Raw genomic sequence first — 288358 nt, forward strand, 5'->3', positions numbered from 1 at the left:
AATGCAGAAAAATAGGCTTTACTTATCCAAATGCACCTGTTGGTTCTAAAGTTCAAGTGCAGAGAACCTCACAGCACAACATGAAGTTACCTTCAAATATAATATAAATGCCTCAGCTTTCATATAAGAAAAAAACTATTAATACTAGTACTGTGTACAGTCAGTCTCTCCTGAAGACTAAATTAAACAATAATTATAAACTAATTAAATAAATGGCTCAGGCTTCATAGAAGAAAAAAAACAATTTGAACAGAATCTCACAGTATGATGCTGAAGCTGCCTAAACAATGGAAAATAAAATACCATTTTGGCAAAAATGTTGGCATCCATTAATTTCTTGTATTAAGTAAAAAAAAATAAAGTGCACACAGTCCTTCACTGTAAACATAACACACTTTCAGTGTTGCCAGATACTGCTGACGTTTTCCAGTCCAAAATATGTTCAAAACCCGCCAAAATGCACTTGAAACCTCCCAATCTGGCAACACTGCACGCATGCTGCTTCTCTTGAACACACGGAAGTAAGGCGGAAGGTAGTTTGTCAATGTCACCTCAAGACGATGCCAATGATTGGTCAAATTTGCGGGAAAGTTGCGGTGATTGGATATAATTGCAACACCGCCCTGAATTCGCGGGGATTGGTTGAATTTGCGCTGAAGTTGCAAATTGCAACATCCTGGAGGCTCTGTTTTTTTGCTTAGCCCAGACTTTGTCTCCTCACTCACTGTAGCTTTAGGTACTAAAAATTGATCCATTTTGTCTCTCACATTGCGCCCCCTCCTGAAGAACTCTGGCTATAAGAGCTATATATATATATATAAAACCCTCTTATATATATATATATATATATATATATATATATATATAAGAGGAGGAAAAAAATGATAGTATGTGGAGGAAGAGATTAGCAACAATCATGGTCAGTCCCCTGGGTCTACTAAATATCAAAGGAAATATATATGATGACTCAGGACAATTCCTTCTTTGGTAAGACTTTAAATCCTTGCTTTCAATTAGGTTATGGTTTTTAACAGAATGTTCCATAGGGATATGAAGGCCATCAAAAAAAGGGGAGCAGCGCACATGCCCCGAACCATGTTTTGTTCTGCTTTTGTCTTTGCATTGAGAAACCAACAATAAAAATTCTTTTTTTCTGCTTGGATCCAAATAAGTGAGTTTTTCTTTTTCCACCACAATTGTCAGGGTCCTTCCAGAACATGTTGATTTATACAGACGTCATGTGACAGATCGTTTGACACTGATTGCACACAGGTGGATCTCAATCAAATAATTATGAGAATTATGAAGTTAATTAGTTGGAAGAGCTCTGATTTAGAGGTTTCATACAATAGAGGGTGAATACCCATGCACACTCCAGAGTTCTTCCCCCCCCCCCCCCCCCCCATTTTACTGCTTGTGTCACAATAAAAAACAATTTGCATCTTTAAAGTGGGAGGCATGTTGTGCAAATCAAATGGTGCTAACCACGGGCGCAGATAGAGGGGGGGATTCATCCCACCCAGATTTAAATTCACCTCGTTCAGTCCCCCCCACTTATAGGGAGGAAAAAAAGTCTATGCTGTCTTTCTTTGCATAAGGCAAACCTCATGGAAAAATCAAAAGACTAATTACCATTCGGTTTATTGAGGTGCACAGCAGTACATTTTTTTTTTTGATTGATTGATTTCGCAATAGAAACATATACATAACATGTGAACATATAAATATAAATATTGCGGAGGATAACACAAAAAGTAAAAATACTTATTTCCATTGTGGTCCTCGAAATACATACATTAGTTGCAACTGCGCAGACTGCACAGGTTGCGAGCTCGAGCTTGGTTGCTATGGTTACCCACAACAAGTTTGACAGGCATATCGGGGACGGCTCCTCTTAGTTCAGGACCCCAACACGGCATGATGAAGGGTGCCAAAAGGCAGAAAATGATTGCATCGTTTTTCAAAAAAAAACGACTGTAAGTAAACTGTCCCTTACTTTATCATATCACCTTGCAATTTTTTGATAGTCTGTTCAAAGTAATGTCGTAGTGAAAGTAAAATCGTACGGAGTAGAGATGCCTTTCTGGTAGCCTCCTTCTTTCGGTGGTAGCCTGTAGATACAGTGCTCGGAAGGCAGTTTTAATGTTTAATCTGACGTTCCCTGCCATAATTTCAGCGAGCATATTGTTTCATAAGGAAACTTTACGAAGAATTGTTGACTGACTGCCGCTCACGCAACACACAGGCATAGTTAGAAAGTCAGGATGCACTGGTTTACACTTTACACACACACACGTAGCCCAGCCTCTCGCTATGTTTAACAGTTGGAACTTAGCGGTTTTAAAACTAGTTTTGCAATTTCTGTGCGTGATGATAATGTGTAAACTTTGGATTTCCATAGGCTATGTTAAAATGTTATGTTAAAATGTTATCATTGTCCTGGCCTGCAGGTACAGTGGTGCTTGAAAGTTTGTGAACCCTTTAGAATTTTCTCTATTTCTGCATAAATGTGACCTAAAACATCATCAGATTTTCACACAAGTCCTAAAAGTAGATAAAGAGAACCCAGTTAAACAAATGAGACAAAAATATTATACTTGGTCATTTATTTATTGAGGAAAATGATCCAATATTACATATCTGAGTGGCAAAAGTATGTGAACCTCTAGGATTAGCAGTTAATTTAAAGGTGAAATTAGAGTCAGGTGTTTTCAATTAATGGGATGACAATCAGGTGTGAGTGGGCACCCTGGTTTATTTAAAGAACAGGGATCGATCAAAGTCTGATCTTCACAACACATGTTTGTGGAAGTGTATCATGGCATGAACAAAGGAGATTTTTGAGGACCTCAGAAAAAGCGTTGTTGATGCTCATCAGGCTGGAAAAGGTTACAAAACCATCTCTAAAGAGTTTGGACTCCACCAATCCACAGTCAGACAGATTGTGTACAAATGGAGGAAATACAAGACCATTGTTACCCTCCCCAGGAGTGGTCGACCAGCAAAGATCACTCCAAAAGCAAGGCGTGTAATAGTTGGCGAGGTCACAAAAGACCCCAGGGTAACTTCTAAGCAATTGAAGGCCTCTCTCACATTGGCTAATGTTAAGGTTCATGAGTCCACCATCAGGAGAACACTGAACAACAATGGTGTGCATGGCAGGGTTGCAAGGGGAAAGCCACTGCTCTCCAAAAAGAACATTGCTGCTTGTCTGCAGTTTGCAAAAGATCATGTGGACAAGCCAGAAGGTTATTGGAAAAATGTTTTGTGGATGGATGAGACCGAAATAGAACTTTTTGGTTTAAATGAGAAGTGTTATGTTTGGAGAAAGGAAAGCACTGCATTCCAGCATCAGAACCTTATCCCATCTGTGAAACATGGTGGTGGCAGTATCATGGTTTGGGCCTGTTTTACAGCATCTGGGCCAGGACGACTTGCCATCATTGATGGAACAATGAATTCTGAATTATACCAGCAAATTCTAAAGGAAAATGTCATGACATCTGTCCATGAAGTGAATCTCAAGAGAAGGTGGATCATGCAGCAAGACAACAACCCTAAGCACACAAGTCGTTCTACCAAAGAATGGTTAAAGAGGGATAAAGTTAACGTTTTGGAATGGCCAAGTCAAAGTCCTGACCTTAATCCAACGGAAATGTTGTGGGAGGACCTGAAGTGAGCAGTTCATGTGAGGAAACCCACCAACATCCCAGAGTTGAAGCTGTTCTGTACAGAGGAATGGGCTAAAATTCCTCCAAGCCGGTGTGCAGGACTGATCAACAGTTACCGCAAACGTTTAGTTGCAGTTATTGCTGCACAAGGGGGTCACACCAGATACTGAAAGCAAAGGTTCACATACTTTTGCCACTCACAGAATGTAATATTGGATCATTTTCCTCAATAAATAAATGACCAAGTATAATATTTTTGTCTCATTTGTTTAACTGGGTTCTCTTTATCAACTTTAAGGACTTCTGTGAAAATCTGATGATGTTTTAGGTCATATTTATGCAGAAATATATAAGGGGTTCACAAACTTTCAAGCACCACTGTAGTTCCTGGTGATGGCAGTGAGGGAGGTGAAATAACATGTATACACACTACCGTTCAAAAGTTTGGGGTCACCCAGACAATTTTGTGTTTTCCATGAAAAGTCACACTTTTATTTCCCACCATAAGTTGTAAAATGAATAGAAAATATAGTCAAGACATTTTTCTGGCCATTTTGAGCATTTAATCGACCCCACAAATGTGAAGCTCCAGAAACTCAATCTGCTCAAAGGAAGGTCAGTTTTATAGCTTCTTTAAAGAGCTAAACTGTTCAGCTGTGCTAACATGATTGTACAAGGGTTTTCTAATCATCCATTAGCCTTCTGAGGCAATGAGCAAACACATTGTACCATTAGAACACTGGAGTGATAGTTGCTGGAAATGGGCCTCTATACACCTATGTAGATATTGCACCAAAAACCAGACATTTGCAGCTAGAATAGTCATTTACCACATTAGCAATGTATAGAGTGTATTTCTGATTAGTTTAAAGTGATCTTCATTGATAAGACCTGTGCTTTTCTTTCAAAAATAAGGACATTTCAAAGTGCCCCCAAACTTTTGAACGGTAGTGTGTGTGTGTATATGTGTGTATGTGTATATATATATATATATATATATATATATATATATATATATATATATATATACACACACACACACACACACACACATATATATATATATATATATATATATATATATATATATATATATATATATATATATATTACACATAAAATGGAATCATTTGCTGACCGCTCAGTCCCCCCCAGTTCAAAAATCCTATCTGCGCCCCTGGTGCTAACCTCCCAAAAATCCATTTTAATTCCAGCTTGTAATGTGACAAAACAGGACAAACACCAAGGGGGATGAATACTTTTGCAAGACACTGTATCTTCACTGCTGTTCAACCCAAAGTACATGGAAGCATAGTTTATAAAATTTTATTTCAATTTTATAATTAGCTTAGCTATAGCTAATAATTCATTAGGTTTATTTACAGTTATGATGCAAGTTTTGTTCTGAATTAAGTTCTGATGTAAGCATTCCTAACTTTGTTAATCTTTAATTAATCCAAAAACTGACTAAATGCTTATGCTAGCCACTAGCAGTACCAGCCAAGTTGTTTCCAGCTTCTGTTTTTGTTTTTCCCCCTTCTCAATTTTTTATGACAATGTGTACACTGCACTCATTATGCATTTCTGGCCATACCCCCCCCCTTTTTTCCCCCTTTCTCAGTGTTGCTGCAACCTATAACCCTCCAAAGGGACAGGTGATACTGTTGTGAAGAATTCTTCCCATCTCACACGTAGGTTTGAGGATCTCATCTCATCTCTAGCCGCTTTATCCTTCTACAGGGTCGCAGGCAAGCTGGAGCTTATCCCAGCTGACTACGGGCGAAAGGCGGGGTACACCCTGGACAAGTCGCCAGGTCATCACAGGGCTGACACATAGACACAGACAACCATTCACACTCACATTCACACCTACGGTCAATTTAGAGTCACCAGTTAACCTAACCTGCATGTCTTTGGACTGTGGGGGAAACCGGAGCACCCGGAGGAAACCCACGCGGACACGGGGAGAACATGCAAACTCCGCACAGAAAGGCCCTCGCCGGCCCCGGGGCTCGAACCCAGGACCTTCTTGCTGTGAGGCGACAGCGCTAACCACTACACCACCGTGCCGCCCAGGTTTGAGGATAAGCAAGGAAAACAAATTTTCATAGAACCAATAAAATTTATTACAAAAGGTAAACCTAAGCAATAAAGGATGATGGTCTTGAGAGCGAACACTGGAGATTTGGTCATAGTGCATGATTTTAAAAACTCCAGGGGCAGGACATATTTGCCTAATCTAATTGACAAACTCTACTTTGTCTTACTCACTAACTTTTTTAAACCACCACTAGATGGCTCCCCAATCCATTAAATTACCCATTTGCCTTTTATATTATCTGAAGCAACAAAAGCTGCTGAGACCGCACCAGATCCAGCTGACATGTCAACTTCCCTCATTATCAAAATTTGATGTACATAGCTCCATGTGTACTGAGAGTTCTGCCTGTTTATCTATTAAGGCTTTTACTTCCCATCTTAAGCAGTCCTCTGCAAAGTCTGGCACAAACTAAATTTATTAAACAAACTTACTGGTGCCTGCCTAGACAAATGGAATGTGTTTTTTTACCCTCTTTTTTGGATAGTGTATGCCGTGCTCCAAGTCCTAAAAATTAAGGCCATTTGATAACAGTGAACTTGTTTTTCCTCTTGTCAAGTTGCCCTTCACACATCGTCCCAAGTTCAGCATTCCTTTTCAAGCCACATTATAAAATGGATTATATGCAACATAAAATAGGTAAGAAGAAAATTATATTTTCAATTAATTTTCCAAAATTATCCTTCATTTCCTTTCTCAGTGTTGCTGTAGCCTAGACTTCTCCAAAGCAACAGGTGATAATGTCTTACAAGCTTATTACTGGTGCCCATTTACACTTTCCCTTATAAGTCCATACAGGATGCTGAACGGAAATGGATCTTGCTAAAGAGTACCTCTTTGCTATTGATCATTTCAGAAATAAATAGTGCTAACACAATACATTACTGAGACTGAAAATCTTGATAAATCGAGCCATCCATTATCCATAACTGCTTATCCTGTGCAGGGTCCAGGGACGGATTATGAGTCCGTGGGCCCCTGGGCCAGACGACGAGAAAGGCCTCCCCCCAACAATGCACACATGCACACACACGCCGCTGCAGCGGCACCCAACTCGCACAAAATTTCAACAGCAGTACAAAGGTTGCGCTAAAAACTATATCAAGGATGGATTACTGCACGGGCCTACCGGGCCCAGGCCCAGGGGCCCAAGGGCTAAGGGGGCCCTGAAGTCCAAGCCTCTGCACTACCATTTCAATATTGTTTTTACAACATTATGCATCCCGATATCCTATTGGGGCCCTGAAGCCATATAACACTGATTATATTATGTAATATGTCTTAATAGGGCCCCTCCATTATATGCCATGGGCTTTGTAATTCATCCCTGATATGTGAAAGGGGCCCCTCAATCAAATAGCATGGTGTGTGATATGTCATATAGGGCCCCTGAACCACAGGTTGTGTATGTTATTCATCCTTGGTATCGTAAAAGGGCCCCTCAATTAGGTCATATGTCATATGGGGCCCTGAAACACTGGTTACAGTATGTTAGTCGTCCCTGGTATCTGAAAGGGCCCCTCAATTAAATAGCATGGGGTATGATATGTCATATGTCTTAATAGGGCCCCTGAACCACAGGTTATGTTATTCACCCTTGATATCTAAAAGGGGCCTCTCAATCAAATAACATGGGGTATTAAATGTCACATGTACCCCCTCTATCTGCTTCATTAGTGTGCAGGTCCAGGGCCGGTTCTGGAGGGGTAACAACGGGAGCAATTGCACCCGGGCCCAGTCTGGAGGGGGGCCCAGAAAAAAAGGAAAATAAAAGAAAAATAAAGATTTCTCTCTGATCCTGCATTAAATGTATTGCTGAGTGCATGGCTTGCAGCACCATAGTCTAATTTTCCCCACCATAGTCTAAATATGGAACGTGAAAAAATATTTCCGCCATACCAACGCAATGCGTACTGATGTTTAAGTCAGTCTCTTTTGTTTGAATTACTTTTAATTGCTTCAGTATGGTAATATGTAAAAGTAATTCAGTTCTGTTTACGTCTAGGACACAGCTAGTCTGTTAGCTTACTGAAAATAGTTAGTAGGCTATAACTGGATTTGTCAATAGAGGGTGCTAGTTAGAAAACTTGACAGGCAGGTGAACATTTACAATACTAATGATTAAGTCAATGCAAGATCATGGAGCGGCAGGTATTAAGTGGAGCAGCTAAGCACAAGTTAAAAAAACAGAAAGATTTGAGAGAAGCTGAGATTTTAAATCAAGTTACTAGAATTTTAAAAAAATTTTAAGAATTCTACAATAAATGATGAAAACATTGGAGGGAAAAGAGCTAAATTTGATGAAGACAGACTGGCGGGTAACAGCAGCAGCAGTGATGTTATGCTAACAGAAGTGAGGGAGGAGGAGGACAATGAGGAGGACAATGAGCACACATATGGAGGGATAACAGGAGGACATGGTGACGAGAGACAGCCAGGTAGCAGCAGTAGCAGCAACAGCAGCAGTGTTATGCCGGCTGAAGCAGGGAAGGAGGAGAAGAACATGACAGTAGAGGGGGACCAAAGGCAGGTTACCTCTGCTAGCAATGTACAGGAGTGCAGAGGTGATTCTAGAGTCTGTTGTGGCCCCAAGCAAAAATTTCCAGGGGGCCCTTCTGACCAGTGTTCATCACCAATATGTTATAAATAATCTGACACCAACAAAAAATGTATGAAACCAAAGTTTTTTAAGTTCCAAATGTGAAAATACAATGGTAAAGAACAATAAAAACAATAAAAAACAAAATAAATAAGCCCTCGGGCCCTGACTCTCAGGGGGCCCCAAGCAGTTGCCTGCCTTGCCTGTTTACAAGCTGCGCATCTGCAGGAGTGTCAGTTACCATGTCTTAATGCAAGAGAGGAGCAAGGGGCGTCATCGTGGTTTGAGACTGTTACTGACCCAGCTTGCTGGGAGGACACTCAAAGTGACAGGCCTAAAGCAGCCCTCATTGACAGAGGGGTCAAAGTGTTTCAAAACAGGAGGGTGAGTTATCCTGCCTCTGCAAGAGACAGTGGAATAGGTGGCAAGACTCGTGTTCTAACAAACGACCAGCTCAAATGCATGTTACCAAATGGCCAAGTCGTCAATAGAGAGTGGATCACATATTCTCTGTCCACAGGAAATACTTACTGTTTTGTGTGTAAATTGTTTTCGTCTAAATCACATTCGTTCGTCGCTGGTTATTCCGACTGGAAACATCCAGAGTGGATTGAAGAACATGAGAGAAGTGCGGAACATCTGGCCTGTATGATCGCGTTGCATCGTCGGACAACAGCAGCAGCTACCATGGACAGCAGACTGATGATGCAAATGGAGGGGGAGAGGCAGTATTGGAGAGAGGTGCTCAAGAGAGTTGTCTCCATTATCAAGTTCTTGGGGGAGAGAGGACTTGCATTTAGGGGACAAGATGAACTACTAGGCTCACCCCACAATGGGAATTACTTGGGCACTTTAGAATTGTTAGCGCAGTTTGACTCGTTCTTGGCAGAGTACATCAGAAAGTTTGGGCAGAAGGGCCGTGGCAGCGTCTCCTATTTATCCTCAACAGTCTGTGACGAGTCCATAGAACTCATGGGACAGAAAACAAAGCAAACTATTATGAAGGAATTACGTGATGCCAAGTATTTCTCTGTAATAGTTGACTCGACCCCTGATTTATCCCACGTAGACCAGCTCACGTTCATTTTTAGATTCGTGAGTGAAACAGGCCGCATAGTGGAGCGCTTTGTTGGATTTGAGCCCATCAATAGTCACAGAGGAGAAAGCTTAGCTGATTGTGTTATCTCAATGGTGCATCAACTTGGTCTAGATCTTGCAAACTGTCGTGGACAGTCATATGATAATGCGAGTAACATGAGTGGAAAATATAGCGGATTGCAAGCCCACCTAAAAAAGAAGAATCCAATGATTCATTATGTCCCATGTGCAGCCCATTCTTTAAACCTGGTCGGAGTTAACAGTATTGAGGACTGTAGTGATGCGGTTGGCAATTATTTTGATTTTTTGCAGTCTCTGTACAAATTCGCCACTGCCTCCATGCATCATCATCATCATCATCACGTTTTCCCTATTGGCCAAGCTTGGCCTTAGGGCACCGACTGTAGGTTGAGTCTTATATTTAGGAGTCGGTTCAGCTCCGATTTGCTCATTAGTGTTCTCCGTGCCTGGGAGACATCTGTGCCTAATATCTTCTCCACATTAGTCCAGATCTTCTTGGGTGTATTGATATCAAACAGCACCCGTTTTTGTAGTGAACTGTTTTCCATCCTGCAAACATGTCCCATGTATTTGAAATATTGAGCAAGGTAAAAGTCCCTTATTGAGCAAGATTTCATAATTTTCCATAGTTGCTCATTCGAGATCATCAATGCATTGATGGGCCAAAGTATTCGGAGATTCTGACACTCACTTAGAGCTTACTTTGAAATCCCTCTCTAGCACAGGCTGGAGCTGCCGAGCGGAATCAACAAAGGCATTGTGGCAAAATTACCAGCAGTTGCACGAAAGGGTAAAGTTTTTTCCCACGGATATGGATGAAAAAAGGGAGACCCGTTCAGAAGCACGTTCACTCTGTAAGCAGTTTGAGACATTGGAGATTGCGTTCATGGCCAAGCTTTGGGATACAATATTGTCACGATTCCATGCAACTAGCACTATTTTGCAGCACAGCAATGTCTCACTTGAGTGTGCTGTTAGAGCATTGGAGTCACTGCGTGATTTCGTTACTGTACAGAGGGATCGATTTGAGGAATTTGAGAGGGCTGCATTGAGTGTGCCTGGTGTCAGTCAGGTGTACAAGCATGACATTTGTCGTCGAAAGAGACGCAAAACTTTTGCTGACGAAACAGCAGAAGAGGGCATTGAGTTTGGGGGGAAACGCACATTTCAACTAGAGACTTTTAATGTTGCCATCGACAGACTCACACAGAGCCTCCGACACTGTCTGGAGGCATACAGGAAATTGTATGACTTGTTCAGTGCACTTTTCCTCAAAAAGACTGAATCGGATGCCTCAGTGATGCAGAAGGCCAGTGTTCTGGCATCTGCCTACCCATCAGGGTCGCGAGCAAGCTGGAGCCTATTCCAGCTGACAATAGATGACTTGCAACCACGTGGTCAAAATGACATCATGAGTGTCCACCATGATGGTGAATATACAAAGCAACTAGGATGGCAGCCGCTGAAAGCATGTCTGTAAACAATGCTGAATTTTCTCAGTATTACCACAATTTGAATGATTGAATGAGATTCAATACAAAGAGCAGATAGATGTGTGTGGTTTTGACCCATATTATTTTAAAAAGTCAGACTTTTCTGAAGATAAGAAACTTCTACTGAACATCGAGTATGAATACAGGTCATTTTGTCTAATAGTTTAGTCCAAAGCCTTTTTCATACACACTATTATTTTATATTTCAGGTATTTGTTTGTTCAAAAGAAGGAATTCTCAATGGAGTTTGACCAAAGCAAAACACATTTTTGTAAAGCAAGTGAGTAAAGTTTCGACACTAAACTGCACACTAAGGGGAGTACCCACATAGGCCCATGCCACTTGATGACCCTGGGATGAGTTAACTCCCTTGTCATTGCAGGCCGCTCACTTGCATGTCTATGTTTCCAGCTGGATCATATTAAATCTTCAGGCGCAGAGCGGTGCTCTTGCAGGGACTTCGTTCATAAATTCTGGGCCAAGGCACAGTCCTACCGACCTGAGACCATACTTGTTCGGAGGGAGAGGCTTAGAGGGAGGTGCCTGTTAAATTTGGCTTCACTGCAAGCTCCCCTGGCTGAGTTATTAATTTTTAAAGCCAGCTGGATCACATTAAATTTTTAGGCATAGAGCAGTGCTCTCATGGGGCTTTCATCGTCGTCGTTCATTGAACCTCTTGTCAAACGGGGATGCTCTTGAGCCATTCGGCTGTATCGGTGTCAAGTTCTATTAGGCCTTCCAGGCTGTTTGGGGGTCGCAAGGTTGGGCAGGCATGGATTAGGTGCTGCAATGTCTGTGGCAAACCACATTCGCAGGTATCTTTATCGCACGCACCAATGGATTTAAGGAATGCGTGAGTCCTGCAACAGCCAGTGCGTATATGATTCAGTTGCGCCCAGGCCTTACAATCCAGCTGATGGTCACTGGGCTTGGCGATGGGAGTCTTGATGAACATGTGGAGTCTTGTGTCAAGAGGACTCCACTCCTCTTGCCACCTGTTCTCCACCCAGGACACAGACAGCGGTAGATGTTCTTGAAGCTTTGCAGCTCTAGTAGTAAAGTGTTGTCTCTGGATGCATTGTGGAGCTGCTGTAGGGTTGGGTAGGGGTACCAGGCTACCCCCCTCTTTAGCCTTCTCGGCCAGTTTAAGCACCTGGTAGTCGCATTGAATGGAGGGAGGAGGGATGCCAGAGACCACAGGTAGCATGACCGTGGGAGTGGACTTTAGCGTTCCTGAAATCAGCCTCATTACACCGTTAAGGACTGTATCAACAGCCTTGGTGTGAATACTGTGCGACCAGACAGCAGCAGCATATTCTGCTATAAAATAAGCCAGACTGAAGTATGTAGGGTAGTGAACTTGGCACCCCAGTCAGCTCCGACAAGCTTCCTGATGATGTTGACCCATTTTGAAGCCTTCTCCGCCATACTCTTCAGGTGAGGGCTGAAGGTCAGACTGCGGTCCAGAGAGACTCCAAGATAAACTGGCACAGGGTCGAACCTAAGCTTCTTACCATCCAGCTTTATCTCTAGCTCCATCTTTGCCAATCGATTGGCCAAATGGTATATGGAGCATACCGTTTTGGTGTCACTTAATTTGAGGTGCCAGAGAGCAAGGTATCTACAAAGTGAAGTAAGACCAGCTTCCAGGGTAGATTGTATCTCTTCAAAGGTTCAGGCCGAGTAGCCAATAGTGCTGTCATCCACGTACAGGTACTTGCTTGATATAGTAGATGGATAATCTGCTATATAGATGTTGAAGAGTATAGGGGCCAGGACAGACCCCTGAGGTAGGCCATTGCGGAGCTTCTGTTTCCTACTACATTTGCCACTTGAGGTTGTTATGTAGAAGGTGCGGTTTTGAAGCATAATCATGATGAACCTCTCAAGCTTCACATCGGGAATGAGTTGGAGCAGCTTCAAGTACAAGCCGTGATGCCAAACAGTATCGTATGTGAAGTAAATGGGGCCTTCATTAGCGAACACCAGAATACCCAAAACATTAAATAATTGATCGTGCATATGAAAAAGGCTTTGAACAAAATGCCTTAACTATTGGATGAAATGGCACTGGGTGAAGTGTCCTGATCCCCTCATCTCTTCTCGGTACTAAGCCTCAGAGTTTCCTTGCCCTCTTTCCAAATTACAGATGGAATTCTAAAAAATTGGAGCATGCCATGGTCACAAGTACTGTTGTGACCACAACCATATACAGCACAAAGATATGGCATACAGTGGTGCTTGAAAGTTTGTGAACCCTTTAGAATTTTCTATATTTCTGCATAAATATGACCTAAAACATCATCAGATTTTCACATAAGTCCTAAAAGTAGATAAAGAGAACCCAGTTAAACAAATGAGACAAAAATATTATACTTGGTCATTTATTTATTGAAGAAAAGGATCCAATATTACATATCTGTGAGTAGCAAAAGTATGTGAACCTCTAGGATTAGCAGTTAATTTGAAGGTGAAGTTAGAGTCAGGTGTTTTCAATCAATGGGATGACAATCAGGTGTGAGTGGGCACCCTGTTTTATTTAAAGAACAAGGATCTATCAAAGTCTGATCTTCACAACAGATGTCTGTGGAAGTGCATCATGGCATGAACAAAGGAGATTTCTGAGGACCTCAGAAAAAGTGTTGTTGATGCTCATCAGGTTGGAAAAGGTTACAATACCATCTCTAAAGAGTTTGGACTCCACCAGTCCACAAATTTTGTACAAATGAAGGAAATTCAAGACCACTGTTACCCTCCCCAGGAGTGGTCGACCAACAAAAATCACTCCAAGAGCAAGGCGTGTAGGCGTGTGTAGCAGTTCGTGTAGGTGGGTGGAGCACAGAAGGACGGCAGGACAGAACTGCTTTCACAAAACTCAGTTTTATTTAGCTTTTCAGCTTTTATCTCTCTTCCCACACACTCACACACACGCACACACATCAGCCGTCTGGTTGTGGAGAGAGCTCCCTCTGCTCTCGCTCTCTCTCCTTAAATAGGGCACGGTCACTGGGAAGACACACAAACACATTAATTAACGACAGGTGTAGTGATTCTGCCACTTACCTTCCCTGACTCTGCCCTCCTGTCACAGACCGATGCTAGACCATGCCCCCGCTGCCACATACCCCCACCGCCCGACTCAGGCCGGGCAGCCGTCCGGCCTGCAGCCGACTCCCCCCCCCCCCCCCCTTGACGGGAGAGGAAGTCCGCCACGACCATCTGCGCCCCCGGCCTGTGGATCACCTTGAAGTTAAAGGGTTGGAGTGCCAGATAACAACGGGTGATCCATGCGTTGGCATCCTTCATGCAGTGGAGCCACTGGAGGGGCGCATGGTCCGAACAGAGGGTGAAAGGGCATCCCAGCAGGTAGTACCGGAGGGCGAGGACCGCCCACTTGATCGCCAGGCACTCCTTCTCGATGGTACTGTAGCGCCCCTCACGTACCGACAGCTTCCGACTAATGTATAAGACTGGACGATCCTCCCCCTCCACCCGCTGGGACAAAACGGCCCCCAGCCCTCTGTCCAACTCATCCGTCTGCAACATAAAGGGGAGAAAAAAGTCAGGGGAGTGTAAAAGTGGCCCCCCACACAGTGCAGCCTTTACCTTAGAAAAAGCCCGCTGGCATTGCTCCGTCCACTGGACCGGATCTGGTGCCCCCTTTTTAGTCAGATCAGTCAGCGGGCTGGTGACGTCCGAATAATTAGGTATAAACCTACGATAATAGCCAGCCAGCCCCAGGAACTGTCTCACCCCCTTTCTGGTCTTGGGCCTCGGGCAGGCCACAATCGCTGCGGTCTTGTTAATCTGGGGACGCACCTGCCCATTGCCCAAAGTGGAAGCCCAGATACCGTACTTCCACCCGCCCAATCGCACACTTCTTCGGGTTGGCTGTGAGACCCGACCTAAGGATGGCCCTCAGGTGTTGTAGGTGCCGCGGCCAGTCATTACTATAAATAATGATATCGTCTAGGTACACGGCCGCATAGGTGGAGTGGGGGCAGAGGACCCTGTCCATCAGCCGCTGAAACGTAGCGGGCACCCCAAACAGCCCAAAAGGAAGTGTGACGAATTGGTGTAAGCCGAACGATGTGGAAAAGGCCGTTTTTTCCCGGGATAATGGAGTCAAGGGGATCTGCCAATAACCCTTTATTAAATCCAGTGTCGAGTAAAAATGAGCCGTGCCTAGCCGATCGAGCAACTCATCAATACGAGGCATTGGGTACGCATTGAATTTAGACACCACGTTGACTTTTCTATAGTCTACACAGAACCGGACCGACCCATCAGCCTTGGGTACCAAGACCACCGGGCTGCTCCAGTCACTGTGGGACTCCTCGACGATGCCCATTTCGAGCATGGCCTCGAGTTCTTCCTAAACCACCTTTTTCTTGTGTTCGGGTAACCTGTAAGGGCGGCTACGCACTACCACCCCCAGGGGCGTCTCAATGTGGTGCTCTATGAGGTTAGTGCGGCCGGGCAGGGGCGAGAACACGTCCAAAAACTTGGTCTGCAACTGGGCAACCTCCGCGAGTTGGGTCGGGGAGAGGTGGTCTCCACAGGGGACCAGAGAGGGACGTGATGCTAATGTTTCTTTCTGAACCTCCGGCCCCAGCTCCACCTTCTCCAGAACCACCGACACCAACGCCACGGGGACCTCCTCGTTCCAGAGTTTGAGTAGGTTGAGGTGGTAAATCTGTAGCGCCCCACCCCTGTCCGTTTGCTTCACCTCATAGTCGACGTCCCCGACCTGCCGTGTGACCTCAAAGGGTCCTTGCCACTTGGTGACTAATTTAGAGCTCGATGTGGGCAACAGTACGAGTACTTTCTCTCCCGGTGCGAACTCTCTAAGGCGCGTACCCTTGTCGTACAGGCGGGTTTGCCGTTCTTGGGCCTGCCGCAAATTCTCCTGGGTTAGGTGTGTGAGTGTGTGGAGTTTTGCGCACAGGTCAATAATGTATTGAATTTCATTTTTGCTTGGTGAAGGTCCCTCCTCCCAATTTTCTCGCAGCACATCTAAAATGCCGCTTGGCTTACGCCCATATAATAACTCAAATGGGGAGAACCCCGTGGAGGCTTGGGGGACCTCTCGCACTGCAAAGAGCAAGGGTTCAAGCCATTTATCCCAGTTATGTGCGTCCTCACTTACAAATTTTTTAATTATGTTTTTAAGGGTGCGATTAAACCGTTCCACTAAACTGTCCGTTTGTGGGTGATACATGCTGGTGCGGATCGGCTTAATACCTAATAACCCATACAGTTCGTTCAGTGTTCGTGACATAAACGAGGTGCCTTGATCAGTCAGAATCTCTTTCGGGATTCCAACTCGGGAGATGACGCGGAAGAGTGCCTCCGCAATACTGCGTGCTGAGATATTGCGAAGAGGCACTGCTTCTGGGTATCGCGTTGCATAGTCCACTAGAACTAATATAAAGCGGTACCCTCGTGTTGACCGATCTAATGGCCCGACGAGATCCATCCCAATTCTTTCGAACGGGGTCTCGATTAACGGTAGAGGGCGCAAAGGCGCTTTTGGAATGGCCGCTGGATTTACTAACTGGCATTCGCGGCACGCCGTACACCACCTACGGACATTGCTGCGAATCCCCGGCCAATAGAATCGGGCCATTATTCGGGCTAGTGTTTTATCCTGCCCTAAGTGTCGAGCCATGGGATTAAAGTGAGCTGCCTGGAATACCAATTCCCAGCGGCTCTTCAGAATTAAAAGCTGCGTGACTCGCTCTTTAGTTTGAGTGTCCTGCGTCACTCGGTATAATCTATCCTTCATAATCGCGAAGTAGGGGAAGAACGGGGTGGCGTTCGGCTGGAGCGTTTGACCATCGATTACTCTCACTTGGTCAAACGCATGTCGCAGAGTCTCATCTCGCGACTGCTGTAATGGGAAATCCGCGAGGGATTCCCCAATAGAGAGAGGAGGAGCCGGCGGCTCCTCACTCTGATGTGGAGATGATGTAGACGGCTCTGTGACAGCTGCTCCTGCCAAAGTGACACCGGGACCTCCCCCTGTCAAATGGCAGGACCCACTCTTTACTAAGTGTGTCATTAAATCCCGAAATCCCAGCCAATCAGTCCCCAAAATTAAAGAGTGGGTAAGGCGAGGATTAACCGCCGCCTTCACTATAAATTTTTCCCCTCGGAAAAAAATGTGGACTGACACTAAAGGGTAGTTGTGAACATCCCCGTGCACACACAACACCTTCACCAATTGTGCTCCCCCCAATGCTTCGTCTTGAACCAGGCTTTGGTGGACTGAGGTCTGATTACAGCCAGAATCCACCAACGCCTGATATGTATCCACTTGGATACTCACCGGTATGCGATACGCTCCGGCCCGATCGAGGGCGGCTCCTGGCGCGTTGGGGATCCGAACCACCGTGCCCACCTCCATTACCGAGCACTGCTGTTGGAGGTGGCCCGGTTCCCCGCAGCACCAGCAAACCGGCCCGGGCTTCCTCTCTGCACTAGTGCTCTGGGGCTCACTCACCTGAGGGGGGGGGAGAGACAGACACAGAAGGGAGACACAGAAGGGCACCGCGGGTGTGGCGGGCCGGCTGAGGTGGCGCCGGCCCCCGCCTCCGCGGTGGGGGAATGGGGCGAGGAGAAGACACAGGAGGAGGAGAGAGAGAGAGAGAGAGAGAAAGGAGAGAAGAGGTCGTCTGCTGTCCTGACGTCGGGACAGCCGCCAGATGATCCTCCGCCAGCTCGATTGCCTGATCCAGCGACGCCGGGCGGTGGCACTGGACCCACTCTGCGGTTCCCGCAGGTAAACGCTCGACGAACTGTTCCAGTACCACCTGGTCGATGAGTCCCTCGGCGTCGCAGCTGTTGGCCCTCAACCACTGCCAGCAGGCGTCCCAGAGTTGCTGGCCAAACGCGAACGGCCGGCCGACTTCCTCCAAGCGCAGAGCGCGGAAACGCTGATGATGTTGCTCCGGGGTGCGTCCCACCCGCTGGAGGACGGCCCGGCGAAGGTCCGCATAGGCCAGCCGGCGGTCGGCGGGGAGCTGTAGCGCGGCCAGCTGCGCCTCTCCCATTAGCAGGGGGAGGAGGTGCGCCACGTGCTGTTCCACCGGCCACCCCGAGGTCTCTGCTACCTGCTCAAAGAGCGTGAAGAACGCTTCGGGGTCGTCCTGTGGGCCCATCTTCATGAGGGTGAGGGTGGAAGGGCCCGCAGCGGTGGAGATGGTGGACCCCGCCGACGCGAGGAGGTGCCGGAACGCCCGACGATCTTCCTGTTGCGCCAGCACCAGGGCCTCGAACCGTTGTTCTTGCTCCTTTCGGAGGGCGAGCAGCGCCTGGTGCTGGCTCTGTTGGGCCATGGCGAGGGCGTGGATCAGGTCGGCGAAGGTGGAGGACTCCATGGGGCTGTTGTCTTCTGTGCTCATCCCAGGTTTCAGCACCACTGTAGCAGTTCGTGTAGGTGGGTGGAGCACAGAAGGACGGCAGGACAGAACTGCTTTCACAAAACTCAATTTTATTTGGCTTTTCAGCTTTTGTCTCTCTTCCCACACACTCAGACACACGTACACACATCAGCCGTCTGGTTGTGGAGAGAGCTCCCTCTGCTCTCGCTCTCTCTCCTTAAATAGGGCGCGGTCACTGGGAAGACACACAAACACATTAATTAACGACAGGTGTAGTGATTCTGCCACTTACCTTCCCTGACTCCGCCCTCCTGTCACAGACCGATGCTAGACCACGCCCCCGCTGCCACAGCGTGTAATAGTCGGCGAGGTCACAAAGGACCCCAGGGTAACTTCTAAGCAACTGAAGGCCTCTCTCACATTGGCTAATGTTAATGTTCATGAGTCTACCATCAGGAGAACACTGAGCAACAATGGTGTGCATGGCAGGGTTGCAAGGCCACTGCTCTCCAAAAAGAACATTGCTGCTCATCTGCAGTTTGCTAAGGTTCACATGGACAAGCCAGAAAGCTATTGGAAAATGTTTTGTGGATAGATGAGACCAAAATAGAACTTTTTGGTTCAAATGAGAAGTGTTGTTTGGAGAAAGGAAAATTACTGCATTCCAGTATAAGAACCTTATCCCATCTGTGAAACATGGTGGTGGTGGTAGTATCATGGTTTGGGCCTGTTTTGCTGCATCTGGGGCAGGACAGCTTGCCATTATTGATGGAACAATGAATTATACCAGCGAATTCTAAAGGAAAATGTCAGGACATCTGTCCATGAACTGAATCTCAAGAGAAGGTGGGTCATGCAGCAAGACAACGACCCTAAGCACACAAGTCGTTCTACCAAAGAATGGTTAAAGAAGAATAAAGTTAATGTTTTGTAATGGCCAAGTCAAAGTCCTGACCTTAATCCAATTGAAATGTTGTGGAAGGACCTGAAGCAAGCAGTTCATATGAGGAAACCCACCAACATCCCAGAGTTGAAGCTATTCTGTATGGAGGAATGGGCTAAAATTCCTCCAAGCCGGTGTGCAGGACTGATCAACAGTTACCGGAAACATTTAGTTGTAGTTGTTGCTGCAAAAGGGGGTCACACCAGATACTGAAAGCAAAAGTTCACATAATTTTGCCACTCACAGATATGTAATATTGGATCATTTTCCTCAATAAATAAATGACCAATTATAATATTTTTGTCTCATTTGTTTAAGTGGGTTCTCTTTATCTACTTTTAGGACTTGTGTGAAAATCTGATGTTTTAGGTCATATTTATGCAGAAATATAGAAAATTCTAAAGGCTTCACAAACTTTCAAGCACCACTGTAACTAAAAGAATGCTTAAAGAAGTGGAAAAACAGAGAGTTGCATACGTGACTACATTTTGTATGGAATGTCACTTGATCCTACATTTGTATATCCACCAACATAGCAGACATCCCAGTTTCTATTTTGCTTTGATGTCACTTGCAAGTGAAGGATGGGCAAGAGGCAGGGTACACCCTGGACAAGTCGCCAGGTCATCGCAAGGCTGACACATAGAGACAGACAAAAATTCACACTCATATTCACGCCTACGGTCAATTTGGAGCCACCAATTAACCTAACCTGCATGTCTTTGGACTATGGGGGAAACTGGAGGACCCGGAGGAAACCCATGCAGACACAAGGAGAATATGCAAACTCCACACAGAAAAGCCCCGGTCAGCCACTGGGTTTGAACCCAGAACCTTCTTACTGCGAGACGACAGTGCTAACCAATACACAACTGTGCTGCCGTGATAATAGATACTGTTCTCAAATGAAATTAAAGCTAAGAGTCACTGGAAGTGCTGACATTGTACCCTTTTGAAGATATAAATTGCTGAGAGTTTCATACTGTATTCTACTTTTGAAGTTAGACTGAACTCAAATTTACTGCTTCAGAAATGTCCAGAAGTGACACTGCTCTTAGTGCCACCCTGGTGGCAGTCTTAAAGGGATAGTTCGGGATTTTTGACATGAATCTGTATGGCATCCCCATCAATAGTGTCGCGCAAACACACTCACTTACCCCTGACAGCATCCTGTGAGTCCAGTTCTTGTCCAGTTTTGGTCCAGATGAAAGTAGTCCAGCAAGTTTGTTGGGGTCACGAAAATAAAACGTTTTTCGTCTCAAAACAGTATGTGTTCAAAAGAGTGATATATTTATATCACAAAACCGTTGCCAAATAAAAAGTCAGACCTCGAAATCGCTTGGCACTATTTTCTCTCCCTCGGTATCACTGCGCGCTGTCATGTTGACATCTGCACAGGAATCAACACCTTTCCCATTGTTTGGCAGTGATTAGGAGTTCAGATCAGCGGCGCTAACAAGCTAATTTGAGAGCAAGAACAGCGACAAATTTATCACCTTCTATAACCTATACAATAATATATTTGTGAAAATGGTGCGCACTTGCGACTATCCAGGCTGTAGCAACAAAGATGTGGCTGAATCTCCGCACACATTTCACCATCGTAGTCAGACATGTTGTCGCTAACTTTGCTAGCAGTAAACAATGTAGTGATGTGTCGGTCGTGAACGATCCGGTTCAAAGAGCTGGCTCTTTGAAGTGAATGACGGGAGCCGGCTCTTCGGTGGGAGCCGAGTTGGGGAACCGAATCAGTTTTTTGTCCTTAGGTGCCTCAAAGAGAGAGAGAGAGAGAGACAGACAGACAGAGTTCAGCTCAGCTGAAGGATGATTGTCTATTTGACAACCATGATCATTGTTTTGTTGCTGTGAATTCCTAAAGCTCATGATATAAATTATCGCTCATAAATTGACAGGTTCAGTCGGCAACCGCCTTGGCATGGCCAGATTAATCTGCGGTATACAACGAGACAGCAGTCATTATAACAGGAGCATATTTGCTGTTCCAGCGGCTTCTCATTACTGGTGGAGCAGAGTGCGGCACTTTTTTCTCTTTTTACATGCGCTCAAGGTGCCACATATTTTGTTGCACATTGTTCTGTGTTTGTTAAAATAATTTCCAACTTTGCTTCATAGTTTCTTAGGCCTGATTTATACTTCATAATTTATTTTGTGGCATTTTGTTCAAGGTCGAGTGTGAAATAAAGCCATAAAGGATAAACAGTTGATGTCTTCTGTGTATTTTATATTGGTAATATAACACAGTTTTGCATTATGTTTGTGAGAAAATAATTTATTAATTGGTAAGTAAGTTTTATTTCTATAGCTAGAACATTGTTACACTGCTATACTTTACAAAGCTTTACAATGGCTACAAAAACTAAAAACTAAAATGGAAAACATCCTATTGATAAAATATAAATAATAATGTAATTAATTAACTAGTTAATTGCAGCAATTAAATCAAAAATAAAATCTCAGGAGCCGTTTGGGAGCCGAAAGAGCCGGCTCCTTATAGTAAGAAGAGCCAAAAGAGCCGGCTCCCGAAAAAGAGCCGAAATTCCCATCACTAAAACAATGAATGAAACAGCCGTGGCTGTCACCTGGCGGCAGCGCGCAGTGATAAGAAGGGAGAGAAAATAGTGCCAAGCGATTTCGAAGTCTGACTTTTTATTTGGCAATGGTTTTGTGATGCAAATATATCACTCTTTTGAACACGTACTGTTTTGAGACGAAAAACGTTTTACTTTCGTGACCCCAACAAACTTGCCGGACTACTTTCGTCTGGACCAAAACTGGACAAGAACTGGACTCACAGGATGCTGTCAGGGGTAAGTCAGTGTGTTTGCACGACACTATTGATGGGGATGCCATACAGATTCATGTCAAAAATCCCGAACTATCCTTTTAAAGTATGTTGAATGGCATTTAATTGAGAAAGGCACCTCTTGAACTGTGTTCCAGTATGCATGTGTAATCACTTCCTAATGGTCTCTTATCTTTGGACAGTGTAGCTCTGGACCAAAGCATGCACCTTATGCACTTCAGCATTACTTGCAATTTTGTGACCCCCTGGAGGTTCAATAATAATAATAATAATAATAATAATAATAATACCACTGTGATGTTGTTGGTCCAACCATTTCAAGGTTGTACTGTTCTTAAAGCCAACAGCCAGCTAAACTCATCTTGTCAATAAATCCCTCAAGGAAGAGGCAGGTCTTGTAGTTAGCAAGGTTTATTGAAAAGAAGGTAAAACTGAAATAAATACAAAATACAACAAGTAAGTATAAAATAATATCTAAACATCAGGTAAGTATCAAATAGTCAGGTAAGTATTACAAAATATCTACATTAATAGGTAGGACAGGTAGGTAACTAAAATGCTATACTTAGCTTAGCTTCCGTGCTAATTAGGTCTATGATAAGTCACACAAAGGAATTGCTAACAATTTAGCTGAGTCATGAACCATTTCCAGTACATTAACTGCCTTACTATTTTCACATGAATTAACTTATTTTCTCATGAAATGTTCAATTAAACCATTTATCTATTCATTAACTATTTATTTCCACAGGTAAATCAACATAATAGGCCGTAAGGTGAACCCCAAAAAGTCTTTCAGAAACAAGATTCCGCTCCGACGTCTCCGAACTACATAATATCCAATTCTTAAAAATGGACGTATTATGAAATGACGTCATCAAAAAGTTCTCACCTTGTAATGCTGTCAATTTTTCGCACTAAGGCTTGAAAAAGCGAACTAATGTCATCGGCATGGAATGATATTTTGGCACCGCGGAATAAGATTTCGCTACAGAACAGGTTCCACGGTTGCTGACGTAGCCCCATTTCGTAAACAAGAGACCAACATGGCAGCATAGGTGGGAAAGAAAGCCCGGGGAGGTCAGAGGAAAACATTCCTCAAGAACTTTGATCTCACCCCTGCAGACATCTGGGTCTTGGCAAGACAGAGGGAAACGTGGCATGATATGGTTCGCCAAGCGCCGATTCGGCGATGACACACTCGATGACGATGGCAGCCGCCACAGCCTCGTCTAGCAGCAGTGGAGGAGAGGAAAGTTTGGAAATAACGGCAAAAAGGAGAAAACTTCTTGCACGTAAGCAGTGCTATATGCATATAGCTTCTGTGAAGCATGGAGTGACCCAGGAATTTACCTTCAAACGGTGGAATACATACCGGGACAGTATCCGACAGTGGCTGCAGTTGAGCAGTGAGAACAGAAGAGTAGCCGAAAACTACAAACACTGTTTAGATTTAGAGTTTGACAAGATACCCGAGGATGCTGCCTTCCACCCTGCATGTTACCACAGGTTTACAGACAAACTTGCTATTGAACGAGCGGGAAAGCGTATGGTGCGCAAGAAAGAAGGGGGAGATGAAACTCAAGACGCCGCAAGACCCCCCGAAGCTGCCCCCCCTCCGAAGCTGGCCCCTCAACATCGGGCAGCACTAAGAGTCTTAGATCCAGGTCAGCACTGCCTATGTCCAGCTCAGGTCCCGTCCTTCCTGCCCTGTGCATTATATGTAAAAAAAACAACAACCTCAAATTCGTCTTAAAGAGAGGCAAACGACAAAGGGAAGCTCTTTTAAAAGCTGAGACCTTAACAGCAGGTAAGCAAACCCACCCATCCCCCCCCCACTCACACAAAGGGTCACAATCACTGATCAACCCCCCTGCCCCCACACACACACACACACACACAAAGGGTCACTATCACTGATGACTATCTACAGTGCTATCTCCCTCTGCAAGTGTGTTTGTATGCATGGATGTTATGTTTCAATGTTTGTATGCATGTAACATATGTGTGCCTTTATGTGAATATGCTACTGGCAAACTTAAATTCCTATGTGGTAATAAGCATGTCTTTCTGTCTGGCAAGGCAAGTTGCAGACTGCTGCTGAGACTAAAGATGACCACAGTATTCTGGTACACAGGGCCGTCGACAGGGGGGGACAACCGGGTATTTTGTCCCGGGCCCAGGCATGAGGGGGGGGCCCAGAACTGGTCCCTCATGAAGATGCCATTAATCATTCTGTTTCATTTCAAAATGTGTTGATTTGGGGGAGAAAAATGTGCTATATTTGCATTCAATGAATGATTTCTGGTTCTTTTGCCTTTATTGTCTTCGAAAATAGATTCAAGAACCCACGTACCACCCCTAATGCAGAAATGGTTTGGTCTTTGATTAAGGCGCCAAATAACACGGCACTATAGAGATCTTGCAGTCACGTGACCGAAAGTACACAACCGCCATCTTGTCGGTCAAAAACACCGCTGAATACTGCTGCACTCGTGTACAGAATGGATCAATTTCAACCGACGGACTACACGGCTCATTTTTCTAATGAACAGATAACTAGATGTCTAAAATAAACGATCTACAGATTTGTGACCCTTATGGCTTTCCGGGCGGAGTTTTCACGACCGGATTTTGAACTGCCAGCCGGACGTGTATGATGACCTCATTAACTTTCCCTCGCTGTTCAGTGGTGAAGCACTGCGTGCTTATAAACCTCTGCACAGTTTTCTTTACAGAAATTCAGGATTTGTCAGCGACTCAGATGTGGCATCTTGTAAACAAAATAATCCTCACTGGATGGGTAAGTCACTTAAGTATTGAGTATAGCACTGACCAGCCGATTATAGAATAGAATAAGGTAATTCCAAATCGTCCGTGTTGTTTACATGGATCTGGCGTTGGAGAGGTAGAGGCTTAGCAGTGGAGATTTGAGTGGCTGTTCGTATGTGTATATGTATGTGGCAATCATATCCAAATGTTTTAGGCACGCTTGCTGAGCTGCGCTGAGCTGGACTCCGGTTAGCTGAAAGCCCGTGGAACGCTGCCTCTTGTTAATTAAACCTTATTTTGTTGGAAATCATCCCGTGTAGATACGACGGCATGTGAAATTGCCAGCTAGATAGAGTTTAATGTAACGAATGGGCTATAAATGGGGTGTTTTGAGGTTAGTCTGTTGCAAAACATTAAACTTTCGCTTACACTGGATACTCTTCAAACAATTCCCTTGCTCAAGTGAAAAATGATAGGCCTGTATGAAAAGCGCAATTAATGAAAGTAGCCTAATAAGCCCTAAATGAATAAAACAACCTCTGTTTTATTGTTGTTGCTTACACGTTAAGATTTTGAAATCTTCTCGGTCCAGTTCTATATCCAGGGAACGTTGTAATCCTTTTGGTTTATCCGTAATAAACGTGTCAGCCCCCAGGTCAGATAGGCTAATGTTACGTGGTTGGGAGGGTGTCAATTTTTTTTGTAACATTCTAAATCGAGTACGGAAAGGACGTTTATGAAAAACAAGACAAAAAAATACACTGAAAAACTCACTGTACACATCACTAGTGGTGATGCTTCTATGTTCAGATTTTGGGAAAGCCATAACTCCGTTCTCATTGAGGCCCAGTTCCATCCCATAAACAATCATTTTGGTTTATCAACTACCTGCGCTCAAACATGTCACAGGAGAGGCTCAATGGGCTGGCTATGCTCTCTATAGAGCACGAACTTGCAAAGAAGCTGGACTTCAATGACCTTATTGACGACTTTGCCACAGCAAAAGTCCAGTGCATTGCATTTCGCACCTGAATAGTTGCAGACTAAGGAAATGTTCAAACTGTAAATATGTTGAAATAAAATGGTTGACTGTTATAATGGGCTTGGAATACCTGTTATTTAAGGGTTGGAGTGAATGGAGACTGTGAAAAGAGGGGTTGGGTGTGGGTGGTTGCTGTGTGGCGATGTGCGTGCGCGCGTGTGTGTCGGGGGGGCCCACTCAGATTATTTTGTCCCGGGGGGGCCCACTCAGATTATTTTGTCCCGGGCCCAGCCAAAGCTGTCAACGGCCCTGCTGGTACACATTAAGGACAAAGACTGTGGCTCTGGAGGTGCAGTACCACAAGAGCTGCTACCAGCAGTACACCAGATTTCTGAATGAGCCTGCTAGACAAGAGAAGGACAAGTAAGCCATGTACTAACTTCTCATACATGACCATAGAATGCTACTTGCTACTGTTCAATGTGAAGACAATTAGTCACAGCACTGTGTGTGTGTGTGTGTGTCTTCCCCCCCCCCCCCCCCCCCTTTCTCTGTCACTGACACCTAGGTCATTGCCTGGATGCTGACCCCTGCCTTTTTGCACCGTGCCACAGGACTTTTATGTATTTTTATATATATATATTTTTTTTTGTGTATATATAAATTTGCATTTGTAATGTGTATATATCACTGTTTTGTTGCTTACATTTTCTATTAAAGTTTGCAATTTGCCACATAGTTCTGTTGTATGATGACTCAGTCTTGCATCTTCTTTGTTGCCGCTGCTGCAGGTGCATAGTGCTGCCTAGTGCGTTTACCTACCTCTACTGTGCCGCTGCATAGGTAGTGAATACTTGAATCCCTGCCATCGTGCCTCTGAACTGAGCAATAGAACTGCAATATTATATATAGGTTGTATTATTATTATTATTATTATTATTGTGTATTATTATTCCTATGGACTCTTCTCCTTCCTGCACAATTTCTTAAATCTTGATCTGAAATCACACGCATTGCCTATAATATTATATATGCCATTTTATGGCTAATCCATGGTGTGTATAGCCCACAATGATGAGTCAATACTCTATTCCATTACTGCCTGTGTAACATTGTAGGTCTGTTTTTCAAGCAAATTGTTTTATGGTTGATCAGTACTTTATAGTTAATAACCTAAGAGAATGAATACATGAATGGTCCTAATCATAGACCATTACACCATATTTTGTACTATAATAATGGTGATAATAAAAATGTATTTTTATTCTAATAATAATATAAACACTTCAATATACCACATATATGCAATATTGTCTTAGTGATGTATTTAAAGCACTATTTAGGACTTAGAAGACATTTCACCCACTTTGGAGGGTGTTTTGGAGACTTTTTCTACTAATGTGACTGTAATTACGCAAGCTGTCAGCTGATCTGTGGTCAAAAATCGGCAACGCGATTGGTCCAGACCGGTCACGTGATGTCCCGACACGTCATTTTTAGAGGAAAATAGTTCGCCATGCGATCACTCGGTGCGAGGAATTGACAGGATTATAAGGTGAGAACTTTTTTCGCCACACTTTCTAGTACTCATTCTTAGTTTTAAAATAAATATTTCATAGTTCGGAGACGTCGGAGCGAGATGAAACGAAAACGGGGTTCACCTTACAGTCTATAAATGTACTTACTGGCAATACCACACCAAAGGAAAGATAAAGTTTCAGAGGAGCTGAGCTAACATGTGTCCTGCACCTTGAACAACTGAAAAATGGCTACTCCAGAAACAGGAAGTTACATCATACCACGGTCTTAGAAATTAGAATGTCAAAATAAAAGCCCTTATCAAAATATGTTCCCCGTGGCATCACACTCCCCGCCTGGCATCCCTAGATGCCACACCCCCTTAACCTAAACAGTCTTTGCCTCCAGGAGTAGAACCATGTCAGAGATAGGTCTCAGGTAAGTCTTCGGCGGATGATGAGATGCAACCTTGACGTCCACTTTTCTGACAAGTCCATCATTACTTGGGAAGGTCTTCTCAACTCTTCCAATGGACCACTCATTTCTTCTGGCTTGCTTGTCTTTCAATAGCACTATGTCTCCTTCCTTGAGGTTTGGTTTCTTAGCGTGCCACTTCTGCCTGGCTTGAAGTACACTCAAGTACTCCCGTCTCCATCTTGCCCAGAATGTCTCTGCTAAGGCCTGTACTCTCTTCCATTGCTGCTTCAACAAACTGGCCTCCAAGCCATCTGCAGGAGGAGCTGGTGGGGTACCACTCTTCTGCGTGAGCAGCATCGCTGGAGTAAATATCAGCGGCTCTTCAGGATCTGAGGAGACTGGTATTAACGGCCTGGAGTTGATTATAGCGGTGACTTCCACCATGAACGTGCACAGGACTTCGTGAGTGACCTTTGACCTTCCAGCTTGGAGCAACATAGAATCAAGGATGCGACGTGCTGTACCTAGCATGCGCTCCCAGCTCCCACCCATATTGGAGGCATGCGGCGGATTGAAGACCCAGGTGCACCTCTGAGAGCACAGGTAAGTATTCACACTTTCTTCCTCAGCTTCCGTTGCAACCTTCAAGTTGGAGTTGGCACCCACAAAGTTCGTTCCACGATCTGAACGTAGCTGTTTCGCTGGTCCCCTAATTGCGAAGAACCTGCAGAGAGCATTGATGCAGCTTGAGGCACTCATTGTCTCAATCACTTCTATGTGAACCGCTCTTGTGGACATGCACGTGAACAGTACTGCCCATCTCTTGCTGTTGGCACTACCATCTCGAGTCCGTCGGATTACGACCTCCCAGGGTCCGAAGACATCCAACCCTACGTAGGTGAATGGAGGTTCCTGCTTTAGGTGCTTTTGAGGAAGGTCCGCCATTTGCTGCTGTTCCAGTTTGCCGTGCAACCGCCTGCATATCACACACTTGAACACCATGCTGCTGATGGCTCGCTTGGCTCCCACTATCCATAGACCACTTGCACGCACTGCTCCTTCAGTGAAGTGCCTTTGTTGCGCTCGCGGTCACGGGTGATAATTAGTCCGCGAAACCACGAGTGATGGCGTAATGCAGCACAGCTGCTTAGGTAGGAGGGAGCACTTATCTGGCTGGTGGTTGGTTGCACGAACTGTCAATATTCCAAATATATGCGGGAATGAGCATGGTGACAAACAAGCACTGATCCAACTTGCATGCCTTGAGAGAGTACGCCACTGGTAAGGTGCTGTTTAAATTCCTTTCGCTGGTCTATGGTTGTTTTGTGTAAACTAGATCGGATGTTTGCTAACTTTGTCATGCTGATCGCTTGGCGAGAATATTGTTTTAACCCGGTGTTTACTGTTTAAGTTTATTGGTTTGCTTGTTATTGCAAACATTCGAAACTCTGCGCTTCGCTTGTACGAGCCCACTTCCTGATCCGTGGTGAATGCTGGGTGATGTAGTCGCACTGTAGTAGACTGCTTCTTGAAGTGCATGCTGAGTCACGTAGTTCACTTGGTACTGGGGATGAGTTGCCGTGTCTGTTATTTAGAGCTGCTACTTGCTATTTGCCCTGCAATGGTTTTTTGTGTATGCAATGCAATGGCTGTGAAATGTTGCCTGTATTTTAGCTATGTGGTGATTTTGAGTTGTTGCTTATTTAAATTAGTTGCATATGCATTTCCATTGTTTTGTATTTGTGGGTGTGTAGTTGGTTGTGGTTTTAAAGGGCTAAATATATTTATGTGAATTATTCATGTAAGCTATAATATTAGTATGTATTTATATTTATTCAAACAATTATAGCACAACTTGGTGTTTTATTTCACAGGTTAATAACCTGATGATACTGATGCTGTTGCAAAGTGGACATATAAATAAGGAAAAATAAACAAACACATTGGACATTTGAGTTATACCGACGTTATTTCTCTCCTGGCACCCTTTTCGGCAGGGAAATCTAAAAGAGCCGAACAGCCTTCCTTGGTGCTGCACTCTGAAGTGGTGGTGATGAATGAGCAATGTGGCAACATGGTGCTTGCCAGGAATGAGGAGTGGGTGAGACTCATCAGTTGGCAAGTTCGAGTGAGTGCTTCGGCCTCCAACACATAGCAGACCCTCTGCGTCTAACACAGGGTGAAGTTTCTTCAGAGGACTCTGTGCAGGTAAGTGTTGTCCCTGCTGGATACATCTTATCTGCATACACCTCATGCTGTACAGTTTTGATGATGACGCGCTCTGCAGCGGTAAGCTCTGAAGCTGTTACTCCTTTCTTGCAGAGATGCCATCCGACACATCCTGTGTCAGGTGAGAGTTCGTAAAAACTCTGGGCTATGTGCCTCAGACGTGCTACGGCTCTTGTCAGACGCTCCCAGGATGAAAACCTCTCAAAGCGTTGTGAGTCCAGCTGTATCCCTGCAACCTTGGTCAGAAAAGTTGCAGCCTCAGGATGAAGTTCTGCATCTGGATCGATCAACTGAAAGCCACTTTCATCTGGTGATGAGCTGTCTGGCTGTAGCAAGAACTTTGGTCCAATAAGCCAATTGGTTGCTTGCAGCTGGGTTGCTGACACTGACCTCGTAGCATGGTCTGCTGGATTGTTCTTGGTGGCAACATACCTCCACTAACTCGGGTGACTGGACTGCCAGATCCGGTGTATGCGATTGCTCACAAACAAGTAAAACCTTCTGGACCTGTTGTTGATGTAGCCCAATACCACCTTACTGTCAGTGAAGAATGTGATCTTGCCCAGTGCTTGGCCTAATTCTTCTTTGACCTGGTCTGCGATCTCTGTAGCTAACACTGCTGCACAAAGTGAGCTCCGTCAGAGGTGCAAGCTTGGCCTTGCCCAACACAAAGCTTACTTCTGTGTGGCCATTCTCATCCTCTACCTTGAGGTAAGCTACTGCTGCAATCGCCTTCACTGAAGCATCAGAAAAGACGCATAGCTCTGTGCACTTTGCTGTCGTTATTGGGAAGGAAGCGCAAGTGCGAAGAATGTTCAGCTGATTCAGCTCCTGCAGAGACTCCTGCCATCTCTGCCACTTAAGGAACTTCTCATCAGGTAATGGCGTATCCCAGCCTGTACCTTGGGACACTAATTCTCTCAGGAGAAACCTGCCTTGAATCGTCACGGGTGCTAAGAATCCGAGCGGATCGAATAAGCTGTTAATTGTGAACAGAATGCCTCTGCGTGTAAAAGGCTTCTGCAACTTAGGAATGGTGAACGTGAAGGTGTCCTTAGTCATGTCCCAGGCAACACCTAGACTGCACTGGACAGGTAAGTCATCAACAGCAAGATTTAAAGCCTCGATGCTCTTGGCCTGATCATCTGCAGGAAAAGCTTCCATAACCTCTGCTTTGTTGGAGGCAATCTTGTGAAGCTTTATGTTGTAGCACTTCAGCAACTGCTGAGCTCGCATCAAGACATCCACAGCTTCGGCCTCTGAGGGAAAGGACCGGAGGACATCATCAACGTAGAAGTCAGTCTTGATAAACTCAGAGACGTCGCTGCCGAAGTCCTTCTCTCCCTCTTGGGCTGATCTTCTCAACCCATAGGTTGCAACTGCCAGTGACGGGCTGTTCCCGAACACGTGAACTGTCATGCGGTAATCTACCACTTCATTCTCAGGGTTGTTGTCCTTAAACCACAGGAAGCGTAATACATCCCTGTGTTCCTCCTTCACAAAGAAACAGTAGAACATCTGTTTGATGTCTACGGTAACTGCTACCGGGTCTTTCCGGAACCTTAGAAGCACTCCGAGAAGGCTATTGTTGAGGTTGGGACCCTGAAGCAAAACGTCGTTCAGGGACACTCCCTCAAAGTTAGCGCTTGAGTCGAACACAACCCGGATCTTCCCGGGCTTCTGGGGATGGTACACCCCAAAGATAGGAAGGTACCAAGCTTCTTTTCCATCCTCTAAAGGCGGTGCCCGCTCTGCATGGTGATTATCCAGAATCCCTTGCATGAACTGTAGGAAATCTTCCTTCATGTTGGGTCGCCTCTGGAAGTTGCGCTGCAGTGACATGAAGCGTTCATTGGCATACCGCTTGTTGTTAGGGAGTAGTTTCCTTGGGGTCCGAAATGGCAGTGGTGCTACCCAACTTCCGCTGTCATCCCTGACAAACTCTTTGTTCATTAGTTGCAGGAATGTCAGATCATCAATAGATGGCGCTAGATGATAGTCCTTGTCAGACCTCAAGAAGACTATTCTACCCAGGTGGTCCTCTTGTCGCACAGTAGCATATGACCAAGGGCTATCTTGCTTGAAGCTCTGACTCAAGTGTTCTTTGACTCGGACAACATTCAGACAAGGATCCATGCAGCTTGGACGGCCATTTTCCATAAAGCACGTCTTGAACGTGTTCACTGTTTTTGGAGAGTGAGCTCCACTCAAACAGACGTCGCCGACAATCACCCACCCAAGGTCATGCTTCTGGGCAAAGGGTTCGCTCGGTGGGCCATTGTATTGCTGACATACTTTGTGGACCTGCAGTATGTCCCATCCTAACAGCAGCCAAATCTCTGCAAAGTCATCCAGAGCAGGTATCCTGTCAGCTATGCAACTATGGCTGTGGTGGTATGCTGCCTCTGGAGTGGGAATTTCTGCTCTACTGTTAGGAACGTTGTCACACTCTATCAGAGTAGGAAGGGGAATGCTCAATTCTCCTGTAAGTGGCTCGACCACATAGCCGTTGGCCCTTCTTCCAGTGACATTGGCAGCTCCTGCACATGTCGTGAGGATGTATGGCAGTGATGGCCCTTCAATGTGGAAAGCGTCGAAGAACTCAGTCTTTGCCAATGAAACGTTGCTTTGATCATCTAAGATCACGTACATCCTCTTCATCTCATCGCGATGACCTTCTGGATATACATTGACTAGGCATATCTTTGAACAAGACTTGCCTTTAAAGCCCTGACCACAAAGTTGTGTGCGCATGGTCATCACAGTTGAGCTTGATGCATCGTCAGACTGCTCTGACACATCCTTTGACTCCCCGCCATGGTCTTTGGAGGGGCTTTGCAGTTTAGGTCCCTTTGGAGTAGGCCCTGGATGCAGTGCGGCAAGGTGTTTCTCACTGTTGCATTCTGCACACTTTATAGCAACATCACAGTTCTTAGCCATGTGTGAGACTGACGCACAGTAGCGGAAACATACACCGTTGTCCTTCAGGAACTTCTTCCTGTCGTCGAGCAGCATAGCTCTGAAGCTCTTACATTTTCTTAGTGGATGGGGTTTCTTATGTATCGGAAAATGTACGTTTGGGTCCTCTGTTTGCTTTGTTCCACTTTCTGTTGTTTCCTTGGAAACGTTGGTTTTGTGAACTGTGACTTGGTTTTTGTTATTTAGGTTTCCTGTCTTTTCCTTTTTCCAGGTAGGTGCTGCGGAGCTGCAGGTGTTGAAACTCGGGTCATTTCTTGCCTTGGCCTCCCTTCTTATGAAGTCAGAGAACACTACAAACGGCGGAAATACAACTCCTTTCTCTTCCTTATACTTTGATCCAAATGTCATCCATTTCTCTTGCAGATAGAATGGCAACTTTTCCACAATGGGACCAACTCCTCTTGCTGTGTCCAGGTATGCTAACCCCTGGAGATAGCTGTCTTGTTTAGCAGCTTCAAGTTTTAGCACCAAGTCTGCCAGCTCACTAAGCCTGTGGTTGTCCCGTTTGGAAATCTTGGGAAAGTTATCCAATTTAGCAAATAACGCCTTCTCAATGGCCTCTGGAGCTCCATATCGTTCCTCCAGCCTGGTCCAAATCAGTCTAAGAGCAGCAGATGGGTGGCCAATACTAACCGCTTTCATCCTGCATGCTAACTGACTTGACTCAGGGCCTAACCATTTAATGAGAAGGTCAACTTCATCGTTGGCTGAGATATCTAAGCCTTGCAACACACTGGTGAATGTTGCCTTCCAGCTGAGGTAGTTTTCGGGTTGGTCATCGAAGTGACTCAGTCCACTTGTTACCAGCTGACTCCTTATCAGAAACTTAGCTAGATCTGATATGTTGCCATTTACATCCTGGCTGGGCGGATGGTGTGGTGAATAGGAATTAACCCTTGGTTCTCTTTTGGGTTGAGGCTGGTTGACTCCCTGTGAGTATTGGTAATATAAGGTGTTAGGCTGTGACCCACGTTGCTTTCTGTCGATCTGATGTGATACAGGAGGCTGCATGTGTTCATGATGCGATACAGGAGGCTGCATACGTGTGTGATGTGACACTGGAGGTTGCATAAATGGCTGCGATGCAGGAGGCTGAATATGGGCGTGATGCGGTCTGAGGCGTTGCTAGATCCCATCATCTGGAAGGGTGCTCGGTTGTGCTGGAGTGGAAGCATCGTGCCCATGAATGTGCGTGGGTTGGGCAGTTAGTTGTGGTGATTGAGGGGTTGAATCCAATTCTTCTTCTAAATGGCTTTCTGCAACATGAGTGTGCTTAATAACATATTCGCTGACTTTCTCTTGTGCATTCTGTTCCTTGGGTAATGACTCAAAATCTGCCAAGCTACCACGAGAGCTTCTTTCAGCAGCAGCAGCTTCCATGACGAGTGCTTTAGCGATAGCTGCGTCTGCGTCTCTCTCTTGACTGAGTGCCTCCAATTCAGCTTCTAGGCGAGCTTTCTCAATTTTTAGCTCCTTTTCTTTCCTGCTGTAGGCTGCTATAGTCTTAGCTGCTTCAGCATCTGCCCACGCCTGCGCAGCTGCCATGCTTTTTGCTGAAGCCTGTGAGCCTTTGGTTCGGTGAGAGCCGGATACCTGGGATCTAACCTCCAAAGATTGTTCATCAGTGTCCTTTTGCACTTCTTGTACAGAAAGCTCTTGCTGAATCTCTCTATCTTCATCCATCTTCTAATGAGAGGCTGCCATTTTACTGTACTGTTCTTAAAGCCAACAGCCAGCTAAACTCATCTCTTCAACAAATCCCTCAAGGAAGAGGCAGGTCTTGTAGTTAGCAAGGTTTATTGAAAAGAAGGTAAAACTGAAATAAATACAAATACAACAAGTAAGCATAAAATAATATCTAAACATCAGGTAAGTATTACAAAATATCTACATTAATAGGTAGGACAGGTAGGTAACTAAATGCTATACTTAGCTTAGCTTCCGTGCTAATTAGGTCTATGATAAGTCACACAAAGGAATTGCTAACAATTTAGCTGAGTCATGAACCATTTCCAGTACATTAACTGCCTTATTATTTTCACATGAATTAACTTATTTTCTCATGAAATGTTCAGTTAAACTATTTATCTATTCATTAACTATTTTTTCCACAGGCAAATCAACATAAATGTACTTACTGGCAATACCACACCAAAGGAAAGATAAAGTTTCAGAGGAGCTGAGCTGACATGTGTCCTGCACCTTGAACAACTGAAAAATGGCTACTCCAGAAACAGGAAGTTACATCATACCAAGGTCTTAGAAATTAGAATGTCAAAATAAAAGCCCTTATCAAAATATGTTCCCCGTGGCATCACAAAGGTCATTGATATCCTTACACTGTACTTCATTTTTGTCTATCCTCCTTTCACTTTCAGGCTTTTCCATGTGAAGGGAATACATCATGCCACTTATTTTTAAATACTATTCCAAAAACTTGAAGTGCTCTCTGCGGGATCTCTGGCCTCTTTGCATATCTTACTGCAGGCATGATTTCATTAAGAGCCAGAAGCAACATCCCACGTGGCTTTATGTCCAATGCTTCATCTGACCATACCACTAATGAAGCAAACAGTATCTCTACCAAAATTATTGATCTCAGGCCTAGGGCTTCTCCACCTGTCATTGCAGTCTTTGCCTTTTTATTAAGTCACAGCTTCAATGCCCTTTAAACATGTGTAAGGGCACTTTACTGAAATTTGTGGAATACCTAGCCACTCAATGTGTTATAAAATATATTATGCACTTATCCAGCCATATTGGGTGGAGGATCCAAGGCAGGCTTAACAAATTTGTACTCCTGTCTTCAGACTGTTCTGATTGTAGGCATTTTGAAGTGGGTCTCAAACTCAGAGAATGAGATGCAGTCAATAAAAGCACATTGGGGTCTCTCTCTATATGTATGGCAGCTGTCCTAGACCTCCATGAACTCACCATTTATTGCACGGATTCATTAATGTTAACAGCTCTTGCATTTGGCCAACTTTGCCAGCTCTTCTACTCTGCATTCCAATCTACTAGAGGCACTCTCCTCTTCTTCCATGTGTTCTACCTGGTTCTGTTCCTGTTATAGCCTGGTGAAGGACCATGTGTCTATATGCGCTTGCTGAAAATCCCATTCCAGATTTAGTCCCTGTCCCCCCTTTGCTGTTATAATAACCTCCAGTCTTTTCGGAAGGCTTTGCACTCTATCAGAGCATGACTGTGGGGATTTGTGACCATTCAACAATAAGAGTGTAAGATCACAGATGTTCACTGGGGTTGAGGTTAGGGCTCTGTGCAGGCCACTTGACTTCTTCCACACCAACCTTGGCCAACCATGTCTTTATGAATCATCTTTCTGTACAGGGGCATTATCACGATAGAATATGTTTAGGCTCAACCTGTCAATTCCACTGAAGGGTTATTATTCAGTGCAAGTAAATTGGGAAAGCCCCAGTTTTTGGATTAAGATATTCTAAAGAATTTCTTCAGGGCTGGTGATTGAAGAATACCAACAGAATTAAGAAAAAAAAATTTTAAATTGCTATCTAAATGCATGTTCAATTGCGAAAAGGTAATTCTGGTTGAAAAAAAAAGTGAGGTTGTGAATTTTAAACAACTGTTTTTATGTTTTTTAAAAGGGACAATGCACATTAACATAAGCACTCAAATTCATCATGTAAACATGCCATATTTAGTCATACAGGCTAATTTTCATCTGATGAGTCCATGACCACTTGTTGGCATATAAGAAATATTAAAGAAAATATACAAAGGTATAGACACAAACACAGATAAAGTACATAAGCACATACAATTAGTAAAACAATAACAATCGTGTTATATAGAAACTGTTAAAGAAAAAAACCCCACAAAAATGCACATATGCACAGACAAAAATACATAAGACAATTAATAAAGTAATGACATAGCCACTACAAGTTTGACAGCATGTTTGATTGTCCACTGTTTTATAGATTTGAAGAAAGATTTAAAAGATGTAATGTGCTTTAGTTCTTTGGGTATGGGGTTCCAAGTATATGCTGCTTCATAGCAAAATCTGACTTCTCAAAGGTACTTTTTGTATGATATTTTATAATCCCCTCTGGTGGTAGCTTTGGTAGATGAGTTTTGGTTTTGTTTAATAAATTCACTGAGTGGAGTGGGGGGCAAACTGATTTTTTTAATACAATTAAAATATATACAAATTTGATCATGTTTTCCCAATTTAAAAGCTCATATTTAATTATAACTTTACAATGATGACATTTTATCCAATATTTTCAGAGCCTGCTTATAAAGTCTTTCTGCTGATTGCTTACTCATGTGTAAACATGAATTTGTTAATTAATTAGAAATATTGACCACTGAAACCGATAGTTCTTCTGCAGTTTACTTGTTTTCGGCATGTAGATACACAATCTATATTGGCAGCATACATCTGACAAGTTTGAAAGATAGAAAGAAATTGAAAGAATTGATTCTCCTGGAGGAGTTCTGTCTTGGGCTTCACTTTGACAGATGAGTCTATTTACAAAGAAGACAGTTTTCATATTGTCTGAGCTCTATCCTCACACTTCACTAAAATCCCCAACTAGTACCCCACAAACCTGTATGTCCACCACTTCTCATACAGCACCTCACAAGTGCTTCTATTGTCATAAGCAAGACCACTAATTCTTGTGTGCCCTGTATTGAAAAATGTAAGAAGGTGTTAGACCACATATCAGTGTTGTAGTCGAGTCACTAAACCTCGAGTCCAAGTCCAGTCTCAAGTCCCCAGTGTTCAAGTCCAAGTCCATCCATTATCTGTAACTGCTTATCCTGTGCAGGGTTGCAGGCAAGCTGGAGCCCATCCCAGCTGACTATGTATAGTTGCTGAATCTTTAGTATATCTGTCAACAGAAGGCAAATTTATCAGTTTCACCATTATATAAAATGTTGGTAGACTATTAGATTTTTCCATCACTCATCTGAATGAGTGAGTGTATGTGCTTACGTGACATTGTATGCAATTGTGTCTAGCAGGGTTTCTTAAATATAGCTCTGGTGGTCTACTTTCTTGCTGTGTCTTATGATTTTTTTTTTTTTTAAAAAAAGAAGAGATTTAAGTAAAACATTGGAGTCTATGTCCATAGAGAAAAGAGATTTCCATAGTCTGGGAGCAGTGCAGCTAAAAGCCCTGGCACCCATGATAATGAAATGGAAAGGTGGAACAGTAAGTAGGCCAGCAAAGGAGCATCACAAGGTGTGGGGAGGGATGTAAGCCTGAAGGAGATTGGAGAAGTAAAAGGACAAAGTTTGTAAAGGGCTTTAAAATTGAAACAGCAGTATTTTAAGCTCAGTCCTTTATAGGACATGGATCCAGTGCAGCTGAATGTAGTTTGCTGGGCTTGGTGCAGTTGAAAATACAGGCACAGTGTTTTGTATGAGTTGAAGCTTGTGAAGGAGTTTATTTGGCCTGCCATAAGAGAATATTTTTGGAAGAGAGTAGTATTGCAGTAAACAATTCTTGAAGTTTCTCAAGCTGGATCAGAGAAAGAGCTGACCACTGTCTGAAAAATTCAGATGGGATTTTTTTTTTTTATGTGTAGTTCAAAAGTTAGTATATTGTCTAATATGACACCAAGGCTCTTGACACAGGAGCACAGGGGTACCAGGCAGCCAATGATGCAATTAAAAATAATGTGGACTTGGAACATAAGGATGTAAAATATTACTAATAGCACTTCCAGAAATGTTGGGATATTTTCCAAAATGCAATAAAAAACAAATCTGTGATTTGTTAATTCACGTGAGCCTTTATTTAACTGACAAAAGTACCAAGAAAATATTTAATAGTTTTACAGACAACTTAATTATATTTTGTAAATATAAATGAAGTTAAAATTTGATGCCTACAACACAATCAAAAAAAGTTGGGTCAGAGGCATTATCATTGTAATACATCACCTTTCCTTTTAATAACCCTCATTTTATTTTTAATTAATTGTATGCCTTTATAAACCTATATCTTTAAACCCTTGTTATATATTATCTGAACCAAAAGTTCTATCAGCACAACCATATATAGGTTTTTGAGAACACAGTCCCTCAACTCAACATGGCAGTCAGCTCCTCAATCTATGGGAACAGGCATGTTTCTGTAGTGGCAGCTTGGTTTGCTGTTAATTTGTAATCTCCATACAAACAGATGGCATTGTCCTGTTTTACAACAGGCACAAGTGCTGCCCACTCACTGTGCTTCACTGGTATTATTATCTTGGCCTTCTCCAGTTGGTGCAGTTAAGTATTGACATATGCCTTCATAACAAATAGCAGTGGACAGCTTTTGCAAAATCATGGGGGAATTTCAGGGTTTATGCAGAGACCACAGGGAAGCCATGGCCTAAAGGTTAGAGAAGCAGCTTTGGGACCAAGGTGTCACTGGTTCAATTTCCTGGACCATTGGAAATGACTGAAGTGCCCTTGAACAAGGCATTGAACCCCCAACTGCCCCCTGCTGGGGGTATGTCAGGGCCCTGCTGTATGTCACTCTAGATAAGAGCATCTGCTAAATGCCTGTAATATGATGAGTGACTAGCCACCTCATTTTTAAAAAATAAGTGTACTTCCAACACTTCTTCATAGTTTTTTTAAAAGACATGTTTAATTCCTTTCTAATTCAACATGAAATTTCATGTGCTTTATCCCCTTTTACCACAGTTAGCTGCTTTGTTTTTTTTTGGTTTTTTTTTTCCATAGTCCACAGTAGTCTTTAATTGCCCTAGCCCAGGCATGAGTGCCCCGTGTAGGTCTTTGGTTTGATTTTGGCAACATCTAGTGGATGTGCTGGGAATGAAGCTTGAGAAACCTCAGAGATGGGAAATGTCAGTGTCTGTTTCAGTTTCTATGTCATCTGTTATAAAGTAAACTTTGAATGATTATTTACAGTCATTAAAAGTTTACTTTATAACTTTTTACACAGTTTTCACATTTGCAAGTGAAAACATTGGCAATTCCACTTCTGCATCCATAATACATTGTGTCTTTCTCAGAATGGCATTTACTTCTGTCTTGTGCCTGAGCAGTGGCCCCTTTACCCCCCTCACTCTTCTAAAATGGCCCGTTTTCCCACAATTGAGACATTTTGCTTCTTTGATACGTGCAGACTATGATTCTTGTCATGACATCTATGACTTTTCATCCCCCTCTAGAGAAAAGAATGCACATCTTTGTGCACCACTCTCCCATAAGAGTCATGTTCATGCAGCTTCTGTGTGTGCCACTTCTCTGTCTCTATGCTTAATGCAATCTTGAACACCCATGCAAAAGTCAGGTTGGACACCAACCGTTGCTGGCAGTTATCATTGCAGATCCCACTCACCAAATTATTGCATTATGCCTCATTCACGGTTTACCATTCACTGCTTCAGCTCAGCTCCATTGTTTTTTCAGTCTCATCAGCCCTCTGGTTGCAATGGTTAAAATGGTAGCTTTATGCAAGGAGTAAAGACTTCAACATGTCTATCATTCTTATCTTTCAACTTCTGAAGCTGCACTAAATTTCTAAACAAACATAGGTAGGAGTGCTGCTACTTGCCTTGCTTATTCAACATTGTTAGCCACTGCTGTGAACCGCTGTAATCATTCAGTGCATGCTAGCCAGGACTCTGCTTTCAGAGTGAACTTTCCTATGTGAGAGACATTCTGAACTATACCCTCATCACCAACATTTCTGTGGTGTACTAATGGACTCATACAAAATGAGGAGGCCGTATGCTTAATAAATGAATGTCACACTTTGCTCATGCTCATTCACCTATACATATCCCAATATTTCCAAGGGTAAAAGGTCTTACAACTATGGCACCATCAATGTAACAAAATGCAAATGTTTAATACATCACACAACATCCTCAAATGAGAAATGGGAAGGAGGACAGGTTCTTGGACAACAAAGAAAGCTCTATTGAAGAACACAAGCGTCAACAAATTTCAGCTGAGCCCATATGTTGTCCATATGTCTGCTCAATCATCTTACCAAATAGAATTTACAGGCCATCAGGACCCTTTTATAAATATACAGACTTCCTCTTGAATCTAGTTTAAGTAGAAAAAGCAGTCATTTTGGAGAAATTCATTTTGATAATCCAAAAACACTAAGACTAGTGTTTCTGCCTATTTTTGACTGGGTAGTGGTCAATCAGCATATAACAAGACCCACTCATTATGGTAGACACACCCTTGATTTAATAGGGAGATTTGGCATTAATATGGAAATCAAAGGTCACAGTAACCCAGGCTGAAATGATCACTGAACAGCAAGTGCTTGCAAAGCAAAGCACTATTGTTATCCCTATGCTTCTTATACTAAAATCTCATCTCACCTCATCTCATTATCTCTAGCTGCTTTATCCTGTTCTACAGGGTCGCAGGCAAGCTGGAGCCTATCCCAGCTGACTACGGGCGAAAGGCGGGTTACACCCTGGACAAGTCGCCAGGTCATCACAGGGCTGACACATAGACACAGACAACCATTCACACTCACATTCAGGGGCGCCGCTAGGGGGGGAAGTTAGGACGATTCTAAGGGCCTGGCACTGACAGGGGGGCCCTGTGAGGGATATTAATATTATTTTAATAGTATTGCCTTGTGTAAGTTTTTGAAATAAAATATTTCATTTCATCTGTTAAAATATGCAAATTATACATGGTTATGATTTGCTATAACATTTTTCTTGAATTATTTATGATATTGTCATTTCACCCCTCCACCCTTTTTATTAACGGTACAGTCTGATTCTGGGAGCGGGATTAGCGCAGCTTAGAGCAGCTGTCAGTTTCTCTCTGCGCGCAACAGAGGTGTACATTCTAGAAGTTGCTAAGCAGGAGCAGGTGTGATAAATTATGAAGTCCGGATATCACACTGTGTGTGAAAAAAAAATCACCTTTTTTCATAGGTATCTTTATTGTATAATTAAGTCTAGATGTTTTGCCATTGTTCATGTGTGGATTTGTTGATATTGTTAAGTATTTAACTTTAATATTTTGCACATTAGCTGTGGTCATAGATATCATTGCTATTGTTCATGTGTGGATTTATTGATACTGTTGCTAGGTATTTAACTTGAATATTTGAACATTTGCTGTGTTTTCTAATAAAATGTGTGATGCCTAAAAGAAACCAAAAACACTTAGTGGATTTCTTGCAGTGCACTATGTGATTGTATCAAAAAACTAGTGTAGTTATTCATCAAGGCATAGATTTGATCACATACAATAAGTCAATAAATGGAGGAAACAAAGGAATACATTTTGTAATCCTGATTATTGATGATGTTTGCTGGAGGGCTCTGGAGTATCCATAATGTGCATACAGAATGTTATAAATCCATACTGATACAGTGATGCATGCAATTTCTCTCAACACAAACATTTGGATTGAATGAACTCCATAGGCTACTGAGTGGCCTAATAATAGTTGCTCATAAAAGAAAAAAATATATATATATAAATATATATATATATATATATATATATATATATATATATATATATATATATATACGCTCACCGGCCACTTTAATAGGAACACCCATCCATCCGCCTGCTGTTTTATGCAGTTATCTCATCAGGCGATCCCTTGCCATCAACACGATGCATCAAATCATGCAGATACAAATCAAGAGCTTCAGTTAATGTTCACTTCAAACATTAAAATGGGAAAAATTGTAATCTCAAAGTGTGACTTTCTTTCACTTGGTGCCAGATGGACTAGTTTGAGTATTTCAGAAAATGCTGATCTCCTGGGGTTTTCACACACAATAGTCTCTAGAGTTTACACAGAATGGTGCGAAAAACAAAAAACACTGAGTGAGTGACAGTTCTCAAAACAAACGCCTTGTTGATAAGAGAGGTCCGAGGAAAATGGTCAGATTGGTTCGAGCTGCCAGGAAGGATATAGTAACTCATAGCAACTCTTTACAACCGTGGTGAGCAGAAAAGCATCTCAGCATGCAACAGCAGAAGAACACATTGGGTTCCAGTCCTGCCAGCCAAGAACAGGAATCTTAGAATCAAGAACGAGTTCCTATTAAAGTGGCCAGGGAGTATATATATATATATATATATATATATATATATATATATATATATCTTCCATATATATCATGGAATGTTCATTTTAAGGCAACAGTCTATTCAGTCTAATTCTGACAGTTCTGCATTTAAAATGTTCATATACCAAATAATTGTATCACCTAAACTTGCTAGGTAGCTGATCACACGCGTAGTAAAGTAAAAGTGCCAGCCAAAAACAGACTTCAAATTCAGTTGCTTGAGCTTGAAAATTTTACCGGGGGGGGGCCCTAAATTGTAATCTTTCATAGGGCCCAAGATTTCTAGCGGCGCCCCTGCTCACATTCACACCTACGGTCAATTTAGAGTCACCAGTTAACCCAGTGGTTCCCAAACTTTCTCTGCTGGGCCCCCCCTTTGGTAGATAAGAAAATTTTTGCGCCCCCCCCGGCAAAAAGAGAAAAAAAAAGATAAACAGGACACACATACACATTTTCAAATCAAATCAAGTTTATTTGTATAGCGCTTTTAACAATAAACATTGTCGCAAAGCAGCTTTACAGAATTTGAACGACTTAAAACATGAGCTAATTTTATCCCTAATCTATCCCCAATGAGCAAGCCTGTGGCGACGGTGGCAAGGAAAAACTCCCTCAGATGACATGAGGAAGAAACCTCGAGAGGAACCAGACTCAAAAGGGAACCCATCCTCACTTGGGCAACAACAGACAGCCTGACTATAATATTAACAGTTTTAACAGGTATAACCCTCAACTGTCCTCATGGGGCCGTCCTTCACAGGAGCGGTGCGATAAAACTCCGACCAGACACAGGGCACCAGGATGGATCAAGCAGGTCCGAGGGGCAGAAGAGGCCAGCATCTCAATCCCAGGATCAACATGTAACTCAGAGGGACAGATGGGGGGGGGAAGAGAGAGAAAGAAAACACAGGTTGTTAGGTATGCCCTAAAAATGACAAGTATTAAATCTGTGCGGTAGGCTCGCAGAGACGAGAGTCTTTACATCAGGCATAACACACAACAATGGCATGTTAATATGGTAAAAAATATATCATGACCTGCTCTGGCTGGATGCTTGATTGGGTGATGGGAGCACACTCCTCAGCAATGATGAGATCAGGGGTGATAGCGTTCCGGCGCGCTGCGCCGGATTTCCAGCGCGCCGTGGCTGGGGGAAAAAAAAATAAAAATCTAGTTCGCCCATTGTCCTGTGTCATTCTGAGATGCGCAGATCGACAGTAAAGGGAGAATTCCCTTTACTGTCTATCTGCGCATCTCAGAATGACACAGGACAATGGGCGAACTAGATTTTTTTTTTTTTTCCCCAGCCACGGCGTGCCGGAACGCTATCACCCCTGTGAGATGCAGATGGGACCCTTAGGGCTGGCCAAGACAATTCAGTTACATTTCACCGGGTCTGGGACATGCGACAGAATGTCTGACGGCCGATTCCCTGCAGGCTACGATAGTGAGTCGAGGTCTCCACCCTCTCCACCAAAAGATTTCCTGTTGACTCCATGTAACTCAGAGGGACAGATTTGGGGTGGGGGGGAGGGAAAGAAAACACAGGTTGTTAGGTATGCCCAATGTCACCTGAATAAGTAGGAGCAGTATACATATTGCACCGAGTACAAGCAGGGACTCCGGCAACTAACTATGACAGCATAACTAAAAGGAGAGAGCCAGAAGGTAACACAGGCATGAGGGAGCCCTGGGACATAAAGCAGCCAGCCACTACACCGTCAACAAACTCGAGTGAGCAAGCGAGTGGGGACTGACAGCATCCATACATCCCAGTTTACCAAAACACTCTGTCTGAGGACCCTCCAGATCTACTCCTTTACCTCATAAACACCATTAACAAAAGGCTTGACTAAACAGATATGTTTTCAGCCTAGACTTAAATGCTGAGACTGTGTCTGATTCCCGAACATTACTTGGAAGGCTGTTCCATAACTGTGGGGCTTTGTAAGAAAAGGCTCTGCCCCCTGATGTAGCCTTCACTATACGAGGTACCAGCAGATAGCCTGCACCTTTTGATCTAAGTAGGCGTGGTGGGTCATAGAGGAGCAGAAGTTCACTCAGGTACTGTGGTGCGAGACCATTCAGTGCTTTAAAGGTCAATAGTAGTATTTTATAATCAATACGAAATTTGATTGGGAGCCAATGCAGTGTGGATAAGACAGGCATGATGTGGTCATATTTTCTAGTTCTAGTAAGGACTCTTGCTGCTGCATTTTGAACTAACTGGAGCTTGTTTATGCACTTATTGGAACATCCAGACAGTAAGGCATTACAATAATCCAACCTGGAGGTAACGAAAGCATGGACTAGTTTTTCTGCATCATGCAATGACATTAAATTTCTTATCTTTGCAATATTTCTGAGATGAAAGAAAGCTATCCGGGTGATATTATCAATGTGAGTTTCGAATGAAAGACTGGGGTCAATAATCACTCCGAGGTCTTTTACTGCTGCACGTGAAGAAACAGAAAGGCCATCCAGAGTCACTGTGTAATCAGAAAACTTACTTCTAGCTGCATGTGGTCCTAGCACAAGTACTTCAGTCTTGTCAGAGTTAAGCAGAAGGAAATTAATAAGCATCCAGTGTCTAATGTCCTTAACACATTCCTCAATTCTATTAAGCTGGTGTCTCTCATCAGGTTCTGCAGAGACATACAACTGTGTGTCATCAGCATAACAGTGGAAACTAATACAATGTTTATGAATAATATCGCCCAGAGGTAACATATATAGAGAAAAAAAGCAATGGACCCAAGACAGAACCTTGTGGAACACCAAACTTTACCTTGGTATGTCTAGAAATATCACCATTTATATCAACATACTGATAACGATCAGTTAGATAAGACCTGAGCCAGGAGAGGGCCATTCTCTTAACTCCCACAACATTTTCTAGTCTATCCAGAAGAATGGAATGATCAAATGGTATCAAATGCTGCACTAAGGTCAAGCAACACAAGTAGCGAGACACAGCCCTGATCAGACGCCAACAGTAGGTCGTTTACTACTTTAACCAGTGCTGTCTCTGTGCTATGATGAGGTCTAAATCCTGACTGATACATTTCATGGATGTTATTTCTATGTAAATATGAGCATAACTGCTGTGCCACAGCTTTTTCAAGGATCTTGGAGATAAAGGGGAGGTTTGATATTGGCCGATAATTGGACAGCTGACAGGGATCAAGGTCAGGTTTTTTAATCAGGGGTTTGATAACTGCTAGTTTAAAGGATTTGGGTACATAGCCAATCATAAGAGAAGAATTTATTATTTTTAGAAGCGGTTCAATTACTCCAGGCATTATCTGTCTGAATAGATGTGTCGGTAAGGGATCTAGTACGCAAGTTGAGGCTTTTGATGTAGAGATTAATGAAAGTAATTCAGTTTCTTTTAGGGGAGTAAAACATTCTAACTGATGATCTGATACAGTTATATTGTTAACTACAAGGTTACTTTCATTGTCTAACCTTAAATTAGTAGTTTGAATTTTTTTGTCGGATATTCTCAATTTTGTCATTAAAAAAATTAATGAAGTCGTTGCTACTACATACTGCAGGTGTGCATGTGTTGATAGTGGACTTATTCCTGGTTAATTTTGCTACAGTATTAAATAGGAATCTAGGATTATTTTTGTTATCTTCTATTAGGGAGGAGAAATATGTTGATCTCGCAGCACTAAGAGCTTTTCTATACTTCAGGAAGCTCTCCTTCCAAGCTAATTTGAACACTACCAATTTTGTTTGACGCCATTTACGTTCCAATTTTCGAGTGGTCTGTTTTAATGTGCGAGTGTCATCATTATACCAGGGTGCTAATTTTTTGTCTCTGACCATTTTCCTTTTTAGAGGAGCTACATTATCTAAAGTATGGCGGAATGTTGACTCTAAGCATTCAGTTGCCTGATCAAGTTCTGCAGGGGCTGACAGTGACCCAATCAAAGTTGACAGCTCTGGGAGATCATTTATAAAGCTCTGTGCAGTAGTTGACGTGAAAGTACGTTTAATACAGTAGCGTGGTGAGGTGCATATATTATTACTCAGACATATCTTGAATGAGATGAGACAATGATCTGAGATAACTTCAGACTGTGGAAGTATGACTATATTATCTACGTTTAATCTGAATCTTAGTATTAGATCAAGGGTGTGACCACCATTATGGGTTGGTCCTATGACATTCTGCTTAATCCCGACTGAGTCTAAGATGGATACAAATGCTGTTTTTAAAGGGTCTTCTGGGTTATCGAAGTGAATATTAAAATCTCCGACAACTAAAGCTTTGTCTAAGGAAATAACCAGATCTGAGATAAAATCTGCAAATTCAGAAAGAAACTCAGAATATGGCCCCGGGGGCCTGTAAATAATAAGCAATGGAATTAACTGGGTAGACTTATTTTTCGAGGCTACATACATTATATGAGTATGAAGAACTTCAAATGTATTAAATTTATAACCAGGTTTTTGTGTTACACCTAGATAATCGTTATAAATAACCGCGACGCCTCCTCTGCCAGTTAGACGAGGCTGGTGTATATAACTGTATCCAGGAGGACTCGCTTCATTTAATGCTATATATTCATTTGGCTTAATCCATGTTTCTGTTAAACACAGTACATTAAACTCCTGATCAGTAATGAGTTCATTAACCATTAGCGCTTTAGATGTAAGAGATCTAATATTTAATAGCCCCACCTTTAGATCAAAGGTGCTGGCAGCAGCTGTACAGTCAGTATGATCTAATTTTATATTGATTAGGTTACTGGAACAAACTCTCTGAAAATTTCTACCTTTTTGTTGAGCTCGGGGAACAGACACAGTCTCGATGTAGTGGGCCCTGAGTGACGACTCTGTGCAGCTAGCAGACAGTCGGTTTAGCCTGTTCGTCTGCTCCCTGGCCTTGGCTCTGGATTGTCAGAAATTAACTAGGCCTGTTCTGAGACTATGACCTATGCTGCAGGAAATGAGAGCAGCACCTTCCCGAGTGGGATGGATACCGTCCCGCCCTAACAGGCCAGCAGTGCCCTCAAAATTAGCCCAATTATCAATAAAGCCCACACTGTTTTCAGAGCACCACCTGGACAGCCAGCAGTTCAGCGACCATAACCTGCTGTAAGCTACATCGCCACGCCGCATTGGGATGGGGCCAGAGCATACTACAGCATCGGACATCGCCTTCGCTAATTTAAACACCTCTACAAAGTTACTCTTAGTAACCTCAGACTGACGAAGGCGTATATCATTAGCTCCTGCATGGATAACTATCTTTGAGAACCTGTGCTTGCCTAGGACCCTAAGATTACCTGCTATGTCCGGCGCCCTGGCTCCCGGTATACACCTGACTAAAGCTGCTGGTGCCCCTAAAGGCTGAGCTAATTTCACATGCCGTATGATAGAGTCCCCTATAACCAGAGCTCTTTCAGGTTTCTCAGTGGGTGCATCACTAAGGAGAGCAAACCTGTTCGGCACGTGACGCGGAGAGGAGTGGTGCTCCCGTGGGCGAGCCTCAGCGGTAGCTTTGGCTCTACGCTTATGCCGCCGAGCCGTCACCCATTCGCCCCGCTGTAAGGGCTCTAATGCCGGAGTTGGGGGATTGCTAACTCCACCTAGGGCGTCCAGACTTTCCCTAACAGAAACTACACTGTTCTCACGCTCATTAACCTGCTCTAAAGCCTGGACACGCGCTTCTAGCACTGTAATCTTCTCCGTCAGAGAGCTAACTAATCTGCACTTATCACAAGTAAAGCTAATAAAGCTATCGCTAGTGATGGAGGAAGAATGACTAAACATCCTGCACTCAGCACACTGAACAGGCTGAAGGTGTGCCATGATGAAAAGATTCACGTACCTTAAATGAAGATCTGTTGATATTAAAGCAGATCAGATGTGGATGGCCTCCGCTTGTGGTCTTTACACAAGAGGAGAGAAAAAGAAAGCTTCCGGTCTCGGCGTTCTTCCGAAAAAAGAAAGAGAAAAAACCAGGGGGAAAAAAAACGGAAAAAGGAAAGCGAAAGTGAAAAGTACAAAAATGAAAGCGACAGTACAATAAAAATGAAGAGGATACTGGAAATTTATTTGTAGAAAAAAAGTTAAAAAAGGATTAGTAATTAACACCGGCACTCGCGGGAAAAAAGGACTCAGCGCGAACAACTCAGGAAGTGCGTAAACCAGGAAGTCCAAGTGTCTGCTTGCTCCCCACTCACCCATATTTTGTTTTCAGACTCCATTGCAGTTTATTAATACAAACCTCAACCTTTTTTGAACAAATAAAAGTAAACTGCCATAAACTACAGGTTGCAATATAATTATAAGTATAACTGTTTTCAAGCACCTTAACTGTGTTTAAACAGGTTTCTTTTTTTAATATTCAACATTATCAGTGCAGTTTTCAAACATTGCCTCTCTGCAAAAATGGGTTTTAAAACATGACCAACTCCCTGAGAAGAAAAAAACAAAAACCTAAAGATTTATTGTGCAAAAATGACACCTTTAATCCTCACATCTTTTCAGTGACTGGTGTGGGCCTGCTTCATGCTGCAGATCTTCTCAAATCTGGGTTGCAGTTTTGAGATTGCCACTCTGAGTTCATTTTCAATGTCCAGCTTTGATCTGTATTTTGTCTTGATTGAGGCCACAGCAGAAAAACCTATCTCACATAGGTAGGATGTGGCAAAAGGAAGAAGTATGGCCAGGGCTCTCTTACCTAGCAGTGGGTAATCTTTCTCCACCCCAATCCAAAATGCAGCCAGTGTCTTCAGGGGCGCAGATAGGATTTTTGAACTGGGGGGGGACTGAGCTGTCAGCAAATGATTCCATTTTGTATATATATATATATATATATATATATATATATATATATATATATATACACTACCGTTCAAAAGTTTGGGGTCATGTTGAAATGTCCTTATTTTTGAAAGAAAAGCACTGTTCTTTTCAATGAAGATCACTTTAAACTAATCAGAAATACACTCTATACATTGCTAATGTGGTAAATGACTATTCTAGCTGCAAATGTCAGGGTTTTGGTACAATATCTCCATAGGTGTATAGAGGCCCATTTCCAGCAACTATCACTCCAGTGTTCTAATGGTACAATGTGTTTGCTCATTGCCTCAGAAGGCTAATGGATGATTAGAAAACCCTTGTACAATCATGTTAGCACAGCTGAAAACAGTTTAGCTCTTTAGAGAAGCTATAAAACTGACCTTCCTTTGAGCAGATTGAGTTTCTGGAGCTTCACATTTGTGGGGTCGATTAAATGCTCAAAATGGCCAGAAAAATGTCTTGACTATATTTTCTATTCATTTTACAACTTATGGTGGTAAATAAAAGTGTGACTTTTCATGGAAAACACAAAATTGTCTGGGTGACCCCAAACTTTTGAACGGTAGTGTGTATACATGTTTTTTTCACCTCCCTCACTGCCATCACCAGGAACTACAGTGGTGCTTGAAAGTTTGTGAACCCCTTATATATTTCTGCATAAATATGACCTAGGGTGGCACGGTGGTGTAGTGGTTAGTGCTGTTGCCTCACAGCAAGAAGGTCCTGGGTTCGAGCCCTGGGGCCGGCGAGGGCCTTTCTGTGTGGAGTTTGCATGTTGTCCGCGTGGGTTTCCTCCGGGTGCTCCGGTTTCCCCCACAGTCCAAAGACATGCAGGTTAGGTTAACTGGTGACTCTAAATTGACCGTAGGTGTGAATGGTTGTCTGTGTCTATGTGTCAGCCCTGTGATGACCTGGCGACTTGTCCAGGGTGTACCCCGCCTTTCGCCCGTAGTCAGCTGGGATAGACTCCAGCTTGCCTGCGACCCTGTAGAAGGATAAAGCGGCTAGAGATAACGAGATGAGATGAGAAATATGACCTAAAACATCATCAGATTTTCACAGAAGTCCTTAAAGTTGATAAAGAGAACCCAGTTAAACAAATGAGACAAAAATATTATACTTGGTCATTTATTTATTGAGGAAAATGATCCAATATTACATGTCTGTGAGTGGCAAAAGTATGTGAACCTTTGCTTTCAGTATCTGGTGTGACCCCCTTGTGCAGCAATAACTGCAACTAAACGTTTGCGGTAACTGTTGATCAGTCCTGCACACCGGCTTGGAGGAATTTTAGCCCATTCCTCTGTACAGAACAGCTTCAACTCTGGGATGTTGGTGGGTTTCCTCACATGAACTACTCACTTCAGGTCCTCCCACAACATTTCCATTGGATTAAGGTCAGGACTTTGACTTGGCCATTCCAAAACGTTAACTTTATCCCTCTTTAACCATTCTTTGGTAGAACGACTTGTGTGCTTAGGGTTGTTGTCTTGCTGCATGATCCACCTTCTCTTGAGATTCACTTCATGGACAGATGTCATGATATTTTCCTTTAGAATTTGCTGGTATAATTCAGAATTCATTGTTCCATCAATGATGGCAAGTCGTCCTGGCCCAGATGCTGTAAAACAGGCCATGATACTGCCACCACCATGTTTCACAGATGGGATAAGGTTCTGATGCTGGAATGCAGTGCTTTCCTTTCTCCAAACATAACGCTTCTCATTTAAACCAAAAAGTTCTATTTCGGTCTCATCCATCCACAAAACATTTTTCCAATAACCTTCTGGCTTGTCCACGTGATCTTTTGCAAACTGCAAACGAGCAGCAATGTTCTTTTTGGAGAGCAGTGGCTTTCCCCTTGCAACCCTGCCATGCACACCATTGTTGTTCAGTGTTCTCCTGATGGTGGACTCATGAACCTTAACATTAGCCAATGTGAGAGAGGCCTTCAATTGCTTAGAAGTTACCCTGGGGTCTTTTGTGACCTCGCCAACTATTACACGCCTTGCTTTTGGAGTGATCTTTGCTGGTTGACCACTCCTGGGGAGGGTAACAATGGTCTTGTATTTCCTCCATTTGTACACAATCTGTCTGACTGTGGATTGGTGGAGTCCAAACTCTTTAGAGATGGTTTTGTAACCTTTTCCAGCCTGATGAGCATCAACAACGCTTTTTCTGAGGTCCTCAAAAATCTCGTTTGTTCATGCCATGATACACTTCCACAAACATGTGTTGTGAAGATCAGACTTTGATCGATCCCTGTTCTTTAAATAAAACAGGGTGCCCACTCACACCTGATTGTCATCCCATTGATTGAAAACACCTGACTCTAATTTCACTTTTAAATTAACTGCTAATCCTAGAGGTTCACATACTTTTGCCACTCACAGATATGTAATATTGGATCATTTTCCTCAATAAATAAATGACCAAGTATAATATTTTTGTCTCATTTGTTTAACTGGGTTCTCTTTATCTACTTTTAGGACTTGTGTGAAAATCTGATGCTGTTTAAGGTCATATTTATGCAGAAATAGAGAAAATTCTAAAGGGTTCACAAACTTTCAAGCACCACTGTACCTGCAGGCCAGGACAATGATAACATTTTAACATAACATTTTAACATAGCCTATGGAAATCCAAAGTTTACACATTATCATCACGCACAGAAATTGCAAAACTAGTTTTAAAACCGCTAAGTTCCAACTGTTAAACATAGTGAGAGGCTGGGCTACGTGTGTGTGTGTAAAGTGTAAACCAGTGCATCCTGACTTTCTAACTATGCCTGTGTGTTGCGTGAGCGGCAGTCAGTCAACAATTCTTCGCAAAGTTTCCTTATGAAACAATATGCTCGCTGAAATTATGGCAGGGAACGCCAGATTAAACATTAAAACTGCCTTCCGAGCACTGTATCTACAGGCTGCCACCGAAAGAAGGAGGCTACCAGAAAGGCATCTCTACTCCGTACGATTTTACTTTCACTACGACATTACTTTGAACAGACTATCAAAAAATTGCAAGGTGATATGATAAAGTAAGGCACAGTTTACTTACAGTCGTTTTTTTTTTTTAAATGATGCAATCGTTTTCTGCCTTTTGGCACCCTTCATCATGCCGTGTTGGGGTCCTGAACTAGGAGGAGCTGTCCCCGATATGCCTGTCAAACTTGTTGTGGGTAACCATAGCAACCAAGCTCGAGCTCGCAACCTGTGCAGTCTGCGCAGTTGCAACTATGTATGTATTTCGAGGACCACAATGGAAATAAGTATTTTTACTTTTTGTGTTATCCTCCGCAATATTTATATTTATATGTTCACATGTTATGTATATGTTTCTATTGCGAAATCAATCAATAAAAAAAATGTACTGCTGTGCACCTCAATAAACCGAATGGTAATTAGTCTTTTGATTTTTCCGTGAGGTTTGCCTTATGCAAAGAAAGACAGCATAGACTTTTTTTCCCTCCCTATAAGTGGGGGGGGGACCGAACGAGGTGAATTTAAATCTGGGTGGGACGAATCCCCCCCCCGTCCCCCCCTCTATCTGCGCCCGTGTCCAAAACCATTATGAACCTTTCATCATTTCATTTCATGTCCTCACAGATGTGTAAGTTACCGATGCCAAGGGCACTAACATACCCCCACACCATCACAGATGCTAATTTTTGAACTTTGTACTGGTAACAATCTGGATGGTCCTTTTCCTCTTTAGCCCAGAGGACACAATGTCCATAATTCCCAAAAATGATCTGAAATGTGGACTTGTCAGATCACAACGCACTTCCATTTTGCATCAGTCTATCTCAGATTAGAATTCAGCAAAATTTCTGAATGTTGTTGAAAAATGGCTTTCACTTTGTAAATGTGAAAAATGGCTTTGAAATTTATAACTTCAACAAAGCAGACTTCATGTTAAAACTATAATGAATTTCCTGGTTTCACAATTATACTTTGTGACTATATAGGACACAGTTATAGAAGCAAGTTATTTATAATCACATTATCTGTTATTACTCAAATGAGGATGGGTTCCCTTTTGCGTCTGGTTCCTCTCAAGGTTTCTTCCTCATGTCATCTGATGGAGTTTTTCCTTGCCACCATCACCACAGGCTTGCTCATTGGGGATAAATTAGGGATAAAATTAGCTTATGTTTAAAGTCTTTAATTTTCTGTAAAGCTGCTTTGCAACAATGTCTATTGTTAAAAGTGCTATAAAAATAAACTTGACTTGAATTTGCATGGTAGATGCAGTGACAAACTATGTTTTGCTGGGGATCGAACCCGGGTCGCTGGTGTAGTGATCCAGCAAACCCCCACTAGGCCACCAGGGGAATGACTCAAGTGCAGAGGAGTGAGGCGAAAGTAGAGTAGAAAAAAACAGTTTATTTACAATAAAAAATCCCAGGCAAAAAAAAAACAAAAGTATAATCCAAATGCTCAGAAGATATACGAGAAAAATAAAAAATCCAAAAGTTCAAAGTCAAAACAAAAAGCCAAAGATAAGAAAAGAAAAGGCAAAAAATCCAAACGCTCAGAAGATCCCAAAATGGGAAACACAAAGTCCAAAATGTCCACAAGAAAACAAAGTACAAAAGACCACAAAAACAAAGGCAAGGAACTTGGAACAGAGATCTCAGGTGATAACATAACAGCACAAAGACTCCGTGACTAGGGACCAAACTGAAGAAGTATTTATACACAGGGTAATTAGAAACTAGGTGGGGCAGGAAATGAGGAACAGGTGAGGCAAAAGCACATGAAAACAAAGGCTGTCAAAACAAACACAAAACACAGAAAGCAGTGGCGGCCTCTAGAGGCCAAAACAAACATGACAAGATAAAGAAATAACAGCGGCCTCTAGAGGCCAAGACAGTCCCCAGTCCTAACAGGACACCCCCCCCCCCCCAAGGAGCGTCTCCTGACATTCCCAGGGCGATCCGGATGGGCCGAATGGAAGTCCCGACAAAGTTCTTTGTCTAATACGTCCCGAGCGGGGACCCAACAGCGCTCCTCAGGGCCATAGCCCTCCCAGTCCACCAGATATTGGAGACCACCGCGGACCCGGCGGGAGTCAAGCAGGCGGCGCACGGTGAACACAGTCTGACCCTGGAAGATGCGGGGAGGCGGGGGATTCCTAGGGGCAGGGGCATACGTGGACGACAGCACGGGCCACAACAGGGAAACATGGAACGTGGGGTTGATCCTTAGAGTCCGGGGCAACTGGAGCCGGTAGGCGACAGGGTTCACCCTGGGCACAACCTTGAAGGGGCCAATGTAGCGAGGAGCAAGCTTGCGGTTCTCCACCCGCAGCGGAAGGTCCTTGGCGGACAGCCAAACCCGCTGGCCAGGGCGGAAAATGTGGGCAGGCCTTCTATGGCAGTTGGCCTGAGTCTGGTTGGCCCTGGAAGTCTGGATGAGGGTCCTCCTGACCTTGTTCCAGGTCTTGCGACACCGTCTCACGTACTGGTTGATCATGTCCCTCAAGACGTTGTTAATAAGGGCCTGAAAAACAGCTGGTGCATTGGTGAGTCCGAAGGGCATCACCTGGTACTCGTAGTGCCCTGACAGGGTGTTAAAGGCAGTCTTCCACTCGTTTCCCTGTCGGATATGGATGAGGTGGTATGCGTTCCGTAAGTCCAACTTGGTGAAGACGGTGGCGCCTTGGAGCAGGTCGAACGCTGTGGACATCAGCGGAAGGGGATAGCGGTCGTGCACAGTGATCTTGTTCAAGCCCTGTAGTCAATACATGGTCGGAGCCCCCCCCCCATCCTTCTTGCCGACAAAGAAGAAGCCGGCACCAGCAGGTGAGGTGGAGGGTCGAATGAACCCAGAGACCAGGGTGTCCTTGATGTATTCCTCCATGGCCTTGCATTCTGGCTGGGAGAGGGAGAACAGTCTGCCCCGAGGAAGGGTAGTCCCAGGGAGCAAGTCGATGGCACAGTCGTAGGCATGGTGCGGAGGAAGAACGGCGGCCCTACTCTTGCTGAAGACTTCTTTAAGATCCCAGTACTCAGTGGGAACTTGAGATAACTCGGTGAGATCAGGAGGCTCGGCAGGAGACACAGGAGAGCTAGAGAGCAGACAAGAGGCATGGCATCCAGGGCCCCATTCCACAACCTGGCTAGTTACCCAGTCTATGCACGGGTTGTGGCGGGTAAGCCAAGGAAGGCCTAGAATGACTGGGAACTCTGGTGAATGAATAAGGTGCAGGATATTTCTTCCTTGTGACCTTGAGACTGGAGAAAGACTGGAGAAGTAACTTGGGTGACTCTTCCATCACCTAAAGCTTGGCCATCCAGGGCAGACACAGACAGCGGGACTTCAAGAGGTGCAGTAGGGACATTGATTGTTCGGGCGAAGTGGATATCCATAAAGTTTCCCACCGCCCTGGAGTCTAACAAGGCCTGACAAGAGTGGACGGACTCACCCCAGGAGATGGAGACCTGGATGTAGACTCCTTGGCCAGGGAGTTCAGGAGAGAGGGTAGGCCCCATCACAACCCTCCCTCGGCTGGACGGGGTGGTCCTTTTCCCGAGAGCTCGGGACATGATGCTCGGAAATGGCCAGGCTTGCCACAGTAGATGCAGCACTTGTCCCTCCTTCTGCGCTCCCTTTCAGCTGCGGAGAGACGAGTACGGCCAACTTGCATGGGCTCTGGACAGTCACTGGAGGAGGTGGACGGGCTCCATGTTGAGGCAGTGAGGCGTTCTCTAATCCTGTTGTCAAGACGAATGGCATGTGAAATCAGAGTTTTGAGGTCATTTGGGCATCCGATAGAGGCCAGGCCGTCTTTGATGGGGTCAGACAAACCATGGTGGAAGGCTGAAATCAGGGCAGCCTCATTCCATCCACTGACTGCTGCGAGTGTCCGGAACGAGATGGCGTAGTCTGCAACGCTTCCTCCTTGCCGGACGGACATGAGCTTCCTGGCTGCATCCTTACTGGTGTCTGCCTGATCGAAGACACAAAGCATCTCCCCCATAAACAGCTTGAAATCAGAGCACTTGGATCCCTGTCTCTGCCAGATAGCTGTTGCCCAAGCTCGTGCCTTACCAGCTAACAAGGTTATCACAAAGGCAATCTTGCGGCGATCCGTAGTGTAGGTGGTAGGCTGGAGCTCAAAGGTGAGTTGGCACTGGGTAAGGAACTCCCGGCACTCACTTGCCGTCATACCTCTGTGGTGCAGGAAGGCTGGGTTCGCGAGGTGAAGGAGGCAGCATGGCAGGAGGCACTGGAATGGGAGCAGGCAGTGGAGCAGGAACAGAATCAGGAGGAGGAGATGGGGCAGAGGAGTCAGCTGTGCCAGGGCTTTCCCAATTTGTTGAAGCAGTACTTCGTGGCGAGCAAGGGCCTCACGCTGGCTTGCAAGTGTTCGTCCATGGTAGTTCCAAAGCGTGTTAAAGCGGCCATAATTCCCTGAAGGTTAGCTGGGTAGACAGTTGAAGAAGCCTCTGCTGAGTCGGTCATGACAGAGTCTTTCTGTTAGGGTTTTGCTGGGGATCGAACCCGGGTCGCTGGTGTAGTGATCCAGCAAACCCCCACTAGGCCACCAAGGGAATGACTCAAGTGCAGAGGAGTGAGGCGAAAGTAGAGTAGAAAAAAAAACAGTTTATTTACAATAAAAAAATCCCAGGCAAAAAAAACAAAAGTATAATCCAAACACTCAGAAGATATACGAGAAAAATAAAAAATCCAAAAGTTCAAAGTCAAAACAAAAAGCCAAAGATAAGAAAAGAAAAGGCAAAAAATCCAAACGCTCAGAAGATCCCAAAATGGTAAACACAAAGTCCAAAATGTCCACAAGAAAACAAAGTACAAAAGAACACAAAAACAAAGACAAGGAACTTGGAACAGAGATCTCAGGTGATAACATAACAGCACAAAGACTCCGTGACTAGGGACCAAACTGAGGAAGTATTCATACACAGGGTAATTAGAAACTAGGCGGGGCAGGAAATGAGGAACAGGTGAGGCAAAAGCACATGAAAACAAAGGCTGTCAAAACAAACACAAAACACAGAAAGCAGTGGTGGCCTCTAGAGGCCAAAACAAACATGACACGATAAAGAAATAACAGCGGCCTCTAGAGGCCAAGACAGTCCCCAGTCCTAACAGTTTACTGACAGTGGTTTTCCAAAGTATTCCCGAGTCTATGAAGTTATTTCCTTGATACAATCATGTCAGTTTTTAATGCAGTGTCCTCTGAGGGATCCAAGGTCACGAGCATTCAATGTTGGTTTTTGGCCTTGCCCCTTATATGCAAAGATTTCTCTGGATTCTCTGTCTTTTGATATTATGAATTGTTGATGGTGAAATCCCTAAATTCCTTATAACTTTATATTGATAAACATTATTCTGAAACTGTTGGACTACTTGCTCACACAGTTTTTCACAAAGTGGTGAATCTCACCTCATTCTTGCTTGGGAACAACTGATCCTGTCCAATTACCAATTAACCTGTTTACCTGTAGAATATTCCAAACAGGTGTTTTTTGAGCATTCCACAATTTTCCCATTCTTTTGTTGCTTCTGTCCCAACTTTTTTGGAATGTATTGGAGGCATCAAATTCAGAGTGAGTGTATATTTATAAAAAAAAAAAAAAAACAATAAAGATTAGCATTTTTAACATTAAACATGTTGTCTTTGTATTATATTCAATTAAATAACAGCATGTGTACTTCAAGCAAGAATGGGAAATAATTGGGATTATATTCAATTAAATATAATACAATCCCAATTATTTCCCATTCTTGCTTCATGTATGAAAATGACAAGAAAGTAAAACAAACTCAGTTATTTGGAAACACTTTGGTTTCAAATAAGGGATGGTTTGTTTTCAAATCCCAATAGTGATCATAGCTATCCACACTCCAATACTTTGAAAGTGACAGCTTACTCCTGTTTACAGACCTGCTGTGTTGCTGCCCAGTGTTATAGTGATGACTTTATAAATTGCAAAACCCCTATCCAGTACTTATTTTTTCAAACTATTGCTTGCAATCTCCAGATATGATCATAATACTTGATGAAAAGTCAATTTAAGATCAGTATTGCCCTTTGACTTCAAGCTGTATTTCAAATGTATAATCAGTTAATGGCTGTATAATCCACAGAATTTGTGATCATCAAAATGATTGATTATAGCACTACATTCATGTGTACTTCTATCTTAACAGATGTCTTTTTCAAGATAAATCCAGACAAGGAGACCAAAGTGGAGAAGAAAGAATTCTAAAAAATAGCTGTCTAGTCAATCCCAAGGTTCTTTCACTGATCACAAACATTGCAGTCTGTGAATGAAGAGAGTAGAAGGCAACACATGCAAACACACACAGGCATGCAAGGAAGCAAACATCTTTCTCTTACACACACACACACACACACACACACACACACCCTACGTCACTGTCGTTCATACACAGACAGTTCACAAGTATAAGCAGCTGTGTTCCACCAGCTATTTCCAGTTGAATTTGTTCATATACTAATATGTAATGTTCACATGTTCCATTACAATTTCATTCTGCTTCATTTTATTTGTTTTTAAAATTATTATTTATTTTTGTTATGTGTATTATATGTATAAAAGGATTTGTACCTGTCTTGGATGGTTTGATATGTTTCTGTTTATATTATGGAAAAAAAGGCTGTAGAATTTTTGTCAGGGATGGGAAATAAAAGCTGTTGTACTCACAGTAAAAACATTTTTGAGATTGGTTTCTCAGCTTTTAAAAAATGACGAAAGCAACAAAAGCAATCCCCACGTCTGATTTGAGATTTTAAAAAAGTGTTTGGTGTGAAAAGTATGCTGAAGCATTTTAAAACCATTTCCAGTGAGTCCTTGTAATATGCTGAACAAAATAATTTGAATGTTGTGGTTTGAATAATAATAAAAAACAATTCAGTGAGTGGTGGTGTAATTTAATTCATTTTGTGAATTATTTTCAAAATGTGAATACAGGCATAAAGTTTGAATTCTATAGCATAACTTGCATAATATTTATTTTGGGCAATTGCAGCAAAATTTCACAATATTTCAAAGTGATTTTAAAATATTGTGCAGACAAATCTTATCCTACTTCAAAAATAATTATTTTGGATTCACAACACTTTTGACAGTTAATTTAAACTTGGGCTTTTGCAAAGTAAAATTACTTTTTTATTTTGTTTTAAATCTAAATGGTCTTAGATTTACTTATGACACTTTTTGTAAAAACAGTAGTAATTATCTGTACTTAAGCTTTTCTTTATCATTTTTAAAGATAATTATCATGTTTGTTTAGAGGTGTATGGCAGTATTCAAACATTTAATATATGTTAAAAGTAAAATATTTCATGGAATCATAGTAATCTCATCTCATCTCATTATCTCTAGCCGCTTTATCCTTCTACAGGGTCGCAGGCAAGCTGGAGCCTATCCCAGCTGACTATGGGCGAAAGGCGGGGTACACCCTGGACAAGTCGCCAGGTCATCACAGGGCTGACACATAGACACAGACAACCATTCACACTCACATTCACACCTACGGTCAATTTAGAGTCACCAGTTAACCTAACCTGCATGTCTTTGGACTGTGGGGGAAACCGGAGCACCCGGAGGAAACCCACGCGGACACGGGGAGAACATGCAAACTCCACACAGAAAGGCCCTCGCCGGCCCCGGGGCTCGAACCCAGGACCTTCTTGCTGTGAGGCGACAGCGCTAACCACTACACCACCGTGCCGCCTGGAATCATAGTAATATTTATAATAAAATTATAAATAAAATAAAATTCTTTTTTTTTTACAGTTTATCTATGTTCAATCTGACATTACTTTCACGTTTTTACAGACATTTTCTGGTGCCCCTGCTGCCAGAAAATTACTGGGGGTTTTTTGTTTGTTTGTTTGGTGTGGGAGGGTGGGGGTGACACTTTTTTTAAACACGGCATTTATTGTAAAGATAAATACTGATGGAAAGTCAGCAGAAGGTGTATAACTAATAGAACTCTATTCCAAAAAAATAATTTTTGAACTTGTAACTTAAAATGGAAGTTTGATGTTTGTTCCATTCATTTCATCCATCCATCCATCCATCCATTGATTATCTGTAGCCGCTTATCCTGTACAGCAGGGGTGTCCAAACTGATCCAAAAAGGGCCATGTGGCTGCAGGTTTTCATTCCAGCCATGCAGCAGCACACCTGACTTGCCTCATTCAATCAACTGAACTGTCTTCACACAGTCAAATACTTGCAGCCACACCCACCCTTGATTAAAGGGTGGGTGTGTCAGTTGATTGAATAAGCCAAATCAGGTGTGCTGCTGCATGGCTGGAATGAAAACCTGCAGCCACACGGCCCTTTATGGATCAGTTTGGACACCTCTGCTGTACAGGGTCGCAGGCAAGCTGGAGCCTATCCCAGCTGACTATGGGCAAGAGGCGGGGTACACCCTGGACAAGTCACCAGGTCATTGCAGGGCTGACACATAGATTCAAACAACCACTCACATTCACACCTATGGTCAATTTAGAGACACCAATTAGCCTAACCTGCATGTCTTTGGACTGTGAGGGAAACCGGAGCACCTGGAGGAAACCTACGCAGACATGGGGAGAACATGCAAACTCCACACAGAAGGGCCCTTGTCAGAAAGAACCCAGGACCTTCTTGCTGTGAGGTGACAGTGCTAACCACTACACCACCGTGCTGCCTCCATTCATTTCATTAACATGGAAACGGTCAGGGTTAAAATTGTACTTCAGCCAGCCAATAGAGGGCCTCAGAGACATTTTGGCTTCACTCTTGGATGTCTATCTGGACGTCCTTCCTGATACACTAATTAGTCTCCTTCCATGAATGTAATAAAAAATAATGGACAATTAGGATGTTTTTTTTAAACAGTTGCAAACAAGAAGTGCTCCACACAAACTGTGAATATATTTTTATTGCTTTTTAAATTATTTCTACACAAAATCAATTAAATTTACGGTTTTAAAAATTCTTGCGCACATTCCTCAACTTGAGCTCTATCATTGTACCAGTATAACTGTGGTTCTACAAATACCCAGGTTGTGAAAATCACCTGGATACCTATATATCACATTTTACTAATTGTGTAATAATTTAAATTCAATACAAATTAAAACCAAATGGATAGCAGAGGTATAACAGCAAAGGGGATATTTAAATCAGGAATGGGGTGTTCAACAGGCACTGTGATTGGTCAGGTGTTCACAAAATTTTGCCTATAAACTATACTGTTATATGGAAATTAGTGTTTTACTGGGAAATACACCGCTCATATTTTTCATATGAGCTATATCTAGGATATGGAGATTCAAAACCGTGATATAAATCTGTCACTCATGAGGAAATCGATGAATTGTTTGAATAAATTTGGATATTTTTATACGAAATACATCACAATGACATATTTTCTGATATTTCACCCCAATGATGTCACTCCCAATATTTTCCCACTGATTAAATGTGCATTGTCAAAATGGCAAACCGGTTCAAAATTAAAATTCTTTAGATTAACTTGCTGTAACAGTTCTCTTGGATTGGGGCAATAAGGAACACAGAGATAGGCGTGACAGTTCAAGGTGTGTTTTATTTTTGCACTTTCACTTTTCAGTGATTACTAAGACAAAGACACCACACACACTGAGGAACCCAGCTCTCTCTCTCGTTACTGGCTATCTGAAAAACAGACCCCAGCCATCCATCTGACATGTCGGTCTGCAAAACAAAAGAGAGAGAAAAGTCAGGAGAATGCAACAGCGGGCCCCCACACAAAACCGCTTTTACCTGCACAAAAGCCCATTCACATGACTCCATCCACTGGACCAGATCTGGTGGCTCCTTTTTAGTGAAGTCAGTCAGCAGGCTGGTGATGTCCAAAAAGTTAAGCATGAATCACCTATAATAGCCAGCCAGCCCCAGGAACTGCCTCACACCCTTTTTGATCTTAGGTCTTGGGCAGGCCGCAATTGCTGCAGTCTTATCAACTTGGGGACACACCTGCCCATGACCCAAGTGGAAGCCCAGATATTGTATTTCCACCCATCCGATTGCACACTTTTTTGGGTTTGTTGTGAGCCCTGCATGCCTCAGCAACTTCAGGACAGGCCTGAGATGTTGTAGGTGCTGCTCCCAATCATTACTATAAATTATTATTTCATCCAAGTAGGCTGCCGCATACGCATTGTGGGGGCAGAGAATTTGGTCCATGAGATGCTGAAACATCGCTGAAGCCCCAAACAATCCAAAAGGAAGGGTGACAAATTGGTGCAAACCAATCAGAGTGGAAAAGGCTGTTTTCTCATAGGATAATGGAGTCAACGAGATCTGCCAATATCCCTTTGTCAAATCCAGCGTTGAATAAAAGCGAGCTGTGCCTGACCGATCAAGCAGTTCATCAATGCGAGGCATAGTACATGCATCAAATTTAGACACTACATTGGCTTTTCTATAGTCCACACAGAACCAGTCTGTCCTGTTGGTCTTGGGAGCCAAGTCCACTGGGGGCTGCTCCAGTCACTGTGCAACTCCTCAATTACTCCCATATCAAGCATCACCTTGAATTTATCCTGAGCTACATTTTTCTTGTGCTCAGGGAGCTGATACAGGTGGCTGCACACCACCACGCCTGGGGGAGTCTCGATGTGGTGCTCTATGAGGTCACTGTGACCAGGGAGGGGCAAGAACACATCACAGAATTCCTCCTGCAACCTAATGTCCTGTGCTCTCTGGGACAGTGATAGGTGGTCCCAACAGGGGACCAGGGTGAATTGGGCCACACCTTTTAGACTTACCTCCATTCCCAGCCCAGCCCTCTTTGAAACTACTGTTGCCAGAGACACAGAAACATCCTTTCTCCACGGTTTTAGGAGATTGAGGTGGTAAATTTGACATGCACCTGACCTCATAGTCGACTTCATCCATTTGCCATGTGCCCTTAAAGGGCCCTTGCCACTTGGCAAGTAATTTTAAGCTCAGCGTGGGCAGTAAAGTGAGCACTTTATCTCCCAGTCCAAATTCTCTTCACTGTGTCTCTCTGTTGTACAGGCGGGCTTGATGTTCTTGTGCCTGTAACACATTTTCCTGGGTTATGTTACTCAGTGCGTGGAGTTTTGCACTCAGGTCAAGAACATACTGAATTTCATTTTTGCTTTGTGAAGGTCCTTCCTCCCAATTTTCTCTAATTTTCTCTAGGATCCCATGGAGCTTGCACCCATACAGCAATTCAACTGAGGAAAACCTGGTGGAGGCTTATGGGACCTTATGCACTGCAAACAACAGAGGGTCTCGCCACTTATCCCAGTTTCTAGCATCCCCATAAACAAACTAACGAATCATATTTTTTAAGTGTTTGATTAAATCATTTGACCAGCCTTTCCATTTGCTGATGGTAAACAGTCATATGACTTGATATAATCCCCAATAATTCATACAATTCACATAGTGTGTGTGTGTGTGTGTGTGTGTGTGTGTGTGTGTGTGTGTGTGTGAGACAAAAGTAGCCCCTTGATCAGTCAGGATTTCTTTTGGAATCCCAACTCAGGAGACAACGAGAAAGAGTGCCTCTGCAACACTATGTGCAGAGACATTGTGGAGAGGCACTGCTTCTGGGTGTCATATTGCATAATCCACTATGACCAACATAAAGTGATACCTGCGTGCAGATTGATCTAATGGCCCGATGAGATCCATGCCAATTCTTTCAAAGGGGATCTCAATAGTAATGGGCACAATGGTGCTCTTGCCATAGTTGCTGGATTTACCAGTTGACATCCACGACAAGCCGCACACCACCTGCTGATGTCAGCACAAATCCCTGGCCAATAGATGAGCTATGAGAAGATTTTGTGTTTTATCCTGACCTAGATGCCTAGCCATGGGATTATGATGAGCCACATGGAATAAAAGTTCTCTATCGCTCTTCAGGACCAACAACTGTGTTGTCTCTTCTTTAGTCTGAGTGTCCTGTGTCACTCGATATAGCCTATCCTCAACCTCCTGGGGTCCGAGGGTATTTTCTGGCACTCTAATGATTTTGGCATGCTCTGATTTTGTTGTCAGTTTCAACAAATCTAAGCAGTATTTTCAAAGTCATATGACTTTTTTTTGTATTCAGCACAAGTTCAGCTACAATAATATCTATATAGTATGTATGTCATGACTGTACATTTTAAAAAATAACAGATAAATGAAGATGTTGTAAAAAGCAGTTTGAGAACTGTGTTGGCAGAGGTGGAAAAACCCGGGTGCAGAAAGTAAAAACCCTGCCACATTTTTGCTCCAGCCAATTCAATGAACCAGCTGATCCTAATTACCACATCCCCTAAGTCAGGTTGATGAGCTAATTGGTGAAATCACCTGTGTTGAGAGCACAGGCAGAAGGAAAACCTAAGCAGGACTTTTACTTTGTCAATCCAGTTTTTCCACCTCTGTGTGTTGGAATGTATGAAAAAAACATGACCTTACCCATTCTGTTGAACAATTTTGGTCACTTGAGTTGATTCTGTTCAGTTTTAGGAATGTATCAAGCACAAAAACTTAAATCTGCTCCATTGATTTGGACAATTAACTGGCTATCAAAAATGTATGTCCTATTGTTTTGGGGTAAAGTGTTGGCAGTGGGAGGGGTATTCAATGAGAAGTGTAAAAAAAATTCTATTCCATTCAATGAGAAGAGTGAAAACTCTTCCCACTACCAATTCTTAATCCCATCAGGTCAAGTCACAATGGTTAAGGTAATGGTTTTTCACACATTCCAACACAGTTCTAAAACTGCTTTGTACAACAGCTTAATTTATCTGGTATTTGACTTTATTTTGGTATTTGACTCTATTCAGTGTGTCTTGAAATTAACTCTTGTACTATTTTACTCGGCGGCACGGTGGTGTAGTGGTTAGCGCTGTCGCCTCACAGCAAGAAGGTCCGGGTTCGAGCCCCGTGGCCGACGAGGGCCTTTCTGTGCGGAGTTTGCATGTTCTCCCTGTGCCCGCGTGGGTTTCCTCCAGGTGCTCCAGTTTCCCCCACAGTCCAAAGACATGCAGGTTAGGTTAACTGGTGACTCTAAATTGACCATAGGTGTGAGTGTGAATGGTTGTCTGTGTCTATGTGTCGGCCCTGTGATGACCTGGCGACTTGTCCAGGGTGTACCCCGCCTTTCGCCCATAGTCAGCTGGGATAGGCTCCAGCTTGCCTGCGACCCTGTAGAACAGGATAAAGCGGCTAGAGATAATGAGATGAGAAAAATTGCTCAGTCATTTTTCCTGTGTATGCACTACACCACATGCATATCAACCGATCTGCTCATAATAAATAGAAGAAATATTTACACTTACATAGGGCGGCAGGGTGGTGTAGTGGTTAGCGCTGTCGCCTCACAACAAGAAGGTCCGGGTTCGAGCCCTGTGGTCGGTGAAGGCCTTTCTGTGCGGAGTTTGCATGTTCTCCCCGTGTCTGCGTGGGTTTCCTCCGGGTGCTCCGGTTTCCCCCACAGTCCAAAGACATGCAGGTTAGGTTAACTGGTGACTAAATTGACCATAGGTGTGAGTGTGAATGGTTGTCTGTGTCCATGTGTCAGCCCTGTGATGACCTGGCGACTTGTCCAGGGTGTACCCCGCCTTTCACCCATAGTCAGCTGGGATAGGCTCCAGCTTGCCTGCGACCCTGTAGAACAGGATAAAGCGGCTAGAGATAATGAAATGAGATGAGATTTACACTTACTCGAGTTGATCTTTGACTGGATCAAGTCGAAGTTAAAAAAAGGCACTGCTCATCATCAATGTCGCAGTTCTTTAGATTGAATTGCTGTCCTGAATCATGAATTGATTTGCTGTCCTGAAACTGAATTGCTGTCCTGAATCATGCCAAGTTTTACCTCCAAATAGCCTAAACTATGTCTGACAGATTTTATCCTGTTTACAGTGGGCGTTCACACCGCAAAAGAGAAACCAATTGAAACCAAAAAAGTGAAAGTGATTATTATACTGTTACCATATGAATAGTTTTTTATGAATGCGTAAGTGCGCGCTCAGCGCTCCGACTCCAGTGTGACTGAGTAAGGTGGCAAGTTTTATAATTTAGGTAATTTAAAAACTATAATATTATTTGGCAGTGGGCACATAGGAAAGTGTAAAGTACTGTATAAAGTTTGTCAATATGTTTATCACGCTTGTATGATGAAAAACTCACAAAGATATTTATCTAAATACATGACCTACTCATTCTAAACCTGTCAAGCTTCACTGACAAAGCTCTCGACCCCTGAGGGTTAATAATACATAAATACGGAAAGGAAAGTACAACACTGGGCTGGAGTTTCTGTCCATTAATTACTTTAACTTAGTCAAAAGCATATTTCAGAGACTTGCCACATGTCTGTTCCAACGGGAAATACCCTGAACATACCTGTGTACACATCTCACCTTCACCAATCGTGCATTTCTCAGTGCCCCACATTGAATCAGGCTTTGATGCATGGAGGTCTGATTACAGTCAGAATCCACCAAAGCCTGATGTGTACCCCCTTAAATACTCACAGAGACTCAGTACACGCCTCCTTGATCGGGGGAAGCCCGATCGAAGAAGAATGTCAGTAATACAAATCAGAATCCCCATCCCTTTGTGGAAGTGCTGATCCCAGGAAATCACTGGCTTCCTGCTGCATCCGCAGACCTGCCTGGACTTTGTCCAGATTTTGGTAGGCACGGATGGGTTCACCTGTGGAGAGAGCAAGGAGGTTAGCGGCAGCACAGACACGGGAGCAGAAAGGGGTGAAGAGATATGTGGACAGACATGGGTGCAGGTATTGGGGGAATTGTCCCCCGTCTCCATGCGGTTGGGCTAGGGGAGAGGCGAGGAGATGGAGAAAGTGAGAGAGAGAGAGAGAGAGAGAGAGAGAAGCTGCAGGAGTGCCTGTTTCCTGAAACACCATCAGGTGGTCCTCTGCCAGTCGGACTGCGTTCTCCAGTGGTGCCAGTGGTGACACTGGATACATATGTTGAGGTCTCTCTTGGCAGTTGGGTGATATTGCTCCAGTGTCACTTGATCGATGATGGTCTCGACCATACCTGTCAACTTTGAGGTTTGAAAAAAAGGGATATTTCCCAGATTTTTAACTCAAAATAAGGGAAAATTTCGGAAAGTCATACCCTTCACCAAAAGTGGGTGTGTAGTTGAATGGGGGGCAATTTTCTATCTAGTATTTGTGATTTCCTGTACTCTGGTGCATGTTGGTGATAGCCAAGACACAAACTCAATATGCTTATGGTTTATAGAGTGCATTTGTGAATAAACTATACATTTATTTTTATTTGCTTTCAGTGGTACCAGTTATTTCCCAAATTAAGGGCTAAAATACGTATCTTATGTTTAAATAAGAAAGGTCATTATATAACCAGTCAATAAATTCAATTCCATTGCAAATTTATTATGGTTTTACCATAGTCATGGCCTCGGAACACTAGATAGATAGATAGATAGATAGATAGATAGATAGATAGATAGATGTAATAGAGTAATATAAGATATTAAACCAAGAGTGATTTAAAATGGGTAAGTTTCAGATAGAAAATAAAATAGACAATGAGTGGATAAAACAGTTAATACACCAATTAGTTTACACTAGGCTATTTATGAGGTCTTAGCCAGGACATACTTAATGTAAACATGTGTAGCTTACCTATGATTATTTGGGAGGCTTTCGTTTTCCCCATGGAAAATTTCTTTGCGAGGGAAGAGTCTGGGAACATTCCAGCCACGCACTTATTGAAATCATCAAAGAAAGAGAGGCTAATGTTTTTCTTAGCTATTAGCATCGCCATCTTCACCTCAGACCTAATCAGTGTTGCCAGATACTGCTGACGTTTTCCAGCCCAAAATATGTTCAAAACCCGCCAAAATGCACTTGAAACCGCCAAACTTGGGCGGGAAACCACCCAATCTGGCAACATTGGACCTAATCACTTGTTCAGCCTCGCCTCCGGACGGAGTTCTGTAATTACTGATGCCTGAGAGGGCGGGGACATGAATTCATGGCCCGACTTCCTGCTGTAAACTCCTGTCAGAGGCGCGTCATGAATTCTGGACCTACCGACTTTTTTATATTGTGAAAATACGGGACTTTTATATAATGTGAAAATACGGGCTATTTTCAGGAAAATAAAAAAACGGGAAGACAGCAGGAAATAAGTCAAAATAAGGGATTTCCCGGGAAAAACGGGAGGGTTGACAGGTATGGTCTCGACATCATACTCACCTGCCAGCATCCACCATCGATAGGTGTCCCGGAGCTGTTGTGCAAACACAAAAAGTGTGGAAGCACTGGCGATGCTCTTCTGGGCCGTGGCTGACTTGCTATAGTACATCTCGCTTCAGATTGGGGTACTCCAGCATGCTGGTGGCCGGGTGCTGCTGGACCTTGAGCTGGGCTTCCCCCAACTGGAACGGCAATAGGCAAGCTGCCCACTGCAAGGTTAGCCATGAGCTCACCTCCATGACACTCTCAAACAGCTCAACGAAGGCTTTGGCATTGTCCTGTGGCCCCATCTTGACCAGCTGGATGGGCATGCTGGCTGCAGGGGTGACTGCTGGAGCACCTGCTGACTGGACCAAGCTCCAGATCACCTACCGGTCCTCAGCCTGGGCCTTGAACAGAGCCCAGAAGTGCTGCCCCTGCTCGATGGACAGCATGATGAGTTTTTGGTGCTGGCACTGTAGTTTATTGCCGAGTGTCTGGAGGAGCTCCCTGACTAGTTTGGACTCCATCCATGGCAGCATTTTGTTCCTCAGTCCTGGGTTTCGGCACCACTGTCACTGCTCTCTTGGATTGGGGCAATGAGGAACACAGACACAGGTGCGACAGTTCAAGGTGCACTTTATTTTTGCACTTTCACGTTTCAGTGATTACTAAGACACACACAGACACCACACGCATTGGGGAACCCAGTTGTCTCTCTCGTTAATGGCTATCTGAAAGACAGAGACACACGTTAATAGACAGCCACTAATTAGACACAGGTGTAACTCATCACGTGTTCCCTACTGGTTCACTCTGACTCCTTGCCATTCACAGCCGATGCTCGACTACACCCTCACTGCCACAGTTGTTTATTTTTTGTGGATGTGTCCATATAAAATATAGAACATTACACGGTGGCGTGAAGATATGAAGTTTATCTTCTCATACTGAAAATATTTTCACTTGTTCGCTTCGCTCACTAGTGAATATGTTCACCACTCAAAGATAAACTTTATATCATCGCGTAACCACGTAATATCCTCTATGTACAGATCAAGTCATCAGGTGTAGGGTTTGGTATCTACTTTGGTTGGGACTGGAGTTTGGTCTGTCTTTGCTTGGAAGGACATTAGGGAACCAGACTCTGTGATTTTGTTGAGTAAAGTATTTCAACCACACTCTATTACTATCCTGCTCCTAGACTGGATTATAACCATTTGTTTATCTAAATATTTTATATTTTGCCAAGATACAGTAGCATAGAATATGCAAAATGAATGACAAGTCTGACTGTATATTGTTTTTAAATTGTTTCTACACAAAATCAATTAAATTTACAGTTTTCAAAATCTAGACTTTACTATCTACTGAATAAACTGTGATACGCAGAGCAGTGGTCTGCGATCAATTAAGCAGTCTCCAATACACCCTGCTGGCTAATCCTGTGCATCATTTGTTTGCACTGTTGTCTTGTAAACTACTTTTTATGTGTGAACACTATCCTTCCTCCCACCCCATTTGCCCTAATCTCTCTCCTCCAAGAATTTATTTAACTGTGGTTCCAAAATCCCCATGTGTGCAAATATCCACACTTGCATCTATACAAAAAGCTAAGTGCTACTGATAAGACTTTGCAAGTCAGAGACATATACAATGTCATAATGACCATGTCATAGCAGTTATGGGCAGAGACAAATACTCTGTGCAAAAGTCTAAGGCACATATAAAGAAATGCTGTTGACCAAAAATGGCTTAAAAAATGAAATAAAATGTTTCAGCATTCAAAAAAGACACTATAAACAGCAGTAAACCATAAAAAATGATAAAAGTCAATATTTGGTGTGAGACGACCCTTTGCTTTAAAAAAAATAGTAGTCTCAGGTACAATTAGCACAGTTTTATAAGGAAATGAGCTGTAGGTTTTACTGAGCATCTTGCAGAACCAGCCACAGGTCTTCTGGACACTTGAACTGTTGCACTTGCTTCTTAATTTTGCAGCAAAACCCAGTAGCCTTCATTAGGTTTTCTTTCTTAATCTGAAAAGTGGTCTCTTATGTGATATGCTGCTCAGATACAAACTTTTTTTTTCTGTAACATTTCATTTTGTGCTGGAAGACTACTGTTTGGAAGTCTAAAATGTTTTTGTACTGACTCAATGTAGAAGTCATACAATAGAAATCTATTGCAAACTTTGTATGAAAAAATAGGGTGCCTAAGACGTTTGTGGAGTACTGTATGTTCATAAATAAATATAAATATAAATAAAAATACATATGGGTTGTTTTACAATCAGGGTACAAAGTTTGTGTCACAGGGGTCCAAAATTCAAATTGATTCAAATTGGTTCTTGTACCAGTTTTTAAGTGAAGGACAAGTTAAAGAACAGATAGGCATGCATAATAGTTTGTATTATAACAAGATTAAGTGTAGCTTTAAGCAGGGCTGGGAGAAACAAATGAAGTGATTCTCGGAGAGGACTTTTTTTGACAATTCAGAATCAACTACTTCCTTAGTGCTTTTAAATATAAGGCTGTAAGCTTTGTGTTAGTTGTCTCTAATATTTATGTCCCAATATCTTGACCACATTTTAGGATGAAAATAATCATTTTAGATATGTTATTTTATATTGAAAAATTAGCTGTCTCGGAGAGGCCTTTTTTTGACGCAATTACATACTAATTTGATCAAAATAGTCTGAAAACTTACTGGCATTCAACATTAAAACTTAACTATGTTTCCAATGATATGGAACCAAATATTTGTTTTATGGTATAAAGAATGATTTAAGTGCATCCCTTTTGGAGCTACCTGTGGTCAAAAAAGCACTTTTTCTAAATGACACAAGTAATTTTGCTAAATATGACATATATTGCCATACATTCACCAAAAATAACGTTATCACCAATTTTTTTTTTTTTTGCATGGTAAATAGAGCTATCACATGGCTACAATAAACAACCAAGTTTATTTAGTCTAGCCTTTTGATATTGAAGATAATAAGTGTTAAATGTGATTTTTAGCTTGCGTACCCTGATTGTAAAACAACCCATATATAATTAGGGTGCAAGTATGGTTTTATACAACTATAACGTAGTTGATAAAAATAGTGGTGGTGATCATAGCCACTGACATTGTGATGAGGTCGTAATTTTAATTAGATCTCTAATATTTGAAAATAAAAGGTATGGGGCTGGCTGTTAACAGATTTTTATGTTTAGCTCTGGATTATTTATTTATCCCCACAAACTTTGAAGCCTGTCATTTTGTGTGCCATTTTGCATTCGCCAAACTGTAAACCACCTCCTGGCAACAGTTACTATAGTGATTACTTACGTCATCCTGCGAAGGTTGCTATAGTCCTGGTGACGTCAATGGCCCTGTAGAATGCCTAGGAAACCCCGGATAGTGGTTACTATGGATACTGGTCGGGGTGGAGCTTAGAGGAGGCGGAAGTGTTAACGCAGGCGGAAGTGGTACAACCCTGAATTCCCTAAGCAGCGAAACGGAGGACGGATTGATACTCCAAGCATTTAGTGACCAAAAGTAGGATTCGAAATATATTTAAATGTGAGTTTCATTGCACCTTGATTCGACTGATATCAGATTGTACATGTATTGAGGGTTATGCTAGTTCATATATGTCTCTGAATGTTGGCAATGGGCGAAAGGTGGTTTGGGGCTGGGTACAAGGACTCTTTTTAGGCCGAAGCGTGTGATGAATGGTGTGTATTTGTTTTCACTGAAACGTTCACTTTCATTATCGGTTCGATTGACGTACGTTCTCTGTTTGTTTAGATACTAACCAGTACGCCACAGCAGTAAACAAACATCTGCAACTGAAAAAGATGAGTCCACGACGCACTTAGATTCATTCCCTGGTCGTCGTAAAACTAGTTGGCTAGCTAGCAAGCAAATAGCCTTCGTTATCGAGAGAAATTTACTGCGGTGCAATCAATGTTCAGGGCCATTTATCGTGTTTTGAGGTACATTTAAAGGCATCGTACCCGGTAATTAAAGGTATTATAAATTTTTCATTGAGTTGGGGTGGGTGGGTGTGTGTCCGCGCGTGTGTTTTAATCCCGTTTCAGCAAATTTCGCAAGAGAATGCGAGAGGGCGTAGCTAGCTGGCCGCTTTTCACAGGGAGGCTACTTTGTTAGCCTGCTTGCTAACACACAGGAGCGGAGTTGAACGTGCTGCAGTGTGAATTAGTTGGTTGTTTCCAAACGGTATCCAACAATCGTGATGCGTTACGAGCTGGATTGAAATAGGTGGCAGATTATAACCATACTTGTTCTACGACGTGTGTGTACGGGAATCTTGTAATTTTAAATGATAGGTTTCGGCCAGCAAATTCGACATTTTACGTAGGCTACCGTGACTATCCCCAGTCTCACGTTATCGCCCTTAAATAATTCTGACTGCGTTTAATAACTGATTTCAAATAACATAGTGAAGCGAAAAACCGTAGGGCAGATCAGCGCCAGCACAATAACAGTTTCCGGATTTATTTTGCTACTCCTATGATGTCGCCTAATAATTTCAACAGTGATGGTAAGAGTGAGTTGATATGAGCCGCCCTGGGCGTGGTCACCGACATGCAAACACCTTCACTAATACCCAGGTGCCTTGGAACGATGACATCACTCGATCACAGCTACCTTAATTCGATGCTGTTGCAGCGCATGCGCTTCGTGATACTGGGAGGAATGTGTTTGGACTCGGGAAGCTTTCTTGCACCTTTGTAGCCAAGATGCACGTGGTTTATTGTATGGAATCAATTTTGTGCCAAAATGTTCATACAATACTTTTGAAATATCAAACAAAAACAAATCAAAATACAAAAAAAGTCAAATTTTTTTAGACTGGCAAACAAATTATTCGTGTAATCGTGCAAAATATCACTCTATTACTCTTCAGAAACCTTTTATTTTTGTTCCGCATCTTTCTCAGTTTTGTTTGACGTAATTTATTTTGGTTGCGATTCCAGCTTTCTCGTTTGCGCTCCCTGACTTTTTGCTCGCAGTTTTGGCACAAACTTCACGTGTGGGTGGGCTGTCCAGGAATGCATTCTCATTGGCTAACTTGTGTTTGACTGACAGCTACGCTCAGCCATTCCCTACTCGGATTCTGGCGGACTGTTTGACGAGTGACCGATCCATTGACGGTAAACAAGGATCGAGTGGACTTCAGTGGCGACTATGATATTGAATTAATTCAGCAAAGTGTAAGTACAGGACAAATGTGTTGTATGTGTTGCAGTAGTACACATTATGCAGGTGTGTTTAACGTTAGCAAGACAGCTATTATATTGGGTAGTGGAGCTAACATTTGACTTGCCACGAAACACCTGCATAATGTGCACTACTGCAACACATACAACACATTTGTCCCGCACTTACACTTTGTTGAATTAATTCAATATCATAGTCGCCACTGAAGTCCACTCGATCCTTGTTTACCGTCAATGGATCGGTCACTTGTCAAACAGTCCGCCAGAATCCGAGTAGGGAATGGCTGAGCGTAGCTGTCAGTCAAACACAAGTTAGCCAATGGGAATGCATTCCTGGACAGCCCACCCACAAGTGAAGTTTGTGCCAAAACTGCAAGCAAAAAGTCAGGGAGCGCAAACGAGAAAGCTGGAATCGCAACCAAAATAAATTACGTCAAACAAAACTGAGAGACGCGGAACAAAAATAAAAGGTTTCTGAAGAGTAATAGAGTGATATTTTGCACGATTACACTAATAATTTGTTTGCCAGTCTAAAAAATTGACACTTTTTTTAATTGATTTATCGTTTTTGTTTGATATTTCAGAAGTATTGTATGAACATTTTGGCACAAAATTGATTCCATAGTAGGGGAGGCTTGGTATAATGTTGTACAATTACCACCATAACTCAGTATCCAAGTTTTCATATTTTGAATGTTGGGTTGTTTTACAATCAGTACAAAGTTTGTGTCACAGGGGTCCAAAATTCAAATTGATTCAAACTGGTTCTTTTTAAGTGAAGGACAAGTTAAAGAACAGATAGGCATGCATAATAGTTTGTATTATAACAAGATTAAGTGTAGCTTTAAGCAGGGCTGGGAGAAACAAATGAAGTGATTCTTGGAGAGGAAATTTTTTTTTTGACAATTCAGAATCCACGACTTCCATAGTGCTTTTAAATATAAGGCTGTAAGCTTTGTGTTAGTTGTCTCTAATATTTATGTCCCAATATCTTGACCACATTTTAGGATGAAAATCATTTATTTTATATTGAAAAATTAGCTGTCTCGGAGAGGACATTTTTTTTGGACACAATTACATACTAATTTGATCAAAATAGTCTGAAAACTTACTGGCATTCAGCATTAAAACTTAACTATGTTTCCAATGATGTGGAACCAAATATGTTTTATGGTATAAAGAATGATTTAAGTGCATCCCTTTTGGAGCTACCTGTGGTCAAAAAAGCACTTTTTCTAAATGACACGAGTAATTTTGCTAAATATGAGATATATTGCCATACATTCACCAGAAATAACGTTATCACAATTTTTTTTTTGCATGGTAAATAGAGCTATCACAGGGCTACAATAAACAACCAAGTTTAGTCAAGCCTTTTGATATTGAAGATGATAAGTGTTAAATGTGACTTTTAGCTTGCGTACCCTGATTGTAAAACAACCCTGTTGAGTTTACACTGTCGCATATTCCAAGTGGAGGGCTTTTAAGTAATTGTGTTGGGGAATCTAAATATTTGTTCTAATCAGTCTTTTGTTGAAAACCTATCCAGTTTATCAATGTCATAGAAGTGGCATTTTCTCTGCGCTGTGCCTTTAAGTTATCTTCTTTCATGTTTAAGGGCTATGACACAAGTAGTACTTTTAAAAATGTATAATGATTTTTCTGATGCAACATAATTAAATAGTCCGCCGAAGGCGAGGTGAATATTGGTAATTATAATACATTTTTTATGGAATAAAAACATGTATTCCATTCCCTTCTAGTAGGTTTATTGATGGCATGCAATATCACATCGCTTATCTTCCATGTATTACACCACTCTCCCTGATGGAGAATGAGCGTGCGGTATTGTAGTAATATTGCACGTTGTCAAGACAACACGATGTCGGAGCTCATGCGACGATCCAATGACAACTTTTTTGCTGCACCTGTGCAGAATCATTTCTTTGTTGGCAGGGAAAGAGAGACCAGTGCTAGGTTTAAGCACTAAATAAATAAACTGGAACTAAAGATGCACCGAACACCCAAAAGGCTACCAAAACTTCATTATATATTCTTCGCACATATCTACAAGAGAAGAACATACCAACAGACATAAAAAAAAAAACTGGAAGAGATGTAAAACTTGCGCACTAGCGAGTGAATGACAGTTTGTAAACAAACATGGTCGTCAGGTTTGCTTCATTAAAAGCGGAAGATTGAGAGAATTTTGGCTGCCGGGTCGCGCCATTGTGTGTAGTTGTCAATGTTGATTTTAAAAGTAAATTACACAGAAAATAATCTTCAGCTTGACTGTGCGAGCATTGGCTTGTACTAACATTATACCAGCTAGAAGGTAACTGGACTGCCATGCTAACAGTACAGAGTTGCGGGTAAGCTAGTGTCGGCCTTTGCTAACGCTACTGCTACGCCGGCTGGAAGCTAACTGGACTGCTGCGCTAACAGCACCGGGTCGCGGGAAAGCTACCGTCGGCCTTCGCTAATGCTACTGCGAAGCTGGCTGGGAGCTAACTGGAATACCGCGCTAACGGCACCGAATCACGGGTAAGATTGCGTTGCCCTGTGAGAATGCTGATATGAAGTGTGTATGTATAATAATATTGACTGGCATTTTTCCATGGTCCATCAGGTATATTCCATTTGGCTAGGATAATACTGAATTCATCACTCGTCAATATCATGCTAGCTGAATGGAATATATATGATGGATCACTCCAAACCAGCCAATATTATTTATATAACCGAGACAAAGTCGAGGTTATTATTCACTGAGGCGGATAATTGTTTTAGTATAAATACAAGTTTGATTATTTAAAAAATAGTGTATTTTAAATAATTTTTAATCTTCAAAAGTGGCATGCAAATTGTGTGTGCAGATTTGTCACTTGTCTATGCCAACTCACAAAATACTTTTTGAAATGGGTAAAATAAATCACAGTTCCACCTTACCCGTTGAGTAGTTTTAGACCAAACTTTGTAGCACCTTTAGTGCTTTTAGGAACAGCATTTTCTTTCATAATTTGTAATTCTTCCTCACTTACGGTGACAGGGATTGGCTGCCATTTGCTGAGTTGCTTGAGGTGATTGGTCGAGAAATTCGGGCTACTTCTCGATAGTCTGCTCAATTTTCTATAATCACCTGCGTATTTATATTAATACTCCTTATGACAAGATGGCATTGAGATTGGGTCCAATTAACATCTGTACCCACTCATTTTCATAATTAACTTCTGAATCTAATTATGAAAATAAGTTGGCACACGTTAGAGAGAACATGCCTTCATTTTCAGTACCATCTTTATCCTGGTCAGAGTTATGTTGTGTATCTGGAGCCTGTTTTGGGAACACTGGGGATGAGGTGGGAATACAAGTCTGTTTCGGGGCATGCAGGAAGCGTTCACATCAGGCTCCTAGTACTTGAGTCTAGGACTCGGACTTCAGTCTGACTCGTGCCCTAATTTAAGGACGCCTGACTTGGACTTGAGTACTGATGGCTTGGATTTGGACTCGTAAATTGGAGACGAGGACTCAGATCTTTTATTTTTTGTAATTTGGCATAAGATTTATCTATGGGGGCGTCGTGGATAAGGTGCCATACCGTAAGTCCGGGGACCCAGGTTCGATTCCGACCCGAGGTCATTTCCCAATCCCTCCCTGTCTCTCTCCTGTCTCTACACTGTCCTATCCAATAAAGGTGAAAAAAGCACCCAAAGATCTCTTTTAAAAAAAAAAAAAAAAAGATATTTATCCATGTTAATTTTTGTACTAATTTTGTGCAAGAGTGCCATACCTGTGCACCTTGGCTCGTACATCAGAGAGACTCTTGGGCACGCTCCGGACAGCGCGCGCAGTAAACTACTCGTACCTACACAGGATTAAGGTGCAACCAGCGTGCCGACCTGAAAACACACTCACTTTGCGAAGTATTGAGTTGTGTTGCTGACACGTTACCAAGCCTTATTTCCTTGTTTGATTTCCTGATCCCTGATTTCCTATTTCTCGTCTTTGATTCTGTCAAGTCTACGATAGCCTGTTTGTGCCTTGCTTGACCTATTGGCTGTTTCACTGTTTTACGATTTTGCCTGCCGTTCTGGATTGTTTACCTGTCTTTACTCGTATTAATAAACACACCACCTGCGCTTACATCTGTCTCCCAACCGTCTCCCAACCATCTCTGACAGAATACTTCACACTCCCTGACAGAGAATGCACATTCAGCTGTTCATACATCATGTTCAGGAACAAACGGTTAATGGTGCTAAAATGGCTACTGTCAAATGGTGTGGTTGGAGTCTTGTTCTCGGACTTGACACTTTTAAAAAATGACTTGGACTTGACTCAGACTTGAACACTGGGCACTCAAGACTGGACTCGGTTTATGGCCCTTTTCCACTACCCTTTTTCAGCTCACTTCAGCCCGACACGGCTCGCGTTTCGACTACCAAAAACCAGCACGACTCAGCTCGTTTCAGCCCTGCTTAGCCCCTAAAACTCGCACCGTTTTGGAGTGGGGCTGAAGCGAGCCAAACCGTGCCAACTGAGGTTGGGGGCGTGAGCAGACACTCCCCTGTGCACTGATTGGTGAGGAGGAGTGTCCTCACATGCCCACACACGCCCCGCGAGCGCGCTGGGATCTGTAAACACCGCAAACCCGGAAGAAGAATAATTATGAATTACGAGAATTTCTGAAGCCTTATGCGCCTCGCCTCATCTATACGCTCTTGCCAGTATCTGTCCGCGTTGTCGGTGACAACAAGCCACAGCACCAAGACCAGCAACACTAACGACTCCATGTCCTCCATGTTTATTGTTTACTATCCGGGTCGTGAGACTACCGCTGAAAAGCTCACTGAATCAGTGACATACAGAGCATCGTGGATGAGTTCGCGGAGCGCAAGGCTCGTCGTATGCCCTTCAAATAATGCGCGCAGTAGGCTATTGATGTTTTATTATGAGCCATGTACAGTTAGTCGCCTAATGTTTTTTTTTGTTTCTGAGTTACATGTTCGTTTGAAGGACTTAATGTACAAAATAACATAGTTGCACCCCGTAGTGTTGAAATTGGTAAACACAGTGCATTCAGTGAGGTTTGCACCGCCCTCCTTTTATTTCTGACTCTTCCTGTCAGCGTTGCAACCTCTGAGCGCTCATTCGTATGCCCTTCAAATAATGTGCGCAGTATAGGCTATTGATGTTTTATTATGAGCCATGTACAGTATCCTAATGTTTTTTGTTTCTGAGTTACATGTTCGTTTGAAGGACTTGATGTACTAAATAACATAGTTGCACCCGGTAGTGTTGAAATTGGTAAACACCGCAGTTGCGGACATCTAAAATGATGTTATGATAAGCTTTAATAAAGGGCCCGGTCATTTGCCCCGCCCCCGGCCCGGCTCTGACTTGTTCCGCCACTGTCACTGATGTCACTGTTTGCGCTGCTTAACGACATCACGTGACGTCCACCCACTTTCGCTAACTCCACCCAATGTGTCCACCCACTTCCAGCCAGCACGGTTCAGCGCGGTTGTAGTCGAAATGCAACTCCAACAGCCCCGCTCAGCCCGACTCAGCTCGGCACGGCACGGCTCAGCCGCGTTTGTAGTGGAAAAGCGGCATTAGTGACTCGACTATAACACTGGTTCACATGGAGTGGCTGTTTAGCAACTGTCTTTCTTTTTTTTTTTTTATTGTTTTATTTTGCACTTGATTCAAGTTGCATGGGCAATACTTGATACAGGTGACTGCTTATATGGGCTCTTCCCGTTTTCCAATCGCAAACTAAAGTGACTTATTTCCTGCTGACTTCACTTTTGTGTCTGCACGTGAGCAAAGCTATTAGGTGGTGTTTACATTAGACCATATCCGTATCGTTTTCGTCGCGGATGCACTGTCCGTTCACATTAAAATGCCGGGAAACGACTCCACAGGCAGAACAACTTGAATCCGCCAGGGCCCACGTATTCAACCCAGTTCGTATCTGATCCGGTGTTGTGTAAACATTGAGATACGAGGAAACGCAGTGCTGAGCTCTAGCTGACGTCATTGGACAACGTCACTGTGACATCCACCTTCCTGATTCGCTGGCGTTGTTCATGCCACGTTGGTCATGTGACGCGACTGCTGAAAAACGACACGGACTTCACTTCCTGCTATTGTTTCCGCCTTGTATTACCTTTTTGTTTTTCATTAAAGAGTATAAAAGTATGAATATAATGGTTTGCTTTGTCATTCTTAATGTTGTTCATGGTAAGATGCAAATACTGCCCATTGTGTAGTTATGATTGTCTTTAGGCTTTCCATCCTTCCACTTGCAAGTGGTGAGTGACTTGCGCATGCCCAATATGCACTGGGATCACACGCACAGCGGCTCAGTCCCGAATCACTGCTCGTGCGCTTTACTCGCGCGCTCTGTGAGCTGCGCAGGGCTGGAGTGCGCACCCTCCAGAGGGCACTCGCTGTTCAGGGCGGAGTGATTTGGAGCGCAGCCGCTGAGGAGGAAGCGCTGAGCCACACTGACACATTTCAACTTGCGTACCGTCTAATTAGTCATGTGATTAACGTATCCGTGTATTGGCGTTGCTGTGTGCACGCGAATCATTTTAAAAACGTTAATCTGATGATCCGCTGATATGGTCTAATGTAAACACCACCTTAGTTAGGATTTCTGTCATTTTGTGCAGATTATTTTACTGTAGCAGTTTGTGTGGCAATGCTGTGCAGATCTACATTTTTAAAAAATTTAAGTTTAAAACGGATAATTAGCTAAATGAGTGAACTATGGTGATCTACATCCATTAGTGTAAAAGGGTAGGGAAGCAATATTTTTTTCAGCATGTTTTATAATCATGACTTGCATGTGGACACATGCCAAGACAATGTTTTTTCAGCATTGTGTAAAATCTGTGAATGGTACCATTGAAAAATGTTATCTGATCTTGCTGCAGTTCATCAGTAAAACTCAAGACCCAAGTGGTGGTTAAGCCTTTTTATTATCTTGCTTACCAAATAAGATGGGTGCATTGCTTCTGCACATTGTAATGCCATGCTCTGTACAAGAATCATGTCTTGTTTTGCCACTTTCCATTTGCATCATTCCACTAAAAATGTGTAAACGCAACATGGAATGCCCTTTTTTTAACAGATCTTTCATACAAGTCCTTGAAAAAAAATCTCCGTCTTATTTGCCCAATGCCCAAGCAGCACCCAAAACATGCTTTCCTGAAAAACAATTCCACTTGCCCAGAGCTTTATTTTGGAGAGGACAGAATGCAGTTGATTTTTTTTTTTTTTTTTAAACAGGTGAAGCATAATTATGATAAATCCACAAAACCATAACACTAATATATATGCAGACACATTCAGAAAAATTCTAGCAGCAGAGAAATTAATAATTTAGGGTATATTAAGCTGTGGAGAGTCCTGTGCAAAATGTCACCGTGGAACCAGTGTAGAAATGAACCTACAGTTCGAGGAGTTCTACACAAACGCACTGAACTTCACAACAGCTGCACGCATGTGAAATGGAAATAACTTGACCAAGGCAGGAAAAACTATTTTGGATAAATTTATTGAGAATAAATGAAGAGGGAACTGAACATTTATTGAAATTATTGCAACAGTGATTTACTATGACTAAGAACTAGAACTGGAATGTGCTGATTCTGTTAGCGTTTGTAATTATACCATCTGCTATTGGATAAAATTAAAGTAAAACCTTACAATGTTTGAAAGTCTAGAGCAAGATATATATATACACATGTTCTTTACACATAGGTTTTCTTGCTTTTTGTAATTTTTTAAACCGTTCCATGTTGGGATTTTTCAGGGAAAAAGAAGGTATATTCCAATATCTAGCTCGTGCTAGGCCACAAATCTGCACCGTCACTCCAGTCATTTCAAGGAATTTTGTATGGATCAGAACTGCTAATTTCCACATATATCTTTCCTTCGTTTCTTTCTGACTAAGATTGTCCAAGTCATCCGGTAGTAGAGCTTTTATTAGCTGTAGTTTTCTTCGGACAACAGCAACAGACACTGGAGATCTCTGCTTGGCTTCAGTATGTGAACTGCCAATCAGCGGGTCCCGTGTGTGTGTGTGTGTGTTTTTTTTTTTTTTTAACGATTTTTATGTCACAATGTACAACCAATGGGAGACACCCTTTGTCGGCTGTCCACCAATCACAGGCTCCCATGCCACAATGGTGGTATGTTGATATTTAGAAAATGTTACGAAATATATGAAACCATCAAAAGCAATAAGAGAAATCGTTATTTATATATTTCTCTCACTGGTAAGAGGTAAGGAACATTTATTCAGTGACATTGTTTGTTTATTAACTCCAATTGTGATGTAAAAGTTCCTGGTTTGACACCTGCCCCCTTCAGCTGTGCTGCTGGCACATGATGTCCTTGACCCTCGCTGCCCTTGGCCAATTGGTATAATTACATCATTGCGTGGACCCCTCTGAGCCGAGCTTTTCCAGTACACCTTGAACACACGCATACTTCAACAAATTATAACCAAAAGCAAGGAAATTTGAATGATTTTCCTCAAAATATATTTTTTTGTACTTTTATATATTGTGTTGAAAAAAACTTAACGTGTTTCCCGTGAAATGAGATGAGCTACTTTAGACTGGTTCCCTGCTCTCTTAGCACAGTGAGCATAGACTGTAAAAAATTTGTTTTAACTTAGTTAGTACCCGGGCTTGCCTTAAAATTTCGAGTTCATTGAAATTCATATAGTAAGTTAAATTGTTCACCTCGTTGTGTTAACTTTATTAATTTCAATGAACTCGAAATTTTAAGGCAAGCCCGGGTACTAACTAAGTTAAAACAAATCATTTTTTACAGTGTAGTCAATGTCTGATTTTTGCTAGACATGGGTGAACTTTGTTTTGACGAGGAGTCAGATGTCACGATGTGTGATTCACTTTGCAGAATAATAATAATAATAATAATAGAAATATGCTACTGCCGGACAGAGAGTTCAGGCCTGCATCGCGGAGCAGTTGCTTAGGTTGCAAGGACTAACTATTGTCGTCCGATCGGACAATTACCATTAAAGTTTCTCGTCTTTGCACATATTTTAGCTGTCTTGGACATGTGTTTTTTTGAGCATAGCATATCATGCTTTTTTAAAACATGAAATGTCTCCATTTTTGTTTTCTGATTAGAATATGGATTTGTGGCCATACTGCATCCTGATAATTGTAGTTTGTCATTTTGTATTTCTTGTTCAAATTCAGAGAAAGTAAATTCTGAGTTGTGCTAACAATCTGAACATCCATTTCAAATTGTTTGCAATAAACCTTACTAGATAGACAAATGACTACCACAACAGCTTATGGTTTAGAGAGCCAGTATTTTAAAGGGGATATATTATGAAAACTCACTTTTTCCATGCTTGTGGACATACAATACCAGTCGACAAGTTTGGACACCTACTTGTTCATAGGTTTTTCTGTATCTTGACTATGTGCTACATTGTAGAACAATACTGAAGACATTAAATCTATTAAACTAGATGTGCATGAATGAAATAGTGGTAAACAGTGTTAAAATGCTTCGTATTTTAGGTTCAAAGTAGCCACTGGTTATGCTTTGCATACTATTGGCAGTGTCTTAACCAGCTTCATGAGGTAGTTACTGGGATACTTTATGCTTAGTGGGTGTGTTAAGAGTTAGTGGAATTTCTTGCCGCCTTAATGTTTGAGGGCATCAAATAATAGTAAATAGTAAAAATACAGTAAATAGCCCGATTCAGCAACTGTCGTCATCCATGATATTTCTGGACACAAGTGTTTTACTGGGAAATACGCCACTTGTATTTTTCATACGAACTACATCTGGATGGCAACCATTACATGTTTGAGTGTCACTCATGCAGAAATTGAATTGTTTTGATGGATTTGAGTACTTTTTATTTGTAAATGTCATAAAAAGAATCACACGTTGGCTTGCGATTAGTTTATCATGTGTTGAAAAACCTCAAATTTTTCATATGAAATAGATCGTGTCTGAGTGACGTATTTCCTGATATTTCACTTTAATGAAATCACTCCCAATATTTTCCTGCTGACTAGATGTGCATTGTGAAAATGGTGAACCGGCTCAAAACTAAAATCTTTTTTTTGTGTGTGTGGGGGGGGCACGTGTCCATATGAACGTTGTGCGGATATTAGTATGGTGACACAAAGAGATGAAGTTTATCTTGTTGAAAATATTTTCACTTGTTTGCTTCACTCACTCATGATGTATCCATTCACCACTCGAAGATCAACTTCATATCTTCATGCCACCATGTAATATCCTCCATTTATAAAACCACTCAATTAAGAAATGAGTCCATTACTTTAAGACATGAAGTCTTTCTTAATAAAAATTGACAATGTTGAATTAGGTGTGTTCAAACTTTTGACTGGTACTTTGGTTGACTGTGTGCCCAAAACCATTTCTCATGGCATAAGTAGACTAGGGCTGAAGTTTATCAAAAAATTAACGATTAACATCAATTGGTTGGGTTGTTTTTAAAATTTACAAAATGCCCAAAATGCCCCCCCCCCCCCCCCCCCCCCCCCCCCAAGCATTGCAAAAAACTATTACTGCTATGAAATTTATCTGCTTAAACGGGTCGGTCACCGCAAACTCTTAGACAGGGTGTGTTAAATTCTTACACATCAGTGTGTTTTGGGACAACACGTGTTCATTTTGACATTGTAAATGATTTTAACACCATGAATGTCAGTACGTTTACATGCACATCCAAATCGAGCTGCTGTCGGTAATCGAGCAAAGGGTCCCAGCAGGGGTGCCAGAGAAATCCAATCCTACATGCACACAAGGAAATCGAGCTATTGTGTGAGGTACATTGTGCACCCGAGCCACAGGTGGCGCTACACGCCCCATCGTGTTGGTACACTTCCGGTTGTCGTCATGAAGAAGAGCTATTCAAGAGTGTAAACAAAGTTATCAGTTCCGTGTTCTCCATTGCGCGTTTTTCTCCCGTCCATGAATTTTAATATATTCAACTCCTTAAGCTGAATGAGCATGAACTCTGTCTCCTCATTGCTCCAGAAGTGCGCGTTTCTGCTTGCCATTTTCTCTTCATTTGTTCCTCCTGACCTCTTCTGCTGCTCGCTACTACTGTTGTCATGCCGACCGAGGCTGTCGTGTTTCCTGCTTGTGGTCTCATCACTTCCGGAAGGGGCAGTGCTGAAGTAAGTAGCTCGACTACGTAGCTCGATAGGGTATACATGCACTAAGTAGCTCGGCAAAAATCGCATAATCTAGGTCGTGTAGCTCGATTACGAGAAATCAAGTTTGGTTCAATTTCAGCCTAGCTAAGGTGTTTCCATGGCATTTAGAACTTCGATTTCAGTCGAGCAACGGCAGAAATTCAATTTTCTCTGTGCATGTAAACGCAGTGTGTCAGGAAGGTTAACGTAGGTTAAGGTGGGACTGTGGCTGCTACACCACTGGAATGACATCCTGACCCCTATTTGGTGGACCCCCCCCCCAATAATTGTAAAGCGACCTTGGGTTTTGAGAAAGGCGCTATATAAATTGAACTTATTATTTATTATTATTATTACATGTAATAACGCATGCTGTTCTTGGCTACGCACATTGTTAAAAGCCCTTCACACAAGTGTGTGACACAAAATTGACAATACATGATGACTTTAACACATTTTTATCATTAAGTATTAACCGTAAGAGTCAAAGAAATGTAACTGCAAACATGAAGATACAAATTCATAGAATTTCAGCAGTAATAAAGGAAATGTGATGGAGGACACAACTTTTTGTCCAATTTCATTAGGCAATGTTACACACAACCATACCTACATTTCAGTTGTTTCAAAACTTTGTATCTTGGGTTGACGTAAATCCGAGCACCCACGAATCACTTGCCAAGAATCATCTTCAGATTGGTCCATTTGCTGATTTTAAAAAAATGAACAAAATGTTAATATTTAGACAGTAGCCATAATGCAGTCTGACTAGAACAGAGTAAAATATACACAGTCTAACATTTGTTCGAAACTAAACTAGTATTAAAAATAATGGCAACACATCTCATTTTTGCATGTAAATGCATGCGAAAATGATTTACAGTACAACTTGCCTCAAGATTTTGCTAGCTATCACTCGTGACAATCCTCTCCCCATCAAAATGGCGGTTTTGAAGTTATACAACTTCCATGATGCTTATCGCGCACTCTAGCCAAAGTCATTGGAAGTCAGCATTACTCAGTGACATTGTACATGAAACACATCAACCAAAAATAAGTTCACTACTGTAAGGACAACACAAACCAGGCTTGCCCTGCTTCAAGAGCGCACAGAATTTAGTTGTTTAAAACAAGTAGCAAGCTAATGTTATTCAAGCTGAAGACCTGGAGAGCTAGCATTTATGTAACACTACTTGAATAACTCTGTTTAGTTAAAATTGCTCAACTGGCATCCCTTAACCAAGTACTATAATTCCACCGATTTCCAGGGGGTTGTAAGCAGGAGTCTTCAATCTTATCCGCAAAGGGCCAGAGTATTACACTACGAGTAGCAAGTACTGATTAGCATCTTTATGTAGAACAGTATACAATAAAATGTAAAGGAACCAGCAAGCTGACGTCATCAGAGTCCAGGCTGGTTGCAGGTCAGCTAAATCAAATGGCTCATTCATTAAAAAACAAACAAAAAACACACTGTGTAGAGATCAGTCTACATATTGTGTTGAAATTGAACAAGTTCATAGGTGAATTTTAAAACTACACAACTGTGGTATTTTTATTTATTTTTTATTTTATTAAAGCTGAATTCTTCCAACGCTTATTTTGGGCATATCAGACACTCACTGGTCGTGCTGTGAAAATGAGCGTCTGCATGCACAATTTAAGCTTCCAAATCGGTCATTGCTTAACTCTTGAATATTTTCTAGTATTCTTGAATACTGTCATGAAAAAGCTTTAATTTCTTTGGAAAGCAAAGATTACATCTCGTTAAGATCTGTTCAGTACTTTGGGAATAACGGCAGGTTTAATTTGGTACAACAGGGTAAAAACTCTGCTTGTGTGATGTCGAGAAACTGCTAGTGCTTTTATTTATTTTTTGAGTCGTGGGAAAGTGGTCAGGCTCTCTTCTGATCGGTTTCCAACTGGACTACTCGTGAATATCAGACAACTTTTATAGGGATGTTCTCTAGCACTCACTTTCTGATGACGTATTCGGCAAAAGATTGTCAGCTAGTTTTGAGATTTACTGAAGTCTTCTGTGAATCAAATTTTTTTTCTTTTCTCTTCTCCATAGCTTTACCAACTTATTTTTTCAAATCAAACTGATCCATGTAAATAATGACACTTGTATTCTAAAATAGTTTTGATGAAAAATGGCGATCTTGGTGGTCGGAATGGTATTTTAAGAAGTCAGAAACGTGAGTCAGTTTCAATTAAATGGAATTGTTTATTGGATGTGGATGAGTTTTTTTTTTTTTTTTTTTTGTTTTTTTTTTCTTTTTTCTTTCTTTTCCCCCCCTCTCCTCTCTCCTCCAAGGTTAGCCTTGAAAGCTGCGAATATTATTCAAAATCATTTATATTTCATATGAACACTAGTAGGCCCTACTGAGAGATACAAAGGCCTACAGAGCACAGAGGGTATTAGAAATATTCTATTGCTTTATTTTGATAGAGAATGGTAGATGTGAATGGCATTCAGTGCTTATTTATGCACGTTTTATAATTATAATTGGGGTAGCAAAATTCCTGGGAATTTTCAGAGTGGAAAATTTCCATGGAAATTTTGGGAATTTATGGGAATTTTGGGGACCTTTCAGGAATTTTCAAAACCAACTTTATCTGCCATGGAAATTGTAACAAATTGTCAACATTGAAGAAAAGTAATCATCTTCTGCCCTAGACAGTCTTTGGCTTTCTTCTGTTTCGTGCCGCGGGATGACCTCTTTAAATGCCCAAGTGTCAACAAAAACAACTCGCGAACTACGTGTCAAACTCCCGCGCCGGTGGGTGAAAGGTCATTCAGTCTCAATTTAATTGAATTTTATATTTTCAATGACCTACACAACCTGTATGGAGCCAACACGACCATGATTTAACTAAAACAAGGGAATGAGTAAAATGTGGCCACAAATTGGTATATGTAATTTGATGACTCCTTGTTACTGAAGAGACCCACTATCATTGTCCACAAACTTGATGTAATTTGAGCTGTGCCAGGTAGCACAGTTGTCAGCAGAGTAAACAGCAGTGGGCTGAGCACACAGCCCTGGGGGTATCTGTGCTCATTTTGAGGACCATGCTGGTGTTGTCCTGTGGAGACTGACTGGGGCCTGTCAGTAATGAAGTCCAGCATCCAATTACAGTGCCGGTCCAAATTCTGTACCAGCTTCTGTGGGATGATTGCGTTGAATGCTGAACTGAAGTCTGTAAATATTCTAATGTAACTGTCCTTTTTGTCCTGATGTGAGAGGGTCAGGTTGAGGGTAGTTGAAATGGCATCATCTGTGGTGCGGTTTTGGTGGTAAGCAAACTGGAGGGGGTCTAATTCCTGTGGATGTGCTTTCATGTACCTCAATACCAGGCTCTCGAAGCACTTCATGATGGGCGCGAGTGCTGTAGGCCGGTAGTCGTTGAGACCGGTAGTCGTTGAGACCGGACATAACCATTCCTGTGCCAAAGAAGTCTTTGAGGCATGCAGGTACAATAGCTGTGCTCAGGCATGTGAAGATGTGTGCAAGCTGATCAGCACATTCCGTGAGCACCCAACCAGGTATGTTGTCAGGACCTGCTGGTTTCCATGGGTTCACTCTGTGAAGAGTCTTCTTGACGTCAGCAGCAGAAAGACAGAGTACCTGATTGTTGGGGAAGGGGGTTGTCTTTCTTGCTGTTTTCCTGTTTTGTCTCAAAACAGGCGAGAAAGTCATTCAGTACAGTACCTTGCAAAGTATTCATCCCCCTTGGTGTTTGTCCTGTTTTGTTGTATTTCAAGCTGGAATTAAAATGGATTTTTGGGGGGTTGGCTCCATTTGATTTATGAGTACCGACTAGTAGCCTAGTGGTAGCGTGTCCGCTTCTCGATCGGGAGATCGTGAGTTCTATTCACGGTCGGGTCATACCAAAGACCATCATAAAAATGGTACCTACTACCATCTGGCAAGGCACGCTGCAATACAGATGCAAGTGTTAAACTCTCGTGGTTACCAGAGGACTAGCCCCCCACTGTAACCCTAGCTATGTAATAGGTGAGAGGCCGAGGGCTGTGGAAACGGAGATCGGCGCCGCCCGATGCGCCACATGGCATGGGAGGGACTTTAACTTTTAGCTCCATTTGATTAATACAACATGCCTACAACTTGAAAGGTGCACACTCTTTAAATTGAGACAAACAGTTAAGATGAAAAAACAAATCTGGAGTGTGCATAGATATCTCTTCCCACCCCCACCCCCCAAAAAAAGTGTCAATACTTTATAGAGCCACCTTTTTGTTACAATTACAGCTGCAAGTCTTTTGGGGTATGTCTCTATTAGCTTAGCATATCTAGCCACTGGGATTTTTGCCCATTCCTCAAAGTAAAACTGCTCCAACTCAAGTTTGATGGGTTGTGTTGGTGTACAGCAATCTTCAAGTTATGCCACAGATTCTCAGTTGGATTAAGGTCTGGGCTTTGATTAGGCCATTCTAAGACATTTAAATGTTTCTCTTTAAACCACTCCAGTGTAGCTTTAGCAGTATGTTTTGGGTCATTGTCCTGCTAGACCGTGAACCTTTGTCCCAGTTTAAAACCTCTGGCTGACTCAAACAGGTTTTCCTCCAGAATTACCCTGTATTTAGTGCCATCCATCTTTCCTTCAGTCCTGACCAGCTTTCTTGTCCCTGCAGATGAACAACATCCTCGCAGCATGATGCTGCCACCACCATGCTTCATTGTAGGGATGGTGTTCTCAGGGTGTTGGGTTTGCGCCACACATGGCATTTCTCATGATGGCCAAAAAGTTCAGTTTTAGTCTCATTTGACCAGAGAATCATCTTCCATATGTTTGGGGAGTCTGCCACACGCTGTTGGACAAACTCCAAATGTGTGTGTTAAAATTTTTTTTTTTTTATTATAAAGCAATGACTTTTTCTGGCCACTCTTCCATAAAGCCTACTCTGTGGAGTGTATGGCTTAAAGTGGTCCTATGGACAGATACTCCCATCTCCACTGTGGATCTTTGCAGCTCCTTCAGCGTTATCGTTGGTGTCTTTGTTGCATCTTTGATTAATGCACTCCTTGCTCAGTCTGAAAGTTTTGGTGGGCGGCCTTCTCTTGTCAGGTTTGTGGTGGTGCCATTTTCTTTCCATTTTGCTCTAATGGATTTAATGTTGCTCCCTGGGATATTCAAAGTTTGGGATATTTTTAATGACCCAACCCTGATCTATACTTCTCCACAACTTTGTCTCTGACCTGGTTTGGAGTGCTCCTTGGTTTTCATGTTGCTTGCTTATTGTTGCAGAGTCTGGGTCCTTCCAGAACAGGTTGATTTTATACAGATGAAATGTGACTGATCATGTGACACTTTGACTGCACACAGGTGGATCTTAATCAACTAATGTGACTTATGAAGTTAATTGGTTGCACCAGCTCTTATTTCGGGGTTTCATATGAAAGGGGGTGAATACCTATGCACACTCCAGATTTGTTTTTTTTCATCTTAATTATTGTTTGTCACAATAAAACAATGTGCACTTTTAAAGCAGGCATGTAGGAATGTTGTCTAAATCAAATGGTGCTAACCCTCCACAAATCCATTTTAATTCTAGCTTGTAACGTGACAAAAGAGGACAAACACCAAGGGGGATGAATACTTTTGCAAGGCACTGTACGTCTGGCAGGGAGGGCCTCAATGCTGTAGGCTTGCGTGTTGGCTTGCAGTGTGTGATGGTTTGAATGCCCTGCCACATGTACAGAGTGTCCTTTGAGTCCATGAAGTGACTGTTGATCTCTGCATATGCTCACTTTGCCTCTTTGATGGCATGTGACAGTTTGGCTCTAGCTGTCGTGTAGACAGCTCTCTGTCTTTGGACTTGAAAATCAAATCCCTGATTTTCACCAGGGTGTGTAGCTCTGCAGAGAACCAGGCTTTATGGTTTCCACAGAAGTTTTGGACAGTGGCATCCTCAATGCACTTGCTGATGTACCCAGTCACTGAGGTTGTATACCCTTACAGGTCCACTGAATTGTTCATAGCTTCCTTGGACATGTTCTAGTCTGTACAGTCAAAACAGTCTTGTAGGGCAGATAGAACACCTTGTAGCCAAGTTCTTGCCCCTCTCAAGGCTGGTCTGATTTAATTTGTGAAAGGGTCTGGAGGTGGGGGAGGGATGCAGCCTTGCATATATGCTGAATGTTTGTGTATTACAAGATCCAGTATGCTATCCCTTCCTCTAGCAAAGTCGGTGTTTTGATGAAATCTTGGTAGAACTGACTTGTGTGATGTGTTGAAGTCCCTGGTAACAATGAAGAAGCCATCAGGGTGATTTGTCTGAAGCTCGCTGATGATCCCACAGGGTTTGCTCAGGGCACCACTAGCTTTTAGCCTTAGTGCTAGGCAAGACATCAACAGCAATGATGACTTATAGTGAGCTCTCTAGGAATATAAAAAAGGTCTGCATCTAACTGCTGAAACCTCAGAGTGCTGAACAGTGCACAGATTGCTGCATTTGTACACCAGCTGTTATTGATATAAACACACAAGCTGATGCGCGTTTTGCCCGACAAGGAAGCATTTGTTGGCGTGGAAGGCGGCTAGCCTGTCTAGTGCAGTCGCAGCCAGCGATGCTTTTATGCAGCCATGTCTTGAAGATGAGAGCACAGCTATGTCCTATCTCTCTTCCGGGGGTCAGAAGCAGACTTAAACAGTAGTTTATTGTCTATGAAGCACATATGGAGCACTTGCATGTGACGTCACAGCCGATCCAGATTGTGACAGACGCCATCTTGTCGGTCAAACGCCATATTTCCGCCTTCTACTTCTGGTTCTACTTCTACCTTTTCTTCTGGAAAACCCTACTATATACAATTCTACTACAACGGCTGTGGCTACAAGCTCTCCCTACCTGTGCACGTTTGTTTTTTGTGTGTATTTTTGCGTGTTGTTCGTCTGTACCGGACTTCAATATCCACTACAACCGTATGGACTTACTGGACATTGGTTTCCAGCAGAAAATGACGGTTTGTAGCGATTTCCATCGCATGCACAACATTCCGGACGAGAGAGGGGGGAAAAAAAACATTCCGGATGAGATAGCGAGACCAGCGGGGTCTCCGTGGATTGTTATTGGAAACAAAGCTAAGGAGGCGGTGCCGGGAGAGGAAGCAAAAGCGAGGCTGCAGAGCCAGCCTGTTGACTAAGCTCAGAAAACAGCCACTCAAATCTCCACTGCTAAGCCTCTACCTCTCCAACGCCAGGTAAAACAAGACGGACGAGTTGGAATTACAGCTGGAATTACCTTATTCTATTCTATAATCGGCTGGTCAGTGCTATACTCAATACTTAAGTGACTTACCCATCCAGTGAGGATCATTTTCTTGTTTACAAGATGCCACATCTGAGTCGCTGACAAATCCTGAATTTCTGTAAAGATAACTGTCCAGAGATTTATAAGCATGCAGTGCTTCACCACTGAACAGCGAGGGAAAGTTAATGAGGTAATTATACACGTCCGGGTATTCCACCTCTGGCAGTTCCATATCCACTGACATGGTTGTGAAAACTCCATCCGGAAAGCCATAAGGGTCACTAATCTGTAGATTGTTTATTTTAGACATGTATCTAGTTATCTGTTCATTAGAAAAATGAGCTGTGTAGTCCGTCGGTTGAAATTGATCCATTCTGTACACGAGTGCAGCAATATTCAGCTGTGCTGTTGACCGACAAGATGGCAGCTGTGTACTTTCCGGTCACGTGACTGCAAGATCTCTATTGGAGAGAAGAGAAGGGAGTGCTGGCTGGCTTTGGTTAGCCTTGAGCCTAGCATGGATCCTGGCTCGTTTACTGCAGTTGTTTCCTCATGCACCACTGTCACCAAACTTCCGGTTGGGCACGGAACCTAGGTTATGCTGTAGCATGGTTGCATGGAGTTCTTAGAATGCTAGTGCAGTGTAGTTTCTGCAGCATGTTGCCATCTTTGTGGCAACATGTTTGTGTGGTGACTTCCTATGTCCAGAAGCTGTTGATGGTTGTAGAAGTATTTACCAGTTGTTTCTGCTGACGTTTCAAACTTGGGGGCACAGTCTCTGTGAGAAGTGCAAAAATTGCACCATGATTGAGACCTGGTGTGGCTGCTGCATCCTAGAGTGCGGTCATCTTTTGTTTAAATATTTGCAAGCTAATTGGTTCATGTAATTTTGCTACTTGATGCAATTGCCTGGTGCTACATAATATTCATTCTGTTCGACACAAATGGATTGTTGACACGTGATATTAAATGTGAATATATATCCAAAAGTTCAGTTAAAGTGTGTTTTGTCCATGTAGGAAAGCCATCCCCAGAAGAGGATACAAATTTGGTTGCGTTCAGAGTTTCTTCATGTTGTCTTGGAGTTTTTCCTTGCCATTGTTGCTTCTCACTTGCTCAGTCAGGATTGCAATTCATGTCTTGATTTCTGTCAAGATGTTTTGTGATCATGTTCATTATTAAAAGCACTATATAAATAAACTTTAATTGAATTAAATGACCCTAAATTCTGATTATATTCCAATAAGTTAGGATGACTTGATGGAATAAGTGGCAATTAAGTATTCTACTTTTTAAAATTGTACAACTTTTTCTTCATGCTGGGTACAAATGAATGGTTACGAGTTGAAGTATTCTTCACATCAAACAGAAGCTATGCATGAGGGACTGAAGTAGAAATTGGGGTGCAGTGTAAATAGAGTTGCAACAATTGACTATTTTGATAGTTGAATAAGCTGTTGATTCTTGAAACGAATAATCGATTCATTGGATTATGTATTACCCAGTTACCAAGTATGTCTTATTTAGCTTGATGTTTTCTGCATGTCCTAAAGAGGAAGACAAAGATGAATACTTTTTTAAAAATTCAATCGTTTGTACCGACAGGAAAGTTAATTAAAGCCGCAAGCGGCCTCGACGGGCCCTCGCGCCAGCGGCCAAGGGGGGCGGGGGCATGCGTCCCCGCGAAATAACTTCCACAGCTTCTTCGGCAAGAGACATTACTCCCACAATGGCGACAAAGCACAGAATTGGACACATGGCAACAATAGGGTCTCGCACTGTACGGTGCTCGGGGCCTAATAATAATAACTAGAAACTAAATGCCAAGCAGGCACCTTAATGCGAGAGGCAAAAATCACAACACGTTAGGGGGCGCTATAGAGGCCCTGAGGCCCGCCTGGATCTGGGCTTCTGGTTCTCAGTAGCGGTGGCAGTCTAAGAAAAAGGAGCCAAATCTCGTGCGTTGTCGACCATGGCAAGCTGCAATATCATTTTTGCCATAATCAGCACCCACAGGGGCGAAAGTGCACAAAATTTGGCGTATATGTCAGGTGAGCTATGAAGAGTTTGCCTATGAAGTTTGATGACAATTGAGTAAATAGAAGATGAGATATAGATTTTTGAAGAATAAATATTTTGGTTTTTCCCATGTCAGTAGGTGGCGCTATGCTGTACATGAGCGATTATGAGTTGGAAAAATAAGTGTCTACAACAGCAACGTACTATCACAAGGTAGTGGTGTGAAGGAAAAGAGGAAAGATTGGATTTTTTCCCCAAAAATAGCGCCCCCAGTGGCGAAATATCACAGAAATTGGGTAACATTTCAGCAGCCCAATGAGTGATTTGCTTCTGAAGTATGAGCAGTTTTGAGCAATTAGAAGATTTATGAATTTTTAAGCATGTAAAAGTTTGCATTGAAAATTGATTGACGTATAACTTCTGAACGGTTAATGCTACGTGAAACGTATTTAGTAACTTTTGTCAGCCATGTCTGTAGTTGATGTGTATCAATTTTGGTGACATTCCTATGAACGGTCTAGGAGGAGTTGCGCCGTCTTCGAGGCCATGCATTTCGCACAAAAGTGAAATTACCTCACGTCCTGTTGGGCGTGGCTAATGCATTGGCATTACATTTTTGTCCGGCGTAGTGAGATACATATGCGTACCAAATGGCCTGCCACTACTACAAACTACATGGCAACCAGGCACCTTAATGCGGGAGGCCAGTATCACAACGAGTTAGGGGGCGCTATAGAGGCCCTGAGGCCCGCCTGGATCTGGGCTTCTGGTTCTCAGTAGCGGTGGCAGTCTAAGAAAAAGGAGCCAAATATCGTGCGTTGTTGACCATGGCAAGCGCCCCAATAAGGGTCTTGTAAAGACTTTGCTTGCCAAGTTTGACAAATCAGAAGCTGCAATATCATTTCTGCCATAACCAGCACCCCCAGGGGCGAAAGTGCACAAAATTTGGCGTACATGTCAGGTGAGCCATGAAGAGTTTGCGTATGAAGTTTGATGACAATTGAGTAAATAGAAGATGAGATATAGATTTTTGAAGAATAAATTTTTTGGTTTTTCCCATGTCAGTAGGTGGCGCTATGCTGTACATGAGCGATTATGAGTTGGAAAAATAAGTGTCTACAACAGCAATGCACTATCACAAGGTAGTGGTGTGAAGGAAAAGCATTATGGAATTATTGACCAAAAACCCGTTTTGGAGAAATTGCGTCGGCCAAAAACAGCGCCCCCCATGGACGAAAATTCCCAAAATGTGGTATACATGACATGGGAGGTAGTAAGAGGGTGGCCGAGAAGTTTGACCAAATTTGAGGAAAGATTGGATTTTTTGCCCAAAAATAGCGCCCCCAGTGGCAAAATATCACAGAAATTGGGTAACATGTCAGAAGCCCAATGAGTGATTTGCGTGTGAAGTATGAGCAGTTTTGAGCAATTAGATTTGTTATGAATTTTTAAGCATGTAAAATTTTGAAGTGAAAATTGATTGACGTATAACTTCTGAACGGTTGATCCGACGTGAAACGTATTTAGTAACTTTTGTCAGCCATGTCTGTAGATGATGTGTATCAATTTTGGTGACATTCCTATGAACGGTCTAGGAGGAGTTGCGCCCTCTTCGTGGCCATGCATTTCACACAAGTGAAATTACCTCACTTCCTGTTGGGCGTGGCTAATGCATTGGCATTACATTTTTGTCCGGCTTAGTGAGATACATATGCGTACCAAATGGCATGCCACTACTACAAACTATATGGCAACCAGGCACCTTAATGCGGGAGACCAAAATCACAACGACTTAGGGGGCGCTATAGAGGCCCTGAGCCCCGGCCAAGTTTGGGCTTTTGGTTCTGAGTAGCGGTGGCAATTCTCGGAACTGGTGCCAAATTTCGTGCGTTTTCGCCCATGGCAAGCGCCCCGAAAATGGCCCAACAGCGGAGAAAAATAAAGAAGAAGAAGAAGACGGAAGAAGAATAATAATAGTGAACTCTTACAAGAACAATAGGGCCTTCGCCCATAGGGCTCGGGCCCTAATTAAAAGACAAATTAAAAAAATTCCAATATCCATTCTTCCTGCCAAAATTTAAAACCAAGGATAAGCTAAGTAGCAGCAATAAAATAAGTTTCCCTTAAGTAAATCAAACAACCCAGCTAAGTTTACACACTGAGGATTAGGGCTGTAACGATACATCCAACTCACGATTCGATTCGTATCGCGATTTTTGACCCATGATTCGATACGGCCACGATTTTTTTAAAAATGTTTTTTTTAAAGTAGTAAATTTGACTTATTAACATTTACTTACTTACTTTAACTATTTAATAACAAATAATTCAGACCACTGCAGAGAATGAGTATGTATGCAAAAATGAACAAATGTATATCCAAAGATTGTTTTATTTCTCAAAATAATACTGTTGAGCCGGAAGCTCTGTTTTTTTCGGTTCTGAAAGTCATTTTTCCAAATCGTGTAAATCCGTTAAGATTTTTTTTTTTTGGGGGGGTGGCTCTCTCACTGTCTCACTCTCATAGGGCCAATGATTTTCTGTGATCGCGGAAAACAGATGGAAATTACGGAATTTTTATGGTGAAACATTGCTCGCGTGTCAAAATGTAACTGCCGCAGAAGGCTTCCGCCCAAGCAGACATGCCTTCGGTGTTGCCAGATATTGCTAACGTTTTCCACCCCAAAATATGTTCAAAACCAGCCAAAAAGCACCTAAACCTGCCCAATCTGGCAACACTGCATGCCTTTCCGGTCAAGTGATTGTGATTGGCTTGTGGCACACCTAGCCAGCCAATGAGCTGCTTGTTTACAGATTCACTCCCCGCGTCGCAACCAGAATGGCGACCGCTTAAAAGAAATGAATGCTCTGCCAGTGGCGAGTGTGGACGTTGCGTGACTTGCAGAAGATTGTCGCAGGTCGGCGAAAAAAACGACTTACTAATAGATATAAAAAATAAAAGTAATTTAAGTTAGTTTAAAATGTAATTTAAATAAAAAGTAAAGTATTCATAAATTGAAGTTTGGAAGCGCCTCTGTTTTTGGGCTGAGGAGAAGTTTGAAAGGGTGTACCACGATTCTGCCTTCTTGTATCGCGATACGGATCGTGGCTCTGCGTATTGCGATTTCGATACGCATATCGTTATAGCCCTACTGAGGATAGAAACATGTATTCTGTGCTTTGTGCATTTTGCTGTCTGAACTGTTAACTGATTGTAGCCTAATTCAGTTTGGAATTGAAATGGAGGAATCAGCATCTCCACATGCTCTTGAGAGGTTTGCTCCATCCACCAGACAAACCAAATCCAAAATTAAATCAACTAGTTAATACGTCCGTTATTGAGTCCATGAGATGCATGCAAAACACTTTTTTTTTTTTTTCTTTTCTTCACCCAGGCCCCTTTGTGCAGACAAAATACCCATATTTACCACTGACATTAAAAACACCCCCATTTCCCTGTAGTGGTACAGCCGCCTGGTTTCCCACTGGAATCAGGAAGTAGCGCTGGAATTGAATGGTGGTGAATGAAACTGGATATGGAATTTTTAGGAAGTTTTAACCAATAAATGAAATGCATTTTAACAGCTTATGTAAATTTTTGCATTTCTTGATACCAGATAATGGTTATACAGATGAGATGAACATGTCTAAGCCTTAAGAATGGAATATTTTAGTTTGTGCACGCTTAAGGCCAATTTATGCTGACAACGCAGTCCTCGCAGATGGTGTCGCAGATGGCGTCTGCGTAGCCCCCCCCCTCGCAGATGCACTGCGCGCACCTCCCAAAAATTGTGACCACCGCAGAAGCCTCGCAGACAAGAGGGCTCTGATTGGTCCACTCTACATCTGCTGTACATGCACTTCTGCTTCCCTACTTTCCCGGTTTGGCTTGTTTTCACTACCGCCATTTTTAAAAGCACGAGCGAAGATGGAGCAGCACGAAGAGCGGTTGATCGAGGAAGTGAGGAAGTACGTACATCTATACGACTCCAGTTCTAGTCATTATAAGTAACCGGAGGATAAACACTCCACTAACCACACCCACCAACAACTACTAGCGATTTCGCGACTTCGCGCCCCCTTGCGTTGTGGCGGTGAATAATATCGTGCACGCCTATTACTCCCCGCTCAACGATAAATTACAACTGTCTGTGAAAAGCTATCTGCGAAAGCCTTGTTGCAAGAGCATGCAGAGGCCCTTTAGTTGCTGGTGGGTCTTTCCCTGCACTCCTGAAACCGCTTATTTTGTTAAAATGGAGTTGATCTATGGCGAATGGTGGAGACACAGTGAATAGTAGAACAGTACAGAAATGGTCGTGTAAGTTCAGCTCATAACTGTCAGTAAACAGTTTACTACGTGCTCCTGCGTGTCGCGGCTCTGTCACATTCCGTTTTTAAGAAATCTACATTTAAGCCATCTTTTTTTGATTCAGTAGTCTTGTGTAGCCATTGAAATGTGCTCTAGAGAAATGTTTCCTCTCTATCTGTTCAGTTCCATGATGGATGGATGGATACGTTAGTTATTCAGGGTGTCACTTATTTCCCCCAAAAGTCAGTTTCTGATGAGAACCAACAGGCCCATAACTCATTCACTTTGGTCACACGGCTAAACAGGAATTGGAGAATTTCCTTTGCGATTTTGCAAGAAAGCATCAAATTCTCCAGACATCTGCAAACTTGTACAGTCAGCAGCAACACCATCTCCAGCCGTAAGCATCACCGTGATATTGACAATGAAGCAATGTTTAAAATTGTAAATGTTATTTGGACCATGAGCAGGTTCTTTGTGAATAACAGGTCGTTACTTGCTTATCTGTTCCAACGCCATTAGCAATTCAAGAGAATATGCGTTTCAAATAAATGTTATGAGCTGTTGCATTAAAAGTAGACAGCCTTTTGATTTCATAAAATCGGTGAAATTTAGCTCCTTCTGAAATTTGGTCATTGCGATACGTTTTTGTAATTCTTTAAAAAAAAAAAAAAGGGCCGTTCTGTGGCTGGGAAGTTCTTTAATTTGAGGGGATTCCCTAGCAAATGTGTAATGAAATCACTCACTTCGTGCAGTCAAGCAGATGAAGTGCATGCGCATGCTTACCTGAGTCGTCTTCATCTTTCAGGTTTTACGGCAGCTGGCATCCAGTGTTTCATTCCTGCCATCTGCAGGTTTCCTTTGACTGTGCACTGACAGTTACATCATTGTCGCTAAACAAACAGCTGATTGCACAGAGGTACTCGCTGACTGCCGATATTTTAGTTTGGTCCTGCGTTTCCTTTCCTTCGCAACGTAATGTCTTGCTTTCCGTTACTGGAGTCGGTCTTTCACATTTCATTCACACGCTCGCGTCCGCCATTGCTCTTTCCTGTTTCAAATTTGTATCCCACAATGCCTTGCGCCAATGGGGAAAACCCACCACATCATGCATGACGTAGTATCTTGAATGAGCTCACGGTGAAGCAAGAAAAAATGGCAGAGAATTTAGGGCCACATGGCTCTAAATTCATTAATTGTTCTTTTAGGAGGAACAAAGTAATAAATTCAGAAGTCTGTGACTTCAAATTCAGTAGCTTTTGGTCCACAAAAAAAACAATTGGGTGACGGGGAAAATTCTTCTTCTGACCTAAATGTGAAAAATCTGAAAGGCAGTGTACCTTTTTAAGGACAGCTTTTAACGTTAGCTAGTAACCAAACGAGATGAATCTTCATGCAGTAAGCAGACCTGCTTCCTGTTCCCATGCTCCATCATAGAGGATATGCTTCCAAGCCAGCTAATGTCAGCTTTACAAATTATGCAATTCACAACTTTTTTCTTCCTTTCCCCGAGAGTGCAACGTGAAATGTTTCCACACTGTGGAGGTTTTTGTTTTTGGAGCTGCCATCACACTTAAGTAGGCGGTAATATCAAATCATTCTTAGATGGTGCGAAAAATGCATGTCACCAACTAGTCGACTCTTAAATTAGTTGGCAACCAGTTTGGTCGTCGATTTTAGTCGGCCGAGTTGATTTAATTGTTACATCCTTAAAGATTACAGCACTTTGTAGGACTTTTGGTTTGCAGCATTTTCTCTAACATTCACTGCCGTTTTCCATCAGATGTGTTGAGTCTAAGGCCCTGTCCACACGGCAACGGATTCAGGTGAATCTGATAAAATTGTTTGTCGTTTCGGCCTGGTGTCCACATGGCACCGGCGTTTTGGGTGCCCCAAAACGAAATCTTTTGAGAACTGGTTCCAGAGTGGAAAGATCTGGCAACGGCGCCGTTGCGAAGTCGTCTGGATGAGTAGAACGGATTTGTTTACGATGACGTCACAACCACATGACTGTGAGTGCTTCACGCCGGGTAGAAGTGTAACGAACTCGATGCGAGTTGTCAACAAATCCTATAACTTGGTTCATGAAACGCGCTTACAAAATATTTTCACTGTGAATATTTATTGTGTAATGGTGCAAAGTGAGCGAGAGAGAGAATAGCCCTTAGGGCAGAGTCAATCCCGCCAGCAAAAATAGGGGGGAAAAAGGAGCGATCTCGCCTTTTCAGATGTTGGTTTAAGTCCTCCAATACATTCCTCAAAAAGGGCGTAGAAGAACAAATTAATCCAACGTGTAGCATTCAATTTATTCCGGACCATTAAAGATGCCGTCATCCTCGCCGCCATATTGGATGGGGCAAAGTGGAGAATAAAGATGCCTCATTCATGTGCTGCGTTTAACTGTACCAACAGGTTTACCATCCAAACGAGATCACATGGGATTACCTTTCACAGGTGAGACTGGAAAAATACTTTTCATTGTATTTGGTCATTATAACGTAATTTTACGAACAGATTTTTCTGACTGTGGCTAATATGAAGTCTCGCGCATAGTTTATGCGCATGTGTCCTTACTACTTCTATTATTCTGGTGTCTCTGATGGGACCGTCTTACAGCGCACCTAGAGGTGTGGCATGTGTATTGCATCGTTTTCAGCAAGCATTGTGTTGCCATATGTACCTGAGATTTTACTGATCCGTTGCCCATGTGGACGCGATATTTATTTTATTTTTTTAAAATCTCGTTGTCGTGTGGATGTAGCCTAAGGGCGTATTCACACCTACGTTGTTTGGTCCGGACCAAACGAACCAAATTTCCCTTGGTCCGGACCTTTTGGGTTGGTCTGAATACAAACCACCGAACTCTGGTCCGGACCAAACAAGCGGACCGAGACCGAGCTGCAAGGTCGGACTCGGTCCGGACCAAAGGACCCCTGGTGCGGACCTTTTGGAAGTGTGAAAGCAGACCGGACCTAATCCGACAGTTTTGCTTTTTTGTATCTCGGGAGCTTCCGTCGTTTATCGAGCATTATGGGAAACAGAGTTTGACACTCCACCGCAAAGTGCAAACACTGTTTTGGTTGTCAAGGGAACCTTATAACAGTCGTTCAGTCATTCAGACCAGTGGTAGGCTAGACTACAGAGTACAAAAAATGAGTGGGGGGCAAACGTGGGCTGAGGAAGAAACGTGTACCCTTGTGGATATATGGGCAGATGTCCACATATCTGAGCTTTTGGAGAGAACACACAAAAATGCCGGTGTTTGCTGTATTCAGTGAGAAAATGAAGGAGAAGGGGTTCACACGCTCCCCAGAACAATGTTGGCTAAAAGTGAAGAAACTCCGTCAGACCTACATTAAAATCAGGGACATTCTTTCAAAAAGTGGCGGTACTAGCGACGCAAAAAAGAAATTCATCTATTACGATAGATAAGGCGAATATCCCGACACATACCTCCTCCGTCTTGCGTGAAGAGCCAGAACTGTCACAACATGATGTGCGCTCATCAGCGCTATCCTCCGTAGCCGCCTTGCCCTTTGTCGTCGTTGATAAATTACTTGTACAACAGCATAGTAATCGCACAATTGTGAAAACAGTAAAAACTGGAAAAAACATATAGCTTTGACATTAAAAAGAATAACAGCACGGAAAGCCTCCATGATTACTTTTGAACTTAACGCTTTGTGCGCGTGTCGTCTCTGACCAATAGCTGAACGACCTCAGGGCGCATGGCTTTGTTGACAGATTTTGGTCCGCTTACTAAAATGTACAGTGTGAAAGCGAACCGCACCAAAATGAAAAAATAAAAAAAACATTTGGTTCGGACCAAAGCAAGTGAACTATCGAACTATCCTGGTCTGAATACACCTTAAATGACATGACACTGAATGCCACAATCCTGCCTGAGTACCCGCTTCTAGGGAGACGAGCCACAGTACTAAGCCATCTCATTTGTCTAACTATGGACTGATGAATGAAGACCTGAGATTACTTTAATGTTTTTCTGGTTTTATGCAAATGAACAGTTCTTGAGCTCAGGCCTTCGGAGATCTTTTGTAGCAGAGGCTTCTTGTGAATAGTAAACTCAGTGTTTGTCAAAGTAGCTCTAACCCACATCTCTAAACTTGTTTTATTGATTGAACTCTAGGTTTGCCAATTCCTGACTCCAATAAGCTTTTGTTGAAGTTCTTAGTCTAGAGGTTTACATACTTTTTCTCACATCAACTGAGTGTTTGATGTATTCAATATGGACAAGGGCAAAGCAATAATTTGTGTTAAAGGGGAACTGAAGGCAAAAATTTTTTTGGCAAAAATTTTCTAATTTAATTAAATATAGGAAGGCGTTTTTGATGGCTATTTTGTCGCTGCTATAGCAAGTTATGAGAGTTTGAAATATGCTACGGAATGTCAGTCCATATGTCAAAGCAATGGCCGTAAACGAGATTGAGACCTGTGCGAGACATCGTTGGGCGGAAGTAAAATGTACAGTGGAAATCAAAGTGACCAACATCTACCAACGTTCCCTGTCTGAAATCGCTCATTCGGGAATTACTATATAGTGAGCTCATTGGTAAAATGAAAACTCTTTCGGACGCTGGTATTTGTCATTACTGTCACACAATTAAACTGTGCCAGATCAGTCGGCTGGTGGATTTTCAAAATAAATACATGCGTGCGTTTGTGACACTCAGTATAATATGGATTTATTTCCCACATTAATAAATACAAAGTACCTGCATCTTTCAGGTTTTTTTTTTAAATCAAGGCTGAATACTTTCTTCTTTGCCACTGCCTTTTATTAAATCAAATTTGAGACCTTTGATTTCTTTCAGCGTGACTGCAATGCATGATGGGATATATTGCTTTGGTCAGTGACCATTGTACACTACTTTTCATGATGCATTGTGGGATACTTTGACTGCCCCTATGGAGCACTTGCATGTGACGTCACATCCGCTCCAGATTGTAGACAAACGCCATCTTGGCGGTCAAGCGCCATATTTCCGCCGCCTTTCCGACGCTGACTTTCATTTTTTTTTTTGCCGAAATATTCAAAAATTACTGTGCCACAATGCCGGATACTTGCATGGCATATAAATGCCACAACAGGAGAGGTCAGAAAACAGGAAGAAAGTTTCATAGGCTGCCACGGGACCCTGACAGGCGCGCAAAATGGATTGCTGCTATCGGAAGTTTGTGTGGATTTATATGTAAATCCACACAAACATATGTTTTTGTTAGAATTGTGGATGTATCGTAAAGGTATTCTATGATGGCTCTCTGTTTTTTTTATGTCGTGGTCGTGAAAACTCCGTCCGGTAAGCCATAAGGGTCACAAATCTGTAGACCGTTTATTTTAGACATGTATCTAATTATCTGATCCAAACAACAAGAACAAGGCATGGGTACCGACTGGAAGGAGCGGTCACTGGCGCCTGTGCAGTGACCATTTCATCTCAGGTTCGTCATGTATTTATTTCAGTATATCCATGTGGTTATTTGCAGCATAAGTTTATGACTCTAATAAAAAAATTCCGGGAAGTGGGAGCCTGAGAAAAGAGGGTTGGGGCGGGGGGTGGGTTGGGTCTTTAGCGGTGTGGTACGAAAAAAAACAGTAAAGAACTTATAAGAATTTACCACTGTCTTAGTAGTAAATCCTTATAAGGACTTATAAATAAATATATATGCCATGTATGATTTACTCCTGAAAGTGGCGGTTTTTGCATTATCCTCATACAAATTTATGAAAATCTAGTATGTATGAAGTGAACATTGTGCATGGTTTTTACAGATAATGTGTATGATGAATTACACCGTCTTTGTATGCTTCATGTAATGTTTGTAGTTTTAAATTATATTTTACAGTTTAAAATGTATATGCCTTTTATATGTAAATCCACACAAACATATGTTTTTGTTAGAATTGTGGATGTATCGTAAAGGTATTCTATGATGGCTCTTTTTTTTTTTTTTTTTTTTAAATGTCGCGGTCGTGAAAACTCCGTCCGGTAAGCCATAAGGGTCACATCTGTAGACCGTTTATTTTAGACATGTATCTAATTATCTGTGCATTAGAAAAATGAGCCGTGTAGTCCGTCGGTTGAAAGTGATCCATTCTGTACAAGAGTGCAGCAGTATTCAGCGGTGTTGTTGCCCGACAAGATGGCGTCTGTGTACTTTCCGGTCACGTGACTGCAAGATCTCTATATATGGTGTAAATAATCCTCACTAAGGTTTCAGACAGCACTACAAAATGGCGTCCCCACTATTTAGTGCCCTATACAGTGAGTCGGGGGCGATTTTGGACACGGGAGTTGTCAGATGATGTGTGCGCCCCCTTTCAAATGCTGATGTAATCAAGCCGGAAGTTTTGTTTGTTTTTAATAGCAATCAGGAAAGTTTTGGGGGGAAAGAGTAGGCAGTAATCGTCATTTAAACTCGTTTTTGTGCAATGTGTTTGGAAGATAGTTTTCGAAATGGCAGCACTGACACCTGGCTGACACTTCACATTTCAAAGTCTCGTGAAGATCGCATGGATAAGCGGCACCTGCCGTGGACCAAACAAACTAAATTCAACATGGCTGAAAACCGAATGGGCCGATAAGTATAATTATTTAATTGCAATTAGTTGCCAATACGAGTCATGATAGAAGGTTACTAAAACTGAAAACGTAATTGAATAATGTGTTTAAGAAATAAAGCAAGTTTAAAAATGACTTCAGCTCCCTTTTAAGTCAAGTCAGTTTTATTTTGTTTGGTGCTTATTATATTAACTTATTGCAGTGTGGGAAATAAGGCTGGACTGGCAGACATTTACCAGTAATTTTCGCATTTGTCCATCTGTATTTCAAAAGCATTGGACCGGATGGACCATGAAAAATTGTAAAGATATGGGTCGAATCAACTTCTAATTTTCTTCCAAATGTTACACTGGGCAAACACATTGTAACCCAGCCTGTGAAAGGGGGGCCCCCACGGGCGTGACTTTTTAAGAATTCATAACTCTGCCACTGATGGTCCTAGCCCCGCCAAAATTTAGACACCTCCCTCTCCCCGAGTGCCACACTAAATAAGACAATAATACACTCCTTGCTCGCTGTTTTTATTGCATTTGAACTAGTGTTTTAGGGCTGACCGTATCTGATTGATCCAGTCAGTTGGTTAAGAGTTCAGTTTACATGAAACTTTGCAATACAGTATTGAGTGCCAAACTGCCAGTCAATGGTTATGTGCATTTTTTCATTCATAATAAGAATGGCAGTCCTATGCTTTGAAGTATGTAGACTTGTATTTTAATAGCGTTTTTATTTTCTTCTATTTTCTCAGTTCGAATCCAGCAGATTTTAGTCTGAATGCCAAATGTCTAGTTTTGTCATTTTAAGTCATTTTGTTACGAAGTTACTTGGAATCTCGTACTCAAATTTAACTCTATGTAACAATAGTTGTATTGTTGGTTGTTAAATTTCTTATAGGCTTAGTATAAAAGTCATTGACGTGATTTTTTTCATGTGTTGTCATACCTATATATGAGGACCAGTAAGTTGTAACCAACTGGAACATCCTTACCCCTCCATACTTATTTTTTTTTTTTCTTCTAAAACCTGACATTTTCTTGTAAATTTATATTCAATTTGTATTGCAATTAGCAACTGTCAAGTGTAATTTGGCCTTTTGATAAAAAAAAAAAAATTATTCTTGGAAATAGCTGAGAAGCCATCTCCAGGCATCTAAAGCCCTTCATCTTCCAGTGCCCTAAGGCGGGCCCCAGAACCCCGGCCACATTGTTCCGGGCCTTTGGCCTGATATTTGGACAGGCTGAAATTTGGACGGATGGACATTTCAGACTGGTCTGTCCTGTGATGGTCTGTTTAAAATTCCTTATTTCCCACACTGTTATTGTTTAGTTAAACCAGATTGTATTTGTTCATTATTTTAACTGAGTTGATCAGACCATGTTAAACGATAAATTTATGCATGAAATCCAGATAATTCCAAAGGATTCACTTTTTCTTGGCACTGTATGAATCTGGAATGAATGGAATTTGTATAGATGTTTTGAACTCTATTAATTGATGCTCCTTGGAAGCCCCATTCCCCTTTGTACTGGAATTACAGGCACCTTAAAGGAGATGCGCAGAACCTTTATTTTTAAATAAGGTGGTGTTTACATTAGACCGTATCCGTCTCGTTTTCGTCACGGATGCACGGTCCGTGCACATTAAAACGCCGGGAAACGACTCCACAGGTGGAACAACTTGAATCTGCCAGGGCCCACGTATTCAACCCAGTTCGTATCTGATCCGGTGCTGTGTAAACATTGAGGAACGAGGAAACGCTGTGCTGAGCTCTAGCTGACGTCATTGGACAACGTCACTGTGACATCCACCTTCCTGATTCGCTGGCGTTGGGATCACACACACAGCGGCTCAGTCCCGAATCACTGCTCGTGCGCTTCACTCGCGCGCTCTGTGAGCTGCGCAGGGCCGGAGTGCGCACCCTCCAGAGGGCACTCGCTGTTCAGGGCGGAGTGATTTGGAGCGCAGGAGGAAGCGCTGAGCCACGCTGAGCCGCACTGAGGTTTATTTACACATTTCAACTTATTTACCTCCTTCAGGCGCTTAAACTCAGTGAGAACATGAACATCACAGCCAGGTGTGTTTATCTGCTGGAGAAGGTGTTCGCTTGCCATCCTTCCACTTGCAAGTGGTGAGTGACTTGCGCATGCCCGATATGCACTGGGATCATGTGACGTGCCGTCTAATTAGTCATGTGATTAGCGTATCCGTGTATTGGCGTTGCTGTGTGCACGCGAATCGTGTATTGGCGTTGCTGTGTGCACGCGAATCGTTTTAAAAACGTTAATCTGATGATCCGCTGATACGGTCTAATGTAAACACCACCAATTTCTGAGTGGATAGTATCTCCATCCTTGACTCTTGTATGTTGCATAAATGGGGAATTTAAATATATTTTTGAGAGTTAAAATTGACCGCAAAATTGGTATTCGAGCTGAGCCAGCCAGCCCTGAGTGCGTGACATCACAGTGGTAACCAGTTTTAAGGCCGAGGCCTTTTACAGCTATAGACCCTTTTCAGTCACGTGACCTTCGTAAACGCGACCACCATTTTGGACATGTAGCGGACTTCGGCTCGAATTGGTTTGAATGCGAGGAAGGCGACAAACGGAGAACATACAAGAAAAAAGAGCGAGATGCAGAAAACACCTTCGCTATCCAGCGACGTAGGGCATTTACAGGGTGAGCAGAGGGAGAAATAACAACAGTAACGACACATTAGCAACGCCGTACAGAAATAACGGTTTATGGCACAGACCCTTTCGGTTCTTGCTCATCTAGCTGCTACAATGACTGCTTTGACTGCAACAATAATACCTAACACACATTTAAGTATCCGTCGTAAAGACGTGAAACTCATCGAGTGACAAGTGTGTTCATTGATAAGCTAACACAATCTAAAGTAGACATACCATCACACTGCCCTGGCGCTGTGTACAGTTTACCTTCTATGGTTTGTGCACTCACTATTTGCCATTACTTTCTCCAACCGTTGTTAGAGATTACAGGGAACGGCCTGGATTTAAGAGACAAATACATGTTCCTCTTGTTTTGAACACTTAGCCCATGTTTACATTAGACCGTATCAGCGGCTCATCAGATTAACGTTTTTAAAAGCGATTAGTGTGCACACAGCAACACCAATACACGATTCGTCTGCACACAGCAACACCAATACACAGATACGCTCAGCTCCGCAGGCATCCTGCGCTCCAAATCACTCCGCCCTGAACAGCGAGTGCCCTCTGGAGGGTGCGCACTCCGGCTCTGCGCAGCTCACACAGCGCGCGAGTGAAGTGCACGAGCCACGATTCGGGACTGAGCCGCTGTGTGTGATCCCAGCGCAGATCACTTACCACTCGCAAGTGGAAGGATGGCAAGCCTAAAGACAATCGTTTTTTTTTGTTTTTTTGTTTTTTTTGTTACATAGTCAAGAGAGGTGTCGGATCACTGGATCCAGTGTAAATAGCTGCCGGAGCCAACGCCCGAGGTTCCGGAGCGTTGGCTTGCTCCCCCTCAAATTAAGCGCTGTTTGTAGAACACTGCCTCTGATCTGTCCTACAGTCTACCAACAGCAAAGGAACACAACGCTAGCTAATAGCTACTACAGAAGAACAAAGAGGTTACAATGGGTTATTTTAGCCTATTTGGTTACACACTCGCCGCCACAGAATGTTAACAGCAATGTAATGCCTTTTCTGGCTAATTTTATTCATCTTACCTCCAACAAAGTGGTCACTACACAAGCGTTGGTATGCCGAGGGCTGCCAATCTGTTAATGGCCGCTATCCATCTTCTCCGTCGGGATCCGATAAAATGATAAACCTTGCCTTGTTTGTTGGTTACTACATCCAGGTGCACAACAATATAGTGGCATGATGGAAGTCTTGCTGAAAATAAACACTTTCTTTGCTGCCGTTCCTCAATGCTGGCTGTGGTAAACTACTGGCAGTACATGTCCAAAATGGCGGCCGCGTTTGTCGTGACGTCACGTGAAAAGGGTCCATAGACCAAAGTCGTATAAATAAATTTATGGTGAAAGTAAGAAATCCCGTTATTGACTTGCTCAACTAGGACTGATTTGACTTCATTGATTGTGGGTTGACTCTCATTAAAACAGGATAGGTGTTATAACTTACGCAATGTACATGCATGCATTTTCCCTGATAAAACATAAAAGACTAATTAAATAATCAGATGAACTGAGACAATCACATTCTGAAGCAAATTAAATCTTACTGTTAAGTTAAACACAATACAAGTTATATGTATTAAAGGTCAGAGGCAAGGGTCGGAGGTGAAACGTAGAATATCAACTTTATTGTCTAGAAGAATGACCCAAAAAGCGAATTCAGTTTTCCTAGTGTCTAATTTGCACCTTAAAATTGAATAAAATGGTGCGCGCTTTCACCACCAGGAGACAGTCGTCATGACGTCATTCAAGGCAAACAGACTGGGAGCAGTTCTGTTTACACCTGCTAACCAAGCACACGTGTATGGACTTTGGTCACGAGACGTTGTGTAAAATGGCTGATAGCGATTTTGAGGTAGTAAAACTCCAAATTAAATATTGAGAGGTGAAACCATATACGCATGAACCTATGGCCATTGCGAAGCAATCGGTGAATGTAGCTCACTGGCTTGACCGTGCGGCTTCGGAATTGGACACGGCGACTCGGCCGACTCTGATCGCGGTGACCCCGGACCTCACCAAGACTCGCGCCCAAACGATTTATCCTGGTAGTTATGATATAAATTCTTACTTTTGTCGTAATACTAAATAAGAACCCTTTTGAAGAATAATTAAACCGCCTCGATCCGCGCTAACTTATTTTAATTATTACTTATTAACAATATTCTTGGGACCAGAAGAAAATTAGAGGGCTTTTTAACACACACAAAGTTTCAAATGTGCATAAAATTAAAACCGTTGCCTATGAGCTTTAATCTAAATGCAGGTAAATAACGTGTTGTGGTTTTTGTTTTGTAACCAAATGAGTTGGAGCTTACGTGTCTCTTCTCGCTTCTTGAAGGCTGATCTTGTGGCTGATTTTTGTTTTGAAACAATCTGACATTCAGTTCTCTGTTCATTTGCTTCTTCCATGTAAGGGTGAGATGTTGCTGTTCAGGCAAGCACATCCAGCAGAGAAATCAGACGGCTGGTCCACTCATTCTGTTTTCTCCATACCGAGTATTCCTCCATTACTGCTGGGCTCAGGCAATTACTAAAACCCGGGACGTCACCGGTTTTAGCAGCAACCGTGGGGAGGTCACTGCCTGAGCGATATATCCTGTCCTGTTCCGTCCTGGGTTTTACCAACAACCCTCGGCTCAAGCTCCGGGAGAACTGCTGCAACTGCACTTGCTTTCCTTTAAAAAAAAAAAAAAACAACTTTCTTTTCCTTTAACTGTTGGTGCTGCACCCATCTTTTCAATATGGGCTTATAGCCAACACTCCTCAACAGATCAGAGGTTTCATACGAGTCTTCAGCAAAATGTGCAGAGGAGAGACCACTTTGTAGCCACTCAATGTGCTCGTGACCACTTCGCAAAACTCGTCCAAATCTTTGCAGTTTGAACATTCTTGGGCCATGAATACAACATAAATCCACCTTCTGTCATGTTGCTGCACCCACCAGCAACACCTCTATGTGGCATGGTGATAAATTAGCTCAAAATGGAGGATCGGAGTTGCAGTCAGCTCTGTTTTAGTATAGCGGAAATGGCGATGAGACTGATGGACTTCCTGCTGGGACGTCACGGATGTCAAGGTCATTCACTCAGACTGCTACCTATATAAATCACTTTAATCATAAAAATTACTATTTTAGTAATTCTTGAGGTCTCAAGGCATTTATAAACAAAAAGTGAGGCCATGGTTCTGCTTATGTGCTTTAAAAGATTAGGTAAGCCTATAAAGAAGTGGCAAATAATGTTTTATAAGTTATTTTAATGGCAATAAGATTTAGAACGCAATTAAAATGCTGCCTTGTTTGCTTTGCTCTCCTGTGCCGGTCAGTGCAGATACGTTCAGTATGCAAGTGTGATATGTTCAAGTGTAACAGCAGCTCTAACAGAAACATGTTAATCATGAGGAAATGTTTCAGTTTCGACAAGGAAGATTACATAAATGATTTGTAGAAGAGCTATATGGAAAATGTACTTTTAACCCCCCCCCCCCCCCCCCCAAAAAAAAAAAACCCAGCCCCTCAAAGTATTAGTTTCTGTCCCGTGTTTTTAAAGCTGCTCATATATAGATAGTTTTAACATGACGTCACAGTCTCGGGGATTCCCTAATGGCGGCCATCTTGTGGGTCAAGCTTACCGTACGGGTGACTGAGCACACATTGTAATGCACGAGTATAAAGTCTTCAAAAGAACCCAAGCAGGCTATTTAAAGCTAGCAATGGTGCACACCTGTTGTATTTACGGCTGTCGTAATAGGTCAGATGATGACGTCAAGCAGAGCTTTTATGGAATTCCCATTGTACGGGAGCACGAAGGCGAGCAAACAAACTCGGCATACAAAGGAGAAATCTATGGCTTGCGAGAATCAACCGCAAGGATTATCAGCCTTCCAAACACAGCAAAGTCTGCTCCGATCATTTTATAAGTGGCAAGTTGTTTAAATAAGCAATCAATTGTGTTTAAGTTTGTTTTTGGAAACCAAAACATCATGTAAACGATCTCTGGAGAATGCCTAACTGGAACCGCTGAGTGTACGTTTACATTGTAATGTACACTTAATATCGCTCGTTTGTCAAGTTTCTATTTGACACTTGTCACTTCACTCACGCAAGGGTCATTTTTAAAAAACATTTTAGGTCTATTCTGTATGATTTGATTTGTGTTTGGGATGCAAACACCGCGCCTTTTGGCGGATGCCGCCTGAATCGCGCAGATCCGATTTTTTTATTTTTTTTTAGGGGGGGCGTTAGTGTGATTAGCTATAATTTCAAAGTAAATTCTGTATTAAAATTACTAAATAAGCAAATCCGTTACAGTCCATGAAACAGGAACTATAAGGATGAGGAAAAACAGTTTAAATCGCAAAGCTGTGCACATTTGCGCTGCCTGAGCGGTGTGTAGGACTGCGCAAATGTGCGCAGCTTAGCGATTTAAACTGTTTTTTTTTCTCATCCTTATACTTCCTGTTTCATGGACTGTAACGGATTTGCTTTAGTAATTTTAATACAGAATTTACTTTGAAATTATACACTGCAACGCCCCCCCTAAAAAAAAAAATCAGATCTGCGCGATTCAGCCGTGAAAAAGGCGGCATCCGCCAAAAGGCGCGCTGTTTGCATCCCAAACACAAATCAAATCATATAAAGTTGTATATATCAGACAGCCTTTAAAGTTTGAAGAAGTCAGTTTCAGGCTTTGGAGCAGGCTTTGGCAGTTTCAGGCTTTGGCAGCCCTGCATAGTCACTTGAAAATGCATCCTTGTCCACTTCGTAGGGGTCAATTCCCCCAATCAAGGCCAGTTTGGCTGCATACCGTTGTCGTGAGATGTCGTCTAATGTATCTATATACTTCTGTTTGCTTGATTTTGCCAACATTGATCTTTATTTTAGAAAACTGACTATATAACTTCATAAATTCGTCCGAGATAATGTAGCCGGTAGTGGCGATGGTCCGTTTTGTTTGCCCCGCAAGATGGCGGCTGGGGGGCATTCCCCGGAATGCCGTGACATCAGTGAAAACTATCTATAGAGGATATTACATGGTTGTATGAAGAAGTTTATCTTCGAGTGGTGCATATATTTATAAGTGAGCGATGGAACAACTGGGAATAATACGAGAAGATAAACTTATCTTCGCACCAGAGTATATGATTTATATTATTATATGGACACATCCACAAGAAGAATATGCAAATTAATCAGAAGAATTTTAATGTTGAACCAGTTTGCCATTTTGACAATGTGCATCAAGTGAGCGGGAAAACACTGCAAGTGACCTCATCGGCATGAAATATTGGAAATAATTATACATACAGGACATTTTTCTTTCGATGGAAAAAACATGTACTCTATTCCCTTCTAGTGGGCTTCGTTAATTTGGTTTGATAGTATGCATTATTGTTAGCATATCACTTATGGGTTGTTTTACAATCAGGGTACAAAGTTTGTGTCACGGGGGTCCAAAATTCAAATTGATTCAAACTGGTTCTTGCACCAGTTTTTAAGTGAAGGACAAGTTAAAGAACAGATTTCAGGAAATTTTTTGACGTGTATGGTAGTTTTGTGTAATCTGCTATAAGATAAAGAAAATTAAGTGTAGCTTTAAGCAGGGCTGGGAGAAACAAATGAAGTGATTCTCGGAGATGACTTTTTTTTTTTGACAATTCAGAATCCACTACTTCCATAGTGCTTTTAAATATAAGGCTGTAAGCTTTGCGTTAGTTGTCTCTAGTATTTATGTCCCAATATCTTGAGCACATTTTAGGATGAAAATAATCATTTTAGATATGTTATTTTATATTGAAAAATTAGCTGTCTCGGAGAGGACATTTTTTGACGCAATTACATACTAATTTGATCAAAATAGTCTGAAAACTTACTGGCATTCAACATTAAAACTTAACTATGTTTCCAATGATATGGAACCAAATATGTGTTTTATGGTATAAAGAATGATTTAAGTGCATCCCTTTTGGAGCTACCTGTGGTCAAAAAAGCACTTTTTCTAAATGACACGAGTAATTTTGCTAAATATGACACACATTGCCATACATTCACCAAAAATAACGTTATCACCAATTTTATTTTATTTGCATGGTAAATAGAGCTATCACAGGGCTACAATAAACAACCAAGTTTATTTAGTCAAGCCTTTTGATATTGAAGATAAGCGTTAAATGTGATTTTTAGCTTGCGTACCCTGATTGTAAAACAACCCTTATCCTATGTGCATTATGTCACTCTACCCCAGTGGTTGCGTTAGACTTTTTCATTGTCCGTCATTTTGACGGACAGGGTTGTAAAAATTCCGTCATTTGTCCATTATTATCTGTCATTTTATTTTAACTTTTATATGACAATGTATATAGGCTATAAATGCTATATATTTAACTTGTGTTTTCATGGACTCATTTTCATTTAAAAATTAATTCACAGAACAAGCTTGTATTATTTAATCACTTATTTATGTATTTATGATGCAAAAAGATGAACAGAGATTCTGACGTTCGGTCACTTATGAACCCATTTTCCCTCCGCTAAAAACATTGCGGCTGTTGTGCTTTAACGGGCATATGAACAATGTTATTTTACAACGTAGCAAGATATGAACAGTCCACTACAACGATTTAAGTGACAATCTAATTTGACCTGTTTGTGTGAGCTCAAACCTTCCTTCTGGCCCGCATGGATTTAAATTGGGAGCTCGCTTGTGCATAATCAAAGTCGTCAATGGAGACTGCTGCCGAGGCAATTGTCATTAAATTTTGCGTCTTTGCCTCGGACAGACGACTTCTCATTGACGTTTTAATTTTATTCTGAAGGCTGAACCCGTGCTCTGCTGCGACACTGGAGACTGGAATAACCAGCGCCACTTCAGCCAAAGTTCTGAAGTCGGGAAACATTTCTCCCAGGGAAGTGATCAGAAGCCGGCAAGAGCCTCTGAAAGTTGGATTTCCCGACCCTGCTAGTACTCTCTTCATAGGGAGGAAATCCTGCAGCATGCGGTCTTTCTGCACCAGTGGTGCAGCTGCACCCCGCGGTGACCCGTAGTGGGCTGACACGGAAGGTCTTAAATAAAACGAAGTTGTTTAAATGTTAGTTTGTCTACCCGTGCTCTCATTAAAATGATAGTTCAGCAGATATTCGAGCAGTGATGTTCCTAAGCTTCCTAAGCTTGCTGGGGAAGAATACAATAAATCGGCATTTGTTTCATTTTAAAAACAAGAAAACAACTAGCCTAAATGAGCGCTATTGCATTAAGACGTACAGGCAGGGAAACGACACAACCCAATGCATCTTTTTTTTTTTTTTTTTTTTTTTGAATAGCAAAAATGACATGTCTTCTGCAGAGAAGGGAAACATTAATACATCTCACTGTGCTAGTGGTTAGAGAAGTCAGAGCGCGGTCAGGAGCGCGATGGGGGGAACAGCCTTGCGCAGTGGCTAGTGTATACATGAGTAGCCTATGCACCGAACATCAAGACTGCCACAACGTCGGCTCAGATTGAAAGTGACGGCAGTGAAGACTATGGCCCAATCCCAATTCTAATTTCTACCCCTCCCCCTTCCCCTTGGCCCTTCCCCTTGAAACTGAGCTACAAGGGATAGGGCTTGAAATTCAACCCTTACGTATTGGGATAGCCCTTCAACGATCGCATACGTCATCGCGTACCTCCGTCAGCGTTTACGTTAGCAAAACGCGACCAAATGCGTCATTGGCTGCGACCAGCCGCTACAGTCAGAGCCAGAACCAGAAATCTCTGCTGGCAGGGTGTGATTTGTTAACTAACACCACTGAATGGGATATCTTTGGCGCTTCGTGCACCACATCCGACAGAATGAGGTGTCAGAACACTCATGTAAACAATAAAAGCGAGAATAACAGAACAAAACATACGCATTCAAGCAACCGAAAACAATACTCACTCCCAAAGCTTTTTAGCAGCAGCTTGGATTTCAGAAATCGCTGCTCATTCTCAGCTCGAAAACGAATCAAGCGGCGTGTTTCCTCTGGATAACAACTTAAAACACGTAAATAATGGAGAAAATACATTTATGACAATCTTTCGCCGCGGGAACCGCCATCTTTCTGAAATCCGCATGAAATCTCGCTGAAATCCGCATGGCATTGTGGGAAATCACTCAAACCCCTTCGTTCGGAGTCTGCTCCAGGAAAATCTCCGTTTGGAGGGGTACAGAAGCCCTACCCCTTCACGTGAACGCGCAAAATGGAGGGGAAGGGCCAAGGGGTTGGTCCAAGGGGTGAAATGGGATTCGGCCTATGTATACTGTATGTAAGAAAACTCTGCCACAACTTGCCAATCATTTCAATTGTGTTTCATTATGTTTTATTGTTATTAGGCTATTATTATTAGTAATGGTAACGGTAAACATCCGTCAAAATGACCGACGGCCTTCAGATTTTTCCGTCATAGCTAAAAAAAAATCCGTCAATGACGGACAATTGTCGGTTAACGCGACCTACGCTCTACCCAATGGAGAATGACTGACTGACTGTTAAATATGGTTTACAACACTGCATGGTTGTCAGGACATCATGTCACATCAGGGGCTTAGCCAGGATTGGGAACATTTAGGAGTGTTTTTCTGAAAGTAGGGAGTGTAACTTGGTCGTGACGGGGGGGGGTGTCAGATTTTGAAAATTTCATCTTTTTTGGTGCAATCTGGTGACTTCTGGGGTTGCAGTTGAGCCTTAAAAAGAAATGAAAGGGAGCATTAAGTGTGAATTTTATTAGGCATTTAACACATTTACTAGCTTTAGTTTCAATTTAGTTTCTTATTCATTAACCAGAACTTTACAAATCACTAATTTATCAATAAAATCTTCAAATTCCTGCAATAAAAGCAGAAACCTGAAATTATCATTTCTAGTGTACTTAAGACAAGAAAATACATTGTTGCATTCAAGTCCTGTTACACAGAATACATCTTTTACTATAAACAAAGATAACACATGAGATTCAGCCGACTCTGAAGATTATGAAATGTATACAACTGAAAAATACCTTTAACAAGTTTTGATTTTATGAAATATCCATAATGCAAATGTTACATCACAAAATGTCAGGAATCATTTTGATTCTGTTAAAGTGCAATAAACAGGAGTTAAAAGTGAGTGAAATTAAGTTACAAGTGAAACTTTCCTGTAGTTACTTGAAGTGTAAATATTGTAAACAATGCAAAAAATTCAATAATGGTAGTTTATGAAAGTACTATTTCAGATGATGTAAATCTTGGCGAAAGAGAAATCAATTGAAACCGGAAGAGCGAAAGTGATTATCATGCCGTTACCATGTGAACAGTCTTTTATGAATGCGGGAGTGGGCTTTCAACGCGCCGAATCCGGTGTGACTGAGGAAGGTGACAAGTTTTATGTTTCATCTAATTTGGGTCATTTTAAAAATTATATTTGGCAGTGTGCACATAGGAAAGTATAAAGTTTGTCAATATGCTGCTTATGCTTGTATGATAAACTCATAAATATTTCTCAATACATGATCACCATTTTAAACCTGCTGAGCTTCACTGGGGAAGCTGTCAAAACTTGTAGTATTTTGCTTCTATTCAAGCCTCGTTTCGAAGTCTGACCAATAAGAACACCAAAAAAAAATGTAGCGGTAAATTTTTTTTTTTTTCCCTTAATTTAACTACCATGTATGGAAAGCACACGTGTTGGGCATGCCCCGGGAAGCTGCTGAGCGTCGACAAAAATGTCCACAGAAATGCACAAAATTACTTCACAGAACACAATTTCACAAAATTTTGGTTAGCACTGGTTAGTATAAAATTTATAGGCCGTGTTTGGGGATTTATGGCAGTGTGTTTTGAGAATTGTCCATGTAGAGCCTATGCCTATGCGTCACATGGAGATGTTAAACTTCCACGCTAGCAAGTGACTGTGACAATTTGTAAACAAACATGGCCACCACGTTTGCTTCGTTAAATATGGAAGATTTTGAGAGAATTTTGAAAGGGAAAGATGCGTTGAACGCCTGAAAGGAATGTGTATGGTATAATATTGGCTGGCCTTTTTTTTTTTTTTTTTTTTTTTTTTTTTGTGGGGGGGTATATCGGATATGTTCCATTCAGCTAGGATGATATTGAACTCTTCTTGTTCAGTATCAATGCTAGCTGAATGGAATATATGATCTACCACTCAACGCCAACCAATATTACTTAAATACGTCACTCAGATCTGTCATGTTTTTCGTATGAAAAATTAGCTTTTTAACACAAAGATGATAAACTTAATATCTTCAAGCCGTGTGGATTTTATTTTTATTTTTTTAAATTGTACAATTAGTAAAATGTGATGCATGGGTATCACATCTGTTATTACATCCAAAATAACTACAGGTCTCTGGCTTTTTTTTTTTAAACATGTAACTTCAAGTTTATCTGGAGCTGTTTACTGAATTGGGCTTAGTTACTCACGTACACTTGTGCTGCTACTGTGCTGATCATTGTCAAAACACAAAGCTTGCCCGGTAACATGGCTGCATAAACAAATCCGCAGTTACAACGATGACATGCGAAGGGCTCCTATACCTCCATAGGTGCCCTTCCCCAAAGTTAAAAGGAAACTGTTAATCACAATGCCTGGTTCTTTTGCCTATAGCAACTTAAGCATATCTGGATAAAAATTAGACTCTACCAACACCTTCTGTGTAATGCATCACAGGCTAGTGAGATGGTACATGCATCCATCACCAACTTGCCACATTCAGAAATCATTGTTCGCTTAATAATTAGTAATCAGTCCAGAACTAATTTGTTCCTTCTCGATACCATGCATTTGAGTCATATTAAAAATTCTCTCACAGCTGTGTTATTTCTCCCCTTTATCTTTTGTAGACTTGCTGTGGTTCAGGTGTGCGTCACGTCATATGGACATTGATCAGAGCAAATAAGGAGAAATAGTGCTGCTTTATGCAATTGTCCTTTAGTGCAAATGCTGCAGAATTGACACCATTTTTGAATGCAGTTGCTAGGGCTCCACCAACAGGCTGACTGGCCGATAATCCTGCTTTGTAACCTTATTGGTGGTAGCCAAAATGAGGCTTCTGAAGGGCCAATAAAATGCTTTTATTCTGTGATGTGTGGCTGACCAATTTGCCTGAAGGATTCGCTACACATGTGCTGTTTATATGCAGTGAGCAGAAACACACGGTATATGCTAGGGGTGTGCAAAATAATCGTCATGACAATGCATCGCGATACTAACTTTCACGATATACTGCATCGATTCTTGACGCCAAATATCGATTATTAATTTTAAAAAATGAATAAATAAAATTGTATGAATGGTTGGCGAACATCAGCTAAAAACAAGTAGAATACAACTTCCAGTCCTGTAGATGTCGCCGTGGAGTTTTTGACGCCCGCTGTCTTCATGCCAGTGGCATTTCCAGCGGCGGGCTACTGCGACCTAGACATTCTGCATAGACATCATATGCGACTGCGACTCTGTTTACAAATCTCGCTGGAACAGCGCGCACGACATGCTTGAGCGCTTTTTAGAGCAACAGCCTGCCATCCACGCTGCACTCCTGTCTGCAGAAATACGTAAATCTGAGAAGGACATCTGCACACTCACCGAGTCTGACATAACTGCTGCGGTACTACAACATGCTAAAAGAAATATGCTTAGTGAGTGTATTGTTTCCTAATTTGAGGATGCTCCACAAACTATAAATGCACAAGGCATTTAAATATAATGTAAAGTAATGTAACAAATAATATAATGATGATGATAATTTAATGCACTGAGTAATATAGTATATATATTTTGATATTTATTATTGCCTTGTCCTCCCATACTGCAGGTGCTGCAAAGAAATTGAAAACTGCTGCTATTAGTTTTCTTTTATTATTTTTAGTTTTATAAATCCTGTGCAATTTTTGTCATTAGTGTGTCCACTCGTTAAGTATGGAAACAGTAATATTCATTTTAATGGCAACTACCTCCAAAGTCGTTTCAATAAATTCAGTTATGAACTGAGTTGCTCTGAGTTATGCATCAATTGGAGACACTATCCAGATCGTACACAGCCACTGGTAATTATGCTCTTTTTTTTTTTTTTTTTTTTACATTTTCACTGAAGTATGTTGAATATATCGCAATGCATCGCAATAATTCAAGAATCGTGATGCATCGTGATAGTATCGCATCGTAGCATGTGAATCGTGATTCGAATTGAATCGTGACTTCTTTGCCAATACCCACCCCTAGTATATGCCAGCATGTTTGGAACCTTGAACCCCACCTTCAGCAGGCAATGTAAAAGAGGCTAATGATGAGTGCTTGTGTCCAGTCAATGTATTCAGGTTTGTAATAGCACTTTAGGCCATCCTTAAAAAAAAAAAAAAAATCCATTTCCTGTCCACCGGGTGAGCGCAAAAATTTTCAGTTGGGAGGAAGGGATTTTTTTATTTTTCTTTAAAATATATGGATGGATAAGAAATCGCAATGCTGTTTGCTTTTCAGTACTTTATTACAAAAGCAGACACATTTTAATAATAAAATGACAATCAACTGAAACTTGTACAAAAACTTTAAGTTAGCATTTTAAATGCTGACTGCAACATTTGCAAAACTTTTACAAAGGTACTTAAAATGTCCGACACACGGACATTTTGTAGTTCTAAATCGGCCGTTAGGCCTAGTTTGGATGAAATTACAGTATTAAAATGATCACTGAATGATTTGTTTTTCTAAATCTTTACTATTTTGTTGTTCGCTAGAATACCATTTTGCGATTTCACACTTAAGCAAATGTTTGAAAACTCCGGATCTCCTTCCTTCATGGTGGCTGCCATTTTTTTTGTGCCACACGGCGCATGCGCAAAGCTGATTCAATTCAGAGTGCACGCGCACTTGGCAGAGGCAGTAGTCTGTCGGAGGGAACAGAAGCAGAGATAACGCTTTTGTCAATGGGAAACCAGTCTTCTCTCGTTCAATTACGTGCTGGCATCAAAAGACACCGTTGGTTGTAAATGAAACCAAACTGAGTCGTTGGAGTGTATTTTCATACACAAATGGAGAAATGTTCGCTGAGTGTTTGTGTAGCCCCACTGCAGACCGTTGTTGTTGTTAATTCATAGCATGCTCAGTTGCGTGAATGTGTCATGCACTGAAAATAAGAGATTTACAAGCCAGGAACGCCTCATGATGCAATACGCAAGAAAAGAAAGATTTACTGCCATTTTACTTTGTATTTGAGTAAAGTGAATAAATAAATGGTCTGTGGAAAATACATTTAATCCTGGGAACTGCGTGCACAGGAGTTTGTGTTTTATTTGTCATGGCTGGCTAGTATGAGCCTTAGTGGAAAGCCCTGGGAATGCGTAAATGTCAAGTTCGATTTTAGATTTACAAACCCGAAAAAAATGTTGAAAAACCGGCGTTAAAAAAAAAAAAATTTCAACCGCACAAACGGCACTCACCCCGCCGGTGGACCGGAAACTGAACGTTTTTTAATAATGGCCCTATTCCTCGCCTATTTAACTGATTATTAAAAGGACATTTAACATCCATGTATATTTGGTCATTCTGTTTTCATGCCCATAATTAACAATTATTTGCCGAAAGTAAAGTGAAATATCGGTGAATGATGACCTCAACTTCGTCTGAGTTATTATTCACTGAGCCTGAGGCGGATGATTGTAATAAATGCATGCGCAAACTTGTCACTTATCGATGCCGACTCTCACAAAATGCGTTGTTTTGAAATGGATAAATCACAATGCCACCTTACCTTTTTGAATAGTTTTCAAACTTCATAGCATCTTTAGTGCTTTTTAAGAACAGCATTTTCTTTCATAATTTGTAATTCTTCCTCATTTACAGTGACAGCGACTGGCTGCCATTTTGCTGTGTTGCTCTGTGATTATCGAGAATAGGGTATTAGGCAGAAAAAGAAATTTACCAGTCAAAAATAATATTTTATATAATCCTGATAAGCGCCGCAGGTGCGAAGACGAGCGCCGCAGGCGCGAAGTCCCTCTAGGGGGGTCTGGGGGCATGCCCCCCCAGAAAATTTTTGAAATTTAGACTTCATTTCCTGCATTCTAGGACATTTTCAGGGTGAAATGGCGTGTAATTTTTGATCAGAAATATTGCATATTTTTACTTTGTATTTTTTTCAGTTTCACTCCTGAATGTATCAGATGTATGTATGGTGTTTGATTTGGTAACAAAAGTGAAAAGAAAATAAACAACAATGAATTGTATATAATCTTTTGATCTAGTTACAGTATTTAATAAAAAAAAAACCAACAGTATTCTATTTTACCATACCCCAATGAACCCCCCTTGTTAATCAATGTATCACACATACCTTTTCTGTCTTTTTGTGGAAAAACGAATCAGTTTTTGTCACATTCAATTTGGGGCGTTTGTTGGGATTCATCTTGATCCAGAAGAGTGAGTCAGCAAAAAAAAATGCGGTTCTCCCGCCAAGAAAGAGGAAACTACAACGCAGGGTGTTTGGCAATTTTCGACCAATCAGAATTCGCGATTTATTCAGTCCGCATGTTACAAGATTCAGTGCGGGCCAAAATGGCGGAAACGATGAAATATTCTGATTTTTCATTTCAAGTTTTCAGTATTTTTCGTATTAAACTGTGTTTCTTACGATTTGTAAATGATGGCGGAACCACACACGGACTGGCCATCGGGAGTAGCGGGAGTTTTCCCGGTGGGCCGGTGGTTCAGTGTGGGCCAGCGGAGAAAAAAAAAAAAACAGTTGCGCGCTGGCCTTTAATATGATAAGCAATGTTAAGTTTCTTTAACAAACTGCTAACATTGCTTATCATATTAAAGGCCAGCGCGCAACTGTAATAAGCAATGTTAACAGTTTGTTAAAGAAACTGTTAACATTGCTTATCATATTAAAGGCCAGCGCGCAACTGTTTTTTTTTTTTTTCTTTTTTTTTCTCCGCCGGCCCACGCTGAACCACCAGCCCACTGGGAAAACTCCCGCTACTCCCGATGGCCAGTCCGTGTGTGGGCGGAACATAACTGGATTTATCGGATGACATGTGGGAGTATTCATGTGCGAAAATTTTCGGCATTATCGTCCGTTTCAGTATCCGTCTGTGTGTATACTTGCCCGTTGAAATCGGCAATTGCCCGTCAAATTTACGGGTGGACGGGTCTCTGCCTAATACCTTAATCGAGAAATAGTCTGAATTTCTTGACCAATCAGCACGCACGATTTTCTATCAACACCTGTGTATTTATACTGACCCATTTAATAGGCTTTTTTTTGGGGGGGGGGGGGTCTTTTCCTTCTTTTTAAGTCAAAATGAAGCCTGTGGTTGTTGCTGAGAGAGAACATGTGTGATTTTACTGGACTTTACTGATTTGAGCAGAGCAAGTTTTTTTTTTTTTTTTTTGCTGGCAGTTGATGCAGGATGTGGGCGCTTTCCACCGGCTACCACAAGTATGTTTCAGGTCTGTGGGGAAACGCTGCTGGTTTTCTCCCGCCACCGTTTGTGATGCATGTCTATGGTGCAACCAAATCATACACCTGTTAAAATCATTGTCACTTGTAACATGCTCCATTATCAAGGGATATGATCGGCTGCTTGAGGGCAGGAGCACAGTAAGGGTTTGTTCATACAACCGAACTTTGCGCATTCTTTACGCACTTTTCTGGTGGTTTGCATTTAATACATTAAGTGAAACTATTGAACTTTCCATCGAACAGTTTTCTTATTGTTGAAGTGTCTGTCAATGATGCCTATCACTGCCTTATCGTCCAGGCCTAGGAGTAACAATAGCACAATGGTATTACATTATACACGGTGTCCCAAAACTGCGGTCTCAAAAGTAGCCGGTCACCGGCGGCAAATCGCCGTCTGTGGCTTATGCCGCCGGCTATTGTCAGTCGAGTCACAAAATTTAATATTAAATATTTCTGACGGCAAAAAAAGTTGTGAACGTAAATTACATCCACTATGTCATGTATGTCCGTTGCCGCGTCAACTTTGTTTACATCCTCGACATGAGTGCAGCCATTACTGCCCCTTTTGCCATATGTAAGCTGTACTCTGATTGGCTTAGTGTTCCATGGACTGTGAATGGTTCATACCATCATGTGACTCACAAATGGCGACGAAGAGAGTTGCAAGCGGCTCCATGCTGGGTGCGTGGCTAAAAAGGTCTAGACGAGAGGGAAAGGTAAGTACGTTTTGAACGCAAATTTATTCTGTCATTGTGTTGATATAGAAAAATAAATACGTCTTAGTCCACCGTTTCTCAGCCTTGCTTAAGACATTATAATCGCAGATCGTAAAGTTGACTCTGCGTTTGACAGCTGCTCGAAAAAACAAACTGTGTGCGTAAAGGCCTCTGCATGCTCTTGCGACAAGGCTTTCGCAGATAGCTTTTCGCAGACAGTTGTAATTTATTGTTGAGTGGGGAGTAATAGGCGTGCGCGATGTTATTCACCGCCACAACGCAAGGGGGCGCGAAATCGCTAGGAGTAGTTGATGGGTGTGGTTAGTGGAGTGTTTATCCTCCGGTTACTTATAATGACTAGAACTGGAGTCGTATAGATGTACGTACTTCCTCGATCAACCGCTCTTCATGCTGCTCCATCTTCGCTCGTGTTTTTAAAAATGGCGGTAGTGAAAACAAACCAAACCGGGAAAGTAGGGAAGCGGAAGTGCGTGTACAGCGGATGTAGAGTGGACCAATCAGAGCCCTCTTGTCTGCGACGCTGTCTGCGAGGCTTCTGCGGTGGTCACAATTTTTGGGAGGTGCGTGCAGAGCGTCTGCGAAGGGGGGGGGGGCTACGCAGACGCTGTCTGCGACGCCATCTGGGAGGACTGGGTTGTCAGCATAAATTGGCCTTAAAAACGCTAATTAAGCTTAAGCTAGACGACCCGCCTCAATTACCCGTCCCGGGTAAATGTTATCCCAATTTTAGATGACCTGTTCCAAACCATCCCACCCCATGAAAAATTCGTACTTGCATCTCTCTCTCTCTCTCTGTGTGTGTGTGTGTGTGTGTGTGTGTGTATATATATATATATATATATATATATATATATATATATATATATATATATATATATATATATATATAATATTCCTATATTATTTGTTGTGCCTAACTATCATATAATGTTACTTTCTTTGATTTATTTTGGTAGGTGTACACACATCTATCTGTCTGTGTCGAGAAATAACTTGACAACCAGACATACATTTATTTATTTATTTTACATAGATTCGTTTGATTGTCACCCATAAATTTTTCCTTTAGTTTTTCACTGACACTGATGAAGTACATGTAGCTGCATTTTATGTAACAGTTTATTGACTGCCAAAAAAATAAACATTTTGATTATAATTGAAGTTTTGTTCATCTGTATTCAAGATTTCACCATATTCTTCAATAGTATTAGAGAATCTGGAGAAACTTGTCACCTTAGCTTAGTCAAAGTGCACATCAGACTTAAAATTATTATATCATCCATATGTGGGTTTCAGTTGGACTACTTGTGTGTTTGTTTGCAAATATTTCTGAAATTTGATAAAATGACTGCAGTATGGTTTCATATTTCAAGTTTCCAAATGGTATTGATTATCCTTTATTTTCACTGTTAAGTTACCAGAGGCCACCATTTCTCAGTGCATTTCATAAAATTTTCCGTGCCAAAGGGGTGGCGCACCCCCCTTTGAACCCCCCCCCCCGCACGCTTTGCATGCATTATGTCTGCCATTTTACCATTTTGCACCCTGCTGTAAATTATTTGTACCCTGCTATTTTCCCAAACTTTGAAGCCCCTGCAAAAGTCTGGATCCATAGGCATTTTTTCCTTATATGAAATTTAATAATCTTTTTATTTGAGATTCATGATGGCTTTGAAGTGAACAATAGATCAAATTGAACTCGTTCTTATGTCTACAAGATGGGATTCTTCACATGAAGTTCAATAGAAAGCATTTGTTGTCATCTGTATTTTAAATAAATAATTGCCTGTGGATCCCAGGGTTCTCCAGAAAACCTGCAGTAGCTAGCTTAAAAAAAAAAAAGTAGCAGGTGGCTCTGGAATTTGCGTCAAAGACATGCTAGGGGGTCTGGGGGCATGTTCCACCAGAAAATTTTTAAATTTGCATGCCTTCTGGTGCATTCTCAGCTCATAAATTGCTCACCATTTCCCTGTAAAATACTTTCAAAATATGTAAATTTTCCTCCAGATGTATGTGCGCTTGGCTTTCTCAGTTACCCTCCTGTAGTACGCTGTCTGGCTTTGTAACATAACTACATGGTGAGCTTATTTGGTGCATGTGTAATGTACTTGATGTGCTTCTGGTGTGGTATTGTGTACAGTGTAGTTTTAATTTCAGCATAAGTATGTGAAATATCTTGAAAATCAGAAACGGCCAACAGGACTCTTAACTTTTCAATGTTCATGGCCAGCATTAAAAGTTGATGGCCAGTGTGAATGTATGACCCTCGGATGCCTGATGCACATCTAGTGTGTGTTTTTTGAAGTTCTGTGAGCCCAACACAAGAGGAGCATTCGCATACTTGTGATATTTGTCAGTTTTCAGTCCGGGTTTCCTAACAGCATACGGACCATAAATTGAACGACAAGGTCGGCAAAACATCCGTTTTTGTGTATTTGAGTACAACAACAAATTGTATGTCTGCAGCCAACCTGGTTTAAATGTCCTCTCCTGCCTTTCTTCCTCATATCGCTTCTTAGTAGCTTTGATTTCTTCTGTTTTCTTCTGCTTCACTTTTTTTCTCAGGCAAACCCAGAAACTTCCACATGATTGTCGCAAAAAAGCGCACTCCTGTAGAATCTCGCGCCACAATGTCAGCAAAATGTAATGTGATAAACTGCTCGTTTAAGAGATGGCAGCTGATTCGCTTTCGTTTTACAAATTTGTGATGTATCTGACAAAATAACCAATGAAAACAATCCTTGCAAAAGGTGGACGTGTTGTGTTAGGGACATGGTAATACAAGCATGAAACCGTCAAAATGTATGTTCACGGGCGGGTCAATGTTTGTGGCATGACTGACTCTCAACTTTTTATAGTTTATGGCCCGACGAAAAAGTTGATCGCGTGCCCGGTAGCCCGACGCTGTAATTTCGCACACTGCAGTATAAATATTTGCGGACAATTAGTTAATTGCACTTGCATTTTGTAAGCGTGAAGCCTTAGCTGAGGGACCATACATCTCTCTGGGAACTTTGGTATTCTGGGCACTCATAATGAGCCCCATATGAGATTTGTCACTCAAAATGGGTCTGGTAGGTTTGCCAGTAAAAGCAGTGAAGGGGATGGTGGGGTGGTCAGAGTAGAGTAGATCTATCATTATCAAAGTTTTCTTGTTTGTGAATGCATGATTATATTAATAATCATAACTTGCATAACTGTGGGCAGTGTGGCCTGTGTGGTAGGATGGCAAGTGGAACAAAGACAAAATGACACTCATTCCAATTTATATGTACAAACCTACAGAAAACATAGACTTTATTTGGCCTACGGAAGGTTTTAGTTTCTTCTTTGGTTACATTTTGTGAAGAGTGCATTCATCTGATGCAACCATCTGCATCTTTACCGTCATCTGCCAGGTCGTCTGCTATGACGTGGTCTGGCTCAGCCAATCAGACCGTGAGAATCAACGAATATGGCATTGCTTCCGGTCATGCTTGACCCAAATCGAAGGCAATTTCGTGGTGAAATAATTGGATTTGCAGCAAATTATGGGCAGCGGAGACGATATAAATTGCTTAAACATTGAAAGGCAAGTCCCCCCCTCCCCCCCCCCTCCCCCCCCCTTCCCTTGGAATCAAGTAGCTGGCACAGACCGTCTGTGTCGGCGGAGAAAACCGCCGGCGCCTGTGGACATTTCTGGATCCAGACATTTGAGACGCCCTGTAGAATGGTCAGCTGTACCCATCACCATTCATCGATTTGAATTTGAGTTGTTTAAATATGGTTAGTTACCAAAGAATTGACACAGCTTGTTGCTTTGAAATGGTTTTGCTGCACCAGAGGTGCAAGGCCCCATTGTTTTCTGTAGAGATTTTATTTGGGCCCGAGCACTGGAGGTGCAAGGCCCAGGTGTCCACCAGAGGCTGTTGCACTAGAGTTGCAAGGCATTGTTGTCAACACTTTTACCATTTTTGAGGTGGTTCCCTTGGGTGAAGACTCATGAAATTTGGTACACACATCAGTCATGCGCACTGCTACTCAGCAATAGAGGCTTGACCCCAGGTGTGTCTGGGGGACTCCATAGTGCCCCATGTGTCAGAGACTCCTGCCCGGTATATAGTTCCACCTATCCGCGTCAAATTAGGTAGGGTGTGGGGTGCCACAAGAACAACAAAATTGCCACATACATTGCATTAGCCATACTCAACAGGAAGTGAGTTATTTTTTGGATTTGTTCATTTTGACACGTGTTATATTTTGATGTACTCCTCTGAGGCAGTTTGTTGGATTCATGCCATATTTGGTATGTGATGAGGTGTTGCTGACTTTGAATTGTGAAGGGATTTGCGATATCTTGTAAGATGTTGGAATGGCGAAATAAGTTTATGCCACGCAAACAGGAAGTGTTATAAATTCACCATGCATTGCATGATGTGGCTCAAACTTCACAGGTTGTAGGATATGATGGTTCTAATGCCCACAGTGACCCTCTGGTATAGCGCCACCATTTGGACCTGGACAGGAATAACTCTGTTGCCTAAAAACTAATCACTGTTGCACGCACATCAGAGACCCAGGCTTTTGTCTCGCATCTCGGATACATGTGCATTGTACGATGAACACGTGTGACGGGTCACGGAACCGGAGGTGCGAGGGCCTCTCATCGCTGCTTTTGGCTATATTTTACATTGGAATGGGTAGAACAGAGATGCCAACATACACGCTTTGGGCATAGCAGCTACGGATTTGAAGCACAATTAGGGTGCTACGTGTAGACCTGAAAATCCGTTTTTCAACCGGTTTTGCCCATGTATCGATTGAATCAACATACTTTCAGCGTTCAGACTGTTCCACGCATCACTGTTTAGCGATTCAGATAATTCCAGGAATTTCCGTATCCTTATGTTAGTTGCGCTGTGATTGGCCGAGAGTTGACCTGATTCATGCTCTCGAACAATCACAGCGTGTGTTAAAGGCAGTGGTCAGAAATGCACAGTAGTGATGCGTAGTTGTCTTTCTGGAAGCAAACTGTTATCAGTCGTGTTCCAGAGCTGAAACTTTCAATTTCTCTCAAACTAGTCAGATGTGAAGTGAAGTCATACAACAGAAGTACTCTGGAGAAAGCAAAGTCAGCTACGTACAACAAATTATCTAAGACGACATACCAGACTCTCGCTGGCTGTGCTGTGAAAACTGTGCATGCAGCCACTTGTCTAAGTTTCCAACTCTGTAATTGCTTAACTTTTGAATATTTTCTATCATGAATACCATCATTAAAAAGCTTGTCTCTGCTTTCCAAAGAAATTTATCTTAAGATCTGGCCTGAGTTTCCCAAAAGCATTGTAGCACAAAGATCATCGTTAAATGGTAGAGCAAGTAGCACAATGAATGCTTGCTCTCTCCTCGTTAAGAGACTTTTGGGAAACCGTTACTCCCAAAGTACTGAATGGGGTGTTCAGTACTTTGGGCGTAACAGCCGGTTGAAGTTGGTACAACAGAGTAAAAACTCTGTTCGCATGCCATCAGGAAACTGCCAGTGCCCCTTTTTTTTTTTTTTTTTTGAGTCACGGGAGAGCGCTCAGGCTCTCTCCTGATTGGTTTCTGACTGGATTACTTGTGAACATCACAACTTTTATAGGAATGTTCTCTAGTTCTCACTATTTCTGATGAAGCATTCAGCAAAATTTTCCATCAGCTAGTTTTGAGATTATGCTTCATGGGCAACTTTGAAGTAAGTTTTCATAGCTTTACTGACTTTTTTTTTTTTCCAAATCAAACTGACGCGTATAAATAACCATTTTAGAAGATAACTGTAGTTTTGATGAAAAATACTGAGATCTTAGTGGTCTGAATGATTATTAAAAAAAAAAAAGGAAGTCAGAAATGCGAGTGTGAATTTCAGTTCAATTATTTGGAATTGTGTATTGGATGTGGATCGCAGGTTTTTTTTTTTTTTTGAGGTTAGGCTGGAAAGCTGTGAATAATCAAGATCACTTATATTCTTTAAACATTAGTAGGCCCTACTTTTGAGAGATACTAAGAGGGTATTGGAAATGTTCTTTACTTTTTTATTTGGATAGAGAATGGTGGATGTGAATGAGATTCAGTGCTTATTTTTGCTTATTTTATAGCATTGATTTCTCCTTCTTTGTGATATATAAATGAGAGTTTAGATCAACTTTATTGCACAAATAAAGCAGTTTGGTGAAGCTTTGAAGGGAGTATACAGGTTTAACTTTTTTTAAAAAAAACACCCAATTCGCATAATACTAATTATCTCGCCTGTGATGGAGTCCACCAGGGGGCGAGTTATTATTTTCGGTGGGGTTTCTTTGTTTTTTTGTTAATGATATTACGGGAAAACGGCTGGACCGATCTTCATGAAACTTTCAGGATAGCTGGGCATTGGTCTCAAATAGAACCTCCCAACATTTTGAGGGTCATCTGGTCAAGGTTTTTGTGGCTACTGCCTCATACACTCAAGAGTGTAACAATCGCACACTAAACATGTGGATCACCAGAACGGTGATGTGCACTGCATATGCGAATCACCAGAATGGTGAATTGTGATCTCGCGATACGAACAGTTGATTGCGTTATCGTGTTGCAAGACTGTGTGTAACAATAGCACACTGCGCATGCGTGTAAGTATTACAAAAGTATTACAGTGGTACACAAGAACGAGTTTAAGAATGTAAGAATCAGTGTAACGATAGCAAAAGTTCCCGTGTCCCAAATCACTCGCTACATAGTGGACTATATAGTCGGGTCGCCATTTTGTAGTGCTGTCAAGGTATAGTGAGTATTATTACACCCTGTATAGTGCACTCAAAGTATCTCAGTGCGTCATGAAAAGTAGTGCCACGGCAAAGAAGTCTTATCATTTAATCAATGAGCTCATATAATTTCCTATATAGTGAGTAGGGCGGCATGAACATCTGAGTGATTTAGGACACAGCGTTTGTAACCAATCAGCACTTATCCTGCTCAAGATTATTTGCCTGTTCTATTTCTTGATAAACTTCGTAACTAATCAGAACTAGAAACTAAATAAGAGAAACCTTGTTATAACTTGGTAGTATCACAAGATAATTGCAGGGCTCTACATTAACTTTTGAAACCACTTGTCCTGTCGGGCAAGTTGAAAGGAAATTTACTTGTCCGAATGTGAAGTTGACTTTTCCGAAGAAATATTTGAGAAAAAAAAACCCCACAAACTATTTGTAACCCAACAGTTTTTATTGCATTTGTTGCATTTGCATCACACCGCTTGTGGCTTGTACTCTTGCCATGAGACACTAGAATGTCTCGCCTATATGAAGCTGTACCTTTAAACATGCTGCACGAGACATCAGCACAAGTAGGATACAATATGCACAGAGAACACTGCATTCCATCTCCGGTGTCTTGGACCCATTCAAATTCATCCTTCCAAGAATTGAGAAATTTCCACTCTCTCTTGCTTTCATAGTTCTGCTGTGATTGTTTCCTCCTCCTTTCAGCACCAGATGCCTCGGATTCACTAGACTTCTTTGTGAAGCCCAACTTCAGGAGAGACATTTTCTAAATGTCTAAATTTTTATAATGAACATCAATTCAAAGATTTGGAAATTACCACATACTCAACGTAAATATGAGCAATTCCAGTGTTATGGATGCGACACTTGAACTCAAAATGGCAACAAATGACCCAGTGCATGTTTTATTGTCTCCCAGTATTTAAACAGGTGTTGCATATTTTAAGGCTGTACCATACTGGAGAAGTGATAGAACAAGAACAGTTCCCATAGTACATCTAGGGCATGCCACAAAATGCCAATAAAAGATGCGTTATGGATGTGACAGAAAAAGTATCACTTTTCTTGGGTGACTATACATTTTTATCAAACTCTGTGAAATTGTAAACCTAATGTCGAAATGGAGATATCCGTTTGATAGAGGGGTCCAAGGTGAATATAAAAAAACTTTGTTTAAAATATTTTGTATTTCATGCAGAGTTTCGGAAGGAAAAGTCAGCGTTATGGATGTGACGAAATTCCGTTATGGATGTGACGCGTCTGAAATAGACATGGCATATGTTTAGAAAAATCAGCAATTTAACCAACATAACCCTTTGAAAAACTCTAAATATCAGCTAAAACTATCAAAGTTCTTAAATAATATTTAGGATGGCTATTGTTTTGCTGTTTTGTGGATTTTAGCATACATTTCTGTGGCTTGTGGCAATAATATAGAATTGTACATGATCAAAGTTGATTTTGGCTTGGGTTTTACATTATAAGAAAGAAAGACTGACAGTGACATATTAGGTTGGTTACAAATTGGTTCAACTTATTCACATCTGTAAAATACAGGCCTAGGTGATATCTCTGGGAGTGGTTTTGATGCATTACATGTTGCTTTATTTTTGCATGGTGAGGTTGACATTTACATGGAATTGCCCATATACAGTTGAATAATGATCCCGCCAACAGAAATGTCAACAAATCCACGTGTATGATACGATTTAAAACCAATCATAAACGACCGTTTACTTTTCAGCTCAAATACATGAAGCGGTATTGGCCGGTTTCGCAAGTGGAATATTCAGTCCCCCCAGGATTTTGCGGGCCTTTTTTGTGATTGTTGTGGGGGGGTTTCCAAAAAAATTGCGATAAGTTGCGGTGTTTTTTAGGTTTTTGTTGCGATTACATTGCGGGAGGAAGTGAAAGTTGCGAGAAATTGTTGCGATTTTCTCTTTTTGTGATTAAAATTAAGTGATATGTTAAATATTAAGTTATTACTGATTAAAAAAAGCAAAGACACTGAGAAATGGTCCTATATAAAAGATTACCAGGACTACAAAAATGCAGAAAAATAGGCTTTACTTATCCAAATGCACCTGTTGGTTCAAAAGTTAAAGTGCATAGAACCTCACAGCACAACATGAAGTTACCTTTAAATATAATATAAATGCCTCAGCTTTCATGTAAGAAAAAAAAAAACACTTAATACTAGTACTGTGTGCAGGCAGTCTCTCCTGAAGACTAAATTAAACAATTATAAACTAAAAATAAATGGCTCAGGCTTCATAGAAGAAAAAAAACAATTTGAGCAGAGTCTGACAGTATGATGCTGAAGCTGCCTAAACAATGGAAAATAAAATACCATTTTGGCAAAAATGTTGGCATCCATTAATTTCTTGTATTAAGTAAAAAAAAAATGTAAAGTGCACACAGTCCTTCACTGTAAACATAACACACTTTCAGTAACACAATTTAAGCCTATATAAACACTGACTCGCACATGCTGCTTCTCTTGAACGTATACACGGAAGTAAGGCGGAAGGTAGTTTGTCGACGCCAACGATTGGTCAAATTTGCGGGAAAGTTGCGGTGATTGGATATAATTGCAGCACCGCCCTGAATTCGCGGGGATTGGTTGAATTTGCGTTGATGTTGCAAATCGCAACATCGCGAAATCCTGGAGGGTCTGAATATTGCGCATGCGCACATCGCTCTTTCCGAATAGAAACATCCGGCGATTCATCAAAACAATGTCGAGTGAGATGCTTCGGAAATCGTGTGAATAAACTGATAAATTTGATATGTAACTCGAATATCGGCGTGTTTTGGCACTTGTCCAATCGGGCAAGTAACCGGAGACGATGAACTTGTCCGACATAAAGTATCACTTGTCCTGGACAAGCGTTAATGTCGAGCCCTGATAATTGGCAGATAAAAAGAAACTAAATTCACCTCGTTCGCCAAGGCTACTGATTCGATATCAAATGTGTTTATTTTGAGAAAATTTACCTTTTATCACATCCTTTGTTTGGTTCTTCTGAAAGGTTTTCTAAGTGTTTTTTTTTTAAAGCGTTTTGGCAGATATTTTGTCTTTACACTACACTTAAACAAAATGTTCTCTTTAGTATTAAATAATGCTTCTAAGATGATTCACTAGACTAAAGAAATTGCTTTCAGACATGTTTATGCTTATTACAGAGGGAAAGTGCATTCCACTGGGCAATTTCTGGGAAATGAGTTTCGGTTATGGCGACAGCATGTGTATGTCAGCCTCGTTTTGGAGGTTTCAGTTTCAAAAACCGTAAGAGTAGAATAATATGAAGTACAGACATTTGGGGTGTGTATACATGTATAAAAAATTCATTTTTGGATTATGCTTCATTTTTACTGCCTGCTACTGCCTCATAGAGTACAGTATTCTCCATGGGCACTTTTCAAGTGGCGCAACGCCACGTTATAATTCTGGCCCGCCACCCTTCCCTTGGCCAAAACAACCAAACGTAATTTCATCAGTATACACCAAATAAATCAAAGTATTAGCTTTATAATTTTGTAACTATTTAACACGCAGAAGACCATTAAACGAATGCATACGGGGTTACCTGAAGTGGCCACGTAATTGCAATAGAAAAACATGTGGCCGGCTGCATACAGATTGTGACACAGAGCTCTGCAGATTGAGGTCTATCCCTGCGTTACACTACACCGCACCACATTACACTATACTGACACACAGTAGTGTTGGAAGCTACAAGCTGCAGCTAAATAACTCTGCGGTGCGCACACAGGTTTTTAGCGTTATTGTGCAACGGTTATGCTTATCTATCGTCTTTTCTGACCATACACCATTATGGTAATCATATAACAGCGTGCGCACACATTAGTTAAGTTCAGGTCTTTTATTTTACGTATCTGTGATTGTCGGCTAGAGCTGCATTTTCCCATTGCTTCACCATGTTTGTTTACTGCAGGACTTCCGGGTTCCTGGGTCAAAGAACCCGGACTAGGGAGGCCGGGGTGGCTTTGTAGTGCCAGTCTCGGGCACATGCACCAGCTCGTGCATGGATTGTAGTGGTTTCACCCAATGTGAAACCCAATGTGTATTGTAAAAAATGTATGCTTTTATTGTAATTGGGTATTTTGTTTATGAATTATAGAGATTATTGGCATGCATTTGGACCTGAAATTATGCAAATGTATGGTTTGTGATGTTGGTAATATCAAATAATTGGTATCTTCCAGTGGGTGGGGACAGGACACTATATCTAGCCCTCTGAAGGGAGGTGGATTAGTTGGGTCATGGGCACTGTCTGTTATGTAGTAGTCCTGTAATGTGCATGTAATCAGGTGGTGCAAACATAGTGCAATACAGTATTCTGTTTTGTAGACCAATTTTTTTTTTTTTTGGTAATATTTGAACTTTTATTATAATTTGTGTTAAATTTCTGCTGCTACTTTGGGAAACCGGACCCAATAAAACATCTTGTATTAAAAGTTCTATCTTTGGCCATTGTCCATCAGATGATATGTACAGTAAGTGTGTTAACTTTTTGTAAAATGATTTTAACAATGATTTAGCATTTCCTATCCATTTATTGGCCAGTTTCACTGTCAAAAGAAAGCCCAAAGTCCATCAGCTTCAAGGGGGGGGTTTCGCCCCCCCACCAGGGCTCTGCCCCGGACCCCTGCCACCACCTTTTATTTTTCAAAAGTGGAGAATGGGATATATATTTAGAGAGAGAGAGATACATGATGTGCATGCATGCTATATCTACTGTATGGACATGGTATCAGAATTTTATTTATAAGCCACGTGTACTCAGGGTACCTAATTTTTTTATTTTATTTTTTTCCGCGATATCTTCCTTCATATTCATCATAAGTGCTACTGGGTGAGATTTGTTTTGCCTGACAACACTTGTTAAATATTAGTTTGCATAATGGGTTTTTACAAATTTATTAATTTGGCCCGTTTTGGACCATGTTATCCCAATACATATATCAGTTATCTAAAAATTAAATGCCCCCCCCCCCCCCCCCCCCCCCCCAAGCTTTGATTTGTAATGGCTCAAGAATGGATAAACACATTTTAATTCTGCAAAAAGCATGTTCTCCATTCAGTTCTGAATTCAGTGAGACCGGTTTCAAGCAATCTGGACTGAATTTGAATTTTCACCTGATATGCCTAATCTAAGTAACTTAAGCATGCTCAGTTTAATTAAATGTTGTATGGATGGGCATCTTTCAGTATTGACTTTATTAGCTCATCCGGCCGACAGGCAATGAGCTTATGCCATCATGTGTTGTCCCTCGTTGTCCACATGTCACGAAAATCACTTCTTTCTCAATTCTTCACCGATTTTTATTCTTTTTTGGCAGCAGGGTAGGTCTGCCTGGGGTACATGTAGCTTCTACCCAAATTTGAATAACTTCAGTTAATAATCAATATTAAGCCCTAATGAGCAGTTTCCACACGTCACTTCTCCCTCAATTTTTCAGTGATTTTGATTCTTTCTGGCATGAAGGTTAGGGGTACCTAGGGTGCATACAACTTCTACCCACTCTGGCCCCATCTAGTCCAGAAGGAACAATCTAAAGTGCAGTTCTACTCTCAGATATTTGAGCTGGATTCAGTGTTCTCCATGGACACTTTTAAAGTGGCGCACCACCACGTTATAATTCTGGCCTGCCATCCTTCCCACGGCAAAAAAAAAACAACCCAAATCTGCCACCATTTTTTAATTTTTGAAAAGCGGAGAACCCTGTGGACTCGTTGAGAGTCGACCTGCGCAAGGTGGCCCACTTTAGATCATTCCTTCTGGACTCTACGGGGCTGGAGTGAGCTATGCCGTCATTGACGGTCTCGTTAAGTCCGGTATTAGACTGGTGCACACTTCGGGAAGTAAATACAGTAATTTTGTTCTTGAAAGACCTATACATAAATATTTTGTCTTTTACTGTGGGTTTTGTTGTTGAACCCAAGATCCAAGCTCAGTTATCTGAACCTTTTTTATCTGAACATCCTCTTAGTTAGCCAAACTTTTGAATTTGGATAATTGAACTTGCATTGTACAGTGAACCCTGCATTTATTTTCTTCAAAAAGTAGCTCAAAATGGCCTAGATTGCATCTCTGAGCTTCCCTGAAATTTGGTTTATGGTGGCCTCAGTGGCCCCCAGACCCCTGGCCTGAGAGGAAGCCTCACTACGCTTGGATATGGTGTTCTTTTACATTTGTCAATGTTGGCATCTCTGGCAGAACTTCTCGGCAACCCGTCAGTTGTGTGAATGAACAGCATGGGATGTTTTTGTGTTGGGTATTTGCTAGCTATGTGACAGATGAGACAAATTTATGCCCCTCGCAACTACAGCCTGCAATTTTTGTTTATTTATTTTAGCTCGTGTGTTGTCCTTTTATTAGATCATTTACATACCTAAATACATTTAATTGTAAACTGTATATTGGCTTAAACTAAGTGTACATACTTCAAAACGATTTCTTTTGTACATTATGCACATTTAGGCCTGCTTCCCCCACCCCACGATATTTTAATACACTTCTATTTGGATGTGTAATTGTTTCGTTCAAAACAAAGACATCACTTTTTTTTTATTTACCAAACGTAATCATCAGGGGGATTAATGACTAGGTTTCTAAACATGGAAGGGAAAAATGGAGGGGGAAAAACATTCAATGGGACTCATGTCAAACTGTTGCTTGAATTGAATCGTTTTTGGGCATGCGAGAGGAGAGGGAATTGGCAGCTTGAGCGGGGGATGTTTCTGCATGGTCCTAGTGCCTGCATCATCTGTTTTTGAGCAGGTGCTCTTTCTGCATGGTCAGTGCACCTGCACCTTTTTTCCCCTCCCCCCAGACCTTTGTGTGTGTGGGGAGAACTTTTTTTTGGGGGGGGGGGGTAGTGCAGTGGTTAATTGCGTATTTCATAAGAATCCTTCAAATGGTGACACAAGCATGAAATTCTCCACAAATATGCTTTAATGTCCTCTCTTTAGAAAAGGGTCCTGGCCACGCCAAAAATTCAAGATGGCCGCCATTTTCCAAGATGGCTGCCTGAATGTGACAATTTTTTATTTTCCCTCGTAATTTAATTTTCCAAGTGAACCATGTTTATGCTCTTATATGCTAATTTTACAGATTTTGTTGTCTCTGATATAAATTTAAGAAGGTTAGCCTTCAATGTGGTGCCCAAAATGACTGCTACTGTAGATGAGGTGAGGCTCGAATTATTTGCCAGGAAACAACGACCTTATGAGGCCATCCCGCCAACCAAAGCCGCTCTTCTCCAACATACCAAGCGTGCTGCCTACCAGGCCGGTTGTGTGTGGGGCCAGGCAACCCTGTGTCAGCCTGAACCTGAGAGTCCTGCTGACTGGGGATGGCAGAAGTCTGGTGAACAGTGGCACGTTTTCTGGACGGCCAATGCTCCCATAGCCAAGAGCTGTGAGCAACTGACCAAATGTGGTTGCAAAACCAGCTGCCGTGGTAGATGCAAGTGCTTCAGGCTGGGCCTTGTGTGCACAGCACTCTGCTCCTGCAAATGTGAACTGTAGATAAATTTTGCGCATTGATTGTTTCTTTTGGTGGATGGCATGCGTTGTCAGACCATCACTTTTGGGATTATTGTGACTTCCTACAGCCTAAAGGTTTTTTATATAGTTGCAAATAAGTTAGAGTTAAGTTAGTCATAAGAGTTAAGTGTTAGAGTTAAGTGTGTCATAAGTGTTTTATAGTTATAAGATTGCGTAACAGTATTACTAATGTAGATATTAAGATAACACTAGAGGGCAGTAACAGATACGAGATAAGAACATAGAAGTTATAGATGTCACTGTAAGTAAAACAAATCGAATCCTGTTGCTTTCTTTTCAATGCAGTTCAATGCAATTAATTTTTTTTTGTTGGATATCTTCGCTGATTGTGCATAATAGAACAACATTTTCTTCTCCTTTATTTTCTCTGGGGCTGGAGCCAGGTTCGCCTGGTTTGGTGGCCCCATGATAACTGGGCTGTGCCCAGTGCCACTGCTGGTCTGTGGCTGGATACGGAGCAGGCAGAGCTGGGCTCTCCTAGCTCCGATAGTTTAGGTTGGACTTGGAGGTCGTCTTTGTTTAAATCTTGAAGGACATGGTAGATTGTGGGAAACGGTTCATGATCACAATCCCATGATTTAAAGTTCATTTAAATGGAAAAAGCATGTTTATTTCAACAGATATATGGTCTCGGTGTGAGATTGCCAGATACTGATGGCGGCCATCTTGAAAAAAGGTCGCCATCCTGAATTTTCACGTGGCCAGGATCCTAATCTGAAAGAGTATATCCAGGACAGGTATCCAGGTATCTGTGCAAAATTTCATGCGTGTCACCATTTGAAGGATTTTTTTAGTTATCTGCTCCACTAGGGGGAGGAAATAATGGTAGGGGAAAAACTGTAGGCTTTACTTGCGCAGGTCATTCAGGAATATTAACAGTTGCCCAAGTATATTTGGTGGCCAGTTTTAACAAATAATGAACAAAAAGTTCTGTGAGAGAAAGATAAATAGTAAACAATCTACTTTATTGTATGACCTGTACAGACCCGTGCGCGCGCACACTCTTAATAAAACCATTGGGAAAAGTCATGTGACTGGGCAGATAGGGATTTTTTTTTTTTTTAATCCGGTCCGGGAAAAGCCATATGTGGCCCCGGACTGGTTTCCCTGGCTTCCGCCGTTTTCATTTCCAGGTGTGAGTGTTGCATCCATTGTTCCAGGGGAAACACGACGTTTTAAGTCATCAGATGAAGATTGAACTGACTCAGCTGCTGACTCTTGTTTTCAAATCAAACTACTTTTGTTGAGACTTAATGTGCTTGTATCGATGTCTCCATGAGCTGACCCAAGTTTGAACTGACTTTTACTAGCGATGTTATCTTAAAATCGTTTTCATTTCAAGAGAACAGTAAAGTCGGTTGTATTTTATAGATTTCAAACTTGTGCAGGAGTGATTGAGCATATAAATGGTTTGCTGTCAATCAAAAACTGATTGGATAGTTTTTCACACACACTTCATTGTTTTCCACTGTGTATGTTGGTTAAAAAGGTCATATGATAAAATGCTTATTGATGGCGTTAGGTCAGGCTGGATGGGAAAATATTTGGCTCTTGGTCATTTGTATGGACATCACTGCACTTGGTCCATACGGCATGACCTCAAACCAAATATTTTCCTGTCCGGCTCACCCACTCAGTCATTAAGTACATGGTATCGCTAAAAGGAGCTGTTTTGTGCTGGATTGATTGGCCAAATAGCCTACCATAATGAAGCTGACCACAATGAACAGAGAACTTTAATGCTGTAGACACTTAATCAGCATGCATGTTGGGTGTTGTCAACATTTATCATGACAACATGGAGTGCTTAAGTCCAGTTGGCGCATGCAGCCTTGTTTAATAGTACCTATTTCTCATCCATTTAACTGATTATTAAAAAGACTATAATGGTCCATGGACATTAGGTCATTCTATTTTTGTGGTGTTAACAGAATATAGGCCATTTTTCTCTTTTTGTGCTTCTTTTCCCCCCTTTGTAAGTTGAAAAATTAATCTTAGGTGTTTTTCTGAAGCTTCTGGTTGCTGCTGATTGCATGCATGATTGACAGAGCAGCTTGAGCGACCTCTGTGAAGCAGATTTCAATCTGCACAAGCGAAGCAAATTCCAGTGCGATCTGAAATCATACGTTTGTGCTGAAGGACAACGTTGGCCCTTTCTGTGGGCTACCACCGCAAGTATACTTCAGACCTGTGGAGAAACGCTGCTCGTTTTCTCACTCCTGTTTCTGCTGCCACATGTTGATTGTGCAACCAAATAATGTGACTTTGCATTTCCCTTGTAGCATGCTCCATTATTGAGGGATATGATGGTTGTTTGAGCCAGGGTGGTAGGTGGGTTTGTTCATGCAACCGGACGTTGCATATTAATTTTGCATTTATTGTATTTGTTAAACTTTGGAACATTTTATCGAACAACTTTCTTAATGCTATTGAAGTGACCATTGATGGTACAGATCATTTTATTGAACTGGTGTTTGAGAGATTTGCGGACCTTTTTAAATTTTTTTTTGGACACATTATAGCTTGCTTTCTATTCGCATATGGCACAATTTTCTCATTGTTAGCCGTTTGTGTTTTTTGTCAGTGTGTTGTAATTTTAGCATTGCTTTTTATTTTTGGTATTTGGATATGGAATGTATACATGATATGAAATTGTCTCAATGGAAAATCTCATATAGACTAGTCTTATACAATTGAATGAATTTAGACAGACTCGGCCTTGATGCAATTTTTTTCACTAGCTTTCTATCAGCAATGAAAATATGAATAGCAAGAAAACACTGAATTTAAAAAAATATATATATACATATTAACAAAACCCCAGTCTGCATGACTAAATTCTTGTTTGAACAGATTCTCACTTCCACAGCTTGTCTTGAATTGTGGTAAATGAGAATACCGGTGCAGAGGACAAGTGACCGTAATGTCGTCTTTTTCATGGCACAAACTAAAAATGCATCCATCAAAAAAAAAAAATAAAAAAAAAAATATATATATATATATATATATATATATATATATATATATATATATATATAAATAAAATGAGTGATTCCACGCTTATGGGTACTGAAATGGGGACATGAACTTATTTTTAAAAATTCACTTAAAACCATTTCTTTTTTTACCATCAGGTCACAAAACATGTAATCTTTAATGAATATGTTAAAAGATAATTTTAATTTTCTGAGATGTAATAAGATTTATATGCCAAAGTCAAGCCTATGAGTTCCAAAATGATGTCGGTTACATTACTTCTGTTACGATTGTCCATCTCGCATCTGTTACAAATTAATTACAATCTAGCTATATACCATGTTAATCTTATTGAAAGAATGTGTGTTTATTCTACTACACATGTTTATTAATTATATTTGCTAAAACATCACCTTCCTATGTTTCAAAAAGTAATTCTACATTGTTAAAATTGAGAATATATATGTCCACAACACTTCTGTTACGTTCTGACTTTGGCATATAAATGTTTTTATTACATCTCAGAAAATTAAAGTTATCTTTTAACATATTCATTAAAGATTACATGTTTTGTGACCTGATGGTAAAAAAAGAAATGGTTTTAGGTGAATTTTTAAAAATGTTCATGTCCCCATTTCAGTACCCATAAGCATGGAATCACTTTTATATATATATATATATATATATATATATATATATATATATATATATATATATATATATATATATATAAAAACTTTTTTTTTTTTTTTTTAATCTGGAAAATTTCTTAATGTTCATCTGTACTGTTTTTAGTATTGTAACTTTTTTTTTTTAGTAACTTGTACCCCTTTTCCACCAAATCAGTTCCAGGGCTGGTGCTGGTTCACAATTCGTTCAACTTGCAAGCCAGCCGAGAACCAGTTTGCTTTTCCATAGCTCGCGGCGCTAAGCAAAGCCACGTCATTACGTCGTTGTACACGTCATTACTTCACTGTATTCGTCAGTTACGTCGCTGTATACGTCAGTTACGTCGCTATGTTTGCATAAACCTTGGTGCGAATATCGAAGCAGAAACAACACGGAAGAAGCAGCAGCAACAATAATAATAATGGATGACTTAGTGTTTGTATAGCTGCTGCTTCTCGTCGCTTAAAAATGGCGATCTTTCGCGGTCTTATTATTGTTGGTCTTAACAACTCCGCCCCCCCGCTGACGTAAGCGGTTCTTTCCTCTGGCCCAGCAGAGAGTTGGTGCTAGCCTGGAACCAGTTTTTCTGGCCCCAGAGCCAGTTCTTTATCAGTGGAAACAGAAAACCCGGTTCCAAACTAAGCACTGGCCCCGAACCAGCCCTGGAACTGCTTTGGTGGAAAAGGGGCACAAGTCATTATAAGCAAAGGCTTAGCCTAAGTGTATTTTCTGTGAATTTATGTAATGAATTGGCTCTCTTCTCAACAGTATTGACATGGATAAGAGTGACCTAGTGCAGAAGGCTAAGCTGGCCGAACAGGCTGAACGCTATGACGACATGGCTTCCTCTATGAAGGCAGTCACTGAAGGTGGAGGTGAGCTGTCCAATGAGGAACGTAATCTCCTGTCCGTGGCCTACAAGAACGTGGTGGGCGCTCGCCGCTCCTCCTGGCGTGTCATCTCCAGCATTGAGCAGAAGACGGAGGCCAACGAGAAGAAGCAGCAGATGGCGCGTGAATACCGTGAGAGAATTGAGCATGAGCTGCAGGAAATCTGCAATGATGTGCTGGTGAGGAATGCTAAATTGGTTATGAATGGGTGTGCGTGCCCGTTTAGATCAGGCATGTGCCAACATGGTTCATGTCGCAGTAACTGATCATTTATCTCTGTTTGTGATGTCCCCTGTTTAGCAGGACATGTAATGACCAATTATGGATCACCTCTTTACAGCATGCAGTGAGGGGAAATACAGTTATGGGAAAAGTAAAAGTACACCCTTTAGTTCTTTTTATCAGGGCACCAAAAGTCAGATAACCTCAGGTGACAGATTTTAGCGTGGGGGTGTGTGGGGTTTTAATTTTTTAATTTTATTTTATTTGTAAACCAACATACAGAAACCAGCAGGGGAAAAATAAATACACCCTTCCTACTTTCCGAGTCATTAATAATAAAAGGTAGGCAGATGTTATTCATGAAATGCACAAGATTATTTAATTAAGATGTGAATACATATCTCTCTCTCTCTCTCTCTCTCTCTCTCTATATATATATATATATATATATATATATATATATATATATTATATATATATATATATATATATAAATATAAAAAGCAAAACTTGTAGCAGTTTTGGTGTTCTGCAGCACTTGGGTATGGGTCTACAAGAAGAAAGGATATCAGCCATGGCCTCAGAGAAGCAATGGTTGCTGCTCCATTAATTTGGGAAGGGTTATAAGGTCATCTCCAAACAATTTGAAATTCACTATTCTAGGATTGTGTTAATGGCATTTACCAGACACACTCTTGTCCAGAGCAACATACCCAGACAAGCCTGGGGAGCAGTTGGAGGTTAAATGCTCTTCATCCATTCCTGCTGGTCCAGGAAATCAAACTGGTGACCTTTTTGTCCCAAAGCTGCTGCTTTAACCATTAGGCCATGGCTTCCCCTTTTTGTTTACAAATGGAGAGTCGTCAAGATAGTTGCCAGTCTTCCCAAGAGTGGATGGCCCAGCAAACTCAGGTGGGGTTTACATTAGACCGTATCAGCGGATCATCAGATTAACATTTTTAAAACGATTAGTGTGCACACAGCAACACCAATACACGATTTGCGTGCACACAGCAACACCAATACACGGATACGCTCGGCTCCGCAGGCATCCTGCGCTCCAAATCACTCCGCCCTGAACAGCGAGTGCCCTCTGGAGGGTGCGCACTCCGGCCCTGCGCAGCTCACAGAGCGCGCGAGTGAAGTGCACAAGCAGTGATTCGGGACTGAGCCGCTGTGTGAGATCCCAGCGCATATCACTTACCACTTGCAAGTGGAAGGATGGCAAGCCTAAAGACAATCATAACTACACAATGGGCAGTATTTGCATCAGTATTTGCAGTATTTTCATACTTTTATACTCTTTAATGAAAGGTGATACAAGGCGGAAGTCCGCGCCGTTTTTCAGCAGTCGCATCACATGACCAACGCCAGCGAATCAGGAAGGTGGATGTCACAGTGACGTTGTCCAATGACGACGCCAGCTAGAGCTCAGCACAGTGTATCCGTGTATTCTCAATGTTTACACAGCACCGGACCAGACACGATCTGGATTGAATACGTGGACCCTGGCGGATTCCCGTTTCCAGGCGTTTTAATGTAAACGGACAGTGCATCCGCGAAGAAAACGAGACAGATACGGTCTAATGTAAACTTGGCCTCAATCCAAAGTCAGACAGTTTAATGCTCAGAGATGTAAAGATAAAAACTCAGAGCTATATCATGTGACCTACAGACCTCTGTAAGCACATTTAAATATTTTTTTCTTGAAGGCACAACCAGAAAAAAAACAGTGCAAGTATATCTTTCATGGAAGGGTGGCTGGGGGAAAAAGCACCTTCTCCAAAAAGAATATGGCAGCAGGACTCTGGTTTACAGGTTCTGAAGCAATTTGGACTGAGACCAAGCTGGAGATGTTTTAGTCATCAAACACAATGCTGTGTTTGGTGAAAACCAAACAGAGCACATCACCAAACACCTCATAAACAATGCTCAAGCTTGTTTGTGGAGGGGTAGTGATTTGGGCTTTTTTTGCAGCCACAGGACCTGGGAGACTTGCAGTCATTGAGGTTATGATGAACTACACTGCATACCAGAATATTCTTAAGACAAATGTGAGACCATCTGCCCAGCAGTTTAAGCCAAGCTGAAATTGGGTTATGCAACAGGAAACTGATCCCAAACACATTAACAAATCAACCTCGGTGTCTAAAGAAGAAAAAAAATCAAGGTGTTTGAATGGTATATGACACCAAGATGTTAAAGGCATATTCTTAATCGGGTTGAGATCTGGGGAATTTGAAAGTCAAGTCAGCACCTTGACCTCCTTGTTGTGTTCCTCGAACCATTCCTGAACAATTTTTGCACTGAGGTGGGGCACGTTCTGTTGAAAGAGGCTGCTGCTATTTGGGAACACCATTTCCATGATGGGGAATACTTGGTCTGCAATAATGCTTCGGTAGGTGGGACACATCATAGTAATGTCCACATGAATGCCAGAACTCAGTGGTTTCTGGCAGAATGTAGCCCACTGCCAACTTCGTCCCAGTGTATCCCGGTGCCATCTCTTGTCCAGGGAAGCGATGTATATTCATCCAACTATCCCATTGTACATGTAAAGGGGAATGTGTTTCATCAGACCAGGCTACCCATTTTGTTTGCGACATAGTCCAGTCCTGATGGTCACATTCCCATTGTACATGCTTTTGGTGGTAGACGGGTCAGCATGGGCATACTGATTGGGGCTGTGTTACTGCAGAGGAATCACAGCAAGCTACGATGCAGTTTTTTGACACCTTTCTCTCTCAGCCAACATTTAACTTTATTTATTTATTTTTTTTAATGTGGGATCAGATCAGACGGGATAGCCTTCACACTCCCCATGTGCATCAGTGAGGTTTGGGTGCCCATGACCTGGTCAGTGGTTTACTGGATGTCCTTTCTTGGACCACTTTGGGTAGGTACTAACCACTGCATATTTGGAACAACCCACAAGACCTGGCATTTTGGAGATGCTCTGACCTAGTCTTCTAGCCATCACCAGGACTTTCCCCAGGAGAAGAAGGGGAAAAAATCAGAGCGGTGCTACTGATGCGGAGCCCAGCCCGTAAGGGCTGACCTGGCCCGGAGGGCCTTGAAGACTGCTATGGGGTTCTAGGGTCATGCTCCCCCAGAATTTTTAAATTAGACACTTCAAGTGGTGCATTCTAGTGGCATCTAAGGCTGATTTTGGCACAATTCAACGTTATTAAATTTGCTGTTTTTTACTTTGTCAAACATGTAAGGGGCAAAATTAGAGTTGAAATGAAAACACTTTGTAGCACACCATTTTCCAATTCCAGGATGCCAGGAACAGAATCGGGGTCAAATCATGCAATAGTGCCATCTAGCAACCAACACCTAGAATGTGGTTTTATGTATGGTTGCAAATGGCAGTCAGTTCACGCAGCAACCCTTTTTTTCACTTCTGCGTTGAGTACTAGGATAGTCTAGACCTGTATATTACAATATCTTATTTCTAGAGTTATTACTAATTTTCAGAGGAGAATAGGAGAGATTTAGGTGTGGAAAATACTCTGCATTGTTTAATTTATAGTATTGTGGGTCCCCCCACACACGCTTTGGGGAAAGCCATGATCAGTTTGGCCCTTGTCAAAGATCCTTTTGCTTGCCCATTTTTCTTGCTTCCAGTCCATGAACTTTGAGAGTGACTGTTCACTTGCTGCCTAATATATCCCACCCCATGACAGCTGCCATTGTAATGAGATGATGTGGTTTTAATGTTATGATTGCACTGCGAAAAATAGAAAACTGAATTTGAGGAGAATTACTTAATACTAGTGAAATTATCTTGCTGTATGGACAGAATTTTACTTGACAAGACATCTTGGAATAAGTTGGTTACAATCTAGAACTAGTTTTAATGATCTGAGAGTTGGTGTCTTGTATTCTTCTAATAGGAAATGCTAGATTGTTCCAACGATAAAGATATTCTAACTTGCTAAAAGATTATTTTTTGCAGTGTGATTGACGTAAATGTTGCCCAAAAAAAAAGGGGGCAAACTGCACCAGGTGTTGAGGTAAAGGCACTTTCTAAAGTTCTCAGGAACAGCAATACTCAAATGGAAAAAGGTACAGACTCCTGATGGATGGATAAATACTTTGATCCCGAAGGAAATTTAGGCATCCTGTCACAGACGTGCAGGTGAAAATCATCCCCATTCCTACACCTCAGGCAAAACTCCTCTACTGAAAATGAAGCACGTTAGAAATTTGCAAATGAGCAATTAGACAAATGAGAACTGTTTTGTGAGAAAAGATGAAAGGAAAAAAAATGGGACACTTGGCAATAATTCAGCTCCTCGTGTTTGAAAGAGGGGTTGCACATCCAACCCCCAGAACACCATACCCACAGTGAAGGACAGAGGTGGTGTGAGCATCATATGGTGATGCTCCTCTGCAAATGGTACTGAGGCTACACCTTATCAAAGGAAGCATGAATGGAGTGATGCACCAGAATACATTATCGGAGAATTTAATTTCCATGGCCAAGAAACTCAGTCTGGGAAGGAAATTAATAATACCTTTCTCACACCGAAGGTTGCTTTACAGTTACATAAACAAATGGAGGTGGGAAGTACCCCAACAGTGGTCAGGATGGACATGTAAACCAAAAATAACTCGAGACTTTTTTTTGGGGGGGGTTAATAAAGTGAAGGTACTTGCATGGTATATCCAGTTTTGAAATTACATTAAATAGATGCTTATAACTTTGGGAACTGAAAACAGTTTGCCACAAGGAATAGGCCAAAACTGAACATTGTGAGGCCCAAGATATTTTGAAGCTGTAATTGTGAACAGCAGCTTTGCAACAGGTTGATAATTTGTGGTATCTGAATACTATCAGGATTTTACTTTTTGAACATCGGTTTATGCTTGTGTGTATCTTTTTCTTCGTTTTATGTAGAAATTCAAAAACGTACGTTTGAAGTGGACATGTGCACTGGCATATTCCAGTTGAAGTGTCAGAATACTTCTCGTTGTATCTCACTGCCATCAAGCACACTAAGCTTTATAATTTTTTGTATTTTCTTTTCTGGAGATTTAGTATAATTGAGCATATTGTGTTCAGTCTAGGACAACTTGGTTTTTAAAACAAGTTTTGACAAATTAGATACTGAAAATGGAAAAATAGTTTACATAAGGGTTGTGTTAAAATGTACCATATCCAGATAAATTTAATATTTTCAAACCTTCAAAAAAATGGCTTTAACATTATGAATTTCCTTTGCTGAGAATATTGTTGCTTGAAATGTTGTGAACCCTTTCAAATGTTCTGTATTTGAGCGCATACAGTGCCTTTCTTGATTATTGGTACTCCTTGTGAAGTTTAGGAGAAAAATGAAAAATCCAACCTTTTTGAAATGAAATGCATTTATTCAGATTAAAAAAAAAATCTCAAGAAATAATTTGACATGTATATAAAACATGCATGCAGCAGGAACAAATAACACATCACTGTTGGCATCCCTGGAAATTATAGCGAATACAATGCAACTGAAGCAAATTTCCCATTTAAATTGTACGTTTTTGAGTTGGTAGTAGTTTATTACACGTTGTGTGAAGTTATGAAATTTATCTTGTTGAAAAATCACTTGTTTGCTCACTCGTGAAATATACTCACTACTCAAAAATAAACTCCATATCTTCGCGTGACTGTAATATCCTCTCGCTCATATACGTCTTGCACATGCAGCTTAGTAAGGAATTTACAGCTTGAAAGTTCCTACATACTACAACCAACTCAAAAATGTACAATTTAAATGGGAAATTTGCTTCAGTTGCATTGTATGACTATAATTTCAAGGGGTGCCAGTAACAGTGGCATGTCTGTTCCTGTTGTGTACATGTGTGAATTTTATTTTGCACTGTAGGCCATAATCAAAATTAAGAGAATGCATCTAGAATATATTATTTTGACTTTCTTAAATAGCTGATGGAAAAATATTTTTAACTTTTCCATGATATTACAAAAAATTGTACTTTGTCATTAATTTATTGAAAAAAAAAAAAGATCGAATATTCCATATTGGAGTAGTAAAAATATTTGAATCTCTAGGAGTAGCAGTTAAAGTTGAAATTGGCGTCTGGTGTTTTAAATCAGTGTGAGTGGCTACTATTAAAAAAAAAAATAGGGACACATCAATTTCTGATCTTCACAACACGTTTGTTGTGAAGTGTATATTGTGCTACAAACAAAGGAGATTTCTGAGGACCTCAGAGTTTTTAATGTTCATCAGGCTGGAAAAGTTTAGAGTTTGGACTCCTCCAATCCAGTCAGACAGACTTGTACAACTGGAAGAAATCGTATAATTGGCCATGGGGTCACAACGGAACCCAGGGTAACTTGTAAGCAACTAAAGGCGTCTTACATTGGCTAACGTTCATGAGTCCATCAGGAGGACAACGAACAACAATAGTGTGCATGGCAGGGCTGCAAGGAGAAAGCTGCCACTCTTCAAAAAGAACACTGCTGCCTATCCAAAGTTTTCTAGAGATCATGTGGACAAGCCAGAAGGCTGTTGGAAAATGTTTTGTGGACAGATGAGATCAACATAGAATTTTTTTTGTTTGTTTGTTTAAATGAGAAGCTAGAAGTTTTGAGAGAGGAAAATGCTGCATTCCAACAAAAAAAATCCTTTATCCCATCTGCAGCGCTCGAAACTAACGGTGTTCCGGGGACCATAAAAAATGTCATCGGGACACAAAATTATCATATCCGGGACAATGGAAAAAAATAGATCTAGAAAAAAAGTTCTACATTAATATTATTTACAAAGCCGTAACACATACGTAGACATTCACCTAATTTGTCAATTTTAATTTTAAAACGTTAACAGCGAAAAATACATTAGTAGCTACACTTTCGATGCACCTGCATCCGTAGGCTACAGAGCAGCGCATTCTGTTTTAGAATCGTCGGCCGGAGTCCGCATTATATGGACTTGGAATGGAATTGCTACCGCACATGCTGCGCCGACTCTTGCCAGAACAAAAATGCTTATGTGGTTGAAGCGGACCGACCGCGGGGAAGAAACTGAAAGCCCAGACATAACGTCTCCGGGACCTTCAGGATCCAAAGTGTCATCGCCTGGTCTGCAGGCAACGCTAGCAACTGAATGAACTTAATGAACACTGTTAGACACGTTATAAAATACAACAGGAATGATGTGGATGATATTGACGGAAGATACCGTTCAACAGAATAAGTGAGTTTTCTTGGTGTCTTTCTAGTTCAGAAAGTTTAGTCAGTCAGCAGCACAACTAGGCTCGGACCTGGCACTATGTTGATGTTCCACCCACGTTTCGGCAGCGAAAGTTCATAAAATGGATAACGGAAAGTTCATAAAAATGGGAAAGTTCATAAAAATGGATAACGGTAACGGATAATGGAAAGTTCATAAAAATGGATAACGGTCTCATCTCATTATCTCTAGCCGCTTTATCCTGTTCTACAGGGTCGCAGGCAAGCTGGAGCCTATCCCAGCTGACTACGGGCGAAAGGCGGGGTACACCCTGGACAAGTCGCCAGGTCATCATAGGGCTATGGATAATGGTAATGGTGAAAATTATAAGTTGGCCTTATAAGTGCCAACAGATATTCAAGGTATAAGTAGATGAAATGAACATAAAAGGGGTCTTATTTTCAACTAAAGTGTACTGCAGATGTAGGGAATTGAAACATTTTCTGAATGAGCTAGTTGGCCCCTTTAAATAAACGGGTATCTATTCATACAGTGAGATCACCAAAGTTTAATAAACTGAAAATGCAATAACTGTAATTTTGAAGTAGATGATGTATAGGACATGTGTCGCTTGTGTCTTGTGACTTATTGTAAAAATGATATAAAGGGTTCAAAATCGCATAGTTACAAATATAATAGTAACTTCATATGATAATATTAACCACTGGTTATTTCAGAGAGGAAAAAAAATGGGGACACTATTGCTTCCATTCGGGACAATACAACACAGAATTCGGGACCACTGGGGGACACAAAGAAAAAAAGTTAATTTCGAGCCCTGCCCATCTGTGAAATTTGGTGGTAGTATCATGGTTTGAGCCTGTTTTTTTGCATCTGGGCCAGAAAAGTGTGCCATCATTGATGGCACAATGAATTCTGAATTATACCAGCGTATTCTCAAGGAAAATATCTGGACATCTGTCCGTGAACTGAATCTTCAGAGAAGTTGGGTCATGTAACAAGGCAGTCGCCACAAAGCATGCAAGTCCTTCTGCTAAAGAATGGTTGTAGAAGAATAAAATTAATGTTTTACAATGGCTGTCGGTGTACCTTAATCCAGTAGAACTTTTGTAGAAGGACCTGAAGCAGCTCATGTGAGGAAACCTACCAAATTGTGCAGAGCAGCTTCAACTCTAGCAGAGGAATGGGCTAAAATTCCTTTTAGCCGATGTCCAGGACTCAAGTAACCGGAAACATTTGTTGTGTAGTGGGGAAAAACTTGCATCTGGTGTTAGATGCTTATGACCATCAAATGACATTTTATATCTAAAGTTTTTTCACATGCATCAACTGTGTCCCAGTGCTTAATCTTTGTCGATGTGTTCTAATTGTTGCATTAAAAAGGGCTGTGATTGGCTGTCTGTGAAGGCCAATAGGCAGTGTCTCCAATTTCAATGCCTTTGTTCTGACATGTTTCTTTTCTATTTTGTTCACCCAGGGTCTTCTTGAGAAGTACCTCATACCCAATGCTAGCCAGGCAGAGAGCAAAGTGTTCTACCTGAAAATGAAGGGAGACTACTACAGATACTTATCTGAGGTGGCATCTGGCGATGCAAAAAAATGTGAGCCAATTTCCTATTGGTTTGTAATGACGATGCAGGAGAAAGTAGAAAGTCTGTCAAATGGGGAAGTAAAATACAGATGTCCTATTCAGTGAATTCTGGATGGTCACCATTTGAGGTGTAATAAATGCCTCACAAAACTTAAGTATTCTCCTCTCACTCAGGTGATTTGCTATGTTAATATTAACAGCTATATTCTAATGACGAGCTATGTTGATGTGATTCCATAGGCTACAAAGACTAGTGGTGATATTTTGTAAATACAACCTGGTTTTCAAAAAAGTTGGGATGCGGTGTAAAATGTAAATAAAGATAATGTGGTGATAGGCAAATCATGGAAACAGTTTCACTGAAAATAATAAAACATATCAAATGTTGAAACAAATGTAACTGTTTGAAAAATATATGCTTGTTTTGAAATTGATGCCAGCAACATGTTTCAAAAAAGTTGGGACAGGGGCATGTTTACCACTGTGTTGCATTGCCTCTACTTTTAACAACATTAAATGTTTGGGAGCTAAGGAAACCAATTGCTGTAGTTTTGAAAGTGAAATATCTCATTCTTACCTGATTGTAGGATTTCAGCTGCTCAACATTTTGGGGTCTCCTTTGTCATTTTTCATTTCATAATACGCCAAATGTTTTCCATGGGTGATGGGTCTGGACTGCAGGCAGGCCAGTTTAGCACTCTGAGACACTTACTACAGAGCCATGCAGTTTGGCATTGTCTTTCTGAAATAAGTCAGACCTTCCTTGATGAACGTTGTCTGCCTTGCTCCAAAACCTGCATATATTGTTCAGCATTAATGGTGCCTTCCCAGATGTGCAAGCTAGCTATGCCATATGTACTAATGCACTCCCATACCATCAGGGATGCTGGCTTTTGAACTGTGTGCTGATGAGCCACGTGGTCCCTCTTCTCTTTAGCCTGCTGGACATGGTGTTCATGATTTCCAAAAAGAATTTCAATTTTCGATTTGTCAGACCACAGTCCAGTTTTAGTAGTTCACCTCAGGTCATTTGTAAATGAGTTCAGACCTAGAGAAGGCGGGGGTGTTTCTGGATATTGTTTGTATATGCTATTCTTTGCATGATAGAATTTTAACTTGCATTTGTGGATGCAGCAATGAACTGTATTCCGACAGTGGTTTTCAGAATTGTGTCTAAACCCATGCAGCAATTTCCACTACAGAATTGTGGCTGGTTTTAATGCAGTGCCTCCTGAGTACCTGAAGATCACGGGCATCCAATGTTGGTTTTCAACTTTGTCCCTTGTGTACAGAGATTTTCTCCAGATTCACTGAATCTTTTATGTGCCCTAGATGTGATCCATATCCTTTGCAGTTTTACATTGAGATGTTCTTAACTGTTTGACTACAATCTTTCAGAGTGGTGAACCCCTTGAATTGATGGTCCACCACCAGGGGGTGTGGGTTTTTTATTTTTAATTACATTTTTGTTTGAGCACCTGGTCCCAACTTTCATGAAGCGTGTTGCTGGGATTAAATTCAAAATGAGCATATTAAAAAATAAAATTTATTTTAACGTTTGATACGGGTTTTTTTTTTTTTGGTACTATTTTCAGTGATGGGGTTCTCCATGATTTGCTAATCACTGCATTCTGTTTGTTTTACATGGCATCCCAACATTTTTGGAAACAGGGTTATAGGAAAATAAGATTGGGTGCTATGTGTGCGTGCCCCCCCCCCCCCCCCCCCAAAAAAAAAAAAAAACCTCAGATAATAGGCAGTAGTGTCCAGAAACACCTTGACTAAAATCAACTGATTATATTTTTGCTGCAGGTCACCAAGTCCATAAGTATTTGGACAGCAATACACTTCATAATTTTACCTCTGTGCACCACCAAGAAGTGGCTGAAATGTAGACTTTCTGCTTCAATTAGTCTTTAACACATTATATTAATTTTAGGAATTGCAGCTTTTTTTTTAACCTAGTTCCATTTTCACAGGCTCAGAAGTAATTGGACAAACTAGTATAATTAATACTATAAAGTATGAGGATTATTTTTAATGCTTGGAGGCAGATTCTTTGCAGTCAGTGACTGCCTGAAGTCTGGAACCCATGAACATTGCCAAATGCTGAGTTTAATCCCTTGAGATACTTTGCCAGGTCTTCACTACAGTTGCCTTCTGTTGCTGCTTGTGTGTGGGTCATTTTGCCTTCAATTTTGTCTTCAGTAAGTGAAAAGCATGCTCAATTTTTTGACTCGGCCATTTAAGAACAGTTCATTTCTTTGCTTTATGGTGGGTATACACTGATTTTTGGGCATCCCAGATGAAAGATGACCAACATGAAAAACGTGGCAATGTCTTTGGTTGTGGCTCTAAAATGGTGGTCCTGCATTGCACTGTGAGAGGTTCAAAGATGCCGGTCACGGTATTGTGACCAAAGATGGCCTCAAACAAAATTATGCCTGTCAAATTTAGGATGACCATCTCAGTGTGACTGCTGCTGCAAGTCTACTAATCAACCAATAAGAATGCAGCAAGAAATTATCAAACCAGCAAAGGCTTAATTATTGCTTAGCTTCATTGTTTACCGCTATAGCAGCCTCAGGTGGATGGCTTACTATAAACCTATACAGTTACTGAAGTCTCAGTCTGTAGGTGCCATTCAAAAGCTCTTGGGTTGCTTTCATGCTTTGTTCTGGGTCATTATCCATCTGTACTTTGAAGTACAGTCCTATCACTCTTGCAGAATTTGACAATCTGAGAAGAAAGGATAGCTCTATATACTACAGAATTCATCCTGCTACTTCTATTAGCAGTCACATGAATAAACACCAGTGACCCCAGTTCCATTGGCAATCGTACATGCTTGTGCCCTCTGTTTGACAGATGTATGCTTTGTCCAAATCTTGTTCCAGAACCTGGCAGGCTTTTTAAGAGGTCTCTCGAAATCTGATCTGGTCTTTCTGTTCGAGAGTTATTGGTGGTTTGCATCTTTTCAGTAAACACAATATTCCCGAAGGTGTCTTTTGATTGTAGACTTTGACAGTGATTGTGCAACCTCCTTGAGTGTTCTTGACTTGGCTAGAAGTTCTGAAGGGGTTTTTCTTCACCAAGGAAAGAATTGTGATGATGGACTTGAGTTGTCTTCTGTGATCTTTTGGTGTTGCTGGGCTTGTTCGTGCATTCCTTCATAAGAATATACCAGATTGACTTGGTCACTCCGAAAGATTCTGCCATTTCCTTGAGTGGTCCATTTTGTTTTTCCAACTAATGATGACGACCTTTACTTGTATCAGCATCTCTTTGGATTGCATGTTGAATTCCCATGAACAGCTGCCCAATGCGAATTCAACATTTTGGAATTGACTTGTGTGGTTGGTTATTTATTAAATCTCTTTAATTCCTCATGAAATAAGGAAACAGGCCGTAACTGGACATGAAACTGCTTGCCAATTGTCCAGTTACTTTTGAGCCTCTGAAAATGGTGGGACTGTAAAATTGCTGTAATTCCAAACTGTCAATGCAATATTTTTGTTAAAACCATTTGAATTAAGGTTGAAAGTCTGCATTTTAATCACATTTGCTTCATTTCTTGGGTTAGGTACTGAAAGCTGGTGCCAGTGGCACCGGTTCCTATAGGATCTGTATATGCCAGACCAGATTGCAATGCAGAATTCCGTTGCCTCATTTTGGTGGCACTTAAATGCACTGTGGTAAAGTTGGTTTTATATTGAACATTTCGCTGCACATTTGAGATTCTCTCTTCTATATCTCAAAAAACAAATGCACAAAAAATGTTTTCTCTTACTCTGGAGTGGAAAGAAAACCAAGTACAGGTAGTCGTCGACTTAACGACTTATGTGACTTACGACTGATCGACTTTACGACCATCTGGTTATGACTGACAAGTGTTTCCCAGCTGAGCTAGCTGAGTGTATGACAGTTTCCACCCCAGCTCCCAGCAGCACCCAGCATCCAGCCAGTGTTGCCAGATACTGCTGATGGTTTCCAGCCCAAAATATGTTCAAAACCCACCAAAATGCACTTAAAACCGCCCAATCTGGAAAACCAATTACCTGCATGTCAGATTAGCTCGTGCTAATCTGACATGCAGGTAATTGGTGCTTCATGGTAATGGTGTATAAATAGTGCATGACATGGGCAACTAGTTTTCTGCCATAGTCTGCTACTTTGCAGGATATCCAACATATTGAAGTGTTGGATTAACAGTATGGGTTCAGTACAGTGGGATGTAAGACTCAAGTATAGTATTACACAAATCTTACAGAAGTAGTACAGTAATAAAGTCGTGTATACAAAAATGATGACTAAATACATAAATTGAGATTTCCACATTCTGATGGTTGTGGTAGTTGGGCATAAGACGTGCTCATTGTCATCGCTGCCGAACGTGATCCAGGCTTGAGGTGAACCATGTTTGGTTGACTTTGCCAGAATTGCAGTAGTAGAGTGGCCAGTTCCTTTCTGCACAGTCACATGCACATTCATGCTGATGGACATGCATGTCTTTGGACTGTGGGGGGGGACAGGGAGAACACGCAAAGGCCCGAACCCAGAACCTTCTTATTGTGAGGTGACCGTGCTAACCACTGCACCACCATGCCCACCCAGAAGACCCACAAGTGTAATATTGCGTCACATTACTGCACTCGTACTGTAATGTGTTTTTATAGCATATTTTTGTTAATGATTTTAAAAATGTGCATCATTAACGAGCGATTACTCTTACTGTATAAATTCATTGTTCCATTTAAATCCAGGGTTGGTCTTGGCAACTACAGTAAAATTATTTTGAAATGTTTTTTGCTAGCTTTTTTCTGCAAACAAATTGAAATGAAAGCCAGTTTATTTGCTTTATATTATACTCAATTCTTCCTAATTAAGATAAATTAATAAAATCAATTTTCTAAAAGATCAGTTGAATAAAGCAGTTGCTTTCTGGTGCTCCGAAACAGATGTTGCAGGCAATATAATCACTGCACCTCATGTGCCATAGTTCGTTAATATCACACTTGCTCTGATGGCAGCTGATGCCCACTGTTAACTAGTAACTTAGTTACCTTACAGTTAAAATGCCTAAATATTTATTGTTCAAATTTGCCTTAGGAAAAAACCCCATTCTTTAATGTTGCTGACCTTCTTTTGTGCTTTTAACAAAAAAGTAACAATTTAGGCACTGATGCACCATTTTAAAAATATAGTTTAATAGTGGTATTAGAAAAATCAAACGACACCCAAACCCTGTTCATTTCAGATTCATTGTGGTGTCATAGAGGCAAAATTATGAAAATCATGTCACTGTCCACATACTTATCAATGATGCATCACTGATATCAGGTCCAGATCACTGGCTTATTTAGCTAGCAGACATGTAACAGTATCTTTTGCATTTGCTTTTCCATTAAGCAATGGTTTGTCTAATTTATTGGAGCAACATTAGACAGTGATTCATGTAGATAAAACTTGGTCTTGTTGCCATACTTTGTAATTTCAACTGACCACCCAACTGATGCATTATATTTTTTTTCAATTAAAAGAAATGATATGCAACTTTTTGACATGGGAAAAGTTGTTTTTTTTGTTTTAAGCCATGGTAAACTTAAATGATTTTCTGTTAAATAATTGTTTCTGAAACCTTTTTGCCTGTTGAAATTTTACCATGGATTTTCACTTATGTAATTATTTTTGTTGCACAGTAACGGTGGACAACTCTCAGAAGGCTTACCAGGATGCATTTGATATTAGCAAGAAAGAGATGCAGCCTACACACCCCATCAGGCTGGGGCTCGCTCTAAACTTTTCTGTGTTTTATTATGAAATCCTAAACACCCCGGAGCAGGCCTGCAGTTTGGCAAAGACGGTGAGTGGGGTGGGGAATCAAAGTAAAGCATTTAAGACAAAAATAAAATGTAATGATGAGGCTGTGGAGTTTCCGAACAGTATATTTTGCCAACTAAACCCCAAGCCTTGCATTGCTTTTTGCTTATAGGCTTTTGATGAAGCGATCGCTGAGCTCGACACTTTGAATGAGGACTCCTACAAAGACAGCACCCTGATAATGCAGCTACTAAGGGACAACCTTACTGTAAGTAAAAATTCTGTCTATTACCCCCTTGCTTATTCGCTTTCTCACTTATGCTTTTAAGAGCCCACCACTGCAGACACTCTGCCTTCACTGTATCTTATGAGAGAACTGGGGTTGTGCATCACACTGTAGCTTATCAAAATCAGTTAGGTCCATAAATATCTGGACATTGAAAAAATAATTAATGAATGACCTCAGAGTACAGATTTTAAACTTATTTCCATACAAATCAGCTGAATGTTGTCAGAAATACAGCACCTTATATGGTCTCCCCTTTTCAAGGGACTAAAAGTAATTGGACAAGTAACTGCTCAGCTGTTTCATGACCAGATGGGTGTTATTCCCTCAGCATTTTACTTACAAGTAAGCAGGGGGGGAAAAAAACCTTCAAGTGTGGCATTTGGAATCTGTTGTTCGCCAATATAAAGTTCAAAGAGCTGTTGCTGCTAGTGAAGCAAGCCACCATTAGACTGAAAAATAAAAACACATCAGAGAGATATCAAATGTGTTTTTTTTTATTGTCTGTGGCCAAATCAATATTTGGTACATTCTTAGAGAGAGAAAGAGAACTGTCAGCTCAGGAACACCAAAAAGCCTGACTGACCTTGGCAGATGACAGAATTCTTTCCCTGGTGAAGAAAAACCCCATTCACAACAGTTGGCTGGATCAAGAACATCCTCCAGAAGGTAGAAATATCTGGGTCAAATAATCAGTCAAGAGAAGACTTTACCACAAGCTGATCCCTTTAATAAAGGGGACCTCATAAAATGTTCTGCACTTTTTACACTGTTCACCTGACTTGGATTTAAATGTCCTTAAATTAAAGCTGAAAGTGTATTCGTTATTTTTCAACTCCAGTATACTGTGGTAGACAGCAAAAATATAAATGTCCTAAGAGTCAGTGACCTTGACTTGTATAATTGAAAGCTTGCATCTCAGCAGTTACATCCAGCAGACATCATTACTTTGAGTTGATGTGCAGGAGAGAACTGCTGTACACATACAGTGCCTTGAAAAAGTATTCATACCCCTTGAACTTTTTCACATTTTTCCACCTTACAACCATGAACTTAAATGTTTTTTTTTTTTTTATTGAGATTTTATGTGATAGACCAACACAGAGTAGCACATAATTGTGAAGTGAAACGAAAATGATAAATGGTCAAAATTTTAAACAAATAAAAATCTGAAAAATGTGGTGTGCATTAGTATTCAGCCCCCCTGCGTCAATACTTTGTAGAGCCACCTTTTGCTGCAATTACAGCTGCAAGTCTTTTGTGGTATGTCTCTACCAGCTTTGCACATCTAGACACTGAAATTTTTGCCCATTCTTCTTTGCAAAATAGCTCAAGCTCAGCCAGATTGGATGGAGAGCGTCTGTGAACAGCAATTTTCAAGTCTTGCCACAGATGCTCAATGGGATTTAGGTCTGGACTTTGACTGGGCCATTCTAACACATGAATATTCTTTGATCTAAACCATTCCATTGTAGCTCTGGCTGTATGTTTAGGGTCATTGTCTTGCTGGAAGGTGAATCTCCTTCCCAGTCTCAAGTCTTCTGCAACCTCCAACAGGTTTTCTTCCAGGATTGCCCTGTATTTAGCTCCATCCATCTTCCCATCAACTCTGACCAGCTTCCCTGTCCCTGCTGAAGAAAAGCACCCCCATAGCATGATGCTGCCACCACCATGTTTCACAGTGGGGATGGTGTGTGCAGGGTGATGAGCAGTGTTAGTTTTCCACCACACACAGCGCTTTGCATTTAGGCCAAAAAGTTCAACTTTGGTCTCATCTGACCAAAGCACCTTCTTCCACATGTTTGCTGTGTCCCCTACATGGCTTCTGGCAAACTGCAAACGGGACTTCTTATGCCTGTCTTTCAACAATGGCTTTCTTCTTGCCACTCTTCCAAAAAGGCCAGGTTTGTGGAGTGTACGACTTATAGTTGTCCTGTGCACAGATTCTCCCACCTGAGCTGTGGATTTCTGCAGCTCCTCCAGAGTGATCATGGGCCTCTTGGCTGCTTCTCTGACCAGTGCTCTCCTTGCTTGCTCTGTCAGTTTAGGTGGACGGCCATGTCTTGGTAGGTTTGCAGTTGTGCCATACTTTTTCCATTTTTGAATGATTGATTGAACAGTGCTTCTTGATGTTCAGAGCTTGGGATATTTTTTTATAACCTAACCCTGCTTTAAACTTCTCCAGAACTTTATCCCTGACTTGTCTGGTGAGTTCTTTGGTCTTCATGATGCTGTTTGTTCTTCAGTGTTCTCTAACAAACCACTGAGGCCTTCACAGAACAAGTGTATTTATGCGGAGAGTAAATTACACACAGTAGGACTCTATTAACTAATTAGATGACTTCTGAAGGCAGTTAATTGCACTGGATTGTATTTAGAGGTATCAGAGTACAGGGGGCTGAATACTAATGCACATCACATTTTTCAGATTTTTATTTGTTTAAAATTGACCATTTATCATTTTCGTTTCACTTCACAATTATGTGCTACTCTGTGTTGGTCTATCACATAAAATCTCAATAAAAAACTTAAGTTCGTGGTTGTAAGGTGGAAAAATGTGAAAGTTCAAGGGGTATGAATACTTTTTCAAGGTACGAGTAGGTGCGAGTCAATGATACAGTTGGTCATGTTTTGCATTTCATGTGATATTTTCATGAGCGTAAAACCCATTTTACACTAAAGGCATCACAGCATGTGCTTCACAGAATGGAGCATTCCTTTCTCTTAATTTCTGTGCTGTTTATTTACTAAAACTTGGAAAAATAAAAATGCATTACTGCTGTGATTTCTGGAAAATTTGTCCATCCAGTGAAATTGCCAATGCAATGCCTGCTGCAGTAGGCTACAGACTGAAATTACGCATGTGATTATGGGCATGCAATGCAAAATATAGTGCAAATATTGTATTCTCAAGTGTTTGGGCTGTGTGATATGAACAAATTTTTATATCTCAGTATTTTATACCAAATAAAGTGGTGCTTGAAAATTTGTGAACCCTTTAGAATTTTTCTCTCTCCATAAATCTGACCCAAAACATCAGATTTTCACAAGTCCTGAAAGTAAATAGAGATGAGACAAAAATGTTAGAGATCTTGCAGTCACGTGACCGGAAAGTTAACAGCCGCCATCTTGTCGGTAAAAAAACACAGCTGAATACTGCTGCACTCGTGTACAGAATGGATCAATTTCAACCGACAGACTACACGGCTCATTTTTCTAATGAACAGATAACTAGATATATGTCGTAAAATAAACGATCTACAGATTAGTGACCCTTGTGGCTTACCGGACGGAGTTTTCACGACCGTGTCAATGGATATTGAACTGCCAGAGGTGGAATGCCCAGACGTGTATAATTACCTCAACAACTTTCCCTCGCTGTTCAGTGGTGAAGCACTGCGTGATTATAAATCTCTGCACAGTTATCTTTACAGAAATTCAGGATTTGTCAGCGACTCAGATGTGGCATCTTGTAAACAAGAAAATAGCAATCCTCATTGGACGGATAAGTCACTTAAGTATTGAGTATAGCACTGACCAGCCAATTATAGAATAGAATAAGGTAATTCCAGCTGTAATTCCAAATCGTCCGTCTTGTTTACCATGGATCTGGCATTGGAGAGGTAGAGGCTTAGCAGTGGAGGTTTGAGTGGCTGTTTTTTGAGCTTAGTCAACAGGCCGGCTCTGCAGCCTCGCTTTTGCTTCCACTCCCGCCGCCGCCTCCTTCGCTTTGCTTCCGATAACAATCCACGGAGACCCCGCTGGTCTCGCTATCTCGTCCAGAATGTTGTGCATGTGATGGAAATCGCTACAAACCGTCATTTTCTGCTGGAAACCAATGTCCATTAAGTCCATACGGTTGTAGTGGATATTGAAGTCCGATACAGACGAACAACACGCAAAAATACACACAAAAAACATAAAAACGTGCACAGGCAGGGAGAGCTTGTAGCTGCAGCCGTTGTAGTAGAATTGTATATAGTAGGGTTTTCCAGAAGAAAAGGTAGAAGTAGAAGGCGGAAAGCGTTTGACCGACAAGATGGCGTCTGTCACAGTCTGGATTGGCTGTGACGTCACATGCCATATCTCTCTACTTGGTCAGAGGAAAATTATCTGGTATTATATATTGGTGGCAAAAGTATGTGAAACTTTGCTTTCATTATCTGGTGTGACCCCCTTGTGTAGCAATAACTGCAGCTAAATGTTTCTGGTAACTGTTGATCAGTCGTGCATGTTGGCTTGGAGTTTTAGCTCACTCAGGGATCCGGATGGTGACTAAAATGCTCGCCGATGCGGTTAACTTTTTAATTTTGCGACCTACAGGCAAATATATAAATGATTTTAGAAATGGCCATAGTTTTCGTTTTGTGCGCGTGCGCTGAACTCATCTCCTTGTGCCTGTCTCTACCTGCCCCATCGCATGAACTGTCTTGTACAGTTTCAAATGCAGAAGCTTCTCAGAATCAAGCTTATTGCCAAGTATGTTCTCACATACAAGGAATTTGCTTTCGTGTTTGGTGCATGAATAAAGGTGTTTTTTTTTTAATTAAGTATAGGGACAAAAGTAGAAATATAAAGAATGAAAAATATGAAATCTAAAATGTACAGTTAGTAAATAAATAAACCTATTTAAGGGCATGTGCAATAGATTATTTAAAAAAAATTATTTGCCTGCCCTGCAGTGGTTGAAGTGTCAAACGGAAGTAGCCTAGTAGAAGACAGCAGTGTTCCAGCTTGTTTTATTTTACCAGGGTGCTGCCCTCTGTGGTCAATCATGTGCACCCTGCCCTCAAATACCAGCACCATGCTCAAATTTATATGTGCTCCAATCATAATTTTCCAGAACTTTACAAGCACCTAGCACATGCATGCTGCCACAGAAAGTGTTCCCTAACGAGTGTTGCAGACTAGCAATGAAGGTAATGCATGTTGACCAATTATAACACTATTAACGAGGGGTTATAGATGTGCTCTGTTGACCAATTTGTGTTATTACAATAATGAGTCAGTGAAGCAAGGTACATTTTGCAAAACTGCTGTAGCGACAAACGTGCGAAAGAAAAAAGAATTGGTAAACGCAGCAGGGGGCTCACAGAACCTAGCATCTCTGTTTGCCAGAGCATAAGTAGATCTAGAAGTTGAGGACTAAACAAATTCAATCGATAGTTAGGACCAATAGATCTAAATTCTAAAGCAGTATTAATTAATTGATGCTATTAGGATTACTATTATTAGTAGTGTTAACTAACATTAGACTGTCATGTTAATGGGTGATAGACGAATGTAAGTGCTGAAAGAGTTTATTGAAAAGCATGCTGGCAAGAGGTTCCAAAACATCCTTGCAGCACACACTGCTTGCTCAGAGCAAAACTGCGTGTGGATGAGAGTGACAGTTCGAGGTGTGAACGTGTGCTATTATGAAGCATTGTATTAAACTGGTTAAAGTTTCAGATTTGCTTACTGTAATTTACCTTGCATAGTTGCACATACAGTGACATGCAAAAGTTTGGGCACCTTTACTGAAAATGTCTGTTACTGTGAATAGTTAAGTAAGCAGAAGATGAACTGATCACCCAAAGGCATAAGGGTAAAGACACATTTCAGCGTTTTCTGCAAGATTTGGGTATTATTTTTGCTTTGTACAATTGGAGAGTGAAAAAAGAAAAGGAACACCGTGCAAAAGTTTGGGCACCCCAATACATTTGAGTACTCGGGTAACTTTTACCAAGGTTCCAGACCTTAATTAGCTTACTGAGCTGTGGCTTGTTCAAATTCTTCATTAGGAAAGGTCAGATGATGCAGATTTCAAAGCTGTATAAATTCTGACTCCTCAAACTTGTCCCTAAAATCAACAGCCATGGGCTCCTCTAAGCAACTCCCTCACATTCTGAATAATAAAATAATTGATGCTCACAAAGCAGGAGAAGGCTACAAGAACGGTGTTTTCAGGTAGTCGTTTCTTCAGATTGTAATGTTAAGAAATGGCAGTTAACCAAAACAGTGGAGATCAAGGTGAGGTCTGGAAGATGAAAACTGCTCGTTGGATTGCTAGAAAGGCAAATAAAAACCCCTGTTTGACTGTAAAAGACCTTCAGAAAGATTTAGCAGACCCTGGAGTGGTGGTGCACCGTTCTTCTATGCAGTGACACCTGAACAAATATGACCTTCATGGAAGCGTCATCAGAAGAAAACCTTTCCTGTGTCCGAGCCACAAATTCAGCGTCTGAAGTTTGCAAATGAACATCTAAATAAGCCTGATGCATTTTGGAAACAAGTCCTGTGGACTGATTGAAATCAAAATATAACTTTTTGGTCACAATGTGCAAAGGTATGTTTGGAGAAAAAAGGTTGCCAAATTCCAGGAAAAGAACACCTCTCCAACTCTGAAGCATGGGTGTGGATCGATCATGCTTTGGGGTTGTGTTGCAGCCAGTGGCACAGGGCTCATTTCATTGGTTGAGAGAAGCATGGATTTGAATAAATACCAGCAAATTCTGGAAGCAAACATCACACCATCTGTTAAAAAAAAGTTGAAGTTAAAAAGAGGATGGGCCCTACAATAAGACGATGATCCAAAACGCACCTCAAAATCTACAATGGAATACCTCAAGAGGCACAAGCTGAAGGTTTTGCCCTGGCCCTCACAGTCCCCTGACCTAAACACCATTTGAAAATCTGTGGATGGATCTAAAAAGAGCAGTGCATGCAAGACAGCCCAAGAAACTTGTAGAACTGGAAGTCTTCTGCAAGGACAAATGTGTGAAAATCCCCCAGGTAAGAACTGAAAGATTGTTAGCTGGCTACAAAGTGTTTACAAGCTGTGATACTTGCCGGGGGGGTGTTACTAGGCACTAACCATGCAGGGTGCCCAAACTTTTGCTTGGGCCCTTTTCCTTTTTTGTGATTTTGAAAATGTAAAAGGTGAAAATTTGTTTTTGCTTAAAATATAAAGGGAATGAGTCATCTTTTAACTTTATTCCTTTTGGCGATTCGTTTCATCTTCAATTTGCTTAACTGTTCACAGTAACAGCAATTTTGACCAGAGGTGCCCAAACTTTTGCATACTACTGTAGTTCACAACACATAAATCCAATGGTTCCAATTTCCACTGGAGCTGTGATAAGATTTCAGTAAATGTTACTAGGTTGACAGGGGATAGATTAGCATTTCAACTTTGCTGTTTTAGTCCTATTTCCACAAGACACCATTACATCATAACGGAAAATAAACGGTTTTTCACTGCCCGTGGGAATGGGGTAAATGTCCCAGCTCTTTCTGTCACCAGTAGATTTTAGCACAATTTCTTGCATACCAAGGTGATTGGGGGAGCATTAGATTTTTGAGAATAAGTTAATGGCATAGAAATGAGATCATCCAATTTGCCTGCAGCTGACAGTATTGTATCAAATTCACATGCCTATTAAAATTTCCTTCAATAAAATTTCATATTTAGTATTTTGATCATACATTGTGCTGATTTTCATACGTTTTGAAAATGAAGAAATAATGGCATAGGAAATGAGCAAAAAGTAGTTTGCTTGTATTGATAGTCTCAGAAAATGTCAAGTTTATAGGTCTATTATAGAAAAATTCCTACAGTAAAATATTGAGCCTTTTCATCATACACGAAATCAAATTTCATAGGCAGTTGACATTTTTCAGACTTTTTTGGGGGGGGGTTGTGGTTTTCCTTACATCAGCTATTTGCTGTGATTTGTTTACATCTTTTGTTTTATTAACCAGGCCCACAGTAATTGGTGTCAACTGTTATGGTGACCCTGCCTATGTGTAATCGTACTTATTTTGTTTTCTTGTACGTGTTTTCAGTTATGTTATCAAGGCAAAGCTCAATAAAATAATTTAACAATACATTTACTATTGTTTATAGTTCAGTTTAAGTTTGTAGAACATTACATGAAAGTCATTCCTTTGCTAGAGAAAGAGATGCATGAACTAGAGTTTATAGACTGCAATAAGAAGATACACTAACTGATTTGTAGAAATTACAGCAATGTCAGAGATCCTCAGTAAAGTCTGACTGGCAAGCATCTGCACTATACCCAATACATATGTACTGTACATATGGGGATGCATACGACTTTACCAAACTCTCTCTCTCTTCCCCCCCCCCCTTTCCCACAGCTGTGGACATCAGAAAACCAGGGTGACGAGGGAGATGCTGGAGAGGGCGAGAATTAAAGGCATTGCACTTCACTGTTTAAATCCACCCACACTCTTGATCTTACACATACAGCCCATAGTTCCCTACTCCATCCACTTCACCCTAACTTGCCTTTCTGTATGACGAGCAGCATGAATTGTATCTGACATACAAGTCTCTGCCCCTCTGAGATCAAGGCACAGGGTAATGTTCAGGTCTTTGATGGCCGAGATGTTTTGAACGTGTTTTTCGGAGGGGAGGGGGTGTTTGAATATGGGGGTATTGTCTTAATACTGCTAATTTTTTTTTTTTATAAAGAGAATTGTTCATCAGGTAATGCATTATAGGTTCCCCCCCCCCCCCCCACACTCCTATTGTCTCAGTGGTTTTATCACAAAAGGTTATAAAACTGTCCAGTTAATTTAATCACTGTGATGCTTAGTCTGTCCCACCCCCCACCCCACCCAACACTTCTCGATTAAATTGGAAATAGTTTTATTGGTATGAGCAGTACAATTCTGTTGCAACTCATACAGAAAGGAAGTAAACAGGCTGTATTGTGACACTGACTAACATGCATTACTGTTGTTGTTGTGCAATGTTTATAATTTTTACTTTGCATGAGTCCAAGAATGAAAATAAAAGGGACCTGAGGTCATTCCAGTTGTTCTAAAAAAATTTAACCATGAGCTTCAACATTCCATCAGTAAGTAATAGACTTTCATGAAACCGGATTGTCTATCCTGATGAACTGTCAAAGGGCAGTTAAGTGGTGCTGTTTAATGCCAGTAAAAAAAAAAGTCCCTGAACACACACTATACAGTTGCATAAGGTGAAAGATGTCTTGAATTGAAATGTAAACCTACTTTAAAAAAATTAAGCAGTTAAAGCTTCTGAATAAATTTATTTAATCCTTTCCCACTTCCAAAAAGGGTTCATGATCAATACTTATTGTCCCCTGTAATTGAGACGATGGGAGTATTTGCGCTGTCTTTCTTGGTCACAGATACATTTAGTCCTGGTATAAATTAAGTTTCTGGTAACCATGAGAACAAACCCACTGTGCTTTCAGCTGTTTGAGAGATTTTGCAATTGCCAGAATTTTCTGCTCCAGTTCGGATGCAAGTTTAAAAATTCCACTTTAGCTGTTTAATGGTTGAGGGTACTATTGCGCTTTAATGAAACTAGAGGATTTTTAAGGGGTTAGGCCAGATCTTCAGTGTCACAATACCTTGTCATGTCATTAACATTCTACTTAAGTGTAGAACTCCTGTCTCCAATTGAAGACATGATGTTCATGCACTGAAGTAAAAACATGTCTCCCCATAGCTGAACAAACAGCAGTTATTCTATGCTTGAGGAAAAAAAAAATACAGTAGTGAATATGGAGCCAAGCCTGTCTGTATATCTGGTATCTCCGATTGCTTTTGTTTTTACTGACCAGTATTCTGCCTCCAGTTAGCTTCTGTGATGGTTTTATCGCTTTAGCGCGCACGTGGTTGTGAAAATTTTAGACTAGCTTAAGAATCCCAAATAAAAAAAGGAAAAAAAAAATCGTAGTAGAGCCCTGGTTATTGATGTAATACTAGATTTGTGTACGTCTTTAAAAGTTCTAGTTTCACCTTACATGTTATAATCAGGAAAAATGTAAACGACACTTTAAAGTGAAATAAAAGTTTTATTGGTTCCAAATTTGTCTTGGTTGAGTCTTCATTTGCATGTGTATTGAGGATCAAGTGGCAGTATTATGCATTTAAGTGACTCTTGTAGGTTTCAGTTGTGCACTTAAAATACCTAGCCTAAAATTTATGCCCTTATTTCTAGTTCATTAATTGAGCTCAGTGATTGTGTATCAAAGATTTAAGCCGGCACAAGTTTCATACGCCCATGTAAATAACTGAGGGACATTTGTGGCAATGTACTGCAAATTTTATTCATTTTACAAAATTGATTTCCCTGAACTTAGATAGTGAACTTCCAATATTTGAAGTTTTAAATATCTGAACCTTGGGGGGGGGGGGAAGTACAAACCCCTGCATTGTGATGAAAGTATACATTAATTGCATGACTTCTTGCTGTTTTATACAAAGACTAGACAATTGATGGTATATTTCTGACAAGCACTTATGATTGGTATATGTAGATTAATATTGCTGTATTGAGGTGCCTGGCCCAAATACACCCTATAAACTTAAAGAACAGGAAGCTGATTCAGTGTACTCACTGGCCACTTTATTAGGAACACCCATACACCTGTTATGCAGGCAAATCAAGTTAATGTTCACTTCAACAATCAGAATGGGGAAAAATTGTGATGAGACTTTCACTGTGGCATGGGTGTTGGTGCCAGATGCCCTCGTTTGAGTATTTCAGGAACTGCTAGGGTTTACACAGCATGGTGTGAAAAAAGTGACAGTTCTGTGGGTGGGAACACCTTAAGAGGTCAGAGGAAAATGGCCAGATTGGTTCAAGCTGCCAGGAAGGATACAGTAACTTTCCAACCATGGTGAGCAGAAAACCACATTAGGTTCCAGTCCTGCCAGCCAATACCAGGAATCTTAAACTCAATAACAAGTTCCTATTAAAGTGACCAGTGAGTATTTGGACATGAAATTACTTTATCACCTCAAACATCCCTCTTTTAAGTAACCAGTCTGAATGTATCAAAGGAATGGTGCACATTGGAAAACTGGGATAACTTGGGGCACTTAAGGTAATGCAAAAGTTATTTCATCTTCAGTACTTCTTGTAATAGCTTCTGTGCAGCAGTGTTGTTGGGCTCTATTTTGAGCAAGCTATTAAGATCCTCCATGCAAGGTCTCTTGGTCTGTAGAGGAAACAAATCACAAATTTAACAAATTCTATGCATTATAGTATCTGGTACCACTGGTACTTTTCCACAGTTAACATTAAAATGACAGTATGTAGAGAATTATTTTGACACTAGAAGTTCATCAAAAGCATAGTGCATGTTTTATTTCTAGGGGCATAGCAATTAATAGTTCTGATTTTGGTACAGTAATTATACCAAAATGTGCTATTTGGACAAAATTTTTCATAAGCCTTTGTTCTTCCAGGGAGATTACAACAAATACTAAATCTGGACTGGGATATTCCTCAACCACTTATGGGTGTGGCTTAGGAATATCCAAAAACTTTTGGCAATATAGTGCATGAGTACCATGTCAGATTATATTGCTAAAGTACAGGGGCGAACAAATCAGCAACCTGGCCAACTGAGGATATTTTCAGGTTAGATTTTTTTTTTGGGGGGGGGGTTAATTCCCACCTGGAGAATTTAAGCACTTAATTGTCTTCCATCCCACTTCTGTATTAAATTCCCCTTTGAGTTGAATTGCATCAGCTACCACTTGACCTAGTTAGTTAGGTTTCCAGACATGGACAGACTAGTACTGTAACTTGAACACAGTCAGAAATCATTTGTCTACCCTGACAATTATTTAATATATACACAGAGTACCAGTAAAAAGTTTAGACATGTTCTGTTTTTCTACATTGCAAAAATGCTGGAAACAAACTCGAACATGAAACTTAACACTACCCCATTTCATATTTTAGATTCAGTGTAGCCATCACTTAGCATGACAGCTCAACTATTGGCATTTTCTTCACCAGCTTCATGAGGTAATGACCTAGAATGTGTTAATTAGCAAAAGTTCTTGCCTTTTTGATGCCTTGAGACCATCAAATAGCCCTCAACAGCTGTACTAATCCATATTACATCAAGAACTGTGCAGCTAAAGAGAAATGAGTCCATCATGACTTTCAAGTGTCTCAAAAAAAAAAAAACCCTAAGCCCACAGTATTAGGTGGTATCTAAACTTGACCGGTACTGTACGTACACAGTCTGGCCCAGTATATCTCACTGAGCACATGAGGTACAACTACTCATTCATGCATTTAGCAGAGCCTATACATGTCAGATCTGCCTTAATATCAACAAATCTTTGACAAAAGGTACGTAAATCATAAATTCAGTGTGTTGAGTGCAGGATGAGCGTTAATTCTTGTGCTTGTCTTTAGTAATAGATTTGTGATGTGTATTAGTTCTCTGACAGAAGCACATCCAGACTCTAGAGGGTGAGCAGCATAGTTTCTGTAGGGGGAAAGTCAGGATGCCTTGGGTAACATTAGCACTCCCTCAACTCCAGCATAAGAGTCCTGCCAGCAGGGGAAAAGGGTGATGACTCAGCAGCATAATTGCAGAGCCAAAGCTAAGGCTTGCCCAACGAAGCACCATTGCTCTCTGCTTCACATGTCTGCTTTCCACAGTAAAGCACCTAGTGAGAAACCTGAAAGACCTCTGGTTATAGGACACCATCTTGTGGCATGTGAAATTAGCTAGGCCTTAAGAGGCCCTAGTAGCTTTACTTGGGTGTATACGGAAAACCAGGGCGCCGGACACAGCAGGTAATCTTAAGGGTGCATAGCTTTTCAAAGTTAGTTAGAACAAGTTTGTAAACATTTGCCTTCACTAATGTAAATGTCCGATGCTGTAACATGCCCTGGCTCCATCCCAATACAGCAGAGTGATGTAGTTTCCACTGCTGGTGGTCTAGGTGCTGCTCAGAAAACAATGTGAGCTTTATAGATAATGGGAGTAATTTTGAGGATAAGGCTGGTATCCATGCAACTCAAGAAGGTGCTGCTCTCATTTCTTGCAACATAGCCCATAGTCTCAGAACAGGCTTAGTTAATTTGTAACAATCTAGAGCCAAGGCAAGGGAGCAGACAAACAGGCTAACCTGACCAGCTGCTAGTTGCACATAATTAGGTTCCATTATATTCAGACTGTTGGTTCCAAGCTATACAAAAAGTAGAAATTCAGTTGTTTACACAAAGCCTTAGTTGTTGGATACTTTAAAATATTGTGTGATAACCAGGAAGACCCCCTGAAAACAGCATGTGTCCATTCTAGATTCAGTAGGTGTTAATCAGATCATAGAACCCATTCCTAATGGTGGTCTCCCACTCAACATTCAGGTTAAATATAGAAAATAGTCACACTCCCACAGTCTGAAGCTCCCTCCAAATCACTCATCTTATTTGAAACACATCTGAACAATGTATGCACCTTGCCACACTACGGCAAACATGCATTGTCAACTGCTGCAAAGTAGTATCACTAGTTTTCCAAAGTTATCAACTTTGGATTACTGTTAGGCCCAACAGAACTTGATCAGGCAACTGAATGCTTAAATGTCAAAGTGCCAGTATACTTTATTTTTCTTGTAAGTAGAACTATTATCTAGAAGGGGGGAAAAAAACTAGCACACTGGTATACCAATTACACATGCATCTTATCACTCAATGTAAATGGCAAACAAAATTGGTAATATTCCAATTAGCATGGAAGCAGAGCCTCTTGAACTATAGAAACTGTTCGTGTTGCTAGATCAATGTTAGTAGATGCAAAAATAATCCTAGATTATTTACTGTAGTAAAATTAACTAGGAATAAGACCACCACAACCCTGCACACCTTTATGTAGTGATTTTTTTTTAAATGGCAAAACTTAATAGTAAGTTTGGCTTTTAATTTAAAGCCAGACAATAAGTAAACCTGTAGATAATATAACTCAGATCAGTGATTAGTGTTTTACTCCCTTTAGAGAGGACTGAACTAACCCCCAGTTTCCTCTTCAACTCGTGTACTTGTTCCTTTACCCCCATGATTCTTCAAACAGATGATACCAGAAACAATCAAACCTTCTAAAAATGATCACTACTTCCATCAACACTGGCTATGTACTGAAATCCTTTAAACTAGAAGTCAAACCCCTGCTTACAAAACCTAACTTTGACCCATCAGCCACCCAACTACAGGCCACTATCAAACTTCTTTGGCTCAAAAGATCCTAGAAAAAGCTGTGAGACAGAAGTTATGCTCACACCTACATAGGAAAAACATCTATGAAATGTATCAGCCAGGATTTAGACCTCATCATAGCACTGAGACAGCATTAGTTAAAATAGTAAATGACGACCTAGCAGCCTCTCCTTGCTTGTATTGCTTGACCTTAGTGCAGTTTTTGACCATAATATTCTCCTTGATGGACTGGGGGGTAGAGTCATTGCAGTTAAGGTAATGGCCTTCTCCTAGCTCAGGTCATTTAACTCATCAGTTTACTGATGTAAATGGTGATTTTTTTTTCTAATGCACACCAAGGTAAAGTTTAGTTCCACAAGGTTCCGTCTTAAGCCTCCTACTTTTTTCCTTTCATAAGCATGGTATTAGCGTTCACTGTTATGCTGATGACACACAGTTGTGTTTCAGCAAAGCCAGAAACGAGACAGCAGCTTAATACAATTGAGGAATGAGTCAAGGACCTTAGACGCTGAATACTTAATGTACTTGTATTAGGACCACATGCACCTAGACATGAGCTTTCTGATTACACACCAACTCTGGCTGGCCTTTGTTTCTTAATGTGCAGCAATAAAAGACCTTGCTGTGATTATTGACTCCAGTCTTTCATTTGAAACTGATTTTATATATTGGTAATATTTCTGAGATGAAAGAAGGCTATCCAAGTAATGCCATACCGTCGATGTTCCAGTAGGTGCATAAACAAGCTCCAGTTAATACAATACAGCAGTAAGAGTCCTAACCAGAAAACATGACCATTAAATTTTGCACCAATTATAAAATACTACTGTTGACCTATAAAAGCACTGAATGGTGTTGCACCAGTCCCTAAGTGAACTTCTGGTCTTTTAATGACCTGCCACACCTACTTAGATTAAAAGGTGCAGCCTCTTGCTTAGCTTATTAGGTAAAGGAGCAAATCTGGAGGGTTCTCAGGCATCGTGTGTTTTGGTGAACTGGAATGTATGGATGCTGTCATTCTCTCACTCAGGTCTGTTGACTGTGTGGCTGGCCCCTTTCTGGCCTCATGGCTGTGTTACTTCCTGGTTCTCCTTTTTAGTCATGCTGGAGTCTCTGCTTTTACTCAGTGCATCATGTACACTGTTCTTAACCATTAGATGACAACAGGTATACCCAACAATCTGTGCATGTCTCTCTCTCTCTCATATTACACGTCACTCCTGAGAAGTGATGCTTGAGCCATCCTTATGCCCTACTTCTAGCTGAGGATCTATCACTTCACTCCTGTGGAGGATGGCCCCATAGGGGCAGCCTAAAGATACACTTAGAAGATGGCTCTGGCCACTTAAGCCCTTATAGCAAAACTGTAGTCTTACTACAGTTGCCATAATTTTAAGACTATAACAGTTGGTAACTTCAACCAGAGATGTCAACATACACGATTTGGGCATAGCGGCTATGGATTTGAAGTACAGTTATGGTGCTACGTGTAGACCTGAATATAATACATTTTCAACCGGTTTTGCCTGTGTATTGATCAAAAACATTTTTGGCATTTGACCTGTGTAGGTCATTGTTTACACCGATTCGAATAATTCCAGAAGTGTATTGCATCCTTATGTTTGCTGCGCTGTGATTGGCTGAGAGGTGACCTGATTCATGCTCCTGGCCAATCACAGCATGTGTTAAAAGTACTCAGAAATGCACAGTAGTGAGGCAGAGTCGTTTTCCTGGAAGCAAATTGGATTCGTTGATCATGTTCCAGAACTGAAACTGTTGATTTCTCTTACAAATTAGCGTTAGGTGTGAAACAAAGACGGACCATGGATTGTGAAGGAATCTCCACTGAAAAAGGAGGCTATGTGAACAGTAATTTCTAGCTGAGTGGCTGTGTGTTGTACAGTCAAAATTGGACCAAAAAAAAGTCACCATGCCTACTGTACTCTGTGTAGATGTGACTTCAGCACTATGTATATTCCAATGCAGAGTGTGAGCAAGTGTTCAGTCTTGTAATCAGAAAATCAGACTGAGTTCAAGCCAAACATGAAGCCTGAGACTGAGCAGCCTGGTCACATACAAGCAATTCATGATTGCCAAAAGTTGAGCGTGCCACCACTAGTCATACAACAGAAGTACACTGAAGAAAGCAAAGTCAGCTACATACAACAAATTATCAAAGTAACTTCATGTTCACTTTTAATTAAAATGTTGTATGGATGGGTATCTTTCAGCATTGACTCAAGTCCAATATTAGACTGGTGTACAGTTCAGGAAGTAAATACAGTATTAATTTTGTTATTGAAAGACCTATACATAAACCTTGTCTTTTACTCTGGCTTTTGTTGATCATGATAACTACTGAACACAGTACAAGCTCAGTTATCTGAACCCTTTTTACTTCATTTAAGTGAGCCAAACTTTCTCCCAGAGAGTTTGGATAATTTAACTTTTACTGTACAGTAAAAACACTGCATTTATTTTCCTCAAATAGTAGCTCAAAAATGGCCTAGATTGCATCTCTGAGCTTCCCTGAAATTTGGGTTTGAGATGCTACTCTCGTTTGTCAATGCTGGCATCTCTGCTTCAACAAAATAGACCATGTCAAAACTATAAATTAATTTCCTGATTACACAATTGCATTTTTTTTTTTTAACTATATAAAAGACACACTTCTAGAAGCAAGCCATTAATAAACCCATCCTCATTTGGGTGATGTGTGATTTATGTTATGTTCTCAGAGTTTTTCCTTGCCACCATCACCTCAGGCTTACTCATTAGGGATAAATTTAAATCATGTTTAAAATCTTTTTTTTTTTCTTTTTTAAAAAACAAAGCACCTTTACAGATTGTCCATTGTTAAATGCACTATACAAATAAGTTGACTATCTAAAAATCAAGTAATCATGTGGCAGAATTGCAACGCATAAAATCACGCAGATACAGGCCAGCAACCTCAGGTAATGTTCACATCAACCATCATATACACAGCTTTGTTACTTACCTTCAGCTCCTTGTGTGCCTGTGCACGTCTGTACAGGGCTTTAACATTAGCTGGGTCCAGCTGAAGAGCCTCCTCGCAATCCTTCACTGCTTCCTTATACATTTGTAGTGACAGATAGCACAGAGCCCTAAGTGCACACAGACCGAACAGTAATCTTGAACATTACACCTAGGGTCATACAGAGGTAATAAACCCATCTTCAATCTTGGTTCATAAATCCAGCATTGGGAAGCAAGTTTGACTGGTTTTTCCACAAAATTTGTAGACATTCCAACTAACATGAGTGAATAAACTGGATTACACATTCAATTTTAACAAGAGACCCAAAAGCTTTACAGAATTCTTGATGTATATCCACGGTCTTCTGGGTGATGCTGAATAGCGATATAGTTATATTAAGAAAATCAAACAGTACTATGTTGAAAGGATGTTTGAACATATTGTGAATTAGTCTGGTTATGAGCAAGGTGACGTTTTAAAACATAAAAACTAGCAATTTGTAGGAGGTCTGCAGGATAAGATTATCCATTCATGCACAAGGAGTCTTGAGAACAACAGTGACGGAGGGTGAGGCATGAGATCAAACCTCAAAAACATCCATCCCACTTTACTATAACTCCGTGTCCATGAACTGAAATTTGCACCTTTACCCGAGAGAAAGGCTATTTAGCAAAATGCCTGAACCTTGTGATCAAAGCAGACATATTGAATCCTAAAAAAGTAATATGCTCCATCAGTGTCTCATCAGTTGGTTTGGGCCATTTGTTTGCATGATCTGGGTCTTTTATTCTGTGGTCTTCATTTGTGCCAAATCTTAATTAAACAAAACAACCCACATGGAGAACAAAATCCATGCAGAGAACACAAAATTCCACCCAGAAAAATGCCTTATAGATTTATTTTCTACATTATATTTTAGGTAGCTAGAGTTAGCAAGCTAGCTGTATGCATCACTTCAGGCAATATGCAAAAGGAAAACCTCCTACCATACACTAGATGGTGCCATGTTCGTGACCACCTGTTGTAGCAGCTTGCGTCCTCGTCGTTTTTGCACCTAGTTAATTGTTGTATCTAGTACGCTACCTGTCTTGTTTTAAACATTGATTGTCCAGTAGAAGAAAAAAAAAAAAAGATGCTTTTTCCTCCCCCAATGGTCTAGATACTTTTGTTGCTCTTCTTTGCCCTCAGATCACCTCAAATGACTTGACATCATACTTGCAACTCAGCTGGCATTACCTACACACGCAATTGACTGTTGCAACCAGACAAAAGTTCTCAATTCTGTAGGAGCCAAGGAGATGATGGTGGGGTTGCAGAGCCATTGTTAAAAGAATGAAGATGGGGGGGGGGCACATACAGTAGCTCTAAAGATGCCCACAGTTCTACTGTCCTGCCTCCTCTTGGCAGATCTGACCACAACTTAGTTCTGCTCATACTATGATACAAGTCAGTTATTCAGCAGCAACTAATGACCGAGGAAATGGGCCATGACGAACAGCGCATGGTGCCCTGGAAGCTACTGACTGGAATGTCCTGTATGAACTACATGGTGAGAACACTGATGGCATAACAGACTGTGTCTCTGAGTACACTGGCTTCTGCAACAACTACTCAATTCCCATTAAACAAGTCCACTGCTACCCAAACAACAATCCCTGGTTTACCAGCTACCTGAAGGCCCTACTCCACAAAAAGAAAAAGGCATTCATTCAGTACCGGAGGCCAGATGGAGTGCAATCCTGTACAGAGGGAACTAAAACAGAGACTGAAAGAGAGAGTAAAGACTACAACAGAAAAATACTGGAGAAGAAACTGCAGAAGTTAGATACTTTGTCCCCATAGGGAAACTGTTCCTCAGTGAGTAAAACATTGGTCTCCAGCATGACCATACAAGCAGCTTAAAAGACACTTCGACCATTCAACACACATGCACCAGTCATATCACAGTGTTAATACTGCACTTAATCCAAGATAATCAAGGCTAGAGATGTCTGGAGTGGGATAAGAGAGAGAACCTGCTTCTAGAGGAAAGGAGGAGGTGCAGCTAAAGGGACTCTTAAGTGGGCAAACAAGCTGAACCATTCCCCCCCCAACAGGTTCAACTTTGCCCCTCAACCTTAAGCAGCCCCCAAACTATCCCTCTGGACCTTGTCATGTCCCCCACTCTCCAAGCTGGATTTTACATCATGGCCAACCAGATGAAGAGAAAGCTAGAGAGACTTCACCAGGGCAAGGCTGCTAGACCAGATGGCATCAGCCCCAAGTGCTGAAGGCATGTACTGACCAGCTATGTGGAGTACTCCAGCACCTTTTTAACAGGAGTCTGCACATCAGGAGGGTTCCTGTGTTATGGAGATCATCATGCCGGGTGCCAATGCCCAAGAAGGGGTGTCCTACAGGCCAACAGCAGTAACCTCTCACATAATGAAGGTAATGGAGAAACTTGTCCTAGCATGCACATATGCATATTTTTATATTACACACACACACCACTGGTGAGCTCAGCATTAGTACCTGCATGCGAGTGTGGATGATGCAATAATATACATACTGCAGAAGGCTTACTCCTCCCTGGACATAGCCATGTATGGTGCAGATCATGTTCTGTGACTTCATAAGTGCCTTCAACACCATCCAGCCTAGACTTCTGCAGGATAAATTGGAGGACATGCAGGTGGATGCCCCAGTGGTTGCATGGATTGAGACCTACTGGACAGGCAGACCACAGTTTGAGGCTACAGAACTGCAAGTCCGCACACCTAGTGAGCAACATTGGGGCCCTCCAGGGTACTGTGCCATCTCCCTTCCTGTTCACAATCTACATGTTGGACTTTCAGTACAACTCCAAAAATTCTCTGGATGCTGCCATTGTAGGGCGTGTGCTGGGTGACCACTAGGGAGGTATACAAGGGCCTGCTGGACTGCTTTGTGAAGTGATGTGGGAAAAACCAGCAGCTGAATGTGGCCAAGACAAAGGAGACCATGGTAGAGTTCAGGAAGAAGGCCCTATAAATCTTCTGTCTACACTAGTGGGAGTGACATGGAGATCATTAAGTCCTGGAATGGTTCACCAACATCAAAGCCATCTACAGGAAGGGCCTGAGCCAGCTGTAATTCCTGAGAAGGTTCAGGTCCTTTAATGTATGCACCAAGATGCTTGACATGTTCTTAGTCTGTTGTTTCAGGCACCATCTGCTGTGGTGTGCTGGGGAGGAGGCATCACAGTAAAGGACACCAACAGATTGAATAAACTCATGAAGGCAGCTGGGTCCATCACTGGCTCCAAACTGGTCACACTGGAGGTGATGGTTAAGGACAGAATACTGGCAAAACTGCTGGCAATCATGAACAACACTTCCTACCCACTATACGACATGTTTGACAAGCTTAAGAGCACATGCAGCAACAGATTTCAACCAGGAGTGTAAAGGAGTGATAGAAGAGGTCATTCCTGCCAGGTGCTATCAAACTCTCCAATGTATCTGCTTCTGCCAGGTCTACAGACAATTAACTACTCATGGGCTAAACGTGCTTTTATTGCTTATTTTTAAAATACTCTGCTCTTTGCACTCTTCTATTTGCATATCTGGCCTACCAGAACCCTTGAGTATACGAGATCACTTATATTCCAGGACTACTTTTTAAACTTTTCATCTGCATTTTAGTGTATTCATTAATATTTGTATTTTAAAATCAAAATCAATTTCAATGTATCTGGCTGCTATGACAATTTAATTTCCCTCTATGGATTAACGTCATCCATCCTCAACCCTGTGAGACAATCTTGTTTTCATCAAATATTTGAACAGATTCCTTTCTTTGTTGGGCCCGTTTTAGTCTTAAATCCTGAATGCTCAGAAATCAGACAGATGATAGATGTTCATGATGTTTACCTGTTTGTGTAGGTTGTGACCTCAGTAGGGTCTTGGTTGAGAGATTGTGTGTATTTCTCCACTGCCTTCTTATGCTGTCCTTTCTTCACAAATGCATTCCCCTCTTCCTTTAGCAGTTTGGCCTTTGTCAGATCACCACCTGCTGGAAGTTAATTGAGTTCAGAAAGATCATTAAGGTAACCTAAATTAAACCACATTGAAAAACAGGCAGTGCAGATAATGGCAGTGAAATTCAATTATTACATATTGCCACTGAAAGTCGGAAAATATATTTTACTTTGTTTATTTCCATTTAGGTTGTTCTGCTGTGCAGTTATACTTGAGGTTGCAGTTTGCAAAAACTTCTCTTTTACTGGCATGGGAACAGTCGGGATAGGAGGAAGCTTTTCTCGCCAAGATGGTCCATCCATCTCCGTCAGTGCCTTTGTCATTCTGAAGATAAATAAAAATTAATTTTGAGAAAGCATGTTTCAATGGTTTCTGTTCAGTGGTTGTTTATAATATTTATAGTATTTGAAGTTTCAATCATTTCACAGTGATGTTTAGTTTATCCCAATGCTGTTTCACTGTAGTTAGTGTGTACTGTAATGCTTTCTGAATTTACTGTATCGTGTTGTAATTGCATCTTGATTGCCATCCTGAACACTGCATGCATGTGCGATTTATGAATCCAATTGGAATGTGCCTTCTAGCAAATTTTAAGATTCAAATATGTTGAAGAGTTAAATAATATTTGGTTAACTGCTAGGTGAGGGATTCCCCCCCCATTAATATGGCTTAAAATAAAAATCAGGGGAAATCAATCTGTTCAAAACATTTCCCAGATACCCACCTCTAACTGGCACACCACAAGTGTACTGCTCTCTGCATCATAATACTGCCAGAGTGCTTATTTTCCCTCACTGACTATGCAAAATTGATAACTGAATGAGGATTTCAGTATCTGAATACTCATCCTTACAAATGGTTATTTGAAAAAGACACACACACAAAGTATACAGAGCCCATTTCATATCTGGTCAGTACTATTAGCAACGCCAATAGAAGCCATGTTTTGTATTAGAAAAATCTTCGGTTTTCAAAGGGTCCGTGCACAAAATTTGTGCAAATCTTTATAACCAATTAAGACAAATGTGATATAAAAAAAACAGTTGTATTACCTTAACACCTTTAAAAAAAATAATAAAAAAAAAAAAAAAAAAAAAAAAAAGATACATTATGAGCAAACAGATTTTTCATATTCTACAATGCTTGCCATTTTTGTACATAAAACAGATACAGGGGTCTAAACGTAGTGGCCAAAAGCAGGGCTTTCCCAGTCTCCTATGTAAATAAAAGTAATTTAAAGGTTCTGACTGCAAAGTTGAATTCTGAGCAAAAATGTTACATTTCTATTGCTGTTGGAGTTTTGAGATGTTTCATGTTGATTTGAGTTGAAATTGAGGCGTTGTATTGCTGCACACACACCGTGCATCAGAAATGTTTTTCCAAGATAAAATGCATCACATGTTTTATGATTCCGGAGATTGGTGAAGTAAGTGAACAACAATATTACGTGACCACCATGGGGCGTCTGACCTACTTTTAACCAAAACAGGTTGGCATGGGCAAACATGGCAGACTCCGTTCTCCTGCATTCACCTGTTCATTCTCTTTGTCAGGAAGTGCGAAGTATTCTGGCAGATGGTTGGAAGATGGATAGAAGTGCAGAAGGTGTGTTTATTAATGCAAGTGAAGACCAGTAAACAATCCAGAATGACAGGCAAAATTGTGAAACAGGCAATAGGTCAAGTAAGGCACAAACCGGCCATCATAGACTATGCAGAATCAAAAACGAGAAACAGGAAATCAGGGATCAGGAAACCAAACAAGGAAATAAAGCTCAGTAATGTGTCAGCAACACAATGCATTTTCACAGTTTTTATACAGGTGCGCTGATTGCACTTTAATCCTATGCAGGTGCAAGTCGTTTACAGCGTGCGTGAGTCCGCTTGGCACATGCCCACTTGGGGCATGCACTGTCTGGAGCGTGCCCGTGAGTCTGAGGCACGTGCCAGGGCACACAGGTGTGACACGCTTGCACAAATTAGTACAAAATTAATGTACATATAAATATCTTGTGCCAAATTATGGCATGTTACAAGAAATAACGAAAAAAAAAAAAATAAACAAGGGTCCTAATGCAGTTAATGCACGAGGCCGAGTCCAAGTCATCAGTACTAAAAAGTTTAAAAAAAAAAAAAAAAAAAAGTCACGAGTCCTTAAAATCAGGGCATGAGTCCTAGACTCGAGTGCTGCTAGTCCTGGAATTTTGCACCTAAAATGTTTTGATTCTGTGGCGAAAGAAAATAAAAGCAGTAACAGAAAAGACAGACCCGTGAAACAAAAAACAAAAAAGTGTGTGAAGGTCAACCACAAATTAAATCCCTGCAACTCAAAACTCTGAGGTCAATGCAGAGTCACGATGATGTTTTCCATGCATCACCATCTTGGTGTGAACCAATTCCACAATTTTGCTACTTAGTTCAAGCTCCTTGCATTCGGCTGTTTCCATGGGGCCATACTGAGACTCCTAGAGGTAGGATGGCATGTTACAAGAAATAACGAAAAAAAAATAAACAAGGGTCCTAATGCAGTTAATGCACGAGGCCGAGTCCAAGTCATCAGTACTAAAAAGTTTTAAAAAAAAAAGTCACGAGTCCTTAAAATCAGGGCATGAGTCCTAGACTCGAGTGCTGCTAGTCCTACTAAGTGGGTGGCATGGTGGTTAGCACAGTCACCTCACAGCAAGAAGGTTCTGGGTTCAAGCCCAATGACCAGTGGGGGCCTTTCTGTGTGGAGTTTGCATGTTCTTGGGTGTGCCAGTTCCCCCCCACGGTCCAAAAATATGCAGTTAGGTTAACTGACTAAGGCTACATCCACACGACAATGGCAACAAGATTTTTTTTTTTTAGCGGGTAAAAAAAAAAAAAAAAACACAAAAAACCAAAATCGCGTCCACATGGGCAACGGATCAGTAAAATATCAGGTACACATGACAATGCAACGCTTGCTGAAAACGATGCAATACACATGCCACACCTCTACGTGCGCTGTAAGACGGTCCCATCGGAGACACCAGAACAACAGAAGAAGTAGGACGCATGCACATAAACCCTTTCTACCCAACGTGAATGTGTGCTGCTTGTTCTAGTCATGTGGTTGTGACGTCATCGTAAACAAATCCGTTCTACTCATCCAGACGACTTCGCAACGGCGCCGTTGCCAGATTTTTCCACTCTGGAAACCGTTCTCAAAAAATATCGTTTTGGGGCACCCAAAACGCCGGTGCCGTGTGGACGCCAGGCCGAAACGATAAAAAAAAAATTAATCGGATTCACCTGAATCCGTTGCCGTGTGGACAGGGCCTAAAAATTGTCCATAGGTGTGAATGGTTGTTTCCCCAAATCCATAAATGGAAGGCTTGTGGCAGGAAGGGCAGCTGGCATAAAACTATGCTCCAATTAATGATATGTGGATCAGTAGGGTCCACATGGCAGCAACCCCACCACCACCCACACACGTGAGGTAGGCTGTTTGGTCCCAAAACAGAGGAAAGCGACCCTCAGCACATCAAAATGATCGCACCTCGTCTGCATGATATTGTTCTTACAGGACACAGGAGAATGCCATGCACAATAAAAGTTTCAGATGACTTTGCAGTCAGTACCTTTAACCAATCAGTAAATAAAATTCCCTACATGTTGATATATTTAGGGGAGAGTGGGGTAAGATGAGCCACTTTTTACATTTTTCATCATAACTACATGTTAAAGCCATTTTTGCTTCCAGTCTACACACCATACCAAATTTCAAAGTGTACTGTTACTATCTGAACAAAACATAATTGATAAGCTCTTATGGTTAGAGTGATATTACCTCTTGAAAAAAAAAAAATGTCAAGTGGCTCAACTTACCCCATGCACGGGGTAAGATGAGCCACTGTGTGGGGTAAACTGAGCCAACACAAAACATGTTAGGTTAACAAAGTAAACAACTTTTATTATTAGAAATGCAATCAATGAATCAAGTCAAGTCAATCAAGTGGGGGATAGGGCCGTTGCATAGAGAAGGGGAGATGAAGAGAGAGGTGATAGAACGAGATGGGATAGGGAGGGATAGATAGATGGATAGAGAGAGATATGCGTAGATAGACAGAAAGAGGGATGGTTAGAGAGGGAATGAGAGATATACTATATTATAGAAATTACTAAAACAGTAGAACAGTGCCAAAAGAATCTTATTTCTTTCAGTAGGTTAAAACATTGCTAAAACATGCAGCAATCATTCCATCAATCATTCAATCATTTCATCATTATTCAATGTTCCAAGCATTCAAATGGCAAGGGAACACCATTTGCCTCTCCCTCCGTGCTGTCCCCCCAACAGTAAAGGGGCGGGGCAATTTTTTCACAATATCCTGTCTTGACAGGACAGCCTCATCTTTCTCTTTGAAGACAAAGGTTGGCTTTCTTGCAGAGCCATGGCATGACCGGCTTCTTTTAAGAAATCTTGCCTCTATTTCGAAGACATCCAATTTGATTATCTGGCCAATGAAGAAATGCACTTTCTTCTTCCCCGTGTATTTTGCCACAACATAATCCCCCACATCTAACAACTGGTCTTCCTCATCTGATGTCACATATATATATATATATATATATATATATATATATATATATATATATATATATATATATATATATATATATATGTTGTTGTCATATATGACCAGTAAATGTGAAAACTTAAGTGTCATCCATATTGGGTAAGCTCAGCCACCAATGGGGTAAGTTGAGCCAGTGGCTCAACTTGCCCCACATCTAATGGCTCATCTTACCCCGTGGCCACCATTTTGTAGAAAAATGCTAATAAAGGGGATTAGGCTAATCAAAATTATTTTTATTAGCATTCATATCATAGCTTAGAAAGCCACTAACTTAACCCTAATGTGTCTAAATATTATTCTACTTTTGTCTTCTCTAAATTATCTTCACTGTGGACAAACATGGAATTGACTTAGAAAGCACAAACACACATTTTTATAAATATGTCCCTCACCTAGTTTGACATGTGGTGCTCCTCTCCACAAGTGTAAGTAAATGGTCCCGGCCCCCTTTGAATGTGGTCACATGGTCACATTTGTTTACTGTTTCTTAGAAACAAGGGGTGGCTCATCTTACCCCCTGGCTCATCTTACCCCGCTCTCCCCTACATGTAAAATCCACTGAAGGAAACCCTTTGTAAAGCACCTGTGAATTTTCCAAAGTTGCATTTTAAATCATGAATTTGATTAACTCTGGAACAAAATAGGTATCAACAATCCTTGATGTATAAAAAAAAAAAAAAAATCTGTAAAACAGTTTCTTTTAAATCCTGACAATAGTCATTTCACAAACTGCTATAAAATGATCACGGTCTTGCTTGTTTTTAAGGCTGTCCATTATTTGCTGATCAATTATTTATCTATCAGTCATCAATTACTACTCCATCTTCCATCCAGATCTTTTGCCCTCCCCATTTTATTCACTCCAGGCTATGAGGGAGTCTCACGCAGAGTTAATGTACAAGGGAAATTATTATTGTGAGAGACAGTTTGCATTCCCGTAAATTAATTTCAACCAGTCAGGTTTTAGATTACATCAGAAGTTAGATGTTTCCCCCCTTACAGTAACCTACTTCCTTTAGAGCCACGAAGCTGGACACGACAGCAAGGTAGGTATCCATCCATCCATCCATCCATCCATCATCTGGAGCCGCTTATTCTGTTCTACAGGGTCGCGAGCAAGCTGGAGCCTATCCCCAGCTGACTATGGGCAAGAGGCAGGGTACACCCTGGACAAGTTGCCAGGTCATCGCAGGGCTGATAGACAACCAACCATTCACACTCAACTACGGCCAATTTAGAGCCACCAATTAACCTAACCTGCATGTCTTTGAACTGTGGGGAAAACCGGAGCACCCGGAGGAAACCCACGCAGACACAGGGAGAACATACAAACTCCACACAAAGGCCCTCGTCGGCTGCTGGGCTCGAACCCAGGACCTTCTTGCTGTGAGGCGATAGTGCTAACCACTACACCACTGTGCTGCCCACACAACAAGGTACGTACAGTTCAATATTGTCAACCAAAACTTGTATTTTCTACTTCACAGTCCATCTCCATTCTATGGTGTAATGTATGCTGGTGAATTCAGGATTTGTTAGGAATTAAAGTATGTAGCCTAGAGTTACCATATATAGAATTCAGGGATGAGAATGAAAAATATTTAAAAAGTCTGAAAAAAGACGGGGGTTTGGGGGCCGCAGGCACCCAGCAGGGCCCAGGGGCAGAGTCCCGGTGGGGGCCCAGGGGGCAGGAGCTAATGATTTTTGGCTTTTTTTTTTTTAACCCCAAAACCATAAAATCAGCAAAAAACTGCAGTTTCTTTGGAAATAAATTCCCCTTCTTGGTGGACTACCAGGTGAAAATGATTAAAAACAAGTCTCTTGTACCATAATCTATTCACATTTGATGATTTCAAAAAAAAAAAAAAAAAAAAATCAATGCACCTTTTAATATAAACGAGCTCTACAGCATTATATTTCTGCATTTTTGCTATTCATGTCTTTGAATACTCTAATCCTTTAAAATGAAGTGCAAACCAGGAGAGGAGGAGAAGGAAAAAAAAGTTCTCTCATAATTCTCTTAAGCTTTCTTCTGATATTACAGGACTGTGAAATAGAAATGACAAAATCAGAGTAAACAATTTTAGCAGGGGGGCTGGGGGGCGCAGGGCCCCAGAAGCTGAACAGATTTTGTGTATATTGATAGATTTGAAGCATCTCCTGAAAGCAAATATTTTCTCAACCATGCCATTTAATTTGAACTGTTATCATGTTGAAATAATACAATTTGAACTGATTTACCTTTTAACTGATAAGGGTTCACTTGAAGAATGAATATATCAATAACATACCTCATATTGTAAATTCACTCATTCTTGTGTCGATTTGTATCAATTCATCGGGTACCATAATGTCTTATCCAGGGGGGAAATTCTAGACTGACTATTAAATAGTCACTAATGTTCTTGTTTTTGAACTGATTCAATACCAAAATGTCTTTGTTCATGTTAGACAGATTCTAGTCAAAAACTATATACAACTATTTACAAGTCAATATTTATTTCCTTTGTTAGCAGTTTCTTCAGCTTAGAAAGCCTACTCTTTTCTTTCTGACTTTCTATATGGCTTTTCATTGCTCTTTTGGTCTCTCTTTCATTACATATTCATGATAACAATGAACATTATGAACAATAACAAGTTAAAACTACATAAATAATAAAATGTGAACAAGATGGTCTACCTGGTAATCTATAGTTCAACAGCTTCAATTTCACCAATTCCGCATGTTTTTTTCCTTTAACATGGTCAACCAAACGTGTTCTTCCACCAGAACCATACTTCACATCCTGATGGCACAAGATGCAGTAAGCTTTCCCCGGTTCTTTTATCTTCTGTATGTGCTCATGGAGATATTCACTACCGGCTTTAAACTCCAGCCATCACCAATTCCATGGATTTTTGATGCCGTTTTCCTTGTCAATGTTTTTGACATAGTCAGTCTCACCGTCCTCCCTCTGAACGATGTCCCTCCGTGACGCGGACATACCACGAAATTCTCCTTTTCAAAACCGTGGATATCGAAAGCGTGTTTAAAGAGCACAATGGTAAAACGAAAAGAACACAAGATTCGCACCATGGTTTGTAAGCATGGCACAAATGCCGTAAACTGGTCTGTCATTGTCGCAAAAGAAAGACACCAAAAAATTACAAATGTCGTTACAGAAAGAACAATTTGCGGTAGGCTCTTTCCCAGACTCGCCGGCTCGATGACACTCGCTGTACGAGACTACTAGCGGTCGGTAGACAACAACTCCTACCCCCCCAATTTGTGCAAAATTAGATGATTTACTAAAATTATATTTTTGGCCGCCAAATTCGCAGAATTCCACGGATTTTTCACAGCCCTGATATTATCATGGTCACAGGAGGTCTTGCATATTAAGCAGGCAACATTCAACAACATCACTTATCACTTCCCTTTCAACTGTTGTGTGTATTAACTAGGTTTTATCTGGACAGGATGTGATGTAATGTAATACATATACCATACGGTCAATTTGAAGATCAAGATGGTGATTTTGAATTAAAGAACAGGCATGTACAATTGGCATTACATGTTGAAAATTTTTTAAAAAATCAAAAACCAAGTTCATCTCAGCCTAAAAAATTTGGGCAGACGCTCCCGCGCGGCACATGCCAGCAATCCCCCCCGTCCCCCATGAAATGAGCAATAAGTAGGAGTTATATACACGGTATCATACCTAAAATTTTATCAGAAATATAGATAAATGATACTACAATTCTCCCCAACATGCTACATTAGATAAGCTAACCCCATTTATAAAAAGACACACACATGACGTGTATTTGATATACACTATATTGCCAAAAGTATTCACTCACCTGCCTTGACTCACATGAGCTTAAGTGACATCCCATTCCTAATCCATAGGGTTCAATATGACGTCGGTCCACCCTTTGCAGCTAGAACTGCTTCAACTCTTCTGGGAAGGCTGTCCACAAGGTTTAGGAGTGTGTTTATGGGAATTTTTGACCATTCTTCCAGAAGCGCATTTGTGAGGTCACACACTGATGTTGGACAAGAAGGCCTGGCTCTCAGTCTCCGCTCTAATTCATCCCAAAGGTGTTCTATCGGGTTGAGGTCAGGACTCCGTGCAGGCCAGTCAAGTTCATCCACACCAGACTCTGTCATCCATGTCTTTATGGACCTTGCTTTGTGCACTGGTGCACAGTCATGTTGGAAGAGGAAGGGGCCAGTTCCAAACTGTAAACACAGTCTGCATGCCTAGGTGCTTGATTTTATACACCTGTGGCCATGGAAGTGATTGGAACACCCGATTCCGATAATTTGGATGGGTGAGCAAATACTTTTGGCAATATAGTGTATGTGATATGATGTATATTCATACAGTGTTGCTTTATGGAACTCTTCAATAAGTTTGGTCTTTTCATGACAGCCTGTTGTAGACCTAAATATAATGCACATGAAATGACACTCCTCACCTCAACATGTCTTTTACAATCATTTAAGCCACCGTGGGCAATGCTGAAATCACTGTTGCAAACAGTACATCGCACGAAACTGTCATTTTTGACCTTTATTAGACAGGGATATTCTTTGTAATCTGAGGTGAAGTGGGTTTTGTATTTTCGTTTTTTGCGGCGCACGCTCTCTCTGCCATGACGATCCTGTAGGCTGCACTGACTCAAATGAAAACTTCGGTCCTCGAGAAAAGAGATAAAAGCCCACCCACACTAAAAGCTGATTGGCTTATTTTGCTGAGTAAACCAATCAGGATGCTCTTTGTCTAGCATGCGCTACATGTACAGGCACACACGCAGTCTCCCTCACGCACTCCGTCATATGCGCACATTCTAAGATGCGCGACGCAGACATTAAATGTTTCATGTGCACGCTCTTGCTCGCTTGCTCTAGAGTCCGGGAGATATTCTCCAATTTGTGGGCATCAGGGGGAGCCACTATCAATATGCGGGAGACTCCCGGAACTTCCGGGAGACTTGGGATGTCTGCGTTATAAGGTGACCACAGATCGTTAACCATACACCCCCCCCGGAAATTTCTCAACGGATTTACAGCGATCTCAAAAAGTCAGAAATCTGCCGATTGGCGGAAAATTCTCATTTCCCTTAAAATGTAAAAATAAATAAATAATAAAATTACATTTAAGGATTTTTTTCCAAAATGGGCAGATGGGGAAAGTTGCGACAGTTCATGTTACATGGTTCCCCCCCTTGTGACTTAAAACAATTTTACATTTGTAAATTTTGTTAAAACGTGGAAACTGTACCTGCATGAAGATTAAGCTATTTCATTCTTTCTTGAGAATGGAACCATTTTGTCTAAATCAGGTTTGGGTAAACTGACATTTTGTTGTAGCTGTACCAGCATTGTGTGTTCATATTTTACAAGATTTGATCAATAAAAATAAACCATGTTGGCCGAGGTATTTGATTTTTGTTCCACACCTCTCCACTATGTCTCAAGTCTCCCAACACAATGTCCCATGTCTACCCACAAAAAAAAAAAAAAAAAAAAAACCACACGAGCCTGAAGGCCAGTATGCGTGACAAGCTGAGAAACTAAATGTTGTCGCAAGAACATATAGTAAACACACTAATACAATATGAAATGTGACTGCTACCTGTAAATAAATGGTCACACAATCTACAAAACTTGTCCCATGTCTTCCTGCTCTCCCCTACCCAGACATGGATGAGCCTGATGCTGAACTGAAGTAAATCTTTACTGGACCAATTGCACCTCCAATACCTCATTTAGTCAGGGAGCATATGTAACTTACTTTGCAAAATTTGCCGAGTCTGGTTTCTCAATATTAACCCTTTATTTACATCCCAAGCAAATTATTTTTACTTGTAAAAATCAGCAATCACCATTTTCACAAAAAAATTTAAATATCACATGTGAAACCATTTAAGTTTATATAAATACATTTAAGTACATAGAGAACATAGCTCATCTATATTCCAGAACTCAGCTCACAATCTCTCATTTCAGAAATTTCTGTGATACATTTATTACTAAGCCTGCTAGCAGTTTGTTTGGTTTTATGTCCAAACTACATCAAGTAGTAACACTTTGCCTAAGGATTTAAACACAAAACACGAAGATAAAAGCAGTTATTGGCAACACATTATGACCAGAAATAAAGCAGAATGAGCATTTTCTAAGAGCATGCATATTAAGCTCCCTTCAAAATGTGTCCACGTTTATGATGCAATGAACTCATCATTTGATATTCCATATTAATGAATAAGTAAAAAAATGAAATATTTCGAATTAGAAGTATCAATTTGACATGTGCAGGTTTCAAAATTGACATAAAATCTTTTATTCAAATAAGGAATCACTTATCCCAGCTTTTTATTGAAGAGTTGGTATGTGACACATTGTTAAGCATTAGCACAAAGCATATTTACAGGACGGGCACAAGGATAAGGAATCTGTTGTGGTATGTGGTTGTGTATGGACAGATAAGCAAACATTTCAGTAACTAACAGGTTCACTAGTTATCTACAATTTGTAAGAAAAAGTTATATTCTTAATTATGGCAGGCATCTGAGACACGCATGCAAACATACAGATAGGCAAAGATAGACACACAAAGAAGTGACTAACTTGCTGAAATATTTCTGCAACAAATCTCAGAGAGTTATGGGACCCCAACAGAAAATCAGTCACCTTGTTAAACACTTTCATTAATCTTGAAACAAACATACTTTTAGATAAATAATCTATTAACAAACTCCTAAAAGCAAAAAGTTATGTCCGTTGAATAGACTGAGCAGCACACCACCTCTGAGGTTCTGATCCCACTCAGTAGTTTAGGTCCTTTTAGGGTTAAATGGGTATCTAACATATGAACCATGCTTTTCACCTGAGTAAAAAGGTTGTGTGCCACAAATAACACCTATTATGGATATAATAATTGTATATTGAAATTGTCATAAATTGGTATAAAAGTTCTATATATGTGGTTTCAGGGCTCTTTTTATGTGCAAAGTTCCCCTGCATAATTAACTACGAAACAGCAGCCTACAAACATTACAGCAAGTCCAGATTTATGAATTTATATCTGAACTTGTATATTATTACCAAAAACAAGACTTGGCAAATTTTGCAAAGTAGCCTCCAAATATAAACAAATACTGCCTGACTAATATCAGTGGACAGCTCTTTTCCTTACCAGACTGGTACGATTCTGGAAGAGTCTTACCTTTCGTACAAAAAACTAATTGGACACTGTGGCTAACGTCAGGAAATGGTACATGGCAGGGCACGAAATTCGCGCTGGTCCGGTCGCCTGAGGCGACTTAATTTGTCATTTAGCGGGTAATTCCTGTCACTAGCCAGCCTGGCTGGCTAGTTTGGGGGAAGAAAAAAAAAAAAAAAAAAAAATTTATATATAAAAGTGATTCCACGCTTATGGGTACTGAAATGGGGACATGAACTTATTCACCTAAAACCATTTCTTTTTTTACCATCAGGTCACAAAACATGTAATCTTTAATGAATGATAATGTTAAAAGATAACTTTAATTTTCTGAGATGTAATAAAAACATTTATATGCCAAAGTCAAGCCTATGAGTTCCAAAATGATGTGTTACATTACTTGTTACGATTGTCCATCTCGCGTCTGTTACAAATTAATTACAATCTAGCTATATACCACGTTAATCTTATTGAAAGAATGTGTATGTTTATTCTACTACACATGTTTATTATATTTGCTAAAACATCACCTTCCTATGTTTCAAAAACTAATTCTACATTGTTAAAATTGAGAATATATATGTCCACAACACTTCTGTTACGTTCTGACTTTGGCATATAAATATGTTTTTATTACATCTCAGAAAATTAAAGTTAACTTTTAACATATCATTCATTAAAGATTACATGTTTTGTGACCTGATGGTAAAAAAAAAAATGGTTTTAGGTGAATTTTTTAAAAATAAGTTCATGTCCCCATAAGCGTGGAATCACTCATTTTTTATATTATTTATATATATATATATCAAAAGATTCAGACTAGGGCTGTGCAATATCGATATATCTCCGAAAATTGTGTGAGATACATAAAATTATTATACTGTAACTATGAAGTATTTTATGGTCATCTGCCGACTTGCGTTTGTTTAAATCCTTTTCCAGTGGTTTTCTCCCTGTCCCTCAGGCAGTAACGTGAGGCTGCCTAAGGGTTAAACTCCCCCCACTCGCCAACCAATCCCGGGCGACATCTCGGTGCTGAAAGGAACTTGCAGGAAGATTTCCTAGTTTCGGTTTACAGCGCTGACTCAGTTCGTGCAATCTCTGGTGCTGCATAGGCTACCGTGTAAGCTCTGCCAATTTCAGCGACAAATTAAAAATGGAAGCAGACGAATTGGTTCCTAAAAAGAACTAGTAAGGGGTCAGTCATCTAGCATTTTTTTGGATATCGCGAGGAGGATGTGGAACAGCAAATGCCAATTTGTAAAGTGTGCAAATAAATAAATAAATAAATAAAAAACACAGCCGTCATCACGAAAGGCAGCAGCACTACAAAGCATGTTGGACATATTTTGGGTGCTATAGTCATGATGTACTTACTATTTGTTTTCAATACTCATACACCAAGTTGCCAAGTTTTCCAATACATTATTTGTTGATATTATATTATGGTGCTCTGTGTTGTTCTCATTTATGTATTTAACAACAGTATCAAAATACTCGGGTCTTGAAATAAATGCACATTAGTCATGAACAATGGTAACTACTCTCGTGTTATTTTTGACAGAAGTAAAATTCATACATGAACAAATTTTGGCGAGTTGATTTTCTGTTTGGCGAGTTACTTTGGAAGGTAACTAGTCCGGCTGGCTGGTGAAAAAATAAATAAAATATGAATTTCGAGCCCTGCATGGGATATATAAAGTCAGATTAAAAGCATTTTAGCATCAAGTATGAAGTGTGTGCTATTGTACAAAATTCCATAGTTAAGAGAAATTAAAAAAAAAAAAAAAAAAGGAAAAAAAATGGATTTAGTTGAAATTATAGAATTCAAAATGGCCATGGTTTTATGCTAATTAAGTTACTCAATATGTAAATTAGTTCATTTCTGTCCTTACATTTGAAATCTACACTCTTCAGTGTGCTGTTGTATAAAATTCCATGGTTTTAAGAGAAATAATAAAAGTTGTGGTTGTTTGCAGAAACCTCTGTAAAAACACACTTCAGTTACCCTTTAAAGTCGAAATAAAAGTGGTTACATTGAACCCTTTTTCTCCCAGTAATTATAATGTCCTACTTTTTAAATTAATAATTGATAAACTGAAATGAAACATCATGGTAAATTTTTCCAGCCATATTGCCCAATCCTACTTTCACATGTATAGCATTTAGTCCATTTGAATCAAAGCCTGTTCTACTTCATGCAGTTTGTTTGAGCAGATATAAGAGACAGCAAATCACACACTGGTTCAGACCAAAACAACCAATCCCTGACCAACAGTGGCCTTAGGGTGCACTCACACTAGGCATCATTGCCTTATACCGTGTCTGGGTAGGATTACCCCCCTCAGCCTGTGCATGCTTATTTCATTATGATGCAGAACACTACGTTCCCGACAACTGGGAACTCAATTTTCCAGCTCAGTGCCTCCTACAGTACTTCCCACATTAGTGTTCATGCGAACTTATCCATCTGAAGTAGGAAATAAAAGTGGAGACTCGCTGTAATTGGTCTACAAAAACTGCAATTAAAAGAGTTTGGTTAGTGCCAATTCATTTCTGAAGTTGATTTGATAATTTCACTGTTAATACCACCAAGAATAGCATTAAAACACAGTCTGATCAAAAGATCTTGCAGAAAGCAAACTAACATTTCAATGATCAAAAGCATTACCTCGTATTTAGGGATTTCAAATACAAAGAGAAACTCAAAAACTTTAAATCATATTGAAGTGACATCACTGAACTGCAACCTGGAGAAGTTGGAGCGGTCAGAAAACTGACTTTCCGAGTAGGAATCGTAAGTTGGCTAGCTGTTCAAACAGACCTTTCCCACTGGGAAGATAGAAAATTCCCAGGTTCTACTTGGTCACGAATGCAGAATTATTTGGAGTCATTTTGGGCACAGTGACAGATGGCCCTCCAATATGCCGTACAGATTTGCCAATTATGCAACACTGTGATTCAGTAAATTGTGCTGCACACAAGATTTTAATGGAGGCAGCTGAAGTTGAACGAGGAATATGCAGTTTTACTAGCAGACTACAATTTTTGTTCAGAGGTGAGAACCAGACCCATTATTAACCCAAATATTTTCAAAAGAATGGAAAAGTGCACATCATAGTGTTCCGAGTTCTATGCTTGGGCACAGTTAGTGATCACATGCATACTGTGCCAGAGTCCAACTGAACCATGCCAAGTCCTTCCAAGCAGTGCCAGTACACAGCAATCACACAAGTCAAACAAACTGGACTTTGGTGGGTCAAACATGCTAGGGAATGGTACAGACTGCCTAGTGCAAGTACACCTTTAGTCCACTTCAGTGGACTGTCACCATTCAGTCTGATAGCAGTGAGAGACTTGACCCTCAACTGACCAAACTGCAGAATTTGAACCGATATTCCGTGCATTTTGGGTCACAGGCAGATGCAAGCTGCTAAACTTACCTGAAGCACAAAAACAGAAAGGATTTAACTGATCTGAAGTGCTGGAGAAATGGGATACATTTTGGATCTTGACTGAACAACAAATAAATTAAAACCACCACCTACATGTAGACCGGTACCAAAATCCAGAATTGTGACACCCAAAGGCATTTGAGACAAAGTCGGCAAACAGTCTTGTCAATTTGGATGTGCCGAATTCAAATCTGCAATATGCCAAGCTCTATCTGACCTCTGTTGACCTCTAGAGGTCATTGAACTTTGGGCCTGTAAACATCTCAGCTGAACCCAGTTTCTCAGCTTTCTAAGGAATGAAATGTACTAAAATGATTAATGAAGTTAGCAAATGGCCTTGTTTGTTAAATGTTTGGGTGCTGAATTCGTTCTTCATTTGTAAAACGACATACGACCTCTGATAACCTCAAGGTCATTAAACTTGGCCTATAGAGATCTTGCAGTCACGTGACCGGAAAGTACACAGTCGCCATCTTGCCGGTAAAAAACACCGCTGAATACTGCTGCACTCGTGTACAGAATGGATCAATTTCAACCAATGGACTACACGGCTCATTTTTCTAATGAACAGATAACTAGATACATGTCTAAAATAAACGATCTACAGATTAGTGACCCTTATGGCTTACCGGACGGAGTCTTCACGACAGGATTTTGAACTGCCAGCGGAATACCCAGACGTGTATAATTACCTCATTAACTTTCCCTCGCTGTTCAGTGGTGAAGCACTGCGTGCTTATAAATCTCTGGACAGTTATCTTTACAGAAATTCAGGATTTGTCAGCGACTCAGATGTGGCATCTTGTAAACAAGAATCCTCATTGGACAGGTAAGTCACTTAAGTATTGAGTATAGCACTGACCAGCCGATTATAGAATAGAATAAGGTAATTCCAGCTGTAATTCCAAATCGTCCATTTTGTTTACCATGGATCTGGCGTTGGAGAGGTAGAGGCTTAGCAGTGGAGGTTTGAGTGGCTGTTTTCTGAGCTTAGTCAACAGGCCGGCTCTGCAGCCTCGCTTTTGCTTCCGCTCCCGGCGCCGCCTCCTTCGCTTTGCTTCCGATAACAATCCACAGAGACCCCGCTAGTCTCGCCATCTCGTCCGGAATGTTGTGCATGCGATGGAAATCGCTACAAACTGTCATTTTCTGCTGGAAACCAATGTCCAGTAAGTCCATACGGTTGTAGTGGATATTGAAGTCCGATACAGACGAACACCACGCAAAAATACACACAAAAAACGTGCACAGGTAGGGAGAGCTTGTAGCCGCAGCCGTTGTAGTAGAATTGTATATAGTAGGGTTTTCCAGAAGAAAAGGTATAAGTAAAAGCAGAAGTAGAACCAGAAGTAGAAGGCGGAAATATGGCGTTTGACCAACAAGATGGCGTCTGTCACAATCTGGATCGGCTGTGACGTCACATGCAAGTGCTCCATAGGCCTATGCATTTAACGGCATTTTTAAACTGACTTTACACCCCCAAAAAGAATATGAACAGACAAAAAACAAATAGAAAGGAACAAATACAACATTAAATGCCAGTCCATGTACATGTGACTTACTTTTCACAATGAGAATGCCTAGGCGATCACCTTACATAACATTGCATTACATTTAGCGGTTATTGTTTATACAAAGCTACTGAAAAAAGGACCGATTCAACAGCATACAAAATGTGGGGGCGTACAGGTTAATCAGGGTTAGTATATATGAGTTTTTTTTTCTTTGTTGTTTGTTTTGTTTTAAATGGGGTAAAGCCTTTACAAAAAACAAAGAAAAAGAACAAAAAAACTCATACTAACCCTGATTAACCTGTATAGACCCTTTTCAGTCACGTGACCTTCGTAAACGCGACCACCATTTTGGACATGTAGCGGACTTCGGCTCGAATTGGTTTGAATGCGAGGAAGGCGATAAACGGAGAACATACAAGAAAAAGGAGCGAGATGCAGAAAACACCTTCGCTATCCAGCGACGTAGGGCATTTACAGGGCGAGCAGAGGGAGAAATAACAGTAACGACACATTAGCAACGCCGTACAGAAATAACGGTTTATGGCACAGACCCTTTCGGTTCTCGCTCATCTAGCTGCTATAATGACTGCTTAGACTGCAACAGTAACACCTAACACACATTTAAGTATCCGTCATAAAGACGTGAAACTCGTCGAGTGACGAGTGTGTTCATTGATAAGCTAACAATCTAAAAGTAGACATACCATCACACTGCCCTGGCGCTGTGTACAGTTTACCTTCTATGGTTTGTGCACTATTTGCCATTACTTTCTCCAACCCAGTGTTACAGATTACAGGGAACGGCCTGGATTTAAGAGACAAATACATGTTCCTCTTGTTTTGAACACTTAGCCCATGTTTACATTAGACCGTATCAGCGGATCATCAGATTAACGTTTTTAAAAGCGATTAGTGTGCACACAGCAACACCAATACACGATTCGTCTGCACACAGCAACACCAATACACGATTCGTCTGCACACAGCAACACCAATACACAGATACGCTCAGCTCCGCAGGCATCCTGCGCTCCAAATCACTCCGCCCTGAACAGCGAGTGCCCTCTGGAGGGTGCGCACTCCGGCCCTGCGCAGCTCACACAGCGCGCGAGTGAAGTGCACGAGCCACGATTCGGGACTGAGCCGCTGTGTGTGTGATCCCAGCGCATATCACTTACCACTCGCAAGTGGAAGGATGGCAAGCCTAAAGACAATTTTTTTTTTTTGTTACATAGTCAAGAGAGGTGTCGGATCACTGGATCCAGTGTAAATAGCTGCCGGAGCCAACGCCCGAGGTTCCAGAGCGCGCTCCGGCTTGCTCCCCTCAAATTAAGCGCCGTTTGTAGGACACTGCCTCTGATCTGTCCTACAGTCTACCAACAGCAAAGGAACACAACGCTAGCTAATGTCGTTAGCTAACAGCTACTACAGAAGAACAAAGAGGTTACAATGGGTTATTTTAGCCTATTTGGTTACACACTCACCGCCACAGAATGTTAACAGCAATGTAATGCCTTTTCTGGCTAATTTTATTCGTCTTACCTCCAACAAAGTGGTCACTACACAAGCGCTGGTATGCCGAGGGCTGCCAATCTGTTAATGGCCGCTATCCATCTTCTCCGTCGGGATCCGATAAAATGATAACCCTTGCCTTGTTTGTTGATGGTTACTACATCCAGGTGCACAACAATATAGTGGCATGATGGAAGTCTTGCTGAAAGTAAAAACTTTCTTTGCTGTCGTTCCTCAATGCTGGCTGTGGTAAACTACTGGTAGTACATGTCCAAAATGGCGGCCGCGTTTGTCGTGACGTCACGTGAAAAGGGTCCATACCCCCACATTTTGTATGCTGCTGAATCTGTCCTTTTTTCAGTAGCTTTGTATAAACAATAACCGCTAAATGTAATGCAATGTTAAGGTAATCGCCTAGGCACTCTCATTGTGAAAAGTAAGTCACGTGTACATGGACTGGCATTTAATGTTGTATTTGTTCCTTTCTATTTGTTTTTTTGTCTGTTCATATTCTTTTTCGGGGAGTAAAGCCAGTTTAAAAATGCCATTAAATGCATAGGCCTGTAGGCCAAGTTTAATGACCTTGAGGTTATCAGAGGTCATATATGTCGTTTTACAAATGAAAAATGAATTCAGCACCCAAACATTTAACAAACAAGGCCATTTGCTAACTTCATTAATCATTTTAGTACATTTCATTCCTTAGAAATCTGAGAAACTGGGTTCAGCTGAGACGTTTACAGGCCTAAAGTTCAATGACCTCTAGAGGTCAACAGAGGTCAGATAGAGCTCGGCATATTGAAGATTTGAATTCGGCACACCCAAATTGACAAAATAAGACCGTTTGCCGACTTTGTCTCAAAAATGCCTTTAACTCCTTAAATAAGCACTTCTTTGAATTTTGGTACCAATCTAATGATTTTTAAAACTAGATTATTCCATTATTTATTTAGCCCAGGCTCGGTGTTCTCCATGTTCTTGATTTCCATAAGCGTGTACACACACACTTCCATTGACAATTAACAGTTAACGCTATGCTTGCACCTAAACTTAACCTCACTTTTGTTTAAAAAAAAAAAAACACTTATTTCCTCGTGGGGACCATCCAAATTGTCATATTTTACTATCCTTGTAGGGACATTTGGTGCTCAGTGGCAGCACGGTGGTGTAGTGGTTAGCACGGTCGCCTCACAGCAAGGAGGTTCCGGGTTCGAACCCAGCGAGGGCCTTTCTGTGTGGAGTTTGCATATTCTCCCCGTGTCTGTGTGGGTTTCCTCCGGGTGCGCCGGTTTCCCCCACAATCCAAAAGACATGCAGTTAGGTTGACGTGGGGTGGCCTTGGGCTGAGGTGCCCTTGAGCAAGGTACCGAACCCCTGACTACTCCCCGGGCGCTCTGGGCTGCCCACTGCTCTGGGTGTGTGCGCACGCGTTCACTGCTTCAGATGGGTTAAATGCAGAGGATGAATTTCACTGTGCTTGAAGTGTGCATGTGACAAATAAAGGTTTCTTCTTCATATGCACACACCAGACTTGTCAGAGGTTTGTTTACTTTTTTCCATGCCTGTGTTTCTGACCAAAGAATGAGTTTTAGGAGTAGATTCTCAGGCTGATCCCCTCCTGCACACCCCTCAACAGATGTTTTTACCCAGAGATCCTTCCACGTTGCCATAAAAGATCCCTCAATATTCCAGCTTTATGCTGGCTTTGGTTGTTTACACTGAACCAAATAAAGTCGCACCAATATATGGTTTTACACAGCGTGCCAGCATTCTGTAACCAGAGCAATGATGTGTGACGACAGCATGTCAGCATCTACTGTGATGTAGAACATACTATGCGTCAGAAATACAAATACCAACGTTGCTTTCAAAAAACAATAGCAGTGGGTGAACTGAGATAAGGTGCTTTTGTTAGCCATATACATTTATACCATTCTACAAATGCCAGCAAGTACTGTGCAATCAGAAATATGTTGGAGGAAAAAGTGAGAAGTAGGAAGCAACATTTGACAAGACCATTAGTGAGGTCAGAAACTGATGTCAGGTAAGAAGGCCTGGGGTGCAGTCAGTATTACAGTTCATCCCAAAGGTGTTTGGTGGAGTTGAGACTAGGGCTCTGCGCAGGCCACTCAAGGTCTTCCATTTCAACCTTGCCAAACCATGTTTTCATGGACCTAGATTTGTGCACAGGAGCACTGTCATGCAGGAACAGGGTTGGACCCATTAGTTCCAATGAAGGGAAATTGTAATGCTACAACATACAAAGACATCTTGGACATTAATGGGGTGCTGGGCGATGCCATAAATGGGGGGGGGGGTTAATAACTTAAGAAATAATGAAGCACATGTTTATTTTGCATGCACAAAAAAAACTACTTTGGAGTCATCTAGCTGTTAATGGGCTGCTGGGTGAACTCACGTTATTAAAACATTTAATGGTTCATTTCTTTAAACCTGTATGAGCACAATTATTTTGCGATGAAAATGATTCGAAATACTTTTCTTCACTTTCACATCATATGGGGTGCCAACTTCATGCAGGTCTTAGAAGAAAGTGCTTCTCCAGTTAATAAATGCTAGTTACTCATGTCAGCTTATGCCCACTAACAAGCCCCTACCTGTTGGTTCCATCATGAGCTGCAGGCAGGTTGCAGTCAATCTGTAAGGCCGTTTTATAGTCGACATAGGCTTGTCTGTATCTCTCCATAGCCTCATAAGCTGCAGCACGGCGTAACAGTGATTTAATCCCAAATGGAACCAGTTCCAAAGATCTGATAAAACAAGAAGAAAAGTACATCAATGTCAACAGGTCAGCTGTCTCAGTTTGGGCTGGTACAATAAGGTGAGAATACTGTATATTGGTGTTATTCTGAATACCAGTATTCCACCAAAACCTAGACCAGCAACACACAACACACTGAAAATGCCTTTAAGAGGCCAGCAAGGAGCAATAAACCAAATCCGAACACATACACTGGCTACTTCAATAGGAACACGTGTACCCCTGCTCATTCATGCAATTTTCCAAACAGCCAATCAATCACAGGACATCATAAAATATTCACAACATTGGTCAGTAGCATTACTACAAGAACTAAAGCAGTTAAGCCACATTTTCCCTTATTTAAATTCAAGTAGCTCATCAGTGGAGGTGCACTGAAGAAATAAAATAAATATTCTCTTAAAAACAATACATAGGCTAAACATAATAAATAAAATAATTAAATGGGCAGTACCAGTTGTTTATAAAAAGCATTATCACACCTGCACTCATTCCCTTTAGTGAACCTGTGCCCACTCTACCCTCAGATTACTGTTCTTGGCTGATCGGAGCAGAACCCCACATGGTAGGATACTGTAATGGACCACCTCAAGGTTTGAAGTGTTGTGCATTCGAACATGCCTTTCTGCCCAAGAGTGGTTATTCAGGTTACCATCGACTTCCAGTTCATAAAATACTCAAAACAGCACCTCTGATACAAGCAACCATGCCACAGTTGTTGCATGAATGAACAGGTGTGCATAATAAACAGGCTGATGAGTGCATATCCGAAGATGTTCTGAATAAAAAGGTGCTATACTACCGTGTGCGCATACAGTGCCTTGCAAAAGTACTCATCCCCCTTGGTGTTTGTCCTGTTTTGTTGCATTACAAGCTGGAATTAAAATGGATTTCTGGGGGGTTAGCACCACTTGATTTACACAACATGCCTACCACTTTAAAAGGTGCAGTGTTTTGTTTTGTTTTTTTTTTAAATTGTGACAATGCTTAAAATGGAAAACAGAAATCTGGAGTGTGCATAAGTATTCACCCTCTTTGTATGAAACCCCTAAATAAGAGCTAGTCCAACCAATTCACTTCATAAGTTTAAGATCCACCTGTGTGCAAAGTGTCACATGATGTCTGTATAAAATCAACCTGTTCTGGAAGGACCCTGACTTTGCCACACTACCAAGCAAGCAACATGAAAACCAAGGAGCACTCAAATAGGTCAGACGAAGTTGTGGAGAAGTATAGATCAGGGTTGGGTCATTAAATTATAGCAAAGTGGAAAGAATATGGCACCATTACAAATCTGACAAGAGAAAGCCACCCACCAAAACTCACAGACCAGGCAAGGAGGGCATTAGCCAGAGATGCAACAAAGACACCAGTGATCATGCTGAGGGAGCTTCAAAGATCCACAGTGGAGATGGGAGTATCTGTCCATAGGACCACTAAGCCATACACTCCACAGAGTGGAGCTTTATGGAAGAGTGGTCAGGGAAAAAAAAAAAAAAAATCAATCACGTTTGGAGTTTGCCCAACATGTGGCAGACTCCCCAAACACATGGAAGATGATTCTCTGGTCAAATGAGAAAAATTTAACTTTTTGGCCGTCATGGGAAATGCCATGTGTGGCACAAACCCAACACCCTGAGAACACCATCCCTACAATGAAGCATGGTGGTGGCAGCAGCATCATGCTGTGGGGATACTTTTCATCTGCAGGGACAGGAAAGCTAGTCAGGGGGGGTTTGAATACCTATGCATACTCCAGATTTCTGTTTTGTTCCCCCCATCTTATTGTCACAATTTTAAAAAAATAAAATAAAATTACACCTTTAAAAAGTTGTAGGCATGTCAATCAAAATGGTGCTAACCCCCCCCCCAAAAAAATCCATTTTAATTCCAGCTTGTAATGCAACAAAACAAGGGGGATGAATACTTTTGCAAGGCACTGTACACAGTCATTTATTACTACTCTTACTGTAATCACTTCTGAAAGAAGACTGCATCATGCCAAATGTTCAAATTTTCACGATCAGTTTCCTCATTCACAAGCTGTGCTGTTGCCCCCCCCCCATCCCAACTTCCATCACATAGAACCCTAAAGTATTCGCGCATCTCAAAAATAAAATGCTCAGTGGTCCAAAGTCCTCTTTTCAGAAGAAAGTAAATTTTCCATTTCATTTGGTCAAATCAAGGTCCTAGAGTCTGGAAGAAGAGTGGAGAGGCACAGAATCCAAGGTGTTTGAAGTCCAGGGTGAGGTTTCTGTAGTCTGTAATGATTTGGGGTGCCATGTCATCTGCTAGTGTTGGTCCACTGTGTTTTATCAAGTCCAAAGTCAATGCTGCCATCTACCAGGACATTTTAAAAGCACTTCATGCTTCCATCTGCTGACAAACTTTATGGAGATGCCGATTTCCTTTTCCAGCAGGATTTAGCACCTGCCCACAGTGCCAAAACCACTACCAAATAGTTTGCGGACCATGATATTACTGTGCTTGACTGGCCAGCTAACTCACCTGACCTGAACCGCATAGAGAATCTGGGGGGTATTGTCGAGAGGAAGATGAGAAACACCCAACCCAAAAATACAGACAAGCTGAAGGACACCATCAAAGCAACCTGGGCTTCAATAACACCTCAGGAGTGCCACAGGTTGATCACCTCCATGCCACACCACAGTAATTCATGATAAAGAAGCCCCAACCAAGTATGAGTGTATAAATGAACATTTTTTTTAAAAGGACATTTCTGTATTGTAAATCATTTTTTGATTGATCTTAGGAAATATTCTAATAAGTTGAGATACTGAATTTCTGATTTTCATGAGCCATAATCAAAATCATTGCAAAAAGTGAAATTTCACTTCATGTATAATGAATATAGAATGAAAGTTTACCTTTTTAATTAAATTATGAAAAAATGAACTTCACAATATTCTAATTTGAGACACACTACCATGAAGGAGGGTCTATTAGTACAAACATAAGCTGAAGAATTGATTTAAAGCTCAACAGCTACTTACACCAGCAAGAAATCCAAATTTGTAATACATTGAGTAGTGAGCATTAAACAAAATGTGCCATCATAACTGTCAGAGACAAAGTTTTGATATGCTTGAGATTGTGTGAGAATATGTAAGGAATAAAACATGAAGGGATGCGTTACATAAAATTAATTAAAACCACCTCAAGGCATCATGCCTCCCACACTTTTCCTACAACACACCCTGATGCATTTTGTTACGTAATAAAAACACCTATATACAGTACACAATTTAAGTAAAGCATATGATTCAAATTATGATTTCACACTGTGCAACAGTTGAAGCTGATGCTTTGTATCCTGAACCAATACTAAAACTCTTCAGAATAAGCCTTTTCTGGGAGTCAGCTGTGCACTACTTTAACAGTGTGTGGTACCTCAGTTTTAGGATGCCATCAGTAGCATTTGATCACTTTTGCACAACACATTGTGCATTTCTGTGTGATGAAACTGTGTACATTATGCAGACACTTCCTTCTTTTTAATTTATACGAAAGTCACATTCTGCATGAATCAGACATCATTTAACAGCACACATTACTTAACAGTCCCTTGTCTGGAACTATTATCTCAGCCCAGTGTGTTAGTTGCAGTTAAAGCCTCGGTCACAACCGGCTGTACGTGCTCCTACGGCCGGTCTACGTGCAAAAAAAACCGCAAGAAACGCACGGAGGGCGCGCGTGTGACGTACTGATTTTCGAGCCGTAGACTGGCCGCAGAGGTTCTGTGTCATGTCAAACAAACTCTACGGGCGCTTACGTTTTTTTCAGGTTGCAAGACAAACTTACGGCCAACATGCGTCTTTCTCCATGAACAACAAAAAAAAAAAAGCAGTGATTTGGGAAACGCCAAAAATCACACGGCCAAAAAAAAAAAAAAAAAAAAAAAAGCACGTCCGGTTGTGACCTATGGCCCTTTTTCAGCTCACGTTTTGACTACCTCAGAGCAGCACGACTCAGCTCGCTTCAGCCCTACTCAGCACCCAAAACTCGCACGGTTTTGGAGTAGGGCTGAAGCGAGCCAAACCGAGCCGAGTGGGGCTAGGGGCGTGAGGAGACACTCCCCTGTGCACTGATTGGTGAGGAGGAGTGTCCTCACATGCCCACACACGCCCCGCAAGCACGTTGGGATCTGTAAACACCATAAACCCGGAAGAATTACAAATTACGAGAATTTCTGAAGCCTTATGCGCCTCGCCTCATCTATACGCTCTTGCCAGTATCTGTCGGCGTCGTCGGTGACAACAAGCCACAGCACCAAGACCAGCAACACTAACGACTCCATGTTTATTGTTTACTATCCGGGTCGTGAGACTACCGCTTAAAAGATCACTGATGTCACTGTTTGCGCCGCCTAACGACATCACGTGACGTCCACCCACTTTCGCTAACTCCACCCAATGTGTCCACCCACTTCCAGCCAGCATGGTTCAGCGCGGTTGTAGTCGAAATGCAACTCCAACAGCCCCACTCAGCATGGCACGGCTCAGCCAACTACCAACTCAGCCACGTTGGTAGTGGAAAAGCGGCACTAGGCTTAAATTCAGTAGTAGTCCATCAACTCAATGTAGTGACGATTTACATTCAAATTAGACTACATTAGAGCTTCTGTTTAATTAGTGCACCCAGCTGCTGTACTCAGACCAGTATAGAAGAGAGAGCTCAAGCCTTGCATTTAACCTTTCCTTCATCCATTCCAACACCTAATAAAAATACTTGAGCTTTTACATAGGTCAGAATCACAAAGTCTTTGGCAATGTAAATACTTCAGTGAAGTATGGATAAAACTTACACTGAGCAGTCCTTAATGCATTCACTACAATTTCCATCTTTCAAGTAAGCAGCTGCCCGATTTGAATATAAAATTCCAAGATCTTCCTGGTTCTTCTGACCTGAAAAAACAAAAAAAAACACAAAACACATGTTACAGCATTTACTCAACTACAAAGTTCTGGAGCTAGGCAAGTGAAACTATTTTTACAAAGCTGAGTATGAGCCTTCATACATCTAAGCTTTCAAGCATCTTTTCAACTGCAACATTAAGATCAAATTAATATTTAAAAAAACAAACAAAAAAACCCTCAGTAAGCTATCAAGAGCCAAGGAAATAAGTAAACAAACGGGTGTTAGATGTGCTTTAGTCAGAGGTTTTAGTTTTTTTTTGTTTGGTCATGGAAGATTTTATTAAGCTGTTTAAAACTAATGCCGTTTTCCAACCTCACCTGTAGGTAGTTATGTGAACTACATTTTTGTTGGTTTTAGTACTCGAATAGATCATTACATTACATTACAGGCATTTAGCAGACAGACAGAGTAACATACAAGTTCAACAATTTTTACCTAATCTATGTCTTTGACCTGTGACAGGAAACCCATGCAGACATGGGGAGAACATGCAAACTCCACACAAAGACCCCTGTCAACCATGAGGTTTGAACCTAAAACCTTCTTGCTGTAAGGAGACTGTGCTAGCCACTGCACCAGATCAGACTTGACTAAAATCAGATTTAATTAAAGTTTAATTTATAAATATGGGTCAGTAGTAAATAGTGGTTTTTTTGCATTGTTTTCTACATAATCTCCATTTCATTTCTAACACTTAAAGCAACAATTGGCAGGAATTTTACCTTAACTCTCTACCCCTTAAAGCAGTTGCTACAGCCAACCTTGTACATGTATATACTGTTCACCCCGAGAACATATTTACAAGAAAAAAAAAAAAGTCTAAATACAAGGTTTTAGATAAGGCATCATATGTCATTATGGGATATACACAGGGTCGTCATATGTCGTCATTAAGGGGTAAAGAGTTAAAATATCAACTTGGAATCATTCTGATGACACACTGACTTATAATAGGGAGAATGGGCTGTCTTCCATTCCGAGTTGACTCCTGGCTCACCACTTACAGCACTATGCAAAACATCTCAAGAACTGCAGAAAGCTTTACAGAACCCCAACCAGCATCCAAAATAAAAAATAGCTAAACAGCTTCCCATGAAGATAAGCTAAATTGGTACTCCGAGTATGAACATCATGGCAGTTGAGGTGGAGAGACCAAAGAAAATGCAGAGAGGAAAAAGCAAGCAAGAGAGCGAGACTGGACAAGAGTAAATCTTGGACTGGATTTCTCTCACTGCCAAGAGCAATAAAAGACTGCATGGTATACACGGAGTTGGGCTTCTTTCTGTTGATTGAGCGAGTAATTTTACATTACCTGCCTTGCTATGTGTTGTTGCACTTGCTTGATGTTTCGCTGTGTTAAAAGTTGTTGACTCGCTAGTTAAACCTCAGAGGTTTAACTGCTAGCTACATCTCAAGGTGATGGTAGAAAACACTGCACAGTAGACATTGGTACAGTTAAGTGCTCGTCTTGGTTATCGCACTTTGTTGACGAACTTGCCACCCAAATTTTGTAAGGTTAATTGATATGACTAGCTGTTCTTGGTCTATTAACATCCCCCAGCATTAGATGTGTCAGTGTTAGCATGGTTCTGGTTATGTTAGCTGAGTAGGCTACTATTCCATGTTGTCTGCAAATTTTGACTTGCAGCAGGAAGGGGGGAGGGGGAATTGAACATGCATGTTTATTTCAAGACATGTAGGATAAAGCGGCTAGAGATAATGAGATGAGATGCATGGGTTTCCCCAAAGCGTTTTAGCGTGTCGGGCCCGATACGCTTGCTCTGCCTGCCGATACATTTAGTCGCTTTAGTCAAAATCCGATACACTTAGATTTATACCGATATGTTAAAATTTCCTAGCCACAAGTAACTAGATACATAGGAGAGCAAATAACAGATCATTTTACATACTGATTGATATTTGTGTTAAACCAGAGGCTTCAAAGTTTGAGAGAATAGCAGGGTACAAAATTTACAGCAGGGTGCAAAACGATAAAATGTCTGGCAGCGGCAGACAATGCACGCAAAGCGTGCGGGGGTGGGGGTGGGGTTCAAAGGGGGGTGCGCCCCCCCTTTGGGCACGGAAAATTTTATGAAATGCACTGAGAAATGGTGGCCTCTGGTAACTTTTAACAGTGAAAATAAAGGGTAATCAATACCATTTGGAAACTTGAAATATGAAACCATACCTCTGTCATTTTATCAAATTTCAGAAATATTTGCAAACAAACACAAAAAGTAGTCCAATTGAAATCCACATATGGATGATATAATTTTAAGTCTGATGATGTAGTGGACATCTATTATGGACATAATTCACCATACCTTTTTCCTCTGATCTGATGTGCGTTCCACACGACATGTTTAACGTGTTACCTGGTTAGAGTATTAGCGACGCGGCCCCTTTAAGGATGGCAACTCGGTTTGTTTATCTGATGGGGAGCGCCATCTTGTTTTTCTTCGGGAACTCTGTTTGTTTATCTGATAGGGAGTGCCATCTTTGTTTTTTTTTTCTTCTTTGAGTGTTTCAATAAACGACACGCCGTTGCGTTGTCAAAGTGAGAAATTGACTTCTTTTCTAATATCGCAATTTCCACAATGTGCACTTCTAATACTATTGAAGAATATGGTGAAATCTTGAATACAGATGAACTTATATATATATATATATATATATATATAAATAAATAAATGAGATACAAGCACGAATTTTTCATGGGGCAGGATGGTTTGGAACAGGTCATCTAAAATTGGGATAACATTTACCCGGGACGGGTATTTGAGGCGGGTCGTCTAGCTTAAGCTTAATTAGCGTTGTTACGCATGCAGTTTGTTTTTTCGAGCAGCTGTCAAACGCAGAGTCAATTTTACGATCTGCGATTATAATGTCTTAAGCAAGGCTGAGAAATGGTGGACTAAGACGTATTTGTTTTTCTATATCAACACAATGACAGAATAAATTTGCGTTCAAAACGTACTTACCTTTCCCTCTCGTCTAGACCTTTTTAGCCACGCATCCAGCATGGAGCCGCTTGCAACTCTCTTCGTCGCCATTTGTGAGTCACATGATGGTATGAACCATTCACAGTCCATGGAACACTAAGCCAATCAGAGTACAGCTTACATATGGCAAAAGGGGCAGTAATGGCTGCACTCATGTCGAGGATGTAAACAAAGTTGACGTGGCAACGGACATACATGACATAGTGGATGTAATTTACGTTCACAACTTTTTTTGCCGTCAGAAATATTTAATATTAAATTTTGTGACTCGACTGACAATAGCCGGCGGCATAAGCCACAGACGGCGATTTGCCGCCGGTGACCGGCTACTTTTGAGACCGCTGTTAAACAAGCAGTCTTTTTTTCCAATGTTTGTGTTGATTCTGTCAAAGTAATATGCCCGCGCGGTATGATGTAAACAAACTAATCTGTTGGCTATGTCAAGATCACATGTTCAAACCGTCCAATAAAAATATCGAAAGAATCCGTCAAACATCCCGGAAGTTTCCGATTCATTATAAGCGATCTCATTGGCTGCCGATGTTGTCCCCCACCAGACGGACAAAGCCGACTGACTTTAATAAGCTAGGAGAAGACTCGCTGGCCAATTTGATCCACATCAGCATGGATGACAGCAAGATGGACTATGAGAGGGTTGCCCAACATTGGGCCGAGCAAAAGCCAAGGAAAATTAATCTGCTTTAAAGGAGTAGAAAACTTAATTCATTAGTTTGGGTTTGCAGAAAGATTATGTACTTATAAACACTCTCACGAAGTGAAGTTGTCCAAATGTGTCAAATATAGCATAATTTCAAATAATCATCATAAGCATTTTTGGCAGTGTGATGTCACTGGGATCCATTTAACAAAAGGCGGCTCTGGATTATTCTTTTGTTAAAGGCTCACAGTGACATCACACTGCCAAATATGCTTATTATTATTCGAAATTATGCTACATTTGACACTTGACAATCTCTTCATGAATGTTTTTATAAATAGAATCTTTCTGCAAACTTAAATGTATGAATTAAGTTCTTTTCCTTTAAATATGTTTTAATCTTAATCTAGTCCATTTAATAAAGTGCCAAAATTTAAACTTTATAATATGCAGTTGCCTTACTTTTTTCAGTGCATCTTATATCGCGCCCAAATGGGCAACAATCAGTAAAATATCAGGTCCATATGGCAACGCAACGCTTGCTGAAAACGATGCAATACACATGCCACACCTCTAGGGGCGCTGTAAGACAGTCCCTTCGGAGACACCAGAACAATAGAAGTAGTAAGGACGCATGCGCATAAACTATTATGCGCGAGACTTCATATTAGCCACAAAGTCAGAAAAATCTGTTCGTAAAATTACATTATAATGACCAAATACAATGAAAAGTATTTTTCCAGTCTCACCTGTGAAAGGTAATCCCATGTGATCTCGTTTGGACGGTAAACCTGTTGGTACAGTTCAACGCAGCACATGAATGAGGCATCTTTATTCTCCGCTTTGACCTATCTAATATGGCGGCGAGGATGATGTATGATTCTACGCGGAAGGCGGCATCTTTAATGGTCCGGAATAAATTGAATGCTACACGTTGATGGATTAATTTGTTCTTCTACGCCCTTTTTGAGGAATGTATTGTAGGACTTAAACCAACATCTAAAGAGGCGAGATCGCTACTTTTTTTCCCCCATTTTTGATGGCGGGATTGACTCTGCCCTAAGGGCTATTTTCTCTCTCTCACTCACTTTTCACCATTACACAATAAATATTCACAGTGAAAATATTTTGTAAGCGCGTTTCATGAACCAAGTTATAGGATTTGTTGACAACTCGCATCGAGTTTGTTACACTTCTACCCGGCGTGAAGCACTCACAGTCATGTGGTTGTGACGTCATCGTAAACAAATCCGTTCTACTCATCCAGACGACTTCGCAACGGCAACGTTGCCAGATCTTTCCACTCCGGAACCCGTTCTCAAAAGATTGCGTTTTGGGGCACCCAAAACGCCAGTGCCATGTGGACACCAGGCCTAAACGATAAACAATTGTATCGGAGTCACCTGAATCCGTTGCCGTGTGGACAGGGCCTTAGTTATACATATATTATGGTAATTGCATCAGAAACATTCTAAATCATTATAGTAATACAGCAACTTATTTTAAGGTGGCAGTTCTTAGGTTCAGATCCCTTTGTGATCAACAGGTCATGATGATCGATTCTCTTCATTGGATTGCATAAGATAGAGCAAACCACTGTTCATATTTTCATGCACATTTTTGTTACAACACTACTTGATCATAGATAATTAAGGGATCCCCGTAGATTTTCAAATCTATCGTATACCCAAGTAATCTATAACAAAACAGTTTAGCTTGCATGTTGAACTTTAAGGTGAAATTTCAAATGTGTATACATTAATACTATTTAGGTCAGAAATCACTGAAGCACTGTTAAAATCTATCCAATAATCATGTATCTAAAACCTCTCAGAGACCCTGAAAATGCACCTGAGAGCATCTATTTTCAAAAAATGTTCTTGGGGGGGCATGCCCCCAGACCCCCCTAGTTTCGCTTCGCGCCATTGGTGCTCAATTGTCTGTTTTATCATGCCAGAATTTAGGGCTTTAATTTTTTTCTGGGGAAAACACTGAGATGTAGTGATCTGTTTCATGGCTAACAGGAAAACAATGACAATCTGACAGCAGTATACATCCTTAATGTTATTTATGAAAGCTTGTGATGTAGGCTATAACCTTAGTGTTATCCCTGTCTCATGTAGATTTGTAGTTTTACTGAAGGATTTAAAAAAAAAAAAAAAAAAAACCAACGAGTTGTTAATTTATGTAGCACTTCCATTTGAGTCACCTGTATAAATCACAAAATTAACAAGTGTTGCCAGGCAAAACAAACCTTGCCTGGTAGCACTGATTAATATGATGGAAGATATCATGAAAAAAAGAAAAAGTACCCTATGGGTACATGTGGCTACTGCTTATAAATATTGTTTTCTGATGTGTCCATACAGTAAATATAGCATATATATTTACTCTGAGGCAGTAGCCACAAAAATGAAGCATAATCCAAAAATGAATTTAAAAAAAAAAAACCACACAGGTAAAATATACCAAGTGTCTGTACTTTATATTATTCTACTCTTGCCTCTTACACAGTTTTCAAAACCGAAACCTCCGAACTGAGGCTGACATACACATGCTGTCACCATGACCAAAACTCTTATTTCCCAGAAATGGCCTGGCACTAGAGCTCAGTGGAATGCACTTTCCCCCTTTGTAATAAGCATAAACATGTCTGAAAGTGATTTCTTTAGTCTAGTCCATTTATTTATAATAATAAAAAACAGCGCAGGGAAGTTATCAATGGGGTTTAAAAGTGGGCATGGCCAAAACCCCTTCCTTTGTGTATGTAAATGAACCAAGAAACCATCCAGTGACAGCACAGTGTATGCAAATGAGGCAGGTGGTTGTCCAATCAGCATGTTTGTGGGAGGTGTCTTTCCGAGGCAGCGCTCCTGCAGTCTGAGTTCAGAGCTGCCTTTTATTTTTTAAAAACCTTTTTGGTCACTGTGACTTGACCAGCTGACCCTCAAAATGTTGGAGGTTCTGAGACCAATGCCCATCTATCCTGAAAGTTTCATGAAGATTGATCCAGTTGTTTCCCCATAATATTGTTTACAAACAAACAAACCTGACCAAAAACAAATACCTCACTCCCTGGTGGACTCCATCCCGGGCGGAGTAATAATTATAGAGTAACCTCAAGAAACCTGTTATGGGTGGCACAGTGGTTAGCCCAGTCACCTCACAGCAAGAAGGTTCCGTGTTTGAACCTCGTGGCCAACTGGGATCTTTGTGTGGACGTTGCATGTTCTCCCTGTGCTTGTGTGGGTTTCCTCTGGGTGCTCCAGTTTCCTGCCACAATCTAAAGACATGCAGACTAGATAAACTGGCTCTAAACTGCCCATAGGTCTGAATGTGTGTGAGTGAATGGTTGGTTGTCTCTGCGTTCGCCCTGCGATAAATTGGTGCCCTGCCCACTGTGTCCCCCATCTCTCATCCAAAGTCAGCTGGGAGTAGCTCCAGCTTCCCCACGACCCTGATGGATAAGCAATATAGGTAATAGATGGATGGACAGGCATCTCTGATTAGTTTGGGAATAGTTTGAAAGAAAAAAAAAAAAGTTCTACATTTAGTCACAGATATCATCTTCAAAATGCATTGTGTTTTTGCTGTCCCAAAACTCTAAGTTCTAGTAATTAGCCATACATTGTTGGACATTCAAAAATAGCACTTTGTTCCTTAGCATATGCTAAAGGACCACCTTATAAAATGTTAATAGGTTAGTCCTCCTTGATGGACACCCACAGGGACTAACGGTTGAAAGTTGCAGGTTTCAACCAAGACCTCACTTGTCAACTACACACACTCCTTAGAGGCTCTGTACATTTTCCCATGTTGCATGGAAATATTTTTGCAAACATGTTTTAGGCCCTGCATTTCCTATAGACCCCTTTCACATGACGTCACCGCGCCGCGAGATTTTGTTAGGCGCCATATTGGAAGACCAAGTACATGCACTCACAATATAAAACAAAGTACGAGCAAGAGTAAAGTGACACGATGGATGATAATTCTGGTTATGCGAGTACATTACTAGCTGCAGAAAGAGCACGGTACATGGAGAAACTGGCTGTGATTGATGGGTTTGACCCATATGATAAGACTCGCGGCAAGGGAGAATGGAAACATAAGGAGGACCCGACACCAATTCTGATGTCTGTTTGCTACCCAGACATTGTAAACTATTTGTTGTTTACACCCAATGCCTACACTCCGTGTTCGAACTATGCAGATATTTTCGGGGGTCCCTTTTTTTCCCCTTGGGGGTGTGTGTGCTTGCGCTTGTCTCAGAGCAGATCTCCAAACACATGAGAAGCCTATCTTACGCACATATCACGCGGACTCCACACACGCATCGCGTCTGAAGTCATAACTCATCAGGGGAAATCGTGTCCGCATTGGCATGTTCAAAAAACAACCTCGCGTCAACAATGATACCACACGCAAGGAAAAAAAAAAAAAACCCCAGTCAGGCTACTCAACAACCAACCTGGCAGCAGCAAGCAAGCCCCAAACCATCCTAAATTATTATTATTATTAAATTGTAGAAGTCTGGGAGGCTTGCTCCTCATACAGTTATCAACTTGAGGCCAATTTAGCATGTTTTAAATCTGAATTTCTTGCGTTTGCTTACCTCAAAGTGTCCGCAGATCATGCACAGACATCCATTATATCCACAGTTTTTTGCCAAGTCTCACACAGGTTTCTTTCAAGTCTACTGTTGGGCCAATAAATCATAAATAAAACAGCTCAGATTTGTTTAAGTCGTTTGCCACTCCACTTTATTCTCGTGGGTTCACATACCGCTGCCGTTATTTCCCCCTAATCATGAGTTTGTTGGTCTTCCAATATGGCGCAGGGTCTGTTTACTTCCGGTTTCGGGTGACATCAGTGAAAGGGGTCTATAGTAATAACACACAACTATGCCAACATGGGGTCTTGGATAGCTAAATATAATAGAAATTTATTGTTATATAACAGGGTTCTCCAGAGAACCTGAAGTAGCCAGCAAATAAGTAAATAAAAAGTAGGCGGCTCTGGAATTTAAAGGCATGCTAATGCTAAGGGGTTCTGGAGACAAGCCCCCCCAGAAAATTTTGAAGTTTACATGCCTTCTGGTGCATTCTCATAAATTACTACTAACCATTTCCCTGTAAAATATGTATGAAATTTCCCTTCAGATGCATGTGTGCTTGGTTTTCTCAGTTACCCTCTGTAACATGCTGCCTGGCTCTGTAACATTACGTGGTGAGCTTATTTGGTGCATGTGCAAGTTACATTACAAGATCTTTTGTGAAAACCGAGTGAAATCATCCACAACAACCAGCTGCGTCTTTACAGTCTTCCGATATGGCGTGGTCACGTGGTCTGGCTCAGCCAATCAGAGCGCAAGAATCGATCAACAAATATGGTGTTGCTTTCAGTCATGCTAGACCTGAATCAGAATTTTGTGGTGGAATAATTGGATTTGCAACAAGTTACGGGCAGCAGAAACAATATTTAAAAACACCCCATGCTTCAACAGTGACAGTCAAGCATTTATTTTTTCTGGGATTGAGTAGCCAGCACAGACCATTCGTGTACACGGAGAAAACTGATGGTCACCAGCACTTGTGGACATCCCTGTATAAAATATAATTGTCAATTTAGCATTTACTAATGGTGATTTTGGGTACTTATACTTGGTATTTGAGATTCCCATTCCATTGCCAACCTCAGTCATGACATGCTGATTTGAATCAATATTGGGGAAACTGCACATGAGCAATGTCAAGGATTGGTTAAAAGACCCCACTGGCTATGACTGGTTCTTTTGTATGAAGCCCCTCAGGAGCAGCTCTGAGTGACATGCAGGGCATACTACCAACCTCACCGCCATAACCTGACCATTGATGGAAGAACGCTAACTACAAGGTTTAGAATTGTGGATTTTGGGAACGATGAAGCCACAGAGCATTTGAGCTAGTGGAAGCACAGCCGTCACTGAAGCATCCAGCCGCAGTGACGAGCTGCCTATCCAGTGATAACTGTGGACACCTCAACCTCCGCCAAGAAAGACAAAGCCTCAGGTATGGTAAAAACACTCTGCTCTGCCTTCAGATGATTTACAAGTACAGGTCTTACAGTTTTCCCCTGTGTATTATCGCAGACCGTCTTTGTTTCACCGAGTGGTGATATCAAGGACAATCAAGCTCAGTGATGCATGCTAGATTTTTTTTTTTAATTCAGGTTTTTGTGTTTTTTTAAATACTTTTGTTCATGCTTTGCATTTACTTGTCTATATTTTCTACTTTCATACTTGTTGCAAATAGTTATTTTAATTTTGCCTAAAATCCAACCCCACAACCATGTCGTAGGAGGTGGAAACAGCACCTTCTGCATGCCTATAATTACATGAGATGATGCTAACAGGGCTCTGATGCCGATTTCTAAAAGGCCAAATGAGAGGAGTAAGTTTTAGATTTTTTTTTGGGGGGGGGGGGATTGCACATTTTTTACAGCCTCATGCTATTGCCATTTGTTATTTCATTTTGTGCCATTTGGAGAGATTTTCTGAGATATTTGTTGGTGGTTTATGCCATTTGGCCATGTTCTTTAGTGTCATTTTTAGCAATTCTTGCCATTTCGAGACATTATCTGCTATTAGTTGAGGTTTTGTGCCATGTACAGAGGCATTATGCCAATTGGGAGGTTTATTGCCATTTGGAGAGATTTTGCATTACATTTGGACATGTTCTTTTGCGGGGGTTCCCCCAAACATTTGCCATTTCTAGACATTGCCCAGGGCTTGACATTAACTTCTTAATCCACTTATCCAGTTGGACAAGCAGCAAGATTTTTCTCTTGTCCTGACCATAACCTTTTTATTACTATGTATCTACTAGTTCAATGAAACGAAAGTGGTTAACAAAGTTTATCATAACTATACCTGCTTTTTGATAATCATTATGCTTTAATGATTTAGAATTTCAGTAAAACTCAACTAACAATAAGCAAAAGTTACCCAATGCCCCAGCATGGTGCATATATATTATTGCAACCCTTTACCTGATCTGCAATTTTAGACTCACCCAAATCCATAGCTTCTGGAGGAAATAAAGTTAAATCTTGATTAATTTATATGTCAAGTTTTACTGCATTAATTTAAAGAGATGAAACCAAAAGAAAACCAGTTGGACATAAGAGTGACAGAATCGCACTGGGAATGAAAAACTGCATGAGTTCAGCACTGTTGTAAAATATCTCACAGGAATTTTACAACATTTGTAATAGGGGTCGACCGATAATCGGCCTGGCCGATATATTGGGCCGATATTCTGCATTTTTAGGGTTATCGGTATCGGCCATAATTTCCATCGATATGCCGATAACATGCCTTTTTGCAGCCATTTCGTTCCTAACGCGACTGTCACTGCACATCCTTTCCTGCACTCACCTCTGAGTTCAAGAACATGGTCCCGCCCACCACAACATCTGATTTGTTTGGCACAAGAGATATAGCCAATCAACACGCGTAGCTAAACGCTGTGAACTGTTTCAAGGCGGCCGTACGGGCACTCGGGCAGAAGCAGATCCCACTTCAAGGTAAGGACACGCTGCTTTTGCCGCAATAAGTCACAAACACACAAGTTGCAAAAGCACATCGGCATATGTTTACATTCTTCATCTACTACTCGTTAAAATTGTCCATTTGCATCTGTGTAGCCAGGCAAACTTAGCTTACGGAAGGAAGCACTTGAATTAGCCTACAACCAACTAGTCTCGCTGAAACTACATGTAATGTTGTCCATAGTAAGCAGTCCCCAGCATAACGTAGGCTGCAGTCATTTTTAAATCCCCGTCTGGAAACGTTGTGAATGTGTCAGTAGTTCTACTCGAACAGTAGAATGACAGCCACACAGAGAGGTGGTCAAGGGAAGACGAAATAAAACGTAGTGTTTGTGTTCTGTAGGCTAGCGCAAGCCTACTGGCTATTTGTTATGGTGATGAGTGACTTCATGACGTGGCTCGTGCTCAAAAAGCGCATTGCACTTGTATATGTTAGGCAACTTTATAAAGCGCTATTTGAACATTTAAACAAGCCAGGTGTGATATGGTGCTAGTAGGCTATGTAATACTGTAGGGAGTTTGTCAGGATGCTTGTTGTGGGCTCAGTAATTGTGTCGTGGATGCGCACTTGCTTGGATAAACGCTAATGAACGAAATACATCAATTAAACTCTTGACTTAAATGTTCTTATGCTACTTCACATTGCGCTGTAATGTACTCCACTAGTATTTATAATTCTTGCGCAAGTGATTCTCCCCGCTAGCGCTTCTGATTTGGAAAGCGATATACTCAAAGGAGCAGCCGCTCCTTTTAACCAGAGCTTTTAACACTCCGTTCTCACTTCTCTATCCAGAATCCAGAGTGTATTTTCATTTATTTTCCACTGAAAATGGTGAGCTGTAATATAGTAAGGAATGATTTATTTTTTTATTGGTGAATATTTTATTATTATTTTATTTCTCATTTTATTCTAACTAATGTTTGACTTTATTGTACAAATGCTGCTGGCATCTCCCTGCACAAAATTTCATGCTCAATTTTACAATTAAACATACATTTCATGGATATGAAGGTCTGTGTCAGTGTGTGCTATGTTTAACTTCATGTGAATTATAATGTTTACATTTATCAGTTGCACATATCGGTTATCGGCATCCCAATTCCATAATAATCGGTATCGGCCCTGAAAAAAACATATCGGTCGATCCCTAATTTGTAATCGTTAATGTGTACCATACAAAAAAATACAATAAAAAAAGTCTGAATGAAATGATTCGCCAGCAATATTTATTTTTATTTAGATATCTGATTGCCATTTCTCCAATTTTGATGAATTTGCAGTTTAATAGAGGATGTGGTTATTTATCTAAAAAAAAAAAAAAAAAGCACCTCCTCTTTCTACTCAGCTTCCCCGGAATTTCATAAACAATAACGCGGCCAGATCGAGGTGATTGGACTAGTTTTGTTGAAACTTTGATGCAACTCTTGAATAATTACTATAACAAGAGTAATCAGGAGATCATATATCCCCCCAGCCCCAACATGAAACCCCACTCCAAATTTTCCTAAGTTGAATTGGTTGCCATGGCAATATGGAAAAAAAAAAAAAAGGCACAACTCCTCTAGTCACTTAACTGTCAAGTTTCATGAAGAAGAAAAAAAAAAAAAAAATTCTAATAATTTGAGTTATGCTCCGGAAACTAAAATGTTTACAGACAGACAGAGCGATAGCTATATCCCCCCCAACATTATATGCCGGGGGGATAGAAATGGTGATTTTCAACAAATATTCATCTTATCCCGTTGGACAGGCAGACACGGACTACTGTTAATGTCAAGCCCTGGTTACCTGCAATTCTTTGAGGTTTTGTGCCATTTCTAGAGGCATTATGGAGACATTTTTACCTGTTTGGATAACCTCGCACAGAATTTTAGTGACTGAAGATAATTCCTTCAATTTTTGAGATAGTGGTTAGCACGGTCGCCTCACAGCAAGAAGGTTCTGGGTTTGAACCCAGCGGCCGGAGAGGGCCTTTCCGTGTGGAGTTTGCATGTTCTCCCCGTGTCTGCGTGGGTTTCCTCCGGGTGCTCCGGTTTCCCCCACAGTCCAAAGACATGCAGTTAGGTTGACGTGGAGTGGCCTTGGGCTGAGGTGCCCTTGAGCAAGGTACCGGACCCCTGACTGCTCCCCGGGCGCTCTGGTGTGGCTGCAGTGATTCTTATGAAAAACTACAAATTCATAAGAGTTCTGAGGGTCTACTTTTATATTTGCCAGGAGTGTGACAAGACAAATTCAATGCTGAACACAGGCACCCTCAAAACAGGCAGAATTTCCTATTTTTTGGCCTCTGGTAAAAAAGGGTTAAGACTTGCCAGCTTGAAAAGCATATGGACTCAAGGTCTGAGTATATACACTACCGTTCAAAAGTTTGGGGTCACCCAGATAATTTTGTATTTTCCATGAAAAGTCACACTTATTTACCACCATAAGTTGTAAAATGAATAGAAGATATAGTCAAGACATTTTTCTGGCCATTTTGAGCATTTAATCGACCCCACAAATGTGATGCTCCAGAAACTCAGGCTACATCCACACAACGGCAACGAGATGTTATTTAAAAATATATCGCGTCCAAATGGGCAATGATCAGTAAAATATCAGGTCCATATGGCAACGCAACGCTTGCTGAAAACGATGCAATACACATGCCACACCTCTAGGGGCACTGTAAGACGGTCCCTTCGGAGACACCAGAACAATAGAAGGACGCATGCACATAAACTATTATGCGCGAGACTTCATATTAGCCACAAAGTCAGGAAAATCTGTTCGTAAAATTACATTATAATGACCAAATACAATGAAAAGTATTTTTCCAGTCTCACCTGTGAAAGGTAATCCCATGTGATCTCGTTTGGACGGCAAACCTGCTGGTACAGTTAAACGCAGCTAATCTTTATTCTCCGCTTTGACCTATCCAATATGGCGGCGAGGATGACGTATGATTCTACGCGGAAGGCGGCGTCTTTAATGGTCCGGAATAAATTGAATGCTACACGTTGGATTAATTTGCTCTTCTACGCCCTTTTTGAGGAATGTATTGTAGGACTTAAACCAATATCTGAAGAGGTGAGATCGCTCCTTTTTTCCCCCATTTTTGATGGCGGGATTGACTCTGCCCTAAGGGCAGAGTCTCTCTCTCTCTCTCTCTCTCTCTCACTTTGCACCATTACACAATAAATATTCACAGTGAAAATATTTTGTAAGCGCGTTTCATGAACCAAGTTATAGGATTTGTTGACAACTCGCATCGAGTTCGTTACAGTTCTACCCGGCGTGAAGCACTCACAGTCATGTGGCTGTGATGTCATCGTAAACAAATCCGTTCTACTCATCCAGACGACTTCGCAACGGCAACGTTGCCAGATCTTTCCACTCTGGAACCCGTTCTCAAAAAGATTGCGTTTTGGGCACCCAAAACGCCGGTGCCGTGTGGACGCCTGGCCTAAACGATAAGCAATTGTATCGGAGTCACCTGAATCCGTTGCCGTGTGGACAGGGCCTCAATCTGCTCAAAGGAAGGTCAGTTTTATAGCTTCTCTAAAGAGCTAAACTGTTTTCAGCTGTGCTAACATGATTGTACAAGGGTTTTCTAATCATCCATTAGCCTTCTGAGGCAATGAGCAAACACATTGTACCATTATGGCCCTTTTCCACTACCCTTTTTCAGCTCACTTCAGCTCGCTTCAGCCCGACACGGCTCGCGTTTCGACTACCAAAAACCAGCACGACTCAGCTCGTTTCAGCCCTGCTTAGCCCCTAAAACTCGCACCGTTTTGGAGTGGGGCTGAAGCGAGCCAAGCCGTGCCGAGTGAGGTTGGGGGCGTGAGCAGACACTCCCCTGTGCACTGATTGGTGAGGAGGCGTGTCCTCACATGCCCACACACGCCCCGCGAGCGCGCTGGGATCTGTAAACACCGCAAACCCGGAAGGAGAATAATTACGAATTACGAGAATTTCTGAAGCCTTATGCGCCTCGCCTCATCTATACGCTCTTGCCAGTATCTGTTGGCGTTGTCGGTGACAACAAGCCACAGCACCAAGACCAGCAACACTAACGACTCCATGTCCTCCATGTTTATTGTTTACTATTCGGGTCGTGAGACTACCGCTTAAAAGCTCACTGAATCAGTGACATACAGAGCATCGTGGACGAGTTCGCGGAGCGCAAGGCTCGTCGTATGCCCTTCAAATAATGCGCGCAGTAGGCTATTGATGTTTTATTATGAGCCATGTACAGTATGTCGCCTGTTTTTTTTGTTTCTGAGTTACATGTTCGTTTGAAGGACTTAATGTACAAAATAACATAGTTGCACCCCGTAGTGCTGAAATTGGTAAACACAGTGCATTCAGTGAGGTTTGCACCGCCCTCCTTTTATTTCTGACTCTTCCTGTCACCGTTGCAACCTCTGAGCGCTCATTCGTATGCCCTTCAAATAATGTGCGCAGTATAGGCTATTGATGTTTTATTATGAGCCATGTACAGTATCCTAATGTTTTTTGTTTCTGAGTTACATGTTCGTTTGAAGGACTTGATGTACTAAATAACATAGTTGCACCCGGTAGTGTTGAAATTGGTAAACACCGCAGTTGCGGACATTTTGTAGCCTAAAATGATGTTATGATAAGCTTTAATAAAGGGCCCGGTCATTTGCCCTGCCCCCGGCCCGGCTCTGACTTGTTCCGCCACGGTCACTGATGTCACTGTTTGCGCTGCTTAACGACATCACGTGACGTCCACCCACTTTCGCTAACTCCACCCAATGTGTCCACCCACTTCCAGCCAGCACGGTTCAGCGCGGTTGTAGTCGAAATGCAACTCCAACAGCCCCGCTCAGCTCGACTCAGCTCGACACGGCACGGCTCAGCCGCATTTGTAGTGGAAAAGCGGCATTAGAACACTGGAGTGAGAGTTGCTGGAAATGGGCCTCTATACACCTATGGAGATATTGCACCAAAAACCAGACATTTGCAGCTAGAATAGTCATTTACCACATTAGCAATGTATAGAGTGGATTTCTGATTAGTTGAAAGTGATCTTCATTGAAAAGAACAGTGCTTTTCTTTCAAACATAAGGAAATTTCAAAGTGACCCCAAACTTTTGAACGGTAGTGTATATATTTTTTTTTCCTTCCAGGAACTAATGAAATCAATTTCATAAGCTTTAAAAAAAAAAAAAATACATGCAGTAAGCAGCAATGCAGACTAAATTAAAAAAAAAAAAAAACAAGCTTTTATTTCAACAATTTGTTGGTGTGGCTGTGACATTTAAATAGTCACATGATGATCATGATTACATCAGAATTATAGGAGGTAATTAGATGTTATTCTTTAAAAAAAAAAAAAAGTTACACAGAACCTTCCAGAATATATGGGTGTCCATGGCTACCATTCGGCTAACAATGTTGAGTCATGCGCTGCGCCCAAACCCTACCATGCCAGTAGAATGTTACAAATACAATGAAATGACAATATTTAGTCCAGTAACAGGAGAACGTATCGGGCCTGAGCTCACTCTTCAAATGTATAACGACCTCGCCGGTTAAGCGGACCTCGTCTTCCTTACCCGATTTCTTCAGCACCTCGATGGCTTGGTTGTAGAATGAGATGGCGTCTCCATATTGTCCGGTCTTAAAGCAGTCGTTGCCAGTTTGTTTCAGCTCTGCCCAAGACTGGGACCGCCGCTTCTGAGGCATGTTATTCAGAAAACAGTTACTAGAAACAAAAATATATACACACACACACGTTTACTTTTAGGTAATGTCGTGCTTTGCTAGCTAGGTTTGGTCAACAAAGAAACGGGTTGAGCACAAAGTTAGCACTAACAAACTATAGATTATCACAGGTTCTTACCTTCACGGTTACTGCTTGATGTATGGTGAATTATTAATATGTTAAACACCAACTGCCTGACTTATTAAGTAAAAGTTACAAGCCTAGCGTGTTAATTTAGCTGCTTAGCGACCAAACGAGTGGATTGTTTGACGTCCTTTAAAGTTCTACGCCGACTTTAACTAGGAAGAAGAAGAAGGTAGTATTAATCTAAAATCTCGAAAGAAAGAGAGGCAGAAACTAAATGAACATGAGACTGTAGTTGCTTGGCTGCTTACTCCTCCTCAAATAATAAACATATACAGGGTGAACCGGAGCAGACTCGGCAAAAGAAACCAGCCGCACACTATCACCGGCTCCGAGCAGCCGGGTCGAATTTCAGTTTCAATTCTGAGCGCCGCTGATCAGTTAACACTTAAAATGAAAATCCACTATGACCAAACAACATTCTACTGATTACGCCAGCGGCTCAGTGCACCCTCACAACTACAGCAGTCATCTGGAGGGTTAATTCATAGCCTATTGAGGCCGAGTTCCAAAGGTTCATCCTACGTCCTTTCCTTTTAAGGGCGTCGGAAAGACAACTGCTGTGCTAAGAAGATCCGACTGTACTTAGGCAGCGTTCCAATAGGGTTTTTTTTTTCTCGAAAGAAGGTTCCTAACTGAATTCTTCTTCTTAGTTTATTGGCAGATTACATCTCTTTGGTGCATACCGCCACCTACTGTACAGGAGTGTGTAAAGGGACTTAGCAGACTATGGCTATTTGATCAAGTAAACAAAAAAAAAAATTTAAATCCTTTTCATTAGACCTGAGTTATTGAGAAAAATAAATAGGGATTTCATTTTATCTCTTTGCATTCCTTCTTCTTTCAGGATATTCACTATTCCATTTTCTGCCTCTCTTTCTTTCCACTGTCGTCTGTGTTCTGAGTATCTGTAACAGTTAAATAGAACATGATCTACATCCTCTTTAACTTGGCAGTACCTGCATAACCCATTACTCTTCCCTACTATCTGCAATGTACCATTAAGACGTGTGTGACCCAACCTTAGTCTACTATACACAACCTCTTCCCTTCTGTTGAGACCTGTAGCCCTTTTCCCCCAAACATTTCCCTGATTTGAGTGGTAGAACCTGGCATTGTGCTCTGCCTTCCAATCATGTTGCCATTTGATCAGCATTTCTGACTTAAGTTTAGTTTTTGCTTCTCCCTTCCCCATTGAGATATTAATTCCTATATGTTCTTTTTCCAGCATTTTCTTGGCAATTTTGTCAGCCATTTCGTTTCCTTTAATTCCAACATGTGCTGGGACCCAACAAAATTGAACTAATATTCCAAGATTTCTAATATTTAATAGCAAATGTCTTGTCTCAATTACCAGATCCTCTCTTACTGTATTACCTGATTCAAGGCTGAGCAAAACTGCAAGTGAGTCAGAGCATATAACAGATCTAAACTGAATTCTTCTTCTTCTGTCGATTTATTGGCGGTTAACAATCGATGTGTAGTACCGCCATCTACCGGGCTGAGGTGTGATCTCAAGGGATATTAAATTGCAGACTGATTATAACAAAAAAAAAAAAAAAACTAAATTCTGTTTGCTAGTTGAGTGTCCTTTAAATACTGACAAGACAATTATTCCGTGATCTCGAAAAAACAAATTTCATGATCTCGAGAAAACAGCTGAGATTTCTAGCAGAGCTGCGCCTCCCTGTGGGTCAGACAACGAAGACTTAGAAATTGGCGACATGTAACAGAGCAGAAATGGCTTTTTACGATGCCTTGAGAGAGAGGGGGGTCCCAGAGGAGAATTTTGAAATTATCCCTTATTAAAAGACTTAATGCAGTCTCTCCCTGTGTCAACCCCTGATCAAAATATTGCCTTATTAGGTGATCGATTATTCCAGACATTCTAATGACCAAAGTTGCGTCTATACAGAATGAGAAATAGCCCCAAAGTCAGCATATCACAAGTCTCTTGGCGCACCTGAATGAACCATTTCTCAGCTGTTTACTCGAGATCATGAAATAATTGTTTTATTTTCTCGAGATCTCGAATTAGTTGTGTTGTTTTCTCGACAGCCTGAATGAATTATGTCGTTATCTCGGAATAACGGTTTTGTTTTCTCGAGATCTCGAATTAGTTGTGTTGTTTTCTCGAGATCCTGAATTAATTATGTCGTTATCTCGGGATAAGAAGGTGAATTTAAAAAAAGGATTATATGAAGGGCCTCTCTCGGCTTCCGTAGGGCTGCGTTCCAATAGGGTTTTTTTTTCTCGAAAGAAGGTTCCTAACTGAGTTCTTCTTCTTGTGTCGCTTTATTGGCGGTTAACAATCGACGTGTATTACCGCCATCTACCGGGCTGAGGTGTGATCTCAAGGGATATTAAATTGCAGACTGATTATAACAACAACAACAACAACAAAAACTAAATTATGTTTGCTAGTTGAGTGTCCTTTAAATACTGTGTTAGAGCTGTTACTGCTAATTGTGTGAATGGCTGACTTAATAAGTTGTCTATAGTTGCAGGTTTTCTCAATGCCCTCCCCATCTTCTCTCTTTCACTGGAATACTGTGTACAGTGTATAAGAACATGCTCAACCTTTTCTATTTCTCCACAGTATGCACAGGCCCCAGACTGATGTTTCCCTATTGTATACAACCCACTATTTAGACTTGTGTGCCCTATCCTCAGCCTAGTCAACCAAATGTCCTCTTGTCGTTTCAGTTCACCACCCCTTCTAATCACCACCTCCTTTTGTAAATTATATAGATGCCTTCCTTTCTCCTCTGTCTTCCATTTCTCCTGCCACATTTTGTTGATGTTGTCTTTAATTATTACTTTAATTTCTGCCTTGCTTAATGGGACTTCTAACTCAACCTCATTTGCCTTGATGGCCTCTTTGGCCATTTTATCCACTCTCTCATTACCCTCAACCCCCTTATGAGCTGGAACCCATGTGAACCAAATAAAAGTTTTATGTTGATTTATCTTAAATATGAGGTGGTTAATTTCATCTAAGAGGTCTTGTCGGCATGTAGATTTTCCACTCTGGATACTATTTAAGGAAGACATAGAATCTGAACAAATAACTGCCTTACTAGGCTTCACCTCCTCCACCCACTGCAGGGCCAGTATAATAGCCATCATTTCTGCTGAAAAAATTGACAAGTTCCTAACTGAGTGAAATGACCTGGAAGTATTTAGCTGGCAGCCATGATAAGAGTTGTTCGAATTCTCTAAATGATAAGGAAAGGGGGGGCGGCACGGTGGTGTAGTGGTTAGCGCTGTCGCCTCACAGCAAGAAGGTCCGGGTTCGAGCCCCGTGGCCAGCGAGGGCCTTTCTGTGCGGAGTTTGCATGTTCCCCCCGTGTCCGTGTGGGTTTCCTCCGGGTGCTCCAGTTTCCTCCACAGTCCAAAGACATGCAGGTTAGGTTAACTGGTGACTCTAAATTGACCGTAGGTGTGAATGTGAGTGTGAATGGTTGTCTGTGTCTATGTGTCAGCCCTGTGATAACCTGATGACTTGTCCAGGGTGTACCCCGCCTTTCGCCCCTAGTCAACTGGGATAGGCTCCAGCTTGCCTGCGACCCTGTAGAACAGGATAAAGCGGCTAGAGATAATGAGATGAGATGAGATGAGATGAGATGAGGAAAGGTGTTTCAGTGCTTCCTTTCCTATCTCCATAAGGAAGGTGAGCAATGTTTGTGGACAACCATTCACAATGTGATCATTTTGTTTCAGTTTTGTGACTGGTAGCCTATATTCCTTTTTTATTTCAATTCAAAGATAAGTAATGAAGTAATATATTTTCATCGTGTTGTCCACGTTTGTATAGCCTGCATGAAATAACACAGCTCGATGCCTTTTTTTTTTTTTTTGTAGTGTATCTTGGGCACTGGGCTGTTGAGCTCAGTGATTTTGGGAGCATTGTAGTTTCGCACGGCAGCATTACGCCACTAATATGCGCCGTCGCTTAATTGCGTAACCCGTTCGAAGTGAAGTCGGATTTTCTTAGCACCACAGTTGTGGATTGGTTCAAATGATATGAAATCTTTCATATAAATGCCTTTTAACTAACAAAATAAGAGAAGTGTTTCTTTTAAAATGTTACATAGATATTCTGTTAATTATTGCATGGTTAAATTAAGAAGGACTTTTGTGTGAACTGTTCCTTTTGTGACACATACCCAGAGACACCTGTTTTGGCAATGACCCCATACTAACTAAAATTTTTGGGAAAGATGTGTCCTGCTTTATTATTGATCATGTAGATTCTGAGCTGTCTTTTTTGGGGAAAAAATGCATTGTTTGGGCTTGACAATAACAGCAACAAAACTAAATAATTCTATATAATAATGGGGCAGGGCAGCACGGTGGTGTAAGTGGTTAGCGCGGTCGCCTCACAGCAAGAAAGTTCTGGGTTCGAGCCCAGCAGCCGGCAAGGGCCTTTCTGTGTGGAGTTTGCATGTTCTCCCCATGTCTGCGTGGGTTTCCCCCAAAGACATGCAGTTAGGTTAATATGGGACGGCCTCGGGCTGAGGTGCCCTTGAGCGAGGCACCTAACTCCCAACTGCTCCCCGGGTGTTGTTAGCATGGCTGCCCACTGCTCTGGGTATGTGTGTGCATGTGTGTGTTCACTGCTTCAGATGGGTTAAATGCAGAGAAGAATTTCACAAGTGTGTGATGAATAAAGTTGTGCTTTCTTTCTTAATAAATTTGATCATAATACTAACAAAATACCATATTCATAAATCCAAATTTAGCCATACTAAGCCATTATTTTTAGTATTTGAAAAGGAGACCAAGCAGTACATAAAAACAATTACTGACTCACAAAATCAGTAAGCTGTTAAAACTATTGAGTTGTGTGGCTATTTTAATGTGTTCAGTTGAAAATCCCCCTGGCTGAAACGTTAATGTTTTTGTTTTGACTGTATTAATGACTTCTATTTTTGTCTGTCTTTATCGTAAAATAAATAAAAATGCACAGTTGTCTTTTCCTGCGTCCTTATGAATTCTCCTTCACATCTTTCCTTGACCTCATGACCTTTTCCACTGAAGTCAAGGAAAAGTGGTGAGGAAAGGACATAGGATGGACCGTAGCCTTACACTAGGCTATGCAAGCAGGTCAAAACAGAGGAAAGCATTTTTAAAATAAAAATCTGGAATTGAAAAAAAGAAAATGAATTGTGTAACAAATTAATTTCAATAATCGTAATATTTTCAGAAAGAAAAATAAAGTCTTTAATAGATGTATTTATTTAGATGTTGTAGTTTGTCAGAGATAGAATTCCTCTTATGATACGAATGATTAAAATTCATTATTAATGAACAACACATTGTACGTTTTAACTATTTATTGTCCTGGCTCGTCCACAAGACTGGAGTCTTCAGGAGAGAAGATTTTACTTTTCTGGTTTCTCAGTAACAAGACAAACTGCCTACCGTATTTTCAACATCAGGCAGAGGTGGATACTAATGCGTTACGTTTACTTTGTTACATGTAGGGTGGAGTCGGGCTAAAATGGGCCACTTCTTGGGAAATGATTAAGACCATCAGTTAAGCTATGCATGATATCGAATGATCTCATCTCATCTCATTATCTCTAGCCGCTTTTTATAAATTGGTATGGGCCTCTGAAATGTTTTTGTTTAAAAAATGTGGAAAAAGTATCATTATCACATTTATTATGAGAGTTAGAGTATCATCAGGTTCCCTTTTGAGCTATGACACAATGTTCAGGTAAAATGGGCCAATATAAAGAAAGAACAACACAGTATTTTCAGGTGAAATCATTTTAACAGTAAATTGACAATAACTGGTGTCTGTTGTATGCCATAATAACAATATTCTCAATACATTTCATGCAGGGCTGGAAATTAACTTTTTCTTAATCCACCTGCCAGTGTGACTGGTGGATTCCAAAATCTACCAGCCACTCATTTTTTTTTAATCAGCCATTTTATTGTTGTAACTGAAAGTGTGTAACTGCATGTGAAAATGAGAGCTACGATATTCAAGCACGATTATTTACGTAACTAGACTATTTTATTTCATAAGTTAAATATTTAAACTCGAGACAAAGACTCTCTCTCGTGCACTCACACACACGCAGGGGCGGAGCTAAAGGGGGGCGGGCGGGGCCATTGCCCCTGGGCCTTGGGCCCTCACCCTAGCCGTACAGGGCCCCAATCTTTGACATTCAGGCCCTCCCAATAAATATGCCTTACACGATTTCATTGGAAATTCCTTGAAACCTACAAGTTTTCACATGATTACAGACTAGTTGACCTATATATATATATATATATATATATATATATATATATATATATATATATATATATATATATAAAATTTTTGCTACATATTCTTATCATGGTTAAAACATATAAAATAAACCCCTGTGAAATCCCTAAACAAACTTAAAATATAATAAATTGTAATGTTTTCAAGCTAAACTAAGCTGTTCCTTTTGTATTTAATTGTTTTTTGATGTATTTGTTTTTTGTATTTAATTTTTTTTTAATTTGAGGAATTTGCAAAAAAAAACTGCAATGCATGATGGGTAGGATCTAAAGGCTGTCTAACGTCCTCATCCGTCTGACGACATACAACAAGACTAGGAAGGTGCATGCCTGGTTGCGGTTGTTGATTGTCTACTAGAAACGAATTCAGCATGTTTAAAAGTAAAAGTGGGGCACAAAAGAGGAAGGAAAAGAAAAACAAAGAGGAGGCAAACTCTAAACTTCCAAAACTGGATTCATTTTTTACTTTGCCTTCTCCTGTCCCTGAATTTGCTAGTAGTGAACACACACGTGAACTAATGGAAGTTACATTTGATGAGTTGGGCAGATTAAAAAAAAAGACACTAACCATTCATGTGACTCTCTGCTTTTGGTTTTTCTCCATTTCTCATTTTAAAAAATGTTTTTTAATCATCACTTCTTTGGCCTGTGTCTCCTGGGTGGTTTTCTCTTCAGACCTTCTAACCCTTACAATGTAACGTTCTGTTTGCTTTCTGCAATGCTAGCCTTGACTGCTCGACCTGAGGTAATTCTCTTTAACTGTCAGTCGCTAGTTAGCATTCTACTGGGCTGCCAACTCTCACGCAATGAGCGTGAGACACACGCATTTGATTGTCTTCACACGCTCACACGCCATACCTCCGATTTCTCACGCTAGAAAAAAAATCTAGTTTATCTATCTGATCTAGGCTACCCATTGCATCACGCCAACCACTTGCGATTGATCAATTATGCCTTACGCACGGCTAAACAGGCAGAGAGGTGTTCCCTTCTGTACACACTCCCCTATGGTAGGTGGCGCATCTAATGATGCTGCACTCACCGGAAGTTGGATAATTGCCTACTGTCAATTTAGAGGAAGAGGAGAGAGAAGAAGGTATCCGAGTTGAAGACGGGTGTCTCAGACAGGTTTGTACATATGCACGCCAATGTGTGGTGTTACTGGCGTAATTATGAACTTATATAAAGTTTCTTAATTGTTTTAGCCTATAAGTGTTGTGAGAATATTTAATGCCATATCGGGAGCTGTGTACTAGGCATGCTAAATCATTATAGGCCTACTGCTGTGCCACAGCCTCTATCTTCCCCAACAAGCAGCACGGGAGAGCACCTCCTTAGCACACATTTATTAAGGTGCATTTTTAGTTTGTTTACTGTATGTTATCATACTTTATGACTTTATTTGAAGCCATACTGGAAATGTTGTAAAATAAAGCAAGTAAGAGATAATATTACAAATGCAAGAAGAGCTATTAGCCACCATACCTACAGTGGTGCTTGAAAGTTTGTGAACCCTTTAGAATTTTCTATATTTCTGCATAAATATGACCAAAAACATCATCAGATTTTCACACAAGTCCTAAAAGTAGATAAAGAGAACCCAGTTAAACAAATGAGACAAAAATATTATACTTGGTCATTTATTTATTGAGGAAAATGATCCAATATTACATATCTGTGAGTAGCAAAAGTATGTGAACCCCTAGGATTAGCATTTAATTTGAAGGTGAAATTAGAGTCAAGTGTTTTCAATCAATGGGATGACAATCAGGTGTGAGTGGGCACCCTGTTTTATTTAAAGAACAGGGGATCTATCAAAGCCTGATCTTCAGAACACATGTTTGTGGAAGTGTATCATGGCACGAACAAAGGAGATTTCTGAGGCCCTCAGAAAAAGTGTTGTTGATGCTTATCAGGATGGAAAAGGTTACAAAACCATCTCTAAAGAGTTTGGACTCCACCAATCCATAGTCAGACAGATTGTGTACAAATGGAGGAAATCCAAGACCATTGTTACCCTCCCCAGAAGTGGTCAACCAACAAAGATCACTCCAAGAGCAAGGTGTGTAATAGTCGGCGAGGTCACAAAGGACCCCAGGGTAACTTCTAAGCAACTGAAGGCCTCTCTCACATTGGTTAATGTTAATGTTCATGAGTCCACCATCAGGAGAACACTGAACAACAATGGTGTGCATGGCAGGGTTGCAAGGAGAAAGCCACTGCTCTACAAAAAGAACATTGCTGCTCATCTGCAGTTTGCTAAAGGTCACGTGGACAAGCCAGAAGGCTATTGGAAAAATGTTTTGTGGACGGATGAGACCAAAATAGAAATTTTTGGTTTAAATGAGAAGAGTTGTTTGGAGAAAGGAAAACACTGCATTCCAGCATAAGAAACTTATCCCATCTGTGAAACATGGTGGTGGTAGTATCATGGTTTGGGCCTGTTTTGCTGCATCTGGGCCAGGATGGCTTGCCATCATTGATGGAACAATAAATTCTGAATTATACCAGTGAATTCTAAAGGAAAATGTCAGGACATCTGTCCATGAACTGAATCTCAAGAGAAGGTGGGTCATGCAGCAAGACAACAACCCTAAGCACACAAGTCGTTCTAACAAAGAATGGTTAAAGAAGAATAAAGTTAATGTTTTGGAATGGCCAAGTCAAAGTCCTGACCTTAATCCAATCGAAATGTTGTGGAAGGACCTGAAGCGAGCAGTTCATGTGAGGAAACCCACCAACATCCCAGAGTTGAAGCTGTTCTGTACGGAGGAACGGGCTAAAATTCCTCCAAGCCGGTGTGCAGGACTGATCAACAGTTACTGGAAACGTTTAGTTGCAGTTATTGCTGCACAAGGGGGTCACACCAGATACTGAAAGCAAAGGTTCACATACTTTTGCCACTCACAGATATGTAATATTGGATCATTTTCCTCAATAAATAAAGAACCAAGTATAATATTTTTGTCTCATTTGTTTAACTGGGTTCTCTTTATCTACTTTTAGGACTTGTGTGAAAATCTGATGATGTTTTAGGCCATATTTATGCAGAAATATAGAAAATTCTCAAGGGTTCACAAACTTTCAAGGACCACTGTATTGTTTATTTACAGGGTATTTATTTTTAATTATTTATGATGTATGTAATTGCTCAGTTAAAGTAAATAAAGCATGGTCACCTGTAATATCAAAGAACTTGAACTTGTGAATAATTAAAAAAAAAAGACAGAGAACAATATACTGAGGAGACAGGGTTTCAAAGAGGGCAAGACAGGTAGAGAATATTTGTCAGATAACAGGCCCTGACGAATGCTCTATTACTAATAAGAAACATAGATAAGAAATAAATTAATAAGAAATATATTAATATAGCTTATTTAAGTATGACCAAAATTTTTAAGCCCAACTTTGTGTGCACAGTCCCACCTATGGCCAAGGTTCAGCTTTTTGTGTTTCAATACTGTTCAAACTTAATCATTTTAATGTTTCTTGTAGCACATGCACATTTTGCTTACTGTTTAAGCATTTTATTTGTTCTTTTGCTGTTGATATTTTTCCCCATGCCAATCTTCTGCTGAACCCAGTGGTGGGGAAAGCCCTTAAATGCATAATGAATAGTCAGTGAGGGACAATCTTATTTTTTGCAACAGTTATTAAAAACTTAACATTTAGTTTCAATTCAGAAGGTGTTTAGGCTTAGCTGATGAAATATTTTCAAACATGAACTTGCCTTTAAATCTGAAACACAGGTCTATAGGGCTACAGGAACATTGGCAGTCATCTGTAGTTTTCTAGTGTGGGGGCTTTTAAGCCAAAACTTGGTGCTTTTGTTGGCCACAAGCTGAAGGCCTGGCAAGTCAGGGTGTGTAAGAATGGCCACTCCAAAAATCCACCAGAATGCAGGAACATCTACTAAATCCAAAATCTCAACAACCCCCCCCCCCCCCCCCCCCCATTGTCCATCTCCAGCTGGACGACCCACAAACAAAACACCAGAATGCAGGGGGACAAGTGAATATCAAACTGAATACAAAATTCCCACTTACTGCATGGTGTGCAGAAAAATTTTGCCGTCGACCCCCCCCCCCCAAAAAAAAAATCTCACTCCAAGGAATTTCGAAAAGTTGGCAGCCCTGCATTCTATGCTCAAGTTAACGCTAATTAGCATTTTATGCTCAAGTTAGTGCTAGTTACCATTCTATGCTCAAGTTGCCACATTGAATCTGAGTCTTCTTGTTTTACTTGGACACTTAATGAGGACACAAGCTCCTCATTAAAAGTGAGTGGAACAAGCAGACTCACGATTCAGTCTGCGTTGTTGAATGTCACAAATAGTTCTGTTACAATTACTTTTTTTTTGTACATGCTACTTTTATTTACACTCCACAGTGGCTGGTAGGTTGAGCAAAATCACCTCCATTTGGTGGGTAGAGGGTGCTAATTTCCAGCGCCCATTTTATGCAATAAAAAGTTGAATAAATATTTCATTGAAAAATGCATTTAAAAATGAACCAATCATGTTGTATGGGTGTATGTTTCTCCGCACTGGTGTCTTTGTGTCTGTTTTATGTGAAAATGACCCTAACTGCAACATTTTCTGGGTAGCCATAAAGCCACTCAGACCTTAGTCACGCTCCCTTAAAGATGACCATTGTGCGACTAAGCCCATGTTTACATTAGACCGTATCAGCGGATCATCAGATTAACGTTTTTAAAACGATTGGTGTGCACACAGCAACACCAATACACGATTTGCGTGCACACAGCAATACCAATACACGGATACGCTCGGCTCCGCAGGCATCCTGCGCTCCAAATCACTCCGCCCTGAACAGCGAGTGCCCTCTGGAGGGTGCGCATTCCGGCCTTGCGCAGCTCACAGAGCACGCGAGTGAAGTGAACAAGCTGTGATTCGGGACTGAGCCGCTGTGTGTGTGATCCCAGCGCATATCACTTACCACTTGCAAGTGGAAGGATGGCAAGCCTAAAGACAATCATAACTACACAATGGGCAGTATTTGCATCAGTATTTGCAGTATTTTCATACTTTTATACTCTTTAATGAAAGGTGATACAAGGCGGAAGTCCGCGCCGTTTTTCAGCAGTCACGTCACGTGACCAACGCCAGCGAATCAGGAAGGTGGATGTCACAGTGACGTTGTCCAATGAGACGCCAGCTAGAGCTCAGCACAGCGTATCCGCGTATTCTGAATGTTTACACAGCACCGGAGCTGACACGATCTGGATTGAATATGTGGACGCTGGCGGATTCCCGTTTCCCGGCGTTTCCAGGCGTTTTAATGTAAACGGACAGTGCATCCGCGAAGAAAATGAGACAGATACGGTCTAATGTAAACGTAGCCTAAATGTTCCTATTACATCAAAGGTGACAAGGACCGTCATCTCTCCTTTCTACACAGCAGTTACCTCGAAACAGGGCTTACCTGACTCCCCAATCACACACTTGGAGCAAAACTGGTCTTGCAGGCCAGACTCATCACAGTTCCAAAGCGGTGATGGAACATCTTTAATTTCAAGTTATTCCAACAGATCTTCATACTGTTGAAACTACTTTCCTACCACCTCAGGGTTCAGCCCAGCTGCTCTTGCTGCTGAAAGAGCCTCTGGTTTCTTAATGCTGAGGTCTGGATTCTGTTTAAAAAAAATTTGAAATTTGTAACACCCAGCAGTGCCTTTTACTTCAAAGAAGCCCTTCATATGATTGGCCTTTGCATAATTAAATACAATTCCCCGGACATCTCTTTTGGTAAGGGAGAAAACTCTTTTGGAGGGGAGCTTGATAAGGCTGACCAGTTCTTTCTCAGATTCTTCTGGCAGGTGTTTATTCCTCACAGATGCATATAGCCAGAGCTAGCAACTTTGCTGTGAATGTACCAAGCATTTACTAAAGTGCAAATAAGGGATGGGCTGTCTGAAGCCAAGACTCTGAAGTGCATAATTGCCCCTTTTCCACCAAAGCAGTTCTAGGGCTGGTTCGGGGCCAGTGCTTAGTTTGGAACCGGGTTTTTTGTTTCCAGTGACAAAGAACTGGCTCTCGGGCCAGAAAAACCGGTTCCAGGCCAGCACCAACTCTTTGCTGGGCCAGAGGAAAGAACCGCTTACGTCAGCGCGGGGGGAGTTGTTAAGACCAACAACAATAGCAAGACCGCGAAAGGTCGCCATTTTTAAGTGACGAGAGGCAGCAGCTGTATAAACGCGAAGTCATCCATTATTGTTGTTGTTGTTGTTGTTGCTGCTGCTGCTTCTTCTTCTCCGTGTTCTTGTTGCTTCGATGTTTGCACCAAAGTTTATGGAAACGCAGTGACGTAACTGACGTATACAGTGACGTAACTGACGTATACAGCGATGTAACTGATGTATACAGCGATGTAACTGACGTATACAGCAACGTAATGACGTGGCTCCCCTTAGCACCCCGAGCTATGGAAAAGCAAACTGGTTCTCAGCTGGCTCACAAGTTGAACGAGTTGTGAACCAGCACCAGCACTGGCCCCGAACCAGCCCTGGAACTGATTTGGTGGAAAAGGGGTAATTGAGTATAAGGGGACATGTCAGACGAAGCCCCGTTTTGAGACATGTATCGTTTAGCAGAAAAACACGTGATTGATGACAGACGAGGCCTGTTTGTTTGGTTCACATTAGCGTTTCATTCTGAGTGTGTGAGAAAAAAATGTTTTTATAAACAGTTTTAACAGTTATTCCAGGAAATTGAGTTGTACATGAACTATAAGCCATGTATGATGAGATTGAGTGGAATAACTGTTTTATTCTGTCCACATCCACTGGATTTTGAGAAACAGAGTATTTTTATTTTTTGCAAATTCAATAAATTAAAACCTTTGTACAAAACATCAGGCAAAATTATTTCCACTTAGAATGTAAACAAACTGTCGAAATGACAGTAGGCATTTGTGAAAAATGCGACAATAATAATTCTTGAAAAATAAAAAAAGATGTTTTTACCATCAAATACTTTTATTCCATATTTTGTTGTTTTTTTTTTGTATTTTGGGGATGTAGGAATAGTTTAAGGTGGGTGGAGCACAGAAGCACGGCAGGCCAGAACTCAGTTCTCACAAATGCTTTTATTGCGCTTTTCAGTGTCTTATATTTAGCTCGCCCACACACACGCACACAAGTGTCCAGGTTGGGGAGAGCTCCCTTCCTCTGCTCTCCCTCTCCTCTTATAGGGTGCGGTCACTGGGGAAGACACACAAACACAGGTTAATTCCCATCAGGTGCAGTGATTCTGCCACTTACCTTCTCTGACTCCACCCTCCATTCACAGACCGACACTTGACCACGCCCCCGCTGCCACATACCCCCACCGCCCGACTCAAGCCGGGGAGCCGTCCAGCCTGCAGCTGACTCCCCCCGACAGGAGAGGAAATGGGGAATGGGGCTAGGATGAGGAACAGAAGGGGAGAGAGAGAGAGAAGAGAGGGGAGAAGAGGAGATACGCTGTCCTGCCATCGGAACAGCCGCCATATGGTCCTCCGCCAGCTTGATGGCCTGATCCAGCGACGCCGGGTGATGGCACTGGACCCACTCTGCTGTTCCTTCCAGAAGTTGGGTGATGAATTGTTCCAGTGCCACCAGGTTGATGATTCCCTCGGCGTCGCGGTTGTTGGCCCTCAGCCACCGCCGGCAGGAGTCCCAGAGTTGCTGGCCAAATGTGAATGGCCGGCCGACCTCCTCCAGGCGCAGCGCATGGAAGCGCTACCATTGCTGCTCTGGGGTGTGCCCTACACTTTGGAGGACGGCCCTGTGGAGGCCAGAGTAGATCAGCCAGCTGTTGGCGGGGAGCTGTAGCGCGGCCAGCTGCGCCTCGCCAGTTAGCAGGGAGAGGAGGCGCACCACGCACTGTTCCACTGGCCAACCCCACGCCTCTGCTGCCTGCTCAAAAAGAGTGAGGAAGGCTTCGGGGTCATCATGCAGACTCATCTTCGTTAGGGTGAGGTGGGGAGGGTCTGCGGCAGTGGTGATGGTGGACCCCGCCGACCCCCGAGCAGGTCCCGGAATGCCTGGCAATCTTCCTGTTGTGCCAGCAACAGGGCTTCGAACCATTGTTCCTGCTCCTTCCGGAGGGCGACCAGCGCCTGGTGCTGGCTCTTTTGGGCCGTGGCGAGGGCATGGACCAGGTCCTTGAAGGGGGAGGACTCCATGAGGCTGTTCTCTTCTGTACTCCGTCCCGGGTTTCAGCACCACTGTAGGAATAGTTTAAGGTGGGTGGAGCATAGAAGCACAGCAGGCCAGAACTCAGTTCTCACAAACGCTTTTATTGCACTTTTCAGCATCTTATATTTAGCTTGCCCACACACACACACATGCACACAAGTGTCCAGGTTGGGGAGAGCTCCTTTCCTTTGCTCTCCTTCTCCTCTTATAGGGCACGGTCACTGGGGAAGACACACAAAAACAGGTTAATTCCCATCAGGTGCAGTGATTCTGCCACTTACCTTCCCTGACTCCGTCCTCCATTCACAGACCGATGCTTGACCACGCCCCCGCTGCCACAGGGTTTTTTTTCTTCTTCTGCTTTAGTGTTTTTTGGCAGTTGGCAAACCAACTTAAAGGTACATTACCACCACCGACTGGGCTGGAGTGTGGAACAGGAGATGTGTGTGTGGAGGGGAGACAAACAGAAAAGTATATTCTTTTAGCTATTTCTGTTTCTTTTAAATACTTGATAACAATTTTGGGGGGTTTGTTTTTGAGAGTTTTTATTTCGTCCTTGGTTGGTTCAGCAGCATGACCCACCATTTTGTTTTTCTCTACTTATGGTATATGAGCTGATCTAGTCCTGGGTATGATGTTAAACTGCAACCGGTGGTGAGTCTCCAGTCCGGGAGGACTTGAGTATTAGGGAAAGTGGAGTTACCCCTTAATCAGCATTGCTCCCAGGTCTGTTCTGATCCCAAGTGGTAACACCTGCCTGGGTTCCAGCTATGGGTTAAATAGTACATTACCAAGTACATTACCAATAAGGTGCAGGCAGCAGGGCGCTTTTTGGTGCATTGTGGCAGATGAACCCAACAAGGTCAATGGCACACCACCAAATGGCATGCGGAAGAGCCACCCAAATGGCCAACTGGTGGCATCACTCAGTAATTCAGTTGTCACTATGAAACAACTTCCATACCCATCAGGTCTGTGGCACTTTTTTGCACCACTTGGCATCAGGTCTGGAGATCCAGAGAGACAACACAATGGGGGCATGACATCATTTGTCTTACCTTACTGTGCAAGGCGCTTCGTTAGGAGAGGAGAATAGCATATGACAGCTCTCAAGGCCAGGCATTCCATGGCGCGACTGGGCCATTCATACCGCCGCTGCAGTTGCTCTGTTGCTCAGGTGCAGGCCTCATGGCCCATCTGCATTTCTGCACATCCTAACAAAGGATGGACGCTAGCGATGGACAGGTGGCAAAGATATGAGCTGATATCCTAGTATAGTAGTCAATCAGAGCACGTGATTGCTCATATCTAGTGAATGTGGATAAAATAAAAAAAATTATATACAGTTGTGGTCAGAAGTTTACATACAGTGACATGAATGTCATTTTGGATATGAATATCATGGTAATATTTGGGCTTTCAGTAATTTCTTTGAACTGTTCTTTTTCTGTGGCAGAATGTACAGCAGACATCTTTAATTAGAAAAAAACACTAGAATTTGATGCACAAGTTTTAATTTTCTTTGGGTTTTCTGAAATCAATACAGAGTCCAAAATATACATACAACACACCTAATGTTTGGGTAAAATGTCTCTTTGCAAGATTCACCTTGACCAAACATCTTTGTTTACCATGAACAAGATTCTGGCAGAATTCTGGTTGGATATTTCATGACTCTTCATGGTAGAATTGGTAGAGTGCAATTAAATTATTATTTTTTTTCTTTAAATTATTATTTTTTTTTTTACATGGACTTGAATTATAAGCATGGTCCATATATTTTCAATAGGGTTGAAGTCAGAACTTGTTTTAAGCTTAATGTTAGCCTGCTTTATCCTCTACAACCAGCTCTGATGCATGTTTGGGTTCATTGTCCTGTTGTAACTCCCAAGTCCCAAGTCGTGTTCAAGTTTCTGATGGTTTATGCTGAAGAATTCTGAGGTAGTCCTCTTTTTTCATTATTCCATCCACTTTGTGCAATGAACCAATTCCACTGACAACAAAACAGCCCCAGAGCATGATGATCCTACCAACACCACCAGTTGGTACAGTTTCCCTCTGTACATGGTGGTCATTGTGGCCAAACAACTCAATCTTTGTCTCATCTGACCATACAGCTATCCTCCAGAAGGCTTTTTCTTTGTCCGTGTGGTCAGCTTCAAACTTTAGTTAAGCTTGAAGGTGTCAATTTTGGAGCAGGGGGTTATTTCTTGGATAGCAGCCTCTTAGTCCATGGTGATGTAAAACTCACTGAACTGTAGACAGTGATCCATCAGCTTCCAGTTTATGGCAGAGCTGTGCCATGGTGGTTCACAGGTTGTTCCTGATGATCCAAACCAATTTCCTTTCAGCTGAGGGTGACAGTTTGGGTTTTCTTGAAGCAAAGTGGCTTGGCAAAGTGACTACATCTCACAATAACTTGGATACAATTGTGTGAACTGATCTTGGAATTTGCAGTTGTTTAGAAATGGCTCCAAGAGACATTCCGGAGTTGTGTACATCTGCGATCCTCTTTCTCAGATCTGCACTGAGCTCCTTGGACTTTCCCACTTTACTGTGTGTTGGTCAATCCAATGAGTGCTGTAAACAAACCCTTTTTATGAAGGCACAGAGAAGCTACCAGCTGTAGTCAATCATGATCACTAACAGGAAGTTAAGAGACCTTGGCCTTGGCAAGATAAGAGACGTTTTGGAAGTTTCAGCACCTCTGAATTAATAAGTGAGTGTATGTAAATTTTTGACCCTGCGTGTATAATTTTGACCCTGTGTTTGATTTCAGAAAACGCAAAGAAAATTAAAACTTGTGCACTAAATTCTAGTGTTTTTCATTAAATTAAAGATGTATGCTGTACATTCATTCTGCCACAGAAAAAGAACAGTTCAAAGAAATTACTGAAAGCCCAAATTTGGACATGAATGTTATGGCAATATTTGGGCTTTCAGTAATTTCTTTGGACTGTGGGGGAAACCGGAGCACCCAGAGGAAACCCACGCGGACACGGGGAGAACATGCAAACTCCACACAGAAGGGCCCTCGCCGGCCACGGGGCTCGAACCCGGACCTTCTTGCTGTGAGGCGACAGCGCTAACCACTACACCACCGTGCCGCCCATATATTATATTATATTACATATTATAATATAATATATGGGCGGCACGGTGGTGTAGTGGTTAGCGCTGTCGCCTCACAGCAAGAAGGTCCGGGTTCGAGCCCCGTGGCCGGCGAGGGCCTTTCTGTGTGGAGTTTGCATGTTCTCCCCGTGTCCGCGTGGGTTTCCTCTGGGTGCTCCGGTTTCCCCCACAGTCCAAAGACATGCAGGTTAGGTTAACTGGTGACTCTAAATTGACCGTAGGTGTGAATGTGAGTGTGAATGGTTGTCTGTGTCTATGTGTCAGCCCTGTGATGACCTGGTGACTTGTCCAGGGTGTACCCCGCCTTTCGCCCGTAGTCAGCTGGGATAGGCTCCAGCTTGCCTGCAACCCTGTAGAAGGATAAAGCCGCTAGAGATAATGAGATGAGATGAGATGAGATGAGATGAGATAATATAATATATGGGCGGCACGGTGGTGTAGTGGTTAGCGCTGTCACCTCACAGCAAGAAGGTCCGGGTTCGAGCCCCGTGGCCGGCGAGGGCCCTTCTGTGTGGAGTTTGCATGTTCTCCCCGTGTCCGCGTGGGTTTCCTCTGGGTGCTCCGGTTTCCCCCACAGTCCAAAGACATGCAGGTTAGGTTAACTGGTGACTCTAAATTGACCGTAGGTGTGAATGTGAGTGTGAATGGTTGTCTGTGTCTATGTGTCAGCCCTGTGATGACCTGGTGACTTGTCCAGGGTGTACCCTGCCTTTCGCCCGTAGTTAGCTGGGATAGGCTCCAGCTTGCCTGCGACCCTGTAGAAGAGGATAAAGCGGCTAGAGATAATAATATAATATAATATAATATAATATAATATAATATAATATAATATAATATAATATATGTGAGTACAAACAATGTTAGGGCAAGAACGCATCCCTGTTTGACACCATTACTGAGAGCAAAAGCTTTACTAATGTCTTCTCCAATTGAAACCTTCCCATACATGTTCTCATGGAAGGGCTTAATGGGTTGTATCAGTCTTTCCAGGCATCTCTCCACTTCTTGTATCTTCCAAAGCGTCTCTCGGTCAATGGTGTTAAAGGCCTTTGAGAAGTCTATAAATTCCATGTACAGAGGTTGATGTTGCTTGATGGCTTTCTTTTGGAGTTGTCTTAGGGTAAAGATCATATCTGTCAGCCCTGAAACTGCACTGACTTTCTGGAAGTACATCTTCTGAGATATTTTTAATTCAGTTTAGAACTATCTTGACCAGAATCTTGCCTGCAGTGGAAATCAGATATGCCACGGTGGTTTCCACATTCAGTCCTTTCTCCTTTCTTTTTTTAGATGGTCACAATTAGTGTATCTCTGAAGTTTTGGGGAAGACACATGTTCTCCCAACATGCATTGTACAGTTTTAAGAGTGCAGCTGTTAGGCTGGGGCCGCCTTGCTTCAACACGTCAGCTGGTATGCTTTCTTGGCCAGGTGCTTTGCCACATCTAGTATCCTTGAGTGCTTTCTCAAGCTCATCTGATGTGATGGGTACACACTGTAGGTACAGTCCCTTTTAAGAAACTACATTTCCCATCAGCCAACTTCCGTGTTGACCTATGTCACACGTGGGCAGGATCACCAACGTCACATCCTCCATGAAAGCATAAGAAACCCGGGAACTCCTAGCTCCTCCTCTTTCGTCACCGTGAATTCAACACGGACACAAAGAGGCTGCTCACCCGAGCAAACCAGAAAAAGACCTCTTTCTTGCAAGATCCACGATTTAGCGCGATTTCTTTCTTACCCTTGGCCAAGGTAGACTCCAGAGTCGCGCGATCTTTAACTCAATCGAGTTACAACCAGTTTTATTCGTATTAGAAGTGACGTCACGACTGCCGCCCAAGCAGTTTTAATTCAAAGTTAGGAAAGCAGCTGGGCCCTTTCTTTCTTTTTTAACTCAAGCGGTACACCTTGTTCTACAAAGATTTCCTTCCCACGAGCTACGAAGCGTCGGGTCAAGAATTCTTTGTTTTTCTACAGAAGTCTCTGCGGGCTCCTGTGAAACTCGGCCTCTCCAAGAAATCCCCTGTGCTTCATGGAGATCTCCACAACGGTGAAAGCTCCAAAAGTCTCGGGACATCTTCTCATAATCTTGCGTAAGACTGGCATTTTTGGGCATAATCAAAAAACCTAGTCTTAGGAATTAGCTTTTATTGAAGTAGTGTGAATTTATACTCAGGAACGGTTTAATTGTTACACTGTAAAAATGCAGCATGTTGAAATGATTTATTTTGTTTCAATCTCTCAATTGTTTAATAGATAGGCTGTGCATGCTTCTCTATTCCTCACTAACACTTTAATTTCCTTATCACACATCTTGACCTCATCAAGATTTCAGTGGATTTAGTAGTGTTATGAGCTAGCTTCCTTTTTGTCTTAGCTTAGCCACACAAGGCTAATCTAGGCCTACACAAACACGTGGTCATCAGGCCTGACACTCACAAACACACCTTAGCTAGCATTCCTTTGCCTTAGCTAAACACAAGGCTAATCTAGGCCTACACAAACATGTGGTCACTAGGCCTGACACTCACAAACACACCTTAGCTAGCATTCCTTTGCCTTAGCTAAACACAAGGCTAATCTAGGCCTACACAAACACGTGGCCACTCACAAACACACCTTAGCTAGCATCCCTTTGTCTTAGCTTAGCCACATGAGGCTAATCTAGGCCTACACAAACACGTGGTCTCCAGGCCTCACCAGGCCTGACACACACAAACACACCTTAGCTAGCAATCCATGCTAACTCTTTGTTCAGGCCACACACAGGCTAACTCTTTGTTCAGGCCACGTGGCCACTCACAAACACACCTTAGCTAGCATTCCTTTGTCTTAGCTTAGCCACACAAGGCTAATTCCTTTGTTCTCCTCAAATCCCACGTGGTGATCCCTACACCACGTGGACACACACGAACATACCTAGCTAGCATCCCACACTAGCCTTCTGCTCAAGCCATAGGGCCTTTCACACACACACACACACACACACACACACACACACACACACACACCTCACTGTTTGTATATATATTTCAACTGCTATTACCCATTTTTATCTTTGTTATAATAAATTCATTTATTATTGAAACTGTGTGTTTATTTGTGTTCCAATATCTTCGAAGTACCCAATCTCCAAGAATTCAAAGGTGCATATGATGTATGTAATATGGTAAGTGATCATAATAATTTGGAATATACCATAATTTAGCTGTTTGGTAATTTATTATTAAGCACCAAAATTAATGGTATTAATAAATGAGACTGATTTAATGATAATATGAAACTGATTGAATTTAAATTACTAACCTTCAGATTTAATGAGATTGATCACTCAATTACCCAAATGCACCTACATTAAATTGGTGCCCCGTGTGAGGAGATTGGTTTGTTGACTTCTTGAATATTGTTGCAACAACAGATAAACCATCAGTTTGTTTAAGCAACTGCTAAAATATACCCCAGGTGTCTTAAATGGTTAACAGTAGCATGATAACCATATCACAAATACTAATAACCTATTCATAACTTAGGATAAGAGACCATTGTCAAGTAAAACAAACTTTATCAACTGATTAATTGATTACGTAGTTAATATTAATTAACAAAAATTAATTAATAAATTAACTCATTGATTAATTAATTATCCAATATCCAACCTAAGCAAAATGGCATCCCCTCGTGTCTCAGAAACTGAAGACAACGCTCAAGACGTGTCTCTCTTTGACGTCATCGCCGACCTCATTCACTGCTCTGCCTCCAAAAGGGCAAGCATTAAGGACATGAGTAGGCGTGAATGCCAAATTAACATAGTCAACTCAATAAAACATATGAGAGATCCAAAGAGAGCAACTATTAGTGTCCAAGAGGCACTAGGTAAGCTATTCCTGTTACACTTCCAGGATACTGATCTAGAGATCAGATCCCTCCACGGAGAGGTTGACAGGCTGACCACCAGCAACGCCGAGCTGGCAGCCGATGTCAATGATTTATATAGGGAGCGTGAGCTTTTGAAGAACTCCCTTGATTGCGCCGAAAGGCTAGAGAAAGCCAAAAAGGCCGCCAAAAGGGCTGCCAAGGAGCAGACCCCCCAAGAAGGGCGCGTGCGGCGTGAAAGACCCCCAACAATGTGCCGAAGCTCAGAGCGGGAAGAGGCGTCCGAACCGGACACCGTGGATTACCTGGTTGAGAACCAGACATCCCGCCAAACTCCATCAACTCGCTACTCGACTCTGTCATTTAGCCAAGATGGAGCCATCCTGCGCTCATCCTGAGCCCAGGCCCGTAGCACACCCAGGTCAGTGCGCTACAGTATCCCTGATCCATCTTCGGATGAATCAGACTACGCATCTCATGCGAAACGGGAGCGATTCCAGAGTAGCTCAGATAGTGAGTACTCAGGAGAGCGAAGGAGGCCGCACAAGGATGTGCACCAAGCCCTCCGCATACAGCAAATTGACCTACTTGCCCAAGATGTTGAGCGATTCGACCCCGACAATAAAAGAACCAATGTAAATTATTATTTGCGAGAAATTGACCGATGCCTGATGGACCTGCCGAACACCACAACGCGAGAAAAACTTAAACTAATCTGGAAGACCTCCAGTAGCAGCGTTCATGCCTTTTTAGAGACTCTACCCCCAAACATTCGCGATAGTTACTCGAAACTTCGCAATTACATGAGGGAAGAAAATGCGCTGTACACGGATGAAACCTCCACGACATTGTGTGCATTACAAATCAAACAAAAATGGTCTGAGGCGCCTCATGAATATTATAGACGGCTACATACTGCCTATTTCCAGGGTAGTAGCGCACCAGGCTTGGAAGAAGATAGAGGCTTCAAATCCCTCTTCTTACATAACCTCCACCCAAGCGTGTGGACTCAAGTCACACTGATGTGTCGACGAGGTTGCTACTCGATGAAGGAAATTAGGCAACTAGCCCAAATGACCTGGGAGACCAACATCAAAACCACAAATGGAAACGATGATGAACCCAGAGTCCTTAGTTTCCAGGGTGAGGACAAGCCCCCGCTAACCTTAGAAGGAGGTGAAGCTCCAAAAGGGGGACCCACCTGGAGAAACTATGGTCCAAACCGCCCCTTGCCGAGCCATCACCAGGGTGAGTGGGAGAATCAGCAAGGTAAGGCCAGGAGAGACCGTTGGCAAGGCCACAGTGACCATGGCAACCACTCATCAGATGAGAATGGTCATAAGGAACAAAACGGTTGGCAGCAAGATCGTCATCCCCACTCTGGCCGGAAATGGCAGGAGCGCTCCAACCGTAGCTCTCCACGTAGGAGTAGAGGTGACTGAGACAGTGACTCAGACCAACCTGGTGAGTTCCGTTCAGAGCTGGACTCTTTGAAAGCCCAGTTGGCTGAGATTAAAGAACTGTTACAACAGAGGTCAGACCCCTCAACAGATAAGATAAAAGAGCTCAAGAAAAATGACAAAAGCTACCCGCTGGAATGACTAGGCCAGGAACCACGGGTATATCTCGTGAAAGGGGGAGGAGATCCCTCTGAAACAGCAGGCAAGGGTCAGGATGTAGGGCCCCCCCGGTGGTGAAGGCAAACCCACAAAACGCACCTCTCACGTGCGCTAAAGTCTTCACCACCATCTCTCAGACATGGCCCTCACAAGGTGACCCAATCCCAACCAAACCCTGCAACATAAACTTAGTCAGCTTCACACAAATCACGACCTCGCCGTCGTTGGACCCCACAAAACATGCACAAACCTGTTGCGACGAGATTAGTGCGAACACCGACCAACCAAGCGCCACGCGAGATCAAATTTCCGATGAACTTCAGTTCATGTCTTTGCACACAGAGTCTGGTGTCAAAACACCCGACATCGCGACTCCCCCTAGTGGCCACAATTCTTTGAAAAACCTCCCTCTATCCATCGACTCAGACACAGGCACCCATTTCACTGTTGGTGTAATGGCTGCGCTGTGGAACGTTAGGCGGTGAGACGAAACCCCATATCGCGCACCACCCACAATCCTCTGGTCAGGTTTAACAAACCATTCAGACCATTGCGAGCATGCTGCAAAAGTATGTCACCCACCATGGTAAAGATTGGGATGTGAAACTTCCCTTGGTGCTAAGGGCCATTAGGTCCACCCCTCATTGCGCCACTGAAGTCACACCCTTTGGGATGATGACTGGGCAGGAGATGGTTCTCCCACCGCATCTCCTATACAAACCAGAGGACATGAGCGTCGCAATTGCATACACCGCACATCAACATGTCGCCGACTTACGACGCCACCTACAGTCAACCTTTACAGGTGCCCAAAAGAATCTCGATTCAAGCGTAGAAGGACAAAAGGCCTACTACGCCCGAATCTCAGAGAAGTTCCTACCACCCTGGTCAAGACCTTTCGATCGTGGGAAATCCATTCCCCGTCGCGTATCGCATTAGGACATCCAGGCCTAATCAAACGCTCTCATATTGATAGGTCCATAGTAATCGAATCAAACCTTTTGAGCAGTCCTCACTCCAAAAGGGGGGGGGGACGACAGCTAGGCCCATCCTGTCCACCTAGCTTGTACGCCTCACTCACCCATAAGCATACACTAACATTCCCGGTCAGACTTACCAACCCAATAAAGTAATAACCCTTTGGTATAACATGGTAGATAAAATATTAAGATCCGCTATTATTACTAGTGTGTGTTCATCGCAAATACACCTGGCATATAGTCTTGGCAGTGCTATCCTCATTTTTGTGAATCTACAAGACTTAGAGATGTGCAGCTCCACTAAAGACATCCACTGGGTCTGCCCAGACAACCCATACATAACACTACACACCAAGCTGGATAAGATGGTCTGCGTCCCTGACAGCTTTAGCCGCAGTAGCACACGCTTTCTGGCCAGATTACCCACTGCCAACACCTTTTTAGAAGATTAGGTTTACCAACACAAACACTAATACTTCTGTTCTTCCTTCCTTCATTTCTTCTCTTTTCTTGTTGTTTTTTTATGTGTAGGAAATGAAGTATATATGTAGTGTTTACCGTTTAAAATTTTTGATGTGACTCTGACCTAGTTAGATAGTGATTATATGTCCAAATGCCTATAGTGGTTATATGCCCAAATGCCTATAGAGTGATTATATGCCCAAATGCCTCTGCCTCCAACTGTTTTACTGGAACTCATGAGTTTACACAGTTTTCACAGGACACCATGGACTATGCAGAGCAAGGCTACCTCAAGGACTATGGACACATGGACTGTACGGTACTGTGCTCTCAGTGCTACGACTCCATCATACCCCTGAGACCAAAAGGGGGATTGTAGGTACAGTCCCTTTTAAGAAACTACATTTCCCATCAGCCAACTTCCGCGTTGACCTACGTCACGCGTGGGCGGGATCACCAACATCACATCCTCCATGAAAGCATAAGAAACCCGGGAACTCCTAGCTCCTCCTCTTTCGTCGCCGTGAATTCAACACGGACACAAAGAGGCTGCTCACCCGAGCAAACCAGAAAAAGACCTCTTTCTTGCAAGATCCACGATTTAGCGCGATTTCTTTCTTACCCTTGGCCAAGGTAGACTCCAGAGTCGCGCGATCTTTAACTCAATCAAGTTACAACCAGTTTTATTCGTATTAGAAGTGACGTCACGACTGCCGCCCAAGCAGTTTTAATTCAAAGTTAGGAAAGTGGCTGGACCCTTTCTTTCTTTTTTAACTCAAGCGGTGCACCTTGTTCTACAAAGATTTCCTTCCCACGAGCTACGAAGTGTCGGACCAAGAATTCTTTGTTTTTCTACAGAAGTCTCTACAGGGTCCTATGAAACTCGGCCTCTCCAAGAAATCCCCTGTGCTTCACGGAGATCTCCACAACGGTGAAAGCTCCAAAAGTCTCGGGACATCTTCTCATAATCTTGCGTAAGACTGGCATTTTGGGGCATAATCAAAAAACCTAGTCTTAGGAATTAGCTTTTATTGAAGTAGTGTGAATTTACACTCAGGAACGGTTTAATTGTTACACTGTAAACACGCAGCGTGTTGAATTGATTTATTTTGTTTCAATCTCTCAATTGTTTAATAGATAGGCTGTGCATGCTTCTCTATTCCTCACTAACACTTTAATTTCCTTATCACACATCTTGACCTCATCAAGATTTCAGTGGATTTAGTAGTGTTATGAGCTAGCTTCCCTTTTGTCTTAGCTTAGCCACACAAGGCTAATCTAGGCCTACACAAACACGTAGTCACCAGGCCTGACACTCACAAACACACCTTAGCTAGCATTCCTTTGCCTTAGCTAAACACAAGGCTAATCTAGGCCTACACAAACACGTGGCCACTCACAAACACACCTTAGCTAGTATCCCTTTGTCTTAGCTTAGCCACACAAGGCTAATCTAGGCCTACACAAACACGTGGTCTCCAGGCCTCACCAGGCCTGACACACACAAACATACCTTAGCCAGCAATCCATGCTAACTCTTTGTTCAGGCCACACACAGGCTAACTCTTTGTTCAGGCCACGTGGCCACTCACAAACACGCCTTAGCTAGCATTCCTTTGTCTTAGCTTAGCCACACAAGGCTAATTCCTTTGTTCTCCTCAAATCCCACGTGGTGATCCCTATTGAGGTATTTCACTCACGTGACCAAGTCATGTGATGCTGCCATTTTGGATGGCACGGCTCGAATCAGTTTGAATGCGAGGAAGGCGACAAACGAAAAACATAAAAGAAAAAGGAGCGAGATGCAGAAAACACCTTCACTATCCAGCGACGTAGGGCATTTACAGGGTGAGCAGAGGGAGAGGTATTTGCAAAAATTGAGGTTAGCAGGCTTAGAGAACGACGTTTACCTGCTTCCACCAGGATTGTTCACTGACGTACGGAAGTACACGAAGCCCTCGTCTTTACCTGACTTCGGCCCACATGATCTGTATACCTATGTCATTAAAAACCCATCGCCATACACAGGTATTGATCTGAAAGCGTATAAGAGTTTGGATGCCTACAAATATTTTGTGTCAGGCTGGGTAACATGCCTACATCAGTGGGTCGTCCCTGGAGCCAGTGGTTGCCATCTGATTACAGCTAAGGTTTGTTCACATTTTCATTTACTTTCGGTCCTCAGGATAAACAAAATGTTATTAAATGTCATTGAAATAACTTCTTAGTCTGTTGAGACATGGCCCGTTATAAATTTGCTGTTACCAGGCAATGACTAAGAACTGTATTATTAGGGTCGGTGTAGTTGTAGCAGTGTATTAGCAACTAGCTGTTAGCACTAGCTAATGTCAACAACATCGTAGCTGGTATGTTACTGTAGCAATATTTACGTTCAGTCATTTGGATGACTGTTAACCTTTCAGTCTCAAGTTTTTCCTTTACTGGATTTACTAGTTTACTGAGCTAGCGTGCTCGGCCAAGCCGGGAGCCATCGCGCGCTCGCCGGCCAAGCCGGGAGCCATCGCGCGCTCGCCGGCCAAGCCGGGAGCCATCGCGCGCTCGCCGGCCAAGCCGGGAGCCATCGCGCGCTCGCCGGCCAAGCCGGGAGCCATCGCGCGCTCGCCGGCCAAGCCGGGAGCCATCGCGCGCTCGCCGGCCAAGCCGGGAGCCATCGCGCGCTAGCCGGCCAAGCCGGGAGCCAGCGCACGCTAGCTCAGTAAACTAGTAAATCCAGTAAAGGAAAAACTTGAGACTGAAAGGTTTTAACAGTCATCCAAATGACTGAACGTAAATATTGCTACAGTAACATACCAGCTACTGTTGTTGATATTAGCTAGCTTGCCGTCCAAAATGGTGGACACCGGGCGTCACGTGACCCTGTGACGTCAGGTGAAATACCTTAATACCACGTGGACACACATGAACATACCTAGCTAGCATCCCACACTAGCCTTCTGCTCAGGCCATCGGGCCTTTCACTCACACACACACACACCTCACTGTTTGTATATATTTCAACTGCCATTATCCATTTTTATCTTTGTTATAATACATTCATTTATTATTGAAACTGTGTTTATTTGTGTTCCAATATCTTCGAAGTACCCAATCTCCAAGAATTCAAAGGTGCATATGATGTATGTAATATGGTAAGTGATCATAATAATTTGGAATATACCATAATTTAGCTGTTTGGTAATTTATTATTAAGCACCAAAATTAATGGTATTAATAAATGAGACTGATTTAATGATAATATGAGACTGATTCAATTTTAATTACTAACCTTCAGATTTAATGAGATTGATCATTCAATTACTCAAATGCACCTACAACACAGATCTTCTCTTGTTGGTCTCCTCTCAAGCCAGTGACATGCCTCAGGATCGGCTGACCCTTGTTGATTTAGGAGATTGGAGAAATGCTCCTTCCACCCTCTTTTTATGTCTTCCAGATTTGTGTGGAGTATACTTCCATCAGCACTTTTCACTGGTGCCACTACATTGCTTCTTGGTCCATAGAGAGTCTTCAGTCTGGCAAATAATCCAGGACTACCCTTCTTGTCTGCCAGTTCCTGTAGTTCCTCAGCTTTCTTGCACCAGCATCTGTCTTTCATAGTTCTGATTTCTTGTTGCACTTTCGCTTTAATATCTTTGAAAGCTTTCATGCTTTTATTGGAGTAATCTTTTAGATATAGGTTGTATATTTTTCTTCTAATAAAGCTTGAATAGGATCGGTCTGTTCTTGAAACCAATCTAGCGTACTTTTATTCTGCTGTCCAAGTACATAACTTGCAGTTGTGTACACAATATCTTTCAGCCGCTGCCACATGTCCAACGTTTTCTGTGCCTTTGTTGATCAGGGGCGTTTTCCTATAGAGCAGTTGTAATAGCTATTTTGAGATTGCGCTTAGTCTCATTCTTCAACTTGTCTATGTCTAGTTTCTTATTTGTTGTGGAGGTTGCTCTATTGCATCTCGGAAATACAAGTCTGAGTCTCAGCTTTGATTGGACCATATAGTGGTCTGTTGAGCATTCAGTTCCTCGCATTACCATTGTTGACAGAATTTCTTTCATGTTGGATCTGCAAGTCATGACATAATCAAGGAGATGTAAGTGTTTAGATCTTGGGTGGCACCAGGTGAAGTAAGTTTTGTCTGGTTGGCAAAAGTAGGTATTTGTGATGCATAGTTCACATTGAGTACAAAAGTTAAGCATGAGTTCACCATTTGCATTCCTATTTCCCTTGCCAAATTTCCCAATAGTACCTATGTATGTGACATGATCATTCCCTACTCTTGCACTGAAATCTCCCAGGAGCAGAAGCTTCTCTACTTGAGGTACCTTGTCTACCACATTAGTTAATTCGTGATAGAAGGATAAGTCATGGTAGGTGCATACACATCGATCAGGTTTACATAACAATCATTCCCTGTGGATACACGTAAACTTATGATTCGCTTAGATATTCCCACTGGTAGTGATGGCAGTTTGCCAGCTATCTGATTTGAAATAGCAAAAGCAACTCTGGCATTTTTTCTTCTGTCCATATTCTCACTCCAGAAGAAAGTGTATTTGCTGTCTTGCACTTGTCCTAGCCTTCAAGCCTTGTCTCTTGGAGTGCAGCAATGTTGATGCTGTAGCGATCTAGTTCCTTCGTGATCAGAGCTGTTATACACTCAAGTCTCTTATCGTTGTCCAACATGGTGTGGAGATTCCAAGTCCCAACTATCAATTTCATATTCTTCGTCTTTCTAACGCTATTATGGAGACCCACTTGCCGCGGTGAGCCAGCCAGGTAAGGACTGGGTAAGCTTTCTTTAGCTTTCTTTTGTATAATAAAGCAACAAAATATGGAATAAAAGTATTTGATGGTAAGAACGTGTCTTTTTTATTTTTCAAGAATTATTATTATAGCATTTTTCACAAATTGCTACTGTCATTTCACCGGTTTGTTTACATTCTAAGTGGAAATGATTTTGTCAAATGTTTCGTATAAAGTTTTTATTTATTTGCAAAAAATTAAAATGCACTGTTTCTCAAAATCTAGTGAATGTGTTCGCTCAATCTCATCATACATGCCTGATAGCCAACTCAGCGTGTATTTCGTGGAATAACTGTTAAATTAAAAATCAAATTCCCCACTCGCCCTTCCTTTGGGCGGTATTTTTTTTCCTCAAGCTTGTGTCCTCTACCAGAGGGCTGGGAGTTTGAGGGTCCTGCACAGTATCTTAGCTGTTCCTAGGATTGCACTTTTCTGGACGGAGATCTCAGATGTTGTTCCTGGGATCTGTTGGAACCACTCTCCCAGTTTGGGGTTTACTGCACCAAAGGGACCACTGTTGTCTTCATCTTCCACATCTTTTCTAGCTCTTCTTTCAGTCTTTGATACTTCTCGAGCTTCTCAAGTTCCTTTTTCCTGATGTTATTTTCACTTGGTATTGCCACATCTATCACCACAGCCTTGTTCTCCCATTTGTCTATCACTACCATGTCCAGTTGGTTAGCCATTACCAGTTTGTCCATCTGTATATGGAAGTCCCACAGGATCTTAGCTTGGTCATTCTCAACCACCTTCAGAGGTGTGTCCCGCTTTGACTTTGGGACTTCCAGTCCATACTCGGCACAGATGTTTCTGTACGCTATGCCAGCCACTTGGTTATGGCGTTCCATGTACACTCTTCCTGCTAGCATCTTACACCCTGCTGCTATGTGCTGGATTGTCTTGGGGACATCTTTGCACAGTCTGCACCTGGGGTCCTGCCTCATGTGGTAGACCTCAGCCTCTATTGATCTTGTGCTTAGGGCCTGTTCCTGTGCAGCTATGATTAGTAACTCTGTGCCGTCTCTTAGTCCAGCTTCATCCAGCCACTGGTAGGATTTTTCAATATCAGCCACTTCTTCGATCTGCCAGTAGTACATCCCATGCAGTGATTTGTCTTTCCATGATGGTTCCTCTTGCACTTCCTTCTCAGGTTTTTGCTGCCTGTGGTATTCACTAAGCACTTCATCATTCAGGGCCATCTCCCTGATGTACTCGTGGATCTTTGTTGTTTCATCCTGGATAGTCGCTCTGACACTCACTAGTCCTCAGCTTCCTTCATTCCTCTTAGCATACAGCCTCAGGATGCTGGACTTGGGGTGAAACCCTCTGAGCATTGTCCAGAGTTTTCTTGTCCTGATATCGGTAGCCTCTATCTCCTCCTTCAGCTAGCTTATGCCAGCAGGGTTTCTGATGACCGGCAGGGTGTAGGTGTTGATGGCCTGGACCTTGTTTTTCCCATTCAGTTGACATCTCAGGACTTACCTTGCCCTCTGTAGGTATTTGGCTGTTGCTGCTTTCCTAGTGGCCTCTTTGTGGTTGCCATTTGCCTGGGGGATTCCATGGCACTTGTAGCTGTCTTCCACGTCTCCTATTATGCCATCTGGTAGCACCACCCCCTCAGTTCTGACTGCTTTCCCTCTCCTTGTTACCATCCGGGCACACTTGTCCAAATGACATTCCGATGTCATTGCTGTAGATCCTGGTGGTGTGGATGAGTGAGTCAATGTCTCGCTCAGACCTAGCATGATTGCTCCATTTTGTAGTCTGTATCCATAGCTGCTCTTGATGATGATCTGGCTGAGGGGGTTCAGTTCTATGCAGAACAGCAGCGGGGACAGGGCATCTCCTTCGTATATGCCGCACTTGATGGTGATCTGTGTTATTAGCTTGAAATTGGCCTTTAGGGTTCTTTTCCACAGCCTCATTGAGTTCTTGATGAAGGTTCTGAGAGTCCTGTTGACGTTGTACAGTTTCAAGTATTCCAGGATCCATGTGTGGGGCATCGAGTCATAGGCTTTCTTGTAGTCAATCCAGGTAGTGCACAGATTGGTATGTCTGGTTCTGCAGTCTCGAGCTACTGCACTGTCTACCAGTAGCTGATGTTTTGCTCCTCTGGTGTTCCTACCAATTCCTTTCTGGGCCTCGCTCATGTATTGAGTCATGTGCCTACTCATCTTATCCACTATGATGCCTGATAAGAGCTTCCATGTTGTGCAGAGGCAGGTTATCATGCAGTAGTTGGATGGGACTGCTCCCTTCTGTGGGTCCTTCAGGATCAGGACTGTCCGACCTTCAGTCAGCCATTCTGGGTGAGTCTCATCCATGAGCAGCTGGTTCATCTGTGCTGCCAAGTGCTCATGTAGTGAGGTTAGCTTCTTTAGCCAGTAGGCGTGACCCATATCCAGACCTGGTGCTGTCCAGTTCTTCATTTTCGAGGCTCTTACTTGGATGTCTGTGTGACAGTTCGTATGGGTGGGTGGAGCACAGAAGGACGGCAGGCCAGAACTGAGTTCACAAAACTCTTTTTTATTGTGACACTTTTCAGCGTACACTCTTCCAGACACTCAGACACACGCATACACATTAGTCGTCTGGTTGGGGAGAGAGCTCCCTCTGCTCTCACTCTCTCTCCTTAAATAGAGCGCGGTCACTGGGGAAGACACACAAACACATTAATTAACATCAGGTGCAGTGATTCTGCCACTTACCTTCCCTGACTCCGCCCTCCGGTCACAGACCGATGCTTGACCACGCCCCCGCTGCCACATACCCACACCGCCCGACTCAGGCCGGGCGGCTGTCCGGCCTGCAGCCGACTCCCCCCCACCTTGACAGGAGAGGAAATCCGCCACGACCATCTGTGCCCCCGGCCTGTGGATCACCTTGAAGTTAAAGGTTGGAGTGCCAGATACCAACGGATGATCCACGCGTTGGCATCCTTCATGCGGTGGAGCCACTGGAGGGGCGTGTGGTCCGAACAGAGGGTGAAAGGGTGTCCCAGCAGGTAGTAACGGAGGGCGAGGACCGCCCACTTGATCGCCAGGCACTCTTTCTCAATGGTGCTGTAGCGCCCCTCATGCACCAACAGCTTCCTGCTGATATACAGTACACAGTGCAGCCTTTACCTCAGAAAAAGCCCGCTGGGATTGCTCCGTCCACTGGACCGGATCTGGTGCCCCCTTTTTAGTCAGATCAGTCAGCGGGCTGGTGACGTCCGAATAATTAGGTATAAACCTACGATAATAGCCAGCCAGCCCCAGGAACTGTCTCACCCCCTTTTTGGTCTTGGGCCTCGGGCAGGCCGCAATTGCTGCTGTCTTGTTAATTTGGGGACGCACCTGCCCGTTGCCCAAGTGGAAGCTCAGATACCGTACTTCCACCCGCCCAATCGCACACTTCTTCGGGTTGGCTGTGAGACCCACTCGCCTCAGCGACCTAAGGACGGCCCTCAGATGTTGGAGGTGCCTCAGCCAGTCATTACTATAGATAATGATGTCGTCGAGGTAGGCAGCTGCATAGGTGGCGTGGGGGCGGAGGACCCTATCCATCAGCCGCTGAAACGTAGCGGGCGCCCCAAACAGCCCAAAAGGAAGTGTGACAAATTGGTGTAAGCCAAACGGTGTGGAAAAGGCCGTTTTTTCTCGGGATAATGGAGTCAAGGGGATCTGCCAATAACCCTTTGTTAAATCCAGTGTCGAGTAAAAGCGAGTCGTGCCTAGCCGATCGAGCAACTCATCAATACGAGGCATTGGGTACGCGTCGAATTTAGACACCGCGTTGACTTTTCTATAGTCTACACAGAACCGGACCGACCCGTCGGCCTTGGGTACCAAGACCACCGGGCTGCTCCAGTCACTGTGGGACTCCTCGACGATGCCCATTTCGAGCATGGCCTCAAGTTCTTCCCGAACCACTTTTTTCTTGTGCTCGGTTAACCTGTAAGGGCGGCTACGCACTACCACCCCCGGGGGCGTCTCAATGTGGTGCTCTATGAGGTTGGTGCGGCCGGGCAGGGGCGAGAACACGTCCAAAAACTCGGTCTGCAGCTGGGCAACCTCCGCGACTTGGGTCGGGGAGAGGTGGTCTCCACAGGGAACCGGAGAGTTTCGTAATGCCAATGTTCCCTTTTGAACCTCCGGTCCCAGCTCCGCCTTCTCCGGAACCACCGACACCAATGCCACGGGGACCTCCTCATTCCAGAGTTTGAGCAGATTGAGGTGGTAAATCTGTAGCGCCCCACCCCTATCCGTTCGCCTCACCTCATAGTCGACGTCCCCGACTCGCCGTGTGACCTCAAAGGGTCCTTGCCACTTGGCGACCAATTTGGAGCTCAATGTAGACAACAGTATGAGTACTTTATCTCCTGGTGCGAACTCCCTAAGGCGCATACCCTTGTCGTACAGGGGGTTTGTCGTTCTTGGGCCTGCTGCAAATTCTCCTGAGGTAGGTGCGTGAGTGTGTGGAGTTTTGCGCGCAGATCAATAACGTATTGGATTTCATTTTTACTTGGTGAAGGTCCCTCCTCCCAATTTTCCCGCAGCACATCTAGAATGCCGCGCGGCTTACGCCCATATAACAATTCAAACAGGGAGAACCCCGTGGAGGCTTGGGGGACCTCTCGCACTGCAAATAGCAAGGGTTTGAGCCATGTATCCCAATTACGTGCGTCCTCACTTACGAATTTTTTAATTATATTCTTGAGGGTGCGATTGAACCGTTCAACTAAACCGTCCCTTTGTGGGTGATACACGCTGGTGTGGATCGGCTTAATACCCAACAACCCAGACAGTTGGTTCAGTGTACGTGACATAAACGAGGTGCCTTGGTCAGTCGGAATCTCTTTCGGGATTCCAACTCGGGAGATAATGTGGAAGAGTGCTTCCGCAATACTGCGTGCTGAGATATTGCGAAGAGGCACCGCTTCCAGGTATCGCATTGCATAGTCCACCAGAACTAATATAAAGTGGTACCCTCGTATTGACCAATCTAATGGCCCGACGAGATCCATCCCAATTCTTTTGAACGGGGTCTCGATTAATGGGAGCGGGCGCAAAGGCGCTTTTGGGATGACCGCTGGATTTACTAACTGGGATTTGCGGCACGCCGTACACCACCTACGGACATCGCCACGAATCCCTGGCCAATAGAACTGGGCCATTATTCGGGCTAGTGTTTTATCCTGCCCTAAGTGTCCAGCCATGGGATTAAAGTGAGCCGCCTGGAATACCAATTCCCAGCGGCTCTTTGGAATCAAAAGCTGCGTGACTCGCTCCTTAGTTTGAGTGTCCTGCGTCACTTGGTATAATCTATCCTTCATAATCGCAAAGTAGGGGAAGGACGGGGTGGCGTTTGGCTGGAGCGTTTGACCATCGATTACTCTCACTTGGTCAAACGCATGCCTCAGAGTCTCATCTCACGACTGCTCTAATGGAAAATCCGCGAGGGATTCCCCAATAGAGAGAAGAGGAGCCGGCGGCTCCTCACTCTGATGCGGAGATGACATAGACGGCTCTGTGACAGCTGCTCCCGCCAAAGCGACACCGGGACCTCATCTCATCTCATTATCTCTAGCCGCTTTATCCTGTTCTACAGGGTCGCAGGCAAGCTGGAGCCTATCCCAGCTGACTACAGGCGAAAGGCGGGGTACACCCTAGACAAGTTGCCAGGTCATCACAGGGCTGAAACATAGACACAGACAACCATTCACACTCACACCTACGGTCAATTTAGAGTCACCAGTTAATCTAACCTGCATGTCTTTGGACTGTGGGGGAAACCGGAGCACCCAGAGGAAACCCACGCGGACACGGGGAGAACATGCAAACTCCACACAGAAAGGCCTTCGTCGGCCCCGGGGCTCGAACCCAGGACCTTCTTGCTGTGAGGCGACAGCACTAACCACTACACCACCGTGCCGCCCACACACCGGTACCTCCCCCTGTTAAACCATGGCAGGACCCACTCTTCACTAGATGACTCATTAACTCCCCAAATCCCAGCCAATCAGTCCCCAAAACTATCGAGTGGGTAAGGCGAGGATTAACCACCGCCTTCACTATAAATTTTTCCCCTCAAAAAAGAATGTGGACCGACACTAGAGGATAGTTGTGAACATCCCCGTGCACACACAACACCTTCACCAATTGTGCTCCCCCCAATGCCTCGTCTTGCACCAGGCTTTGGTGGATTGGGGTCTGATTACAACCAGAATCCACCAATGCCTGATATGTATCCCCTTGGACATTCACCGGTATGCGATACACTCCGGCCCGATCGAGGGCGGCTCCTGGCGCGTTGGGGATCCGAACCACCGTGCCCACCTCCATCACCGAGCACTGCTGTTGGAGGTGGCCCAGCTCCCTGCAGCGCCAGCAAACCGGCCCGGGCTTCCTCTCTGCACTAGTGCTCTGGGGCTCACTCACCTGAGGGGGGGGGAGAGACAGACACAGAAGGGAGAAATGGGAGGGCACCGTGGGTGCGGTAGGCCGGCTGGGGTGGTGCCGGCCCCCGCCTCCGCGGTGGGGGAATGGGGCGAGGAGGAGACACAGGAGGAGGGGGAGAGAGAGAGAGAGGAGAGAAGAGGTTGTCTGCTGTCCTGCCATCGGGACAGCTGCCAAATGGTCCTCCGCTAGCTTGATTGCCTGATCCAGCGACGCCGGGCGGTGGCACTGGACCCACTCTGCGGTTCCTGCTGGTAAACATGCAATGAACTGCTCCAGTACCACCTGGTCGATGAGTCCCTCAGCATCGCGGTTGTCGGCCCTCAACCACTGCCAGCAGGCGTCCCAGAGTTGCTGACCAAACGTGAACGGTCGGCCGACTTCCTCCAAGCGCAAAGCGCGGAAGCGCTGACGTTGTTGCTCGGGGGTGCGCCCCACACGCTGGAGGACGGCCCGGTGAAGGTCCGCGTAGGCCGGTCGGCTGGAAGCTGTAGCGCAGCCAGCTGCACCTCTCCCGTTAGCAGGGGGAGGAGGCGCTCCACGCGCTGTTCCATCGGCCACCCCGAGGTCTCTGCTACCTGCTCAAAGAGCATTAGGAAGGCCTCGGGGTTGTCCTGCAGGCCCATCTTCATTAGGGTGAGGGGGGCAGGGCCCGCGGCGGTGGAGTTGGTGGACCCCGCTGACGTGAGGAGGTGCCGGAATGCCCAACGATCTTCCTGTTGCGCCAGCACCAGGGCCTCGAACCGTTGTTCTTGCTCCTTTCGGAGGGCGAGCGGCGCCTGGTGCTGGCTCTGTTGGGCCGTGGTGAGGGCGTGGATCAGGTCTGCGAAGGGGGAGGACTCCATGGGGCTGTTCTCTTCTGTGCTCGTCCCGGGTTTCAGCACCACTGTGTCAGTTCGTATGGGTGGGTGGAGCACAGAAGGACGGCAGGCCAGAACTGAGTTCACAAAGCTCTTTTTTATTGTGACACTTTTCAGCGTACACTCTCCCAGACACTCAGACACACGCACACACATTAGTCGTCTGGTTGGGGAGAGAGCTCCCTCTGCTCTCGCTCTCTCTCCTTAAATAGGGTGCGGTCACTGGGGAAGACACACAAACACATTAATTAACATCAGGTGCAGTGATTCTGCCACTTACTTTCCCTGACTCTGCCCTCCAGTCACAGACCGACGCTTGACCACGCCCCCACTGCCACAGTGATGGTTACTGGGTCTTGTTCAAAGAGATTGCTGTATTTGGCTCTTAGGTCTATTATCCACTGAGCACTGTCATTATGTGATTTTTTCCTTAGTTTAGTTTTTAGTTTAATGAATTCGTCACAAAATCATACAACACGATACTAACAAACTAAAATAATAATTTAACACTTGCACATAATAAATTGATAAAGAGAAGGGTGTGATGGGAAAGGAACAGAACTCTCGTCCCAATTGTGTCCTAACTCCTATTTAATAAAAGATAAGATAGACAATCTAAAACTACAGAAAAACTTCAGGAATACATTACATAAATAAAAGCAATAATGACACTGAATGCAAAAAAAACCCATTTGTGAAGGCAGATTATCACACTGAGAAAGTGTAAGCAGGCACCAACTTGCAATGGGTTACACGTTCACAGAATTTTACTTAAAATAAAAGGATTATATGATATATATCTGACTAAATTCTAGATTCTATCCTGGAGGACAAGCCGCTTTATCCTGTTCTACAGGGTCGCAGGCAAACTGGAGCCTATCCCAGCTGACTACGGGCGAAAGGCGGGGTACACCCTGGACAAGTCACCAGGTCATCACAGGGCTGACACATAGACACAGACAACCATTCACATTCACACCTATGGTCAATTTAGAGTCACCAGTTAACCTAACCTGCATGTCTTTGGACTGTGGGGGAAACCGGAGCACCCGGAGGAAACCCACGTGGACAACATGCAAACTCTGCACAGAAAGGCCCTCGCTGGCCATGGGGCTCAAACCCGGATCTTCTTGCTGTGGGGCGACAGCACTAACCACTACACCACTGTGCCGCCCCGAGGCCCTTTCTAGACTTGGAAAAAAAAATCAGATATTTCCCTACGATATTCTAAAGGCAGTAAGTTAAGTTTAATCACTCTCTCATTATAAGTTATGTTCTGGGGATAGTTTAATATAAATTTTGTTGCTCTTCTCTGAACATTCTCCAAGAGTGCACAGTGCTTGGTAGTATAGGGCGACCACAAACTGCTACCATATTCAAGCTTTGGTCGAACTAGCACATAATAGAGAAGCTTTCTAATGGTGGAGTCCTGCATGTTCCAGCAAACTCTTTTAAGGAGACCAAGAGTCTTATTAGCTTTTGCAACAGTGCCTTCTATGTGCCTTGACCAGGACATGTCGTTAGACACTGTAATTCCAAGGTCAGTGATGGATGACACGCATTCAAACGGTCAACCGTCAAGGGTGTAATTCTAGCTAGTAGTTGGAGTTTTATTCCTGGAAATGTGCAGCACTTTACATTTGGTTGAATTGAAGTCCATTGCCCAGTCCTGATTCCACTTGAGAAGACAATCAAGGTCACTTTGAAGAAAATTCTCAGCGCCAGGCTGGTCAATTGCATGATACAGTTTAGAGTCATTCGCAAAAAGAGCGATGGTTGAATTGGAACAGATGTACTCAGGAGCATTGTTGACGTACACAAGGAACATAAGTGGGCCAAGAATTGACCCCTGTGGCACACCGGATGTCATGGGAAGCCAATTAGAATAGCAGCCATCTATGACAACTCTTTGTTGCCTGTCAATAAGATAGCTTCGAAACCAAGAAAGCAGTGATCCATTGATGCCACACAGTTCCAATTTTAGCAATAGCAAATCGTGAGATACCTTATCAAAAGCTTTGGATAAGTCGAGGAAAATAGCATTGACCTCTTTGCCGCTAGCAACAGAGTTCACTATGTCATGATAGACCTCTAGGAGATGAGTTGTAATAGATCTTTCTTTGAGGAAGCCATGTTGAAGTTCAGGGGCGCAGATATGTTTTTTGAACTGGGGGGGACAAAGCTGCCAGCAAACCAACCCCAACCCCACCCCCAACATGTGTTGTCAACATGTGTTGACTTTCTAACTATGCCTGTGTGTTGCGTGAGCGGCAGTCAGTCAACAACTCTTCACAAAGTTTCCTTATGAAACAATATGCTCGCTGAAATTATGGCCGGGAACGCCAGATTAAACATTAAAACTGCCTTTTGAGCACTGTATCTACAGGCTACCACCGAAAGAAGGAGGCTATCAGAAAGGCATCTCTACTCCGTACGATTTTACTTTCACTACGACATTACTTTGAACAGACTATCAAAAAATTGCAAGGTGATATGATAAAGTAAGGCACAGTTTACTTACAGTCGTTGTTTTTTGAAAAAACGATGCAATCGTTTTCTGCCTTTTCGGTTTGGCACCCTTCATCATGCCGTGTTGGGGTCCTGAACTAGGAGCTGTCCCCGATATGCCTGTCAAACTTGTTGTGGGTAACCATAGCAACCAAACTCGAGCTCGCAACCTGTGCAGTCTGCGCAGCTCAACCAACCGAATATCAGTCTTTGTTTTGTTTTATGTGAGTTGTTGCAACTATGTATGTACTGCTGTGCACCTCAATAAACCGAATGGTAATTAGTCTTTTGATTTTTCCGTGAGGTTTGCCTTATGCAAAGAAAGACAGCATAGACGTTTTTTCCTCCCTATAAGTGGGGGGGACCGAACGAGGTGAATTTAAATCTGGGTGGGATGAATCCCACCCGTCCCACCCTCTATCTGCGCCCGTGTTGAAGTTGGTACAACTGGGCTGTAAGGTGTTGATAGCAATAGTTTAAGACACACCACTCAAGTGCCTTGGAGACTATACTAAGCAGGGAGATCAGCCTGTTGTTGGATGGCAAAACTGGATCATCCTTCTTGTAGACGGGCATAATGTTGGCAAGTTTCCAATTAGTAGGCATGACTCCAAACGAAAGAGAGAGATTAAAAATCTACACAGTGAAGGGAAACTTCATCTGCAATGAAGTCTGCTAGGTATCCCCTCGGGGCCACACGCTTTGTTGGGGTCCAAGTTGCGTAGTACTTCAGCTATTTCGGCCACTGTCAACTGGATGCTGGAGATGCCATCAGAGTTTCCGCAGATTGAAGATACGGTAGGTGGATGCGGATTAGGCGAGCTAAATACAGAGTGAAAGAATTGATTCAAAATGTTCGCCTTCTCCACACTGTCCTTAAAAAGTACGAGGTGTGTCAGTAAAGTAACAGGACTTCGTGTGCTTCTTTGATGTGAGGGGCATCGTCCACATAGAGTTCTTGCCACAGGGCCAGACGATCAACCAGCATGTCTACAAAGAGATCCTGCAGTGTTTCCTTCGTTCAATGCGTGAGAAGAGGTGAGAGTTGTGGCAGGACAACTCGTGGCTGCTTCACTACGACAACATGCCGGCTCACAACGTCCTGAGCATCTGGCAGTTCCTTGCCAAGAAGAACATCGCTGTGCTGGAGCAACCTCCATACTCACCCGACTTGGCTCCGTGTGATTTTTTTTTCCCTTTTCCCCAAGCTCAAGGGGGTCATCAAGGGGACCCGTTTTCTGGACGTGGAAGCCATCAAGAGTGCTGTGACGATGGAGCTGCGGAGAATCCCAGGAGAATCCTTCCAGGAGTGCATGGAGGCATGGCGGAGAAGGATGGGAAAGTGCATTAGACTCAAGGGGGATTATTTCGAAGAGGAAAACTTGTAGTTTGTAGTTTGGATTTGACATAAATTTTTTGTGACCCCAGTCCTGTTTCTTTTCTGACACACCTCGTACTTGGCCGTCCTTAAGAAAAGTAGGCTCTTCATTGATCTTAGTGGATGTTTTTACAAACGACCAGAAGTGCTTTGGGTTCTTAAACACAGAACCTTGTTGGTGTAATCTTTCTTTTTCCTTGAGATCATTTGTTTTGTTTTGTGTCTGAGAAGTTTGAATTTCTCAACATCACTAGAGGATTTCGTCCTTCTCCCATATCCCTTTCCAGTACTGTTCAGTCTCCAGCCTTGGTGGATCTGGAACCATGTTGTTATTACCCTGCCACTGGGTGTATACCTTTGATGGTTGAGTGGAGAACATCCTATTTATTCTCCTGGTTTCAGCTTTGCTTATGTACCTCCTTCGACGGGTAGCCAGGGCTGTGAGTCTTTGTTTGGCAGTCTTTTGAGCCTCAGGTATGGGCAACTTGCTGTATTTCTTAGGTAGCCCTTTCCTTGTCATACCTTTCTGGAGTTCTAATAGCTGGCTAACCTCTCTGGATCACCTTGATCTAAGCCTCTATCCTTCTCTTCCATGGTGGATATTGCACCTTATGTTTAGTGTTCATCTTATAGCCAAGCATTTCCAGGATCACTGTTGCTGTGATGCATATCAGCTTGTTGGTCTCAGTGATGGTCGTAGTGGGGACCATTTGCACTGCTATATTCACATCTTCTAGAAGATTTCCAGGAGGTACTTTACACAGTCATGATAGTCAGGCACGGTGGTTCAAGGTGTTCAGCTTTGTTACTATCTTCAATCTTCAGGTCAGCTGCTCATGCATTAAGCTCTTGCTCGCAAGAGTGTGTTGCTGGGGGGGGGGGGGGGGGGGGGTGTTTCCAGTCTCAATCTCCGTGTGTGGGGATGATGATAAACCCCCCCCGACCTGGCATTCTGACTCTTCCTTGCATTTGTGATGCATCTCATCAATCTCTAGTTGTGATAGCAGTTGCTGTTTGTGGATATTGGAACATTGAGTTACTAGTTGTTTTGGTGTTACTGTAGATGTTGGGTATTGGCACATGCATTGGTCCCACATCCTTCGCATGTAACCCCTCTCTCTGAGGTTACTTGCATAGTAGCATTCCAACAGTCCATTGTTCTCAGCTCTTGTCCATGAGTGTCTTGCTCTTGTTCCAGTAGCCCATTTCTCATCAGGTTGCCCTGGTTCCTCAGCACCTGACACGGACCTTAAAATATATATACATACACACATGCACGCATCTCAAAAAATTTGAATATCATGAAAAAGTTCTTTTTTTAATTTAATTCAAAAAGGTAAACTTTCATATATCATATATTCATTATCTGAGATGACCTGGCAACTTGTCCAGGGTGTACTCTGCTTCTCACCCATTGTCAGCTGGGATAGGCTCCAGCTTGACCACGACCCTGCACAGGATAAGTGGTTACAGATAATGGATGAATGGATGAATATATTCATTATACTTGAGGTGAAATATTTCAAACCTTTTTTTGTTTTTATTTTGATGATTATGTTTTATAGCTCATGAAAATCAGAAATCTAGTATCTCAAATTATTAAAATATTTCCAAAGATCAATCAAAAAAGGATTTATCATACAGAAATATCCAACTTCTGAAACATATGCTCATTTATAATCTCAATACTTGGTTGGGGCTCCTTTACCACAAATCACAGCATCAATTCGGCATGGCATGGAGGTGATCAGCCTGTAGCACTGTTGAGATCTTATTGAAGCCCAGGTTGCTTTGATAACGGCCTTCAGCTTGTCTGTATTTTTGGATCGGGTGTTTCTCATCTTCCTCTTGACAATACCTCATAGATTCTCTATGGGGTTCAGGTCAGGTGAGTTGGTTGGCTAGTCAAGCACAGTAATATCATGATCAGCAAACCATTTGGTAGTAGTTTTGGCACTGTGGGCAAGTGCTCAGTCCTGCTGGAAAAGGAACTCGACATGTCCATAAAGCTTGTCAGCAGATGGAAGCATGAAGTGCTCTAAAATCTCCTGGTAGATGGCACCATTGGCTTTGGACTTGATAAAACACAGTGGACCAACACCAGCAGATGGCGTGGCATCCCAAATCATCACAGACTGTGGAAACTTCACACTGGTCTTCAAACACCTTGGATTCTGTGCCTCTCCACTCTTCCTCCAGACTCTAGGACCTTGATTTGACCAAATGAAATGGAAAATTTACTTTCATCTGAAAAGAGGACTTTGGACCACTGAGCATCAGTGCAGTTCCAGAGATGCAAACACAACCATGGTCAAAAAAGAGTGAGGTAGCGCGGCGACGCGGACCCCACCACCACCACCACCACACACACACACGCACACACACAAAATATCAGTCAGACTTCATTACGGTCCATCCCGACACAAACGAATTTCGCTTCGCTCTCATTGACTTTGAAAGGAGGCGAAATTCGCCAATGTTTTTGCTTAATTTAGACAGCCTAAGTGACTGTAATGTTGTGGCTACCATAGGGCTGCACAATTATGGAAAAAATGATAATCACGATTATCTTGATCAAAATTGTAATCACGATTATTAAATCACAATTATTCTTGATGTTAGGGAAATCACTTAAATTTTATTTCACTATATTCAAACAAACAATATGAACAGCTTTCAGTGCAGAATGAAATTTAAAAGAGAAATTCTGATTTCCAAATGACAAATACAACCCCGATTCCAAAAAAGTTGGGACAAAGTACAAATTGTAAATAAAAACAGAATGCAATGATGTGGAAGCTTCAAAATTCCATATTTTATTCAGAATAGAACATAGATGACATATCAAATGTTTAAACTGAGAAAATGTATCATTTAAAGAGAAAAATTAGGTGATTTTAAATTTCATGACAACAACACATCTCAAAAAAGTTGGGACAAGGCCATGTTTACCACTGTGAGACCTCCCCTTTTCTCTTTACAACAGTCTGTAAACGTCTGGGGACTGAGGAGACAAGTTGCTCAAGTTTAGGGATAGGAATGTTAACCCATTCTTGTCTAATGTAGGATTCTAGTTGCTCAACTGTCTTAGGTCTTTTTTTGTCGTATCTTCCATTTTATGATGCGCCAAATGTTTTCTATGGGTGAAAGATCTGGACTGCAGCCTGGCCAGTTCAGTACCCGGACCCTTCTTCTACGCAGCCATGATGCTGTAATTGATGCAGTATGTGGTTTGGCATTGTCATGTTGGAAAATGCAAGGTCTTCCCTGAAAGAGACGTCATCTGGATGGGAGCATATGTTGTTCTAGAACCTGGATATACCTTTCAGCATTGATGGTGTCTTTCCAGATGTGTAAGCTGCCCATGCCACACACACTAATGCAACCCCATACCATCAGAGATGCAGGCTTCTGAACTGAGCGCTGATAACAACTCGGGTCGTCCTTCTCCTCTTTAGTCCGAATGACACGGCGTCCCTGATTTCCATAAAGAACGTCAAATTTTGATTCGTCTGACCACAGAACAGTTTTCCACTTTGCCACAGTCCATTTCAAACGAGCCTTGGCCCAGAGAAGACGTCTGCGCTTCTGGATCACGTTTAGATACGGCTTCTTCTTTGAACTATAGAGTTTTAGCTGGCAACGGCGGATGGCACGGTGAATTGTGTTCACAGATAACGTTCTCTGGAAATATTCCTGAGCCCATTTTGTGATTTCCAATACAGAAGCATGCCTGTATGTGATGCAGTGCCGTCTAAGGGCCCGAAGATCACGGGCACCCAGTATGGTTTTCCGGCCTCGACCCTTACGCACAGAGATTCTTCCAGATTCTCTGAATCTTTTGATGATATTATGCACTGTAGATGATAATATGTTCAAACTGTTTGCAATTTTACACTGTCGAACTCCTTTCTGATATTGCTCCACTATTTGTCGGCGCAGAATTAGGGGGATTGGTGAGCCTCTTCCCATCTTTACTTCTGAGAGCCGCTGCCACTCCAAGATGCTCTTTTTATACCCAGTCATGTTAATGACCTATTGCCAATTGGCCTAATGAGTTGCAATTTGGTCCTCCAGCTGTTCCTTTTTTGTACCTTTAACTTTTCCAGCCTCTTATTGCCCCTGTCCCAACTTTTTTGTTGCTGTCATGACATTTCAAATGAGCCAATATTTGGCATGAAATTTCAAAATGTCTCACTTTCGACATTTGATATGTTGTCTATGTTCTATTGTGAATAGAATATCAGTTTTTGAGATTTGTAAATTATTGCATTCCGTTTTTATTTACAATTTGTACTTTGTCCCAACTTTTTTGGAATCGGGGTTGTAAATGAAATTTATCCAAGAAATTACCAAAGGATGAAGGAACTGAAAACTCAATTGCAACAATTACATAGCATTATACTGAGGCCTACAAGTTTTTAGCTAGAAAGACCAGCCTATCAACATGCTCTGGCTTTAAACATGAGCGAAGGCAGGTCACAGCATTGCTTCCAGTGCTAAATAGTCTGTTGTTCCGACATAGCTTTTCTCTCTCACCTCAATCTGTTACCTACTCTCACGCCATTAGGGGGCGAACCGACGCATGTAAGGTTTCATTACTGTGACTTGGCTTGCTTGCTTATTTAGGCGGAGTAATGAAGCCTTACATGCGTCGGTTCGCCCCCTAATGGTTTGGCGGAGTACTGGTCAAAAAGTGCTTGATCATGCAGCAGAGCTCGCATTTTAAATGGAAATAAATCGTGATTTTCATTTAATTTAATCGTGGCAGCCAAAATCGCAATTTTCGATTAAATTCGATTAATTGTGCAGCCCTAGGCTACCACGGATGGATGGATGCACCATGAACTCATATAACACACACATGGGTTACACATTACCATTTGATCACTCGATGTTCTAAAATAGCAGCTAGTCGGGTGCTAACGGTTAGCATTTAACTAAGCCAGACAGCCACAAGCTTTAATACGACCAGTTCTTGCACGTATAGAACGGTATTACGGCACTTAAATATTATCTAGGAACAAAAAACAAAAGTCATTAACCCATGTAGACACTACGTTGAGAACATATACAGTCATCATGCAACTCCTCAAATAACATTACGTTTTTCAGGTGTTTTTTACCCCAAGGATAGGTCATGGCTAATATGGTTAGATGAAGGAGGCTAGGTTACGAGAGACAAAGTTTATATATATATATGCACAATTATTTTAACACTTACGCTTTGATTGTAGACGAGTAAATGACTTCAACTCTGATCGTTTACTCCCAGTCACCGAGGCTCCAAAGAAATACACACTAGTAGATGAAATTCAGCAAGTTGATAAATGAACATACCTATCTGAGGAAAAGCCCGGGTCACGTTCCTTAGTAACCAGATTGCCCAGCCATCGGTTCCATCCACTGACAGTGTAGCAGCTAGCAGTTTGTAACGGAATGCTGTTGAATATTATAATAGCAGCCAGCGGCTACACTGTCAATCTTACTGTCAATGGTTCCATATATCTACCAGGGGGAACCAAATGTTGTATGGTCTGCACAGTACTCGGGTCTATCATTACTACCAGAGTGGATTACCGGAGAGCAACACCCCCCAAAAAAAACCTCTTCGGATCTGCACGAATTACACAAGTCGCCCAAAATGCCGGGGAAAAAGTGGAATGCGCCGAAAAGCGCGCCGTTTGCACGCCTGAGTTCTTTCTTTTCTTAGATCAGGTAAGACGCTTCTGATGATGTCTCTGGTTCAGGAGTGGTTTGATATTAGGAATGTGACAGTTGTAGCCCCTTTCCTGAAGACGTCTGTGCGTGGTGGCTCTTGATGTACTGACACCAACCTCAGTCCGCTCCTTGTGAAGCTCTCCCAAGTTATTGAATCGACTTTTCTTGACAATCCTCTCAAGGCTATGGTCATCCCTGTTGCTTGTGCACCTTTTCCAGCCAGCCTTTTTGCAATGACCTTCTATGGCTTACTCTCCTTGTGGAGGGTGTCAATGATTGTCTTCTGGACAAACGTCAAGTCAGCGGTCTTCCCCATGATTGTGGTTACGTGTACCGAACTAGATCGAGAGATGCATGGTATTTGTACTGTTTTACTCAAACTCAGAATTAAATATTCTAATATTGAGTGTTTTTTGCACTGTAGGCCATAATTATCAAAATTAAAATAAAAAATGCTTGAAACATTTGTTTGTGTAATGGGTCTAGACCAGGGGTGTCAAACCTGATCCATAAAGGGCCGTGTGGCTGCAGGTTTTCATTCCAGCCATGCAGCAGCACACCTGACTTGGCTCATTCAATCAACTGAACTGTCTTCACACAGTCAAATACTTGCAGCCACACCCACCCTTGATTAAAGGGTGGGTGTGTCAGTTGATTGAATAAGCCAAATCAGGGTGCTGCTGCATGGCTGGAATGAAAACCTGCAGCCACACGGCCCTTTATGGATCAGGTTTGACACCCCTGGTCTAGACTGTATTAAATTTTCACTTAAATAACTGATAGAAAATATTGAACTTTTTCACAACATTCTAACTTTTTGAGATGCACCTAGTATGTGGTATTTTTTTCAAAGAAACAGTTCAGCATCTCTTGTTTGAATGCCCCAGATACGGTGCAGAGATATAAGTGGACAGAAGAGCTGTAGGATGAGGGTTACTCTGGGTTTGATCTGGCTGCAGTATTGGGATTTGAAGGGAGAATCTGGAAGTTGTTGACTTTTCTAGGTGATACAGGGTTATATTCTAGAATTTGAATGAAGGGTATGGTAGGAATATAGAGGGTTTTTTTTGGCGCATTTGCATTCCAGCAAGCGGCAATATGCACTTCACAGGCTTAATCCGCCAATAAAAACTTGGAAGTCTGTGATTGGCTGGGTTTGTGGCACATTTGTAACTATGCCAAGTTGTGCAAGTGTACAGGCAAAGTTGAGTAATGCCTTCTCTTCAAAATATAATTTGTGCTTCAGAAAGTCCCACTGCCCGCTCAAGAATGAGGCACGAAAATATAGTATTCACAACGTTGAACGTGTGTTCAAGCAAAGGCTATTTATCACATTTTGCTTGTGCAGTGGGACCACTGTCTCTGCTGACTCACTCAAGCATTACCCCTTGAACAATACACCCAAAATGCAATACGCCATGATAGTGTTCCTCTTTAATAAACAACTTTCCACCGCTGTCCTGATTGTCAAATCAAAAGCTCTGACCTTATGTTCAAGTGTTTAATAATCTGGAAAATCCAGAAGACTGGTCCACAAAACAGAGACTTTTTGGTAGGTCTGAAGTCTACATTAGAGATTTTTTTTAAATTAAGAACACTAACTTATGAACTTGCTTAGTATAGTCTTGAATAGTACATAAAGTATGTGACTGGAGACCACACTAGTTTGTTTTGCAGAGCTAAACAGATGGAGATTTGTCAACTTGAACTACATGCATCAGTGTAGTTTAAAAAACACCCCACCCTATTCATTTAAATGTGACTTACATGAGTAACTCCCAGCAATATTTTAAAATATTAGTACACAAAATCCACCTTTGATATTTAATATTAAATTTGTAAAATAAAATGAAGATTCTCATGACCCCATTTGTAAATAAACTCACCCCACATGGGGTCTCTGCCACAAGCTTGAACTGATCTAGAGGAGCTCAGCAAGAAGCTCAGAAGGGGCTGTAGGTCCCCCCTTCAAAATAAAATTTTGTAAACAGCAAAATGCGTCATTCCTTCTTGGTGTCTAGCTCTACGATTTAATGCTGAAAATATTTTCCAACGTTCTTCTATTCATTTGAATATATGGTGCACATTTGATCAACAGGGGTTGATGCATTAAAGAAACAGAGGGTCAAAAGACATTTTATTTTGCAAGGGCTCAAAAAAAATGACTGCACTCGTATAGGAGTTGACAATAGTTTATTTGCATGTTTATTATACATTTCACATCCAAAAATGAAGCTGCAGGATAGAACAAATGCAGAGACAGAGCCACCCTGTAAGAGAACACAGAATTATATGAATTGGGATCTTTCTCCTCCCCCAGTGCATGAGCAAATGTACAAGCCTAAAAATTTTATTCAAATGACTGCTTTTTGCAGCAGCATTCAAACTAGAGGCATTATGCAACTATGCATATGTACAATACATTTTGGAATTGAACAATAACCTCTGAACATTTAGTAGGCAAGCACAAAATATACACCCATCTTCACTAGACTACATTTTATGAGAACAGGAGAATACTTACATCAATTTATTCACCAGAGGGCCTCACACTCTCAAAAACACCAGCCTCCTTCATACTGTTAAACTCCTTCACGGCATCATACTGCTTGTAGAAGTCAGCATAAGCCTGTTTCCGGGGCTCTGTTACTGTGAACTAGAAGAGAAAAATTAAAGCCAGTAAAAAAAAAAAAGCAAAGCAATTAATTAAAAACAAAAAAAAAACCAACCTCTTCCTACAACTCTCCTGCATTTACCTATGGACTGCAGGTGAAAAGTTTATGAAGTTATGAATTTGAATTCAAATTAATTCATATATATTCTATGGACAAGTATTTTATTGGGAAATACACAACTCCTTTTTCCATACAAGCTACATCTGGGACATGGAGAACCAAAACCATTACAAATCTGTCACTTGTGAAGAAAATCTATGAACTTTGATAAATTTGGGTACATCGTTTGTGAACGTGTCTATAAAATAAAACCTCACACATTGGCTTGAAGATATGAAGTTTATCTTAATCTTGAAAAACTTGCATTTTTCATATGAAACATCACGGATCTGAAGGAGTAATCCAGTAATTTGTCGGCCAGTCTGCTTGTGATGAGTGTTGAAGGCAGAGCTGAAGTCTTAAGAGCAGTCTTGCATAACTCCCCAATGTTCCAGATTGGTCAATATTGTGTGGAGAGCTGGGACAATGGCATCTTCTGTAGATCTGTTAGCCCTGTACACAGACTGGTGAGAGTCCAATGTGGATGCAAGGCTGGAAATGTGACGTCTGACCAAACATTTCATGACAACTGATGAGTGCCACCAGACGGTAGTCATTAAGGCTGCTGGTGGTGGGTTTTTTTTTGTTTGGGGGGGGGGGGGGGGGGGGGCGCAATAAGATGTGTAGCAGCTTTCAGGCAGGATGGGATCATGGACTGAGAGGGACAAGCTGAAGATTTTTTGTGAAGACCCCAGCCAGTTGGTCTGCACAATCCGTCACCCTCCCGGACACCCCATCAGGTCTGGTAGCTTTCCTTGGGTTCACTGCCCTCAGTGTGCGCCTTACCTCATGTTCCTGCACTGTGAGGGTATGACTACTGTTTGGTGGTGAGTGAAATGTAGCTGCCTCTGGTGTAGACCCCGAAGCCGTTTGTTTTCAGGATAATGGCTGGCTGATGAAATTATTGGCTGGCTAGCTGACTCAGCCAAAACCTTAATGGCTGCTGCAGCCACCAAAATGTTTATGGCTACAAATGGCTGATACTGGACGTCACTGTGTGGCATATATCCGGGCGAACGGATCAAACAAATGGGGGGAATAAATAGCAAATTACCACAGGTCCCCTGGTCTCTTACTTCATTGTAAATATAAATCTAGCAAGATTGTAGTTCAATGCTAATAATAAGCTAATCTGGATTGTTCGAGGAAGGCATCTAGCTATCTACTCTCACTAGCAATGACCAGTGAAGGACTGGCAGCTATCTTACTATGATGAAAGTAGAGTGGTGGAGTACTTTTTTTTTTAATCAATCTCGAAGTATGTGAATAGGGTTGCCACATCTGAGTTGTAAAAAACCGGGACACATCGGTCGGCGGCCGCGCCTGCGCGCACGTACGAGCGCGGGGGTTGAGGGCTGCGGACACGCACATCTACAATGCCTTATGCCTTACTGTATGTGAATGTTCACGTTTAAAAATAAAACAGTTCAACTGGTGCAGTTAGGCGTTTAGTTAAAATTCATTTTGTCTTCTTAACCCTTAAATGGGCACTACCACAAATATTATTACAAAAAATAATTTCATATAGGAATGATCTTATTTGGACGCCAATATTTTTTTTAACAATATATTTTTTTCTTTTTGACAGGTACCGGATCTTCTACTTCATTCTGTCCGACTCCCTCATCGTCTGTCTCTCCTCCCATTCCGTTTCCAAATCAAAATAATACAAATATAATCAATATAGGGCGGCACGGTGGTGTAGTGGTTAGCGCTGTCGCCTCACAGCAAGAAGGTCCTGGGTTCGAGCCCCGGGGCCGGCGAGGGCCTTTCTGTGTGGAGTTTGCATGTTCTCCCCGTGTCCGCGTGGGTTTCCTCCGGGTGCTCCGGTTTCCCCCACAGTCCAAAGACATGCAGGTTAGGTTAACTGGTGACTCTAAATTGACCATAGGTGTGAATGTGAGTGTGAATGGTTGTCTGTGTCTATGTGTCGGCCCTGTGATGACCTGGCGACTTGTCCAGGGTGTACCCCGCCTTTCGCCCGTAGTCAGCTGGGATGGGCTCCAGCTTGCCTGCGACCCTGTAGAAGGATAAAGCGGCTAGAGATAATGAGATGAGATGAGATAATCAATATAATTTCTCTCAGTCTGCTTCGTTGTTGTTTTAGCCTTTTCTCTGGAGAACTGAACTTTAAAAGTTAGACTACCGTATCATACCAAATAGCCCTAATCCTTTGTTTTAATCACAAGAGAGAGGTGCTATGTTATTGGGACAACTGATTTATTCATTTCTCACGCCAGTGTTCAGGCATTCTTTTTTGATATATTTAATGATTTATTTAATGATTCATTTATTGATGAAACTGGCCCAGGCTTTAGAACCAGCCTTTATCAGAATCAGAACATAGGAAGTAGACAGCCAGCCTATTCGCGCACCGACCAAGGGAACTCTCACCTATTGTTTGGTATTACGGTATTCCAGTATCTTTGATTTCGCGCGGCCGCCGTTGTATTGACCACGATCACCTAGCAACGGCGACTGGCTGCGTGCGCAAACATTCGGTGAGGCCACACAAGCAGCTGCCTACAATATGCCCGCTTACGTGAAAACTATTAATATGTTAAGTGGCTGCGAGAAACATTAATGATTTGTGTTTATTTCAATGGGGGATAATGTGAGGAAGTAAAAAACCAGGACAAAACGTGTCCCGGGAAGGTTATTCCATTTTCCTGGACATTTTCCATTTTCCACAAAAAAACCGGGACAATCCCGGAAAAACCTGGACGTGCAAACAAACAAACAAAAAAATACCTTTACACTTTCCCTCAGCAGCGGCAAAGAATGCAGCCATCTCGTCGATATCGGAGTCGATTGATGCTCTGGGTGGGTTCCCGGGTTCCCCAGTGTATCGTGGTAACGGTGTGAGGGGCGGGAAGCCAGACAGGTAGTCACAACGGCAAGCTTGTGGTGGCTCTCTGTGCTGTGATATCAGTTCTAAATCTCTACAGTGTATGCCTATACGTCTCTATTGTGTTACTACTAGTGTGTACAGTTGATCATGTTTGTGTCACTTTTCTTGTAGCTCATGATGTGGATAAACCCATTATTTGATGTACACAATTCTTAGTGGCTCAGCCAAATTTTATTAGATAGCGGCTCAAATTGGCTTACAAAATTATTGGCTGGCGGCGGCTCAAATTCTAAATGGCGGTTTTAGCGGCGCCTGGCGGCGGCTTCGGGGTCTACTCTGGTGCCTTCATCTCAAAGCAGGCAAAGAAACAGTTCTGTTCCTCAGCCAGCGCAGTGTCACCATCAGCAGCTGTGAGATTACTGGACTTGTAGTTGAACTCCCTGTCACATCTTGTGACTGTAGAAATAGTCCTCGATCTTCCTCTTACAAGCTGCCTTGGCTGCTCTAATGCTTCTTCTCAAGTTAGCTCTGGCAGCACTATACTGTGCCTCATTGCCAGACCTGAAAGCGGTGTTCCTATCCGTCAGCAGGATCTGGACTTGATCATCCATGGTTTGCAGTTAGGATACACCCAGATAAACTAACAGACAGTATAAGCACAGTTCATGTAGCTGAGCACAGCTGAAGTGTACTCTTCCAGGTCAAGTTGTTCTTTCAAAGCAATCTTACAACTGAAGTGAGGTGCCTTCAGACCAAATTTTAACAGTCCTTATGATGGGTCGAGTTTTCTTCCTGGGGGCAGGGGTACTGGTATTAACATGTGACCCAAATGTCCCAGGTGAGATCAAGGTGCTGCCCTGTAGCCACTTTTGATGTTAGAGTAGGTTTTATCCAATGTTTTACTTCCAGTAGCACATTAAATGTCCGACTGAAATTTGGGGCACACTAACTTTAAAATCACCATTGTTGAAGTCACCTGCAATAACATGTACTGCCTCAGGATGTGTGTTCTGCTGACCACTTACACAAACCAATAAGCAGCCAAGAGCTGAGGTAGCATGAGCATCAGGTGGAATGTACATAGTGACCAACCCCACAATAAACTCATGATGGAGTTAAGTCAAGATGGCGGCACATGCACACGCAGCAGCTCAGTACACTACGAAACTGCTTTTATTGTTTATTTCTTCCTGCATGTCATATATGCTTAGGAGAACATAACATGCACTCGAAGTGAGCTGCTAAATATTGGTTTGCTACAAAACAGCCATGTTTTCGACATGGAATATTTCAAAACACGCTAAACAAGCCATCCTAGAAGAGCTCGTTAGACTGCCGAGGTCACCGCGGATTACCATCCCAGCTTGGAAGTGACGAAGACAGCGTACAGAGCGGAAACAAAAGTGAGGTTGTCGAGCCAGCATACGTGCTAGGCTAGTGAGAGCCCCGCACAAACCCCCGCTGCCGAGTCTTTTCATCTCAAATGCAAGATTACTTCCCAACAAAATTGAGGAGCTGGAGCTCTCCATATCCATGCAGAAAAACATCAAAGACTGCTGTGTTACGATTATTATGGAGACATGGTTAAACCCGACGATTCCAGAGGAGGCTAGCAAGCTAGCAGGCCACGCTACACACCAAGCCAATAGAATGCTAGACTCCAGTAAGAGCAGAGGAGGTGGACTTTGTTTACACAAAACTCGTGCACAAACGTCAAGATCACAGACTCTCGCTACTCTCCAGACCTGAAGTATTTAACAGTTAAGTGCTGTCCCTTCTACTTACTGAGGGAATTCACAGACAGGTAAAAACAACTTCTTGAACCGGTCCCGTTGTTACAGTTCACTGCACAACAATAAGGCATGGTTTTTCTTTGGAAATTCCCGAACGCACGTCTGCAATCAAGCTGAATGGCAATGCAAATAAACGGAAGTGGACACAGCTCAAGCGATTTGTTTGTCTTGAATGACATCACATGCCGAGTGGTCACGAAAATCGCCAAGCAGAAATTCGCCACGATCCGCAATAACTTATTTTAATTATTACTTATCAACAATACTTCTTGGGACCAGAAGAAAATTACAGAGGGTTTAATATATAAAGTTTCAAATGTGCATAAATTTAAAACCTTTGCCTATGGCCTTTAAGGTGGCCAGTAAAGCGTTTAAATAAAACCCACCAAATCAACTGCTATGACCAATGAATTTTATGCAGACACTTTATACTTGATATCTACGAACATTTGCTTTAAAGGACTTTCCAACCGACCTTGAATGTAGCTGCTGCAAACAGAGCCAGGCCAAAAGCGAGGGGCAGATGACGCCTCAGGCGCTTTGCAAGGAGACCCCTCATCTGAGGCTTTGCAAGAGACATGCTGAACGATCTGTAGATCACACAGAAAATCAGTTATCGCAAAGTTGGAAGGTACATATTCAACATCTGAAGGCTGAAATCAGTGAATTGTTCATGTCAGTGCTTTACAAATCACATACTGCAGTCCAGTGAACAGATGAGTGGAGTACCCCACATAATCACTTTATTAATCCCTGGAGGGAAATTCAAATTTGCTACCAAGCTCCTGAATCAAAGCAGTAAACATGTCTAAAAATATAAGATAAAATAGTCTGAAAAAAGAATAAATAAAATAAATTTTTATTTTTATAAAGATCTATTGCTTTTATATGCGTTTCCTAACAACCCCACTCGCAAAGTCTCTCGAACTGTGACTGACCTTAAAGTGCATATCACGGGTAAATTCAGGAGCAAGATCAATGTCATTCTCCTATTTTATATTAAACTTTGGTCAAATATCTGTCACATTTTGCGCAATTTTTTTTAACCTTGTGCAATACCAGAAAAATTCAGTTGAAATCAAGCCATTTGAGGCGAATTGGTCCGCCTCTGAAAAAACTTGGCATTTGGACCCGGCAAATTTTCGTGATGTCGCGTGCAGGACTCCTCCCTCTGAATTCTACGTCAGCACTGGTTTGTTTATGAGAAAACGACCTGATGGTTTTCTGCAAATTTCTTCAATGTTATCACGTAATTATTAAAATGGTTAACAGATGGGCTTGGGCGGTATCCATTTTTTCATACTCCGGTATATTCCTGACTAAATACCCCGGTATTTACGTTTTTTGTGTGTGTTTTTTTTATATATACTATTGTAGGCTTTATTTCATATCTTCTTCACATTCTATAGTAATTTAATGTTTCTTTGTTATTCTATTTTTTTGTTAATCTATTCTGTTTTAGATATTCTGTATTTGACATTATAAAACAAACAGTTGAAATGTTAAAAGACATTTATTTAAACTGCCAGGATGACATTTTTGAACTCAGTGCCAAGGCCTATATTAATGTTGGAAATAAAAACACACATTAATAAAAATAAGAAGTGCAAATGCCAACAAAGCCAGCAGAAAACAAAACATTGCATGCGAGTTCAAATCACATCTTTTGTAAATCAAAAGAAAATAATTTGCCTTATTCAAGCAATAACAGGTAGCTTTTTTCCACTCAAACAGGCAAATAGGCTATACAAGTAATGAAATAAAGCTACAGTATTTCGGGCTGCTAGTAGGCTGTGCCCATTTAGAAGAAAATTAGGAATGCACTAAAAGCCTCTTTATGCAAAGCTAATGAGTTAGCATCCTTAGCTGAGTGATTGGAGAGAACTCAAAACATAATGCAATAGCCAATCCAAGGCAGAAACAACAAACATGAACAGAAACCATACACGGGGCCCCATGCTCCCAATAACCTAAATGAAAATAATTCGCTAACTTAAATTTACATTTCTGGTAGTGGTAGGCCACAAGCAATTCTTAATTTCTATCAAACATTCTTTGCCAAGAACACCAGCATATTTACTTTATCTGGCTTCAGTTGGCAACGCTGTGGTGTGACTGTATTTCCTGCTGTACTGAATATGCACTCAGATGCAGCGCTTGTCGCGCATATGCAGAGGTATTTGCAGGCAACTTTTGACACCATTGGCAAACGTGTTTCATTCAGTTTCCACCATTCAAGCGGGTTTTCTTCAGCAGGGATTGTGTCCTCTTGCGCATATACTGACGGTCCTGCCTGTGCACGCTCCACTTGGCTCACCTTTATCATTCGGCAGAAAACCAAAATGCTCCCAGGCAATGGCTGAGGCATCAGCCTTTTTTACTAATTCCGCACCGCCATCATTTGCAGTCACCATCCTCACACACTGACTGGGCCAACTGTCTCTTGCAAATTGGTCCAGGATATGCACTTTAAAACCTCAGTTTCTAGCAATAGAGGCCCTATGGACCCTTTTCACGTGACGTCATGACAAACGCGGCCGCCATTTTGGACATGTACTACCAGTAGTTTACCGCAGCCAACACTGAGGAACGGCAGCAAAGAAAGTGTTTATTTTCAGCAAGACTTCCATCATGCCACTATATTGTTGTGCACCTGGATGTAGTAACCATCAACAAACAAGGCAAGGGTTATCATTTTATCGGATCCCGGTAGATGCTGACCGACGGAGAAGATGGATAGCGGCATACCAACGCTTGTGTAGTGACCACTTTGTTGGAGGTAAGACGAATAAAATTAGCCAGAAAAGGCATTACATTGCTGTTAACATTCCATTCTAGTTTACTGTAATTATAATCTGGCAGCTATTTACACCGGATCCAGTGTAAATAGCTGCCGGAGCCAACGTCTGAGGTTCTGGAGCGCGCTCCGGCAAGCTCGGACGTTGGCTCCGGCAGCTATTTACACTGGATCCGGTGTAAATAGCTGCCAGATCATAATTACAGTAAACTAGTAAATACAGTTTTCTGCATCTCGCTCCTTTTTCTTTTATGTTTGTCGCCTTCCTCGCATTCAAACTGATTCGAGCCGAAGTCCACTACATGTCCAAAATGGCGGTCGCGTTTACGAAGGTCACGTGACTGAAAAGGGTCTATATGAACATTGCGGGTGGCGAAGCATTACACTGAGCGGGGAAGTTTTCTGCTATGACCGATTAAGCACTCACATCTACATACTTCCATTCCCAACACTTATTAAATTTGCGATTTCATTCGGGAAAGCATTAGATGAGGAATCAGATAACCACTGCCGCAGACATCATTAATAGGGTGCATCAGTTGCCCCCTAAAAATGAAAAGTTCCTCCGATCATGATGCAATTTTGTTTTTATGTTCCTTTTGGTAAGAAAACACACTGGGTGAAATATTTTGACAAAATTCAAAAAGTTTAATGGTGGCACCAGGAGCTCAAAGTTATGGAAAAAGCTGCTATTTTATGACTTTTATGACAAAATTTCGATCACTTTTCATGAAACATTATGGCACCTTATAGAGTATACCAAATATCTTATACACATTTTAGTACATATTCTAAATATATTCTCAAGCACAGTTAGAGTTTTCGCTGTTCATTGAATCATTGTTCAGCTAATTTTAAACAATACAAATGTATTATGAATCACATTAATGCTTCTCAATCCCTTGCAAAGGTTCTTAACATGATCTCTGGGTCACAAGAAATCAGTAAATGGAGTCCAACATTGTGATTCAAACCTTACGCGAAAACAAAAGCGTTTTTTGGCAAAAAATGAACCTCATGGTGCCACCATTAGACTTTTGAATATGGTCAAAAAATTTTACAGGATGTCTAAAGGAATCAAAACGTCATAAACAGAGTTCGATAAGTTATTGGAAGGTTAATTAACAAAACAGACAGTAAAAAGTTTCCATGAACGTTACAGGAGACCCCATAGCTAGCAAACTAGCTTCTCACACAGGTTACAAATTTAGAGCAATTTCAGAGACATTTCGCCAAATAAATTATGAAGCATAACTACGTACATACATCTACATCTCACATTAGACTCCACATACATGACAATATTAAAACGACTCAGTAAAAACCAACCAGGAAATGCAACCTTTCAATACACGACCTTCACAGAAAACGTCCGGTAATGGAGGCCAGCGCGTTAAAATACTACGGATCCTTGCAAGGGCCAAAATATCCGCAAAGCATCATGGGAGGTGATGTGCCCGCCCGGTTTTTCAGCGACCTTTGCTCTGGAAGTAAAGCTCCTGTTCATTTTTGAGACAGAATTTTTATTTTTTTTAATTGAAAACCAATAACATAAAAACAAACAAGGCACTTAGTTCACACAGAACACAAATATAAAGGTTGAGCGAGGAAAGAAAAAAGAGAAAAAGGGTAAACAGTACAGGGGCTTAGCTCAAATTCAATTAAAAACAGATAACTAGACTGCATTTCCGCAGAAAAAATGCAGTGTCCTTGCTGAGCTGTAGCAGAACAGCTATCATGCTAGCATGCTAACAACTAGCATGCTAACAGTTAGCATACTAACATGCTAAAAGCTAGCATGTTAACGCTAACATGCTAACAGCTAGCATTCTAGCATACTAATGATTAACATGCTATTTGTTAAAATTCTAACACTTAAGGCTAACATGCTGACAGCTATCATGCTGTCAGCTAACATGCTAATGGCTAGTATGTTAACTTTTAGCATGCTAACACACTGAGGGTGACATGCTAACATGCTAACAGTTAGCATGCTAACATGCTTAGGCGAACTCTGCATGCTACCATGCTAATCCTAACATGTTAACAGCTCTCATGATAACATGATAATGGTGAACATGCTAACAACTCGCGAGCTAACAGCAGGCATGATATCGTAATGGGTAACATGTTAACAGCATGGTAACACGTGAATGCTTATATGCTAATTGCTATCATGTGTGCGTAAGTATTCCTAATAAAGTGGCCATTGCGTTGAAGTTGATTTGCTGTCAAAGTCTCAAATGAGCAGATCCTTGCCAAATGCATCATCACCTATGGGGGAAGGGAGGAATGACTCAGTCAAGCTTCCATTGATTAGCGGCAAAATGGAAAAAAATGGATGGATGGATGAAAGGCAAGACAAAGATGAGTGCGGGTCAGAACCGATATCATGTGTGTGATGGGTAATTTGGCCTGAGGTGCCATATGAAGTTTGGTGGATGTGTGGTGAAGTGTTACTGAGCAAAACTCCATTCATTTGAATGGGGCCAAAAATCAATGGAAGCCTATGGAGGTAAAAAGAGATGCGTGAAAACCAAGGAAAAGACGAGTGCAGGTCTCAGATGAGGGGATGGATCTGTGCGGGGACTTGGCCTGAGGCATCAAGTGAAGTTTCTTGAAGTTTGGTCACTTGGTTAAAAAAATGTGAAAGTTTTTCTCCTGAAACACCATTCATTTTCAATGGGGTCAAAAATGAATGCACACCTATGGAGGAAAAAGGGATGAGCAAAAAGAAAGGAAAAATATGAGTGCGGGTCAGAACCGATTGCATGTATGTGTCGGGGGAGTTGGCCTCAAGTATCACATGAGGTTTGGTGCATCTGCGATGGAGCATGTCCGAGTAGGACGATTCGATTCATGAGCCCTATTCATTCTCTATGGGAAAAAAACAAAAGAACAACGACAAGAACAAGAGAACGGGCACATTGATCCAAAAGCTGTATACAAGCATGCTACACCACTTCGGGTCAGACATCTCAGAGTTGGAACGGTGTCTCTTTCCTGAACACCCTAGGAGGAGTAGTGGATCCAAAAAATGTGTCGGAATAAGGCAGAATAAGTAAACTTAAGAAGAACAATAGTGTGCTTGCCTTTGGCAAGCACACTAATAAATAAAGGGTTGTCTTATCTTTTACATATTGTAGAGATTTGTACAAGATCTTAAATTCCTTCAGCCAATGAAACATACATGGAACAGTTTTAAAGTATCTATGTTTGTGAATGAAAAATTTCCCAAATAAAAATATTTAAAACCCATCCATAACCACTTATCCTGTGCATGGTTGCAGGCAAGCTGGAGGCTATCCCAGCAGACCATGGGCGAGAGGCAGGGTATACCCTGGACAAGTCACCGGGTCATCACAGGGCTGACACATAGAAACAAACAACCATTCACACTCACATCTGCGGTCAGTTTAGAGCCACCAATTAGCCTAACCTACATGTCTTTGGGTAAAACCGGAGCACCTGGAGGAACCCACGCAGACGTGGGGAGAACATGCAAACTCCACACAGAAAGGCCCCCATCAGCCACTGGGCTCAAACCCAGAACCTTCTTGCTGTGAGGCAACAGTGCTAACCACTACACCACCGTGCCACTCTAAAATATTTAAAATAAAAATAAAATTCTCTCCGGCGGCACGGTGGTGTAGTGGTTAGCGCTGTTGCCTCACAGCAAGAAGGTCCGGGTTCAAGCCCCATGGCTGGCGAGGGCCTTTCTGTGTGGAGTTTGCATGTTCTCCCCGTGTCCGCGTGGGTTTCCTCCGGGTGCTCCGGTTTCCCCCACAGTCCAAAGACATGCAGGTTAGGTTAACTGGTGACTTTAAATTGACCGTAGGTGTGAATGTGAGTGTGAATGGTTGTCTGTGTCTATGTGTCAGCCCTGTGATGACCTGGCGACTTGTCCAGGGTGTACCCCACCTTTCACCCGTAGTCAGCTGGGATAGGCTCCAGCTTGCCTGCGACCCTGTAGAACGGGATAAAGCGGCTAGAGATAATGAGATGAGATGAGATAAAATTCTCTCCATTGCAGAAGCCACATTTAATCGCTTTCCAAGTTAAAGGGGGTGTGTCAATCCTCTTGGATTGGCGTCAACTCCACAACTCATTCCAAAAGGACCACACTGGATTACAAAGGAAAAACAAATGTTCCAAATTTTCTATATCATTTTCAAAAAATACACAATTGTTTGCTTTGACATTAAATTTTAATTTTAAAAACTCGTTTGTTGGATAATACTCATTTAATATTTTAAAATTGACCTCAGTGATTTTAGGAGGGAGAGGAAAAGATAAATAATATTTTCTTATTATCTTAAACTCCTTCATAATGTAATTCCTTTTAACAGCATTGGGAAAAAATCATTTAACAGAATATTCCTAATAGTTACAAATATCATCAGACAGGTTGATTCCTACTATGTGGAGCTGCCTCATCTGAGGTGATTTCTTAGAATACAAAATATCTTCTTTCACCATTGCTTTCAAAGGGGCTGGTGTGGCTCTAAACATCCATCCATAACCACTTATCCTGTGCAGGGTCGTGGGCAAGCTGGAGCCTATCCCAGCTGACTATGGGCAAGAGGTGGGGTACACCCTGGACAAGTTTGAGCTTGAGCTTTTTTGGGGGGGACACTCCCACTCAAAGTGATTTGGCGTCCTATTAGGATTGGAACTACTAGTTCACATATTGTGACCAAGCACACACACATTAAATACGAGTTTCTTTTCTTTTTTTCAAAATTAAATTTTATTTCTTTTTCAGTAATAAACTTATGTCATCATAAAATTCTTTATGTAAAAGTAAATTTTTAATATTAATTTCTAATTGTTTATTTCTCATTTTTTAATAATTTTATCGTGAAAGTTTGAATATTTGATACAATCTAGAAGCAGGTGTTTGACATTTTCTTTTACATCACAAGTTGTACATTGATTGGAGGTTTTTTTTTTTTTAAAGAAATTGTGTATCATTAAGTAGACATTTTCCAAATCTAAGTCTTGTAATTATCCTTTGTTTGTTTCTATTTTTGTGAGAATATGTGGTGTGTGTTGTAATATTTGGTTCAAGTTGGTAGAAGAATCTACCAGTTTGGGAATTTTCCCATGTGTCTTGCCATATTGTAAAAATAACATCTTTGATATGTTTTGTGATATCAGAAGTGGTAAAAGGGTAATGAATGTCATAAATATATGTTATTTACCAGCTGGAAGGTCCATATCGTGAAATTCCGTGACCGAGGTCTTGAAAGTACTGACTGAGGCTGAGGTCACGGTATTTCACCATACAGACTGACCCTAAGCTGGTAAACAATATATTTATTTTTTCTTTACCAAATTCTAACAAAAAATGAGAGCGCCTGAAAGGGAAAACTGAGGCGAGCCGCCATTTTGAATCCTCATTCATGGCTGTAATGCAAATTGCTTCCTCCTCGTCCTCGGTATACAAGTGCACTTCCATGGCAGGAAAAAAACTACATTTTGCTGCCTATGTAGTCCCCTATTTATACAAAATTGAGTCATTCAGGATTCAGCCATGTTTTTGCTTGGCGTTAGCAAGTTAGAGGTTTTTAGCTTTCTCCCAAAATGTTTCTTTTATTTTGTCTTCCTCAGGGTAGTAAAACTCGCTTTCACTGTGAACACTGTTGTTATCGCTATCCATGCTGTAAAATTAATGCTATTTTCCTGAGAAATGCTGGCAAAAATGTATAAGATTTTTGATAATCTTATGAATAAATCTTATAAAAAAAGATAAATGTTGACAAAAATTCTATGTTTGTTGTTGTTGTGAACAAGCAAGTCGCCAGAGGTCCATAACCGGGGTCCGTACCGTAGGATACGGACCTGCTCGCCAGCCAATCAGAGCGCAGGATTTGATGGAAATCGGACCACGAAAAAAATAAATATGTTATTTACCAGCTGGGAGGTCCGTATCATGAAATACCGTGACCGAGGTCTTGAAAGTACTGACCTAGGCCCTCTGGGCCGAGGTCAGTATTCAAGGCCGAGGTCATGGTATTTCACCATACGGACCGACCTTAAGCTGGTAAATAATATATTTATTTTTTTCTTTGCCAAATTCTAACAGAAAACCAAGCCAAGCTGCCATTTTGAATCCTCATTCACGGCTGTAAAAATCTTTGCTTCCTCCTCGGTATACAAGTGCACTTCCATGGCAGGAAAAAAATTACATTTTGCCGCCTATGTAGTTCCCTATTTATACAAAATTGAGTCATTCAGGATTCAGCCATGCTTTTGCTTGGCGTTAGCAAGTTAGAGGTTTTTAGCTTTCTCCTGCAATGTTTTCTTTTATTTTGTCTTCCTTAGGGTAGTAAAACTCGCTTTCACTGTGAACACTGTCATTATCACTATCCATTCTGTAAAATGAATGCTATTTTGAATCCTCATTCACGGTTGTAATTCAAATAGCTTCCTCCTCAGTATACAAGTGCACTTCCATGGCAGGAAAAAAAATACATTTTGCCACCTATGTAGTCCCCTATTTATACAAATAGGAGTCATTCAGGATTCAGCCATGTTTTCGCTCGGCGTTAGCAAGTTAGAGGTTTTTAGCCTTCTCCTGAAATGTTTTATTTTATTTCTTCTTCCTCAGGGTAGTAAAACTCGCTTTTGCTGTGAAGACTGTTGTTATCGCTATCCGTGATGTAAAATTAATGCTATTCTCCTGAGAAATGCTGGCAAAAATTTATAAGATTTTTGATAATCTTATAAATAAATCTTATTAAAAAAAAGATAAATGTTGACAAAAAATGCTACTATGTTTGTTGTTGTTGTGAATGAGAGAGTCGCCAGAGGTCCGTAACTGGGGTCCATACCATAGGATACGTACCCGCTCGCCAGCCAATCAGAGCGCAGAATTTGATGGAAACCGGATCGCGAAAAAAAGAATAGGTTTTATTTACTGATCTTTTGGCCAATTTATCAGCCATTTCATTTCCTTTAATACCCACATGAGCTGGAATCCAACAAAAACAACCTTACCACCCATAAGATAAAGCTGGTACATAAGATATCGGAAATCTAATAATTCTATGTCATTATCTTCCTTTTGAATTTTTTGTAAGACAGACAACGAATCAGAAAATGTCACACTTTGAAAGGGAAGCTTATCAATAAGAAGTTCCAAAGCCTTTGTAATTGCTAGTAACTCAGCTCTAAAAATAGTACCATTTGAGATTTTATAATCTTTTTGAATGTTTAAACTTGGAATTACAATGCCAGATGCACAATCAAAATCTTTTTTTGAACCATCAGTAAATATATGTAAGTGTGTTAGGGAGGGTAAAGGTATGGTGAAGTTCGGATCCAAACACAGAACACAGACAGTAATCCAATAAATAAGATGATTTAATAAAGGGAAGAAAGGACATGGCAAAAGCCCTCTGTAGAGGGCTCTGGGCTCGGGCTCAGACTCAGGCTCTGGAGACGGCTCTGGGCTGGGCTCTGGCTCTGGGCTGGGCTCAGGCTCTGGACTAGGCTCAAGCTCTGAAGATGGCTCAAGCTGTGGACTTGGCTCAGACTGTGGACTTGGCTCTCTTTTGAACTCTGACACTGGCTCCAGCACTGGCTCTGGAGTAGACTCTGATGCTGGCTCCGGCACTGGCTCTGGATTAGACTCTGACGCTGGCTCCAGCACTGGCTCTGGAATAGACTCGGACGCTGGTTCCGGCACAGGCTCTGGAATAGACTTGGATGCTGGCTCCGGCACAGGAGCAGACACTGGCTCCGCCTCTGGCACGGAAACAGGAACAGGTGCTGGCACGGGAACAGGAGCTGGCTCTGGCTGAGAAATCAGCTCAAAAGAGACAGCCTCCTCTGCTGTCTCTACTTCAGCCACTAGGGAGAGCTCTGGAGCGACGGCCTCCTCATCTGAGCCAGCCACTGGAGTGGTTGCCTTTAGGAGGGGATCTACAGCAACAGCCTCCTCGACTGCATCGACCACAGGAGGGAGCTCTGGAGCGCTGGCATCCTCAGCTGACTCGGCCTCTGGCATGATTGCCCCTCCCCAAAAATTTTCATGGGGTTCCTCCCTTACTAAGGATTCGAAAATAAACTTTAGCATGGCAAAGAAAGTCTGAGAGTTATGAAGACAAGGGTGTTCAACCCAAATCAGACAGTCCACCCATCTGCGTGCTTGTCCAGCAATGAATGTCAGTACAAAGCTTACCCAGATGGGTTCGGGTGTCTTGGGCTCTTGGAGGTTCTCATAGAAGAGATCACACTGGAGCTTGAATCCCATGATATATCCCATAGTAGACTGCCAGGCAAGGGCATAGGTTTGGTCTAAGCTTTGGTAGGGACATTACAACTTACTCCCCCCCCCCCCCCCCCCCCCCATCCACCCATAACTTGATCATACATCACGTGTACACTCATACTCAGCGGAACAGTTCAAGAACACTTTACTTATTCCTTTTCCAAATTCAGCATACATTTTGCATTTTGTCCTCTGATGCAGTTAAGAGAAAAACATTCCAGGTAAGATCAAAATAAATAACTATTATTGGGATCTTCTGTATTATACAGCAAACACAAATCCAGATAAGAACAAAGAAATAACTTCTTGCACTTCAGGTAAATGATGCAATCTCTACATTATTGGGATATTGTGCATTTAAGAGAAAAATATCCAGAAAAGAACAAATAAATAATATCTTGCACTGTATAAAAATAAATAAATAAAAATCTGTATTATTGCAGTGTTTGTTGCATGCTTATGTGCATCTGTGTTTATCAACTGGCAAAACTAAATATGTAAACATAAATGCTTAGAACTTTTACACCCATCTAAATGCAGTGTAATCTGCAGATCTTTACAGGGGTATGAATATGTCTGTAATGTTATTTAAATACACCAAACACATGCCTCCATCTGTCATTAGCAGACACAAACTGCTGCCCAACTTCTTTCAAATCAAT

At 41.8% G+C, this 288358-nt stretch overlaps 3 protein-coding genes across 7 annotated transcripts; 1 reads left to right on the forward strand and 2 right to left on the reverse strand.

Annotated features, from left to right (window-relative positions):
* The first annotated feature begins 72618 nt into the window (after positions 1–72618).
* On the forward strand, positions 72619–180144 carry ywhaba (tyrosine 3-monooxygenase/tryptophan 5-monooxygenase activation protein, beta polypeptide a). Of its 3 annotated transcripts, none has more exons than XM_060919138.1 (8): positions 72619–72744; positions 143531–143831; positions 152557–152680; positions 158370–158533; positions 158663–158758; positions 166919–178218; positions 179795–179857; positions 179978–180144. In XM_060919138.1, the coding sequence occupies exons 2-6, from the start codon at positions 143538–143540 to the stop codon at positions 166973–166975; spliced, it is 735 nt and encodes a 244-aa protein (XP_060775121.1). In that variant the 5' UTR covers positions 72619–72744; positions 143531–143537; the 3' UTR covers positions 166976–178218; positions 179795–179857; positions 179978–180144. The 3 variants fall into 3 exon arrangements, with proteins under 3 accessions (XP_060775121.1, XP_060775122.1, XP_060775120.1); XM_060919139.1 differs by having other exon boundaries at positions 72619–72720; XM_060919137.1 differs by lacking the exon at positions 72619–72744 and adding an exon at positions 76876–76952.
* On the reverse strand, positions 168596–223510 carry tomm34 (translocase of outer mitochondrial membrane 34). Of its 2 annotated transcripts, none has more exons than XM_060919136.1 (8): positions 222910–223510; positions 222623–222771; positions 205692–205791; positions 200703–200855; positions 179959–180113; positions 179682–179820; positions 175789–175915; positions 168596–169764 (listed from the first exon to the last, which is right to left on the reverse strand). In XM_060919136.1, the coding sequence occupies exons 2-8, from the start codon at positions 222750–222752 to the stop codon at positions 169663–169665; spliced, it is 906 nt and encodes a 301-aa protein (XP_060775119.1). In that variant the 5' UTR covers positions 222753–222771; positions 222910–223510; the 3' UTR covers positions 168596–169662. The 2 variants fall into 2 exon arrangements, with proteins under 2 accessions (XP_060775119.1, XP_060775118.1); XM_060919135.1 differs by having other exon boundaries at positions 179682–179823; positions 222910–223508.
* A 47869-nt stretch (positions 223511–271379) lies between these two features.
* On the reverse strand, positions 271380–280861 carry LOC132884982 (cytochrome c oxidase subunit 6C-1). Of its 2 annotated transcripts, none has more exons than XM_060919141.1 (4): positions 280761–280861; positions 277097–277211; positions 271728–271859; positions 271380–271473 (listed from the first exon to the last, which is right to left on the reverse strand). In XM_060919141.1, the coding sequence occupies exons 2-3, from the start codon at positions 277199–277201 to the stop codon at positions 271734–271736; spliced, it is 231 nt and encodes a 76-aa protein (XP_060775124.1). In that variant the 5' UTR covers positions 277202–277211; positions 280761–280861; the 3' UTR covers positions 271380–271473; positions 271728–271733. The 2 variants fall into 2 exon arrangements, with proteins under 2 accessions (XP_060775124.1, XP_060775123.1); XM_060919140.1 differs by having other exon boundaries at positions 280748–280856.
* Between the last annotated feature and the right edge of the window lie 7497 nt (positions 280862–288358).

Source organism: Neoarius graeffei, chromosome 4 (genome assembly GCF_027579695.1).
Source record: "Neoarius graeffei isolate fNeoGra1 chromosome 4, fNeoGra1.pri, whole genome shotgun sequence".
Lineage (NCBI taxonomy): Eukaryota > Metazoa > Chordata > Actinopteri > Siluriformes > Ariidae > Neoarius > Neoarius graeffei.

What these genes read in the sequence shown, in the direction of transcription:
- ywhaba (XM_060919137.1), top strand. Translation starts at nt 76,891, where the DNA reads ATGCTACTGCGAAGCTGGCTGGGAGCTAACTGGAATACCGCGCTAACG. An exon ending in CTAACGGCACCGAATCACGG is followed by an intron (nt 76,953 to 143,530) that starts GTAAGATTGCGT and finishes TCTTCTCAACAG; the next exon opens with TATTGACATGGATAAGAGTG. An exon ending in ATCTGGCGATGCAAAAAAAT is followed by an intron (nt 152,681 to 158,369) that starts GTGAGCCAATTT and finishes TTTGTTGCACAG; the next exon opens with TAACGGTGGACAACTCTCAG.
- tomm34 (XM_060919135.1), bottom strand. Translation starts at nt 222,752, where the DNA reads ATGCCTCAGAAGCGGCGGTCCCAGTCTTGGGCAGAGCTGAAACAAACT. An exon ending in GTCACAACCTACACAAACAG is followed by an intron (nt 175,916 to 179,681) that starts GTAAACATCATG and finishes GTGTGCACTTAG; the next exon opens with GGCTCTGTGCTATCTGTCAC. An exon ending in AGGCACACAAGGAGCTGAAG is followed by an intron (nt 169,765 to 175,788) that starts GTAAGTAACAAA and finishes TTTCCTCTACAG; the next exon opens with ACCAAGAGACCTTGCATGGA.
- LOC132884982 (XM_060919141.1), bottom strand. Translation starts at nt 277,201, where the DNA reads ATGTCTCTTGCAAAGCCTCAGATGAGGGGTCTCCTTGCAAAGCGCCTG. An exon ending in TTGCAGCAGCTACATTCAAG is followed by an intron (nt 271,860 to 277,096) that starts GTCGGTTGGAAA and finishes TTTCTCTTCTAG; the next exon opens with TTCACAGTAACAGAGCCCCG.